General features: G+C 41.4%; 5 protein-coding genes across 14 annotated transcripts in view; 2 read left to right on the top strand and 3 right to left on the bottom strand.

Moving 5' to 3' along the window:
* Positions 1 to 16,985, bottom strand: part of MTUS2 (microtubule associated scaffold protein 2) — a 264,670-nt gene extending 247,685 nt beyond the window's left edge. For both annotated transcript variants that reach the window (XM_042867277.1, XM_042867276.1), the window contains exons 1-2: positions 16,953 to 16,985; positions 9,573 to 9,648 (exon numbers count right to left, since the gene is read on the bottom strand). The gene's annotated coding sequence lies outside the window, so the exon portion shown is untranslated. The remainder of the gene's footprint in view (positions 1 to 9,572; positions 9,649 to 16,952) is intronic.
* Positions 16,986 to 46,328: 29,343 nt separating this feature from the next.
* On the top strand, positions 46,329 to 58,455 carry SLC46A3 (solute carrier family 46 member 3). Of its 3 annotated transcripts, XM_042867375.1 has the most exons (6): positions 46,329 to 46,370; positions 46,528 to 46,742; positions 52,473 to 53,346; positions 53,754 to 53,837; positions 56,738 to 56,894; positions 57,710 to 58,455. In XM_042867375.1, exons 2-6 carry the CDS (start codon positions 46,551 to 46,553, stop codon positions 57,795 to 57,797), a joined length of 1,395 nt encoding a protein of 464 aa, XP_042723309.1. In that variant the 5' UTR covers positions 46,329 to 46,370; positions 46,528 to 46,550; the 3' UTR covers positions 57,798 to 58,455. The 3 variants fall into 3 exon arrangements, with proteins under 3 accessions (XP_042723309.1, XP_042723308.1, XP_042723310.1); XM_042867374.1 differs by lacking the exon at positions 46,329 to 46,370 and having other exon boundaries at positions 46,414 to 46,742; XM_042867376.1 differs by lacking the exons at positions 46,329 to 46,370; positions 46,528 to 46,742 and adding an exon at positions 50,498 to 51,966.
* A 4,375-nt stretch (positions 58,456 to 62,830) lies between these two features.
* On the bottom strand, positions 62,831 to 69,824 carry LOC122177863 (proteasome maturation protein). 2 transcript variants are annotated; one of them, XM_042867638.1, is made up of 6 exons: positions 69,747 to 69,824; positions 67,840 to 67,934; positions 67,450 to 67,510; positions 65,873 to 65,974; positions 64,177 to 64,270; positions 62,831 to 63,043 (listed from the first exon to the last, which is right to left on the bottom strand). In XM_042867638.1, exons 1-6 carry the CDS (start codon positions 69,747 to 69,749, stop codon positions 62,976 to 62,978), a joined length of 423 nt encoding a protein of 140 aa, XP_042723572.1. In that variant the 5' UTR covers positions 69,750 to 69,824; the 3' UTR covers positions 62,831 to 62,975. The 2 variants fall into 2 exon arrangements, with proteins under 2 accessions (XP_042723572.1, XP_042723571.1); XM_042867637.1 differs by lacking the exon at positions 69,747 to 69,824 and adding an exon at positions 69,530 to 69,562.
* A 31,356-nt stretch (positions 69,825 to 101,180) lies between these two features.
* FLT1 (fms related receptor tyrosine kinase 1) lies at positions 101,181 to 204,724 on the top strand. The gene is made up of 30 exons (XM_042868604.1): positions 101,181 to 101,382; positions 115,894 to 115,990; positions 116,318 to 116,538; positions 125,860 to 125,984; positions 131,354 to 131,516; positions 131,604 to 131,740; positions 133,253 to 133,427; positions 134,761 to 134,878; positions 136,826 to 136,995; positions 137,377 to 137,536; positions 152,333 to 152,447; positions 160,976 to 161,084; positions 166,434 to 166,721; positions 171,590 to 171,736; positions 173,518 to 173,649; positions 177,917 to 178,023; positions 180,997 to 181,135; positions 185,846 to 185,950; positions 189,132 to 189,245; positions 189,975 to 190,063; positions 191,481 to 191,640; positions 192,055 to 192,152; positions 192,695 to 192,817; positions 193,522 to 193,633; positions 195,436 to 195,535; positions 196,850 to 196,955; positions 197,031 to 197,161; positions 197,435 to 197,519; positions 198,165 to 198,256; positions 202,482 to 204,724. Exons 1-30 carry the CDS (start codon positions 101,190 to 101,192, stop codon positions 202,684 to 202,686), a joined length of 4,116 nt encoding a protein of 1,371 aa, XP_042724538.1. The 5' UTR covers positions 101,181 to 101,189; the 3' UTR covers positions 202,687 to 204,724.
* Positions 204,725 to 207,243: 2,519 nt separating this feature from the next.
* Positions 207,244 to 283,813, bottom strand: PAN3 (poly(A) specific ribonuclease subunit PAN3). 6 transcript variants are annotated; one of them, XM_042867044.1, is made up of 20 exons: positions 283,354 to 283,813; positions 271,115 to 271,236; positions 262,027 to 262,093; positions 260,282 to 260,352; positions 257,999 to 258,061; positions 248,720 to 248,881; positions 240,422 to 240,572; positions 234,823 to 235,070; positions 234,144 to 234,248; positions 233,566 to 233,623; positions 232,279 to 232,440; positions 231,868 to 231,984; positions 231,668 to 231,769; positions 224,654 to 224,819; positions 224,127 to 224,214; positions 218,341 to 218,480; positions 217,309 to 217,438; positions 214,285 to 214,349; positions 213,416 to 213,554; positions 207,244 to 210,240 (listed from the first exon to the last, which is right to left on the bottom strand). In XM_042867044.1, exons 1-20 carry the CDS (start codon positions 283,796 to 283,798, stop codon positions 210,100 to 210,102), a joined length of 2,742 nt encoding a protein of 913 aa, XP_042722978.1. In that variant the 5' UTR covers positions 283,799 to 283,813; the 3' UTR covers positions 207,244 to 210,099. The 6 variants fall into 6 exon arrangements, 5 of the variants coding, with proteins under 5 accessions (XP_042722978.1, XP_042722980.1, XP_042722981.1 ...); XM_042867046.1 differs by having other exon boundaries at positions 232,279 to 232,437; XR_006178094.1 differs by lacking the exon at positions 207,244 to 210,240 and adding an exon at positions 215,493 to 215,689 and having other exon boundaries at positions 213,538 to 213,554.
* Positions 283,814 to 288,358: the final 4,545 nt, after the last annotated feature.

Raw genomic sequence — 288,358 nt, 5'->3', positions numbered from 1 at the left:
AAACCGCTCGCCATTATCTATCAGCACCCTTGGTTGACTGGCGAAGACTGAAGACTGGAGGCTTGCCAGCATGACTCCCATCTACAAGAAGGGTTGTAAGGAGGATCCAGGGAGCCAAAGGCCTGTTAGCCTGACCTCAGTGCCAGGGAAGGTTATGGAGCAGACTGTCTTGAGGGAGATCATGCGGCACGTGCGGGACAACCAGGGGATCAGGCCTGGCCAGCATGGGTTCTCAAAGGGCAGGTCCTGCTTGACCAACCTGATTTCTTCTATGATCTAGCGACCCGCCTGGTAGACAAGGGAAAGGCTGTTGATGTGGTCTACCTAGACTTCAGCAAAGCCTTTGACACTGTCTCCCACAGTGCTCTCCTGCAGAAGCCGGCAGCCCGTGGCTTGGACAGGTAGGCTCTTAGCTGGATAAGGAGCTGGCTGGAAGGCCAGGCCCAGAGAGTGGTGGTGAATGGAGCTAAAATCAGCTGGCAACTGGTCACGAACGGTGCTCCTCAGGGGTCAGTGCTGGGGCCTGTTCTCTTCACTATCTTTACTGATGACCTGGATGAGGACATTGAGTGCACCCTCAGTAAGTTTGTGGACGACACCAAGTCAGCTGGGGGTAGCGAGGCCCTGCAGAGGGATCTGGACAGGCTGGACGGCTGGGCTGAAGCCAATAGGATGAGTTCCAACAAGGCCAAATGCTGGGTCCTGCAATTTGGCTGCAACAACCCCAGGCAACGCTACAGGCTTGGGGCAGAGTGGCTGGAAGAATGCATAGAGGAAATAGACCTGGGGGTATTGATTGATGTTTGGCTGAACATGAGCCAGCAGTGTGCCTGGGTGGCCAAGAAGGCCAATGGCATCCTGGCTTGCATCAGGAACGGTGCTGCCAGCAGGAACAGGGCAGTGATTGTCTCCCTGTACTCAGCTCTGGTGAGGCTGCATCTCCAGTACTGTGTCCAGTTTTGGGCCCCTCACTGCAAGAAAGACATCAAGGCCCTGGAGCAGGTTCAAAGAAGGGCAACAAAGCTGGTGAGGAGTCTGGAGCACAGGGCTTATGAGGAGCGGCTGAAGGAGCTGAGATTGTCCAATCTGGAGATGAGGAGGCTCAGGGGAGACCTTATTGCTCTCTATAACTACATGAAGGGAGGTTGTAGTGAGCTGGGGATTGGCCTCTTCTCTCATTTCACTACTGATAGAACTAGACAGAATGGCTTCAAGCTGCACCAGGGGAGATTCAGGCTGGATGTTAGGAAATACTACTTCTCTGAAAGAGTGGTCCGGTGTTGGAACAGGCTGCCAAGGAGGTGACTCCACCATGAGTCACCCATGCTGGAGGAGATGTTCAAGGAACAGTTGGATTTTGCGTGGAGGGACACAATTTAGTGAGTAGTATTGGTGATAGGTGGATGGTTGGACTGGGTGATCCTGAAGGTCTTTTCCAACCTTGGTGATTCTGTGAATAGTTATATCTAAATAGCATATACGTAAATCAGACAGTAAAGAAAATCATTGGGTAGCTGAATATCTGCAAGAGAAATAAAGTAAAAACTGCCATGAAATAAACTACCAGAAAACCTGAACATGGGGAAAACAGCATGCAAAAGCAATAGCAAGCTCTGCAGGAACATGGGCTAGACAAAAATGAGAAAACCAAGCATCCAGATCTGTGAGCACACTGCCACCACATCCTAATTGGAGGGGCAACACACCTCCTTGCTGCACTGACTGCATTGTTCCCAGCCCTGAAAGAAAATGAGATGTAATGCCAGCTCAGGGTCCCAACGTACCCCCAAATCCTTGAATTGGTTGAGAAAGGGTCACGTGCTATCCTGCACCACGCAGGCACAGTACACAGAGAACAAGGATGTAGACAAAGAAAACACCAAGAATGTGTTGGATTTGGCACAGCTGATGTGCCAGCAGTATTTGGACCAGCTAACAGTGAGGGATTCTTGTGTTTCAGTGTCAGTAACGTGTGACTACTGTAAAGCTGCATGAGTTGCAACATTTCTTCAGAAATACCTACCCTCGCTGGGGACCACCATACATCACTCACTGTATTTCTTCTCCAGGACGATCACAAGTTCAAAGCCCTGTGTGGAAGTGTCTGTATAAGCAAGATCAATAGTGTTCTTTTTTAATTTATCAGAAACCTCCAGTTCTACAGTTACTACTTCAGCATATATAGGAGATTAGCAGGATATAAAAGGATCAGCTCCAGCTTGATGTGTTAAGACACCAGAAAAAAAATCAAACAGGAGGACCACTGACTCCAAATGACTTTAGAGTTGGAGATTTAAAGAGAGCAAGTTTCTCACCATAACATCTGCTAAACATATCAATATTTACTCTAAAGCATTACACAGCATTACATCATTCACCTTGTTCCTTAGTTCTTGACATCAAACAGAAACCCAGTCTGCAACAGAATAGACATTATCACCTATAGCGACCATCTAACAGAGGGTTGAAAGATCTCTTGGTTTTCTGGAGTGTGTTCTCAGTGTATTCATCTGCTAATGATTTCATATTACCTAACATTAAGGATTTGCACTTATCATATTGTATTAGCTTTAAAATGGGCAGAATACTGTTTTGATAGGAGGTGTGTGTGCCAGCTGATCTCTTGGCTCTGGCACAAACAAGCCCTTCACCCTTCACCAGCAATGCTTGCTAGCTCTCATTTGGACAGAAGCCCTAGGATTTGAGTAAGGGAAGGTTACTTCCAGCTGGAAAAATCCAGCATCCATTTGCAGTCAGCTCCTACTCTGCACTGGGTCTTATGTGGAATAATTCAGAAGCCAGCTCCCACTGAGAAATCATTTTCATTCCTAAAAAAGCATTTTCTCCTCTATATACTTAACCTTATTAAATACACTATTCCCCCCTATAGTCTTCCAGAGAGGCACAATCTAGCATTACAAGACAAAGAGGACTGCCCATTAAGATACAACTCCTTTAAGTAGTCTGGCAACGCCCCAGGGGACCACTTGCACCAGGGATCACTCTCAGCAGCACCATGGACAGGGCCAAATCAGGTTCGGCTCCCACCTGCACACTCCAACATTGATATCCATCACCACCCCAGCAAGTTTTAGCACTCTCAACATGACTTCTTGCTGACCCCACGTGCTCACAACACAAACTCTTCAGCTTCACATGCTCAGCATATTTCACAAGTTTCAAAAGAGAAAAATGCACATAGTGTAATATCTATGTTTTAGAGGGCACTGTATGAGTCTCAGAAGAGATCCTGAGCAGAGCACACTGCGGTGCACTGAGCAGTGCAGACACATCACCCCATCGCGCACCACTGCGGCTTATGTTGGACAAGGACAGAATATAGGTAACAAATGACAGCATCAACTCAAACAACACCTATTACTCCTTGCTGTCATATTATGACAGCTGCCTCTGGACTTCTTTAGAGCTGCATATGACCCCAATTGAGAAACTCTCCTCAGATGTGTAATTTTATCTGGTAGGCATCCAATCATAGAAATCCTGAAGTACCACAGATCTCTCTCCTATCTGTTTCTATTACATACAGAAGTATAACAGACTTTGTCTGGAGTTCTGGAATACATAACTTGTTGTCCTAAAGAAGAAAAATACTGAAAAATGTAGTTATGCAAGAAGTTGTTTTGGTGACTCAGAGGGGCTGCCACGAAGAACAGACCTCAACTGCTTTCTTTTTAAAACATGCACTTGTAAATTAAGAAGCATTGCAAGATCAGGCATCTGTCCAATTCTTTTTATCATTTACTGTATTATGCTAATGAGGATGCTGTTTCTTTAATTATCATTTGCAGGAAAATTGCATTCAGTCCCTTGATCTTCTTAAAACTATCCCAATGCTTGAATCCCATAGGCTTTTAATCACACTGCTCCAGCATGAAGCTCTGCATTTTAAGAAAAAAAAAAAAAAAAAAAACTTTCTCAAAACTGGTTCACTGAGAAAGTTTAAATTGTTTTATATCATCTGAGCTGTATCTTCACCAATTGGCAGCTTAGGAAGAAGAGCTGAAAGACTCAAATATTAGCTTACACACCCAATGCAGCCTAATGCTGACACCTATTATACTGCCTATTTAACAGACACTAAACACCAGAATTTGTTCAAAGTAGAGGCAAGTGAACTAAAAAATAACAATGTTGTCCTGTGACACTTCACAGTAGAATTCAGTAAATCCTATTAAAAGAGGCACTTACAATACACACTTTATCAACTGCCAGTGTTAACTCTTATGTAAAGTTACCCATACACAACATCCAGATGTATTTGCTATTAAATGGCTTTACCTATATAGTATCACAGTGACTTCTGGTTCTCCTGATGGAGATGCATGTAACAGAAGCCTGGCTAGGTGGTAGCCCAAACCCCTTTTCCATGTGCAAACCTACCCTGTTCTGGCACCTGTACTGTGGTCTATAACAGCCTGAAAGGAGGTTGTGGCAAGGTGAGGTCAGCCTCTTCTGCATAACTAACAATAGAATGAGAGGGAAAAGCCTCAAGTTGCACCAGAAGAGTTTCAAGTTAGATATTAGGAAAGCTTATTCCCCAGAAGAGCAGTCAGGCACTGGAACAGGTGCTCAAAGAGGTGGTTGAGTCACTGTCCCTGGGGGTGGTCAAGAAACATTTAGACATTGTACTGTGGGACAAGATTTAGTGAAGAAATAGTGATAGTATGTAAACAGTTGGACTGGATGATCTCCAAGGTCTTTTCCAACCTTGGTCACTCTATGTACTGAACAAAATATATATCTGAGACAGTGTATCTATTTAGAGCTTAACTGCAGAGTACATTGCATGCTGTGCTCTTATCCTGCAATGAAACTGAAAAACACTGGATTTTCTTAAAGCTAAGATACAAACCATACTAACATCGTGAAGTATTTACAAACTAGTATGCTGACATTTCATTTATCTGTTTTGCCATAAAATTGGCTTATACATGATTAATTATGAAAAATAAGCACAGCATGCTTTTATGCACTTTACTTTGAAATCAAGGTCACACTTTGTTTTGAAATTCAGAAAAACAGTATGAATAATGTAATTATCATATCAGAAGATTCTTTGCAAGTAACTTTATATTTAAACCAGGGACTTATGAAGTTGTTTCTATTGTCACTGCAGATGGACAATTCCTTAGTGCTTCTCAATATCTTTTATTTTGTTTGTCTTATCTGTTATGCTGGAAGTATGCTGTGAAGTAGGATCACTCATAACTAAGCCACAAGACACCAAATAGAAGAACTGTTCTTGCCCCAAAGCATTTACAAGCAGGTTTCTCTTCTGTGGACTGGATCCCATTTGGGATGTCGCACTTACACAATACATGAACAGGGTTGTTACCCTTGGGAATCCGGTAACTTCCCTAATTCATTTGAACACATTCACTAAGCTATTCTACAAATTCTCTGCTGTCGACACTCAGCTGCCCAAGCACCTTCATGCTAAGCACAGTTTAAACAGAGACGCAAATCTTTCTTGTGCAATTGGTTCACATGAGATGGCCCCATTCATCTCTTTGCAGATCCTCACCAGGCAAGGTATGCGACAGCTCAGATAGCAACAGCTCACGCTGACACGTCACTTATTTCAAATAGTGAAAAGCCAATTTCTATAAGCACATTGCTTTAACCTGGTAAATTAATAAAGTTCTGAGAATCAGCCACTAAGATTATACTAGTGTTTCACAAATAAGAGAAAACATGTATAAACTTTTGACCTCAGCTGCTGCCCTTTCCCTCCACTGCCATATGGAGTCAATCCCAAAGCCAACCACAGCACTCTAACTCCATCTCATGAAATTCAGGTCTGCTTTCTCCCACCGTGGCACTGCAGCAACCACAGCCTGCAAAGGTCGCATGGACAAGGAGCTGCACAGTGCACATGTCAGACAAACAAGGGCCTTCCCATGTCATTATGAATTGTCGAAGAATTTGTGACTTGTACACTGCAGCACTGACAACAGAAGGCAGTGCTTTGCCAGTATTGTTGGTATTTGAATAGCTTTTCATCTTTTTAAAGGGCAAACAATACTTGCTTAGAACTGCAATGGCTGGGCTTGTAATTTCAACAGAATTCCCTTATTAAAGTGAAGCTTACATCTATTAAAGGTTAAAATAGTAATAGTAAATTATGGTAAGAACCAATGCTTAAAAAACACCATTGTTATTTAGGAGTAAGTGTACATAAGATAAAGCTATGAACACCACATGTACAGGAAAAGAGGAATCCAGACTGCTGGCAAACCATCAGGTGAGATGAGGACAAGGTCTGCTAGAAATCCAAAGTAAGGTAAGAGAACAGCAAGAGGCATTCCTCAGGCATATATCCTCAAAGTTTGGAAAAAGTACTGCCACACAATTTTATTCCAGCAGGAAATCTGTTGGGAAAAAGCAGTTTACTTGAATGCTACTGGAAAGTCCACAAGTACTCGTGCACATATTAACTCAAGAGGTAGAAGTATCTCCAGATAATGCTATACTGAACTTCTGCTGCATACAGGTGAACCATTCAGCTAGAGATACTTTATAACACACCAAAAATGAGAAGAAAAATAATTGTGCCACAGTCACGAAAGCAAGCTTTCTTGGTTAAAGAACCTGGGCTAATCAGTGTAACACCAGCAGCAAAGAAGCCTTTAAAACAAACCCACAGTGCATAACAGATGGGGAAAAGGGACACTGATAACAACAAATACAAATTGCCATTGCATAAATGCAAGTGATGGAAGAAAAGCAAAAAAATAAAGCTCTGGTAATGTTTGTAGAAGCACCACCCTAAATATAACAAGAATTTAAGTGCATGCCAAGGGAAGAATAGTTCACATAAAAACCTATCCAACAATTCAGGAACAGCAAATGTATTCGACTACTTCTGCTTCATGTTCAGAAAGATGCAGGATGCTACTATATTCACATCCCAGTGACAATGACATACCCTCCATGCTATCAGTAATCGAGAGATGTAAACAGCCACACAATTAAGAACCTGTACATAGCAGCAGAGGGCAGATGCATCGATAACTTCCTTGATGCAATGATTGCTGTTAACAACTGGAAAGGGTTAAAAATGGAAATATTTAAAAAGGTTGAGAGATAACTGAAGCTATGATCAAAACATCAGACTGACATCAGTAGTTAGCAGCATCAGGGAAAGGTTATCACAGGACACAATCAATAAGGCATTGAAAGACAGTAGCACAGTCAACACCAATCAACACAGCTGTATGGAAAATAGGCTTGGGCATGTAAATCCCATCTTTCTACACAGTTACATCATCATTTATAAGGGCAGTGTAGTGTTCCTGATTTCACACTATGCATTAATTTAAACTCATATTACACGAAAATCTGAATTCAAAGATTTACCATCCTTCAACACATCTCATAGTAAATGAGTTTTAAGTGGCTCATGGAATGGAGAATCAGCTTCTGAGAAAACAGATGTCTTTACCAGTCCAGCAGGACAAACAAGGTACAACATTTGGAAGCTGAAGAGAGCTGCAGACTGCTTCCAAGAGCAAGGCTCGTTATTCACTGCAACAATTTACCTGTGACATGGCAGATTTGTTACTACTGACACCCACTACATCAAGAACTTGATCTCTTTCCAGATGATTTGCTGAACAAAGGAAAAAAAAAAATTGAAGGAAGATTCCTGGTATATCTGGCACTCCCTCAACCCACACAGAACGGGTAGAAAGAACAGATATTCATGTGGGTCCCTCTGGCCTTACAATTTCTAAGTCTAGGGAACAATGACCCAGACATTATTAATCTCTCTGGAATTTAATGCAATAAGTGAATCATGTTTAATCCATCTGATACAGTGTAAGATGGCTTCAGTATTTTTATGAGATTTCAATGGTAATCCAGCGTTAAATTACTGGATGACATCAAATATTGTCAAATTGCTTCACTGCATTTTTAGTTATTGCTGAAAGCAGCAAAAACCTATTCTTCTTTGAAGCAGATGTATATTATCAACTATTTGATCCACAACTTCCCAAGCAGAACACTTCAACCTACTCCTTAAGAATCTTTTTTTAATAATGCCATCAGAACAGCATTTTAATGGTGTGTCAGAATACCTCCCATCAGACACAGCTATGAGGGCAATGCACTGCAAGTTCACACAAAGATCACTTGAGCAAGGTTATGCTTTTGTGTAAACTGCATCTTCCCACTCAGAGCTCAAAGATCCACATGAGGAAAGTGAAAAGCACACTGCATCCTACAAATACACATTATTTGATCCAGCCTCTTCAAAAGAGAGGAGCACAGGAGGTAGAAATGGACCAGCAAACTATCCTTCCAGGTTTGCAGGAAGCACTCAAATTATACATAGTCCCCTACATTTCTGGCTCCATTTGATTTCTACTTCTGGCAGCATTTTCTTCTTCAGCAGACAACTGCTTTAGCTACAGGGTTTGTCACAAACTGCATTTCCAACAATCATTACATGAAGCAAACTCATTTCAAGACTCCTAATGTTTGGTTTGTTTTTTTTTTTTGTGCCCATCCAATGGTCTTTAATTTCCAATTGCCTAGCCATAAGGAATCAAAATGTCCAACTGCTTCTTAAACACCTTACTCCGAATATTAGAGACATGTCCTCTTCATCTTTGAGCTGACTGGTAACAAGTACTCCACACCTGATAATAATGACACATACTTAATGAAAAGGAACACTTTAATGAGGCATACTGGAGACAACAACTAATAACTTGCTTTGCTCTTTCTTTGAATTTGATATAGCTTTTTTGTAACTGCCATCCAAGCACTGAAGTGACCTCAGAGCTCAGCTTTTATTCGGTCACAGTGAAGCTCCCTCTGTCTTGGCCAAAGCCAGTGCTGCACCTTGCCTGACTGAGGGTCAGCTGGAAGGGAGTCACAAGGCTTCGGGGTCATTTCCAGCATGTTACTGGGGGGGTACTATGAATTATGGAGCCAATGCCCCCAGCCTCATGGCAAACACTGCCCTACAATTTGCCAGCAAAGCTATCGATTTTTTTTTCCTAGGTATATCATCATTGTTGACCTTCCAGAAACCTCAGCAAGCAACATTATTGCTCACAATGTCCGAGCACAACTTCATGCAATTACAACACGCTTTACAGGATCTATCTCCCAGTCTACAGAAGAATTATACCTTCCCAACTGTTCCAAACATGTGTCCAACTTCAAATATTGTTGTATCTTTAAAAGATTTGATAGTCCGAAAAACACACAAAGAAAGTAACCACGTTTAGTTTAGATATGAAACTAAAATAACACACCATATATTTTTCAGTACTGACTTTACCTATGAAACAATTCAAAATATTAGTAAACCAAAGGTCTGTTTATGTTTTATAATTCCCCCACTGCAAAAGCCTCGTGTTTTGCTTTCAAGTCACCTTTATCTGCACTGTTTATAAAATCGTTGGAGGCTATTTTCTTTTTGTTGGACAGAATAGCACTAATGTAATAAAATCAAAGAAAACTTGCAAAGAGTTCTTTGGTGGCAAACATTTATGAACACATTAGACAAATAAAATCAACACAGAAGATAATCTTACCCAGAATGCTGGAAAAACAAATTTCACTTCCATTGGTGATAGTTTGCCTTAGAAGACAGTCGCAGGGTGGAACCCTCTAAAAAAAAGAACAAAAGGCTCATCAGAATTAGTGTAGATAACAAAGGCAAACACCAAATCTTTTGTAAACACTGCTAAAGATTAAACATCCTGCACTTTTGACTGTGCTCCTGCCTCAATTTCCTGCCATTAACTCCCAGATAGGTTGGTCCATGTTAAAAGTGACTGAAATCAAGCAACCAAGCAACACACCTACTTCAAAAAATGGGGAAGAGAATACAGAACTTTGAAACAAACTCTGCATTTTCTGTTCTTCTTCCTCTGAAAGAGCTTTACAGAAAATCAGTGCTCTTACATCAAATTTCAGTACTCAAGCTGAAGGGGGAAATACAGATTTAGCCTAGTGAGGTTTTGATGTATTCACAGAGATCGTTGCTTTTAAGGGGTTCTGCACTATTTGGCACATGATGAAATAAGGGTGATGCTTTGCTGTCCATGGAAATTAAGCTGAGTTTGTTTCCCATTATATCACCCAGAAAGAGTAGAAAGGGAAAGAGGGGAAACAAAGGTGAGGAAGATCCAGAAGCTACACAGAAGGAGCTGCTCTCAGAAGTCAAGAGAAAATTGCCAGAGTGGTAATTATGCTATCAAAGATGACAGGCTAAGCCTGAGAAGGAAACAGACAGTCCTTAGCCCAGGATACCCACTTTCACAAGGGGTAAAAGGTGCCCAAGTCAAGCTAAAAGAATCAAAGATGAAACTAGGAGAGGAACTTCCAAGCCCACAGATGAGACCACAAGACAGAACAGCTGGAAACGCTTTTTTTTTCTTTTAATAAAAAAGTGATATGTATTTGTGTTATGAGAGAAAAAAGGCAGGAGAGATTATAGAGTGAAGACAAACACAAAGAGAGGGATGTGAACTCCACCAAACAAGCAGAGTAACTGAAGAAAAGATCAATATGACTGGAAAAGAAGGAAAGAGGAAGGAGAACGTAGGAAAAAAAGGGAAGTCACTTGGCAGTTTTTTCCCTTGAGGTGAAGATTAAGTGAAAAAAAAAATTGAATGAAAACCTAGGAGATACTAGAAGATGAAGATGGGATGTTAAGAAAGGTTTAATAAAATAGTAGTCTTTAAATATTTGATTCGCATGCAATTCCTAGTTACCATTCTTGATTCATTTCACTTCAGTGTGGTAAAATCCCTAATCCAAAGGAACCCAAAGCAAAACTTGCACTAGTTACAGTGGAATTTATACTTCAGGGATGAATTCTAAGTATGTTCTATTTCCCTCCCACCCTCCTTACCCCAGCAAGACAGCTTTGCTTCTCTTCAAATAACTCAGCTAAGTTGCACATTCAGCCTCATTAGCTGCCATCCCCATCTCCCTGCAGTTTTAATTAGATAGGTCTCTTTGTGCACAGTTACCTTGATTCTTCCCCTAAACAATCCCACAACATTTTTCTATGTTCTATCATTCTTAACATGCTCCTAATTACAGCAGAGGCAGTCAGCACTGTCAGAACACAGCTCTCCCATGGAGAAGCCAGCACATGCACCCCTTGAACAAGGCTCGGGGTCACACTGTAAGAAGGACAAACTATTAGAACGCATCCAAAGACGGGCTGCGAAGATGCAAAAGGGTCAGAAGGGCAAGGTGTGTGAGAAGCAGCTGAGGCCCCTGTTGTGCTCAGCCCAGAGCAGGGCAGGCTGAGGGGAGGCCTGATGGCGGCTGCAGCTCCTCACAGGGAGTGGAGGGCAGCGCTGAGCTCTGCTCTGTGTGACAGCGACAGGGAACGGCATGGAGCTGCGTCAGGGGAGGGCGGCTGGGGGTGAGGGAAAGGGTCTGCGCCAGAGGGCGGTGGGCATGGAACAGCTGCCCAGGGCTGTGGGCACGGCCTTGAGGTGCTGGAGCTCAGGGAGCGTTTGGACTGCGCTCCCCAACATACATATTGGATTTGGGGTGGCCCTGTGTGGATCCAGGGGTTGGACTTAATGATCCTTGTGGGTCCCTTTGAACTCAATATTCTGTGATTGGGAAAAATCCCAAGCATATCTGCTTCTAGCTGAAAATGCAGTTAAAAGCTGATGTTTCAGAAGATACGAAGGAAGCAGTGAGAATGCACTCTGCTGACAAATGGAAAGACAGAACCTTAAGAGCTCGATTTCTGCTTCAGCCCCTGCTCACACTCCATTAGCATAAACAAAACCTGCAACCCCAGCAGGCATCTGGGGGAACCCTCAGAGCAGAGGGCCACTGCTCCTGGCCTCCCCAGGAGCTCAGTGCTGCTGTCAGCCACTCCTGGCTGCCCAGGGTCAGCACAGATCACAGCTGTGGGGATTTATGTAAGAGACACATCGCTCACAGCTCTTCTCAAATCCCAAAGACATTGCTGTTATGTAATGAGAACAATCAAGCCGGGCAGCTTTTCAGAGATTTGATACTCCAACTGCTGAGCAGCTAAAAATGAACGCTCTGAGTTTGACAGGCACGGCGTTGTTTCCGCTCAAATCAGGTTAGCCTTAATGCTACTGCAGCTCAGTGCCAGTGACTCATCTCCCTCCTCGCCCAAGGCAGAGCTCCAGAAAGGTGAAATAGAGCAACATCTGCCCACCTTCCACCAGGTCCTCAGTGGAGGGCAGAGCTCAATAACTTGTGACCTGAGCTTCAGGGCTTTCACTTCAACACCTGTGTCTGGCTGGCTCTGACACTAAAGGATGACTCACACAAAGGCAATGGACCTGGGCTTCATTGCACTGACCGGATGGTGACTGAGAGCCTCTCAAATGCCTGGGTTTTGATCAACAAAAATACAAGCACATCTGGCAGTCATCTTAAGTTATTACAATAAATTCCAATAGTAATGCACACAAATTCACATTATGTAACCATGCATCTATATCATGCTATTTAAGAAAACATGTTCATTAGCAAGATTCACCGTTTCCACCCCATCTGTAAGCCACTCAGTGCTCTTCATACATGTTGCATCACTATCAGGCACAGGTTCATGCAGCTTCTTCAAGAAGTCCTAGTTGGTAATTTGAGGAAGTTGCTGCCATGCAAGATTAGCACTTCAAGTCTCATTTTTCCTGGGGAGACCTAAGAGCAGTCTTTCAATATCTAAAGGGGGGGTTTCTAGAAGGAATGGGGCAGACCCTTCAGCAGGGTCTGTGGTGACAGGGCAAAAGAAAATGATTTAAAACCAGAAGAGGGGAGATCTAGACTGGATTTTTATTTATTTATTTCACAGTCAGGGTGGTGATGCACTGGCACAGGTTGCCTAGAGAGGCACTCCTCTATCCTATCACACCAACAGCTAAGCAACCTTTCATCATACCGGCATGAGGAGAACCTCAGATCCCAGTGGACTGGTACACAAGAACACATGCAATGAGAGCACAGCTCTGCTGAGCACACTGAAGTGCAATTTACTCATGAATGTCTTCTGTGAGCCCAGCATCCTACCAAGTTCCCCTGTGCACAGCACATCATGACTCCTTCTAGCATTCTGGCATGAACAAATTACATCAGACTTTGAAACATTTAATACAAAGTCTTATTTTCCCATCAATCTAATTCTTGTTCAATACCAAGAATGTACCCTGCAGCACAGAATTATACTGCTTAGGAGTTACTCAGTCCCTCTGAATTTTTCCAGTAATATAAGCTTGGGAATTATTACGAGGATTACTTTGGAGCGACAAATCTCAGGTGGCTCAAAGGGATGTGTTCCAGGTTCCCCATGTAAAATTTGGCAGAGACAATGCATGCCAGAGGGAGCACTGCTGGAGCATCTTTGTTCAAGCTATCCTTGCTTGCCAGAGTGCTCTTCTGCAACCTTAGTGCTTTGCCATAACTCACAACAGCCCGCAGGGATAATAAACACAGAAGCCAACTCATTTAAAATGAGCCATCAAACAGTTAAAATTCAAAAAGTGAAACTTAATAGAAAACTAATTAGCCCAGCATGTGCTTTGGATGCTTTTGTTTACTTTTTAACTATGATTTCAAGAGGAAGTTACTCTCCTGTAAGTGTTTGGTGATTGCATCCATGAAGTGAAACTCGCAGCTGTGCAAAGGAACAGCACAAGTAATGCCTTTCTTCCAGCTCTGCATCCCATGCAAGAGTTGTTCCAAAGAAGTTTGTCTCTGGGCAGAACAGCCTGAAAGCTCACATAAGTAGCAGCAGCCTAAGCTATCTTCTTATAAATTGAGGGGTCACAATTGCACGCTGAGAGGGGAATCCAAGGAATTGTCAGCTGATGCTTTTGCTGGTTTTAAGGATTGCATAAAAATCACTGATCAGTAAGTGATGCCACAAATAGCAAAGCCTGGGAACTGCTGCTGCACCAGATGCTTCTGAGGATTAACTCATTTGCAGAGTTCAGATGTGGGTATCTCCACTGGAATAAAATGTTTCTCCATCCACACCCCCTGAACAGCCAGCAGACTACTCCTGATATCTGGAGAGGAAGCTAAGGCAGTCTTAAACTCAATGAAGTTACACAGGATACACCTTGTATCTGCCTATCCCCCAGCCAGGGCACTACAGAGGCCACTTTCTGTACTGCAAAACACCTTTAGACTCAGCCCACAAGAGCAGCCATAGTTTTTCCTTCACCAAAAAGAGTTTCATGCCATGTGACGACTCACACAGGAGCTGTGAATCTGGGTGCTCAACTAGCAGCTTTATAGCCACCTAACTGAATAAACAGTTCATTAAAGAAAATACCGATGTGACTGCTTAAAGCCTTTCACATACACTCCTTTGCACTCAAGGACTCTTCTCCAGGAGTCAAATATTTTTCAGGTCTACCTTCCAGCTGCAAAATGGTAACCTGGTTCTGTATCACAGTGAACTAAGACAGGACAGATCTTTAATTGCTCCTCACTGGGAAACCCAGAAAAGCTGACAATACCCATGGAGTGGCAACCGACAGAACACGTAGTCTTCTGGAGTGCAATGCTTCAAAGGCACACTGAGCAACAGCAGGATTGCATTGGAATAAGTTGCATGAAAATTCCCCAGAATTACTTTCCTGAAGATACACCACTCTGACAGGGCTGTATTTTCAATACCAAACTCAGTACTAAAGCATTACACAACAAGCTCCATTGCTTGCTGCTTTCAGCTACGTATGACTTCAGTACTGAGCATTCTGCACTCAGTTAACATTGCACTTTAGCAAGAACAGAATAACTATAAATAACAAGCTAAAACAATCCTTCTGTTGGGAAAGCACTTGCACAATGTGCTTCAGTAGTCTTTTTAGCAAACCTCAGCATCCAGCTGGCGGCACAGGGGGAGGCATCCTCTTGCACTGCTTGCTGCTGGCCTTTCACCGTATTACTGAGATATTCATCGTTATGCCTTGATATTTTTCTCTTCCAGAGTGCTCAATCAACTACTAAACCAACCATAACATACAAGTCTCTACTGTATTGTGCTTCACTTCTACCACTGTATGACTCTCACAGAGCACATTATTTGGAGCCTGCAATTCAGTGTGCAGTTCTGTTCTCACTGGGTGCTGAATCCCCTGCCCTGCCTCAGATGTGCTGCTGTGCTTCACAGATGTGGAGAACTGCAAGTCTGCAATAGATGTGCTGCTAGCTCTTCTCTCCAGTACCTTGCTAAATATACAGCATTGCTTACTACATCCTAGTATAGTCTGCATAGAAATACACACTGTGGAGATGTAGGACAGAAGTTTTAAGCCACCTTCTTAATAGGTCACTATCACAACAGACAGCACCTTACCTTTACCTTCATCATAGAAGCTTTGCTGAAAATGTAAATTGTGGGGTTTTTTTCCCCCCTATTCGAGCAAGCTTTTACCTGCTATTTGCTACATCAGTAGCCAAATAACTACTCCCATCCCTAAAGAAAGAAATGAAGCAAGACCTAGTTTCATATCAGGAACTACTTCAAAATTAGCCCCACATATACAGCCTTGCAGAGCTTTACTCAGCACTCCCAGTCCCAGGTAATGATTTCCAGTGTCACAGTGCATTGCTCTAAGGATCACCTACAAAATCCTCCTTTTGTATGTGAAGACATGACTCTATTCTGCTGATAAATAAAGCAAAAGAGTGAGAAGTTAATCCTCATCTTTGTACACGCAGCTCACTGCAACCACTCTCCCACAGCACAGGCTGTGCTGCTCCCCACGGCAGATTGCAGAGATGGAAAGAGACGAGCAGTCGGGTATATTTAATTGCATTGGAAAACAGGAGACTGGCTGAGAGTTTGTGTAGCAGGAGATGCTGAAGAGCCCACACTCCTGCTTCAAACTGAGGGCAAGGAACAATAAAACCCACAGCCTCTACACAACATAAAGAGCACAAAACAATTCCTGTATGAAATCATGCAAATCAGAACAAGGCACTTATGCATCATGTCACCTCCAGTTCAGCTGCTACCAAATGCCTTCTCAGCATAGCCATCCAGTGCAAAGTTATACCCTGGACGCCAACACTTGACATTTAATTACTTTGCTGCTGATACTTGAATATCGGTAAATATTTCTAATGCTTCACTTGCTGGATCTTCGGAGTTTAACGCAGTGATAATGCCAGGGCTCTGCTGGGTTGCCCTCTCCACACCCAGAGCACTGGAGGACAGCAGGTCCCTCCCGGAGGTGCTGCGGGCTGCCCCGAGGCAGGGCACTGAGAGCAGCACTGCCTTCGGGGGCCCCACAGGGACCGGGAGGAGAGGCAGGAAGCAGCAAAGGGGAAGAGAAGCAGCAAAGAGCAGTGAAAGGTAATAAGAGCAGCCCGAGCAGGTGGCAGCTACCAGCCCAGGTCAGCTTTTCAAGTGGAAGTGTTCATGCGAGCAGGGACACCCGGACCCACCGCGTTGAGCTTTAAAGATTTACCTTCCCCTTCTCACCGAAGGGAAACACAAGCTTGCAACTGACAGAGGCTGTTTCGTTACCCTGCACCATAATTAAGATGAAGGAGATGCTGTTTAACGCCCCGGAAGGGTGGCAGCACCCACAGCTCCAGCAGCACACAGCAGCGCGTCTCCAGAACGCGACCCTTGGCTGGGCTCCCGGGACCGTGCTACGCGGGACCCCGGCACCACGCAGCGACACGGTGCTTCAGCGCGGCCAGCGACGCCCGGAGCCCTCTTTTAGGAGCACCCTCCAAACTTTGGGCCGAGAAGATGTGACAACGCACATTACCGGCCTCAGCAAGCAGCGCTCACTCACTCTGCTGTTCCACCACCCGCACTGCCGCCTCCACCATCTCCAACATTCGATCCGCATCTCCCAGAGCTTTTTATGGGCTCCCCGGCCGCGCGCCGCCACCGGCCCCACGCGATGCATGGAGCGGACACCCCGCGCACAGCTCACCTGCCTCCCGCCGCCGCTACCGCCTCCTCCCGCCGGCAGGACGGAGCGTTGCGGCTAGCCGGTTATATAGCGGCGGGGGCGCAGCCGCTCAGCTGAGCCGCTCCGAGTCGAACCGCAGCGCCCCCTGCTGCCCGCACCCCGCAACACCGCCCTAGGCCTCCCCGCGGGGCTCCGCGTCCCACCGAGGATAAGGGGCAAAGGCCGTAGTGCCACACGGCCCTTCCCCTGCCCGGGACCCGCTGGGGATACCTAGAGAAAATACAGAGGGGTGGCACGTACCTGAGAGACCGGGAGGCCTGGGCACAAATGCCTGTGGTCTGCACCCCAAATCAAACCCAGCTTTCTGGCATCTGCAACTCCCAGAGCGCCACAGTAAAACTTCTGTACCCGCTGCCACTCTGATGTTGCAGTCTCATATGGCACAGCAGTCATGTCAATTCTGAACAGTAACAGTCTTGGGAATCTGGAGGGGTCCCAGTTGGCTGGGAGCTGGCAAACACTGTCAAATTTTCAGGAAGGGCAGGAAAGTAGACCCTGGTAATTACATGCCTGTCAGTTTCACTTCAGTGCCTGGTAAAATTAAGGAGAAAATTGTGCTGGGAGTTACTGAAAAGCATCATAGGGACCATGTGGTCATTGGGCACAGGCAACGCAGGTTCGGCAGGGGAAGGTTCCAGTTAACTAACTTAATTTCCTTTCATGACAAGGTCACCCAATTAGCTGACCAAGGGAAGCCAGCTGATGCTATCTGTCTGGATTTCAGTAAAGATTTCAATACTGTTTCTCACAGGATCCTCCTGGACAAAATGGACAGTGTACAGCTAGGTAAAAACATTGTGCGATGGACCAACAATTGGCTGACGGGTCAGGCCCAAAGGGTTATAGTAAATAAACGGAATATGAAGGACATGAAGCTATAGAGAATGTCCAGAGGAGGGCTACAAAGATGGATGAAGCTCTGGAGGGGAAGGTGTGTGAGAAGCAGCTGAGGCCCCTGTTGTGCTCAGCCCAGAGCAGGGCAGGCTGAGGGGAGGCCTGATGGCGGCCGCAGCTCCTCACAGGGAGCGGAGGGGCAGTGCTGAGCTCTGCTCTGTGTGACAGCGACAGGGAACGGCATGGAGCTGCGTCAGGGGAGGGCGGCTGGGGGTGAGGGAAAGGGGCTGCGCCAGAGGGTGGTGGGCATGGAACAGCTGCCCAGGGCTGTGGGCACGGCCTTGAGGTGCTGGAGCTCAGGGAGCGTTTGGACGGCACTCTCAGGCATTGGGATTGGATTTGGGGTGGTGCTGTGTGGAGACAGAGTTGGACTCGGTCATCCTTGTGGGTCCCTTCCAACTCAGGATATTCTACGATTCTATGATATATACTTATTTCCAGGAATGCAGTAACTTCCATATTTCTGCCTGTGCTCAGACACACTGTGCTTGCATCTGTCTGCAGTCTGAAGTGCCAAGCACCATCCCTGTGGCACCATCAGTCTCTTGTCCTTAAAGGACCTTCCTTTAAGGCTTCTCTTCCCTGCTGAAAAAGGAGATGTTCCCCTATTCCACACCACCATCACACCAGACTGAATGACAAGTACAAGTGAAAAAGACAAGAGAGACCTGGTGATGTGCTGGAAGCATCCCTCCAGACAGTACCCAAGGGCTCTGACAAGACTAACATTAGCATGTTTGTCTGTGATGGTTTGAGTACAGAGAGGTCTCACTGCTGCTGTTTCCCTCATTTTCTTCAGCTGAGCAGATGCCTTGTTGCTCCCTTTGCGCTGCCCTCCGCTGTACTGGGACTCAGGGACATCAGCCCCTCTGAGTCCCCAGTACCACAGTTACTGATTTGCAGAGAGCTTTGATGCTTCTTGTCATGTCCAAAGTGATCACCGAGCCCCTTGGTGATGGGGCTTACAGGGAATATAGGTGTAGGAATGTAGGCTCTTAAATGAGGGCTTGGAAGGGCCCACTGGCCATATTAAGACAGCACAATAACTGAGAAAGCCCGAATTCACACACTGTATTAATCAAACTTGCAAGACCTATTCTATGGAAAAATAAATCCACACTGGCATTGAGTTTCTCCATTCAATGTTTGTTTCAGCAAACAATTATCACGCCTTGACTTCTGATTGAACTCTCAAAGATAATTCATGTTATTATCTCGCCAAATTAAAAGCTACTTAGCTGCAAAACAGGGGCTCCACTTCAGTTCTGGATTCCATGTAGAGGTGAAATTATCTGTGGTAGATAATTCACATGAGCGCATTTTTCATGAACATCCAGAAGAGAGATCAGCAGCCTGTACAAATGAGCAGTGAAATATTTCATGACTCCAGCAAACAACAAAATGTTGCGAAAGAAAGTGATGAGAAGCTGAAGCAGCAGTGACTTCAAGAAACGTGGGCCGAGAGCTTCCAGCGCAGTTTCAAGCTGAAACAACTGCTGCCAGGGTTTGGAAACACGCTGCTGCAGCTGCAGAGAGGTGGCAGGAGAGCCTCACGCATAAATCTGGAATCACAACACAGCGAGGAGCCCAGAGCAGGTGGTGACTGAGTGCGGTGTGATCAGGGCTGGGTACAGTGCTGGTGGAGCTGGGCTGGAGTATAGTGTTTAAGATGTGCAATGTATGCTCTGCTCCTTGCAGTAAAACACAATGCCTGGAGCTACAGCAAAGCTATTGGTTTAGACAGGATAAATTAAAAGAAAGAGAGAGAGAAAGGAAGCATCTTCATACTGTCCTGGGGCCACAGGGGCACCAAATGGGAAATTGAGATCAGGCAGTGTGCAGTGCGGGTATCACAGTCAGTGTCATTTAGTCTCAGGATCAGAGCGGCTCCTGGCTGCGTTCACTTCACATTAAATACAGAACTGGTGGTATCAGAAGGCTACACAAGGCTTATTTCTCTGCAGAAATGAGCAAGAGAAAGACCCATTTATTTTTATTTAAACTTCACCTTAAACTTCACCAGTGAAAACTTGAGTGCTGACTTCCTTGTGCTGGAATGAGTCCACCTGAAGCTGACTTAGGCATCTTCTGGCTTTGAACAGTTGTAATAACAGCAGCTCTTTTATGCTGCATCAACACGAGGGCTGAGCACATCACTTAAGTGTTGTAAGTGCAATTGAAGTGGGACAAATACTGTGTCAAAATAAGTACAGAGGATCTGCTGGGGCTGTGACTGCTGCTCTTCTCAACAGCGCAGAACCTGGCTTGCCACAAACTTGTGCTGGACAGATGTAGTGGGGCTCTATATAAGATACAGCTAATTTAGCTGATTCCCTCATCCATGACTGTTCGCTGCTTAATTTAATGTGAAATAAAATGCTGCAAACCTATCATGTAAAGCTAGCAGTCTGGCCAGAAAAATATCAGCTTTATCTATCAAGCCAATTACTCCTTGATTCAATATTAGGAGGAATATCTCACACACTGAAATCACTAGTGACTGAAAACCCAGCAAAACTGTACTGCATGAGGCACAGTAACAGCCATAACCCAACAGCCATAACTTGTTTTTGAGTGGAGTACAACCAAGTGGTGAGGATGAGTGCAAGCACTCTTTTTAAAATGGCTCTGATGATTTTAAGCTGCAAATTCAAAGTCTTCTGGGATTACAGTGGTTGCCTCTTTGAGCTGTGTTCCTGCTTGATAACAGCATCAAAACACTGCAGACAGACAATAAAGCAGTTTGATGTGAGTTCCTGTGAGTGACACCACGGAAGAAATCTGTCCCATGAGAGCCAAGGAATCTCAGGCACGGAGGAGAGCAATCACGGTCAGATACAAGCGGCAGCTCACCCTGCACATCAACCTCCTGTCTGGATAATGAAAATTCAATGCATGTCCATGGGCCAAAGGGATTTTTCATGTGAGCAGTTCCTAATCATCATGATAAGATTGCACAATTTGTGTAGCAAAAGCACAGTTCTTTGTTTTTTGCTTTATTTCTTTTTTTTTCCTTCTCATTTGTATTAAAGAAGCATTACAGTAGAGCAGTGTGACTCTATGCATTTCATGAATTTTCATTAATTTCTTAATTTGCTCTGTGTATACCCACAGTGATCTGTGCAGGCTGCTTTTATTGCCACAGACCACAGAAAGTCGTTAGATCAGGACAAGACCCATTCAAATAGTAGTATCTAAGGCAAGGGCATGGTCACCACAGCCAAACATAGCACCAAGAGCAAAGGATCAGCTGCCTACAAAGAGTTGCATCAGAAGCCAGGCTGTGGCATGGCTGGGTATGAAGGCAGGGTGCTGGCTTTGCAACTCTAGGGAGCTCAACCCCACCACTGCTTTCTCACTGCTCCTCCTCAGCAAGACGGGAGGAAATGAGATGAGAGTAGGTGTTGAGGTAATGACAGGGAGATCACTCACCAATTCTTTCTACAGAATGAGTGGTGATTCATTGGAACAGGCTGCCCAGGAGGTGGTGGAGTTGCTGTCCCTGCAGGTGCTCAAGAAATGTGAAGATGTAGCACTGAGTTAGTGGGCATGGTGGGGAAGAGTTGGCAGTTGGATTAGATGATCCGTGTGATGATCTGTGGAGTAGTGATCTTTTCTAACATTAATGGTCCTATAATTCTTTCATTCAATTACAATTACGGACTGATTCAACTTGGGGAGGTTATATTGATAGTAGACTTGAACACTGAGAACTATAAGCAAAGTACAACACCTTCCTCCCATTCTCTCCCTTCTACCTCCTCCAAAGATTGGAGAATAGGGATTGTGGTCAATCCATAGTACTTTGTCTCTGCTGCTCCTTCATAGTCACTCTCTGACCTACTCCACGTGCTCTCCCTCCCATGGGTGCCATTCTTCCCAAACTGATCCCACATGGGCTTCCCACAGGCTGCAGCTCCCCCAGCCCTCCTGCCCCACCGCAGCCTCCTCTCCATGGGCTGCAATCTGGCCTGAAGTTGCTCCTGCAGAGTATCTCCTTGGGCTCTACCTCCTTCAGGCCACATCCACTGCTGCACCGTGAGCTCCTCTGTGGCTGCATGTGGAGATCTGCTCTGTGTGATGCCTTTGAGCCCCATTGTGTGAAGAGATGCGTTTCTACTGCTGACAGAGCTCTTAGATTAGCTCACGTATATCGAGCAGCTCTAGGGCCAGATGGCAGCTGATCCCACAGAGGACCATTCCTACTCCACGGACAGAAAGCTTTCCTGTCTTTCTGAGTGCCCAGCTGCAGGGGTGCATGAGGAAAGGGGCAGGAGGGAGTGAGATGGGGAGGGAAGAGCAAGGAGAGCTCCTTTCCCACCTGACAGTGGTTGTGAAACTACAGCCTGAGCTTAAAACCACCATCCATTCTGCGGATACAAAGGATAAAAAGAAAGGATAGGTATAAAAGAGTAGTCCTGTATGACCAGCAGAAAGCAGACCTACAGCTCTTCTCAAATACCATGGGTAAGAGCAAGGACCTGGGTTTAATAACATGTTAAAGTTAAGCTAGGAATATGTATGAACACAGCTCTCCCCCAGCAGCACTTCTATGTCCATCATGTCCCTATCCTTCACTTTGGAGATCCTCCACTAATGGCTCAAGTGCTTGTCTCACCACCTTCACTGCTGTGCTCTCCATCCTTCCCTTGACTGGCTCTTGATTTATCTAACGAGGAGGGAGAGGAGGGGCAAAATCTGACTATTAAAAGAAGTGGCTCAGCACTGACAGAAATTTTACATCAAACATTCAGCCTTGCAGGTGAAGTGACTGAGTTCAGTGGATAGTGAAGAAGTTTTTCCTATCAGAATTAATGACACAGAGGAGGATGTGTCAGGAACTCAGAAATAAAGCTTAAATGTATGGGGACAGTGTACAATGATGTTGAGGATAAAGAGGCACCAACAGGATCCTCCACATCATCCCCTGGAGGTGATATGGGTTTCCAGAGCAGTTCACTGATCAAAAACACATTGGCTGCTTTATCCAGCAGCAATTTTTTCCTACTGAGTGTTTTGGTGCCTCTTTCTGAACTGTCACATTGAGCATCGTCTTCCTCAGCTGAAACAGGATCAGTTGGTGTGAAAGACAGACAGGAGGATAACAGCTGGGCATGCAGACTCTCAGAGCAGCCAAAATCATTTCTGACAATGATCTTCTTCTTAATTGTGATGGGAAAAATTGCTTTGCTACCCACTGCAACTCTAACCCTCCTGCTTTTCAGAAACATGTTCTTGGTGGGAAGGGAAGCACACTGTCACTCTAGAGAAAATATGTTTGAAGACACTTCACAATTTGTCCAAGGCCCATGAAAACAGCCCTGCTAAAAAGGACCAGGGGTACTGGTTGATGGGAAGATGGACATTAGCAGCAATGTGCCCTCACAGCCCAGAATGCCAACAAAATCCTGAGCTGCATCCAAAGCAGCATGGCCAGCGGGATGAGAGAAGTGATCCTGCACCTCTGACTGCACTGGTGAGACCTCACCTCAAATACTGTGTCCAGATGTGGAGTCCTGAGTACAGGAGAGACATGGAGCTGTTGGAGTGCATCCAGGTGAGAGCCAAAAAATTATCCAAGGGATGGAACAGCTCCCTGTGAGGACAGGCTGAAAGAGCTGGGGCTGTTCAGCCTGGAGAAGAGAAGGCTGTGGAGAGACCTGAGAATGGTCTTTCAATACACAAAGGAGAGCTGTAAAAAAGAAGGGAACAGACTCTTTAGCAGGTTCTGTTGTGATAGGACAAGGGGAAATAGTTTCAAACTAAAAGAGAGGAGATTTAGACTGGGTATAAGAAAGAGTTTTTTACATTAAGAGTGGGGAAGCAGTGGCACAGGTTGTCCAGACAGGTGATTGATACCCTGTCTCCAAAGACATTTAAGCTCAGGCTGGACAAGGCTCTGAGCAACCTGATAGAGCTAGAGGTGAACCTGTTCATTGCAGGAATTTGGGCTAGATGGCCTTTAAGGGTCCCTTTTAACTCAAACAATTCTATGATTCCATATTTGAGTTTCTGAGGCACTGAATTTTGCAGCTTTAGGGTGAAAAGCCCAAGCACATCTAGAATCAGAGGTTTGTATCTGATGTTGTTTACACTGATAAGAGATGGTTTTGGGGATGCAGACAGGTCAGCTCTGAGTGCACAATGCAGTGAGGGAGAGAAGTATTTGTGCAGAGTGGTTGGGAGCCTTGTCAGACCTGTGGCCATTCCCAGCATTCAGATCACTATCAGTGCAATGCTTACAGAGGATTCTTATAAACTGGTATGCAAGAACAAACTCTTCTGTTTCCTACTGGTCTGGTTTCCACCAAGACTTTGTGAGTGAGCAGTAGGCAGTTAAAGGCAGTTCCTTCTGTCACTGTTTGTACTTGTGGCAAATCAGACGTGCAGGAGTCACAGAGAAGAACAAATCATTTCTAACAGAGTTTCTTTTAGAATTGTCTCCTCACGGCTCAGGATGCTCTGAAGGGAAAAAACAGGGAATGCAGAGCACATCCAAGGACTATTGGCCCCATCCAAGGACTGCTGGAGCAACCTTAGATTTGCAGCCATATCAATGCCCATCTGTGCTGCTTACCAAAACCAGTAATGCACAGAAAACAGGGCCATCTCAGCTTTGTCATGGTGTCAGCTAGATTTCCTCTGAGAGTCTTTGGATAATAGCAGTGAAGAAAATAACAGCTGGTTTATGGTAGAGCTGCCACCGCTTGTGATACTCCACAGTGAATAATTTTTAGGGAAAGGCTCAGCATGAAATAAATACACAAGGGAGAAGCATAGCTACAGAGGAGGAAAACAACAGCCATGCAGCCACAGCCAGGAATGCAAAGGGAACCAACACTGCAAGATCCTGGAGGAGCAGACACAGGGTAATGAGGTTGGCAGGGCTGTGACAGGCTGCAGCATCCTTGTCTGGTAAAGATGATGTTACAGGAAACGACACCACAAATGAAGTGGAAGGGGAAATTGTAACAGTGACTCTGACATCTTCAACACAGCAGAATGCTCCAGAAAGTGTTTAAACAGGCTGGCAAGCAGCAGTGATGTGCTGGCTTTGCATGACAGTCACAGAGAGAGGGAGTTAGGAAAAAAGAACTTAATCGTAGCAGAGTTCTTCACATTGCAGAGTACTGAAGATTTCGTGCTATGTGTCATACAGTAAGAACCATTATTTACACCATGGTTTTATTAAAACCTGTTCCTGTTCTAACAAACTGCCCTTTTCTTACTGTCAAACGCCTCCAGCTTTGTGGTACCATCCAGGAATACCCCAGTGTTCTGCTGTGTGCTTTCTTATATGCTAAAGTGCAGCAATGGGGACCACTTAGAATACAGGGAGCATTGAGGTACTTCCCTTCCTTGCTTTCCCCTGCTGCAAGGTTTCATCAGGCACCCCTGAGCCTAAGTTTGGCTGCAGAGAAAACTTCAAAAAGTTCAAAACTTCCCCATGGTTCCTTGTCAAAAGGGACTTCAATCTGAAGAGAAGGCAGCTGGGATTAGCCGAACACCCACCTCACCTACCCTTGCAGAGCTGAAGGTTTCACAGGCTCATAGAATCACAAAATGGGTTGGGTTGGAAGGGACCTTAAAGCCCACCCAGTTCCACCCCTCTGCCATGGACAGGCTGCCACCCACCAGCTCAGGCTGCCCAGGGCTCCATCCAGCCTGGCCTTCAGCTGCAGAGATGGGGCACCCACAGCTTCTCTGGGCATCTTTGCCAGTGCTTCACTGCCCACTGTGTGAAGAATTTCCACCTAATGTTTAATTTAAATCTTTCCTCTTTTAATTTAAAGCTGTTATCTCTCGTCCTATCACTGCATGTCCCATCACTACATGGAGACATGTAAAAGTCTCCATCCATCTTTCTTATGAGCCCCTTTAAATTACTGAAAGGCCATTACAAGGTCTCCCCAGAACTTTCTCTTCTCCAGGCTGAACAATCCCAGCTCCCTCAGCCTTTCCTCAGGTCTTCACAGGGATTATCACAATCCCAGGGCATCATCTACCTGTGTAAGTTTTGTACAACAGAGAAAAAGGACAACTTCAGGGGAAGGTGATAAAGCCTCATTTCTCCATTTTTAAATCAGGTATGAAATTATATACCAGAAGGTGAAACCATATATGAAAAGATAATATTGTTTTTTGGATGGAATTTTATAGTATGCCTAAGAATAGGCAATTCTGGTGTCAAACAGCTGTGCAGTTGAACTTGTTGATAGTTTTTTAAAGATGGTGCTTATTAGAAAATATTTCATAGCCTATTGAGAGCAAAAATCAACTGCCTGTATCTGAAAGTGCTGGGGTTCTATGTATAACTTTATGAAATGGTAAATAATGCTCTGTGAGCCAACAGTTGTTTCTGCAAGATTTGCTTTCTTTTAGCATGGCTGAGATGCTCTGGTCATATACATCCAGTTTAGCCTGTCCTGAGTCTGGAGAAGTGAAAAAGGATTATAATCCAGGATGTGAGTCAGATCGAGGGCATCTGTGCCTGCCGCACTGTTACCAGCTGCTGCATTGTCAGCCAATGCCATTCAATCTCTTTGCACTCTGCATTCAGCTCTTGTAAATCACTGAATCCTGCCTGAAGCTTAAACCATGCTTTTTCAGCTGCAGGTCTCAAAGCTGACAACACACAGGAGGTAAGCCTTATGGACAGGATTTTGCTGAAATCCAGGTAAAGCCATTCAAAGCCAATTTCTGTGAGATCCTGCATGTAAGACAGAGACCTGCCGTGCCAAAGAGTAAGCTGGTGTTTCCACGTCTGACACAAAGCTCTTGGTAAGATTTAATAGATGTCACCTGCTGGTCACGTCCTGAGAAATATCCAGGTCTGGGACAGGGCTTTTAAGGGACAGAGCATGTTTTTACTACGTAACAGAGTTTTCCTCAGGTTCTGAAGAGGAGTCTGGAGCTGTTCATGTGCTGAGCACATAATTGGCTGCAACTTCACATATCTTCTGGTTTGCTCTCTTCACACAGAATTACATCTGTTCTCAAAGAACTGTAATTTTGTTTTCCTGCCCTTGAAAACTCTCTCCTGTGGACTCAGCCCGCAGGGTGCTCGGCTGGGTTGTCACCGTCAGCAGGGGGCAACACAGCCTCAGAAACACGGGAAAGCTCCTCAAGCACCACGCAACCCCAACGTGCATCCCCCTGAACACCGGCGTAGGACGGGGCTTCGGTCCGCTGCAGCAAATGGTGAAAAATCCTATATCGATAAAGCCTCCTTCCTCCAGCTGTTAAAAGAATGGAAGAATACGAAACGAGTAAACTGTATCCAGTTGTCAACCTCCTAGTAAAATGCTGGGGCATGCTTTGTGTGCGGTAACCAGTGAGCAGCTAGCTGTGGCAAAACCTGTGAGCTGGCTGCACGCATCTTAGGGATGAGTTCCTACATGTACACCAGGCAGATACTAAGCTGGGGAACTAACAGATGGAAATTCTGCTGCGGTCTTGAAAAGAAAAAGGTAAGAAAGCAATTTTCACTGCTGAAGGCAATGGTACAATTTCTGAACCAGATCTAGGGTGCACAGAGTTGGATGTCACATGCCTGAAATGTGGGGTGCACTTGTATGGACTGGGGTTCAGGAGAGGGCAGGCACGTTCTCAAGCAGTGTGCATGGTGCAAACAGCAGGAAACGGCAGCTAGGAAGCGTGGCAGGACAGAGCATCCATGGGAGATCCTGGCCTTTCTGTTAAAAATAGCTACAATCTGCATGCCAAGTCCCCGAGAATATAACAACCATATCAGCTGGGATCAAATGCCCATCTCTGCTTTTCTGACAATGACCAGAAATAGACACCTAGATAAATGTTTAAGGCAAGGAAATGCCTGTGGAGATACTGGCCAGAATATCCTGCATCCACATATGCTCTCTGTCAAACTCCAGCCTGGGTATTTGTGTGAAAACAGCTGTAGCCATTCCATGATCTTTTTCTAGTCGCCCCTATCCACTTCAAGTTCTGTTATCACAAAGACCAAGGTTTGGCATTGGGGACTGGCTGATCCACGAATGATGTTCACCCCATTGACTCCTCTGCTGGATCTTAAGACACTCAGAGACCTTTGTCATTCCTTCCTTTTTATTTCCCATCCTGAGGAAAAAAATTCTAGCAAGCAGTTGCCTCCTTTCCATCCTGACACAGCATCTTATTGCCATGGCATGTTTCCAGCACATCCCCACATCAGAACGGCAGCTCCAGGTCTCCCAGCCATGCACAGTCTCATCAGAATTACACCATTCCAGCATATCAGATGTCATGCAGTTGCTGTGAAATCCAGTTTGCCTATCGCTGTTACTGGAAATATCCAGTAACTAATTTAGCAGCACACTGCTCAGTGCCAGGGCCTGGAAGTGCCTCCAGCATCTGGCACACCAGAGGTAGCTGCTGCTCCTTCACAGCTCTTGATGACCTGATTTGCATTTTCCATATGGGTTCTGACCAAACAACCACACACTGATTATTTTTCTTCTTCTCTTTATGAAGCACAACCAGCCACTAGGGATCTTCAAACAGAATATTCTGTTTCCGGAAGGGGAAAAGGCACAAACACAATCTGTAGCTTTGCTTGCTACCAGTCTGCTCACTATCACTGAAAGCATTTTGCAAACACCTTTGGTTCCAATGTCCCCCTACCTCACAGGGCACAACAAGCTGCCACCAAATGAGCCCAACTTTCTGTGCACCTTTGTGCGTTGCTGAAGGATGGCTATTTCCAGAGTTAGGCAGGAGCTGGGCACAGCGGGCATGCCCACAGCAGCAGTGAGCTGTGCTGCACTGACCAGCACACAGGACAGAGGGTTTCCTCTGCTTTTTTTTGCTTCTGCAGCACTTGCACACAGCCTAAGGACAAGCCATGAGCCCGCAGCTCCAAGGCAATGAGATTTTCACTGTTCTACATGCAATCCCCCTCAGACCCAGTAGAAGGCACTGGCTTAAGGCTTGCACTATCAAGATCTGTTAAAAATATCATCAGCTGCATGATGCCTTTTGCTGTCCTGATGGGAGAAGGCAGGAAAAAAAATGCAGAAGTTCTGCAGATGTGTTATAAAGAGGCTGAAAAAAAGTACGGAAGTCACACATTTATTCTTTCATGCTGTTTGCTTATTGAACCCTACCTCTGAATTGATGCTGGAGAGCTTCAAAACCAATTTATGAGTACTACATTTGTTGGCTGCCAGGAAAAACACAGTGTCCTGCTGGATTAAAGGAACAGGCATCCTTATGGGAAGACCAGACACAATGAATTGCCTTTGACACGTCACTGGAGAACCACCTGTGAAATCAGAAGAAAACTGGAGGCCACCAGAGGACATGTGCTCAAACTTTGTGGTCTTCCAGGTTTGAAACTTCAAGCACTGCTCTGCAGAGTTAGTATCCACCTCAGTGTAAGAGAAGAGACTTCCAGCTGATAAGCATCTGTTTGACAAGAGAACACTGATTTTATCATAGAAGAGATAGGAAATAGTTTCAGTAATGTATATGATTTTTATTTAAAAGGAAAACAAGAAAAAAATAAATCTGCAAAACATTTATCTTACCAAACAAGTCAGACCTGTCCAAGTGAATAACAAGTTGACACTCCATGGTGAAGTTTTGTAATGCCTGTTTTCCTCTTTCTAGCCGCCCACAGAATGGGAAGGAGAGGTCAAAGAAGCACAAGTCCTTCTCTTGCTGGGGCTGAACCTGGAGAATCTGGTAAGGCAGAATATTTTCAGTTTGCTTATATACTATGTAGGTCAGAAGAAAGATTTATAACATCAGAATAAGCTATCTTCCAATCTGCTCCATCAAACCAATACAGGAGGTCAGGGATCCCTGCTAAAAATGCATTCCAAGAGTGCCCAATGTCTTCTCAACTGTGGGAAGACTTGTGGAGGAAAACAAGGCTGTCCTGGGCAGTGGACCATGTGGTTATACAGCACCATGTCTCATTAGACAGCTTGTGGTGGGGTCAGGAAATCCCAAATTCAGAAAAGCAGCTAAGTCCTGCTGTGGAGCAAAAAAAGCCCTATAGCAACCTACTGGTGTCCGAGGGTCCTCTTCAGCCACACATCTTGACTGGCACAAATATTTGGAATCAACTGCACGGGAAAACATAACAAAGTAGAACAACATTAGGGAGGTCCCAGTATCCCCCTATGACATCTCATCCCTTTCCACCGGGCAAGCATTGGGCTTGGGCTCTCTGAAACACAGCAGTGCTCAGGGAGAGCCTCACAGCCTCTGCCAGAGCAGCACAGGGAGGCAGTGCTGCATTACCCAAGCTAAAAACAGCTCTGCTACACCCTCAGCTTAAGGAGAAACACTCTTAAACCAACTCAGAGCAGGAGATTTTATTCAACTGCTTTTATTTTACCAGCAGGAGCTTTCCATTTTCCTGTCTTATTTTGAGAAGACCTGACTGATAATGCTTTCAGGTCATTTGGAAAAGGAAAACGTGTATCGAGCTTTGCAACTCCTGCAGAATAAAGGGAATTTGGGATCTGTTTTTTTTGCATGTGGATTATGTTATCCACACACGATATTCCACAGGGAACTGTTACTGATAGGCAGCTTTAGGGATAGAGATGTCTTTGATGTGGATTAGGCAGATTTTGTTGCTCCTGCTCCTAATCACATGATGAATATTTTACAGTTGAGAAACCAATTAATCTAACTCTGGTCCCCTAGAAGCAGGACTCCACTGTAAATCTGTTGTCCTCACTCCCTTGATGGCCAGAGGAGAAAAACAGGTGCTGTCAGAAGGGGTGTCAGTCACTGTGGGAGCAGATGCAGTCCTATGATGCACGCATGCGTGGAGCAGCACTCCACATCTCGAATTATTCATCTCAAGAGGCTTCAAATGAAGATCCTGACCTCTGGGGACTTTCCAGAAGTGCTTCCTGAAGTTCATCTCATTACAGTGGTTTTTCGTTTGTAGTTGATTATACCAAATGCTGCTTTAAGGACATCTGAGGTCATAGCTCCCTGTGATACATTTGCTGTGTTTTGTTTTCCTGGAATTATTCTGCCTTTGTTTCTTTTGGAGTGTCTGTCTTGTATATCAGGACTATGTGGCAGATAGAGGAACAGCAGAGCTGAGCATGCTTGCACATCGTGTTCTTATTCAAGGTTTCAGGGCGGAAAACAGACACTGAGATGAAACCTAGCCTTTGACTCACAGAATATGAATAATTCAAAAGTTATTGTTTTGTTTCTTGTGGTTTGGTTAATTTGTACTCATCTGATTAAAAATCACCGTTTGCAAAAATAAATCTCTTCAGTGACTTAGTGGCAGACCACAAAACAGGGTATGTAGTAATCCATTATTCAGCTAGAGGAGAAAAAAAAATCGCAGCAAAGCAAAAGCAAATCACAGCCTTGGTGCTGTCTGTTGAGGTTCATTCACCTGTGGCAAGTTTCAACTTAAACAAATTTCAGTCCTTGGGAGAAGACAAGTGCTGTTCCCACCACCAACCCCACTGGACAGCAGTGGGACACAGGACATGCCGGACGCATCCCTGTGCACCTCCTGCCAGACTCTGGCCACCCATGCCCCTCCCTGGGGCTGTTAGGTTGCCCTGGTGGTACTGCTGAATCGTCTTCCAGGTCAAAGGTGTGGAGCTCCAAGGCTGGCAGGGAGGCAGCAAACAAGGACCATTGCCTTCTGCATGTGTCTGCTGATAACCATGGACAGCTCTATTATAGCTGGTAGAAGTCAAAATCCCTGGCTCCTCAATTTATTCCTTTCTCCTCTTGCATGGCATGGCCACAGTTCCTTTGTCACCTGGAAACCCATCTGAACTTCACAGATGATAGTTTCATCTCTGTAAGCATAATGGTTCACGTACATAGACTGCTTGAACATGAATGCTTGTTGCTTTTCACCTTCAGCAGATACAAAACTGGTGGATCTATTAGTGATCAGTCATCATTTTCCCCTCAGGCTTTGCAGACTGGTTTCTTTTGAGAAAGGATCCTACTGTAACTTACAGCACCCTGACATACTGTGGTGTTTGTTGTCCCAAAGACATTGCTATGCCAGAAAGATCTGACCCATGTTTTCAAGCAACAGTTTAAGATAAATCAACAGCCAGGTACTCCATGATTGCAGATAGTACTGCTCTTTCCCCATTGGCAATGGAAGTCTGAAAAGTAAAAAAAAAAAAAGGGGGTTCTTATGCAGAATTTATCCTTCTGCTCCTGAGCACGTATCATCCCACCTCCTGCCACCACGCACACAGTTACACGAATCTGTTGTATCATCAAACGTGCCTGTGTACCATTCTGTGACCGGCTGTAGTACTGCAACGTGTGCTCCAGAGTGTCTGCCTGCCACTGGGCTTACATCCTCCCCATACGTATATGAAGGAACCGACAAGAATAGTGCCAGATGGCAATGGGAATGGAAATGATATGACGTACATATGTGATGCAATTTTCTTTTTTTTTTCTCCTTCTGAATAAAGCATCTTGTGAAAAGAGGAATTAGATGCGGTATTTATAACAACCCTTCATAAACATCCCCAAATTCCAAGCAGAAGACAAAAGGCATGAATCATATCACAGCAGGCGCGCTCGCTGGGGAAGTGGCCTTTATGAAGATTGCTTCCGTAATTTGGGCTCCAGAATGAAAGAGAGCTGCTCTTACAAGATCTGTAGGAAGTTGATAATGGCTTATTTAATTGTAGTATCCCTAATAAAATCTGAGTTTTCATCAGGAACATTTCCTTAGCTAAAAATGACACATTTCTTCAAGCTGTAGTTTGATCCTGTTAATTTGGACTATAAATGATATAAAGCCAAAGAAGCATCTGGGACACTGTAGTTTCCTTTAAAAGGAAACTTTTAGACTGTGGCTGAAATCCACACTTTGTAAATAGATAAAACTCACAGTAAGTGATGTGGTAGGCAGAAATAAAACAACTGCTCATAGGACAGACATTGTAAAGAATCAAAAGTTATTTTCAATCCATAATGTCGTTGTCACTAGGCCATTCAGTCTCAGCTCTGTCCCTGGAAAGGCGATGGAACAGCTTGTTCTAGATACCATCTCCAAGCAATTGGAAGAGAAGAAAGTTATCAGGAATAGTCATCATGGATTCACCAAAGGAAAATAATGCTTGACCAGCCTAGTTGCCTTCTATGATGGGGGGAGAACAGTGGATGTCATCTACCTTGACTTCAGCAAGGCTGAAGGGATACTGTCCCTCACAACATCCTGATAACAAAGCTGAAAAAGTGTGGGATAGATGAATGGATGGTGAGGTGGGTTGAGGACTGGCTGACTGGCCGAGCTCTGAGGGTGGTGATCAGTGGTGTAGAATCCATTTGGAGACCCGTAACTAGTGGTGCTCCACAGGGGTTGGTGCTGAGTCCAGTCTTATTCAATATTTTCATCGTCGACCTTGATGAGGGGATAGTCCAGCCTCTGCAAGTATGCTGATGATACAAAGCTGAGAGGAGTAGCTGACACATCAGAAGGCTGTGTTGCCATTCATCAAGACCTGGACAGGCTGGGAAGCTGGGCAGCAAGAAGCCAGATGAGGTTTAACAAAAGCAAGTATCAGTACAGGTTGGGGCATGACCTGCTGGAGAGGAGCTCTTTGGAGAAGGACCTGGGGGTTCTGGTGGACAACAGGTTTGCCATGAGCCTGCAGTGTGCCCTGGAGGCCAAGAAGGCCAATGGCATCCTGGGGTGCATTAAAAGGAGCGGGGCCAGCAGGTCGATGGAGGTGATCTTCTCCCTTTACTTTGCCCTGGTCAGGCCTCACCTGGAGGACTGCATCCAGTTCTGGGCTCTGCAGTACAGAAAAGACAGGTGTCTCCTGGAAAGAGTCCAGTGAAGGACTACAAAGATTATAAGGGGCCTGGAGCATCTCCCCTATGATGACATTAAGAAGTATTACTTTTCAGAAAGGGTGGTCAGGCACTGGAATGGACTGCCCAGGGAGGTGGTGGAGTCACCGAGCCTGGGGGTGTTCAAGGAAAGGCTGGATGTTGTGTTGAGGGACATGGTTTAGTGGGAGCTATTGGGAATAGGTGAACGGTTGGACTGGATGATCTCTTAGGTCTTTTCCAACCTTGGTGATTCTATGATTCTATGATTCTATGACAGGCTGACTAACCTGAGTCTGTTCAATTTTGAGAAAGAAAACTGAGAGATGATTTTATTAAAGTTTATAAATATCTTAAGTGTGGGAGTCAACGGGACATGGCCAACCTCTTTTTAGCGGCCTGTGGGGACAGAACAAGGGGAAACAGCCATAAACTTGAGCATAGCACGTTCTGCATCAATGTGGGAAGGAGCTTCTTCACAGTAAGGGTGATGGAGCACTGGAACAGGCTGCTCAGGGAAGGTGAGAAGTCTCCTTTTCTGGAGATATTCAAGACCTGCCTGGACGCCTACCTGTGCAGCCTGCTGTAGGGAGCCTGCTTTGCAGGGGGCTTGGGCTCTACGGTCTGTAGAGATCCCTTCCAACCCCTACAATTTTGTAAAAAAAAAAAGAGGAAATGTTTCTATACTTTGCTCTATATGACTTGACAACAAAAAACTCTCATTAACTGACAAGAATTAAAGGTCATTCTCTTGCATCATTTTCCATCAGTTTTGGTGACAGTTTTGTGTTCTTAACCTAGAACAGCAGTTGGCTCCATTGAACTTTTTCAGAAGCATTGTATGGCTTGTACCAGAAGACTATCACCATATTAATATTATAGGGAAATCCTAAAATAGAAAGCATTTCAACAAGGTGCTAAGTCAAGTGATCTAAAACAATTTTTGATGAGTGCTCTAAAAATGATAAGACCTAGATTCCCAGCAACTGTGAGGTTGGCCTTGTGCTCTGTTCCATATGCCCTGTATGATCCCCAAAGAGGGATCCTGCAGAGTATCATTGCCTTAGTGGCTGAGCTTTAAGAAATTATTTATCATCTACAAGGCATTCACTCTCTGTCACCTATGGGAGGTCACAGAGAATGGAAGAGGTCTCTGAAGACTAGAGGAAAGCCAATGTCACTTCAGTTAAAAAGGCAAGAGGGAGGATCCAAAAAACAACAGTTCAGTCAGCCTCACTTCCGTCCCTGAGGAGGTGATGATACAACTTGTTCTGGATGTTATCTCCAAGCAACTGGAAGAGATGAAGGTTATCAGTAGTAGTCGACATGTATTCATCAAGGGGAAGTCATGCTTGACCAACCCGGTAGTTTTTTGTAGTGTTGTGGTTGGCTGGGTAGATGAGGGGAGAGAGGCAAATATTGTGTACCTTGATTTCAGCAAAGCTTTTGACACTATCTCCTGCAACATCCTCATAGGTAAGCTTAGGAGTTGTGGGATAGGTAAGTGGACAGTGAGGTGGATTGAGAACTCGCTGACTGGCAGAGCTCAGAGGGTTGTGAAAAGCAGCACATAATTTAGTTGGAGGCCGGTAGCTAGTGGTGCTATCAGTAGTCGGTGGTGGGTTCAGTCTTAACATCTTCATCAATGACATGGATGAAAGGATGGACGCATCATCAGCAAGTCTGCTGATGACACAAAGCTGGAACAAGGTGCCTGGGGAGGCTGTGCACTCTCCTTCTCTGGAGATATTCAAAATCCATCTGGACACTTTCCTGTGAAACCTACCATAGGTTTAGCAGGGGGTTCTACTGGGTGATCTCCATAAGTCCCTTCCAGACTCTATGATTCTGTGGTTTTGTGAAAGCCAGAAGGAAGAGGACACAATGAGTTGCTAATGGTAATACATTGTCGAGGTCTTTGGCTTGCTAGGGCTGCAGTCAGAGCCATGGGAAGATAAGGCTGGGGCACTGCTTGGCAATCTCACATTAAACTGAGGAACTGTAAATGACAGCTGACGACAGCTTTAAGGAAAAAAGGGATAAAAGCAGAACTTTGGCAAGCAAAGCTTCAAATCATAAACAGGCAAAAAAATCTCAGAGCTGTCTACTTGTAACAAATACCAGTATGCCTACATATCCCTCCCAACAATAATAATAGTCTCGAGGGAATGGGCAAGATAGAGTATGATGATAGGCAACAAATCAAATACTGCCAGCTACCACACAAAAGGCATGGCTGAAATGATAACCAGTGCTCCTTAATAGCGATTTTACAAGCTGTGAGATATCCCACAGCACTCAGGGAAGTTGATCAGCATGGAAAACATGGGAGGGAGGAAGATTTATTACATATAAATTTACATCTCAGTCCTGGCTGAAGGCCATGTATTGCTATTGCTTTTATGCAAACTGATGGAGTAAATTTGATTGCATTCAACGCTGTGCATATTTTCATCAGCGGGAAAAAATTGTACATCCAGTATTTTGGGTAATAAGAATTTCTAAGTACAATCAGGAAATAAACATCACCTGTCAGTTTTTGCTAGCTGAAGAAATTGTCAGCCTTCAGAAAAAAATGGCTTTGGGGGTAATTATTACCTCAGCCTCAGATGTGTCGTCTGGTGGGACTCAGCAGCGGAGAAAGGCTTGCTCTGATAATGCCAGCAGTGTCACAGCACTGTGAGGATGACAGCTTATTTTCTCATGACTGCCTGAAACACAGAGCACCAGCTGATACCACCTCACAAGAGCCGGCGATGAGGAAACTGAGGCCATTAATGCAGCACTGCAGCTGCATGTATCTGCTGGACTGCTGAGGAATGTCACAGCAGCTGTTACTTTTCATCCCTCCAAAGCAACTGCAATCATTTTCTACCTGCAACATCATTGTCCTGCTGAGAATTACATTTCTGCATTATTGAAGGGGAATGCATAATGTATCACAAGAAAACAGCCTCTGACTTTGTCTTCCTAAACTCCTCTATCACTACAGAACACATTAATTTATTGTTATAGCTGTGCTTGTGTCCTAATTTGCATCCACAGCATTTCTTCTATTATGGGCTCTGATGATGTAATTGTTATGTGGGTTTTATTGCTAATAGCACTGAGACATCACAAAGTACTTTTGGGAAGAGAATAAAATCAGCAGAACTACAAATCCCACCCTGCTCATGTTTTTTTCTATTGCAAATTCATCTTTGAAGAGAATTCTCATTGCATTTTTAACAACATTTTCCCATACACTGCTGAAAAATATTATTAGAATTCAACAGCCTGCTGATCTTAGGTCTGTTTTAAGTGGGAAGAGAAAAACTTCACTACAACAGCAAGGGATTCTTTATTCCCCTCTTGCCCTTCCTAAATTGTGGCATATATGAGCTTCCAGCACGTAATTTCATTTATGGAGTTGTACTCAAATATTAGGCAGAAATATTTTACAGCAATATTTTTTTTTTTTGGAGGAGAGGAACTCTTTGTTTCCTCCTTCCCATGGTTCAGTAATTGGTCCTGCATCTCCTCCCAGCTGCTACCTTCTCTAGAAGCAGGGGAATAGGGAAGAAAGAAGAAATCCAGAAGCGACACTTGACAAGTTCTATTTTCAAGATACACAACTGCTTTTCTGATCCTGGTGCACCTGTCCTGGGACTGGATTGCTACCTTGCTTCCTTCCTTCCTTCTTTTCTCTCTGGCCCCCAGAGTAACCTATCCCTATAAATCTTTATCCCTATAATGTATAACTTGAGAGAAACACCAGCACAGCAACTTCTGTATCGGAGCCTTCTATTCCAACCTTCCAGCATCCTCACAAAAGCCAGTTCTTTCAACAAATCTGAAATAAATGCAATCAAATCTTTGGAAAATGTGTCTTCTTGTTGTTTTTTTTTTTCTTATTGTTGTTTATGGCAGGCAGGGTGATTCTTTATTTTAAGTTTTTACTCTAAATTTCTACCATTTAATATTGGATTTACAATATATGATCCTGAAATTGGGATGAATTTTCTACTTGCTTGGGAACAAAATACACTCTTGAAATGCTGAAAACAATAGTCTTCTCTTTCATGTGGTACTCTCTGGACCATGAAATACACCCATTTCATTCTGCACTCATTATCAAGGTAAGTAATATAATGAGTTTGTAAAAATCTGAGGTGATTTCACCAGAAAAAAAAACCCAAAACATAAAATATGTTATACTGAATTTAGCACGAATGAACTGTGAAATTGCATTGGTCTTAGGCTGAAGAATGGAAAATTTAATCAGTCTTTCATCAGTAATTCCAGGATACTTAATTATCAAAAAAATGTATGTTGTTCCTCTCCGCTAAATTAGGCTTGAGGCTATACATTCATTTCAGCAACTCTTCAAAGACAGGTAAATAATGTCAGTCTTAGGAAGAATGAAGAATCATGTAGTGCAAATTAGTTAAAATGCCAGTACCAAATTTTAGTCAGAGAATGCAGAATTCTGATGTGCTCGCTACAGCTGCAATTAATAGTGTCAGCTTACTGAGCATGCACTGACAAATTTGATTTATACCTACCAGGTCCAAATGCTCTTCTCTCCTTAAGTTTTCTCCTTAAGTTTTGTCAGCTGTCTCTTCTGAACAGCTTTTATGTCCTCGTGAGTGTGGAGAGGAGATATTATAAATTAAGATACTTTTCTGCATGATTCTCACAGTAAACCAATTAATAACTTACACATTCTTATTACAGAATCACTGAATGGCTTGTGCTGGAAGAGACCTCAAAGATCATCTAGTTCCAACGCTTGCCTTAGGAAGGATTGCCAACCACTAAATCAGGCATCAGATCAGGTTGTCCAGGACCCATCCAACCTGGCCTCAAATCCTGCAGGGATGGAGCACCCACAACTTCCTAATCTTTGCCTATGTTGCTCAATACAGCAAAAATAATAAGTAAATAAATAAAATTCACAACGAATATAGACAAGTCCTGGGCCTATATGTAATTCCTGTTACATTCTGTAGGACGTAGGTCAGGGATGTTTTTGAGACTCAAATACATAACAGAAATATGCCATTATGGATGTATTTGAGGGAAAAAAAAATCCTTCCAAAGCTGTTTTTAAAATTATAAACTATAGAAAAACAATAATTTTTCAAGCAATTATTTCCCAGGATATTTTCTACAGCCAAATTAAGGGAAAAGTACAGAGATTTTCATGAGTTAATAAACAGAACTCTATTTGTAGTACTTATAATCATTGTTGATACCTTCTGCATATGCCAAAGTCAGGACCAACTCCTGCCAGTCTGACACGAGCTGCTCACACCAGAGCTGTGTCTACAGGAGTTGGCAGAGCACTCCAGAGCACTGAAGACAGAGCTGGGCAAAGGCTGGTGCCCCCCCAGCACTGCCTGTACAGTCATTTAAAGACTAAACAAAAGTCACAGTTGGGAAGCAGGCAATGTAAAAACAAATTTTGAGCTATAGTATTTCTAAGTGAGCGTGTCTCTGTTTACCTCTATTTTCAGATGTTTTGTGCTTTGTGTTTTGCTTTTTTTTAAATAAAATATAGTAATGCATCTAGTGATGCTGTTGTCCAGTCCTGAGAAAGTCTTAAATCAGAGAAGAGGGAAAAAAGGGAGTCTTTCAAGTATTTGCTCTCTCATATCCTGACTTTTTCTGAGATGAACATTATTTACATTGGAAAACACTGTGTGAAATTATCACTTTCATGATTCTCTTTGAACTACTGAAGACATCTAGTAGTGTCTTCAGTATTATCTTTCTGCTCTCAAAATAACAGAAACGTTCCATTTTGAAAGATAAACTTTTCCTCTGTTGTCTTAGGGAATGTGTACAAGTTTGGGCTCCAATATTCACTCTCATGAAGTTGTTTCTCTCAACATAAACTTGAATAAATTCAGAAATTATAAAAAGAAAAGGCATGGAAAAGGACAACCTCTTCAATATTGAGACCTAATCACTAGTCACCACATGCGTGAAATAGCATGAGGGTGGAGCAGGACAAAGTGAAACAGGTACAAAATGACAGTGAAGGTAAAGACAGAGCAGCTGTGGGGAGCAGCTAGACCTGCTGGGGACAGCTCAGCTTGAGTTTCTGCCTCCTTTCTGTTTTCCCATACTTCGTTCACATGACACATCTGCAAACAGCTGGAAACTGCTGTAGAAGGGAGTCTAACTTCTTCAGCAAAGTATCAGTGCTGGGAATCGGGCATGGGAAAACCAGCAGGTATCCCCAGCTCACAGGCAGGCCAGAGGGCCAGGAGCTGCTGAGGTCATTGCAAAACCTCAGCCAAAGAGAGATGGTCAGAGCAGAAGAGCAGTAATGTGACCAGAACAGCTGCAAGAGCTGTTTTTCTTGGTTGTTTTTCAAGAACCACATAAATTTTGCAATAAAACTAAGTGCTTTGCTAGCAATTCTTTTTCACATTAAGCAGTTAATGCGTGAGGTGCAAACACAGTCACGAGGAGCAGACAGCGTAGCGATGAACAGTGTGCATTTACAGACACACCGTAATGCACACTGTCATCAGCTCTGTTTTGTAAAAGCATGACATAGCTGCTTTTCAGTTTCCTCACCACAAACCACATCTTAAAAATACACTGCCTCCTATTGTAACAAATTCCCCAATTTAAAGAGCTCCATGTTAATATGTAAAATTGAATAAACAATGGGAGATTTCCCATTCATATTCTACCTCAGCTTGAAAGGCACATGCTGTGAGATGTTTTAGGATTCCTGGAAGATGACAACCACCTTCAGCTATGCCTAAAATAACATCTCTTCTGTAAAACCTCTCGGGTGCAAGGTTCTGGAGTTTGAGAGAAGTTACCAGTTACACTTGTCCCTTTTTTCATTCTTCCCTACATCTGCTCTTGGCCTCAAGCAAGAACAGGATAGGAGGCTTGGCAGCATCTCACAGCAGCTTATGCTAGCACATTTACAGCCAAAGCACTGATCTGCGTGGGGTTTCTGGCCCTTCCTGGAGGCAGCTGGCACCTCAGAGAGACATACTGACAAAGTCATAGAAAATCACCTCTTCTTGCCCTCTGGCGATGGGTGAGCGCATGGATTTTGGTGAAAACAAGAATAGCTGCTGGAATGAAACAAAAAGAAAGGTATGAAATAACAAACTTGTTTCCTGAGCAGGACACAGTGCACTTTGAAGGCTGATTTTCCAGCTGTGTTCCACAAGATGACTTACTTGGTCACTCTGTCCCGTGTCAGAGCCACTTCAGCCACAGTCCTGTCCTCAGGGAAAAAATTCTGACACAAAATAAGTATGGCCATACCAAGAAAACAGAAGGCCTTCTGGTTCAATTTCCACTCTTTGACACTGGATAACGACAGCTGCTTAGGAAACAGGCTATAAACCCAAGCAGTGTCCTGATGGTTCTCGGTGTTCCTTCCCTGCTTCTAGGAACCAGCAGTTCATAAACTTTTTGAACCTGGAGCTGCACCTGTCTTGGTTAGGCTGCTGTGATTAATAGGTCCCCAAAGAACTTGCTTAGTGTATGCTTAAACTTAATCATCACATGATTAAACCAGGTAATGAGTGCCTCCCAGCTGTAAGTAGCCCAGTTGCAATGGAATGGAGCTGCTCTATCTCTTGTTTACCTTTGCTATGGGACAAATAAATAGTTTTCAGTACTGTAAAAGAACTTCACTTCTTATGATAGCTAAGACTGGATTTTTGTGCCTCTCTTGAGGGAGAAGGCAGATGATAAGGCCTGTTCTATGAAGAGGGAATGCAGCTGGCCAGTCCCACAGCTTTGCTAGGAGTGAAAAACACTTTTCTCAAGCTGGAATACCTGTAGAGTATGGGAGATGAATACTCTGAGGCATTCTCCTTAATCAGCCTCTGCTTACATCAGGAAACAAGAAACAACTCAAAGGTAACTTAGAATATGTTTTGACAAGGAGAGATAAAACTTAATGGCCTTCTGCAGCACATGGGTGACTCAGCTGCACAAACTGCAGCCTCGTTTCAACCGCCTGCTTTCAGTTCCTCATTTTAAGGTATTGTTGGCACTGTTTACATGTTTAAAAATAATTAAAAAAAAAAACAAAAACAATAAAGAGAAGAAGAAAGGGAAAGGGACCCAGTATTGCAGATTTAAAGATTCTTGCAAGCAGGATGTCCATTCCTGCAAATAGGTGAAGTGAAATAAAGCCCAAAGTGAGACTCACTTTGCTGATTCATGCTAACCAGGAACACCACCGGCTGCTGATCATCCTCACCCAATAAACTGCTTAGCAGGGAGGGGACATGGAGTGACACACAAGACAGCACTAACGCTGTTTATTTTTAAATGTGGTTTTGCACAGTAAGATGATGCTGAAATGGAGAAATTCCTTATTACACAACTTACATATTTATAGTGAAATGGAACAGTACGTCTAGGCAATGTCACTGAACACAACATAGGAAGACAAACAAACAAACCAACCACAAGCAGAACCAAGAAGCTGCAATTTGAAAGCACTGAGGTGCCTGGAAGTCCCCCACACCTTCACAGCCCCAAGCATCTTTGCTTTGGACTGGAAGAAGCCACAAAGGACCCATCCACACACACCAGGATCTTCTGCAACAAGTTAACTAAACTAAAAAGCCTCTGGAGTGAAGGGCTTTGAACACCAAAACCTAAATCTGAGGTATAGCATAATCAGCGATAAGCACTGGGGACTTGAATGTGAGAGGGGAAGTTCCTGAGACACAAAAATACTGATTAAACCGCAGTTTGGAGATGGCTGCCATTCTTTGGTGTGCACGAATGACAGGTTAGAAAGAACACTGGTTCTGCTAAGACCATCTGATTCAGATAAAACAAATATATCTCCATGTTTTACCAGTGTCTGAGGACTGAAACAAGTACTACTTTTCAACATAGCAACTGTATGATGTGGAAACCCGGTCAGCCTTAGTGCTCAGTGTGTGACAGAGGAGTTCAGAACAACACCTTGGTTGTCAGCAGTCTGTCCTCATGCACATATATCTTTCCATCTTCTCCTTAAGTTCACCACGTGAACTTAATCACATCATTTCAGATATTCTAGACTGCAAATAAAAACAAAAATGTTATTATTTATGATCACTTGTGCCTTTAAGTTACCCTGCAGGGACAGAGGAGACAAAAAACAAACACATTGTGGATGGATCCAGCTGGCTATGGGAGGAGATGGGGTGAAGATGGGAGCCCCTCTGCTCTGCTTGTGCTGCAGGTCAGGACCAGCTGCTGTGGCAGGAACCACTGGTAGTCAAAGATCGCAGTCAAAGATCAGAGATGCTAATTTTTGGTCTTAACTCTTAAAATTAGTGACAATCTGCACTGAATGAAAATTAGAGACATGAAACAGGCACAGGTTTCCTCTGGGTTGGATATGGCAATAACAGTCTTTCACTGCCTTTAATAATAATAATAATAATAATAATAATTAATAAAACAACGAGGTATTTCAGACGTGTGTTTTGCACAAACTTTCCTTATTGTGCTTTCTTTCAGCCTGATAGTTAAATCTCCATTACAAGTCTCTGTTGTCAGCGTTTGCATTCAAGCTCCGTCAGTCAACAGTGTTATAATGAAAACAAAAAGAACAGTGGCATCTAAAACCAGAAACGTCTCTGCAGAATCACACAGCTTATTCCCTTCTCCTTTTCCATAGTGGTACTATTTGGAGAACTTCCACCACAGATCTCCACTCATGCTAGTGGCCATGATGCAAGTTATTCAAGGCAATTGCAGAGCTGAGTTTTGTATAGGACTGTGAAGAAAATGTGCTTTTTTTCTTTCTTTTTCTTTTTCTTCATTTATGCTCAAGATAGTCTTGAAAACACCAGCTGAGTATTAGACAATACTCTTAAAGTCATTCAGCAATCTGAAAATGATGTATAGAGGTTCTCCACAGTCTCTGTAGGTAGCTGATGTGGAAAACCAAAGCCACGTCAATTTAAAGAGGTACTGAACTTCTTAGAAGGCAATTAAAATCACATTTTAAATGGCAGTAAATCAATTAAATCACTAATAATTTTTTCAGCCAAAAAAGAAAAGTTCAACGAATGAGTTAATCCAGATCCATCAAATGTTTCCAGATAATCATTGTAAGAACTTGATAAAAAATACATTCATTATATTATTGATTTTGAGAAATATACACATAACATTAAAATTGCCTTTTTTTCCAGAAACAAAATAATCTGGGAATGTCACCCCAGCAATCCTCAAATGCCGGGATCTTGCCACAGAAGCCAAGCACAATCCCCTGAAGCGCAGATGGCTTTCAGTAACGACTTTTGCCTCTGACCGTCTTTGCCCTTTGACCAGTGCTGATCTCTGAAACAGCTCCTAATGTTCTGAACTTTGAACTTCATTAAGCACGTCTCTAACATATTTCTGACTGAAATGAGAATGGTTCAAAACCTCATGGCAATGTTTTCCATGCCCTGACACCCAGGTGACATATCACCTTCAAAGACTGCTAAAGTTTGGTTTTAAGATTGTCTGACTGAAAGCTTAGCAAGAGCTCCTAGGAGACTTGATCTTCCCAGTGAGTACACACACACCTTCAGTCCTCCAAGACCCCTGGTGACTGGGGAGAGGCTCTCCTCTGCGGCTCTAGGCAGACTATCCCAAAGAGACTGCTCACTAGAATGAGTTATACTTGCACCATGCATGCCTATGAATGACAAACTGGACCTAGCAAGAAACCTGCTGGGGCTCGGAGCTTCTTCTGTGGAACAACAGAAAACTCCCATGGGCTTAAAATCCCTCCTTCACCCCATCCAAAGTGATGTTACCTGCTGGCTGGGTGACCTGAACTGCCATGCTCATCTGGCAGCCCATTGGCCTACAACCCTCACACGATCACTTTTGCTTTATCTTGTATCAAAATACTGCTACAGGACAAATTGGACTATGGACCTGGATAAAGATAAAGGACAACACTCTGTAGAGATGAGCTCAGGCCAGAACTGTGTGTTACTGTCTGTCAACAAGCCTATGTGCCATACCAAATGTGCTCACCATTAGGAGACCATGGCCACTGAACCTTTGCGTTGATCCTGTACTGAGGGGTATGACAGGCCACAGTGGCTCCCAAATTTGGGGCTGACTGGTGTGTGTCACATGGAAGTGAAACACATTCAGAGATCATATGACACACATTGCTGGTGCTAAATAAGCTTATGAAGGAACTGAAAATTTGTGAAATTATTGAACTATAGGTGCTTCCTGCTTTAAGAGAAAAACTACTTCTGGGAAGCTTTAATTTGTTATTATTATTAGTTTAATCTTTCTTATTTTTAGATAATAAGGTTTTCTGCAATATTTGTGATTGATGAGAAGTACGAAGATTGAAAGGTGGCCCTTTTCTTGCTCTCTGTGTTTCCTGTCCTTGTTGTACCACACTTGTGGGAAGGTTAAAATCATCTCTTTGTGTCATGGCGCAGGGAGGAGTATGAGGAGAGCAGGGGCACTGCTGTGCCAGTTCCAGAGCACCCCACCTCAACGCAAGGGAAAGTAGTGTCTGCACTGCAGCAAGCAGCTGCTATCAGGGGTGATACAGCAGGGCTTCTGCCGTAGATGTATTGGTTGTACAAGAAGCGCACCCTGAAGTGTGATAGCTCTGATGCAAAGGCATGCTCCATCCCTTGTGCATGTAGACTCATAGAATGCTCGGATCATGGGATCACAAAATGACTTGTGTTGGAAGGGAGCTTACAGCCCACCCGGCCCCAACACCTGCTGAGGACAGGGATGCTTCCCAGCAGCTCAGACTGCTCAGAGTCCCATCCAGCCCAGCCTTGAGCACCTGCAGGGATGGGGCACCCACAGCTCTCTGGCCTCACCTCCATCTGAGTGAAGAACTTTCTCCTGACATCCAACCTAAATCTCCACTCTTTTAGTTTAAAGCCATTTCCCCTTGTCTTATCGCTATCAGACCCTGTAAAAAGTCAGTCCCCCTCCTGTTTATAAGCTCTCCTGAAGTCCTGGAAGGCCGCATTGAGGTCTCCCCAGAGCCTTCCATCCTCCAAGCTGAACAGCCCCATCTCCCTGAGCCTATCCTCACAGGAGAGGTGCTCCAGCTCTCTATCACCCTCCTGGCCCTCTCTGGACCCGCTCCAGCAGCTCTGTACCCTTCTTGTGCCCGACCCCCAGGCCTGGGTGCAGCACCGCATCTGGAGCCTATGCTGTCTTTCACCACGGTGGACACAGCCCCAGCCGGGCAGCACAACCGCAGATCTGCACCACCATCACCTCTCGCGCAGTGCCAAAGCACAGGCCGGGGCAGCGCCGCCAGAAGACAAAGTCCACCCCACCTTGGCAGCAACCACGCCGGACTCCGGGCAAGCGAGACGCACGGCCCTGAGACAAACTGCCGGCAACAAAACCCTGCCAAGAGCGTGAACGGGGAAAAGCCGTCACAGAGTCTCTACACCAAAATCAGCCCTTACTGGGCTGCAGATACGAAGGCGCGCAGAGGAACAGCGAGCACAACCACCCCGCCCCGCCCCACGCCTCCCCGCCCGCCTCCTTCCTCCCGGCCGAGGGGCGGGACCGCGCCGCTGGAGAGCCGCCCTCGCCGCCCGGCCCTCGGTGTCGCGCAGTGCGGACATAAACACGGCGCGGCGTGACCTCTGGCGGGACGGGGCGGGGAGCGGGCCGGCTGAGGTACGGCGCCGAGGGCAGGGGCGACCGGCGGGGATAGGGAGGAGGAGGCGCTGAGGCGGGCGGGGGGTCGGGTGCCGCAGTCCTTCCTCCTGCAGGTTGGGTGGCGGTTTCCTTTCGTCCGAGCGATCGTTGTGACGTTTTCTTTTTTCTGCTGAAGCGAGTTAAAGGTAGGATCCAGAAATGAGGAAGGTTTTGCTCGTGGAGCCGGTCATTTTCGTCTACGTATTCGCAAGTTCCCTGACGGGCCCGGTGGTGCAGCAGTTCATTTACCGAAAGGTGTGGGAAGAGGAGTACAACTCCACCGCCATCAGCAGCGACAACAGCAGTCACTGTGTGCGGAACAAGAGCAGCCCAACTTATGTCATGCAGAAGGTAAGAGCAAGGAGAAAAGGCAGCTGGAAATACAGGCGATAAAACCTTCAGCCTGTAGGTACTGAGCAAGTTGTTCTCTCTTTTACCTTATTTAACCTTTTATAGGTAGAAAATGTAGTAGTTTCCTAAACTGCTGTCACTTTGCTGCCTACTTGCTCTAGTGTTGCACTGGACGTAGTTGTCATGCTTTCAGGACAATGAAAGGCTGAAAGAGGCCAGGAAGAAAGATCCCAGAGAAGTCTGTGGGGATATAAGGTGTGTAAGGGAGAAGTTTTGCAATAAGGGTGGCACTGGCACGGGTTGCCCTGAGTTCTGGTGGGTGGAGCCCCATCCATGGAGACATTCAGGGTCAGAGATGGGGCCATGGGCGCCTAATCTAGCTCTTGGTGGCCTGTTCAGTGCAGGGAATTGGATTAAATGGCCTTTAAGGGTCCCTTCCAACTCAAACAGTTCCATGCTTCTATGAATTTTTTCCAGGAAGACGCTGAGATGAATTCATCCTCTAATCTTTTAGTCATCTTTTACTGGTTGAAAATCATCTTGGATTGGGCCCAAGTTGACATTGGCCTCCCGTAACAAAGGGTGCAGCTGCAAGCTCTCCTTCCATGTGTTTATTCACTATCAGTGGTGTCTCCGTGATTTGGAGTGCTCTTTGTACATACAGTTTGACAATTGTCCTACATATATGAAACATCAGATCTACCATTCACAGGACACTGCTCATCTACCTTGTTGAAATACAAAGATGGCGTGATGATCCATGGCCAGTACCATTTGTTATACTTTTTCATGGTATGCTTTGTAGCTGGGTGCTGATTGAAACCTCTGCAGTGGTACTTCAGAGCAGTTTTAATGTTACACATTAGCGGAACTGATGTGGGGTGTCAACAGAAGAGTTGATTATGCTCCATTTTTGCTTTCAGAGAGCCATGGAGTCATTAAGTTGGAAGAGGCTACTAAAATCATTTAGCCCAACTGTTAACCCATCATCACCATGCCCACTGACCATGTCCCTAAATGGCAGGTCTTCTCTTTCCTTGAGCACCTCCAGCAGCTGTGACTCCACCACCTCCCTACTGTCTCTTTCCACTCTGTTCCCACTGTTTCCCCAGTGTGTTGTATTTAGCAGTTATTACAGTTAGAGGTTACAGTTTGGATTAGATCAGAGTGCTGGTTCAACAGAAGGCTCACCTTTTTTTTCATTATTCTTATTTTTTTTTAGTTTGTAACTGTTTTTCTGAAGCAGTGAATTCCTCTAACATACTCTGTATTCACATGATTGCAGTATCTAACATGGGGATGGCAATAAGAATATATTTACAGAAGAAGTTCAGCAAAGTCATCCTTGATAACAGCAACTGAAGCTTGGATTGGGTTAAGTGGAATCTGACTCTGCATGGTAAAGTGAGAGAAGTAGATGCCTGGACTGTAAATTGTGCAGAAAATGGGGTTAAGTTACACAGAAAATAGAGTGAATGGAAGCTAACTGTTGGTATTCCTTAATGCTGCAGTAAAACAGGTGGCACTTGAAGATTTTGGTCACATCCAAGATTGGAATCTGTGACAACCTGCTTATGTGAAGAACTGAACATTGGAGCGTATCAACTTTATTTGTCAGATATAAAATAAAATCTTTAACGGCTTGTGCTTCTGTTGAAAATAAGAAATGTTCAGAATTTTTAGCATGAAGTAGGTTCTTCCTCTTCATAGGGCAGGAGAAGGAAGAATTTGAGGATAAAGAGGTAAATATTCTAGTCCAGAATGCCCAGACAACAGCCCAGACAGCAAAGGAAGGTAATATATGCCATCCATTGGAACTGATCTGGAGACCATAACCAATTATTGTTACAAATATGCTTGTGTGTTCCTCCCCCAAAGACTTTTTTTTTTTTTTTTTAATTATTAGCTCCTTGTTTGTAACTGTGGGCATTTTATTGTACAGTGTCATGTGTCAATGGAAAAGACAGCTATTAGAATTAAATGTGGTGCTTGGTAGTTCCAATTGCAGAGTCCATCAGAAAATCTACCAACATTTCTGTACTTTGCATTTGCTAGAAGCATCCCAAATACAACTCAAGCTTCCAATTGTGACCACATACACTCCAAGATTTAACACGTGATGTATCTTTTGGCAAAAGACTGAAGCAGAGTGCTGAAATTTACACAGCAGCACTGATTGAGGTGACAGTGGATTTGCAAGCTACAGGATTTTTGGCATAAAGGAAGCCAACTGTGTTTCCTACATACAGAAGTTTTGATATTTGAGAGTAGGAGTCCTTTGAGACGTTATCTGAGTCATGGCCAGTAGAACTTGTTTCCCTTTCTTGACAAAGTTCCATTCCCTCCATTTCGATGGTAGCCCACAGGCCATGAATTATTGAACAGTCATGCTGTAGTCTGTCTGTCTAGCCCGTATTTTTGTACCATGCTCGTTCCCATCGTATACTGATGTAGAACTCAAAATCACCTATAAATTTCAGTGGTGTCTGTGCTGAGCTGTAGCCCTGTGTATGATGAAAAGAGTAGATCCAGTAATACAGTCCCAGGCCCTTTCCTGATGATAGAAGTAGGTGTTTGGGATTTTCCAAGGTCACTGTGAGTTATATACATAGGTACAGTAAATTCTACTGTCAGGGGTGCTTGGTGTCAACTTTTAGAGGAAAACCTCTTCTATAGATTGAGTTAGTGTTAAGCCCTTCAGTTCTGGGGATGGAGAAGCTTCTTACTGATCTCATTTATTTCAAATTGAAATGTAAGAAGAAACTAAAAGAAGATAAAATCACTTGAGGTCTACAAAAAAAAGTAGACTGTCATTCAAAATGGATAGTCTAGGCAGCACGTGGATTAATTATTTCCTTGGATTTGCATTTATTATAGCAGTTTTGCGATAAATAAAAATGAATTTCAAAGTAACTCAAATGCACGGAGCCTTCTGATCCCTGGTTTGAATAATCGTTTTTGTAGCTCAGGAGGAGCTATGTTATTAATTAAACACTGCTTATCGTTCAGGGCACATGCATTTTCCTTTTGTCAGTAATATTTGTGATTTTGTGAGCCTGTTTGTCGTATGCTCTATGTTGTAGCCTCAGGCAAAAGACTTCCCTCTTAATTTGATCCATATGCATGTGAATCATTTCTTCACTGTCATTCTTTCCATTTTGTAGTCTGTGTTTTTGGGCATTACTTCTGTCCAGCATAAGCATTTGTCTCAGAGTAGAGCAAATTCACAGATTAGAAAGCTAGACCTTTGTTTTTGAGTGTGTGTAGTTACATGATGAGTGAGTCTTTGTAGCTACATGATTACAAAGCAGCTGAGGGTTTGACCAGTTGTTTTCTGTATCGATTTCAGATGAGTTTATAACAACACAAAGGGGGACTTTCACTCTAATTGAGTTTTTCTGTACTTCTTTAGTTGTCTGGTCAGTAGGCAGCAGGTCATTTGTGGCAGTAGGGTTACAGTCATTTGGGGTGTCATAGAATCATACTATAGAATCACAGAATGGCCCAGCTTGGAAGGGACCTCAAGGATCATGAAGCTCCAACCTTCCTGCCACATGCAGGGACCAACCTCCCCATTTAATACCAGACCAGGCTGCCCAGGGCCCCATCCAACCTGGCCTTGAACACCTCCAGGCTCAGGGCATCCACAGCCTCTCTGGGCAGCCTGTTCCAGCACCTCACCACTCTCTCTGTAAAGAGCTTCCCCCTGACATCCAACCTAAATCTTCCCTTCTTCAACTTAAAACTGTTCCCTCTTGTCCTGCTGTTATCTACCCTTTCAAAGAGTTGACTCCCCTCCTGTTTTTGGGCTCCCTTTAGGTACTGGAAGGGAATCTGAATTTATAGCCACATTCCTTACGTTGTACACCTGCTTCCAAAACAATGAGACCCAAACCTTTGCTGGTTTCTTCCAAGTTCATATATCTGTGTATTTCAGTAGTAACATCTGCATTGCATGTTTAATGCAGACTGAGAACATAAATAGTAATAATATTTAGTTTGATTTCCAGTGTATTACCTATGTACTTTTCTATGGTGGTCATTGACTTAGAACCTGACACTTGTGAAGAACCAACGCCTGCAACAGGCGCTGTAAATGGCACAAATAGCACAGCCTGTTGCAGAAAGGTGTTTTCATGCTCTATAAATGCAGCCACTCCCTGCCCTGGAGTTATTTGTGCTTTATTTGCTGTGCTTTGTTTGCTGTGCCTGTTTGTCTGTGGGCTGAGTTGCTTCCTTTCCTATTGGCACTGTCGTTTCAGACCAAATAATTTCCCATCCCTTGCCAGTCTTGCTGCCATTCTCCTCTCACATTAAGTCCTTTCCTACAGCTTTATGCTCCAGGTTGCCTGGCTTCCTGCTGCACTGCCATACCCATAGACAGGGCTGCTGCCCTGCTCTGTCTGATGCCTCAGGGATCTGATTTCAGAGTTATGCTCTATGTTTGAAAGTCTATTTTGTGAGATGATCCTGTAGGAAGGGTTTGTGTGAATGCAGTTACCACCTTCTCTGCTGCTGCTCTTTTATCTGGACAGGTTGTTCTCTTTGAAAGGGCTGCTGGGACTGCTGTTTCTTCAGTCTGCATAAATCTATTAAAAGCCAGATCCAAATCAGCTTGCTGCACACCATCACTTAGCAGCCAGCTTCATTAATGTGCAAAATATTTTTTCCTATTAGCTCTTGAGTTCTTTTCTTTACAAACATTGATATTCTATTAACTATAAACTGTATTTGATTTTTAAACTTCTTTTTAAAAGAACCAAGACATTTTTTCCTATGATGTTTGTTTACAGCGTTAGCTACTGTTCCTTATGAGAGTACCTGCTGTGGCTTATCAACAGAGGTATCACTGATTTGGACAGTTTCTGAACCCAGAACTTGCCAGTAAGGAGTTAGTTCACATTCTATACACATGGGTCAATATAATTTTTAATACTGTTTCACATCTGTGTGCTGTTGCTACTCATAACACGGCACATTGGGATGTCAGCAGCAAACGCTGCCCTATTCACTTGCAGAATGTGCTGGTCAGTGAATTGCTTCTTTGTGACCTTCCCACCAGGATTATTTAGGGAGAAAAAAAAGATCTCCTGTGAGTAGAGAGCCTGGGCTGTGCTTCTCAATCAAAGATTGTTCTACTAATGATTTCTGAAGGATTAAAATGGGCCCAGTAAATGGGCCCAGTATCCTTTGGCAGTGCTCTGTATTGAAGGAGGTGCCTACAGTAAGAACACCAGCTCTTGTAAATGAACGTAGCAAAGAATTGTTGTTTTGTCTTCACTGAAACTGCTGTGTCAAGAGTACTTGTGAGAGCATATCTTAAGAAACAAGTTCTGGTTCTGGGGTCTAATGCAACAAGGGATGTTTGAGAGGTGCTGGAAACAGAATTACAAAGGCGTGTCTTTGAAAAATGCAATTCCTTTGTATTATTATCTGGTATAATGTATATATTATGATATATACTACTATGCTGTATTTGATTACAGCTTAATACAGTATTATATGAGATCGTATAATCTTGGAAGATGATACTGTATATTTTACAATAACATATTTTATAATATGTAAACAAATACTGTTTTATGATAAATGTTATGCTGCATGGCATAAGTATATAAAGTACATGATTATATATCATATATATACATACATATATATGTATATATATATATTTTTTTTTTTTACAGTATATTATGGTGTTTACCATTATTTCTGATTTTCTCTTTGCAGGGAGTTCAAGAAAAGACTTCTCTTTTTAACATGCAGCTGGACTTAACAGGGGCAGTTCCCAGCCTGATAGTTGCTTTTATCATTGTAGCTAATGGGGATCACCAGGGACGAAAAAAGTCTTTGGTTTTACCATCAACTGGAGCTTTGATTGCAGATATTTTCCTCACTATAATATCGTACTTCTCCTTGCCAATCTCTGTCCTGTTTTTTGTTACATTTATTTCGGGACTGTTTGGGAGTATGGCAACTTTCCTTGGAGGAGGCTTTGCTTATATAGCAGATCAGTGTCATGATGAGAAACAGAAAACAAAACGAATAGCTGTGGTTGATTTAATTTTTGGAGTTGTATCTGGATTGGCAGGACTGTCTTCTGGGTACTTTTTAAGAGAAATGGGCTTTACATGGACATTTGTGACAGCATCTTTACTTCATGTTGTTAACATTGTCTATATTATTTTTTTTCTGGAAGACACAGTGCACGTATCTGAATTGCAGCAACAGGCACCATTGTCTTATAAAGAATATCTAAAAGAAACATTTTCTGGAGTGTACATGCTTTTTAAAACTGCCCCTTCTAAAAAGAGAATTTTAATCATTGTGTTACTTTTTATATTTATGACTTATTTATTTACTATGTATGGGGGGGGTTCCCTGTTTACATTGTATGAACTGGACGAGCCACTGTGCTGGACTGAAGTGTACATTGGATACGGAGCAGCTGCATTCACTTCTGTCTCTGTGACCAGTTTTTTGGGAGTTTACTTATTTTCTAAATGTCTCAAAGACATTTACATTGTCTTTATCGGGATATTTTCTTACATTGGAGGAATTGTCATGGCTGCCTTTGCCAAAACAACCCTGCTCATGTTTTTAGGTGAGTTCAAAGTCAATTCTCAACAATATAAAAGAAAATCCTTATGTGTGATTTATAGTGATTTGTGGTGGTGGTGGGTATTGGATGCACCACACTGAAGAGATAAAATATACAAGGTTGAGTCATACTGATTTAGGGTTTAATCAAAAGACAAATAGTATGGAGAGTGAGTGAATTTATTTGGCTTATGGTTTGGTTTTAGTGCTATACACATGTAGTGGATTTAGGGATTCCTCTGTGCTTGGATGCTTATGTTTCAGTGCACAACTGGTTTGATTGATTGATCTCCTTTTACTATTTAGGTGACTGAGCACTCAAAAATACATATCTAGTTTGTTTGCAACGTGTCTGTAAAATCTGGGATTTCTGTTACATTCATGTCTCCATACTGTTTCATTGCTTTACAGTAAGATTGCCATCTTTATTCTGCATTATGCCTATTCCTGTTCTCCGATCCATGCTGTCAAAAGTGGTTCTCCCCAGTGAGCAGGGTGAGTGGAATTTGTTTTTCAAAAATGCTGTGATGTTGTATTTCAGAAGAGAGACGCACCAAGGTCACCTTTAGACAAACAGATATATATTGGTATTTTCAGACTGCTTGCTGGATGAGTTTTGGAGGTATTTTCCAACCTTGGTGATTCTATGATTCTACTGCAAGTTTCAACTTTGAAAGAAGTTATTGCTCTAAAAAGAAAGATTATGCAAAATATGAATGCTCAATACCTATACAGATCACAGAATCATAGAATGGCTTGGATTGGAAGAAACCTCAAGGATCATCAAATTCCAACCCCCTGCTGCAGGCAGGGTTGCCAGCTGTAGGTCAAGCTCTAGATCAGGTTGCCCAGGGCCCCCTTAGACCTCCAGGGATGGGACATCTGCAACATCTCTGGGCAACCGGTTCCAGCATCTCGCCACCCTGTCTGTGGAAAAGTTCCTTGTAGTATCTAATGTGAATTTCCCCTCCTTTAACTTAAAACCATTCCCCCTTGTCCTATCACTGTCTACCTGTACAAAAAATGGATTTATCTCCTGTTTGTGGTCTGCCTTTAAGTCCTGGAAGACCATAATGAGATCTTCACAGAGATTTCTCTTCTTCAGACTGAACAAGCCCAGCTTCCTCATCCTGTCTTCATAGGAGAGGCATTCCATCCCTCTGATCATCCTCATGGTCCTCTTCTGGACTCTTTCCAAATGCTCCTCATCCTTCCTGGGTTGAGGGTCCTGGACCTTGACACATTAGAGTCCAGGTGGGCCTAGAGATGGGGGAAGTCAGAATAGAGGGGGACAGTCACCTCTCTCTCCCTACTGGCCACCCCTCTGTTGATGCAGCCACGATACTGTTGACCTTCTGGGCTGCAAGCACACACTACTGGCTCATGTTTTTCATCTGTCAGGACCCCTGTGTCCTTCTCAGCAGGGCTGCTTTCAAAGATTTCTTCTCTCAGTCTGTATATTTATCTGAGATTACTGAGTGCAACATTTGCAGCTGGCTTTGTTAAACCTCATTAGGTTTACACGGTCCCACCTTTCAAGTTTATCAGGGTCTTTCTGGATGGCATCCCTTCCTTCTCCATATCAACTACACTGCTCAGCTTGGTGTCAGCAGCAGACTTGCTGATGATGTACTCAATCCCATCATCTGTCACTAATGTTAAAGAGTACTGATTCCAAGATGGGCCCCTGGGAGACATGTCTCATCACTGGCCTCCACCTGAACATAGAACCACTGACCACAACCCTCTGGTTGTGACCTTCCAACTAATTCCTTATCCGCCAAATAGTCCACCCTTTGAACCTACATCTGTCCAATTTAGATGTAAGGGTGCGGTGGGGACCATGTCAAAGTCCTTGCACAAGTCCAGGTAGATGACATCAGTTGCCTTTCCTTTGTCCACCACTTCATCACAGAAGGCCACCAGTTTGATCAGACGTGCCCTTCCATTGGTGAAGCCTTGCTGGTTGTCTCCAATTACCCTCTTGTTCCTCATGTGCATTAACATCTCTTCAAGGAGGATCTGCTCCATGATCTTACCAGGCACAGAGGTGAGGCTCACTGGCCTGTTGTTCCACAGATCTTCCTTTCTCCCTTTCTTAAAAATGGGAGTGATATTTCTGTTTTTCTAGTCACCAGGGACTTCATCTGTCAGCCATGACTTTTCAAACACATGGAGAGCAGCTTGGCAACCACATCACCCAGTCCTGGGATGCAGATGCAATATTACAGTTCCTTTTGTAAACATGACGTGTAGAACAGCTTCTACATTCACAAGATTTTGATGGAGAAAATAAATGCTTCTTGTTTCATCAGTGTCACACTTTATAACTTAGAAAGATAAGCATTAAGTGGTCAGCCTTCAGTACACTTAAAAACAAAGGCTTGGATGCCGAGCAATGTACCAGCTTCACAAATGCCCATGACCACTTAAAGGTGTCTCAAGGGCTGTAACATATTATTTCTAGAAGTGCTTTCTTTAATGGAACACACACACAGAAACATGTGAGGCCTCAAAATATGTCTCTGGTGTCTCATATTTTGCTGCAGCCAGATTTTGAGGAGCACATATTGTCTAGAAGCATTCTTGTGAGTTGGTTTTAATTTTAAAAAGTACACATCTTTAGACACTGAAACAAAGATCTCTTTGTACTGTTGTACAAAGTACTTTGTACCATGTTTCTGTTGTTGTTGTTTCTTGGCGTTCTTTGTGGCTTTGGATACTTGAGTAATTTGATGCAGGAATTAGGTTGCCTCTTGCCATCCTTTTCTGCTTACCTATTGTGATTTTGTTCATAGTCTGATGAATATGGATGCAGCTTGGGAAAATGTGTCCAAAAGTATGCAGATGGGATAGACTGACACCTCACTGTGTAGTGCAGAGCCAGTGAAAGATTGCTTCTTTCATTTAAAAAATGAGAAGGGTCTGGTTATGTGCTGAACCAGCAGTCCTTGTTGCTCTTTGTTGCAAAGAGCCTTTTCCACATGTAAGAATGGAGACTAGCGAAGGAGGAAAAAGGAAAGGGAGACTGAGAATAGAGGGGAGAATTGAAAGGGGTAAAGGATGAAGCTGTGCAGAATGTGGTTAGTGAGTATGAACAGCTTGAATTTCATGTAACAAATAGATTCAATACAGCAATGCAGTGACAGGATAATAGCAAAGAAAAGTAGTTTCCTCTAACAACAACAGCAACAACAAAAAACTTCATTTAAAAAGTCTTCTGTAGGAGTCCCCATGGAAGACACTTCCATAACAAAGATATATGGTACTCAGGAGCTTGTTACTTGCACACTTGCTGAAATATTGCAGATAGATCTTTTGAAACAAGTTTTAAAACTTTGAAAGCGTTTTGGTTTTGTTTTGTTTGTAATCCAATCCAATTTGTTATTTTGCAGGTGCTGTGTTTGCTTGTATTGCCTGTTTAGAAATTTTGACTGGCACTATTTCACTTGCAGTCTTTAATGTTATCTATGCAGCTACAGTTGCATGGTTTTCAGGCTTTAGCTTCCTCTTGTCAGCCATCCTGTGTCTAATTCCACTGGGCGTACTGTGGTAAGTACATGTCAGGAAGGTGTTTCTGAGTGCTTTTACTGGTGGTTTCTGTTTTGACATGAATTGAAGCTGGGTGGTTTAATGCATTCTCAAACTTCAGTGTTTTCTAACTCACTGGGTGTATTTTGTGTGTAGTCCTTTCTTTGTTTTTCATCCAATTTAGGAACTAGTTATATATAGCAAATCTATGGCAGATACTCTGAGGCTTGTCAGCAGGGAACTGCTTGGAGTACGGCAGAGCTGAGACTGGGGAATATAGCAGTGATATGAGTTTTCCAGTGGGGGACAAGACAGAAGGCAGGGGGCCCAGGCTGTGGAGTTTTAGTTTCAGTTTGGTTCAGTGCTGCATGGTAGAGAAAGTTCCTGTTAAAACATTCTCTCGTGAGCAAAAGCTAACAAATATTAATTACGAAATCAGTCCATCCTGCAATCAAAACCACTGTCGATCATCATAATAAATTTTGGAAAGCTGCTTTTCTTCCATCATTAGTTTCTCAGATGTCCCATCCTTTGAATAACCACTCTCCAAAGCCTTCCGTTTGTCACACAGCGTTATTGTTTGAGAGATGAAATGTTAGTAGTTCCAGTCTGTGATCAGTCTGCCTGCTAAGTTAGTATTTTTCACACTCAGCAGAAATGATATTGCCTAACTTTTCTAATAAGGGACAAGTACTATCATTGGTTTTGTTTATTAAGATATGTCCAGGGCTTTGTGCTGTGGGAGATGGCTGTAACAGAACTATCAGGTTTGTTTTTACTGCTGAATCATCACGCTATACTCAGCTAACAGTATCTGTCTTATCTGTGCCTTGCAGCTGGCTTCTGTGCACAAGCTGGAATGAGGAGGACTTGGCTCTGCTTGTACCTGAAGAAGTATCCAGCATAGACAGCGTTGATAGCTGAACAGAGGAGTCACCAACTATTTGGCTTTTCTAATCTGACGTGCTGTGGCAAAGGCCATTGTGTCATACTGACACCATAGAGATAACTCATGAGTTGCAGATGAAATCAAAAACTGGCTGCACTAAGCACTCAATTGATAGCACTTTACATCCAGTCTTTTTTTAGCACTTGAATGAACCTATCTCCTGTACTTAACTATGCAGATAGGCCAGCAATGGAGATTTAAATGCTGCTTTCAGCGTGGAGAAAAAAAGTAAGGTAGGCTGATTGTCTTTTGCCACTTATCCCATCTCAAATTTGAAAATATAAGCTGTGGATTATGATACATCTTATGTCAAAGTGGGGGTACAGAGATTATCAGCCCCTTAGCCAGAGGATGTTGGCAATTCTGCTGGAGCCAGTGGAGCTCGTGCCAGCTGTGCATGCAGTCCACTGCATACATCTTAAAAGCTCCATCTTAACTGTGAAGCCCACAGAACTGTCTAAAATTACTAAACAAAAAGGTACCTCTTTCAGAAAGCAACTGAACGGAAAGCAAGACTTGTACCTGCTGTAAGACTTACCTCTCTGCAGTTACCAGAGAATGTTTGTGCAAGTTGAATGTATGGTGTTTGGAGCTTGCCTGTGATTTAGTTCTTAAAATGGATTTTCACACTTACAAAATTTCCAGACTGTAAGAGTGTAAAGATAGGCCTGTGCCTACATTTTGCAGAGGCCATACTGCACATTTATTTTTAAATTATAAATCTTTCATCATTTTTTTCACATATTGGAGACTACCTAAAGACACCTCTATGTTTTGTCCCGTGGATATTTCTTGTTTTCCAGTTAAGCTGGCAGCACTGAACTCACTTTGTATTTCTAATGAAAGGCTGTAACAGCTTTTTTTTTCAGTGGATCTTCAGATACTTTTTTTATTAATTCTGAAATGAGGTGACCAAATCTGAACTGTGCACCTAAGCATCTTAAAATGAATGCAGTGTAATTTATTTGCACTTGAATAACATTTCTAATCTTCAGAGCACTTTACAAATGCTGCTGGGAACTTCCCTCTACAATATATTATCCCCCCTGTTTCAGAGAAACAGAAATCAACAGACAGGAGAAGTGACTTGCTCTGGGTCACATTGCAAATCATGAAGAGCTCTAAACCTAGAAATCAGTTTTTGTGTTGATTCTTCAGCTTTTTCCTTGAGATCTATAGGCAGAAACTAGCCACAGTATTAGCTTTTGGAATGCATAGCATAGCAAAAGTGGGAATAAAAAAAAGTGGGAATGAACACCCTATTAAAGATCACTCCCATGTGTTATTTTAGGAGAGAGTTCTATAGCCAAAATTGTCCTGATCCCTGAAAGGAGAGATAGGTTGTATGTGACTGTCTTCCCCAAGAAAGAGTAGTTAGAAAAATCGAAGTGTATTGGGAGACAGATCGTTATTACCAAGAGTACTTCTGCAGAGCTCCTCAGTGGCACGTAATAGTGCATCAGGGCAGTGCTATCATGGATCCTTTTTGTTTGAAAGGCAGTGTTGTTTTTCATGATATGTGTTTTGACCACCGAGAAGATTGAATGGTCAAATAAAGTAGAGTGGAATTGGCACTGTCTGGCAGTCCATAGAATCACACAACCAAAAAATGGTTAGAGTTGGAATGGAGCTTACAGCCCACCCAGCCCCAGCCCCTGCCATGTGCAGGGACGCTTCCCAGCAGCTCAGGCCACCCAGGGCTGCACCCAGCCTGACCTTGAGTGCTTGCAGGGATGGGGTGCCCACAGCTCTCAGGGCAGCCTGAGCCTCACCACTCTGAGAGAAAAGATCACTGCTATCTGTTGTTGGGGGAAATGATGCAGGAGGACGTGGAGCTCTTGGGGCGGGTCCAGAGGAGGGCACTGAGATGATCAGAGGGCTGGAGCACCTCTCCTATGAGGAAAGGTTGAGGGAAGTGGGCTTGTTCAGCTTGGAGAAGAGAAGGGTCCAGGGAGACCTCATCATGGCTGTCCAGTACTGGAAGGGAGAGTATAAACAAGAGGGGGAATGGCTGTTTATGAGGGTGGATAGTGACAGGACAAGGGGGAATGGTTTTAAACTGAGACAGGGGAGGTTTAGGTTAGATATTAGGGGGAAGTTTTTCACAGAGGGTGTTGACGCACTGGAACAGGTTGCCCAAGGAGGCTGTGGATGCCCCATCCCTGGAGGCATTCAAGGCCAGGCTGGATGTGGCTCCGGGCAGCCTGGTCTGCTGGTTGGTGACCCTGCACATAGCAGGGGGTTGAAACTAGATGATCTTTGAGGTCCTTTTCAATCCAGGCCATTCTGTGATTCTATAAAGAGAGTTAGTTTTCTCCAGGAGAGAAAATGCTAATATGGATGAGTATTTTGCTTCTGTCCTCGTCAACCAAAACTTACATTGGCAATTAAAGATCGTTAGCTTTTCCTAGTTTATGCACTCGCCAGTAAATAAAACTGTGTAACTCTTCACCCCTGAGGTGCCCAAGTTGCTGCCAACTTGCGTAAGAAGCAAGATGAGTTTTACAGTAATCACTGGGTCCAAAACTTAACAAGTACTTGTAGAGACATTAAGGATACACTGATGTAAAGAGTTTCAGCACAAAGACTGCACTGTCTTCCTTTTGTCTTCATTAAGCAGTTTTCTAAGTGTTTGTGAAATTAACTATTGCACAGTGCCTGGAAGTGGAAAAAAAAAACAGGGGTATGCCTTCACTTCTTCAATGAAGGTAGCAAGGCAGTTCTGTGGCTGCACTCTGCTGGGAATAAGAAGGTGCACGTGCACTTTGGGAATGGCTTTGGTAAGGTTCAATGTTGCTGTACCAAGTATTTGCTGTTTACAGAATATTTCAGCTAGACACAGTGTATGGGATTGCTAAGTTTCAGTCAAAACACATGAAGGGCACGATTTGTGTTTTTAAAGTGCCTAGCATTGAAAACGTTGAGGAAACCAGGTACTAATGTGCTTTATATTCAAGTATGTAGCAGTCGATTTATTTGTATTTAAATACAGATTATTTTAACAGAAATCAATAGTGAAATTTGGTCTAAATTCTGTGTTGTATTTGTAGTTCTTCATGTGGCTTTTGGCAAACAGCCAACGGGAGGACTGGTAGAGTAGCATTAATGCAAGCAGCATACAGCGGTGATACGCTGCTGTCTGTGCAGTCATAGCAAACAAACTGCAGTGCAGGAAGATGTGATTTTGCTTCCCTCCTGTGCTGAGGGAGAGGAAGGGATGCTGCCCACAGCATCAGCACCAAGAGGAGATGAACTGCAGAACAGATCCAACACTGCTGTGGGGGCCACAGCTCAGCATAGGGGCTGCAGTGCTGCACGCACTTGAGAGCACCTTCCTCCCATGGCCCAGGCTGAGTCCCAGATGAGCCCTAGCAGCAGGGCTGACCCAGCCGGCCACACACCTCACACGGCGCACATCTGCTCAGGCTCTGCTTGTGGGCTGCTGCTTGCAGCCTCACAGAAGGAAGCCTGGAGAGACAGGGAGAAGGGGCTGAGCCAGAAAGACCAGCTTCCCCCTCAACCAGTTTAGTAGTAACACTTCCTTTTAATCCCAAAAGCTCTTTGCCTTTGACTTCCATTACATTAACAGCATACCACATAAATTCTTGTATGTGCTTCATAGACACCATTTGCTTTCCAGCCTGGCTGACTCCTAAAATTAGCATCCTTACAGACATGATGAACAATGCAACTTCCCTGCTCTGAATATGGCTTGATCTCACCCTGCCCTGAGCCTACCACAACACAAAGTCTGGTGAAACCCGACCTACTTGCTCTGCAACAGCTTGCTCTTGTTTCAGACATATCCACTAAGAAATTTCACTTTTATTGAACATGAGCAGCGTTTCCTGCTAATTTAAAGCATAGGAGCTCACAGAAAGAACAGCTACATAAAACATCGAGTAGGTCTATGCTTTCATGTTAAATTTATTAGTCCTTTCATATAACCTCACTGAGGCAACAGATACAACTGAGGGCTTAATTTTTACTTCATTAGAAAACCTCTGATCTCTCCAACTCTTAAAAGGCAATTTTAAGTTTCTTAAAAAAACAACAAAACCACCAATAAATTATCTCGTCATCTCAGTGTTTTTAATTTGCTGCAGCATTTTGCAATAAATATGCATAAGAGCACCATGAAATTTACATTAAGACAGCTAGAAGCTGTGGTGCATATGTGTAAGGAGTTTATGGCAGTTTTAAGCACACTGAAAAGCCCAAGAAATGCTTGAGGTTCTGGGACTGTGAACAGGTTTGTAACAACATTTCTCATTTCTGCTAACATCATCTATAGCAGCACCCTTAGCACTTCACCTAAGAGTAATAAAAATCTGCTGGATAAAATAATTCCTGCCTCAGAAGTATTGTTTCACACTCCCTGCAGATGACAAGAGATTATCCATTTCGAACCACAACCCCTTTTGTTCCATTAGTAAACACACAGAGGGGGTGGTCACAGACATATGGTGTCTGTCCATCACAAGCAATACAATAAAGACTGGAAAAGTCTGTCTGGTTGTTCTTATGGTTGCCTGCAATGCCAAACCACTCCAGCTGCCTTAACAGGAGGGAGGAAATGCATGCAGCAGGATTCCACTGGCAGTGCAGAAATTAAAGATCTTTAAAGTAATGGCAAGAAAAAGTAACAACACTGTGTTGTGGACAAGAGATCCACGATTCACAATTAATTATATTTTGGAACACAACAGCATTTATAGCAAACTTTTATTCAGTGCTTAAAAAAGTGTATGGAAGTTTTCATGAACAAAGCATTACTCGATGGAAAACATCTTTGTTTCCTCCTTAGAAAGTTCTTCTGCAAGAACATCCATTAAATGCATTTACCTACAATAATCACTTTTAAAATGCATGGGTACGGATTTCTTGTACACATGTATAGCATTTCCATAACTAAGAGACTTATCCTGAGCAGTGTATGAGGAGACATTATTTAAGCTGTCTAGTTACAGGACATTTATATAATTGACAACAAGCACAGAACAATGTATGGACTTTAAACATTTAATATGCCTTTTCACCAAGGAAGGCAAATGATATCTGCACGACTGTTTAACGCTGAGAGTCAGTTTAGTGATCACATATTTAGATCTGCAGTATAAAGACACACACAAAACATTTGGGAGTACATTTTGTTACAATAAACCAAGTTTGTATTCCATCATCATGTGGGGCTCTCCCATAACTTCACTTTGTGAAGGATCTGAAGAAAAAAAGAAAGAGTCAAAAGCATTAGGCTTTTACCAAGCTACAAAGACCAGTAAGAACTATGAAGGTGACCATACTTAATTTTTTTCATTTTAATGCTTAGTGCAAAAATTACTCAATTGATTCTTGACAGTACTGCACAGTGCACCTCTGTCCAAAGCAATGATCAGATAACCAGTACACCTACAGTGGAACAGTGATGTGAGTGCTTTGTAAGGGGGCAGAAGGGAACTGCTCAAGTAAAACCAAGTAGTTCTACAAAAGCACAACATCCTATAATGGCTAAATGAGATCTGTATCTAATAAAATGCAAGTCTGATCATAGCTTCTTCCACAGGTCCCATACACCTTTCCAATGCAACTTTTCTTTAGCACAAGAGGAGTTGATCATTCAGCCCTTCTGCTAGCTGGAACATGCTTGTGTTCTTTTCTCCAACCTACTGCCTTGTTTCACAAAAATCCTATGCCCTTAACAATCTTCTGAGATTCCTCCCTTGCCCTCAGTATGGTTCATATTGGCTGCTGTATTGAAAGACTATCCAGGAACACGTGGGAAACACAAGCCATACCAATCACTGACAGTATGAACTTCACTTCCATACAAAAGTCCATGTCAAAAAAAAAAAGGCTGCAAATGCACCTTGGAAGAAAGGTCCACTACAGCTGTATTGGACTGCTTTTTCCTCTCATAAATAAGGCATATTAATGACTTTGTCCTCTAATCTTTCTTTCTAATTATAGAACTTATAAAAAAAACTTATGTCTTTGTAATCTCTGCCTTTCAAAATCTGTGAAATAAGTTCAAAAATCTCTGGGGATCAGACATCCAGTATAAAAGCATCATCTTCAGCTCCTCAAGAAACCCAGCCCAAAAACAAATACAGACTTACTTAGCACTGCAGATTACATTCCATGCAACTACCAACTGAACCACACCTATTCATCTTTCCCAGGTGCTTCTTTGCCTTTTGGAACTTAATTTTTTATTTCCAGTTTTTTCCAATTTTTTTTTCCCAGTCATAAAACCATGACAGCTTTTAAAGGTCTTATTCCCTAGTGGCAAAGAGCTACACAGTTCCTAAATTTCACCTTTCGATGTTTCTAAAATATTCAAAACTATGTACATACCATTAAGAATATCCTCAAAACCGATGCATTCATCATTTCCTCTCAGAGTATCCAGTGCCATATTTGAGCTGTGAAGAAATGGGAGACGTTGGGCCTGTAAAAGGACAAGAGTTAAAGGTTTTTGCAAGACTGAAATGGAGATCTTTGCATTTCTGAAGTGTGAGTCACCATCCCTGAATGTATTTAAACACCCCCTGGATGTGGTGCTTGGGGACGTAATTTACGGGTGGCTGTTAGGGCAGCATGGTTAAGTTGCAGTTGGATTTGATGATCTTTAAGGTCTTTTCCAATCTGAGCTACTCTGTGACTGAGAAAAGTGACAGGCAGTCACCTGTTCCTTTGAAAACAATGATAAAGTAAGAGAACTACATCAATATCAAAACCTACCATCACCATCACCCTCATCACAGTTTTGAGAAGAGCAGCCTTTCACCTGGTTTCTACATTTCACTGCAGTGCAGCTATTGGTTTTAAAAAGTTGTGCTTTTTTTTCTTCCTGTTCTGCTCCCATGAAGTTGTGGAGGGTCTACAGTCTAACTGCTGGCACAACTGTCAGATGTCCCAATACAAACTATTCCCTTAAACACTTCAGAAAGGTGTAATTAAACCACAAAGGAGCTTCTATATCTAAGAAGATACACAAAAGCAAGGAGCAAAGAGTCTTCTAAATCACCATGTTTCTCACCCTCAAATGTTTGTGGAGATACAGTAGCGGGATCTTAGCCCTCAACTGTCTCATTTTCTGCATATCAGTTAGGAAAAAGATTTTTCCTCACAAGAGAGTACAGTTGAGATAAAGGAACATTTTCATATATCCTGTCTCTTGCCTTTCATCTTCAGGACAAGAAATTTCTTCCAAGTTTAATGGAACTCAGTGTGGTTCAGTAGCACAAAATCCACTGGAAGGGAGCATAAAATTCACAGAATCACAGAATTGTAGGGGTTGGAAGGGACCTCCAGAGATCATCGAGTCCAACCCCCTGCCAAAGCAGATTCCCTACACCAGGTCGCACAAATTGCTCCCACTTACATGGAAAAACAACCCTTAGTAGCTTGATTATCTTCAACAAGTAACAAAAATAATTTACTTGGACCACCAAACTGTGTTTCCTAAGGGACAAAGTCAGCCACGTTCCAATTACTCTCCATCCAGGGGATAAAAGGGAAAAGGAGGTGGCCTCAGCTTCCCAATTAAAAGTTAAAACCTTTGAATTTCCTGTAGACCTTCCCTGATCTTACAAGAACAGCTGTAAAGAAATACTAAGCACGTATCAGATCTCCTGCTTCAGGTTTTGCATTACCTCTGTATCTACTCCCACATCAATACCTGCTTCAGAGCCCCAAGCTTTCTTCTCCCTACAGCTGCAGATACTCCTTATGAATGTCATATGCTACACACAGCAAAGTATTAATTTTTGAATTAAGGGGAAAAATAGAAAGCTCGTCCACAGAAAGCTTAAGAATGCTTACCACTTCAACAAGTAGCAAATAAAACAGCAGCAGCTGAAGGCCTTTAGCACACTGACTGCTCTGAAAATTACTGACTGCAATAATTCTTTTTAACAGTTCGGTGAAAACTACTTTTGGAAACCAAATGGTTGTACTTCAAGACAGAAAGATGTCTTTCTGAAACCTTACATTCCCAAAGATGCCCTCACGTGGTTTAAGCAGTGGCAGTTCAATAAGGCATGCCTACCTGTTTCACTGCTCTGAGTTCCATCTGCAGCTTCAAGGGCGCGTGGAGTCCTTGAATATTTCTCAGCATGGCAAAGTTTGTTTTATCTTGATTTAACTGGAACTGCCACAAACAAAAAATGCTTTTAGTTTTTAGAAAAAGCGACTTTCAAATACGAGCGTGGAAGAGATCTGCAATGTCCTGCTTCAATGAAATTGCTAATTAATGCAGGTATAAAAAAATCCAGTAATCACAGAATCATAGAATGGCCCGGGTTGGGAGGGACCTCAAGGATCATGGATCTCCAACCCCCCTGCCACATGCAGGGCCACCAACCCCCACATTTAATGCTAAACCAGGCTGCCCAGGGCCCCATCCAACCTGGCCTTGAACACCTCCAGGGACGGGGCATCATATGATACCATCATATGCACATCAAATGTACATGGAAGAGAGTGATGCAGGAACATCTATTTAATAGAACTGAAATTGAATTTTGCAGGATTTTATTATAAATCAAGCAAAGTAATTTTTTTATTATTTTTTTTTTTTTTGACACTGAGGATGTGTAACTCCACCAAGTGGTGTAGTTGTGCACTACTTTGCCACAATATTACAAGCACAGAAAAGGGAAACTAAGTCTGATTTAATGTAAGAACAGAAAGCAGACATTGTGAATTTTACTCTTATTTACTCTGTTACAGACTACTTGAAAACACTTGGAATATATCTTTTCTCTTTATCATATATACGATTTTAGAGATCACACTAAAAAATATCAAAAAGCTCATAATTTTAGAAGCTGTTCTAAAACCGATCAGTAAGACAAAGAAAATCATCTACATAATAGAGGTAGGTTGTTTTTTTTTAAAAAAAAACAAAGAAGCACTGGCTTGTGACTACTGAAGTATGCAACAGACAGTTCTCAATAGCCCTGAAGCTTGAGTCACCTGGCTCCAATTCTGACTTTCCCAGTCCTAACAACATGCCTGTCAACATAACACGCAATTGTAAAGCAAAACAAAGAGTACCAACGTCTTACTTTAAAACCTGTACTCAGTGCTCATAACAGAACGTTGAACCTATGATCCACAGGCCACTTTGAAACAGCCCACAAGTGATGACTAAGCTGGACAAGACTACAGTTAGAACAAACTGTCTGCATACAATTTCTAGATGGGATAATGTAATGTAGAGTAAAATATCTATGGGTCACACAAAAAAAAAATCTAACAATGAAGACACATGGCAAATCTAAAGACAAAACAGGAAGATTAGCCTTCCAGAGGTGACAGGTGTGCTGCCAACCTAACTGCAGAGGTTGCACACAGAGCCTTCAGCTGGCTACACCTCACTAGGTAAACCCTGAACTGGAGGCCCGCTTATATACTAAGAGTCACGAGTAGAAGCTTAATTGTTAAATAAAGTTGCCAGCAGTGCACAAATAAAACATTACTGCTGTTACACACTTTTACCTTGCTAAAGGCAAAACCCTCCTCCACCTTCCTGGCTGGTGAGCAGAACAACCCAATGAACCACAACACTAAATTAAAGTCCACAGTAAGAGTGAAAAAGGTGACATATAACATTATACTTACATTTTTTTCTGACAACTCCAGTGGGTGGCTGGGCACCAACTCATTTTTCACACAAGAAAACCTAGAAATGCAAGGAAAAAAATTAGTTTCAAAAAATTAATACATGTATATTCCAACTAGCATTTATTTCACAAAGACCAATATTTGCCCAGCATTTTTCCAGAAAGGAACATCAAATATTACCTACTTCTTGAAGGGATGTTTAACAGAAAATTTAAAAGAATGTGACTAAACTCATGGGCATCAGGCTATAGCTTATTATTAGGCTTACAGATTCACCTGCCAAGAACCTTCTATAAAAAGCAAGCATTTAAAAACAGATTTTCCTCCCACATTAGAAGTTTGACATTAGCTATGGAACAATTTAACACGAAAAAACGCAAAGCATACCCTCTGCGCAGACCATGAGCTTCAAATGATCCAGGAAGTGAAAAATCAGTAATTGGGATACTGTCTTTCAACAGAGAAGAAGCTCCTCTGGACTCCTGGAACACAAAGTAAGGATTATTATAGCAGAAGCAGGCCTCTTTCATATGTGCTGTTAGATAAAGTAAATGAAAAATTGCTCCAAGGCTCCTCAAACGACTCTTGTACAAGTCCTACACTTCAGAGTCTCTTTAATTAAAAAAAAAAAAAAAAAAAAAAAAAAGGATTAAATGAATTATTTCAGAGTTTGATGGCTAAAGGTAGTAACAAAACATTTTGGGGATGTGGCAGAAACAATTAACTCCTGTTAGTTTCCACCCTGCACTTCAAGGATGGAAGGGAAGAAAGATCATGCTTGGCTTCAGTACAGACACAGTTAATCGCTTAAGAATCAGTTAAGATCAAATTGATCATGCCCATGGTTTTAGGCTCCCCATGAAGAGGTGTACTCTAGCATTCTAATATCTTAGCTCACGGAAAGAGCAAAGGAGAAACACTAACTTGTAGCAGAAACTAGAATATCACACCTCACAGATATATTATATGAAGCCACCATAACCTGACAACTGATTTAAAGCTAACCTGTCTGATTTTACTGAAGCAATCTCAGCATTATTCATACAGAGTGCCTCACCAACACACTGATGTCTCTGGAAGGTGACAGTGATGAGCTGCTCAATACAGGAGTTCCCTCCAGCAGCAACACAGGATTAAACAGAAAACATGTGCTCACAACTAAGACCTCCTGTATCAACATGTTGCCATGGTAACAGTCAGTAAGCTGGTACTGATGAGAAAAACCTAAAATAGCTGCTATTATGTGCATGCATAAGGGCTTGAGGGTAAAAAATTCAACATCAGGCAGCAGCGTGTTTGGAGCCTGGAAGGCCAACAGTACAGGAGGGACGCAAAGCTACTGAACTGTGTTTAGAGGAAGGCCACAAAGGTGCTCAGAGGGCTGGGGCACCTCTGCTATAAAAAAAGGCTAAGGAAGGCTTGTTCAGCTTAGAGAAGAGAAAGCTCTGGGGACACCTCAATGCAACCTTACAGTACTCAGAGGAAACTCACAAACAAGAGGGATATCAACTTTTTACAGGATTTTATAGTGATAGGACATTGGGATTAAACTAGAAAAAGGCAGGTTTAGGTTAGATGCTAATAGAAAATCCTTTACTCAAAGGCCAGCGAGGCACTGGCACAGGTTGCCCAGAGAAGCTGTGGGCACCCCCGCCCTGGAAACACTCAAGGCCAGGCTGGATTGGGCCCTGGGCAGCCTGAGCTGCTGGGTGGTGTTCCTACCCACGGTACAGAGGTGGAACCGAGTGAGCTTTGAGATCCCTTCCAACCTAAACTACTCTGTAATCCTATATACATCATCTACCAATCATCACACTCAACAACAATCAGACTTTCGTGAGACCGCTGTGAAGCAAATACACAGAAGAGAGAAATCGCCTCAAAGATGAGACGAAAGATCAGAGCACAAGCAACTAAAACACAAGGAGGAAGCCACGCAGCGCTGCCGTGAAGTAACCCGGGGCCCCGCTTATGCCAGAGCACTGCCCACCCCACGCAGGGGCGAGTCAGGGGCCCCGCAAGCCCACCGCCGCATTCTCTGCACGAAGCTCCCTCCTTCTCAGCGCTGCGTGCCTACCGGCGCCGCTGCCCGCATAGCGGAGCTCGGAGTTGGGCCGCGCCGGATTCCCGTGACTCAGCACGGCCCCTCCGCCCGCCCAACGCCCACCATTCTGCCAAAGGGCAGAGGCGGCGGCTAAGGCAGCAGGCAGACCGACCGCCCCCCGCCGCCTTCACGAAAAGAACGGCGGCAGCGGCGGCAGCAAAACGCCGGCTCACCGCCAGCCCGCACTCACCATCCTCACTCCACGCTCTCAGCCACTTCCGCTTCCTGTTCGTCACTTCCGGTGCTCGGACCCCAGCAGAGGGGGCGTGGCCTCGCGGGGCGCGGCCTCACAGGATGGACGTGGCCTCGAGGGGGCGTGGCCTCGAGGGAGGGGGTGGAGCCGAGCGGGAGGGGCGGTGGCCGCGCTCAGCGGGCGGCCGTTGATGGCCGCTGTTGGTGGCTCCCAGCGCGCGCTGTGTGGACGCTGGCTCGCTCCCAGGCCGCGGGGCTGTTTCTGTGCGGCCATGCAGAACCCTGTGCCTGCGTTGGGCAAGGTCTGCTTTTCCTGGGGGCTGCCGCTTGCTGAGTCACCCCCGGTGTGCAGGCGATCCCTCGCACCTGCTGGCAGCTGCACAGTGTGGGAAGTTCATAGAATCATAGAATGGCCTGGGTTGAAAAGGAGCTCAAAGATCATCGAGTTTCAACCCCCTGCTATGTGCAGGGACACCAACCATCAGACCAGGCTGCCCAGAGCCACATCCAGCCTGGTCCAACCTGTTCCAACCCTGCCTTTTCCTGCCACCAAACCCTTTTAGTTCTCTGTGGGTCACAAGTGTGTGCAGGTGGCAAATGTGTCGCTGCTGATGGCCTGCGGGAGCTCCAGGAGGGACCTTCTCAAAGTAAATGTGGCCTCGGCCGCAATGGTTGCTCCGGGGCAGCGCTTGGTGGGCATGAGGTGTCAGGGCAGCCCTAGGTGCCCTGCTGCTCCATCAGACACATTGGAAATGGCTGTCGAGAGCTTTGATGAAGGCTGTGGCGTAAGTTGGTGGCCCAACTCGTCCCCACCATGCCCACTGGCCACGTTCCTCAGAGCCACATGGTTCTTGGACATCTACAGGGTCAGTGACTGCACCTCCCCAGGGAACCCCTCACCACTCCTCTGGGGAAGGAATTTTGCCTAATATCCAACCCGAATACGAATGACAACAGTGTGCAAACAGGGTTAACATCAGCTTATGCTTGAAGAGGTTTGAAAGCTATTCCAAGAGTTACAAAGGTTGCCACAGAGGTTGCAGGATAAATGCAGTTTTCCTCTATCTTGGGCAAAATCAGAACACTTAGTGAAAACATTCTCGACCAAAGTTCTGGCCTTTTGTGTTACGATCGCAGGCTTAAAGCACAGACTTCAAAAGAATGGGAATGAGGAATTGGGTATTTTAAGTCATTTTTAGGAAAATGGGTACCACAAAGGTTTCTCTGATCTTATAATGGGTACTCGGATATTGTGGTGCTGGGTTCATTATTGTAGAACAGAAATGAATACAGAAAAACAAATCAAGTTCCTGTTTAACCACAGCTTACAGAAAAGCTAGGTTTGTCATTAAATGTATTTATTTATTGACCTACTTTGTTGATCAGGATATGACTGTAGAGATGAAACATTTAACTTTCAAAGTCATTATTGCAGGATGCAGACAGGATACAGTCACTCCATGTACATTTTTACATCGCTGCGATCCAGCCTAGGCCACATAACATAAAAGAACGTGCATTGCAAGAAAGATCTGCTCTTCCTTTAAAGGCCGGCTTTCACACTGGGGAAAACTTCCAGACATAAACAGAAATCACGTGTGTATTTTCTCACCAAATTATCGAGAATTTTGAATTCGAGCAACACTTGATTTGTGCCACAGTCAGCTTTGTGTTTTAATGAACTGTTTTTGTACCTTTTGGTTTCAATCTGTAGCTCTGCTGCAAGTTAGTAGGAGTTCCATGAGTTCCCAATCAGGCTGACTGAAGCTTGATGAGAAAAGAGGGAGTGTGTGGTGAGCAATGAGTGCTCCAGCTTCTCAGGAGCAATGGGGAAGGCTGAGCTACCTCAAACCCAGGCTGACCACAGCACAGATGGTGTGCTGGAACCGGGCTGCTGGGTGTACTGCATGTCCATCTGTCCGTCTGAAGGCATCTTCCAGCCTGATGGTAACAGGGTGGAGAGTGGGATGCAGGGGTTGGGGTTGCCCAAGAAGCCTTTCTGTTAGCATTTGTGAGTGGTCTAAAATTAGCATGGAAATAACTGCTGCTCCTCTGAAATTACTAATTCATTAAAGTTAAGACGGCGAACTTCACATGTTGGCTTTAAGGATAGCTTGAACATTGTAATTTTAAGGTTTTTTTTTAAGCATTTTGAATAGAGAAGATCTGAAATGTGTGAACACTTTAAATTCTTTTCTGCTTGTTTTTTATCTGAGCATTTTTGGAATGTCAGATCTGGTCCCTTTGGTTTATCTGAGGGACTTCCCAAAGGCTTCAGGGAATATGTAGGACATGAGTTCCTTATTATGAGGAAAGTACCTTCCATTTTAGGAAAATGGACTTTACTTCAAACGCTCTTTTAGCAGTTAAATTGGCTTTAGCAAGCAGAAAAGGTGGTGAGACACTGGCACAGGTTGTCCAGTGAGGGTCCTATTTGGAGACATTCAAGGTAGGCTGGATGGGGCTGTGAGCAACCTGGTCTAAAGGGAGGTGTCCCTGCCTATAGCAGGGGGTTGGAACAAGGTGATCTTAAATGTCCCTTCCAACCCAAACCATTCTATGATCCTCTGATAAAAGCTCATTAAACAAGCTCTCTTGCCTGAGAGCCTTTTATCTATAGCTTTTAATACGGATGCAGCTTTGTCTCTTTTCAGAAATACAGTTCTTCAGACGTGTCAGTGAGCAACCTGAGTACGTGAATCTCTACCAAAAGAATACCTTTATCCTGTGGGGCTGGGAAACTCTTTCACTAATTTCTGTCAACAGCCAGCTATAACCTGTTAAAGTGAAAGTACTTTTTATTTGTTTTTAATCAAATCAAATAAACACACTTGCTTTGATCTTTAAGAAGCCCATTCTTGTTAACTCGCTTTATACTTTTATGTTTTGACATTCATTGTAAATCTAATTATTTAAAAAAGTTATTTTGTTTGACATTAGTAAACCTCCTCTGAATGAAGATAAACAGGGGCATGTTTTGGTAGAGATTAAAAATAAATTTCACACGAAACTGCAAAACGTAGCAAAGATAATAACGTGTAGGCGTCAGAGTGTTCCAAAACAAGGCTCTCCAGGGGCTCTTCTGAACGCACGGCTACGTTAAAGCCGTGTTCTGAAAGGGCTCAGGAAACCCCTGACTCCAACCCACCCTTTCCTGAAGCTGGTGAAAGTATTTAAAAAAAAAAAAAAAACAAAAAAAAACAAAAAAAAACCACCACGTTGCTGTTGCAGGGAAATAAAAAGAAACAAACAATCTCTCATATTGCCAAAGCAGATGATTTTTTCCTGTTTGTTTACCAGCAAACTCCATGGCGTGCAGATTTGCTTGAGTTAAAGGCTGTCCACCTCCATCGTGCAAATGCAGGAAGCGGTCCTCTGGCTGACAAACATCCACTGTTACCCGGCAGTGGAAAGGAAATTAACGTGCTATAGGATCTAGTGGGGAAAAATGGTACCAGCAATCATAGAATCATAGAATGGCCTGGGTTGAAAAGGACCACAATAGTCATCCAGTTTCAACCCCCTGCTATGTGCAGGGTTGCCAACCACCAGACCAGGCTGCCCAGAGCAATCCTTTGCTACGTTATTTGATCTGTAAGTCAGAACTAACTTTAAAAGACAACATAATATATCTTTGGAAAGTACTTAGTCCCTCTTTTGGTAACTCGGGTAAGGGCTGCCTGTTGTTTGCTGTTGTTTTTTTTTAATCCACGATGGGTATTTGGGAAGCGATCCTCGTCGTCTTGAAGTGCTGACTTGTTCTGGAGCTTGTCAGTGCTTTTCTAAGAAGTCTTCCTTCTTCATTTGCAGCCATCTCTTGCTGAGACCGAGCAGCCCGCGCTGCCTCTTTCCCGTGCTCGTGATGCGCATCCCGCAGCCAGCAGGGGCTGCTCAGGAGCCGCCCGGCGCCCCGCTCCCTGCCCGGCCCACTCGTACCCCTACCCCTGTCCCTGCCCCTGCCGGGCTGGGCAGCGCTGGCTGCTGCGGGCAGATGGTAAGTTGTTTGCCCCTTCGCTTGGCGATTCTGCGAGAAGGACGAAAATAACAGGGTCAAAAGTTAAAAAGCAACGTGGATGTAACAGCTGAAGCCACACGGACGGTACCTGGGGAAATGCAGTTCGCTATGGATTTCCATCAAGCTCCACCATCTCTGTGCAATAATATTAATTTTGAATTAATCCTCCAGCCTGAGCGCAGTGCTTAACCTCCACAGTTTTCATTACTACTCCGTAAACCCTCTCTGGCACCGCCTCATGAGAACCCGCAGAAAGACGTGTTGTCCTTCTGGACAGCCTGGATTTGCCTCTCAGGAACATAACCACCCTGTGCATATAGGTGAGGAAAAGAGCACGTTTCCTGTGAGAGTGTCTTCCTAAGGGAAACCTTGAACATAATTAATAGTAGTTGCAGCTGAAAGAATTGAATGGAACATTACTTCCCATTCCTGCTACTGTGCAGGAAAAAAAAATCCCCCAAGAGTTTTCTAAACTGACTAGCAGCAAGAGGGGTGGCTGAGACTGCCCTGAGTCATAACCATGTCCAGTAGGCAGTGAGACAATAAGAAATCACCCCACTTTCCTCTCACAGCTGAAGACAATGCATAAGCCAGCAATCACCAAAATGAAAAGTTGGCATTTTACACAGAGAGCAGACATTTCCAGCAAAAGCATATATCTCTTTACATGCAGCATTTCTTCTCACCATAAGAAGCTGTTAGCTGAAATTCGTCTCCGTGTTCTTCTCCTGTCCTTTTAAAAACAAAACAGAAAAGAGGCAGAAAAGCGTCCAATCCAACCACGGTTTTCTTCTTAAGAATGCTGTAATCTGTCTCATAGGTGGAATGGTAACGACTGGCTTAGAAACAGTTAAGGCTCAAGTCTTCCGTGGTAATTATGTGTTGAGCATCTCAGGACGTGAGCCAACCTGCTTAGTTTTAGCCAGCAAAAAAGCAGAAGTGTGTCTAGAGCCAGTTTGGGCCAAGCTTAGGTCTGAACTTGATGACTCACAAACTACAGTTTGCTTGCATGTACATCAACAGAAGCAGCAGCTTACAGTAAGTAGCTTGTCTGTGGACCCTGGCACTTGTAAATAGCTTTGCCGAATTCCCAAGGGTTCCACATGGATGCAGAGGCCCCATAGATTCCCTGAGTCAAGATACAAGCAAAACAGAACCACTGTTTTTGTAACAGAGGAATTATTACGGTGCTTCTTCAAGAAGAGCTTTTATTAAATTCAAAGCTATTATATTTTAAATGTGATGGTAGTTAAGAAATTGTTTCTATGAAGGAAATTGTGTATTCAGAATTCTATTTTTGTTCAGTTTTCTGGAAAATACAATGATACATTTTCCATTTGGATGTGGTGCTCAGGGGTGTGATTTAATGGAGGGTTGTTAGAGTTAGGGTAGGATGGTTAGGTTCTGGTTGGACTCGATGATCTTTAAGGTCTTTTCCAACCTGAGCAATTCTATGATTCTATGATGATTTTATTCATACTTCCTTACTGTGAGTCCACACGATGCAGCAGATAACTGGTAAAAATGTGCTTATGCAAAATTTATTTAAACACATCGTCACAGTTTTGTAGAGGGTTGTTGTTGTGTTGTGTTTTGTTGGTTGCTTTTTTTTGTTTGTTTTTTAACTGAGCACTGAACTAAAAGTAAAGAGAAAGGAAATAAGATAGCACTGCCAGGCAAATTTCGTATTTTCAGTTCTCAAAGACATTTGGAACTCTGTTTTTGTAAAGGAGGTTACGGTCTGGGCTCATAGGAAACTTAGTAAAAACAAAACCCCAAGCAAATATTTAAAAGAATTAGATTTAAGCTGGAACAAAGAAGATGCAAATGGACTGAGAAAACTTGTGTGGTTTCTCCTTCAGAAGGACTTTTTTAGAGTTTTAAAAGATTACCGGAAAAACAAACCCCAAGCCGTTTATTCAAAGGAGCAAACAGTCCTGAAAGGGTTTGGGAAATGTATACAGTGGATATTTCATGAGAGACTGTCATATCCTCCTCTGAGAGTAAATTTGTGTGGATACCTTTGTGGTGGAGGATCTGAGTGGGCAGATCAAAGTAATATACGGGCTCAAGGGAGACGCAGAGGGGGAAGGGAGGTTGACATAGGATCGCATTTGGATTCAAGGGCTCTTCTTGGCTCACTGAGTCCTGTCCACTGCTGTTCCAAAAAGCCACGTTATATAATTATTTCCTGACATCTTAATAAACTTGCATATTAAGTTAACTCGATCCTGTTCCTCTTCATTCTTCCTTTACTGTTCTTGTGCTGGGAAACTGTGCTGGAACCTCATTGCTCTGATCATAAAAACTTCTTCTCAGGCAGAAATCCTCTACAGCTGGCATATACCTCTCTGCTCTTGTGGCTACACTGGCTCTTATCTTGCAAGGCTCTTTCTCCATGGAGAGAACACAAAGTCTCCAGGCTGATTATCCCAGTAACCCTTCCCAGAACATGTTCCAGTTTTATATATATTAAATGTGAGTGATCAGAATTTTGCAGGTTTTTTTAATGAAGTCACATCAGCATCTACACAGGAGCATTACTGCAGTTTTCCTCATACAATACAGGACCACATTTGCATCATTAACACTTCTTAGGCTGGTCTCAAACTTTCTCTTCATCTGAGCTCTTTAACTGGCAAGCTCCCAGTTTGCTGTGGAGATTCTTGTTCTGAACTTTTTGTCAATGACCTTGTTCTCTTCTGTTGCATTTCTATTGGTCTCGTAATCTTTCCATGATTTCTCTAATGTTCCTCTGGTTTGTGATTTCCCGAATTTCTGGGCTACCATTAACTTAAATTAGCAGGTTTCTACTTTCTGTGGAGCCATTGGTCATGGAATATAAGAAACTCTTATATAGAAGTGTCCTAAAACCATACTCCAATATATCCTGATCCATCCCACTTTGAGGCAATTCAAACTGTTGACTGTTCTTATCTAGAATATTCTTTCCTCCTCATTCATAAATATCAGTCCCAAGTGTGCTAGTGCTCAATAGTTAGAACCAATAAACATTTGTACAATTTATTGCAAGATTTGCAATTCCTGTGCTTGTTTTTTGAGTACTTGAGGATTTAATCTTCACCTAGAAGATTAAATCTTGCCCATTCAGCTTTTAATTTCTTTCTGCCATATTGGAAATAGACATTTCCAGTTATATAGATTTCCTCAAATTTACCAGTCAGTCTTGCTACCACGTTCTACTTTCTCATTCTGCTTGAAAATGGAAGCAGAGTGCTCATTTCTGGGGCCGTGATCTACACAGAAATTGAATCTACAGCAGATCTCGTGAACAACAATATCTACATTAAAACCATGATTTTTTTTTTTCCCCCAATTCTTATTTTCCTTCTAATTTCCTACTAAATCTAATTGTAGTAAAATGCTGTGGGTTTTTTGGCTTCTGTTTGAGAATTTCATGCTGACCATAAAGAAAAAAAATGAAAAAAATAAATCCTTTGATAAAGAAAGGAAGGAAGAATGTCTGGAGCCTCCTCCTCTGGGATTCTTGTGTCTAAAGAGCTTAAATAAGAATTGTGCCCTGAAAGGTGTGCCGTATTATAGCTTCCCAGGGCACATGATTTACATAAGAATTTTGTTTTTAAAGTCATGAGATGACGTGGATTTGCCCAGTGTCCAAGAGAAACAACTTAATTTTCATTGTATGCTGAGAAGCAGCACTGAGATTGGGTGGCAAGATGTTTCAGCTCCTCTTCCCCCACAGTTCAGGAGAGGTTTCTGAATATGTTCATTCTCTTTCTCATTTCACACCCATTTTTGTGAATGCAAGACAAGAGCTCAGGCCTCACGTGCAGATGCCATACAGAGATTATACCTCTGCTGTCCCACTGGTAACCACAAGATTCTTAAACCAAAATATATCCAGTATGTTTCCAAAATTTCACGTATCAGCATTTGCCTGCTTTTTAAATGAAGGATTACAGATGTCAGATGTATTACGGCATTTCACTTCACCTATATTTGGCTGTGCCTGATGAATGCTTTGTTCCTTCCTTGAAGCAGCCCTCACACCCAGCCCCAAACACGTCCCCTTGCACTTTCCCATGATGATTTTTGAAGACAGACTGAAAATTGCACGATATCTTTGAGATATACACCCAAACATCCCCTAATTGATGATCACTGGTTCATTTTGTTAATAGTCTCAGATAGCTTTTTACTACTCTGAAAATGAGAAGCTAATACATTAACCTAATATTCTGCCTTAATGCCACATTTCCACACGCTTTTTCTGTTGGTGTTTCTTAAAGACTCATGAAGTTGTTAATCCTCAGTTTTAAACATAATGTGCTGCAAACTTCTCTTTAGTCTAGTGACATATATTAGGGAAAAATCAGCTGTTAGTTTGTATCTTCATCTGCTCTACGTTCAGCTGCAACTCACACATCTTGTGGGGACTGATAGCTTAGAGTTAACTGCAGTTTGCTATTGCTGCCATTCCCAGAAAAGTTGCCCCAGATTCCAGAAACAGAAGAGAATTCCTCTGAATGAAGATTACAGAGATAAGGAGCACGAAATTACGTGTTTGTCTTTCATTCTTAGATACACTTATCTATTACTAACTGTCTGGCATATATGAACATAATAAGAGGTGAATGTTAGGTGATAAGGAGGAGAAGAGTGGATTTCAGGATTATTTCTCTGTTCAATGGATTTTGTGTCTGTCTCACCCCTACTCTCCCCCACTCCCCCCATCTTTCCTAGCATTTTGAAACTACAAGATGTGAAATTACTGTAGGTAAAGCACTGGTCACTACACTAGTATTCATAGTACTTCTAAGATATTTTCTTCATTTGGGAGATGAAAGAAAGAAATTCAATGAGTAGGTTTACGGAGAAGTTAAAAGCCACAGCAGGAATTGCAGAAGAGATTGTAAGATTCTGATACTGCAAAATATGTTATTAAAATTTTGGAAAACATTTCCTGTTTTCCATCCAAATTATGTGAATATAGTGGTGCCAGCTTTTCCTCGAAACTCTGGGAGTCTAAGGAGTCAGTGGATGAGCACAGACTCATGGCATTCATTGGGAAATCCCCCCTCGTCAGCAGGGACAATTCTTGGTTGTTGTTTTCATCCTTTTGTTTTGTTTTCTGAATGCAGAGGCTTTTGCTTGCTTATTCAGCCTTGTCTTTCTGCCTACCAATAGTGAAATCCATGTTACAGGTGTGTTCCACAAGACTTTTATCAGGCAGGAGAAAAGAACTAGAGGAGAACAGTAAATACATAAAATAAAGCATTTGCTTCTTGACATCTAGGTGAAGATTGTACAAAGACACATTTATAACAGGCCATGAGCCTTAATTACAAAGTTAATAGGTAGGTGATGTTTAGTCCTCACACTGCAGCCTCTTCCTTCCTCACTAGGTCACTGTTCCTTGGAGCTTTCCTAAAAAATCAGTGCATCTTCCTTTGCAGGAAGTGGCTTGTTCTTTTATAGCAAAGCCAATCTTTGTCCTTCTTAAAAGCCATATATCCTCTGCTGTCTAGGGACAACATCCCTGAACGCATCTGTCTAGACGTACTAGAGCCTGTCATCCCTCTTCCTATGCTGCAAAATGGACATTCCCTTAAAACTGCCTTTAGAGCAAACTCATGTCCAAGAAGTAAGATTCAGAACTGAAATCACAGTGAAGGGTGTTTGTTCTTATGCTGTCACAGAGATTTCTTCATAAATACGCATGCAATATGAGCTTTGATTTTTTACATGTAAGCCTGAATGGGTCACTTCTCGTTCGTTCCTTCCCATGCTATAAAACAGAACAAAAGAAAACGCACCATAGGATTTTTGAGTTAGCTGGATCCTAACATTGCAAAAATAAAGGACGGCCTATTAATTCCCTGTTGGTTATTTGTGGTCCACTGGTAGGGAATATGGGGTGTCCTATAAATGTTATTTGATAAAAGCTGAGGCGAGGCACCCTGCTGGTTTTAAGGATCACGCTGAGACGAACTGCTGGTAGGATATGCAAGACAGCAGATTTGTTTATTCTTATTTCTCCGCTCACATCCCTGAGCACACATGGCTGCTGTTTTTGTTTTGACTAATTTTGACTTTTTTAAATGTGAGAAAAGTGGCTAAAATGATGTAATCCCCGTCTGAAGTTCGGACGCGTGTGAAAGAGTGGAAATGCTGACAGCTCTGGCTCGGGCTGTCCCACAGGCTCAGCGCTGCCCGGCCCTCAGCCCCCTTCGCTTCATTGTTCTTGGATGCGGCAAGGAGGAAACCAGGCAGCGGCGCAAGGAAGCGCGCACGCTTCAAACGTGCAGCTCCAGTGGGTTCTGCTGGATACCCCAAGGGGAATTGCCCACGACCTTGTATCAGCACACACTTGTGATTTCTTTGCTGCTCTTACTTGCTTGGATCTACCGTATGACTTCCCCAGGATCCAACCAATTGTGATTTTAATGGTTTTTAACTGCATCCAGTCATTAAGATCTTCCAATTTGACAACAGATTTTGATCAATTTTTCTCCTGGATTTTACTTGTCCTTATATGTACAGATTTTACTGCTTTCTGAAGTTGTCAGTCATTTCTTTCTCATTCGGGCTTTCTCTCTCTCAAACACACACACACAATTTTTCTCATAGCCATTAGCTATTTGTGTTGGTGTAAAAGACGCAGGCAATCTGATATTGGACAAAGGTTGCACACTGCTAAGTGGTGTGCAGAGAGAATAAAAGGAACATTTCTACTGTGACTTGTTTACAATCTGAGCATAAGAAAAACTCAAGAGGCAAAGTTTGTTTGCCAGCCCTACAGCCTTTGTCACAGATGAGCAAGTGATATGGATTTAAAATGCCCTGGGCGTAGACTATACACACAGATGCATGCTTAAAGAATGTAAGTAATGCTGCAGTAGAACGTGTGTACATCCTCCCCATGCTAATTAGATTGTCAGGCTAATAGGAATTGTAATTCAGGGAAGAAAGTTGAAGTGTGACACATCGGGAGAGCTCAGCTGGGACTTTCTAGAAATGTGGTAGGAAAACAGACTTGGCAGCAGGCAACAAGATGGCAAACTCAGTTTGCTTTTGAGAGGACTCGTTGCCTACATCTCAGTGAAGAAGTTGGAGAAGTTGGAGTTCACAGGTTCACTTTTGCTTCTGTATTCTTTCACTTTCTGTTCCATACCCCGTGAGGCAATGATCTAGCTAGGGTGGATGGAAAGCACAGGCAGGTAGGTTTTAATAAAGGTGCAATCTCTAGTAGGTGTATGGATGAAGCTTTGGCTCATCCGGTGGTGATCTTGGCATTCCAATAGTTCAGTGTACGTTGAAGAGGGATTTATAAAGTGTAAGGGATTTGCACAGTATAGAGGACCAGCAAAGATCTCTTCAGTGTGCGTAGCAGTCAATGTATTTGTCTCAGAACAATTCCAAAGGTATTTTTCCCAATCAGAGTTCAGATTTAGCTCAATTTCATTTGAACCATTTGTTTTTCGTCCAGCAGTTTATTTCTTGGAATTCACAGGAGGAAGTTTTGTGATTGTAATAACAATTGTTTTGTGTTGTTGTTGTTTTTAGCACAGACATTATCATGTGTTTTTGTAATGTAGTACATCCGTTCCACTTCCGATTCCATTCTGATTAATGCTGTATCTGAATGCCTCTGGCAAGAGACAGAAGTTTTACATCACAACTTCCTGGGAGAGATCTTTCTAACCAAATGCAGATGTCTATATGGTAGATGTCTATCCTGGAGCTAAACCTCCTTGCTTTACTGTCGATGACACTCATACTGAGATGTGTGACTCAAAACTTGAGGAAACGTATTCTATCCTTTGCTCTGCTGGATTCCCCTTCTGAACTTAATTTTAGTATTATCTGTGGGACTCACAAAATATCTAAGTATTAATGGATTTATCCTGTTACTTAATAAGTCAGCAGCTGATTTACAGTGAGATTAAGTTATTTAACACAGAAGAGCTTATATTAAATCCTGGAAATGAAAAACAACCTCCTTGTATTCAACCTGGCAGACTACACAGAACATTTTCCCTTCTTCTCAAATTTTTGAAGCTATATATAGGAACTTTATCTCTGTATGTAGTGCAGCTGTATTTACTTCTTACTGAAATAATTCAAACACATGCTTAAATACCACTGCAACTTAACTGGATTTCATTGTGCGACTTAAGTGCTTCCCTCTATTGTGCTCCTGTCACAATCTTGTAAATTACACAATAATTTAGGTTATAAAGGGTCTTAGGACATTACCTAGTCTGAAACCCCTCCCCCATCACCTTTGAAATTCCACCGTGTTGTTCAGGGCCTTGAGTATCTCTGAAGATGAGGACTATGTAGGAGCCTGTTCTTCTACCTGAGTGCTTTACCAAGAAGATTTTTTCCTTATATCTAGCAAGATCTTCCCTGGCTGCTACTTGCCTCTGCAAGAAAAATCTGTTTTCTATAAGCACCTGTTAATTACAGTTATATAATTATAGTGATAGAGAGCAAACAGATCCATCCTTAGCCTTCTGTTTTGCAAGCTGAAAGAATCCAATTCTCTCACCCTCTCTTCCTATGCCACATACCGCAACCCCTTAAAAATGTTAGTAGTTCTTCTGCTGGTCTTCCTGTAGTGTTTGTGTGTTCGGACTGAAGAATGCCCATATAGACACAGTAGTTCAGATGAGGGGAAAATTCCTTTGCTCAGTCTATAGACTATGCCCCTACTAATGCAGCACGTGGTTACAATTCACTGCTGCAGGGGAATATTGCTGCAGAGCAGTCAATGCAGCAAAGTGGACAAATAGCACAACCACTGTGCAGATCCTGCTTTTATTCATAACCATGTGAGATCACTTCTGTTTGTTGCCCAAGAGCTGTTTCCCTGCCATGGATGAGAATCCAGAATAAGAAAATCCCCCAGAAGCAGCACATGCTACCTGCTTTTGGACTTAGCTTCCCGATCCTTATTGGCTACAAAACGACATTAGGTTATTTATTCTGTTTTGTCAGTGCTATGTGATGTGTTATTTTAATGTATGTTTCCAGGAGCCCTAGCTGAAGAATGGATTGTTCCTGTGCAAATCCTTCTTGCCCTTGTGTATGGGAACTGTTGAGTTGCGCCCTGAGCCTCTGATTGAGGCGAGCACTGAGTCAGCCGTGGGAGAACATGCGAAGGCGATTCAGCTGTGTGACTGGAAGGGATGGAGCCTGGCTCCACCTCTTCTAGACCCCATATAAGGGCTGACTGCCACTAAGGAAGGATCTCTCTCTGGAGATTGTTCCCTCTGAAGTTTCTTGCAAGCCTACAACACCAGTGAGCACTTTTCACTGATCTCTGATTATGTTTTCCAAGGTGATAATCTTATCAGCCAAACTTCTCTGTATGCTTATTGATCATACAATACTATACAACATCTGTATACTTACTGATTTTACACCTTGTAAGGCAATAGCACTCTTGACGGATGCTGAGTGCTCTGGGAAGAGGTTGTGCCTGGTGGAACTGCGACAAGTTCAAGTACTCCAGAAAAACAATAACTTATGTTGCACTTCATTTTAGGCTTGGAGAAGACATGTTTTCATAACATAGTTTCCATTTTGAGCAACACAGCTTAAATTTTTCCGATTGAAGGTGTTTAGTAAAAGACCTGATCATGAAACCCATTGGCAATTTTGCTGTTCGTCTCTTCTTGGTCTTTTTGCAGGTGCTGAGTATTTGCTTCATCCTCTCTGAAACGTAAAGCTAGAGAAATATAAAGGGAAAAGGGAATGAGATAGCCCAATCAGAATCAATCAGAGTAGATGCACAGGCTGGAGAGACACAAGTGCTACTGCACTGCAGTACGTTTCTGCCACTCACTGTTGTTTCGACGTCTCACTGTGGTTTTCATCATTTATGTACGCATCCCTCTTTCTTGTATTACCTGACAGACATCTAATGCTCTTTTAGATGTTTAGTATTTGACTTTTTTTAAGCATGTGTCCATTTATTGGTGATGGGTTTAGTTATTATTCATAGCCTTTTGTGGACCCTGACTGACATTTCCTATTATTTAAACAGCTAATCAATCGTATTTTATTAGGTGTAAATGCTTTTCTACTCTCTGCCTGGCAAACACTAATCTCTAATCTTCAGTAGCATGTGGGAATTTATTGCCTAATAATTGTGCCCCAGAGCATAGTGACTTCTAAAATGAAATAACAATCATTTTGTCTCCTTCTATATGTTAATGTATGCATATACATCTATTGCTGCAATGCCTGTGTTGTAGCATTTGTCTAGTTTGCATTATCACACTCAGAGCTCAGCCATGTAAAACTGAACTGATTTTTTCAAGCAAAGAGGAGTTTTGAATATTAATGCTGATTAGAAAAACAAAGATATCTGGTTGCTGTGCTTCAGCCAACAAGTGGTTGCCTTAAAATGGCTTTACTTGTTGTTGTTCTAACTGTCCCAGTGACAGCGTAAGTGCCAGATCGTGGGGATGCTGCATGATGTCACTCTTTATGCACAATCATTTTAAAGTTTCTTACATTCTGCTGCTTCTATAAGGGCTTTCTTGGTATTATATCATCCTTTTGATATTTTTAATGTTCTGTGTCAACAGAACACATCTTAATGTGTGACTCAGTGATAACACACTGAGTTTTCGTTTCACATTTCAATGCATTTGCCTTATATGTCACAAACGCTGGGTATTTTGTGGGATCTTATTCAGCCACCCACTCTTCCTTGCACAGTCCTTTTCTCAGAAACAAGAGATTAGCCAAGATTCCTTTTACTTGTGTTTAAACTAAGCGTGACAGCAAAGTCATGGAAGGTTTCATTATCAGTTTAGGGCCAATTTAATTTCTGTTCTCTTTATTTTCTAAGCTAATGTGCATCCTTTTTGTACCAGGTGTAAAACTGCAAAGGGACTGGAAGAATGATACCATACTCTAAACGCTGAACATTTTGGTCAGGGACTTCCGATGTCAGTTTCTACAGAATGAAATTAATGCATTGCTTACACCTTTTGGAATCCCAGAGTGATTCCCTTAGAACTCCTAAGGAAATGACTCCATAACTGTGAGTGATTAGATACAATATAGAGAGTGTGTGTGTGATTGAAAGGGGAAGCAGTGTCCTTGATTGCACAGTTTTATTCTTTTTGGACCTCATTCCCAAGCGTCTAAAAATATGCTGTGCTGATCCCTTTTATTCTGAGGCTATATCCTACCTCTTACTTCAGCTGCCACTTCCTTTTGGCTTACCTTCTTGGGAGTCCTGACCCTGTGAGATATACTTTGTAAAACTGCTTCAGCCATAGATGTCTAAAACCAGACAACCAAGTGGGCAACCATGTCCTGTTATTCCAAAGGATGCAGAACATTTGTACCTCCCATTAACTTAACAATGTAAATTCTTAGCACCTTTCGAACTAAGGAAGTGTGTTTTCAAACTAAGACAAGAACCGTAGTATGGGCTTTTCAGCTTGTGTCACTCTTAGTAGTCATTGTCACAAGGTAGAAGTGTGCAAGCAGAAAAAAATCATATGGAATTCTATATTAATACTTCAGATCAGGCTACTAAGTAGATTGTATCTTTACTTTCTGTGTGAAAAATAAACATTTCCCTGGTAAGCTAGAGTTACTACCTACATTTCACATGGACATGGAGCTCTTGGAGTGGGTCCAGAGGAGGGCCACTAAGATGATCAGAGGGCTGGAGTACCTCTGCTATAAGAAAGGTTGAGGGAACTGGGCTTGTTTAGCTTGGAGAAGAGAAGGCTCCAAGGAGACCTCATTGTGGCCCTCCAATATTTGAAGGGAGCATATAAACAGGAGGGGGAACAGCTGTTTATGAGCGTGGATAGTGATAGGACATAGGGGAATGGTTTTAAACTGAGACAGGGGAGGTTTAAGTTAGATATTAGGGGGAAGTTTTTCACCTGGAGGGTGGTGACGCACTGGAACAGGTTGCCCAAGGAGGTTGTGGATGCCCCATCCCTGGAGGCATTCAAGGCCAGGCTGGATGTGGCTCTGGGCAGCCTGGTCTGGTGGTTGGAGAGCTTGCACATAGCAGGGGGTTGGAACTAGGTGATCTTTGAGGTCCTTTTCAATCCAGGCCATTCTTTGATTCACAGTGCTGCTCCGGTATGTTTCACATGGATGGGTTTCAGCAAGTAAAGGTAAGAAAAGAGAGGCTCACTAAAGGTCTTCCAAAGTGTTTATTGAAATTTCACACCATTTTGCATGTGTTACAGAGCACATAGATAGGCAAAAATGAAATAGTAAGATAGACCTAGTATGGTAAGATACGTTATCTAAAGGAAGTGAAGCAGAGAAGGAAGCCACACAGAATAATACATAATAATAGTCACAATGATGGCAGAAATTTTAAGCAGGAGATACCGTGACTTCTTAAGAATATTTTCCCCATTTTCCCCTCCCAAACATGCATTTTACATGTAATTGGAATTTTTCCACTCTCCCTTTAGACCAGCAATACAGGACAAAAGACAAAAGGGCTTCCAGAAAGGTTAGAAGAGTGTTGGGCTTTTGCAACCATATTACAGGAGAGAATATTGCATCTCACCTGTGATGTGGCATCAGTGCGTACTGTGTACCAGACACTGGGGAAACAAAACCCTCTGCATTCACCTGATAAACCCGTGCACTCATTTACAGTCTGATTGTATTTTCGTTTGCTTTGTTTGATTTTTCTTGTCTGAAAGTCTAAGATGAAGAAGGTACGGCTTTTGCTAGCAGGAATGGGAAGGGCAGTTCTACAGTAACTGTGTGGGCTGAGCTCAAGTTTCTTCCTCATTAGCTCAACATTTCCTACCACTAAAGTCTCTGTGTTTTACAGTCAGGGACTGGCCTTCCTCATATTGCAGTCTTGCCTCCTGACATTACTGTCATCTCTGTATCCCCTGCTGCTGCTGCTCAAGAAGTTATGAAGAAACTACAGTATTTACAGACTGTCAGAGACGGTTTTGTTGCGTAATTTTGTAGGCAGCTTGCATCACAGTCTCCAAAAGTCTTGAATTTCAGAACTCGATACTTTCTGAAGGTCGGTTTCCAACACCATCAGTTACTCTTCTGTGGAAATTCTGGCTCTGATGGATGCATCTATTCCCTCACCACATTAACACTGTTTGGCAAGGTATCACTTTTCTCTGTATTCTCATAGTATCCAATCTGAAGTTTGGATTTGTGATCTTACATTTCTTGAGGTTCAAGAATGATACTGACCATAATCTCCGCATTAGTGATGATTTCTCTCCCTTGTGAGAGGCAAATCACACACTGATTTGAGTTCAGCCTTCTTCCTGTCTTTATTTTTGAAGCATGTGAAAGTTAATAATGACATAGTTCTCCTTCAGAAGGTGTTCTCAGATCTATTTCTCTAACATATTTTGTATCTGACAGCAAGTTTTAGGGTATTTGTTTCTTTCCTGGATGAGCATTTGACATAGAACACCTCGATCATTGGCAAGATCCTGAAGCATCCTTAAGCCCGTCATTTAATGACTGTTTCCTTCTCTGTGAAGGCACTTTCTTTGTTCGGAGAATCTCTCAGCTACTCCAATGAAATCCATAGACTCAAAGGAAAATCCACTTGTGATCCATTGCTTTAATTAATATTTAATTAATTAGGGATTAAAAAGTAGGAGGGGGAGATAACATAAATAGAAGAGAGGAGAGAAAATGCAGGCCTAATACAAACATCAGAGCATTTTTCTGTTGATTTTTATGGAACTGTTTTTCACATCTTTCCTGTTTCTACAGCATTAGTTTTTCTTGTGTTCTGTGAATCTGATGTCAGTCTTATCTTTCCCTGTGATTAGTTAATGACTACTTCCATTTCCATAGCAATCATGCTACTATTGTTTTTCTGCCTTTGTGTCCAGGGCTACCGCTGTCTGTCAACATACTTCATGTTTTCTTTTTTAATTAGTAGCTGAAAACACCAGGCAGAGAAGCTTAAAATGATGTATTGCTATGTTCTGGAACAGTGGCTGTGTCATAAGTTTAAGGAAGTACTTTGTAAAGCTATTCAAAAATTCTTTAAGTTTTAATGATTTAAGCCATTAACATTTAAAAGGGTGAAGAGATTTACGACCTGGACACTTTTCTTCTGTAATTGTAGCAATTTGAAAGAGAGACTGAGCAAAAAATGAATCTGTACTTATAATGCTTTACCCAGATGATATGCGCTCTATATTTTGTTCTATGACAGACATTCTGTATTACATAGTTATTTTATTTTCTTATTCTCTGATTTCCTTTCAAAAAAGAAAAGACAAAAAATAAAAATAAAAAATAAAATAGAAAGGGAAGATGCCAGGTCACTCATGTCACTTTCAGCTGACTTGAATAGATTTGACCCTGCAAAACCTACTTATGGTTTGTAGGTAGATAGAACTTAGGACTAGATAACTAAGCGCAGTGTCAAATGAAAAAGACAAATGAGAGGAGACATCACCCCTTTTATGTAAAGAAGCAGATAAAAGTCTCCATGTATAAATAATAAAAAAAACAAAGCACTGTGGAAAAAAAAAAAAAAAAAAAGATTATAAAAAAATAAGATGAAAATGTAACCAAAGAGGTTATGGTCACTTGTGAAAGAAAAGTGAAATGCTCTGTCAGATCAACCATCTCCTGGCTTGCAAATTCGCATTAAACCAGATGAGTCCTTGAGAACATGAGGGGGAGAGAGAGGCTGTGGGAAGAATGCTCTTAAAGAATGCCAGCTGAAAATGAAATACCATACTGAATGCTGTAACTTTTCTCATCGTAATTGAAGCGTGCAAAACAAAATCACAAGAAAGGCGCAGGTGAGGATTAACTTATGGGGAAATACTTAAAAGCCTTGGTAGTAGTGAATGAGGAAACATCATCAGGTTTCTGTTCTCTTAAATAAAAGGAAGTTGTAAACACAATGACAAAGAGAGGCGACCAAAGTGACTGTGACATCTGAGTGTGTGTTATGTTCTGTTCAGACGAGTTTTCTGCAATATTGTCCAAAGTAGAATAAAGAAAAACTACTGATGACAAATAAGGGAAGCACAGAAGATCAGTTCTTCGGCCGCAATTCCTCAAGCTACTGCCTGTGAGTTAATTTTCATTCTGGGAACAGTAAACCACAGAATAATTTTAATTTCCATATTTCAGCCAGAAGAACACACACACACATTCTCCACTCAAGCAGGCAAGCCAAATGAATCAAGGGAGAATAAACATAAAGGCAGCTTAGCCTACTTTTCACCAAGTGAAAAAAAGAACTGTAATAGCCATACAAGAAATTCTCATAATCTCTTCCTTTTTCTGAAAAGCTGAGTACTCTTAGAATTAACAAAAGACTGCCCAAACCTGGAATAGTGTTAAATGGGAAAAAAGCAAACAAAACAAGATATGCTCCTCAGTCAGTTTATAGGTATAAAGATGACATATAGGCAACCACCATAGCCACACGTTTGGGAATACCTTAGGTATTATGGTACAGAATAATGGTATAGTGATGAACTTTATCGGTGTTTCATGTCAAGCTGTACCAAGTAGCACTTGTGGCAGTTTGCAGTGGAGTGCCTTTGCTCTGAAACAGCTTCAGTGACACTGTTTCCAGATCCAGGCTGCCTTTTTCGGTCACCTAAACTCAGCAACCCCTCAGTACTTCCAATTTAAAAGTTAATGATAGTTCTGCTGTGGGTCCAGGTCTATCTGCACCCACTGCTGCGATGATGGTTTTCAGACAGGTGAACCAAAGCTCACTTTGGTCTCTGTGATTTGTGTTTCCTTTTGGCTCTCTCTAGGCCGTGTATGCCATAGAAAAACATCAGCTACAAGGACTTCGTCTAAATCTAGGCCCAAATGCCTTTGAAAGTAAATTCCTAAGAAAGTATCAGGTATTAAGTGGTATTAAAACACAACAAATTTCAAAAGAACTCATCAGTGTCTTATCTCTAACATTAGCCAGAAGAGAAGATGCAGCTTCTTGAGATATGTTACTAAGAAAGCCTGAGGGACCATTCCATTGCTCAGGCACTGGCCTACAGACAATGCTCTGGATGTTGCAATGGAGGGACTGGGCATCCTTCACCTGCATTATCCCTGAGTGAATGACTCCCATGCCCCAGGTTGTCACAGGTGAGATCAGACACTTGTGTTTGGCAACAAAATTGAACCCTGCGTGTAGGCCAAAAATCATTGAACCACAGAATCATTACAGTTGGAAGAGACCATTAAGATCATCTAGTCTGACTACCAAGCCATCCCCACCATGCCATTAAACCATGTCACTCAGTGGTGCAGTGTCTTGTCAAAAATGGTGGGGCCATTGAAAAGATATGAATAAGTAAGCATTTGTCTCCTCAGCGAGGTTCAGGGGAGAAATGCTTCACATCACAGGCCTTCAAGGTTTTCCATCCTGGACAGGCAGGCTGGTAAAGACTTCCCATGCCCTCAGTAGTTCTCACAGTGAAAGAGACGGGTTCAGAACAGGGCGAGTTTCTCTCACATAAATGCTGCGAATTTTCATCTATTAATTTTTGGACAGAGCTTCAGGATGCATAGGTGGGAGAACAGAAACAGAGGTGGGTACATTTCCTGTGAAGCGTAAAACTAAACATTCACTTTTAGATGTACACTTTTGTTTTTGAATAGATCACAGTGAAATTGTGTCATTTTTTGCACGCTGTGTCAATTGTGCAACTGTTTTCTGAGACAATGTGCAATTTTGATGGTTGGAAACTTTCAGCTGCCTTTCTCTGAATTTGGTCTTCTGAAATAATTGTGCATTTTGTTTTTTCTCAACCATGCAATATTCTGCTCTTCTTCTCTTCAGAGTGCCCACAGAATTGGCATTTCACTTAGGTTGGAAATGAGAAGAATTTCTCTTAAGAAGAGGAATAAGGTTTTGCTACAGTTTTTCTTTAGAAAGAGCAGGAACAGCAATAAGTGTATGCAAATAGCAGGTTTCTAAAGAAATTAAAGTATGTGAGCACCTATGTGTACCTACATGGTTTTCATCAAAAAAGCCCCTTGGAATCAGTTTAGCTGATATAAAGGAATTCGTTTTAAGGCTAATTGTCTTTCTGCAGATTTCATGAAAATCAGGGCCAGGCAGAGCAAAGAGAACCCATACGAGAAACAACCAAGGGAAAGACTTCAGTGTGAACTCATACCTCATTAGTCATCAGCGAGCTCCTGGGCTCACTAGGCATTTAAATGCCTTATGATTGCTCACCCACGGGAAGAGCACTGCACAGATCTCACACTTTCTCAAACACAGAAACCTCAAGTTACATAGGAAACCAGGTTTCCTTCGTTCCTGTGGTCATAGCGCTACATTTCTAACACTCCGGATCCTTCTGTATACTGAAAGGGACTGAATGACGTGTCTGTCTGTGGAAGGATTCATTCTGATGACCTGACCAAGAGAATTCATTTTTTGACACTGTCACTCATACTGTGTGTAATTGGGCAGATTATTTCAAATGGATGGGACCTCTCAAATTAAAACATTTCTGCAAATGTACCGCCCACAAAGCAGATGACTGACAACTTCAGCCAGATGCTGCTTTACAGTGTTTGAGTTGTATCTGTCAATAGTGATGATGGGTTTTGGTTTTTTTTTGGAGTGATAATGATGATAAACTCCTACAAATTGTTCCCCGTCCAGGAGCACTGACTTCTTCAAGTGCACTGAAAATGTTATACAGTTTGTACTGTACTGAGAAATCACAGGTAAAGGAGAGATTACCTCCCTGGTGGCTTTTTTTGTTTCATGGTTATGAAATATTTCTGTGGCAACTTCAACAATAGCTTTCACGGAACAGGAAAAACAAAGAGTTTATTTTTAGGTGCTCGTTTGGTGTATCCTATCCCGTAGGGCTGTGCCTATTTCCTCTCATAATAATCCTCATCCATCTCACCCAAATGATAGACATCCTAACTTTGTTGCTGGCTGCATCCAGCAGAGGAGAGCCATTTCCCACATTTCTAAATTCAAAAGCATACTTTGTGTTTTGCCACGAGAAGTTCAGACATGTACCAACATAGCTGGGTGCGAGGACAGCATCCTTCCTGTTCCCAACCCATTCTCAGTGGGGACCCGAGATTGCCTGAGTGTTTTTTTTCCATAGCTGGGTGATAGAGGTTTTCGTGTGGGTCGTGTGATACCCAGTGATCAGCCATCATTGAAGGGGCAGCAGAAGCATGCCTTTAACGTGACGAATCTGCTTCTGGCGTCACTCAAAGCACAAGGCAGCTGAATGCAGTCTTTCAGCGGAATCCCAACTCCTGGATGCTTGGGTACCCCATAGCACGGATGCTGAGCGATAGCAGAATCAGCAACAGCGGTAACAACCAAAGAACCCCTGCCTGTGTCAGCCTGCAGGTACTGACGTGCTCTCTGCTACACAAATCGTGAGCAACTCTGTGATTATCAGAGGTGTTTAGACAACGACATCCCTCATTCTGATGGGAGTTAGGCACTTCAATGCCTTTAAGGATTTGTGCCTCTGGGGCTCATTCCAGATAACAGGAGTCTGTGGCAGAGTCTGTGGGAGATAAACTTGAATTGCTCACATCTAAGGGCTGGGGGAAGGGCGGGCCGTACCAGGGGCAGGAGCACAGCTTTTCCTGCTTGGAAGGAGCCTGGGAGCTGAGCTGCCTGCTGACTGCTGGGGCTGGGCTGAAATGGATCCCATAGGCTGGGGTCAGGCACTGTGTTTGGAGCAGCAGAGCCAAATCTGAGTCTTGGCAGTGGGGAGTAAAGGTGTGTGAAGACAGCTGTGGTGTTGGAGGGCCACTGGTGTCTTCAACACTGTTTGCAACCAGTTGTATTCAGCAGAGAGCACCTTGCAAGCCACTGCGAAGCCAGGCAAGAGTGTTCTGCTGTGGGGTTTTTGTTCTATTTTCTTTTTTTTCGCAACAAAGGAGGCAAAAACATTGAGCAAGATTTAAGGGTTTCTTAAACAAAACCTGCTCTTGGACATGAAATACATTTCTATTTTTATGTAGTTATTCTTGAAATTTCCACATATCCTCTTTCCCTAAAATGCCTTCACATCATCCTGCGTACACATTTGAAGAGTAACACTAGGTTTTCTTTTTGATGGCAAACATTTAAAGAAAAGGTTTTGCATTTTCTCATAATGAGACATCATTTGTACTTAGTCTCAAAGCATCTTCATCCTGCAGGCAGAGCTGCCAGAAAACAGCCAGAGCGAGAGCCTGACCCCACTGCTCCTGCTGGATGTGGACTTCCCTTGGAAATGGGTTCGGTGCCCCATTAAGAAAGGCAGGAACTCGCCTTTATAAGAACTAATAAGAAAGTTTATAAGAACTATTTTGAGAATATGAAACGTTCTTTTAAGAGCTCTTTTAAGGAAAGATTAACTCTTTAAGAATGATTTATCAAGAGAGAGCATGAGGAGAAAGAAGTGGCAGCACTGAATGAACCAAGCTATTCAAATGTCTTCTTTTGGACTGAGATGATGCTTCTACAGTTAGAATAAAGTGTTCCAGCCTTTATTACTGACTTAAGCAAAAGAAAAGCATGATATTTTTAAAGCCTCTAACAGGAAAAAATGCATCCCAAAGTGCCTTGGAAGCACTGTGGCTCTTCAGATGTGACTTATCTTTTCCTGCTGAGGAGCCACTGGGACTTGCAGCTGGCCTTGGCACCAGCTTGAAGGGATCCAGGTTGTTGCACCAAAGAGGGTGGCAGCTGTTCCCCCAGGACAGAGTGAGGAGTCTACGGTGTCTCCAATCCCAGCAGGGGGACCAGGAGCTCCTTCCCAGCACTGGAGGCTCTGTAAGCCCCGTTTAACTGGGCTATGAGCTGGGAGGCAAGAAGGGGCTCTTGGTCCTGAGTGTCTTTGTGCCATCTCGCACACTCGTAGGAAGCAGGTCTGAAGTCAGCTGATTGCTCTGTGTGGAAAAGGGAAGGCACTCACAGGCACTTGGAGCACCGTGGGTGTGTGTGTGGGACTGGAGGCACAGTGAAGGGTGCCAGTACCAACCCTGCATCCCTCCCAGCCTTCAGCACGCACCCAATTTTCTCTTTTTTTTTTTTCTTTTTTTTTTTTCCTCTCTCAAAGATCAAAAGCTCCTTGCTGTTGCACAAGGACTATTTTCTCAGGCGTCCTTCCCCACCATGGCTTTGTGCAAAGGACAATAGACTCCTGTGTCAGTGCTGTTGGCACCAGCCTTGCATAATACAGGAAGCAGAATTTCCTTTCGGGGGTGGAAAATTAACTTGGATCGTGCGTTTCTCTTTTTATTGCTGACCGTACACACCCCGGGAAATTCGGCTCTCGGGAAGGGAAGCGGCAGCGGCCTCCTCGCCGCATCCTCTGGGTGCAGGGGAAGAGCTGAGCCCTGACGCCCTGCCTAGAACAGCCTCACTCTTGTTGACAAAACATGAAATGCCTTCCTGAGCCAGTTCTGAAGACGCTCGGAGGGGCACAGCCACGGGGAGTACAGGGTTAAAAGAGACCCAGTATAGATGTGGATCTTTGGGGTGAGCCTCACCTCAAGAAGTTGCGTGTAAAGTGTTATAGACTTCCCTTAGGATGACTGTTCTGCAGATAACCATAGATAATAAAACAGAATCACAGCATGGCTTGGGTTGGAAAGAACCTTGAAGCCCATCCTGTTCTGACCCCCTGCCATGGGCAGGCACACCTCCCACCAGACCAGAGTGTCCAAAGCCCCATCCAGCCTGGCCTTGAGTGCATCCAGAGATAATGATGAGGTCTTCATTACCACGCAGTGTGCAGACAAGTGTGGGGTTTGATTCAGTGGTTGTAGCTCAGTTCTGGCTTTCCTGTCCTGCTGTCTATCTTTTGCTGGGACTAGCAAGAAGGCCCTGCAGGTTGGGGATCCCAGAATTCCCACCACCAAAGTTTTCTGGTCCACTCTTTTTGCCTTTTTTCTTTCACAAACAGCAACTTCAACAGCTTCAGTGCACCTCCTGAGGTCAGCAGCTCTGAGAGGTGGGGATGTCTGTAAACTGTACCAGCAGCCTCACTGCCTATGAGATTAGCTTCTTCATAGCTAATCTCATCCTCCCTGCTAGACCCATGCTGGATACTATTGCTGGACTCAGTGATGATGAAGCATTCCCAGGTGGGGTTTCAGTGCCAGCTGGGAAGTTCTGAGGCTTGCCAAGTCAGCAGGCAGTCCTTTTCTGTCCCCACGTTGTGCTGACCTGCTGGTTATGGTTTTCCTTCACTGAGGAACCAAAGACACTAATTTCATAGCATGGAAATGACACTGTTGCATCACGTAGGTAATGACCTCCTTCATCACCACAAGTATCTCATGGAACTGGAAGTGAAATGGTCTTTTAACTTATCCTATTTCCAGTTCTGTGGGTTGTTTTTTTTTTATGTTTTGTGCTTGTTTGTTTCTTTTCCTCTTTCTTTTAAGAAGACAACTGCAGTGCATTACAGAAGAAGTTATTTTATTCTCCCAGGCTGGAGCAGCTCTTGTTCTTCTTCCCCTGTAAAGCCCCATCTTTGCTCCTTGCTGCTTGCAGTCAGAAGCAGCATGGTTCTGGGTAAACTGTGCAGTGGGCCCTCTTTCTTCTCTCTTTCTTTCCACCAGTCACATTGATACAGTCACATTGCTACTGATTTGGCTTAGCTGGACATCACCAGAGCTCCAAAGTTGTGCCCTGAATCTTCTCTCCTGCAACTACTTTGCTCACAGTTCTGTAAGTGAACAAACACCTGGGGCAAGGATCACATGAGCCCTGCAGTTTGGGATGTGTGGGATAACCATATGCATTACACCAGTGCTACAAGACCTTGAAAGTGTTGCACGTATCCCACATTTCCCACTGCACCTCCTTAGATGCTCCTGTGAACATCATTTCTGCGGTCAGATTGCTGTTTGCTTTTGTTCACATTTTGTGTCTGGTTTGTTCCAAAATAATCAGGACGTTGGTATTCGTGCACATCCCTGAGTCACCAGCTCTGCTGTGAGCAGCAGCTGCACGGCTCCCAGCTCGGAAAGCTGCTTTGTGTTATGGTGAGGGAAGCACTGTTCCTCCAGGGCGAGTGTTTGGGGTGGTAAGAGGAAAAGAACTCTGCACTGTAAGGCTGGTTTTCTTTCTATGACCCAATATTTTCTTGGGTAGTTTTCCCTTTTTGACATGTTTTGGTTTGGTTTTGTGGTTCTTTTGCTGACCTTCTGGTTGTCTTTCCCACTGAAATGCAGTGACCTTGGACTGATTCCACAGGGAAGAGATGCAATTGCTTTTTTCATGTGGTCTTGCCTCTTTCTGAACACTTATCCTGGTACATCCATATAGGAATGGCTTCAGGAAAGGCATCATATATATTCTCCCAGATAAAGTGAAGAAGCAATAGTGTGGGACAAGGTTTGAGCAGCAGGGAAGATGATCTGAGAGCACTGCATCCCTACCACACTGACCCAGGCAGCCCCAAGTGGGTCATTCCCTTATTGATGCAGGTGTGCCTGCCTGCAAGGGGGGTCCAGCCCGCGTACGTGTGCATGCAGTGGAAATGCTTACTGGCATTCTTCTATTGTACTTGCATTTTTCAGGGAAAAAAAAAAAAATCTTGTTCCACTCTTTTTGCTTTCCTGTTTAGTGAAAAATTGCTGAATACACATATAAAACCAATTGTGTTGTATTTTGAAAGAAAACGTGTATTGCAATAGACTTTGCTTCCAGTAATAGGGACAGACTCACTGGCATGCTGCCATGTGGACCCAAGAGGAGAGGAATAGGTAGAGAAATGGACAGTGACAGAGTGACAGAGTCACAGTGGTACAGGGCTGGGTGCAGCTGTTGCTGCAGATACATCATAGAGATACGGCACAAACAGAGACCGGTGGTACAGCCTCAGTTTGAAGGCAGACTCCAGGGTCAGGAAAGGCAGACCTTCACCTTTAGCTTTCTCCCTTTTTTTTTTTTTTTTTTTTAATCAGCAAAGAATCTAACTTTGTTGGCCAAACTCTGATCTCAGCCATGGAACTCCTCTAAAAGCTTCTCTCTGTGTCCAGAGAGCACCCTCAAGGGCTGCTGGAGCTCTTACTGTTAGCTTCCTAACTTCCCAATGAAGTGTGAACAACCTAACTGTTCATGCCAGTTGCCTATGAACTGGAAGTGGTTTTAAGTTGAGGGAGGGAAGACTTAGGTTGGATGTCAGGGGGAAGTTCTTTACAGAGAGAGTGGTGAGGTGCTGGAACAGGCTGCCCAGAGAGGTTGTGGATGCCCCGTCCCTGGAGGAGTTCAAGGCCAGGTTGGATGGGGCCTTGGGCAGCCTGGTCTAGTATTAAATGGGGAGGTTGGTGGCCCTGCATGTGGCAGGGGAGTTGAAGCTTCATGGATCCTTGGATCCTTGAGGTCCCTTCCAACCCTGGCCATTCTGTGATTCTGTGGTTCTGTCTAACTGTAATAAGAACAATAATATAAAAAAAGAACACAGCGTGAGCTTCCATTGCCTCTTCTTCTTTGCCATGGTCAGACAGCTGCCTGCTCCACTGCCCTTAAAGCAGGATCCAGCTTTGATGCAGATGGCGAGAAGTGCAGATGAAGGGGTGACACAATCAGTGCTCAGAGCTGTTGCACCCTGCTCTGAATGATGGGTAGCAGTGCTGTGAGGCTGTCCTGCAATCACTAACACTTTCCTGCAACTTTTGGTTGTCCTTGGCACAAACCTTGCCCAGATACAGAGCAAAGAGCCTAGGAAAGCCCAGCACAGCTGTACTTTTTGTCTTCACATATACTTACATGCACGTGTTTTAGACTTTAAGCTTTCTCTTTTCACAATACTGAAGAAAATAAAGTAGATTTGCCTTGGTCTAAATGCAGCTTTGAATGTAGTGGCATCTCTTGTTCACTCATAATTAATCCGGACAACAACAGCTAGAATTATAATAATATTGATGGCAAATGGGTTTGACGAGATAATGTGCTGTCTCAACTCTGTCTCTACCACAGGGAGAAGGAACCAGAGGGAATAAAAATAATGCTGACGGAAAAGAGCTCACTGAAAAGAGTGGGGAAAAGAGCCAGAGAAAGGCTTTGGGTAGCGTGCACCTATTTCACCTGGGGTCTTGCTTCAGGCTGCGGTCCCCAGTAGCTGGATCACTATAGAAAGCTCCAATATTCTTCCAGCTATCCCAGCTCATTGCATCTCCTTTTGTGGGAAGGTGCTGTACATCCTATCCACAAAACAACGCAGGGTATGAGCAGCCCCTCACAGAAAGCAGGCAAGATATACTCTGGATTATTTCATCAAACTCTCTTATACTGAACTCCAGAAACAGTTGTGCCAGTGCCAGTGAGGGACTACAGCATGGGGTAGGGGGAGGCTCCCACTGGTGTGCAGGGAGCACTGACTGAAATATCTTAATGCTTTCAGGCAGTCAACTGAAATACTCCTTTCCCTAAATTGTCAGTACACCTAAAAAGAAATCAGCGGGCAACTGCAGATAGCTGGAAAACCTGCAGGGGGAGATCCAATCTATGCTGCTTTGCCATTTTTCCCTCTTTCCCAACAGCTGGAGCTTGAAAGCATCTCCAAGACATCTCGGCTGCTCCTGCCAGGTCTCTGGGAGTATAGGGACCAAACAAATCAAGAGATGTCCCTCAGCTATGTCTCATGCAGCTTTATCCTGCATATTCTTATCCCTGCTGTGCAGATGCTTGTGATAACCTATAGGTAATGCTCTGAGCATTGCAACTAGTAACACAGGGAACTATTTTGGGCACCAATGTGAATAAAAAAATTGCTTCCATGACTGGAAAGTCAGGTCAGGTATGGAGCCTATCAGCTACTGGTGTGAGCAGCATTTTCCAGGCTCTTTATTTTTTTGTCAGGTCCACTGTAACTGCCCACATGATTCCCCCCAAAAGACCTGGCTAAACCTTAGGATGTTCCAAGTGTTCTGCTTCCAATGGGGAGCAGAATCCAGCACCTCAGGATGCGTCCTAGCAACTCCACGAAGTCATATCCGGATTGAGAGGACCCTCCACTCCACCTAGCTCTTGAAATCAGACACTCAAGAGTCAGAAAGGCCAGCAGGGAGCAGATGAGGTTGCGCCTCAGTTAAGCACTGAGCTGTGAGAGGTCCTACGTGCTCAGGGTGGTGTCTGTGTTTCTTTGCAGCCGAAGGCGGATCACGGCGCTGGGTTTGGCCCCTTTCCAACCAAATGCCCCGACTACTCGTCTTTTCAATCTGATTTCCTGTTGCTCACTTTCTGTGTTGTTCCAGTGAGTCTCACTAGCCAGGGAGTGGTAAGGGATGCACACTGGGGAGCCGATGCTTGACAACTTGATTATCTCGGTGCCAGATGTATGGGCTGCTCAGGCAGGAGGCTTGGCACAAGCAGAGCAGGGTGAAATTCATCACAGCAGTACAGTGCTGCTGGGCATTGAGCAAACATGAAAAACTGATGATGTCTACTGCAAAGGCTGTTTCTTCTCAGTCTGTCACAGCTTCTGTAGTGCTGGAGATGAATGGCCCTGAAGCAAAGATGTTTGCCTGATACATTTCAAAGAGTGCTTACTCTCAGCTTCTAAATATGGCTGATTTCCTTTCAAGTATACAGTGATATCCTTTTTAATAAATGCTAGAAAGGGGAGCATTTCCACAATTCACAGCTGAAGAAAACATAACAACTGCCTTGAAACTCCAAAGGATAAAAATTGTTGTCGTGTATTCCACTTGCTTCTTAGTGTCAGACCATGGTTCTGACCCAACCAGCACCTGAGGTTTGGATATAAAGAGCTTACACTGCCTATGGTCGGTGGCTATCTGTACAGCCATAGCACCTGAGCTACTCTGCAGAGTACGTTCTCACTCTGCCACAATTATACCATAATACACAAAAATAGGAACTGCCCTGTCTGTCAAGCCAGATGCTTCAAATGAAGTTTTCAGAGATGCCTTTCATCGAGGCACAGGATTCCTACAGCATTTTTGTTCTGCTTCATGGGAATGTCCACTGCCTCTTTCTTCCCTGTATCTCAATACTGAGGTCTTCCAATTTTCATGTAAGCTCCATGTCTCCCCCCCTGGACTTTAGCACAAGGAGAGAGATGAGGGGTTATGAGCAGGTCTTCAGGTTTGCCCTCCCTCAGCTCCTCGGGAGGGTCAGGAGCTGAGGACATCCTTTGGAGAAGGAAGGAGGTGCGTCTTGCCAAAGTGCTGTGGTCTTTGGAGGCCACGAATGAATGCAGCTGTGATGTAGGAGGTGTGAAGAGGGTGTGGAGCTGGTGTGGTATGGCCACGGAGCTTGTGATGGGGCCAGCATCATCTCAGACTCAGCACGTACTCAGCACTGGGTAGGTCAGAGGCAGGGACATTCAGTTCCCTTTGCTCTGTGCATGGGAGCCCTGGCTCCTAGGGGGTCTGAGCTGTCAGGATGCCCAGTGTCCTAGTTCCTACTTCTGGCTGCACTGTCTTCATTGAGCGGCTGTTTTCCCAGCTGCTATCCTCTCCTCTGGAGGAGGTGACTTGTCATGAGTCATCCTCTTCGGGAAAAAAAACTTCTGGGTTCTTCCCCCCATGGTGCAAGCAGATGAGGGGGAAGATATCCATAACTATTTTATTTCCAAGGTCTCAGCTGGGAGCAGGAAGATTGGAAAATGCAGCCTGAAATTCTTAACTCAGGGTGTCACTTGTGAACAGGAGTCAGATAGAAGCACGCAGGAAACGTTCTCATCGACTTTAAACTTGAAAGTTAAACAGTTCTTGAGTTAAAAACAACACCAGCTTCTCATCCTTTTTGTAGCACAGGATGATCTGGTGGGATGCAAAAGATCTGCATTCTATTTGTGGCTCTTGTCACCAGCTTCCTATGGCCTTGGACCAGACGCCTAGCGTCTTGATGTGTCTCCATTTCCTTCTCCTTAAGGCAGGGGTTGATCCTATTTACCTGCCCTGTACAGATGCTCTCGAGACTTCCTTTGTATCATAAAAATATAGGAAAAGCTGCACCGGATCAGGCCAAAGACCTAATTCTGTGGTTCCATAGCCAGGGCAGGCTCCTGAAACATCCTCAGCGCTGGGGAAAGCGCTAGCAATGCCCCTCCCTGCCTTGGCCGCTCTGTGCGCTCGGGGCCGCTCTCCCAGTCCCCCCTGGGGAGCTCCGAGCACCGCACCTGGGCGGTGCGGGACAGTCGGGGTCAGCCGGTCGGGCTGGAAACTCCGCGGGGCCGGAGTCGGGACGAAAGCCCCGCAGGGAGCGGTCGGTGCCCGCCGTCGGCGGGGAGGCGGCCCGGGGAGGGCGTGCTCCCGGCGGAGGATGTGCCGGGGGCGGGAGGGGGTGCGCGGTGGGAGGTGGAGAAGTTATAAATCAGCGAAGCCGGGGCCGGCCGCTAATTGATGTCCGCGGGAGGTGAAGCTGGCAGGGCGGCTGGCCGCGGACACTCCCTTTCCGCGGGACGGGGCGGGCGGGGAGGGCTGCGGGGCCGCTGGATGCTGATGCCGCGCCGCTATCTCCGCCACGGCGGGAGGAGCCCGGCACCGAGGAGAGCCCGTCGGAGCTCGGTCGGCGCCTCCGCCTCTCTGCCGTCTCCACGGAAAGAGCCCCGCGCCGCCTCGGGCAGGACCATGCCCCGCCAGCTGCTCTCAGGGACCGTGCTGCTGGGAGCCGCCTTCCTGCTCGCAGGTAGGAGTCCGCCGGCCCCCGCCACCCCCCGCCCGGCCTCAGGCTCCCCGGAACGCTCCCCATCGGCGGCTCTCCCCGCCGCGTCGCGGCAGCCGGTGGGCACCTGCCCGCCCGACCGCCGCCCTCCGTTCCCAGGGCGGGCGCGGAGACGGGGTGCCGGGGGGCGCCGAGCCGCTCCGCGGCGTGGGTCGTCGCGATGTCCGAACCCGTGCCTCGAGGAGGAAAAGCAAGCTCTGGTCGCGGGGCAGGCTGCTTTCCAGTGCGCTTTGTTTTTCAAGAGTCACTTCTGCCCGTGAGGCAGAAAAGTGCCCCCGATGCGAGCAGGGCAGGGAGCGCGTCGCGAGTTCCTCCCGGCGGGGCAGGACGGGGCTGCCCGCATCCCGCGGAGCTGCGTGTGACGGGATGGTTCCGCGCCCGCTGCAAAAATCCGCTGCGCCTAATGGCGATGTTTTTTGGGATTGGTTGCTTCGGCTTTTCTCGCTTCGAAAAAAAAAAAAAAAAAAAAAAAAATGCGGTGATCGGGGGATGACAGAGAGCTGTTGGAGAGGATCCAGAGGAGAGCCACAAAGATGATCAGGGGACTGGAGCATCTCCCCTACAAAGACAGACTGAGGGATCTGGGCTTGTTCAGCCTGGAGGAAAGAAGGCTGTGGGGCTGTGGGGTGACCTCATTGCAGCCTTTCAGTACCTAAAGGAAGCCTACAAACAGGAGTGGAATCAACTCTTTGAAAGGGTAGATAACAGCAGGACAAGGGGAAATGGTTTCAAGTTGAGGGAAGACTTAGGTTGGATACCAGGGGGAAATTCTTTACAGAGAGAGTGGTGAGGTGCTGGAACAGGCTGCCCAGAGAGGTTGTGGATGCCCCGTCCCTGGAGGAGTTCAAGGCCAGGTTGGATGGGGCCCTGGGGAGCCTGGTCTAATATTAAATGGGGAGGTTGGTGGCCCGCATGTGGCAGGGAGGTTGGAGCTTCATGATTCTTGAGGTCCCTTCCAACCCGGGCATTCTGTGATTCTGTGATCCTGTGGGGGAGCGTGTCCCCCTAGGGGCTAAGTACTGTGGCAGTGGCCCCGGTGCTGCAGTGCTGCCCAGAGGAAAGCTGGTGGGGCCATGCCGCCGAGACATATTCCTGCTCGGGAAGTGCTGATTCATCAGCTTTGTTATAGACATATAGGTATTCTTCTATATTTTTTTTTTCCTCCCAGGGAAGTGTTAATTTCCCTGCTTTATTTTTTCTCTGCTGTGCCCTCCTTGGCATAAGGATGGAATAGGCACAGGCGTGGGACTCTCGTTGTGGATACAGGAAACATGGGTTGAAATCCTTGCCAGGCTTCCTTCACAGCTTGAGCTTGAACTTCGGTGTCCCTCTCCCACATGGGCTCCCGCGATGCCGAGCTGTGCTGGGGCACTGGCTTCCTCTTTCCTGTCAGAAAGGTTTCCCATTGTGCAAACTGCGGCAAACCCACTGTCCTGGGAGAAGGTGGATTCAGTGACTGAGGCTCTGTAAGGGACCCTGGCTCACCTTCCTGCTCCAGGCACTGTCAGCGGCACACGCACCCTACACCAACTCCAATGGGAAAGGCTTGCCTTGGTTAGGGGAAGCCCGGTGTGCTGGGTGCTGGGCAGTGGAGACACACGCCCTGGAGGTGGCTCAAGTGCAGTAGGTATGGAGTGGTGCCTCCTGGTTGTGTGGCTGAATGCCTTCACAACTGGTTTGCTGGAAATTTCTTTCCTCTCTTACAAGTATGGGAGATATAGTTCCAGTCCAGGGCTCAGACTTTGAAAACATCTTCGACTTTGCTGTGCCTTCCTTCTTTCTTATTTTTTAAAAAAGCAATAGTGTTGACAACGATCAAGCTTCTTCTAGGTCAGAACTGAAGCTCTTGTAGGCATACAGCATTTCAGAGCTGTCATGAAGTGGTGGAATGTTCTCTTCAAGTCATCTCTAGGTGTTCCTTCCCATTTCACCCTCCTTCACTGCCTACTTACCTGAAACTCTCACTCAAGCTGTCCAGCACTTCCCTTTTGAGTGTTCTCAATGCTTCACTCTTGTAATTCAGACTCTGCAGGTGTCAGCTGAGTTTCCATTTACTGACTGGTACTGGAGAATATTCACAAAGTCAGGTGTTACAGACACCTCCATAGCGAAGGGACAGAAAGAGATGATCTTTAACTTGCATATGACTATTTAATAATTCCAATTTCCCCCAGACAACACGAAAACTAAAAGTTTCCGTTTGAAAAAGTAGATAAAAGAAATAATAGAAATCATGTTTCTTTGACTCAGGAGTCTTGAGCACTTCAGCCCTCTGGTGTTTCTATGCACATTCGTATTTCAGCTATCAGAGGAAAGAAGTCTCTGTTTTGTGCAATACTTACATATATTTCTTTCATCGTTTGTATGTATCATTTGTATTCCACAAACTATATTGCATACCATTATGCTAAAGACTGTGCACGCAATGGTTGACATGAAGACTTCAGTGTCATATTTAGGTTTGATCTCCTAGTCACAGACCTCCTATGACAATAATTTTAATCAATAGCATTTGAGAATGTAAAGAGCTGAGTTTAAATCCTGAAATGATCAGGTTCTGCAGCCTGAATCAAGGATGATGTGTCTGTATTTCCAGAAACATGGGATGGATAAATCAGCTTTATTTCCAGCTGTCAGCACCCTGGCAATACCTCACAATTAGCAGCTAGAAGATAAAGAGAATATATTACAACCTTATCTGTGGACACCACTATACAAGCCTGAGTTATTCCAGTTGGAACTAGATCATCAACGTCTCCAGCGACCGATGGACTTTTCAATTTCATGGTCAGCTGCAAAAAATGAAGAAAGTAATTCTAGGTCAAATCTGAACTGCTTTGAGGTTAATTTCTTGCAATAACTAACCTGACTTCCCTAAAAGTGCTGATCAGATTGAAGCTTGTACATTAAGGTTTCTATGTGATTTGAGTGCTCAGCTGAAACAGAAGCAGAGACGTGCAGCTACAGTGGTCTAATTTAGGATTAGGGCTGGAAATTTCAACAGAGTGCTGAAAAATGGACTTTCCCACTTCTGAATCTTTATGGAAATTGGGTTCCCTAAAACAAGCTACACTCATGTTAGGCAGAAGAGTTAGACCTTATGGTACAACACCAGCTTTTAAGAAGTTTGATACATTGCCATGGTTTTTTTTTGCATTCCTGAAGAGAATCCATTAAATTACTTACCGCTGTTTTACCAGGCAGGTGCTGTGCCCACATACTCTACAGAAATCCATATTTCACCCTCTCATTGGGTTGGTGTAATCCAGAGCAATTGCTTTGGGCTAAGCCAGCAAGTTCTTTATGTTTCATGCAAAAGGAAATGAGTACTTGACGTGTACCCTAGAAAAGAACTTCATATCTAGAATCACCCAGAACATTTAGAACCCTAAAAGGAAATTGTTATTGGGAAGAACTGGAGATTAGTTTGGTTGTCACTTGTTGTTTTTCTTTTTTTTTTTCCTTTTTTACATGTAAACAAAATCCAACAAGCCAAGCTATTATTGTCAGATGCTGCAAAGACTGAAACCAGTAGCCCTTCGCACTGTGTGGGTGTATAGGACCAAAGGAAGTTGTCCAGATTTTCAGGACAGTTGCTGAGTCCTTACACTTTAATGTGGTTTGGAAACTTCAAGCACAAATATTTATCAAGTTGCTAGTTTTTGTGTCCGACTAACATTGGGAAAGGAAGAGGCGCAGCAGATGAGGGCGAAGGCTTGGCATTTCAGCAATCTGTGTCCAGTGGGGCTGTGATGATGCTTTATCAGCAAAACTGCTCCCTTGGATTCCCTAAAACTAGGGGCTGGAATTCCAGTTGCAGCCCCTGAGGGAATGGAAAGCCACCTTGCTCTGAGAGTGCTCTCTGCACCTTGCCTTGCAGCACTGTGTGCTCAGCCACCACTGTCACCTCTGTGGCTGGAGGCAAACCTCTCCCATTGGGGTGACATCTTCAGCAGCTAACTGCTCCCTTCAGACATGCTTCATCTTTGTGTCCTTCTTTGCCCCCAGCAGACTGTTGCTTTTTTTTTCCCCTCTATCAATGTTTGTAGGAATGTGGGAAATCATTTCTGTATGTACTTTAGCATGGATTCTACCCATGGGCAGCACCTGCCTCTCTTCTCTTTGCTGTTGTGATGCACTCCTACTACATGCAGGCCACAGTTGGGGAACGACCTTCCCAGCATTCCCAGTTCCAAGTGACCTGATTTCTCATCCTACCATGAGGGAACTGCTCATCTGAAAGCTGGTTCAGGGATGGACAGGAAGGTGTGCAGACAGTTGTCTCTCACCAAGTTCAGTTTCATTGTTCTGTGGTTGGAGTCAGTGCCGTATAAATCCATGTTGTTAAAAGAAAGTGATGTATGCAGCAAGAAGCAGTTGGAAAAGTGAAAGCCAAGTGTTTGCTGCAGAGCCAAACGTGGTGCAGTCATGCCCATTATGACTGGCAGAATGACTTTGTGCCAGAGATAATCAAAACTGCAAGTATTGAGAAGTACTAGGGTGTGGGAGAAAAAATTCAAACCTGTATGTCGGGGGTCCTATTGCTTGAAATGGAAGTCCTGAACTATTAGGACGTATGGAGGAGTTTGTACTGGGAGTGTAGATGACTGTTACTTCTGCTTTGCATCATGGTTGGTAGTTGTTTTGTTTTACGCTGGTGGCTGGAGCTGTGCCACCTTTGATATGTCAACAGTCATGGAGAGAAAGAGGATATTGCTAATGACACCTCTGTGTTACTCAAGACTGTGATTGATTTTTGAAAAGTAGTTGACTGATTTATTCATCTTCTACCCTAGACTTTGGTTTGGTTTGTTTTATCGAAGGAGAGAAAGGCTCACATTCACAATGATCTGGTTTTACTGTCCCTGTTGTTTCTCCAAACTTCAGTTGATTTTCACAACCAAATCAACTTGTCTCTACCCCCAGTGTTAAGTCAGCCATATACAGTATTTACATCACAATCCAGTGTGATGGGATTGACCCATCTTCTATTTGCGCCATTTCAGTATTTTGCTAGGCGATAGGGATACCCTTCTATCATCCATTGATACCTGGCAGTAAGCCCTCATACATACAATCCCTTTTGAGTCATATTCCCTCTTTTGGAGCTGTTGCCTTGAAACAAGGTGTTCTTTGCTGTTGTAGGAGCTCAGGGAGGTGCTCAGGAAGGAACTGTTTCCAGGATTTCAGTGGTTTGGAGACACTAGGGCAATAGGTTGATACTATTTCTGCTCCACGCCCGGAAGCGGAGGTGAGTGGGCACAGTGGCCCTTGCAGAGCGGGGACCCTGAGCAGATGTCCTCCTCCTGGGAAGCTCCCTTGGGAAGCTCTGGGAACGGGACCCCCTGCTCAGTGCGTGGGGAGCGGTGAGGGAGGAGCATGAGGGCGCTTCGTGAGAGGCATTCCACAACTTCACACAGCTCGCCCCGGCGTCCTTCCTGTGGGATCTTCTCTGCCACAGAACTTTTTTCCTTTTGTTCCCATTGTCCTTCCTCCATGGAAAAACCTCTCCTCGGGGTCACTGTGGACCAGCAGTAAGAGAAGCGTGAGAGCTGCCATCCTGGGTCAGCTCCCAGTAGCTCCAAGTTGTGTCTTCGATGGTGTCCGACGTTTAATCTTCAGGGAAGGCTCAAGAAACCTTGCACAAAAAGCATTTACTCGGACAAATTCTTCAGAGAGGATTTTGTTAATCATTTATTTATTTATTTATTTATTTCAGTATGATCTGCAATCCACAATGATTTGCTAAGGGAATGTGAGACTGAGAGTTGAGATAACCGAAATTGGCCTGCTGAAATTCAGGTGTTGTCTGTTTATGGCGAATGGATATACTACAGTGGGGTTATATTGCGTTGTGTTGTGCAGTATAGAAGACTTTCTTCTTTTGCTGTGCTAGTAGGGCTTGGTGTGAAAACCTGCCTTTGTGTCAGGCAGTGCTACAGTTTACATTCATCCTAACCATTAATTATTATAATTTTCTGACATTAATCAAGTCACAGATGTGCTTGCCAGATTTCTGCATGTGCACCTACCATAGACTTTGTATTTTATATGCAATTTAATTGCCAAAAAAGCCCAACATGATCTGATTTGTTCTGCTAGTGCTGTCCTCACCTTGTCTGATCTGTTGTCCACAAGCCCATCAAAACCAGCTGAAGCACTGACCTGTTTCATACCAGCCCTTGGTGAGAGGGCTGACTTTGTGATGAAGTATGGAGGGAGCCCCAGTGCAGAGCCCAGAGGAACTGTCAGCCAGAGGGAGCAGTCCGACCATAACATCACCTTTAGGAGGAGGCTCACTCTGGATCTTCTTGCATTACTTTTCATTAATTTGTAATCAAAATTAAACTTCACAGTAGAGGTGGTCCTAGAGCAAAAAAATCTTCTGTATGGACCCTTTTTTTCTACTCACCTCTCCGGTTTAAACTGTTGCATTGCACTAGTTATTTTTTCATTTCCACCGCTTCTAGCTGTTTTATAGATTACATCAGGATGGTTTGAAACCTGGCTTACAACTTTGTCTTCTTTTTTTTCCTTGGAGATTTATGGGCTGGTTTGTCTGTAATGAGAGAACATCAGAAATAATACCTGGCAGCTTTAAGTTTTATTTAACTTAGTTCTGAATTTATTCCTGTGTGCAAAGCTTAATGAACAATATGGTCTCAGATGGATTTGGTAGGGCCATTTTGCTGGCTGAGCTGGCAGATTATAGACAACTAGGCCATTTGCCTTCTGAAACGTCGATCTGAATCACTAGTCCAGTCCAATCTTACTATATCACTTAATTTCTCTTGTCAGAAAATCTGTAGCAAATCTTAAGTATCAAGTTGGTAAAGAAATGTAATTTGGTAAGAAAAATAAAAAATAATTTACTCCCTTAAATACCTGATTATAGGAATTTAGAATGAATTGTGTTTTTTTAATGTACTTTCTTTGCCTTTATGTTGTATCAGTACTTTTCTACCACGTTATTTAATGAGAAGACTGATATGTGTTTACAATGGAGGTGTTTGTAATGGTTTTTAATAGCTTGTAATAGCATTAGGCTATACATTTGGATTCATTTTCAATTCTGTATACTCAATGGGAAAAAGTTTGTCACCATGGCTGATTTTGCTTCTTGTTTATGGTTTTCTCATCACGTAGCCAATGAAACAAGTGCTGTTGTCATGCTAGATTGTGACAATGGTTCTCATTTCAGATATTAAGTTTCCAGATGCAATAAATTTTGGATAGATGGAAGAGGAAACTAAGGTTCTGTTTTTTTCACTCAGGTTCCCTGAATGCTGAATTCCAAAATTAATTTTTAACTGGCCTTGTTAGGTCCAGGCCTAACAGTCATGTTAGGGTGAACAGGAAACAAAGTTTGATGAAATGGTGATCTGAGTGCCATTTGAGCAGACACTGCCTGGACACAATGCATTGAACTGCTTTGCCTTGGCCATCCTTGTGGCTTTCCAGATGCCCGGGTATGACAGGTGGTATTTTCAAATGGTAGTACCTGGTGTCACATTTATTTTGAATAACCAAGTGTGATTTTAGCTTGTTACATTTCCAAATGTAACCTTCCTTAATATCTAAATGAACAACTAAAAGAGAATGGCGTTATCATGGGCATCTTAAATCACTGAGGTGGAGCTAAACACTGGTAAAATACGTGGTGGATATTGGGGAAATATGTTTGTTTACATTTATGGCTATTGGCCATATTGGTCCAGCAGTGCATCCTGCTCAGATGTGTTAATGAAGTGCTATCAGAATTGTACTTGCTCTATTTTTGGGCACTTGGTGTCATGCCCTGCTTCTGCAACATCTAATCTCGTATCAGCATGTTTACACATCTATGCACAGAAAGTACATACACACGGTAAATAAACTCTTATCTCCTGCTCCGAGATCCAGAACTGAGGGGAGATGGACACACTGGTTTCATTTTGTGTCAGTGGAGACCTATCTCAGGCAGTAATGAGTTCATTTGCCCTGCTGACATCTTTAATTCCAGGATATGGAGTCAGGGTCAAGGCATTTTAGCCTGCACAGGACTCTCCAGTCCACAGATATAAACCCATTAACCTATCCATTTTATTGGCTGACTGTTGCATCCTAATGGCACCTTAAATTCTTAAATTACATTTGAGATTCATCCGCTTCAAGCATTAGATCTAGAAATCATGGGGCATGTGCTGGGCAGAGCATCAGACCTGATAATTGGAGTGTCTCTTCTGAGCCTGAAAGGGATAAATCAATGAACAGATGATTTTCGTGAATCAGTGTGTGTTTTGTAAGTGAATAGCTTCTGACAATTTTCTTGATCTTGAAAGCAAACAAGAGCACATCAGTCACAGCAGAGGCACAGATCCACAGAGTGAGACATCTTGAAGCACTTATCCTGCCCACAGTGTGCTCCTGCTTGCCAGTGTGCACAGTGCCTCTCCTTGCACCAAGCAAACAGGAAAGAGGGACAAAGCCACCTCATGACCCATGGGCCTATGTCTGTTAACCCTCACCACTCCCTGCAGCCCTTGATGAACCTGCAAAGTTCTGCTTGGAGCAAAATAAGGGTTATGATTTGGTGCTTTGGATAAGGAGGTTGATCAGCTGGAAGACCATCAGAGTCAGCTGACACTGTAAGCCTCCCTGCATGCTCCATGGCAAATAAATTCTCCTAGTTCCTCTTCTGCCAAGTTTAGGTGTTCAGATTGGATTTGCTTCATAAACATGGTGTGCAATCAGGTGTGTGAAGGACTATGAGGCTTCCTTTGGAGCACAGGCCTAGGTGGCACCTGGCAGACCCGAGGTACTGCTGGAGCCTTGGTGGCTCATGGCTTGTAGGCATTTTCTGGAGGCTGTGCCTGAGGATGGGCAATGGAGAGGATGCTCGTCTTTTCACCTCTGGGTTCAGGAACAAGGCTGTGTTGCCTGTGTCCAAACTCCAGAGATCCCAGAAGCGCACATGGCATGGGGCTGTTGCTGCCATGGGGAGGCACAAGCAGCTGCTACCAGCAGTCACAAAAGTGAAAGGCTTCCTTAACAACTATTTACGATGGTGGATAGTGATAGGACAAGGGGGAATGGTTTTAAATTGAGATGGGGGAGGTTTAGGTTAGGTAGCAGGATGAAGTTTTTCACACAGAAGGTGGTGACGCACTGGAACAGGTTGCCCAAGGAGGCTGTGGATGCCCCATCCCTGGAGGCATTCAAGGCCAGGCTGGATGTGGCTCTGGGCAGCCTGGTCTGGTGGGTGGCGACCCTGCACATAGCAGGGGGTTGGAACTCAATGATCATTGTGGTCCTTTTCAACCCAGGCCATTCTATGATTCATTACATGGGGTGATGCCTTCTCTTCTTGTCCGGTGGAAAAATAAGCCAGACTTTCATGTTTGGAGCACAAAAATAATCCTTTTTTTTTTTTTCCAGTCACCAAGTAAGTTTTTGATACAGTTCAGCCTGGAAACTTTTTTCTTTTTTGTCTTATAAATGCAAATATTGAAGCTGGTGGGAATTTTAGTGTTGATTAAACTATGGGGAACTGTTGGTCAATCATTCTCGTTATGATAGGATGTTAACCACAGCTTAAAATAGCTCTTTGGAGTTTACAAGTTCCTTTTTCTCCTTCTCATATGTTTTAAATAGAGTGATTTGGCATAATGATAGAAACAAAGTTCTTACGGATAGGTAAGACTGTGTGACCAAAAAAAAACCAAAAGCTATTTTTGCCCTCCTCTGAAGTACCTTTAGAAGAGATGGTGATACAGCAGCTTAGAAGGAGAACTTTGAAATAAGGAAAGCTCCCACTATCCCAGATTTTACAAATTGAAGTAAAGCCATACACCCTGTATGAGATTCACTTGTGGCTTTGTTCTGGCTAAGGTGCAGGTCATTAACTTATTTCACTGGTAACACACTGAAGATCAGCCCTCTGAGTGCTCCCAAGCATTCTGGCCAGATTCTACAATTTCCTACTAGTTGCACATGTGTGGGTGTCCCCATTCCCTTCAATGGGATGACTCACAAGGAAGTGGTCATAAGCAAGAGTGAAGTCCCAGGCTGCGTTTGATCTGAATGACCTGCAACTTAAGGAGCACAGAGAGGTGAAGACCCGATTAAGATACCATGTGCATTCCATTTCCAGTTCACAACTGTCTCATGCCAAATACATTTTTGCAGAATGTGTTTGAATCATGAGGAGATGATATTTGGTGGTAAAAATCACAAAGAATTGGTTATGTTTAACCAGCTTTAACACACGTGCAAATCCAACGATGACTGAAGCAATTACTTCTTGATGGATAACTTTATTGCTCACAGATGGCACTTTAAACCTAGGAGGTCAGATTCTTCATATACACTGAAGCTGCAAAGATAAACGGAACATTCTCTTTAACCTCTCATTGTGCAGGTGAAAACAGATTAGTCAACGTGTTCAGGATAATTGTGGTGGCTGGAAGATCACTTAGCTTCAAATTAGGAAAAGGATGTTGAAGACCACCAAGCCTGTTCACCTCAGGCCAGCTTCTAATAACTTCTAATGTAGTTTATTTCTTTGAACTAAGGCATAGTTATCCTTTGAATTTACTTTCTTTAGTCTAAGGTAACAGAAATTCAAAGTTCATAAAAAGAAAATTTAAAAGTACAGCTGGAAAAATTAGAGCAGAGGCAATAATCTGGTACGTGATCCTGATTTTGAGTTCAGTGAATCTGTTCTTTTAGGAGAAACTGAAATTTATCCAGAATCAGTGGAAGGTTGATCATGTATGCGTGGCTACTTGGATGTCTGTAGAACTAAACTCGCACATCATGGAAAATATGTGCAGGTTCAGCTATTTTATCTTTTTTGTTTAATTACTTGTCTGTGTTTTTGGTTAACGAATAATTGAAAGTTCCGTTAATTCAGAAAGAGCATTGCTTTTTTGCAAGGCAGAAAATAGTTGAACAAAGCTCATTCTTTTGTTTCTTTGCAAATTATAGATTACACACTCTGCTTTCACTAAGAAAAAACTACTTCCATAATTAACTTTAGACAGACTAATTTCTGCAGTCTAAATTGACGTTTGCTTGTTAATTAAGCAATATCATATTGACTGACTCTCACATATATATGTAATAAGCCTTCCAAACCAAATAAAATATGCAGGACCCTTTTCTCCTCCTTATGAGGAGAGATTCCTCAGTTATCAGGATTAATTAGTTCTCTTGTTGTCAGTTGGAAAGAAGTTGCACCCCCCAATGTAGGTCAGTGTGAGGGTAGGTTGCTGATGGTCGCCTAGTGACAGGCATAATGATAAGTGAATGTGTCCTGTTGAGCCATGACCCTTCAGAAAAGATGGTGTCAAGTAAAATGCCCAGAGAAGGTACCAAGAGGGCATAATCCACTTCTAAATATTGACAGTGGGAATTTCCTTGCTATTCTCCTTTCCTTTTCTGTCCTAATAAACATGTCAAACTCCATTGCATTTGTACTCTGCATCAGTTTTGGAGCATTTAAAAATGTAACAAAGCTAATGACCCATAAGTAGGTAGGATGTCCAATTAAGTTATTTTTCTTCAGACTAAGCATTTCTGTTGGTAAAAGTATTGTCTTGTCTTGGCCGGAAATACCATCTTTTTCTTCAGCTCTTTGTTAGTGGAAAGCTAAATTAATAAATACATTAAAAATCTGATTTGTGATACCAAATTCACTAAGTCTTGAATATTAATGTGATTTAATATTGTAGTTGTGTCTGAAATGTAATTGGAATCAATGGTGAAACTCTGGCTTATATCAAGGGGAGCAAAGATAGACAAAACCTAGGCACTCCTTAAGATCACACCCATAATATTTACAAATGCTGTGGTGTCTTCTAGAGACATGTAGTATGTGTAAGAGGGCAAAAGCTTCAATACGTACCTGGCATATCTGGCTTTCTTTTTTGCCTGAAGTGTAAAGATGAAAAGATTATTATTTTTTTCTTTTCATTTGATTTTAATAACTCTAAAGCCCTGCACTACCAAGCTGTCATGTTCCATATGCTTAATTTAAGACAAATCCTGAGATTTGTATGTGGGAGTCTTTTCTTATATCTACATAGAGCTACCAAGATAAAAGTTTATAACCTTTATGATGCTTTCTTGCCCTTTACCTTTGGCAGACTTGGAAAACAACAGAGCCCCCATTCCCAGGTCTGGTCTCATGGTCCTGGCATGGGTCAGGCGCAAACATGCTGCTGCTGGCTGCCTTTGCTGCTGGCAGGGTGCTTCCTGCAGTGCCGAGCAAAGCCCTGCACCCAGCATGGAGCATCTCATCCTCTGATAAGATGATGAGGGAAGTACAAGTCAGGTTCTCGGCACTTAGCTTCAGGGATGTTATTTCAGAACTGGAAGTCAGTAGACTCAAAGGTTGCATGCATCTGCAAGAGACTACCCCATAAAAGCACAGTGTGCTATTTGGCAGACCCACAATTTCAGAGTTGAGATCCTTAAATGGTAGGTGAGGAAAATGTATGCCTGCAAGATACCACATAACAAATTGCTTCTTCAAAGATTTTCTGCATCCTTTCTCTCTCCTGCTAACAGCTGGAAGAATGTATTCATTTGTAGGTCAAGGTCTGATTTTTCTAGACAAATCTTGGGGAAGTTTGTGTTTTTGTACTGTATCACTATTCAAATTTCTGGTAATGCTTGTGGTAAAGTCCTGAAAACTTCTCTTTGTTCTGAAAACTTGTTATGCCCTTGCTTGAAGCCTATTCAAGGGGGCTATAACTTAGTGTACGCTTTACATTTTCTTCTGAACAGGGATGGATGTTAGTATAAGAAGGAACGTCACTACAGTAAGAAATACTTACTGACAATTGAAAACAGCTGGCACTTCCAGGAAAAATTAAACAAGAGCAAATGAAGGCAGCACCTCCTTACCTTTTATACAAAATCCTTGTACTTTAGCATTACTTCCTAAAAGTAGAGACTTGCTTTCTAGGCCTTTCTTAGGCTGAAGGAGTTCCCATCCTCAGATGCTTAACTGCCGAGTAAAAGTTGCTGAATTTGGAGCATCCAGTTGAACAGAGTTTGTCTATTCAATATTTAGTGGCCAAACTCACAGATAGAATTGTTGCCTTATAGTTCCTTCTATAGTCGGTGGAAGATTGGCCTTCCCAGTGGTCATTCACAACAGCCACATGATCTCACCTATTTCTACTGTGTGTGATACACACAGCTGTTGGTATTTGGCTGTGGTAGAAACCTCTTGGAAGGGTTTGAAGTAGCCAAACTCAAGATACACTTGACTGAGTTCTAGAGGAAAATCCACAGTACCCTTGTTTACACAACCCCTTTGCTTTCATGTGTTGAAAATGAAATATTTTCTCTTGGAGTGAAGTGAGTTGGAGTACTCTCTAATCTTCTCTCACAGCACTAAAATCTTCACAAATTGCAGTTAGGTCACGGTTTAGACTTGAAGTGATTTTAAATCTTGCAAAATATTTATGTTCCTTGATTCTGGAAGACTTTGCTGTCAGTGCGAGGCAGTAAGATCAAGGACTGCTTCTTTGCCTGGCCATTCATTTTTCTCTGCTTTCCATGACAGCTTTTGTGGCAATAGCTTATTATGCTGCAAAGATAAAGCATTACACCTTTCTGCCACTTGTTGGCTTAATGCACAAGAAGATCCTGCAGTCCTCTGTTCTTCTGTCCATACTTTCCCTTTGACTTTCTAAAAGTTGCCAACACACAACTTGCATGAAACCTGCCTTGATGTTTTCAAGCATCCCAAGCCACCCCATGCTATACTGATACTCAGGTATGCAGGGTTTCACTCATCACACTGGAATGGTCTGGCCAAGATGGGAGATTTGTTGGCACATTCGCTTTCTCAGCAAGCAGCATGTCTGGTACTTTTTCTTAAAATTTACCATACTGCTGTGCAGTTATCTTTTGTCACCACTTTACCTAAGGAAGCCTGCAGCTAGTGAGGGACTATAATGCAACAGCACTGTGACCTTCAGAGACAGGAAGGGAAGGTCCTAAATCCCCTTTGCCTCCTTCCAAAGCATTCTCAGCTTTGCAGTGAGGTGTTTGAGTGAGAGTTCGGGATCTCAGAGGTCAATGTCTGGTTGTGGCCAACTATTCAAGAGGCTGCCATTGCAGCATTTCCTAAGGAAACACAGCCAGCAGTGCTGGAGGACACACTTCCCTGGTTCATTGTGCAGACACAAGGTCCTGAGCTTTCTTCAAGATTTACTCAGTGAACAACTTGAGAATAAAACTGTTGACCAAATCTTGCATTGCTTCCATGTCTTCCTGCTTTCCTGAATGATTCTTTCTTAGAAGGATACAAGTTCTGAGTCAGAGAAGCATGATTTTGCCCAGAGGAGAGGAGTATGTGTGGTAAGGGAGGCACTGCCTTTGCTTTGCTTTCTCCTTCCAGCGTAGCGTCCTAAATGTGAGTGGGCTTGGAGCTGGATGGTTTGTCATTGTTAATGCCTTTCTTCTTTGTTTTTCTAGGATCGACTTCAGGATCAAAATTAAAAGTTCCTGTGCTGAGCGTGAATGGCAGACAGCACATTGTTCAAGCAGGCCAGCCTTTAAATCTCACATGCAGGTAACAGCTGAGCTGGCTTCTCATAATTTGGCTGATAATTCATATACCTGATACTTTTTTTTTTTTTTTTTTTTTTGTAGCTGAAATTAAAAAAAGAAAAAAGAAAAAAAGAAAAAAAAGAAACCTAATGGTGTGGGGAAAGGTGGGGAGTGAACTTCAATGGCAATTGTTTAGTAGTTCTTTGTTGTTTCTCTTGTTGTTTTTGGAAAACAAGATAAAAGAGAACCCCAGAAATAGCCTAATATAATAAAACAGAAAGCTTGGGAACTGGAGCTGTATCACTGCAGCCCAACATAATTGTTTCAGCTTCCTTATCTGTATTTGCAGGGGGGAAATGCTTCATTCATGGTCTTTGCCTGAAACTCTAAGTAAGGACAGCAAAAGGCTGAATGTAACTAAGTATGCCTGTGGAAGGAATGGAACACAGTCCTGCAGCACTCTGACCTTGAGCAGAACTCAAGCAAATGACACTGGAAGATATAGCTGCAGATACCCGACGAGTCCAGTGAAAAAGAAGAGGGAATCTATAGTCTACGTATTTATCAATGGTAAGATCATGGGTTTTTTTAATGCTTCTTAGTTTTTTAGGGTTTTTTTTTTTTTTTTTTCAGTGCAGCAAAATGGATAAAAAATGCACATCAACTGTGTTTGAATAGTAGAGTTTTGAATGATATTTTCAGCTTCACAGATGTCATGATAATTTACTGATTTGTGTATGTATTGTGAGCTTTGGAAAGCGTGTTTTGTTATTCACGATAAAATGAAGAAAGGAAAATACCAAACCCAACTGGACCCCTGGAGTAACTCGAGCTCCACGTGAAAGTGCACTAGAGTGATTTTGTGAAATCATGTCTTAATCAGAAGATGACTGATGAAAACCATTTATCTGGTGCAGTGTCCACTTTACCCTGCCTAAGACTGTGCATTGCTAGACAGAAAGATGCTAAAGTTGTTTTTCTAGATCACTGAATTTTCTCACGCTACAGGAAATTAATATTTGCATGCAAGTCACATTCAGAAAAGTGCTCTGCAACTCATGTTACACCAATTGTAAAAATCTAGAATAATTGGATTCAAAATAAATACAGAATTGTGTTCAGCAAACAAGTATTGTGCAGTATATGGGAAATGCTGGAATTAGGTCAGTCAGGCTATAACAGAAATTGCTTTCTGATCCTGTCTTCTTCCAGGATATTAATCAGACACTCCTCAAAACATCTGAATTAAAAATGAACAACAGTATAAGAAGAAATTATGAAACTTTTAGCTTTATCACTGTATTATATATTTTAGTTTTTCTCAAGTTTTTAAGCAAAAAAGTTAACAGATTACTATGGGGTATCAGGATTCACAGATTTTGGAAGCCTGTGTTAGAGAGAATGCACAACTGGAACTTTTCCAAATGATGTGTCTGCTGCTTCTAATGAGTTCACATCAGAGTGAATTAGCCTTTGTTTTCAGTCTGTGACACAGAGAGCAGGACTGATGCTATGGAAAATCAGAACCAAATGGACTGCTCGCTACAGAGACAGAAAATAAGATAGCTCTCCCCATTATCGTGGGTTGCCTTACTGATACTTACTGAATAATTCATACTGTTCATCCAGATCTGTTTCATCTGAAATACACTGTAGTATTTTCCTCACCCAACTACTTACCTGCAATTCATTGGATATCCAACAACAGATGCATCAAAAACGGCATGGTGAAAGTAGAAGGTTATCTTTTTTAGCAATCAACATTTGCTTCTGCCTGGGGAAATTTACAGTTTTCTTGAATAATTTCTTTGAGTTTCCCACCATGGAACCTCTTTGAACCTCGTATCTTGGACCTTATATTTAGTTGAGATCTACCCACAGTGCTCTCCATTTACGATGTGAGAAGAGCAAGGACATTTGTGACCCGGACTGAGAACCTCTCTGCTAACCCAATTTATATTATATGAGTTTCCCTCACGTTCTCTTGTTCTCTTTTCTGTTTGACATGTTAATTTTTCTGGATTCTGAATTATTACAAATTGAAGACACAATTGGCCATATTAACTCTTCACTGCTTTCTGAGCTGTGATTGGCTTCCTTGCAACCAAAAGAGAACCTCTATTAGATATATGTGAATCAGTTAATCTGCCTAATTTGCATGTCAGTAGACAAGTAGTAATTAAATAAATAGCTTTTGGACAACCTTGAGCTCCCTCCAAAAATCTGTTAAAGATAAAGCAGAAAACCTGAATGCCATAATTAATTTGATTTTTTTTAAGAGTGGCTATTAAACACTGATATTGCCATTGAAATCACTTTAGACTATGTTTTCATCCTTCCTTTCCTGACCAAAAACAGTAAAGTGTAGAAGGGACTACCCTGTAGCAAGCTTTGACATCTTTGGCACATTAGTTTTTGGAATTTGACAAAACTTTTGATTGAAAGACAATTTCTTAACACATAAATGTTAATTGTGTCTCACAAAGTGTGTGTATGAGTTTGGTAATCTACTGATGGTAAAGGAGGCTGCTCATGTAATGACTGTTGAAACACCCACTCTGCCCCAAGGAGAGAAAAGGTACAATTTGAGGGAGAAATTTTGAGCAAAATGAAAAGAAACAAGACTCTGAGTACCGAAAGTAACCCTTTCTGATCAGCGTTCCATTAGCATTGGGAAGAAAATAAGGCATCACTTAACATAAGTGTAAGCATACGTGAAACTCAATTACCTGGGTTGAGTGGCAGAGAAAAGAGGATGGTAAAATGCTCCGTTAAGACTATCTTTATTGAGTTTAGTTTTATTTTAAAGATTTTGGGTACTTAGGAAATAAACATTTGTAAAAGTCAGGTTCCTCCTAGGTTTGTATTGTTTCCTGTGGCAGGACATTGTGTCAGTCCATTTCCCATATTAGCTCCATGTGGATCCCCAAGGTGCCTGTTTCCCATGTTTTAGCATGCTGCAGATGAGAACAAATAGTTGCTATTTACAAACACAGGGTCCAAATCAGGAAAGCTGATATTGTTTGTACAGGAAGTCATCACTGATTGTTTTAAAAACGTTATTCATTTCCGTAGTTAGAATGATACTGAAAATGAACTGGATTAAGGGGAGAGGAAAAAAAAAAAAAAAAGAAGAAAAAAAAAAAAAAAGAGAAACGGAGTAAATCCAGTAAATCCTTTTGTTCAGGAATGAGAATATGCTACAGCAGAAGGCGAGCTTCTGCAGACAAAAACAAGATGCAAGGTGATAAGAAAGAAACTGCAAATCCCACGTCTTGGGATGTCTTAACACATTTCTGAAGTGATGAAATGCAGTGTTTGGGTATTCAAGAACCAGCAGGCTGGTGACGTTTTGCTCAGGAGCTAGTCCTGACACCACCCTGCTTTTAGCTGGAGAGGTCACTACTGAGTTGCACAGTGGAGTGAGTGCCACAGCAGTCCTTGGCCACACACAGCTCAGGGATTGAGGCATCAAGCAAGGGAAATGAAGCTTCTCAAGAGCCTTGGGTTTTGCTCTAAGAAAGCTGATATCCTGACTTCTACCATGAGCCATGGGAAAAATCCAAAATGAAACATAAGCCTCTGTGCCAATTTCTCCACTGTGCTGGTTCCAAAACTGCTCTGATCTTTGTTTTGTTGCACAACTGCAATCTGTAAATTAAATGGAAAGATTTGTAATGAATTCTCACTGTATACATTGGAGTAAGACATGGTTAGTTTTCTACTTGGAAAGAGATCATTATGTAAAAAAGACAGTTTAAAAGCCCCAGACTGGGAGCAGGCTATTTTGAAACCTACACAGATTTCCCCAACAACGTTTCTAAAGGCTTTTTTTTTTCTGTCTGCCTTCGTTCCCATAGTTCCAAGGCACTCTTCTCCAACTGTTGGAGCTCATTCATTTTCTTTCTTCTTCAAAAATTTCCAGTCCTCTTTATTCTTTGTTCTCATCTCTTTCTTCCTTTGCCTTTGATCACCTGTTCCCATGATGTAACAGTAAAGCAAGTAAGTCCAATTACCTTAATATGGCAAGTTTAAATAATTGCAGGAATTTGAACCGCATTTGATTCAAGTTTAATCGTTGCTACTTCCTGTGATGAAGCTAGCTTTCAGCAATTAATACATGAGATCAATGTTTTAGTTCTACTGCATCAGAGAATTTTTAAGAGAAGTTGTACTTGACTTCAGATATTAGCCCATCAGTCACAGTTCTTCTTCTCTTTTTCTCTCCTCACACTCCCACTGTGCATGTTTCTGGCCACATACTTTTCCTTGCAAAGACATTTACTGATACTTCAGTCGAGCACCAATTAAAATATTCTGTTTTAAAATCACACGTTTGTGCTAAGTTAGTTGTCTATTTTCTTTCTGTGCTTAACAGAGAGAAAAAAAAAGTACTTTCTGATAGGTGTTTCTCCTCACTGACATGATGAAGAATCTTGAGGACAATCTTAGGTGGGATGTCTTCCTTTGAAAGGATTTCAGTCAAATGAGGCAAATCAGAGCTGGATAACAAAAGGTCCTGAGAGCTATGCTTGTACTTACTGATAACTGGAATATCAAACATGTCCACTAATTTTGGATAATAGACTTCAGATGTGTCTCAATTTGGACAGTCCAAAATGAAGGGCTTTAAAATTATTGAATGTATCAAATTGCTTCAAAATATAAGACTCTGGAGAACCAAAATATCCGGGGTTTTGAATGCCTTCTCAAACTCTAGAATTGCATCCAGCCAGGGCAAACCATGTCCTATCTCCCTGGGAGGACCAGTTGTTGACTGCTAGCTAGATCCAGCTGTATGGATTTAGGTTGAGTTGATTGAATCCTGAAACCCTTAAAGTCAAACAGGGGGGTGGGAGGGGAATTAAATTAGTTCCCCAAAAGGGTCTGTAAGACGAGAAGCTTCAAAGTCAAAATAATTCAGATGGAAGCAGCAGCAACACAAAATACCTTGAATGTCAACAGCAAAGAAGAACATCTTTTTCTTTTTCCTTCTTCAGAAGTAATGTACCCATAAAACAACCTGCTGTTGCTGAAACTTGTGCTTTTTCTTTCTTTGCTTTTGGCACAGTTCTAACATATGAGCTGTACTTTCTGGCTTATGCTGTCAGAATCAATGATACGATAGCACCTCTGTTATGAAAAGGAAACTAGTTGGGATTAAACTGTGCTACATCTGTACTGAGTATATAGACATATTTTTAGTGACTCATGAGGTTCCTGTTAGAAAACCAAGCTTTCTCAGACTCCCTGATGTAAATTTCCACTAATTGCTATACATCTGTAATGTCATTGTGTCTACATGGACTTCACATCGTGCTTCACTGTGTTGAGCAGAGGAGGTTCAGGAGCTTTGGCAGCATCAAATGGGACGCACTCAGCTCTCTGAGGTCTCACTTCCTCACCAGGGCTTATGGCTGCCACTGAAATGGAAATCCATTTTCAAGATGATCTATCATGAGGGAGGGACGTAACTGAAAAAATGATCTAATGACCAGGGGCCTTTCTAGAGTTAACTTTCTGAACATGGTAATTACTGCAGTGTGAATTTCCTGGTTAAAGTAGGTGAGAGTATTTTTTCATAAGAACTGCCACTTTTTAAGTGTGTTACAGACCTACGTGGATAATAGCATAGTGTAACTGGCCCCAGAGGAAAACAAGCCATGCTTAGAGATCACTGCAGTTATGGTAGCAATGCTTTGCATCTGAATGTGCTTCAGATATGAAGTATTCCCCTTTTTTTTCTTTTGATTTCTTTTCTTGACTTCTATGTTTACTAATTCATAGCTCATAATATCCCTCTTCAAGTTTAGAAAGAGTGTCATTTTACACTTTAAGGCAAGACAAGAGTGGAAAAGCCATATTACAGAAAGGCACTGTGCTTCCCATGCTTGTCCCCACACAAAATGGGATTTTTTTTCTTAAGGATCATAGTCTTTTTTACAATTCTGTGATTCTGTGATTCTGATTCTGTGATAGTCAACTATCTGTAAGTAGATAAGTAGATGCCTTTCCTAGAGCATGATTAATTTCAGCCTCAAACAGATGTCTGGAACAGGTCAGGTGAGGTCAGTTCCCATTCCAGAACTGAACCATAATTGGTTTGGCTGTGTAGCTCAGAAAGGGGTGTCTATGTTTTAGATGTGTAAATGAGGTGAGATCCACTCCCAGTCCGAAAAAGTTCATTACATTGAACAACCCTATTGATGCAGTCAGAATAACTACAGCTAGTCAAGGTAAATCCCAAGAAAGGGAAGGAGAATTTGGTAATTGGACGATTAACTTTCGTGAAGTTCATGTGCTTATACTTGTGTGCATATGCATGAGTGAAAAAGATTTTATGTGAATGTGAGGAGATTTGCTTCTATTGGCCTGAAAAAAAAACGTTAATGATGAGCCAGGTGTAAGTATGTATTTTGGAAGGACAAACTTAATAGATTCCAAGGAGCTCAGACTCCTGCAGAGAGTTTTCTTGCAAATGTATAAGCACTCTGTCTTACGTAGCTCAGATTATTAAAAACAAAACAAAGATGGGCACAGTAGCTGAAGCATGTGGAAATAAAGAACCTCGCCATCATTTCTGAATTTGACATTTCAGAGTTGGCTAGTTTGGTTGTTTGTGCAAACCCCATGAATAGCCTAGACAGGTTAGTGATGTCAGACATAATATTGCTTGTATTAAGCCTCTTATCAACTTTGTACCTGGCTGCCAACCAGCTCTGTAAAAAGCTGCTATTTATATTCTTTAACAATATAGCAAGCAACCGTCAGATTTCATGATTTCATGACTGTTCATTGTGGTTTCATGTTGATTTTAAGTGAGAGATATTGTAAGGAACACGGTCAAACCACTACACAGTCATTAATTACAGGCACAGTTAAAAATATTATAAAGTGACATTTAAAGCAGCATCGAGTGTGTATAAAAGTTTTGTCTATCTGTCCTTCACCTTGCTACCTTTGTAAGCAACTCTGAAGCTAAACAAATGAACAAAACCTCAAAGATCAAGATCAACTCAGTTGTATTCCAGATCCCAATGAAGTTGAATGCGAAAACTCAGATGCAGTCCTTAAGAGTGGTTGATCCACGATGTTCCTTTTCAGAGAATCACTGCGATTAGAAAAGACCATCAAGGTCATCCAACTGCGTACCCATCAACACCATGCCAGCTAAACCACATCCTTCAGTGCCACATCTCCAAATTTCTTGAACGCCTCCAGGGACGGTGACTCCACCGCTTCCCTGAGCAGACTATTTTATGTTTGGAACTTTCAGAACCTCAAAGTATGTGAAGTTGGCTCAGAAGACCACTGGCAGGAGTTTGGGTCATCCCAGATGTGTTCCCAGCCAACTTCCAAGGAAGGGGAAATATGGCATTTACCTCCTTGCAGGAAAGAGTTGGGAGGAAGTGTAGCAGCAGCCACTGGCTATGGCTAAAGCTGTGATGGGAGGGAAAGAAGAAAAAAGAAGCAAGATGTGCCATTATTTAAGTGAGAGAAGGAACTCCATGTCATTGATGTACTCTGTTCTGGTGCTGTGGGTTCAGCTCTGCCTGCACCATGCTGGGAGACCCTGCTGCAGATCCTTGTCTTAAAGTACTGAGTATCCCCTAATGGCCATTAAGACGGAAGGAGAATAAAATCAAAGGGAATCAGGAAAAGCCTCCACACTCATTATGAAAACAAAACTGTGCTAGGAAACATGATGTGTATTCCTTTTAATCAAAAGCAGGAAGGCATTTGGAGCACTTGGGGCCATCAATTGCCCTCCGGCCCATGGCGGAAGTCCCAGTGATGTCAATAGGAGCTCTGCACGCGAATCATAGGGCATGGAGTCGGCTCCTTCTGTCCCTGTGCCTTGGCATGCCACTGCAGAAACTTACTGGGGAAGGTTGTCACCAAGTTTTGAAGCTTACCTAGAGGAGCCATGGCATTTTATTGACTTTTATAAAGCACTTCATTGACTTCTCCAAACGTGAAAGTGCATTGCTACTGGAAAAGGAGAAAAAAAAGCTTAAACATGGTGTTTTATGCTCATTTCCTGTCCCTGACTTTGGGTGGACAGGAATCCTGTGAGGTCTAAACTGCACAGCCCCCATGGCCTCGCTGTTGGCATCAGTCAGTGGTGACACTATGTCTGCAGACAGCACTGCTAATCTCCAGAGCAGCTCTTCCTCACTCTTGGAATGATCTGGAGATTATCATACAGGAAAGTACTTTGCAGAGCTTGCTAGTTTGGGGCTGGAGCTCTTAATTTTATGACAAAGACGAACAAGTCTTTGGGGAGCAGTAAATCTATTTTTCTGTTGATGTTAAGGGACAGGTGACCTCTTCCATGGCTGTGACCCATGAAAAAAACAAAAAAAGTTCTTTTCACCACGCTACAAACAGGTTCAGTCTTGGTCTTTCCTTGTATCGTATTGCAAAGGAAATTAGCCTAACACATCCTTAGAGTACTCTTTATTACATATGCATCCTCTGTTACTCATAAGTTCCTTTTGCGATCTCGGCGAATGTTTAACACCTATTGTTAAATAAAGCATTGTGCTAGCCTCATTTCACAAAGTGTATGTTACAAATTCACAAAACCTCTTTGGGAAAACTTCTTCAGTATCCTGGGGTACAGTTAAGATACTTGACCTTAGGATTCTCCCTTGCATATATTAGGGTAGAATTTGCTTCTCTTCCTATTATATGTTTCAAACAAAAGTATTTTTGCATATCATAAGAGAGAAGATCCTAAGGGCAGAACAGTATTATGACAGTGGGAAGTGCAGATTGTTCTTATGAAGGAGAAGAAAGGGCGATGCATTTAGAGAACAACTTGAGTGAACACAGGTCAATATGCAGAATTCTGGTAGCATTACTGTTTAAGGTTTTGTAAAGGGTCAATTCTTGCTGGTCATACTCATTTCTTTTCCAAGGATTTCCATTGTTATTTTGTATGACTTTCGACTGAGTGAAAATAATAGGATTTGCCTGAAAAAACATTGGAGCCATAGATAAGCGTGGAACTAAGGTCTAAGTGTTCCACTTTTTCAAGAATTAAAAGTCAAAACTTACATGAATTTGGAGGTAGTCTCTCTGCACTTTGAGTCAAACCAAACTTTCACATCTCAACACCTGCAAAGAAGATTTGGAGCCAGAGCCGGTGGCTTGAGCCCCTCTTTGTTAAGTGGCTCAAACAATAGCAGCAGCAGTGTTCCTTGTTCCCAGTGCAAGCTATTTATGACAATGCCCTTTGTTAAAGAGGTTGTTCGAGGGACGGTAAACTATTCTGCCAAGCTTTCGTTATTGAGTTGAATGAAATAAATGCTTTCCTGGCATTTTCCTTATCACAAAAGAGATATATAGGTATTGTGATAGAGGGAAGGAGAAGAGCAGTTAACTCTTGCTAGCCCATATTCTGAGAGTGTGGCTGGAAATATGGTTGAATAACAGTCTTCATAGCAAAGTCAGTGTGTTGTTTTTTTGTGGTTTTATTTTCTGCCATTGATTTTCTTTGTTAAGAGCATGAACATGTCTTATGTAATGTTTCCTGATAAGTGAATTTCAGCTTATATCTCATAACTACTTCTCCAGAAACACCTTGAAGAAAGAAAGACGTTTTCCGGCAGTAGATACAATGCTATAATGAGAAAAAATGTATGCAAACTCCCCTGCATTTTAAAGGAGATACTGAAGTACTGGTGTTGACATTTAGAGATAAATGTATTTTCAAACATTCAGTAATGTTTTACTGAAGTTGATTAGATAATAGTAAGCAGAAGAGTAATTTGAGGACTTTTCATTATAAATAGGATTGATCAGATCTTTCCAGGCTGTTACAACTTCCATGCACTCTCTGAAGATTTCATATATTAACCTTTTCTTCTTCTTCTTTTCCCGCAGATACAAGCAATCCATTTGTAGAGATGCACAGTGATATACCTAAAATAATACACATGACGGTGGGAAAAGAAATGATCATTCCTTGCAGAGTCACAGCACCAAACATTGCTGTCACGTTAAAAAAGGTACTGCAATCCAAGCATACTCTGACAGTGTTCTTGCTGATGTGGATGCTGCATTTTGTTGTTGTTTAGAACTATTGTGGAGATTTTGAGCTATTTCAACTATTTAGTGCTTTTTAAATAGATTTCTGGGTGCCAGCATGTTTAGAAGTATTTCAACTCAGGCAGATTGGTCTCGTATTTTAAAAAAGTGCTTCGCCAGATCTCTTACACTGCATGAGAGTTTTCTAAACTTCAGTGTTTTGTACATTTTTATTGAAGGTCCATTGTTACTAAGAAGTTTAACTTCTGAACAGAAAGGTTTCTCAAGCCCTGGAGGGAATTTCTTGTTAGAAGAAGAAATTTCTTCCCTCCTCTTCCCCTGTCCTACCTCCTCTTTCCTCTACTCCTATCAGCTGGAACAGCCTGGAGATGTGCTGAGTCTGCATAGAACATTTCTTCAAACTTTTCCTTTCCCCTTCAACTTTGCTTCTTTTTGTTGTCCAAATGCACTTATCAAACAGCACACAACTTCTCTTTGTAGAGAAATTTGTGCAGGATTTGAGATGGTGGTTACAGTTACAGAAAATCTGAGCACAGAGAATGGTGCTTCTTTTTTCAGTTCTTTTGTTTGGCTTAAAAATCATGTGGAGGTGCCAGTGATGTTTCTAAAAAAATATTTATTTATATTTATATATATATGGAGTTCTATACATAGATACATAGTAGAACCGATGTTCAGCACTTTTATGAGGTAGCTATTTGTTTCATGATAGAATAGCATGTGATTGCTGAAAGCAACCTAAGTGCAGAGAAAAGAAAGTAGCTCCAAGTAATGTGACTGCGCACATGTTTGCACACATGCACACACACTTGCAAGAGCTGTACCAGAGCTGGATGATGCAGAAGACTCTGTGGCTATAGAATCTCAAATAAGCAGGACTTGACTTTCTGTAGGATGCATGATGTAAAGTGAGGACTTATCTGGGCACTGTGGTGCTGCATCTGAAATCTCAGCATATTAAGTTTGTAGCTGAGAAAATTCCGCTCTGTTCTCATCTTATGAAACAATGTAAAAAGCAGATCGTTCTCCTTATTTGGAGGAGGTTGAGGCACATCTACTCTCTTTTATCATCTTGCCCTTAGATCGGGGTTGTGGTGATGCATCTTTCCAACATCAAAACCAGATGTAATACTCTGGGAAGAAGAAAGAGGAGGTGGAGCCAAGTATTGAAAGAAAGGATCGGTTGCTTACATGTTTTGCATTCCAGGAAAAAGAAATGTGTTCCCAGCATTTCCTGAACTATGTAAATTACAATGCATTACATCATATCTTACTTTATTTATCATCTGTGACATTCATGTGTGAAGATTCCAGCAAATTTTTCCTCACATTACAATTAAGAGATGAGCTGAATGCATTTCCCATCTGCTAGTATATTGCTTCTGGAGAGCTGGCAAAAGCCAATCTATTTTTTCCATTTAGCATTAAAGGAAGAAGCCATTGTTCCCGTAATGCAGTCCTCTGGAGCTAGAAAGAAAATCCCAGCATTAGTTTCATTAAATTCTGTATTTTATATTGCCAGGGAGTCAAAATATGGAATATTTTTTGTAATCTCTCTCTTTTGAAAGGACTCATGAGTAAAGTTGCATGAACACTGCCTCCAGCACCTTGTTCCTGTGCAGTGCTACTTTATAGTTGTAGTGGACAATGTTGGAAAGGTGTATTATCCATTTTCAACACTACAAATGATTTTATTACTAAAACTGCATCGTTACATTGATCGTCATTTTTGAGATATTGCATTATTCTAACTTCCAGGCTGAACACTCGTACAAATTGTATTGCATAGCACGAGAATCATATGCAATGTAGGATTCTTAAAAACGAAGAAGGAAATAGGGATGGAGATTTTCATTCCTATTTCAGAACCAGCCTTCAGGTCCTATTACAGTCTATATCTGCAGTAGCTGGTAGCCCTTTCTCTACCTCACTGTATGATGAAACGGTGAAATCAATTGATGGTTTTGACCTTACGCTTAATAGTGATATCCACAGCATCTGAAACAATTGTTCCTATTGGTATGATTCTAACAGTCTCAATCAAAATTCCTAAAATAAGATGAAACTTTTTGCAACTAACGTAGGCACTTCTTTTATTTCTTCATTTGAACTTGTCTTTCTAAATGGACAAAGCATTCCCTTTGGTATGATAGTTTGATCCTCTGTTTACTCCACTTTCGGATTCTCTGTCATAAAGTCAACAACACCATTAGCAGGAACAGAACTAAATATGTTTTGGTGTAAAATAAAAGGAACAAGAAGAGAGAAGAATAATTACCCGAAGATCAACATCTTCGGGTCACAGAGCCACACATCTGGACAGTTTGATTCTTAATAATGCCACCTCATCCTTCCCAAAGTGGTGTAAGGGGGAACATGAAAGAAAGGACAAACATTCAACACTCGAATGTACATGTTTTGCTTTACTTTCAGATGTTTGTTTGCCTTTGCAGACATGTAACCATACACTGACTACGTACTCTTGATCATAGGTGCATATGCAAAACCTTGTGATAGTACTGTGTTAATGCCACTTTGTACACACAAAAAATGTCAGTGATTAGTATCAAGCAAAGAAGGAGGCATAGCCTGTGACAAAATTCATTGAAGTCTAGTTTGAAATAAAAAAGGCAGAAGACCAATACTGCTCTGGGATCCACAGCACTGTGGTATATACAGTCAGTATGTAGAGAGTAAATTCCATGTTTACTGCAGCCATCACAACAAATGGCTTCTTTGAATGCCTTTGTCTGTCTGCTGGTTTCCATTTGTAACCTGTTATTTCACCTGGCTTTTTCTTCTGCTGCTTCAGTGGAGATCGTGCTGTTCCAGCACAGTGTTTGCTCCATGGACCTCCTGGACGGTGGTGGCCAAGCTCTGTGGCGTGGCCGTGAGCTGCTGGACCCTGCTTTGGCAGGGTGTGAACCAGCTGATCCCCAGAGTCCCTTCCAACTTCAGTTACTCTGTGGTCCTAGGATCCTCTGTCCCATTCTATCACAACACCACATAACCACAATGCCATATCTCTGGCTGGTTGCCCGGACACTGGTGTTTCTGCTTAGGGTAGAATCAAGCTTTGCGTTTCTATGGGAATGGGAAACAATCACTTGAACCAATAGGATGGCAAAGGGTAGATGGGTAAGAAAGAGAAGTATCAAGTAAATAATTAATATAGAGTTAACACGTTTGCCAAGAAACATCAATCTGGAGAGATTCTGAGGCTCTGTCTTGACTCTATCTTCTTGACATATATGAAAACATATAGAAGAATATGCTCAAACTGTTTCTCTTCCACTGAAGCAGAGAAGCATAAATCTATCTCTTGAAGGCACGATTATGAGCTAGTTAAACCAAAGCTTGGATATTTGCTTTTAAGACAGGAATGGCAAAAGAATTCTTAGAGTCCAAGATATGGTTGAATGGTAGCCAACAGACTATAATATAATGGCTTTAGTTATGTGTGTGTAACATACACTTCCCCTGTGATTTGCGTGCTTATTATAGTATCTTATCAGCTGTTGTAAAGATAAAGAATTCTACCTCAGCACTTTTATGCTCCCTGTAATTATTGTTCCTTTGATTCATTGCGTGTTTCTGTTGGAGGCAATGTCTTGAGACAAGTTGAGGTGAGCCCAAGGGCAGTTTGCGGTGCACACTGTGTGGGCAGCACAGAGGATGCCATGTTTGTGGGATGCTCTGCCATGAAGGATGGCACCAGGTAGCTGGCAGCCACCCATGCTGGCTGTGGCTGGAGAAGAGAGGGCTGGCCAGCATGCAAGACCTCTGCTCACATTAAGGGGAAGAAGGTGAAGAGAGGGATGCCATGAGACTGGGATCAGAGAGAGAGAGATTGTTTGTCTACAAGCTGACCCAGGGATGGAAGTGAATAGATATGCTCTTTGCTTAGGACACTATTTCATTAAAACTCTGCTACGAGTTGTGATAATCTGATTATTTCTTTAATTTACTGGGTTCTGATTTTAATAAAAAACAGGTGGAGGTGATTTATGTGTTTAAAATCTGTTGGGATGTGGTGTTAACATGATTTAGCAGAGGGTTGTCAGAGTTAGGGTAGTATAGTTAGGTTGCAGTTGGACCTGATGATCTTTAAGGTCTTTTCCAACCTGAGCAATTCTATGGTTCTATACGCTGTCTTAAAAATAAAAAAGAATAAAAAATAAAAGTTATTTTCACCATAAAAGCAAACTTTATGAAAGTAGATTTGTAACCAGGCTTTGTACTGATGTATGATCTCTGTGTTACCCAAGTAGTGGCATTTATTCTATCAATAAGGCTGTGTAACAGCAAACAAACCTTGATGTGAAATGAAGAGGTGTTGCCTGAGCCTCAGTGTCCATGTCATCCTTTGTCTTTCCAAAATTTTTTATTTCTTATTAAAATGGGGCTTAAAAATCAAAGAATGCTGAAGAAAAACTGTTCTGCTGACAAAGTCGACACTTGATCCCACACAGGCATATTTTAGTCTGCATTAGACTTCAGGTCATAAGTTTATAAAACATCTGATGGTTTTGCATTAATTGCTTGCTGGGTCCTTAATTTCTGAGGGACTTGGAAGTGCCAATTTTTTGTGCTGAACACTTTTCCTCTGGAAATATTTAGTGTTTCAAGGTGTCCTTTCAAAATCAGTACTCAGTATGACTTTCCTCATTGAGTATGAACTGTGGTTTTCATACCTGAGAAGGCTTTGTGGCTTTGAAATTTGAGCTCATGTTGTATGTAATGACTTAGAGAGATGTGTGCTCTGTGATGTGTCAGCTCTGGAACACGTTGGGTTTTTTTAATGCCTTTCTTTTTTTTAACAGTCTAGACCTTTAGACAGCATAAACCTGAGGCAGATCAGATTGAATCCTGCCAGGAATTTGTTAAAGCCATAAAATGACAGCAAATTAAGTCCGTTTGTCACCGCCATTGAAAAAATGTGTATTTGTGTCTCTGTGGTAACACCAGGACACTTAATTGCAAAGGTTCTTCAAGAGGAGCACTTTTGCTGCCAACTGGAAGCCAACAGAATAGCAGCCCAAGCAGTGAGGCTAATGATAGTGTCAATCTATTGTGCCATAAATTACATCCTGTTATAAATAATGAAATCTTGGAAACAAATAAAACATTCACTTTCTTCACTCACATTTTTTCCTCTACTTTGTGATGAAAATGTGACTTGAAAAATCTGCATAATTAAATGTCATTCTTTCTACGTTGATTGACATTTTTTAAATTTTTTCTTCCCACTCCTTTTTTTGGAGTTTGTTTTGATTAGAGCGTGGCATGAGGATAAGTTGTTTTTATGATGTGTGCTTGCCACTTTTAGATTCCCAGAGAAACCCTAATTCCTGACGGCAAAACGATAATCTGGGACAACATGAGAGGCTTCAGAATACCTGAGGCAACCTACAGATTCATAGGGCTCCTGAGCTGTGAGACGACCATCGGTGGGCACAAGTTTAGCACGAAGTACCTAACGCACCGAGAGAGTAAGTGGCTTTCCCCGCTCTCCCGCTTTTGGAAGGCGTTCTGCCCTGGGGATGTTTCTGAATTCTCCTTCTCTTCATGATGTGCAGCCAACACAATTTTTGACATTAAGTTGAGCACCCCACGCCTTGTCAAGCTGCTGAAGGGAGACAGCCTGGCTATCAACTGCACAGTCAAGGCAGCCTGGAACACCCGCGTGCAAATGACGTGGACTTATCCTGGGGAGGTGAGTGTTGGGGCTGAAAGGGAGTAATGGGGTGTTCCCATAGATCACCCTGCATCTTGCATCCAAGGAAGAATGCTGCCTCAAAATGCTTGCCATGTTTCGCATTCCATCCCTATGACCCTTGCTGACATGGCTTTTAAGATTTTTTTTTTCCCCTCTTTTCTTTCTGGTGGTTAATTGAATAAGTAAACATGTTTACACAATGTACTCTACTATATTGCATAATCACGGGTGAGCGCTAAAATTCTTTCATCCCTGCAAGCTTCTTTTCGACCTGAGGAAATGATAGAAATTTATCACTCAGTCCCAGGCAGGGGCTCTCTCTTGTGACTGAAAGTTTTCGTTGAGGCTGTCTTTCTTAACACATTCATTTCAAAGACTGGCAGACAGTCAGGCACCCCACTCAGGCATGTTTAGAAAAGATATTTTGATTTAGCTAGCCAAAATCTCATTTGTTAAGTGTCACATGAACAATCCACTTGTTTTGACATCTACAGGAATGATCTTGAATGTACTTCTCCTCCCATCATGTTGGGAGCATCCTCATAAATATTTGTCACTTATAGAATAACTGCCAGGAGTTTGTGCAAAGCTGATAAGAAATTTGACATTAGTTTAAGGTTTACAACTCCCATTCCTTTCATGTCAGTTTGATTTATGCTGATGATTCAAGTCAAGATCATTTATTATGTCACTCATTGTGCCTAATTGCAAGCTAAAATTATGAATACATTATGCAGGGAAGATTAATGCAATAATTTCTTGCATGTTGTAGGCATTTTCCTTGGCATTTTCTCCCCACAGAAATGAAGAACTTAGCAACAAGAAATGCTCCACATATACAAATTTGTTCATTGCTGCCTTACCAAGGCTTAGCATAGCATCACACTTGTGAAACTCTGCTTGGGTTTTATTTGGACGGTAACTGAAGGGTGTTCGGTGTTTATAAGACCACAACAATGTCCTGGGTTAAATAAACTTTGAGGCCAAAGGCTGAGGGGGAGTTGCAGGAAATAACTCCTCAGCCTCGCATTATCTTCAGTTCCACCCTGTTACTCCTCTGCCAAATCTTCTTTGTCACTTCTCCATCTATAGCGTTTCCAGAATTCTCCCCTTCTTGTGTTAAAGCCCTTATTTTCTATATGTCTGCCAAGCTGTGTACTGCCTTTCATGTGCCAGCTCAGGGTTTTTCATGAGCAATGCTGGGCGAAGAGTGGTGGGGAGCTGAGCACATTACTATGGCAGGCTGTGAAGATGGGTTGGTCTTCATCTGGAAAGGTGGAGTTTGGATGCTACTACAACTTGAATGGAAGTATGAATTGCCAGATAAAGTTACTTTCTATTTTTATTGTTGATTCTTTGGAAATTTTAGGCAACCTTTTCAGGTTCTACCTGTGCAAAAGTGCCTGGATATACGTTGTTTTAAAACTTGGTGGTAGAGCAGCCAATTGAAAATCATCATGTTCATGAAAATTTGATTCAGCTCTTTAATGTTAATTTTTACTTTAACAGGCCATGAAGAGAGGTTCTGTAACACAGCGCATTGACCAGAAGAATAGAGAAGCCAATGTTTTTTACAGTATTCTTGTTATTGACAAAGTTCGTGATATTGATAAAGGCCAGTATGCCTGCCATGTGAAGAGTGGACCCTCAAACAAATTAGTCAACACGACAGTCATAGTTTATGGTAAGACATACCCTAAATGTGTAAAATAACAAATGCTTGCTTACCAAGTTCTGTCACACAATAGCTTTTTATCTTGATAAAAAGTGGAAAGAATTTTCTAGCCTGGCCATCATAGATAGAAAAAAGGGAGACCAGTGAAAATACATGCCTTTTGTTCCACGACTGTTTTGTCCTGTTGACAGTAGATGCATTAGTGTTTAGTTTGATCACTTGTTCCTGCTAAGACCTGTGATACCTCAGTCGGTTCTGACAGTTCCAGTTCCTCTTCTACAGTACTTGCTCCACTGCTCCATATGCAACATGAAGAAGAAATAGACACACTAGCTCTACATGGAGAGGACAGCTGCTAAACCATTCACAAAACTGAAACAAGTCAGAGAAGCTGGAGCTGTTGAAGCTAGCCTGTAAACTCTTATTTGTGTAAATAGCCTCATCTATGGGATACTCATGTTGGAAAAAGACTATGTGAATAAGGGTTTGCTGAATCAGAGTTGTGTCTTTAGGTATATCCTGACTTATGCAATTAAATTACTGAGTTGTCTTGAACGTGTTCTTTTCAGTGCATGCTGCAAATGTGACTAAATATGGCGCTTAATACATAGGCAATATCTATATCCAATCCGTAATGTGAGTAAATATTGCAATGTAGATACTGTCAAAGGACACTCAATCTCTTTTTCACATTTTATATATTTTATTTTGTTTCATTGCCTTTTGGAAAAAAAAATGTGTTCTAGAAATGTTCTGTTTTTTCACCTCCGATGAAATGCACCAATTCATCGGAGTTTGAAATAGGGGGCAATACAACTGGAAAAGAATGAATTCCAGCAAGTTGAGGTTCTTCCAATGAAGTGATAAAGATATATTTGTGGGATGAAACAGCTGTTTACCAATGCTAGAGAAAATTTCTGTCTTTTCCTTTGCTGTTTTTCTGAAGATCACTTAATTCCTCTCCAAACAAATATTTTATTTTGGAACATCCAGTGATTCTCAGCCTTCAGGGGAGAAGAGATCATCTGTTCATCTTCCTGTATACCATGAGCATTTTTCTTTTTTTTTTTGACTGAAGCATAATGTGAATCTGAGTAGAGCGTATCTTTCCTATGTAGATCATGGCTTGGGAATTGTATCTCAGTTTCTTTTATATTTGTGGCATTCTTCTCTTTAGGAGGGCTGGTTATAGTCTTGCTGTTGCCATGTGGGAACAATAAACATAATAAAGATCATTTTTATTTGGATTCCTCTTCTTTTTAGAAGAGCAACTCTTTTTTTTTTTTTTTTCAGGGTGAAAATTATTAACATGAGTGCTCTCTTTTCCTTTTATTTCTTTAAGATAAGAGATTCATTAATTTGAAACGTCGAAGAAAAACTATGCTGGAGGCTGTAGCAGGAAGAAAATCCTATCGCTTGCCAATGAAAGTGAAGGCATTTCCCTTGCCAGAGGTTACATGGTAGGATAACAATTACTTCCAACATATACACACTAGATCTCTTCTTAAATGAAAAATGATACGTTGATAAAATATTCTAATAAAGCCCCTTAAAATGACAATAAAATGGGGACAGCATAACTGTAGAGTTTGATTGGACTTTTCAGGGTCTTTCTGAGTTTTAAGAATTTAAAAGAACATCATCTCCATTATGCGTGTTCTAAATAGAATGCCTGGAAAGTTTAAATTTTAGGTCCTCAAATACATTAGATACATCTCCTACTGAAATCAGTGGACAGTCTAAAGCTGTATTTACTAGATCTTGACTGAATCAATGCATCCTACATCATGCAGACCTGAATTTGTCTTTTAGACAGAATGAGAAAAGAAAATTTTATTTAAATAAGTGACTGAGTTGATTCATACAGCCATGGACTATGAAAAGAGCAGTGGAAGCGGGCTTTTTTATATGGCAATCTGACAGTTCTAGGCCCACATTAGTGACCAGAGCTTTCACTTTGGCTCAAGTTTACTGAGCTAAGGAATCTTTTAAACAGTTTTTTGTCTTAACTCAGCCACCTTTCTATAAAACAATGTTATCTACTTGTGATCTCAAGGTGCTGGGGCTTTTTTTGTTGTTGTTTAAATAATTTTAAATAGCAATAGCTCTGGCTCAATTCATTGAACTTTAACAAAGAGTCTATGACAAGAATGATTAAGAAAACAAACCATACATACACGAACAGTGAGAGCTCATGTTACTCACAGCCAGAAATTATTTTTGTTCCAAACATTTTGTTTTATTTTTACAATACCCTCTGCATTTGTAGCTCCACATGGAAAATTAATGGATGAAAGTGAAGACGATGCTTGTTGTTTATGTGGTGTTTTCTGTTTCTTTAATGGTTGGGCTTCTTGACTGCACGTTTACATCTACATCTTCTGGGGGAAAAAAATCTAGTTAAACATAAGAGTATTAATTTATTTATTACTGTGAAGTTGGTGAAACACTAGAATAAGTTGTCCAGAGAGGCTGCAGATTCTCATCTCATGAGATGTTTGAAATCTGACTGGCCATGGTCCTGGACAACCTGATGACCTTGACTTAAGCAAGGGGGTGGACAGGCAATCTCCAGAGGCTCTTTCAGCCTCAAATATTCTGTAGTTCTGTGAAATATGTGTACAGTGAAATGCCTAAATCCGTGGTCCTTAGAACCATTTTTTAGGGCTTCTCTATTGTCTGAAAGAGCTTTCTGTAAACACTAGAACACAAGAATCAATCTAATTAAGCCCATGATCACAGTGAAGCAGCTGCACTTTTCTACTAACATCACGTAAGCCTTCATTAAACAACCTACGAAAAGGTGCTTTTTGCCATATTTTAAACATTGAATAGAAAAATATCTGCTTATTCAGGAATCTGTGTGTGAAGTAACACTTCTCTCTTTCTGTGTTGATTTTCTGTTATCTTTAAAAACATTCTCTATGATAGCAGGATATCTGATTCTTAAGTGCTTATCTAATCTACTTACTCTTCCTCTTCCTCAAATCACAGCTGTGCTTAGGCTACAGTAATACTTTGTCCTGGGACGTATAATGAAGCCATGAGAAATGGTTGGTGCTGGGTGATGCAACCTTTATTTGTGTGACCAACTTGTAGTCAAAATGGTTGTCTTCTAGACAACACAGCACAAGCACGGAAAGATGGGATCTTCATAGGCATGGTTCCGATTTTCAGAAACTCTCAAATATTATAGAGCCCTATCAGATCCTTATCAATTTTAACATGTAGAAGTGCTGTGTATATATCAGCAATCTGTAAGGGAATGCAAACCAAATCTTAGATTGGTAAGATTCTAATTGGTAAATTCAGTCCTTGCCCAAAGATCAAGAAATGGGAAACGAAGAAGCATAGGCTGTTAAAGCAGCTCTCTTTTCCAATTGTTTTACTTCTGGACTTCTTAACAGGTTAAAAGATGGGTTGCCTGCTGCTGAAAAGTGTGCCCGGTACATGGTTAAAAATTATTCATTAATCATCAAGGATGTTGCTGAGGAAGATGCTGGGAACTACACTATAATATTGAGCTTACGACAGTGGAACTTATCCAAGAATCTTACAGTCACTCTTAAAGTAAATGGTGAGTTTGCAGCTTGTTCCCACACTTCTCAACATAAACAACTAAGCTGTCATTGAACAGTTCATCTTGCACGGTCCAGGTTGCTGTGGACTTTTTCATGAAAACAGATCCAAGCCCGAGGTGTGGGGATGAAGGACCTGTCTTGAAATCAGCAAATGGACACTGGTTTCCATTGGAAGGTCTTGTATCTTCCACAGTCATGTGCTAGTTCCTGATTACTTAAATGTGTTAGTAATTGCTCATCTGATATGACTTTGTCCTGCTGTTTTTCTTTCTTCTCCTGGGGACTTTTTTGATTACTCACCCTGCAGGAATGCAGTATTGTCATGATCATTGGAAATGAGCTGCTTTTAATTGCTTTCCAATTTTTACTTCTTATAGTGAAACCCCAGATATATGAAAATGCTGTGTCATCATTCCCTGATCCAAATCTGTATTTATTGAGCAGCAAACAAGTGCTGACATGCACCGTGTATGGTATTCCTCCGCCAAAAATAACATGGATGTGGTATCCCTGTAGACAAAACCATTATAAAACAAGGTAGGACAGCTTCTTTACTTACATTTAGTTTGTCTTCCCTTCCATTTTTACCTAAAGATTACCTTAAGAATAAAGCTCACTGTGACTATTGTTTAGTTAGTAAACCACATATATATTTAATCAATGTATTTTTAAGTAAACACGCAGAAACAATGCAGGTTTTTTTTTTACATCGTTATTTGAGAGTAGAGACCAAAGTCATTGTTTCGTGCTGTTGCTTATTTTCATTTACAGTTCACTGCTATTCATGCGTGCAGTGTTCAGAAGTGATAATTGCTTTTTAATTTTTATGACGTAAGCCTTGCAGGCAATGTCTTGCTAAGTGTACATTCTTTCTCATGGAGGAAACTTCCTTGCTTCTCTCCATGCTCTTGTCATCATACAGTGATTGCACTGTGTGGGTTGTTTTTTTTTTAAATTCAACAGAAACATTCTTTAAAACCTTCTTTATATGAAGGTCACATCTTTCTTACAATGCATTGACTCATAGGTTCAGTTCAATAAGACAAAGCTGCACAACATTCTCTGATGATATTTCAACAGGGTAAAATATAAGTGGCATCATACAGGCTTATTTGATGCTGATGTGGCACTTGATTAAATCCTCTTTTATATTTAAGCTTTGCTTTGAACTTTGTGTCTGATGACAAGTTTGTATGTTGACTCATTTATCCAAAGCTCTTCCTGAATGCCAGCATCTGGCAGAGTCTTAACAACTAACACTAACAGTAGCATTAAGATACTATTTTAGAGTTGAAACATGCAATATATTTGGAGCATAGCACAATAAAGATATTTAAGAACCTAATGGAAGCTAAGAACTCAATATTTTCTGTCTCATTTGAAGGTGACCGCTTTACATGTGATTTAACTTCTTTAACACTTCCAAAGAATTGAGTTTTAGTGTCAGTCCAGCCAAACATATACATACATACCTGCTTAAACATTGATATAGGTACTTAACTGCAAAAACACAATACACCTGATAAGACGAAATAGGAAAATCACTGTATTTCATATTAGGGGTCCCTGTAAGTGCTGGTCACCTCTTCTTGGGAGCACGTGCTGTATTTTCCATTGCATCTCACTTTGCGATAATGCAAATGAATGGCTTTCTGTGCCCCTCTCACCAAGAGGTGGCACTAGCAATCTCTCCTTTTGCTGGAATAGGTAAAACCTGAAATTGTCAATTTCGAGGACAGGTAAGGACAGCACTTCCCCTCTCTTTTATGTTCTCTTTGAAGCACTGGTCACAAAAATTCCAAGTAATTATTTATTTTGCCTTGAAGGTATGAGGTGTAAGATAAAAGAAATTGCTATGTCTTTTAAGTATAATCCCTGTGAAAGGTATATATGAACTTTTTTAATCTTTTAATTTCTTGCAAGAGTTTATGCATATTAATACATACTCTGGACTGAAATCACTGTGTGGCTGTGGTAAAAGTTGGCTCTTTGAGAGTAGAAGTGAGGCTCTTCCACTGTCAAATATTTCCTTCTATTAACAAGCTCTGCAGCATGGATCATGTCGTCAGCAGTAAAAATTAATATCCTCAAGCAGGTATTTAATAAAATGCTAAACTGTAGACTCAATTAAATCCTAATGAGAAGTGTGTTTGAACAGGTGATCAAAGGAGAAAAGTAACGATTTAAGCATCAGCTATTGGCTCTGTTACAAGGCTGTTTCAATCTTGTTTCCAAATTGCCTTCATTATTGTTCTATAACAATTCTTTTTGCACCCTCCCCTTCCTTATCCTTCAAACTCTCATTGAAGAAGCAGTTTGGAGAACACAATTTTTAATGTTTTGCCTAAGATGACTGGAGTGACTTCCTGTGAAAAATATGGTGACAAGTGTCACAAAATGATAGGAACACCTGAATAATTACATTTTGTCTCTTACTCCGGGAGGAGAACAGGAAGCCTTGCAGCTGGCATGGCCATCACAAGCCTTCTCCCTAAAGAATGGGAAAACCCTTTAATTCCACCTTTTTCACCATTTTTCTCTCCTTGTGTGAAGTGATGCTTGCTTAAGCAACAGATTAATGATGAAAGTACTTTGTGCAGAAGATCAGAAATATGTCTTGTTCTCCCATCTCTGCTTTGGATTTATCTGCCCAATATTAGATTTCCAAGGACAAAATGTTGCTCTGTTTGTGCTCATAGGTAATGCCTATTTCTGTGCACAGGTGAAAAAATAGTACCTTAAGTTGATAAACCAATGCAGGCTACCATTATTCATCATATTGTATTGAGTTTCTGGGTCCCGTGCCAAAGGACAAAGCTCACACTCTCAGGATATACATTTGGCTGCTGAAAGACCTTGCAGTGCACAGATCTTTTGGCTTCAAGATTAATACACATGCTTGACTTTACACTGCTGGAATATTATCACTGAATGCCGGGGAACAACTCACAGTGCATAAATGAGACATTTGTAGTTGTGAATGACTGTTGCCTGTGACCTCCTTAATAGAAACCATTAAGCACTCTGTTTCCTCAAGTTGTTGTTCCAGACAGTTTTTCTGCTTCAAAAATATAAAAATAACTCAGTGGATTCAATTGATTAAAATGAAATGCAGGCATATTTCAATGCTTTGTAATTAGTACAGTCAATTTCTCTGCTGAACACCTTCTTGAGGCCAGTAACAGGTGACAAGCCAAATGTAACAGTTCCCATAGTTTCCTGGTTGCAAATTTTTAAAAAAAGTGCTGTAAAATTGCTCAACAAGTTTAACTTTTTGGAATGCAGAAAAACTGAGAACATGATTGAAATTCCATCTTCTTCATTTTCTTTTAAAATAACTTTGCTTAGCCAACTCTATTACCATTAAATAACCTTTTGTTAAATAGAAGATAGCTAGCTAGATGGTGGAAAGATTAACTTCTAATTTTAAATCCCAGCAAGGAAGCACAGAAGAATCAAGAAAAACTGTCTGGGGCAAAAATTAAAGTTCTGTGTTTTTGGTTGTTTTTTTTTTAAAGGATATTCAGATCTAACAAATTCAGATATGGCAGGCAAAAGTGGAGACATGGAATGAGTTAAAATGCAATTAAAAAGTGAAAGAATAGACATTCTTAAATGAGTGCCGTTTTCCCAAGAAACATCTTATTCAGTGTCAGCTTACTCCAGAGTGGCAGCAGATACAGCAGATAAATCTATCCACTGCCCAGTGCATATAGAAGAAGGCACTCTGATGACCTCCATCCTTAACTTCCTGCCTAAGCAGCCTCCCTGCCTCTCTGCTCCTGTATTTCTGGCCTTGTTTTTGCTGAGGTAGGGTTATTGGCAGAGTTCTGTGGAGGAGCAGCCAGGGCACGGCTTGCCAAGGTTCTTGGGAGCCACCAGGGCTGATCTCTGCCTATGACCCATCCACTCTGAGGCTGTGGAATAAGCGTCTCCATGATGGAGACATGCTTGATGTGAATGGGTCTTGACCTGAATCTCATCAGCAGATTTGTGTTTATCTTAGAGTTTGGCAGAGGTTGCCAAGAAAGGCATGTGAGATATTCATATTGCTTAGTATAAGCACTGGCTTCCTCAGCTCTCGTGCAGTATCATCTGAAGGCGGTTTCAGAGAGACCTTCACTGTGCTCTTCCCAAGACTTGACCCATCAGCCCTCCAGAATGTGCAGACAGATGCAGCAGTGCAATTTTGTGTTGGGCGTTCCAGCTCTCCCATCACCTTGCTGCCTCCCTCTCTCCTCGAGCTATCAGTCACAGTTAGCCTCAAACCAAATGTCAGATTATTAATTTATGACTTTGCCATTGCATCTCTCTGGGCTTTTACAATTATTATTTTTGTGTGTGTGCATAAGGAAAAGAAAACTATAATGGCATTGTGGAGATATCTACAAAAAGAAAGTAATCAGGAAAGCTGGTACCTGCATGGAGATAGAGTGCCTAGAACTGTCATCACAAAAGTGCATGGCCTGACTCCCACCAGCTTCAGTGAAAGAGGAAGTGGGACATGTGTGCATAGCAGTCTAATTGCATTTCTGCATTGTTTATGTCAGGGCATTAATAAAGGACTGAAAGGCAGAATGATTAGGATGTGCTTGGATAGATTATCAGGGGAAACTAGGTTTGGAACATCAGCGAGGTATGTAAAATGCACAAATGTTAATTGTACTTAATTAGAAATGTACTGAACCACCCAAATTTAATTGTGGATGTCTGCAAACATTGATGCCCATTAGTTTGTCCACAGCAAATGTTTTTGTTCGCCATGCCACCTTCTATTTTCAGGAACGGGAAGTCTGAGTCCTTAATGCTGGTGAAAGTAGGTCAGATGCCATTAATAAACAGGTAGTGTAGAAATGCCTTTGTTTAATTTGACATGTGGCCAGATCCTCAGCTCCAAATTCATGCTGGCTGAGACCTTTGTGCCTTCCATCCCTACTGCAAGAAAATCCTCTTGCAGTGATCTGGTAGTGTAAAGATACTTACAATGGGTACATCAAGAGGTATGCCTACTATTCCTTTGTTTGTCTGTGGCTGTGGAAATGGATGGATGTGTGAAAGTAAAAATCAAGCCGTGTCATTTTCACTTTTCCTTCTGAAAAGCGCAGAGAAATGAAAATGAGAGTACACTGTTGCACCACAGACTTGCAAAGAGCTTGAGGTTGAAGGGAGTAGAATAAAGTCTGATCTGTCTCAGAGCAGCTATGTAGTTCACTGAAGCATCACATTCTCCACTTTCTCTATGAGGCAAAAGCCAGTGCATGTTTGTGTTTGCAAACAGCTGGTAGGACAGCTTTGGTGTCCTCAGTCAATATTTTGGAAAATTCTTTTAAAATATTTTACTTACAAAATGCCATGTGAATCAGCCCAGGCATACACATACGGAAAAATAAGCCTGATAAATACGTATGACTCATGCAGTACAGTTTGCCACAGTCTGTCTCAAGGGTGCTGTAGTGGATGCACTGCTGAATTTACTTTGCAAGCTGTAAATGCTCTCAAAGGCTTTATCATGGATTATAGTTGAACCAGAAGATTAAGCTTTCCAATTCTGGTGTTGCTAATTTTCAGATTGCTTTAAATTAAAATTTTCAAAGTCTAATAGAAAATATTTTAGCATTATCTTTCTCAAGTAATTTTTTTAACTGGTAATGAATCAAACCTAATATATAAGGACTACAGTAACTTCCTGATGCTCTGCTTCATGTCCTGTTTTAAACCCTGTCTCGCCTACCTTCTTGTCAGTCATTTATTTTTTCCCCAGTATCTTTTCCTTCACAGCATGGCCTCTTGGCTTTGCTGAGGATGGTCTGACACCCATCCTAAAGGAAGATGTGGGTCATGCAGGTGGTTGCTTATTGCTCGATATTTAACTCTCCATGGGGCAGAGCAGTGTCTGAGACATGGGTACATCTCACCCTACAGCCAGAAATGTTCTTCTGTCCTAGCAGGGGCTCTTGGCTGGTAGGGCCCAGAGTCAAACTGTGTTGGCTCAGGAGGGATTATAAACGGAGTGCTATTATTGGACACCTTTTACAAAAATATACAAACTTCAACTAGCATCCTTTTTCCTTTTACGTCTATTCCTTTCAAAAACTCTTTGCAGAAGGCTTTGGAGAGACATGCTGTATGAGGTAAGATCATGTCAGAAAGAAAAATATTCAGTTAAAAAATAGGAAGCAGAGGTTAGGTGGGAAAAGCCTGTTCTTGCCATGTAGGGAGACTACCAGTGAAGTGTTTCAGAGCTGGTGCTGGGGTCTGTGCTTGTCAACATGTACAGAAATAACCTGGAAATGGTGGTGAGGAGGTGACAGAGCTTGCTGATGATACTAAGTAATTCAGATCTTTGATGATGGCAGCTGATTGCAGAGAAATGCAGAATGGTATGAATTTGAGTATCTGGCTGATAAAGTGCCAGATGAAGTTCACTGAAGATAAATGTGTGTGATGCGCATAGCAGAAAACTTCCCCACTTTCTCATGTGAAATGATGAACCATTGTCTGATCATTACTGATATACAGAGAGAGCTGAGCACTATGATACATACGTTTGTGCAAGCAATGGCAATGAGGAGCAGCTCAAAAAACAAATCAAGCTTAAAAATTACCAGGAGTGTACAAGGTCTGCTCCAAAAGTATTTTATTACGTTGGCCCATGACATCAGAGGCAGATGTTGGTGGTTGTGCATATGAGGTAAAGCTGTGTCATGGAATTCCTCCATGTGGGAAAAAATGGCACCCATCAACATTCATCAGCACTCACTGAGTGCTTATGGAAACCCAGCAATGGACATGAGCTCAGTGAGACTGTGAAGGGTGCTTTTCACAGTGGTGATGGCAACAGTGGATCACCTCCACTAGTGCAGATTTTTATGAGCACAAGCATGCAGGCTGTTGTTCACTGCTGGTGAAAATACGCAGCTAATGGTGTTGATTGTGTTGAAAAACAGTGCTTTGTAGCTGAGAATTTTCCTTACCAAATAGTGTTATTTTGCTCTTTGTAGCTGCTACAGTTTTCATAGAAATAAGTAGGAGGCATTAGTTTTGCTGTGACCTATGTAGAATAGAATAAAACAGAGTGTCATGGTAACTCCTCATAAATCCATTAAGTACTGGCATCTCTTATAGTAAGGTCAGTTTTGATCCTTTCATCTAAAAGGATGCATCCAAACAGGGAGATACACCAAGAAGGGCAACAAGTAGAATCAAAGGAATTTCAGGGAATGAGAGGAGTATTTGAGGGACAAGTAAGGAGGGAAGTCAGGGCTTTGTGGCCTGAAAAAATAGATGACCTGTGAGCTACACAACAGAGATTTTCAGACTCGTGAAGGACACAGATTTCTGCAGATTAGATGTATATGGCTTTTCCAGTTCAAGAAGTAGGGATCATGAAATGAAACTAGTAGGACTGCAATTCAAAATGGAAAGGAGATGTTAGTCTATTCTGTGGGTTGCAGATCTGTGAGACTCCTTGCTAGAGGGTTTTGTGGGTGCTAAAAGTTTGACTAGCTTCAAAGGGAGACTGCTTAAAGCTGTAGAAGAGAAATCCGCTGGGACATACTTAAGTGAAGAAGTGGCCTCACTTGCAGGAAGTTCTTGAGCTGATAATAATTGGTGACTGGGGGAGTATTGGGAGGAAGTATCTGAAGTTAGTCCTGTTCTTACTCATCCCCAACCATCTGCTTATGGTCATTGTTGAGACAGGATATGGGGTAGAAGGATCCTTGGTCTTATGTCCACGTCTGTCAGTGTTTTCTCTTCCTGTTTTCCCTCTAATCAACTCCCCTCTCTCCTTAAAAATGTTTCCCTCCATTCTTTCTCATCCCTTGTTTTCTGCCTCCACTTCCAGTCTCTGTCTCCAGTCAGCCCAGAGCTCCTTTCAGACTCCTACTTGCAGCGAGGCTGAAAACTATCTTGAAAAACACAACCTCAGTGCAACATTAGCCCTTTCATCTTCTCTGCTGACTGCTGGAAAATTGAAAGAGTGTTCACTGTGCTTCCAGCTTGTCAGCAAGGCAGAGAGAATTAAGGATGGTGTAAATAGATTAGAAAGGAATTGCTCCTTTGTAGATCAAGGCAGATCCAGTCAGGACAGCAAAGAAAAGGAAAGAGAATTTCACTATTATAAGAAGGAAGGTGCTGGATAGACCTGGATCTTGGAAGGATATAGGCATGAAGGTATGCCTCCGAGTTGAGTGAGCTGTTAGGAGTGGCTTGTACATAGAAAATAGCTTATTCCAGAAAGTTCTGAATAAAGTCCTAAGCTGTATATGTAGGGCTGCTTTTTCTTTCTTTCTTTTTTTTTTTTTTTAATGGAAATAGAAGAAAAAGAGTAAAAGCAGATTGACATTGTGTGCAGCCGTGTCATGGTCTTTCCCTTTAGGTTTTTGGCTGCTCGTTCAAATTGGAGGAGATCTCTTCCTTTCAGTACTGCCACAAACTATTAAAATCAAGCACCATTTCCCAGAAAGAAGTTCTAGGTTTGTAAAAACCCCATCCTTGGGAAATTCTGTAGTTCCAGACAATGTGCAGCTCCTCTGGGGAGGACATGGCTGGAGGGAGAAAGTGGAGGGAGGCTGAGTCACAATGACCACATGGGAGTGAGAATGATTGCAGTCTAGCAAGGAGGGAAAGGAGGTGGACAAGGAAGGAAGGAAGGATTGGTTGAAATGTGTCCATATTCTGTGTCTGCGAAAACCTCTAAGCAGCATGAAGCAGGAAACAGAGGTCAAGAAGCAAAATATAATTATCTGATAAGAAAGTCAAGGTGAGAAAATTTCAGATCACATCAGGATGTGCAAAAAAAAAAAAAAAAAAAAAAAATCCAAACAGAAAAACTGCTTCCAAATACTGAATGCTCAGGGGTCTCAAGAGTTTTTTTTTCCATGGGAATGCAAGCATGAGCTGATGAAAGAGTGAAGGATGGGACAGGTAGGACTGCTGCTGATTTTTGTGCTTCCTTTGATTAACCATCTTTCTATGGCAGTGCCTTGGAGTAGTTCAGGACAAGCCATAAAGTTTGTAAAAGTGAAAAGGAAGCACCATGCATTAATTTAGTTGCATGTAGGCTAACAGCAGGAAAGGCAGTATGCAAGTGGCAAACTTTCCTTCTCCATAAAGCCATAGAGATATGCAGTGAGGCCGTGAGTGCCATACACCCTGCTTCTAATGAAGTAGTACCAAAGATGCTCACTGCAAGGATGGGGCATTAAAGAGATCTGGAGTCTTCCCTAAAGAATGAGCTTTCCCTCTACGTATCACCTCAGTTTTGACACAGAGCATCCTACAAAAATAACTCAGTCCTCACTCTGACAACTATGCACTGCACCAGGGTTCCAACTAAGCCTAATGCCTGGGGATGTTGAGAAATCCTTTCCCACCCAAGCAGTTGAGCCAGCATTTCAACCTGGAATTAGTTATTTTTGATGGAGAAATGGTAACTCTTGCAGGTCCAATGGAGACAAGCACATTATCACGTTGTAGCCAGAGCTGGCGGGGAGCCAGGGCATGTTCCCCCTCCTCCAGAACACACGTCTTACAGCCCATACGTGCTCCTTGTTACTATTTTTCCCTCTCTTGTTTCCGGCCTCACTGTGACTCAGTGTTCCCCTGGACGTGTGGCCACGCCAGCCCACTGCCACCAGTTGCACGGCACCAACTTCCAAGGCACGGGGCAGGCAAAGCCTATGACATTCAGATGCTTCTGATAACCTCAAGTGGGAAACAGTTCCTGTATGCTCTTTACAAGTCCAGGAACTTCCAGAGTTCCTGTCTTGAACGTAGTGTCGTCATCACTGCATCTCGAAAGACACGTGTCAGCCCAACTTGGGTTCGTAACAATGCCGCCCTGCCACTGCAAAGAGTCAATTGCTGCCCTATAAAGGCATAGGTGCTGAGAAAACAAAACAAAACATTTCTGATATTAATCACTCTCAAAAATAGTTACTGTTGGTTACAGGATGCCTTCCTCTTGCTCCTAGTAGAGGTCTAATTGCCACATACTTCCTCAACAAATAGACGTGTGATGGAGGCTGACATTGTCTTTGCCAACAGGAATAGTTAGGAAACTGGATGGGATTTTACACTGGGAGAGGATTGTGAAGGTGTAGGATGGCTTAAGGAGGGAGGAACTGAAATGATAAAATCAACAATGTTATTTTTCCATCTGAAATGGGGATTGAGGCTTTTATGCTGATATTTGACACCAGTTGAGCACCGGTAAGCATTGTGGCACTGTCTACAGTACGGACAAGAAGATGTGTCTGAGCACAAGCTGGGCTTGAGTCTTTTGTGTAGGACTCTGTCATGCAGAAAGTCATATCCGTAATCATCAGACAAGCCCTGTACCCTAGCTCCTGGGCTCTGCTGCAGGCAAAACTACTTTTATTCTGATACCAGTACTTTCACAGGCAGGACTTCAGTTTGGAGCTGGTTTGTAGTCCCATTCCAGTGAAATATATCAAGATGACATGAAGTACACTCTTACCCTGGAAACTTTTCCCCATCAGTGGTTATAAATATACCACACTATTGTGCTTGGCATGCTGTATGCTAATAGAGGTGAGGGCTCTGAAACTCATTAGGAAAGGGAGCGGGCTGCGGAGCAGAGTGAGGACAGTGTGAAGCTAAGGTTGATAACCATGGCCTTGTCCAGAATAGGCCATGGGAGTTTTCTTATCTCACTTTGGCAGGAGGTGCTGTTAGCTTCCTGTGCGAAATCAGGAGCATATGCTGCTTTCCTCTTGTTGTTTGGCTTCCTCCACTACACAAGACGGTTCCCAGCACTGTGATTATCTTTGCATCTTCAAACATGGCACACTCTGCTTCCTCAAGGCTTGATGTATTCTTGAGCAGCAGGCTGGCTCCCCTCCCCCCCGGCCACTTCTCCCGGCCCCTCTTGGTGCCAGCTGCACACATCACAGACATTTTTTAAAACCCAGATTGCTTCCGGTTGCATAAACCCCCTCTGTCCTCCTAGAGAAGGGCAAACTCCCTGATCTGCATGCACTGCATGGGTCTCTGGGCAGCCCTTAGAGCTCGTCTTGCTCCTGGCATCCGCCCCCAAACCTCCCCAGCCCCACTTTACCCATGCATGCTGGGAATGCACATGTGAGCATGCACACAGGCACATGTCAGAAACCACTTACCAGGACAGCAGAACACTCAGAGCAGAACATGGAACAGAATTACCTTGATCTGAGCTTACACAATGTTTATAAGTGTACCTCTGTATGAGCACAGCATTAGCATTTCTTATATAAAGTCTCTCTATGTGCAGAGCTATATCCAGCTACAAAGCAGGAATATGTAGAAGGAAAACAGGTGTAAGAGCTGCTCAGAAACGTGCTGGCAGATATCGGCTTATCAGCCTTTGTGCACACTGTGTGCTTTCTCATTAACCTCATGGTAACCCTGCTGCTAACTTTCCTGAAGATGCAAAGGAACGAAGCTTATCCCAGCAGCAAACCACGTCAGGAACATGGGGATATCTGGAGTCAGAGCTTCAAAGTTTGCTGGGGTTTCCTTGCAAGTAACATGAGGTTTTGCTACAAGCAGGAAGCCCTTGCTGTTTTGTTGAGTCAATAGTTCGGTGTAACTTATAATTTCTTTACAAGACATAAAGATGCATAGCTGATTTGTGTGACGACGCACAACGTGAAAATCAACTGAATTAACTGCAAGGTAATATCAATATTTTGGTCCTGGCCAGAGTGCAATTTTATCTTTTCCCTCTTGCTTCTTCTTTCCAAGCATCTGTACTGAATACGAACATTTGATTTGATGACCACATCTGAGTTCATAGAGCCTTTTCCCTCTCGGTTACAAATGCCTGTTGTTGGGAGATGACACAGGGCTCCTCATTGCTCCCATTTACCCCAGACCCATTTCTGCCCATTAATCTCAAGCAGTGCTTCGTATGGCACCGCTGGCAGCAGGGAGAGGAAGGATGGCAGAGTAATAACCCATGGAACCTGTGCGGGAGCCTGCAGCCATGCTAGTGCATCTGAGGTTACAGTGAGAGCATTTGGCAGCTGAGGAGTGAAAGCATCTGTTTCTGCATCCAGAGGAATGAGGCTGAATTTTGTCCCAGGCTCTGCCTGGCAGCCGTGCTGCAGCTGATTTGCAGAGGCGTGCTGAGCCAGCAGAGCGTGGGGTGAAGTGGCAGAACGCAGAGCATCTCCTGCTGTATGCCGTGTGCTGCCAGGTAATGTGTTCACAGCTGGATTCCAACTCCTTCTTTATTAAATCTGAGGACAACTGCTATTAAGTGCATTTGATTTTCTGCTATAATTGTGTTAACGTCGCAGTCAGCAGGTAATGTGGTATGTGAAGGCGATTGAGCTCATGTATGTGCCTCCAGGGCTAATATTTCTAGTGTTTTACATGTGTGTTTTTCTTGTAATTGTGATGTTATTGTAATTATAGTGGTGGTTTGTACTACAGTATTAATGAGTAATCAGCACCCCATTGTGCTAGGTGTTGGCAAAGGCATTACACTGCCCTCATCCCTCAGATTCTGCAACCTAAATACATAAGTGCAGTCCTTCTCAAGGAAGCATATAGTAATAACTAAGCTTATGGATGTAGAGCTGCAAGAAAATAGATTGGAAATGCCTTTTGGAGATACATATGCGGTTTCTGAGCATGCATTACACCTTCTTTCTGTTGTTTACTGAAAAGAGACTCAATGAGGACTTTTATTCTAAAAAGTACAACTTCTCAATATTATAACAAAGAGGCAAGTTAATTCTCTGAAGGAACAAACCAATTCCACTTGTTTCAGAGGAATAACATTTTTTTAAAGGAGTTAGGATCAAGTGAGTAAGAAGGAAATGAAATGGATCTCTGCCTGTACAGGGAGTGCCCAGTCACAAGGAGGTGCCCTTGATACTGCCTCTTTGTGTCTTTGTCGTGCTGGCATTATGAGAGAACAGAGTTGTAGAATCATTTGAGTTGGAAGGGACCTTTAAAGGTCATTCAGCCCAAACTCCCCTGCAATGAACCGGGACAGCTACAGCTAGACATCTGACACCTGCTATGGCATGGAACTTTATTGGCTAATACTACCAATACCACCTGTGTTTAAGTCTTGTTATAAAAACAGACTTCTTAAAGTGTTAAATGTGCAAAGTAAATGGCAACTACTTTTCTGAGTAAATGTCAAGTTTTTTTGTTTGTTTTTTTGTTTTTTTTCTCATTTGAATACATCGGCTGTCCTAATGCAGCTCTCTTCCATCCACCCTGTCCTCAACAACCATGTATTAGGAGTTGGCCTTCAAACCAAAGCCTGAAGAAGTGGCTGTATAGCTTGGGCTTCCTTCCCATGCTATTGCTCCTTGTTCTCTCTCCATGCATGGATGACCATGACCTGCTCCTGGTTTTTGGCTTTTTTAGCTCATTGAGACTCTCAATGCATATTAAGGAATTTGGGCACACTATCATATATTTGTGCTAATGATTACATGCTAAGTTAGTTTACATGTCATTTTTTCTTTAAGCTGCAGTATCTGCTTAGACAGTGGTCAATTTGACTCAATGCTGCACGATTAAAGACAGCGTGTAAAGTCTGTCTTACTGATACTGTAAACAACACAAAAGTTCAACCAAACTACACAGTTGACTGAAAGGAAATAAACCTCATTCTTTAGTCAGGATTGCATCAGTTGCTGTGATGCAGTCAGCAGCCTTTCATCACTGACACATATCGGAACTACTTGATTATGGATACTGTACTCGTTGTCTGTCATATGGAGGGAAATCCAGAGAAACACTGTTTGAGAGAGCTTGACCCTGATGGACAGTTTAACTCCTCTGTTGATGCTTGAGTTGAACAAGCAATATCTAAATGATGGATGAAAAGCAAAACTCAATATCCTCAAAGAATAGGGATGGACAGAATGTAAGAACCATTCCTGTGTGTTTGTTTATGTGTGTACTGAGTTAGGCTTTGGGAAACATGTTAGCTCTACCACAACCACACCTGAGTGTTCTGATTATATGCCATTTCACTGCACAAAGAAAACAACAAAAAAAAAAATTCATAGAATCATAGAATCTTAGAATTGTGGAATGGCCTGGGTTGAAAAGGACCACAATGATCACATAATTCCAACCTCCCTGCCGTGTGCAGGGTCACCAACCACTGGACCAGGCTGCCTAGAGCCACATCCAGCCTAGCCCTGCCTCCAGGGATGGGGCAGAAAACAAACAAAACTGAGAAAATACATTATTTTTCAGGATAATGATAAAAACCTGCACATGTTAAATCATAGAATCATGGAATGGCTTAGGTTGGAGGGGACCTTAAGATCATCTGTTTCCAACCGCGTGCCACGTGTAGAGCTGCCAGCCACCAGATCAGGTTACACATGTACCCATCCAACCTGGCCCTGAATGCCTCCAGGGCTGGGGCATCCACAGCTTCTCTGGGCAACCTGTGCCAATGCCTCACCACTTACTAAAAAATTTCTTCCTATCATCTAACCTAAATCCCCCCTCTTTTAGTTTCATTCCCCCTTGTCCTGTCACTATCAGACTGTGTAAAATGTTGGTTTACCTCCTGCTTGTAAGCTCCCTTCAAGTACTGGAAGGCCACAACAAGGTCTTGCCAGGGTTTTCTCTTCTCCAAGCTGAATAGCCCCAAGTCCCTCAACCTTTCTTTGTAGGAGAGGTGCTCCAGCCCTCTGATCTTCTTCATGTCCTCCTCCTGGACTCATTCCAACAGCTCTGCATCCTTCTTGAGCAGGACACCCCAGGCTTGGACACGGTACTCCAGATGGAACTTCACAAGGGCAGAGTAGAAGGAGACAATCCCTTCCCTTTTCCTTTTGTCCAGTCCTCTTTTGATGCAGCCCAAGATGTTGGCTTTTGGGCTGCAAGAGCACAAATGACAACCAATACATTATGGAATGGATCTTGAAACAGATACATGTTGTCTGAAGCTTAGGACTGAAAACGATATAAACTCAAGTTTGAAGACAAGCCTTAACCATGATAATGACTGACAAGTTAGGGGCATTGGAGTCCTAATTATAGGATTCACACAGTCCTGTAATTAGGCTGCAATTGCAAATTCTGACCCCTTGGTCCACAGTGGATGAAATGTTAACACTGACTCCAAAAATTCAGTGTTCTGGGGGCAGCTGTGGAAATAAAGCCAATGATCTGGCTTTGAGCATCAAGACTTTGTAGTTGTTCTTACCTGCTGATTGCAGCACATGCAATTTCCTCAGATGATTTTTGTTCCTAGAAGAAAAGTTTTTGCTTGTGCATTCTGAGATTTATCAGTGAAATCTCTCCTTTTTTTTTTTTTTTTTTTTTTTTTTTTGTCTTCAGACGTGGCTTTTGCTCTCACACTGATGGATCTTTCAACCTGAAAACTGGGAGCAACGTAGGAAACAGGATCCAGAGCATCATTGAGCGAACAGCCATCATAGAGGGCAAAAACAAGGTATGATTCCTAGGTGCAAATAATCTCTCTGTGTTAGCTGAAGCTGTTTTTTAAATGTTGTTGAGATAACAGTGGGGAAGCCAGTATTTTTATGTTGTTCAGATCTGAAAACCTGTGTAGATGCAAATAACTCCCACATTTGCAAAGACAGAGGTTTGTTATCTATATGCTTCCCTGCATGCAGTCCTATTAAGGTAAGTGGTGTAATTAAATATATATATTCAGCTTACTTAGAGCTGGCCTGCAGCATGCCGGGCACCTCAGGAGGAGAGAGGCAGGGCTTCAGGCCATCGTTGCTTCATTTCATGCCATTTCACAATTTCCTGTTGTTTTTCCTATGAGAGTAAAACTATTTACTCTCATTTGAAAGTTTATTCACAGATGTGGTGCTGGGTTATTAGAGTCTTGCAATGAAAATTTTAAAGGAACAAATGAATCCAGATTACAGAAACAAAGTTTAAGAGAGATCTCATTCAGAGACCGCATGGTGGGTTGCACCCCATCTTCATTAACTGTCCATTGTTAGGTGTCAAGCCCAGGCCAAGCACAATGAGGCATAGGGAAGGACAGGCACTTCTGATGGAGGATTGAGATAGTCATGCTTTTGGGAGTTCATGAAGAATTCTCAATCAGCCAAAACCTTTAAATCAACATGTTTTCCTGGAGGATGCCCTAATCAGATGAACTTTTCTTGGCTGGGCATGATGCTGGTTTGATGTGGTTGGGCTGCCCTTGCCACAGAGGAGCTCAGGAGTTGGTGCACAGCGCTATGTCACATTCACAGCCTCTGCTGTTCACCGATTGGCTTGGTCTGAGGCAGGAGCAGCTGATGAAATTATAAACCTGAAAGCCTACCCTATGCTAGAATTGTTATTTCCAAGGATACCGAAAAACTTTTCATAATTCTAGGGACACTGGGGATGTAGGTGTTCTTTCCTTTATGTCTTCTTTCAGTCTTTTGCATGTGAAAATAGATATAAATCATAATTAATCTCACACCAAGGCCCTTTCACACACCGTGGAATAAATAGGGCTTTGAACGCAGCCAAGATTCGTGCTTGGGACTGAATTTTCTCCTGCTGTTGTATTATTAAGGCAGTACACAGGTGTTCATGGCACAGTTCCAGTGCACAGGAATATGCTGGATCCTAGTGAGGCATTTGCTCTATTTAGTTGGCACCCTCTATATGCTTAAAGATCAAGGCAAAGATGGGAGTAAATGGCTTCCTGGGGGATACTATTGTAGGAAAGCACATGAATACTGACACAGAAGGAGAGATTTGCAAGAGGAAGGGGAAATCATTTGTGGCATGGGAAGACAGAGCCTATTCCAAAGGGGGAGTGATGAACAAAAACTCATAAGAACAAGTAATTTCCCAGAAGGGTTCTAGGTAGCTTCTGCTTACAGGATCTAACAACCAGACCTCATTCTCCTTGTGTGCTGCGTGTTTTGAAGACAGCAGAAGAGGAGTGGCTGAAATGTCAGACCAGCTTCCAGTCAACAGCAAAGAAATTCCTCCCTGGAGGAAGATGCTAATAATGGGTCCTTGTGGCAGAACTGCAGGTTTTGTTTGAAGTCTTTGGCAAGCGGTCCCAATTTTTTTTATATCTGTCCAGAAATGAATGAAGAGATGATATCTGCATGTGTTACGTGGAAAGTTTTACTGTGAAACATAGCAGTTCTCCTTATTTTTCCTCATCTTATTCTGTTTAGTTCATCTAAGTAAGGCCCATCTTGCATTGCTTTATCCCTTCTGATCCCTGTGAGGAAAGGGAGGTTAGTGAAATAATCTCTTTTCCCAGATATTTCAAGCTTTCCTGGTTGCAGTGCTGTTCAGAAGAATGTAGCTTGCAGATAGAGGCTTCTGCCAGTCTTCTGGTTTGCATGACATCCTTGCTAGAAATGTGCACATCATCTGAAGTTTTCAAATATTTAGCTTGAAGTGAATTCTCTCCACTTCTGAGAATTGCGTTTCAAAGGTTTCTTCATTTCTGTTGCTCCTCCATAGCTTTCCAGGCACAGCTGGACTGCTATTGTAAGTAGAAAATGCTCTCTAAGCCTGGGTTCCTGGCCAAAATAAGTTGCATGATTTGTGTGCACACAGCTGCTCTAGAGCATCCAGGATATTTTTCTTTCTCTGTGAGAGTCTATAGCTTTCACTCTTTGCAGGCCAAGATTCATTCTTGGTCTCCCAGAGCAAACTCAAAGGGACACAGTCCAGACAAAACCCTTCCTGATGGGCTGGAATATTGTAAAACTGTTAATAGCACTGTGCTCATTGAATCCAGCACGTCATCACAAGTGTCTGGCTCTGATGAAGTGTGACTGCAAGTAGTTCTGCTACTGCAAACAGCTAAGAACAGCTCTCCAAGGCACTTCCACATCAATGGAGTCCTGCTATCTAAACAGTGTCTACCCCGCTTCCACATCCGAGCATAGCAAGCATGGTAAAAAAATCTCAAACTCAATGGAAACAACAAAGTAGTAGGAGACAAAGCAGTAGGAAGTTGATGGGGAGACTCAAAAAATGGCACTTCTGGGTTAGCATGAAAGCAGAAATGGGGATGACCACAGGATATTATTGTGATCAAGGGAAGAGATGAATGAGGAATGCTCACAAGGTTTCTTTTAGCTCTCAAGGTAGCTGTTTTTGCCTTAGTCAAAGACCTTGTACCAGTTCCTTTGTTTCCTGTATGTAAAACACCCAAGTCCCTCTGAAAGCTTGGCCTTTTGTGGTAGTAGTTGATTGGTTGTTTTGTTTGTCTGCGGCTATCAAGGTAGCCACAAGTATATTTTTAAAGTTAGAAAAACCTCAAACCCTGTGTCTGTATGGTTAAAGTAATGCAGGAAGCCTGCCCTGAGCTTGTCTTCTGGTGACAGAGAGAAACCGTGACAACTGTGTTTTAGTAACATTTCCGTTGAAGCCTTTCTAAACAGACATTGAGAAACTCAAGTGGTATAATGGAAAAAGTTTGTAACAGAAGTCATAATACTTAATCATAAAACAACTCTTGATTTGATTCCCCCACCCAAAGTTTTCATTCTCATTTTGTTGGACATTATCAGCGACTTCCTACAAAACTGAGCTATTCTTAGACTTGTAAGCAGATCACAGACTCTCTTTTGTCATTCAGCTACTAAAAACCATCACTTCTCAGTGTTCTCGATCAAAGTTTGCTCCTACCTGTAGCTCAGGGCTAGTACTGGTCATTATTATTCTTAGCATCTGTGGTTTGTAATAATACCAAGTGTAAATGACCTACAACAATGAGATACAAAGAGCTCAGGCACTCATTGATAAACTCTGCCGTACATACATGCCCTCTCTGTGCAGGCATTGGGAAGACCACATATTGGTTTATCAAAAGCTTTGAAAGACGGAGGCAGTACTCCTTGCACAGAGGGCTGTAGGAGGGACTGTACAAAGATCCTGGGGATGCAGAGTGTACAGAAGAGGGCCAGAAAGATGTGTACAGATGAATGAAAGTAGATGTTGGTCAAGAAGAAAGGATGAGAATATCAACAGAAGGAGATAGTAGATTGGAGGGCAAGTGTGTGTAAACAATACTAATACATGAAGTTGTGTTTTATCAGGCATATATTTATATGTACGGTCTTTTTTTCCACTGCATTAGTACTTTACTGACCCACATTTTTAGTGGTCCAATCCTCTGTAAGTTATAAAGCCACCTGACTTAAGGGAAAATGGAAAGTAATGACCCTGTAGGAAGGTTCTGTAAGATCAAAATTAGGCTCTTTCTTGTCCACCTTTAGTTTGGCTGACAGTGATGGATCATCCACCCATATGCTGACTGTGGGTAGTTTCAGAAAGTGTGACAGTCCAACACAAAGGTGGGGGGAGTTCAATCCCTTTTGGACCTGATAAAAAACTGTGGCTGCGGAATATATGGACTAGTCCATCTCTCTAGCATCTTCTATGCCAAGCCCTAAGCCTCCCTCTCCAATGTCTTCATCTTACAGATGAGACAAGAAAGCTTATACTGCGTCTGACTTGAGTCCCTGGATATTCCAGCTGACTAGCCAGCACATCCATGTGGGCTGGCTAACTGGCACACAATGAGCTGAATAGCTCATTGCAACAGCACTCATTTTGGTCTTCCTCATTTACAGGCAGATGGTTTTCATGAAACACTCATGAAGTCTCATGAGTTTATCTGTCTATTTTGGCTGCAAATGGGACATTGCTGAGGATAAAGAACTTGCATAGAGATGGGCAAACAGTGTGAACTTCCTAGGAAGCCAGGCTAAGGATAGTGCTGGGAACACAGCCTGCCTCCCTTTCAGCACACTGTAACTTTTCTTGGGGCCTTCCTGAGTGCTACTAGATTTGCTGTCAACACTTTAAAAAAGAAGTCTTAAAGGTGACAGCTGAGCCAAGAGCTTGGTGAGATGAAAACCAGGAGAACTCAGCCTCTGCTGAGCTCTGCTGAGCCTCTGCTGAGCTGCATCTCCCTGCTGAAACGCATCCCCTCCCTTGGTGCATAAGGAAGGCAGGAAGCACAATTTTACTCAACATAGGCCCTTAAAGGAAAGTAGGAGGTACCTGTGGATCTGTAGCCATCTGTATCATGATCTCCCTATGGGTCAGATGGAAGAACTCAGTCTCAGCCTGCCCAACAGTGCAATGTGATGCAGAGGGAAACTGAAGCTCTGCTGTTAAACGGCAGTGATTTACCTGTCTGACTCAAGGGGAAGAAAGTGCTTATCTGCACACATTCACGTCCTGCTATTGTAGACATTTTAGTGTTTACTCTGTGGACATAGTGGTGGTTCTGAAAGTGAAGCATGTATCCAGATGTTTTGCACTGATGCTTCTTTCCAGCACAAGGCACACAGATGATATGACTTTGTCATAAGCAGAAGAAGCCAGTGGTGTCCTGCCAATATTTCAACATGTATCTTCCTAAGTATTATCCTTTTATCTAAAGATAAATCCAATGGGATAAGGAGAGCATATATGTAGGAAATAAACCTACTTTTTCAATAAATGTGTTTTCTTAAAAGCATAACTAGAAGGGAATCAACAGCGTTTGTCAGACTTGCACTAACCTGCTCAATGCTGAAAGGATATTTTGCCTTTTAGTTGTATGAGCATTCAGAGAAGTTAGCAAAACAATCTCTGAATGGAGCATGTGTATGCATGTGTCTGCAGAGGCCTTCTAGGAGTCAGGAAAGAGTAAGGCTACTTATTGTTTGCTGAAACTTCCACTCGCTCCACTGTCATCAGCTGGAGCTGTCGGAATCCTCTACTTAAGGTATATGGAAAGAGAGAAATTCAAGCAGTTACACTAGGGGAAAGACCAGACCAGTGTGGTCCAACCACAACAATCATCCTCTTGCTTTGCAATGACTTCTGAGGTCTTTTTCTCAATAGTTTCTACCACAAATAGATCTGTAATTTCCTCTTCCATCTCAGGCTTTCTGCTTTATACCTCTTTCATTTGTTGGCAAATGCAGCAGCACTGTGTGATTCATTTCCCCAGCCCCTGGCTCTGAACTGAGCGTGTAGCATGGTGCTTCAGCTAAGATGCGTGCAGAAAGAAGAGATCAAAACTTTGGTGGTAAATAGGGCTTGTGGGCAGATGAGCAGATTCAATGTGTCAAGCATGCCAGGGAGCCTTTGCTCCACTCTGAGCACGGCAAGCAGTTCTGACTTTCTGTATATAGTGTGGTTGCAAAACCATGGCTTGAAACTTTGTTGGAAAGCTAGGCAATACAGAGCTGCAAAAATTTGTATCTCGCTCCTTTTGCAGCAATAGCTGCATAGGAAAACTACGCAGCACAGGCTGACCTAAGAACCATAATTACTCAATAAACAACAGCGTGCCAGGCTTAGTTTTGTATACACTGCTTCTCGGGTGGGTTTTGGCTGGCATCCACAATGCAGAACACAGACTGCACCACTGGAGGGCTCACAACCTGTTTAAACAGATGTTATCTTATCCTTATGACTTATTTATAAACTAGAAGATTTATGCAGAGACATTTTGTCTCTAAAATACCCTGTTTTGTTGCAAAGTCACTATTGCTTTTGCTAGACGCTACGGCTATCTCTGTATTACTCAAGTAAACATAGCATTGGTATGGCACTAAGGACTGCGTTCAAAACATTTGTCTCCCTTGCTCTCCAAAGATCATGGGAGTGATCCTTAGCCTGTCCCAGAGCAGCATTTGGGATGATGTAAGTTAGTCAAATCCAAAATAACATTAGGAACAAGGTAGCAATTTAAATAACTGTATTTTAGTGCCTAGAAATGTACTGTAAAGTCTTTTAATATACAAGAAAAGGCATAATCTATGAGCAGTCTAGCCAGTAACTATAGTCATGCTGTTTGAGTATGATTGCAAGCGTCGTTCTGAACATCATAGAAGTAATAATCACAAAGTTGTGGAACGAAGCAGCAAAACTCAGATAAAACAAGTATTTTTTTCATTAAAAAACTAAGACCTGATAATGTCAGGACAAAATACAGTTTGATGCTACCCTAAAAATCCACTACTTTGAAGTACTTGTGGGAGGAGTAGTTGTCTCGCTTATTTCAGTCACAGAAACATTTTGGTTCTGTTTGTAGTAGGATCAAGACAGGTGCCCTGGAGTCAGAGATGGAAAGTCTCATTCTCCTTCAGTGTTGGGTCATAGATCATTGCTACCTGGGCAAAGGGGTTCTGAGGTATCACCAAGTGACACTAGAAAGGCTGATTTTGTTGTGGAAAGACTGGGATGGCAAAAGCAGCTTTTAGCCACCCATGTTAACCATCTGGCATAGGTTATGGAACTTTCTTCTCGACACCATTTCATCAGCATTGATGAGATGACTGCAGTAATCCTGCCTCTGGGTCCTGCGTCCACACTGTATGAGATGATGTTTAAAAATTGGAAGGAATTGAAAGAGAACGACAAAATACAGACAGGGCTGGACCCATGCTTTATAATTAGGAATTTGAAGAGGTCTGCCTACTGAATTTAGAAAAACAGCATCTTTTTTTTTTTAAGGGCTATAATTATATATCTGGTATTACTGAGCCTCTTTCAGAAGAGCCAAAAATGTAAGTTAGAAAAGTTTTAGGTGGAAATGAGATGCTGTTTAGTAGTGGATGGGTAGGTGGCCATTGAGACAGCTTAGTGTAGAGGTGCCATTAACGTCAATAGTTTTGAAGTGGGATAAGGCAGTTTTCTAAAATAAACAACCTAGCCAAAATCAAACAACTTGACTTCACTATGTTTGCTTGCATAAGAGGAAAAGCAACAGACTCTTTCCACCAAAGGATGTTTGGAAACCAGAAAGTCTACATTATTTAGGGATACAGTAAGGACTTTGGGGATTGCCATGAAGTCTCAGAGTAAGAGACAAGGAAGCAGGCAAATGCTCAGCCAGAGCTTATGTAAAAACAAAGATAACTCCTTGTTTAGCACTGACTCATCGTCTTGTGCTTGCCTCTGAACCCCCCAATCAGACAATCTTGAAAGAATGTATTAATTGCACAAAAATTACTTTGAATACTTTTAGAAAAGATAAATAATTCCAGACAACAGGATTCCACTGCCACACAAATTCTTTTTGTCTCAATCCCAGTTTTTCTCATTACTCCAGTCAAACTATGTTTTATGGAAGAACTGAAGTGGAAGTAGACAGAAACTTAAGCTGCTATTGTATCTGAGAGCATGTTCTACTGCTGACCCACCAGTGCATGCCCCCTGTCTCAGCTCTATATCAGGCTGACACTCAGTTGTCTGTGCATAACTTTCTTCTCTCACTCAGTGCCCAAGACATTAGACCGTGGCTTTCCATCATCCTGAAGGTATAACTCTTATTGTTACAATGTTTTTTTTCTAAAGGCACATCAGTTATCATCCCCTGGCCTCCCAAGGTCTCGTCTTGTAAGTGATATATGTATCACTTCATGAAAATATGTAGTATGCCAAGCTCTTAAGATGGTGCTAAAACATAATGTAAAGGATGCAATGTATTACTACTCAGTATTAGAAACACTAAGTCCAAGAATAGGAGAAAGTCCAAAAGAGAATGAGTAAACTTCTCTCTTCCCATGTCATTTCTCATCTAACACTTACAAGAGAAAACGAAAGAGAAATGAAATACATGGAGTGCTAAACTTTTTTTCCAGCATTATTGAACTGCCTGAAGCACTCCCCATCCATTCCCTTTGCAGTCTGGCTGGCCTACAGGGTGGTCATCTCCTTGGGCAACCCATCTGTGTCACTCTTCATCTTTTGAGGCTTATCATCACATTAGCAGCAAGAGATAAATCAACCTGTAAGAAATTCAAAGATTTTTGGCTATGACAGCTCTGATAATATAATTGCCTCTCAAGGAGAGTTTCCTATTATTCTTTCTAAACTTTATTCTTTGTTAAATATCTTCAGTGGCATCTGTCACATAATGAATGGAAAGACTGAAATAGGACTGTCACCTTAGGAAAATGAGAGGGGAAGCTTTAACCAAGCTCCTGATCCAATGAAAGCTGAATATCTTCTATTTTTTTGCAGACTGCTAGCACTCTTGTTGTAGCTGAAGCCAAATCTTCTGGAATCTACAGCTGCGTGGCATCCAACAAAGTAGGAAAAGCCGAAAGAAATGTCAGCTTTCTTGTAACAGGTATGATCTACTCTGGTCCTATGGTTATATTTGTGATGGATTTTTCAAATGCCTAAGTTTGAGTATTGTTGCAATATGTGCATTTGTAAATTTATCGCATGCTTATTGGTGTCCCTGGGAAGGGTTTGTGACAGCAGCTGGTTTGAATTTGTAAGAAAGGCACCAAATTTGGTAAATGACTCATGCCTTCAACAAGTATCCTTGCATGACACGAATTGCTCCCAAATATAGCAACCTGTAATTCCTCCTTTTAAATCACCTAGTCTCTGCAGTCACTCCAAACATGTAATGCCAGCGCATTTTCACCTAGTAGGCCTTCTTCTGAGACACAGTCTTGGAAGTAGTCTTGGTCATGATACTAAGACTCATCATGTTAGCATGGTTCCTTTTTTTTGACCTATCACTATATAACAATTTGCAGGTTTGGAAACAAACTGAAATTATTTGACATCAGGAATTACTGGAAAAAAAAAACCTTGTGATTTTAAGAGAGTAACTACTGCATGATTTAGCACCATGATTTTTGCAGATGCCATCAAGAAGGATTTGTTTTCTAATGAAATATTTTATTTATGTAATATTTTATTACAAAACAGTAGTAGTTCATAGAGCACTTCATCTAATGACAGTTCCCAAGATAGGTCATTAAAGTAATGTAATCCATTCAGAAATATGGCAACATCCTCACACTCATTTTGTGAACCAAAAACTTTGTTTCTGAAGTGTTTTGGCTGTAATAGTACATATTGACACATAATTGTTCCTAAATTAACGTGCTGTTTGAGCTGTATTTTCAGCTTCAAGTGAGGACTTTGCACATAACTTTGAGCAGTGGCTGAGAGTCACTCACTGAGGTTGTTGCGCATTGAATGTGCAAGATAATGAATATGAACTTCTCTAGCTCTTAATTATCAGTCTTCAAAATGTCACATGGAAGACCCTGGAACCAAATAAAGCTGAATTTTGATTTGCAATATGCAGATCTCCCTTTCAAAGTTATGATGACTGTTTGAGACATTTTAGTGTTGTGGCATGAGTTACATGGGTTAGTTTCCCTTCCTAGATCTCACATTTTCAGATCTTGACCAGGGACTGAAGGAAATCTTTCTCTTTGATACCAGAGCTTGCATGAGAACATGCAGAATATTAAGACTTCCCTTTGAAGGCTCTGGCATTGGCTGGCATGAAGAGAAGTGGTTTCTCGGCTTGGAAACTCTTAACAGCTTGACTGGTGGCAATCTTCTTATATAGGATGGTGATGCTGAAAAGCATTTTTCCTTTGAGTTCTTGGAGCTAAGCAACATAAGCTGTGAGACATGGAAAGTCCTGCTCATCTGCTGATGCTCAGTTGTTCTGATTGAAGGCAGCTTATTTAAACAATGCTGCTGTGTTGTTCTTACAAGAATGAAGTTAGACTCATTCTTCTGTGCACATAGTGCATCAGTTGATTGTGTGGTATAATCATAATTCTCCTCTGTCAGGCTGAAACCAGACTGCTTGTGTTTCACTTCAAGGAAACAAATGAGTAATTTCTCCAAAATTCACTGAAATACATAGCGAGGGAATTCTAATCATGAGCCCAAATAGTGCTGGGTGTGAAAGAAATGGGAAGACACCACAGAGTATTTACTTCTGATGAGTTCAAAACCAATATTTTGGGTCTTGGGTGACAGCCTGGGGTTAGTTTATCTCATGCTGTTGGGACTGCTGGCGCCATATGAAGCCAGCCTGAGCCACACAAAACTGAGTGCAAGTGGAGAAAGTGTCTAAACAGAAAAGACAATCCCTTATAGGAGGAGGAGCTGCTGAGGGACAAGCCAGAAAGGATCCCAGAGAGTAGAGAGAGACAGGAAGAATCCCATTTCTTGGAGGCAATCACGCTCAGGCTTTGTCTTAAGGAACAGGAAAAGCTCCAGTGGAGCAGCTGTGGGGTCGTGAGGGATCTCTTCCCAACAGGTCAAGACTGCTGGGAAGGCAGTGGGAAGACAGAGACCATCCCAGCAGGCCTAGTTCTGCACTGTCAGCCCCTTTGTGGGAAGACAAATGTGAGGAGTTCAGTGCAAGAAAGTGTAGCAAAAGGGACCAAGTAAAAAACAAGCCCTTATTTTAAAATTAATGTACATTTCTCATTATTTCTGGGCTTGCATGTGTCTTTCCAGAAGATGTGAGGGTGGTATTTTTCCACTCTGTGCCTGAGGGTACAGGGCATGAAGTCCAGGGCTCTTGGTAGCTTTCCTTTCCTTTGGCTTTTATCAGATGAAGGGCATTTTTGGGGTGCTGGCACACTAACCTGATTCTAATCCTAAACCTGTGTTTGGTGTACAGAAGCAGCTGTGAGTCTTACATGCAGGTGATACCGAAAGATGATTTCTGAGCTCTCCTGCTTGTTGATGCTGAAACAATCTCTGCAACAACACCTTTATACCAAATTCAGCTGTGGTAGCCCCCTTCCCTCCAGCCTGCCCCTTTCCCTACATTTTGGGCTGTTTTGCTGGCACGCAGCAGGCTCATGGGTGTGTTTGCAGTTATACAGGGTAAAACAGGAACAGCTCAGCCTTATCTCCCTGGTTTCCCAATGTCACTAAGCGCATTTTATTTTGAGATTCCTGATGGTGCTTGGCAAAGATAAACAAAATCTTCCATCAGGAAACCTGGGAGCTATTTCCACAGGAAGCTTCAAATCACTAAAGTAAATAAAACCGTTTTACATTATTCCCTGCCACGTTATTTAGCTAGCCTGAGTCTGTAACAATTGGTGAGAGGTGTCATATATTAAGGTGCTCGTAGCCTTTAAACAAATTATTCTCTTGGAATCCTGTGCATTCGCCTTTGTTCTTAGATTTATTCAGAAAATAGTCTTTCTTCACAGAATACACATCTAGGAAATGTTCCAGACCTGACAACGTGGAAGTAGTTGCAACTATATTGTTATGCTGGCATACTATCCTTTTATGTTGAAAGTAGTTCATTTGCCTCAGACCCAGGGGATCTTTAATTTCATCTTTAGAGTTTCGCTTGACACTTCTTAGCTCTTTTCTGAGCACTGGCATCTGCAAAAGCCCAAAATCAGCAGCATTCCAAACCAGTAACCTGCTTTTCCCAATACATATCAAAACAATTTCAGATATTATGTGATTAAGATACAGCAATTTTATAGATCAGAACACTTATGCACAACCAAAATTTTGCACCTTGATTGAATTTAAGTGCTTCTGAACTCGATGGTTCAATCAAGCAGAGAATTCATTTCATCTAACTGAAGTATTAAGGTCCCATGATAGAGCAGAATCTCTGGAATTTGACTCTTCCAAAGATGGTGGGTTGCATAGCCCTATGGAGGTGCCTGCATCACTCCATGGGCTGTAAGCCTTTGCCCATACACAAAAGAGCTGTATTCAAGCGGATGTTACATTTTAATGCTTTATATTAAATATGTTTTTTATTCTACAGCAATAGGTTTATCTTACTACTTTCAGTCAACATATACTCAACTGGGACTAGAATCTTGCTCCACATGCTCTTCCGTAACAAAGAGGATGCTGATGATAATCACTTATTTATAAGTTCATTAAATTTAAAGATTTGTGTTGTTTTGTTTGATGGGGAGTGGTAAAAAGGGGAACCCAATGAAATATGAAAGGAACAATTCAGCACATAGGATTTAAACTCCAGTATGATGTTTTTGTATTTCTGCTTGCATTGGAATAGTCCTTGGATTGCATACATGCATACCTCCCTGGAAGACATCTAGAGGGATCTTCAGTACCTGATTCACAGGAGTTCATTTTTCCTATTTTTAATACTCAGTACTTAGTACAGAAAAGAGATACAAAGGTAATCAAGGGAGCTAGTGATGCCAGGCCTCTATGAATGGCAATGGTGAGCAGATCATGTCTGTTGATCCTGGGGGACACAAGGTAGCTCGATTTGCAATAAGGGGATTTAGAGAGTCAGGAGAAGCTTTCTGGTGGATTGGTCAATCAGTGAAAGAAGTTGCTGAAAGAGTGTGTGAGATGTTCTTCACTGGAGACCTAGTCTTCACTCTGCTGCTGTGACATTAGGCCTGAAGTGACACTTGCATGCATGGAGCTGAATCAAAGCTTGTGTTGAGCTGTTCATGCTCTAAGAGACAAGAAAAGAAGGCATAATTCTCCCTTACGAAAGACGAAACCGTTCTTACAATTTCAAGGCGATTTCACAGCCAAGTGCTGTAGCAATTAGCAGTGAGAGAACAATTGAAAATGGCCAAAGCCGATTTCACTGAAAGGAGAAGGAAATGACTTTATCAGCATATTGGCTACAAATAAACCAGGAGAGGTTGCATTCTAGGAGAAAAACTTGGAAATGTTTTCTCTCAGGAACCTGCCTCTACTTTCACTTACGCCTGCAGCATGTCTCTGCCTTGCTCAAAGGGTGAAGCTCAGTAGAGAGATGCTGGAGGTGGTCAACATGCCCATGGGTCTGCACCTTTCTCCAAGTGATGTAAATCTTACAAGCAGTTGCCCACATGACTTCACCAAAGATGTTTCTTTCAGCTGTAGGATGAATTGAACTGTCTGCTATGAACTGTGCTTAATTTTAAGTTATACTCACACTTGGGAAATGGTAGGTGCAGTGATTCTTGGTTTCCCTCAGGTAGAGCTATTATTCACCTACATTTAATGCCAAGAAGTCTGAATACAGTGATCTTTGCCTTGATACTGCCTACACCCAGCTGGCCGTCAGGCCAGAGCGCAATGACTCTGCTTTTCTGCCATGTGGCCAAAGTGTTTTATGTACACGGAAGAAAATATCTCTATTTTGGGGGAAATTCAGGCATATAACCACATATTCCATGATTTCTCCAGATTTTAAGCATATTTAAGAAATTGACATAAATTATCTTACTACTCGTGAATAATGAGAGAACAACATATATAAGTACGGTAGCCGCAGTATTTTTCTCTCACCATCTAGAGATTCATCTTCTCTTACACAGTTCACAAGCTGCAGCTGAGACCGGGATTTCTCCCTTTTTTCATAGTCCCAGCATGCTGTCTTTAAATAATTCTCCTTTTGGTACCTTGCCCCAGTCTGTCTTGCCTTATCATAACATTTATACAAACTCAGTACTTCCAAGAACGGCTTCAGTTTACACCAGATGATGTCCAACCCATGTGTCTTGTAGCTCTAAGACAAATTGTCAAAAAGCTGGAGCCTAGCATGAGAAAGGAAAGCTGAGAGACTTCAGCAGGAAGACAACGACATTCATTAGTTCAAAGACTTTCTGATAAAGGGGGTGATATACGCCATGTTAATTTTGGCTCATTCACTTAACATAATCTAAAAAGTGTTCTTGATTTTTGACAGATGTACCAAGTGGATTCCACATAAGTTTGGAAAAAGTTCCCATTGAAGGAGAGAATCTGGTATTGTCCTGTTCAGCCAACAAATTCATGTACAAAGACATTTCTTGGATTTTACCGAGGACAGTCACTAATCAAACGAAAGCAAGAAAGGCCCTCAAGGAATACTCCATCACCCTCACTCTGACCATCAAGAATGTTTCCCTGGCACACTCGGGCACCTATACCTGCCGAGCAAGGAACATATTCACGGGGAAAGAAGTGCTTCAAAAGAAAGACGTTTCAATCAGAGGTGAGCACTGCAACAAAAAGGCTGTTTACTCTCGGATCCTCAAATATAAGAGCACAAGGAATGATTGTACAACACAAAGCAATGTAAAACATTAAAGGACTCATTAAACAGTATCAGGTGTCTCATATCATCTTGATTTCTTATTGCTGTTGCCACCCTTCAGGCCCTGAGGTGGTGCACATTCCCCCATGGGTTGGACGTAGGAGGAATAGCAGACAAAATCTTTGCGTGAGCTTCCAGTTGAGTTCAGACGGGTATTTTCTGCTTTGACAAAGCACGTGGAAGCTGGGGTTTGGAAGATCCCCTGCGCTACATTTTGCATATTGTTCTTTTTTCTCTTGCTGTCTCCTGCTGAGTGATCAGGAAAACTTTGGATCAGTCTTTTCTTCCACTTTGGTATCGGCCTCGTCAAAAGTCAAAGCTGAATAAACTGATTAACTTTAAAAACTGCTGTTTTCAGTCAACCACGGACGTTAAATAAGTTAACATTAATGCGCAGAATGAGCACAACTCAGTTTGCGATTGACTGGACTATATATTTTTTATTTTAATCTGATCTTGATGGACTTATAAATATTACCTGCTGAGCAAGTTCTAATGCTTATTTATTTGAAATTATTTTCTACACTAAAGTACATTAATCTTAAAAAGTATCTTCTAAAGGAAGTATGCAGGGAAGAAATAAAAGTGTCGATATAATGCACAGCTCTATCATATCATTTATAATAATGACGATTTAAAAACTGACAGACATGAACTGTGTTTCTCCAAATAAATTCAGGTAGATTTCCAGTTGCTGTGTTGGTCAATTTTTAAAGTCAGTTCTTCAACAATGTAAACAGCTATCGATAAAAGTGTGAGTGTTATTTCTGGCCTGAAGATACAGGAATTTGTAATGTTGTAATTATTTTATTAAAAGAAATATCCCACAGTGTTACAGCCAGCACAGTAAGAGATTTAATACATTTTTAAAAATACAGGTCCCAAGCTGAAGCCATTAAAAATATTCATTGCTTTTGGTATCAGATGTCAATTGGATTTATTATGGGGATTAAGAATCAGACAGACAAACTGCTGAAGGAGAATTAAAGGCAACCTTAAACTTTCTTGTGAGCATTTTCCTTTTTTTTTTTTTTTTCCTTATTCATGATTTTGCTATGAGATGTTTCTGTGTATTATAAATTCTGTATGAGGAAGAAGTTACTATTTTTAATAGATCTGATAACTTTATTTTTTTACAATACATAGCTTTTATTATTTTTGGTTGCATTTATGATTGATCATTTATATAGCATTTACATAAGCCGTAACAAAACAGACCATAGAGACCAAAATAGCTACAGCAAAGGAACAAAGTGGTTGTGCTTCTAAAATAGAGGTTGACAACACGACAGTTTCTTGTGCTTGGGAACTCACCAGACAATTTCCTCCTTTAGGTATCAAGACTGTGTCCCACGGCTAAACTTGTCTTTCACGTGGGAATTGCTTTTGTCAAGTGTGAAAGGGTAAACAATAGCATTTCCCCGTAATGCCAGTTTCATGGAGCCTAAAATGCTTAGAAAACAATTGATAACCTGGAAGTTGTCAGAGTGAAGAAAAGAATAATCATTTCTATCTTGAAATGTCACCTATAGCCTGCTTGTATACAGTAGCTCTTTTGTTCATTATTATGTGATGGCTACCAGAAACAATACCTTCTTGCAAAGGGACCTGGGTCTCTTTTTTTTTTCCCCTTAAATATGCCCAAAAAGCAAGTGAAATTGTTGGTGATGGCTTAAAAAATGAGCAAATGCACTCTGGAGCATTTGCAAGTCTTCAGAAGAATTACAATACCAAATTCCCTTTCTTAAGAGGCTGTTTTGTGGGAAGACATTTGATGGCAAGGTGGGCGGTGATGACAGGACATTCTGAATTTTCCATGGCCTTGGGAGCCAGAGTGTGATGCTTTGTAGCAGCCAGTTGCCAGACAATATGAGTGTAGGTCAAAAAAAGACATGCCCCTTAGTCTATTCCTCTGTGAAATGGCTGTGAGCTGCAATGATGCACTGCAATTCACTGCCGAGTGAATGTCCTGCCAGCCTCAGACAGCCCCACTGTGTGAGGGTGTTGGGAGGTCCCTGTGGACCTGCCCATGCTGGGAGGCACAGGGAAACCTCATTGGAAAGCAGTTCTTGGTGGCCAGACATAAACTACTGTTGCTCTTGATGTCCTCAGATGATGGGAGAACCTCAGAGGTTTGGGGAGTTTCTCTGTCTTTTGTTGTGTAATATATTAGTTAGGGAGAAAGGTGTGAATTATATTTCTTTTTTTTTTTTTTTTTTTTTTTGAAGTGTTAAAATTAAAACTTGTATTTATATTTTTGTACTGGTTAATAAAAAGAAGTGGACAAACAACGTAACTATAACAAAGGGCAAAGATGTACAGAATGGAAAATATATCCCCAAATGAACAAATCGTAATGTATTCCTCCGTTCTGCTCCGGGTCTGCCGTGTACTGTGACACCAGTGTCCCCTTCTCCCCTCTGTGACCTCCTGTCACCTCCCTGGACCAAACTCTGCCTACAATGAAGTTCCTTGGGGCAACTGAGAGCAGAGTCTGGCCCTCGGCTTCGGGGCGAGCGGAGCAGGGCAGCACAGCTCCCATTTGGAACTCTCTCTGCTTGTCTGTGCTGCAAAAACGAGCAGGAGGAAGCAGGTGGTTGGCAAACCTAATCCTCAGGTTGACCGCATCCTTGAAATATCAGCTGATTGCAGAAGAGAAGTTACTGCAAATATGTGAATGGTGACTGGAACTAAGTTTTAAGCAAGACAGTTTTTCTTGATATGGAAACCCAACCTTAGTGTATGGCTATAAAAAAATTAAAATAATCACAAATAACTCATAGAATGTGTGATTTGCCTTTGTTGTGTCATCTTATCTGCCTTCACTTCGGATGTCTGGGCTGGGGTGTCCATCATTTATCATTGATGAATGCAAAATGTGGAGATCTTCTCAGTTTGTGGATGTGGATGCGTGTCAAAAGATGCCTTTTCATAGACAGATTGTTGTGAAACAATGAGAAATGTGCAAAAATCACAGAGGGTGACAATGAAAAGAGGACTGCCCTCTTGGCTATAAGGCAAATATTGTTGACCTTATCGTTTATGTAGGTGTTCAGTGAAGAATGTGCTGAACAGATGCTCTCATAGGCATTGCTGATTGTGAAGTGAGAAGATCGTCTGCTATGCTGTCAACAAATAATAGCATTAACCTTGGAAATTACAGACTTGCAGCTCAGAGAAGCCAGAAACTGGCCATTGCAGGTTCACTATGCTTGGATTAATTTCAAGAGATAAAAGCATAGCAAAGGTAGCCTACAATAAAAGCATGAAAAAGCTTTTAGTGCCACAGGGCTTGTGCTGTGTAAGCCACGCTGTATAAGCTGGTGGTATGTAGGTGCTTTACTTTTCTGGAGAGCTTTTATTCACATCTGGTAACAGAGCGACTGTGAAGATGAAATCATCTGGTAGACAGTCAGTTTTTCATAAAGTACAAAATACAATCTTCCAAACACAGAATGACAGAAGTTTAGACAGAATTATACTTGGTGTATTGATATCTACTGCAGTTCAAATGAAAATATCAGCAGAGTGCTTTTTTATTCTATTTTGATCTATTTCATATTTTACAACATTTTACCATGTCAGTAACTACTAATCCAGGCAGCGTCCTCGAAAGGAAAGACTCTAATTCAGTTCTTGCAAGTCTGGGGAAATTCAAGGGAATCTGCTGTGCCTCTGCATCAAGAGATTGCTTGGGATCTCCCTTTATTCTCCATCACTGCTTTTCAGGAACTCAAATATCAGAAGGAATCATGTGGGAGTTGTCAATGTCACAGAAAACTGTTCCTCTGTAAAGCGTATAAATGCTGTAGATGCCTTTGTCAGAACGCCCTCCAGCTCTGTATGAAACAGGGGAAGGAGTGCTAAAATGCTGAAATGAGGACGGGAAGGATTTGTCGTTTTGCTTCTCCTGGAGATGACTTCATTGTGACGTCTATGAAGTGTTTGGAGATGCCCTTCCATTCACTTGGGAGACAATCCAGCAGGAGCTGCACTTCACATATACATTGTCACTAAATGTCACGGATGTGTTTTATTCCATTGCGTTCACCTGGATTTTGGTAGATTTTGGCAGAAAGTGAAAAAAAGAGCAGCATTGCTATGCTGCATGGTACACTGGTGCTTCGCTTTGGCTCCTGGGATCTGCATTTCCAGCATCTGTGGGCTCCCAGAGGACATGGGCGTATTGATCTGTGCAGCACTCAGCCGAAAAACAAAAGTGGAAAAGTCTGTGAAGATGTTGGGATGCATGACACAATGTTTCTGTTCTCATCGTTTCTGGTTTTAAACTGTGCAGGTTTACTGAATATGATTCATAACTGTATTCTTTAAAGTAAGTAAAATATACAAGTTGTATTTATGGGTATCGCGGTGTACTGCTTAGTGCCATCTGTGATGCTCTGGCACAAGGGTGTCCTGCTAATAGTTGACAGTCCTGGTCTCATGGTTTGTTTCTCCTGTCTGCAAAATTATGAGCTTTCATACAAACGTATTGGTTTTGATAAACCAGTGTGGTTGACAATGGAACTGGGGAAATCTGTTAAACAATGTCATTGGGTGTCCATCGGTCACGACAGCCTACTCCCAGTGAGTAATGGGACCAGACCAGGTGCTCTTAAATGAACCAGGATGGTAAATAAAATCTGTGGACAGTTAACGTGGTACAATTGTCATAGAGGTCCTACATCACTCAAGTGCTAGTAGGGAGGATAATAAAGCCCCACAGTTACAGGAATGTAAAACAGAAGTGTTGTTTTGTCTCGTAGCGCAAGAGGCACCAGCTCTGCTGCAGCAGCTTGTGGATCAGACGGTAAACACCAGTAACTCTGCCATGCTGGAGTGCCAGGTTCATGGCATCCCCGAGCCCCAGATAACCTGGTTTAAAAACCACGAGGAAATACAGCAAGAATCAGGTGAGAGCTCTGACCTTGTACAGCCTTTTTATTGTGTCCTGTAACCGTGTGCAGATTCCCTGTCATTGGTACCCGGACATAAGCAGCATTGCCTGAGCATTACAAGTCTGTTAGGTTCTACCTTCTCACTCCAAAAAGTCAACCACTGAGAAGGTCCCTATGGTGTCAGTGGGAAAAATACAGATGTAGATATCTCAGCATCTTTTAAGAGTCATCTCCAGAGAATTCTACTTCCCTCCACTTACTATAGAGGGAGCCTAAGGATCAGGTGTCTTGGCTGTGTCAGGTGTCAGAGTACAGCTAGATGGGAGAACACTAAGCTGAAGTGATGTCTGTGCAAGTACCAGCGGGAGTATTGTCAGGAATGCAAAGTCTGTTCTTGATTCACAGCCCTACCATCAGACTAATCCCATCTAATGGGTTCCCAAAAATGGAATGTGTCTGCCTCAGCCAGGGGAATCCAAGTTTCATGCAGCAGAAAAGAGGAGCTTCCTCTTGGCATTCTGCTACTGCAGGAAAGCTTTGGGAGATGTTTACTGCTGTGTCCAAATGCAGCTTCAAACATCATTTCATGCTACATAATGGCACCTCAGCTGTAGAAGTGTTCCTTGGAAGTTTCAGATAAAAACGAGTGAAAAGACAAAACCTTTCTCATGGGAATCCATCCATATTCAAGTCAGGATCACAGAGTGACATCATGTTACAGGCTTAGCAAAAAATGTTCAAGGAGATTTGGTTTGTGGAAACTCGAAACCTGTGGAGTCCTAAATAACTTTTTACAAAGCTTGTGTTTGAGGTTCTGGCCTACACTACTGGAAATTACTGTGTCATGAGCAAAGGCAGTGGGAAGAACTCTGAGTATTTGCAGACTTCCAACATAGTCACTAAAATTAGTGACCACATGGTTGTAATGTGAATTTTTCACATTATCTTCTGGAGTGGATGTTATGTGTCTAACTTGACCGTAATGCAACACATAAGGTTAGGAACCAGGAAGACATCTCTATAGGGTCAGTAAGAGCACTTTAATTAGCTGCCTGGAATCGCTGGTGGAAATGCATTTCAATGGGACTTCAGTCCTGATGGAGCCAAATGCACAAGTGTGTACTTGACTGCACATTTCCTGGCTATATCATGTCTGTAAGTCGGGCCTGATGCCAAATCTGCTGCCTGCCACTTCCTCATTCACTGGAATACTGTCAAGGCTGGAGTCTGGGTTGAGGAAGCTGGAACAAGAGAGGTGTTCAAAACTTCAGGTAACTCCTACGTCGTAGGGTGCACCTCATGGGATCTTTCCTTGCAGAAGCTGATCTCCTTCTGATAAGGGGTTCAGTGTCACATGTGTGAGTAGGATTTGGGGTGAATGTGCTGCCCGTAAGGCTGATGAGGACACCTGGAGCTGGTCTGGGAAGCATGACAGTCCTGTTCCTGTGAGTGCAGCAGGAAGCAAGGAGACCACCCAGCTCCCAGAACTTATTTACATGCTGAGGAACTTGCTTGGGAGTCAGGCCACAGTGCCAGTCAGCACCCGTGACACCAGCTGCTCCCAGCATCACTCCCTGAGGGCTGAGCTTTTCACACACACAAGTGCTCTGCAAACAGATTTCCAAAAGATTCCCAAAACTTCCAAGTATATTTGGCTTTCTTGGGGATAACACTGCGCTGTGCAGTCTGTGGCTCAGATTTCCTTTGAGGAGAACTTGAAGCAGATATTATTACACGAGTGACTGTTTATGTTTATATCCTGGCTCCAGCTCATTGCAAAATACTTCATTTCACAGGAATAATTTTAGGGCCTGGAAGCCGAATGCTGTTTATTGAAAGAGTAAAAGAGGAGGATGAAGGACTTTACCAGTGCATAGCCACCAACTTGAAGGGATCTGTGGAGAGCACAGCGTATGTCACAGTACAAGGTAAAGCACGGCGTGGCATGGGAAGAGCTAGCCAGCCAGGGGGATGCTCTTACTGTGGCTGGGAGGGATGGGGAATGGCTTGAGCAGCATGCGGCAAGCTCTGAAAGCAGCAATCTGAAGGAAGTCCTCACAAGGGAAACGTACCAGGTTGGAAAGGAAGCCCAACAGGAAATGCTAACTCAGAGTGTGTTTACACTGACCTAAAAAGAAGAATTGCTTCAACCCAGCAAAGATCGGGTCAGGGTAGAAGACAAATGTAAATTTAGCATCATCAAAACAAACAAAAACCAAAATACGGAACACCCTCCTACCCCCTCATTTTCTCATTTTGGTTTAATTCCACAGAAATTAGAGGCCTGGGACATTTTCATTTGTTTATTTTCAATGCAACTGAACTAGAAGACTTCAGGCTAGCACTAGATGAGGCCACATTTAAAGGTACTTACTGTGAGAAGTAGGTACGATCTATTTCTGTAGCCGTTACCTGAGTTACTTTGCTCTTCATTTAAACACCCGGTGTTGTTCTGCCTTTCGCCAAGCCTGGCCCAGGCCTGTGGTAGTGACTTCCACCAAAGCAACTGTGGATTGTATTCAAATAAGGTTAATTCAATGACTGTTCAGTTTTATTGAATATCCTTTTGGTTCATCTATTATGAGGTAGTGGAAATAAGCTTGTGTTCTCCATTTATGTCACTGTCATGTGCGAAACTGGCATAACTTGACTTATTGATTGCATGTGTTAAGTAAATAGATCTAAATTCATTTAGTATCTCCTTATAAAAGACACTTTGGCTACCATCCAGTCTCTTAGGCAGGGATTATATCTTTGTGGTTGTTCTCATAAAATTACTAAATGTATCTGAATACCACTGAGTATTTCAATAGTACCCTACAGCAAAAGACAATTACAGCTAGTAAATCAGTATGGATTTTCTGCTGTGAATGCTTTAGTAGTCTCAGCTAATGGGCATCATTGATAATACAATAAAGTTACTTTAAAAGGTCAGGATAGACATATATACATGTGGGCTGACCTAACAGATGTAATCAAGGACATAAAACCACTCATCTCCTTCTGAATGATGCCAAGGATTTAATAGCCATTGTAATCACTAACATAATGACCTGTCCCTCAGCGGTTGCTGTCTGATGCCTCCTGCTAGTTGATAGTTTTGGACAATGTAGTACGTTGTGGTATTGATTACTGTACCACTGTATCTCAGCTATTTATTACAACCACACTCATTCTGTCAGAAGGCTTCTAGGAAGTCATATCTCCTTCTACATGAACCAGAGTAGAAGGAAGACCGCAGCCAGGAGGATCTCTTCTCTAGTTACTTGCCCTGTAGGGATCACTGACAATGTGCTTGCTTGACTCCAATGGGAGCTCTTAGATAAGCAAGAAATGAAGTCTAGCATATTAAAATATATAGCTTTGAGACTGAATGAGACAGGCATAGGGAGTTTTTCTTATCTACTACAATGAGGAAAAATGTGTTCCCACGCTCTCTCTTCTGATCGCATGACAGGATGTCACTGGAGGTGTTTTCACTCATTCCAAATGCATCAGTTTTATCCAAAGTGGAGTCCCTGACATTCTCATGGGGAAGGGCTGCCTCCCAGCCCACTCCTGAGCCTGCAGCAATGGGATTGAGGCTTTAATGGGGGTCCCTCTCCAGGCTTTGCCCCTTCATTGCCTTTCCCAGGGTGCACACTGTGCCATCACCACCAGTGTCAGCACTTCCCCCTGTCCCACCGGCTCTCGGGTCACGGTGCTGCAGATCAAAGCAGCAGAGCAACGCCTTGTGTTGGTGTCTGGGTTTAGCAGTTGGGAGAGGAGTTTGCAAATGTGTCAGGAAGGAAATAGTCTGCTCTTTTTATTTCCTCTGAAAAAACATTCTTATGCTCACAGATAAAACAATGTGTTATTTTTGTACCAGAGATGGATGAATGGATGGTGGAATCCAAGGGCTGTCTTTAAATAATCTCAGCCGTTGTTTGGTTTGGAAGTTGTGCTCGTAGGGCTGTCTGAGAGGAGTGGGGCCATGTTTGTGAATATGTCAGAGCAAGCTGTCCATTTGCTCTTGGCTGAGGAACTGAAGAGACAGTGAATGTGAAAAGACAGAACAAGGACAGCAAATGGCTGCCAGAGCTGCCAGCAGACGGAAAGGGGCATGTCTCTCCAACCTGGTGGCACAGTCTGCTGGACACAACGGGGACACAAGCTGTCTGAGACTGCTCTGCTGCACTGGTCTGTGTTGCCATTAAGGCCACATCCTTTCTTCTCCTGAGGACTTCAGCACACCACCCCTGAAGGAATCTGGTGACAGAGCTGGTGGCAGAAGGGCAACGAGAGAAGAAGCATCACACTCACTTAAGCCCAGAGCTGTAACAATCAAAAGAATACAGCAAAGTGCCCTTTATTAGAGGTGATGCTCCACAACTTCATGTCATCCCTGCTGATGAGAGAGGAAAGCGTCACATTTGTGAAGAATTCACTGAACAGTTCTGACACTATGGAAAGGGTGTTTGCTTTTCTTGTAGCTATCTGCTTCTGTAGCTATCCACCTTTCTAAATTTGTACCTTAGAAAGCTGTACTTTTTGGGCCACACTAACTCTGAAGTCATCAGGTATCTTTCTATGAAGCGTATCTGAGACTCCCTTTGTCACTGAGCATGGTTCAGCCTGGGTTATGTGGTGACCATATACGAAAAGGAGACCACTGAGGGATACTTCTGTGCCTGCAACCTCAGAGAATCACCAGAACGGGCTGGAAGGGATCCAGTCTCCATCTCAAACCACAGTCACCACCAACACCGCCTCTAGTCAGAGGTGCCTTTGGTCATATGGTAAAAACCTCCAAGGATGGGAATCCTTTGGTGTCCCCAAGCACCCTGCCCAGTGCTGCACAGCTGTGATCCCAGGACCATGTGAATTAAGCAGGGTAGTTCCCATCAGTGTGGGAATGGGGCACTTTTGGTGGAGCAGTGACATTGGTGCAGCTGCGTTTGCAGGTACAGCTGGCAGCACCGCTGTGAATCCTGTGCAGAGTTACTGCGCTTCCTATGTACCACAAGCTATATCAGAACGAGAGGCAGAGCAGAAGTTCTTTTTGCATTTGCTACCAATCAGAAGGAAAATACAGTGGGGGAAGCGTGGCAACAGATTGCTCTGAAACTGTTTTGTGAGTCCCTGAGTAGCTGTCTGAAGTGAATTTTATTTATTTATATATATATATATTAAGATCTGTCAGTCAACTCTAATACTCTTCAAATTCCTAATGTTCGTATTCTCCTGCTGTTCTCTTTCCTGCTGTTGTCATTTTTATTTCCCTTCCCCGTGTTCGATTTGTTCTGGGAATTAGAGAGCCTTCCCCACTCCCAACAGGGCTCTGCCATCATTGCTGGGGGCAGAACAGGTCCCACGTTCACCTGGGGACTCCTGGTTAGCCCTGGGTATGAGGAAGCCCTGCCCCCAGGCTTCTTTCTAATACACTCCATGGGGTTCCAGATGCCTGTGCCATGCTCAGCATGAGATGAGATCCCAGCATCAGGTGGGATATTAGGAAAAATCTCTTCTCAAAAAGAGTGGTGAGGCATTGGCACAGGCTGCCCAGAGTGGTGGCAGAGTCATCTTCCCTGGAGGCATTCAAGAAACGTTTAGATGTGACACTGAAGGATACAGTTAGTGGGCATGTTGGGGATGGGTTGGCAGTTGGACTAGATGATCTTAGAGGTCTTTTCCAACCTTTATGATTCTATGACTCTATAATCTGCTGCCAGACCTGATGCCTCCAAACATGTGAAGGTCATGGGCTCAACATCACCCTCCAGGCACCTCAGCAGGGCTTTGGGCCAGGGCTGGGCTGCAGAGCTCAGCAAGCAGCATGAGGGACGTGCCCAGGGGGGGTTGGAGCAGATCCATACACATTCTCACACAGAGAAAAATTGGCTAAAAGCCGAATTTTCACCTCAAAAAGAAATGACCACGTGGGTGGTGATGTACTCACCTGTCCGCTTTACCTCCTGCTCCCCAAGGAAGGGCTGGCTTCTACCCAAAACTCGCTGCTGGATCTAGTGACTTTTGCTGCGTTCAGCACAATGGCTTTGCTGAGGAGACCATTTTTTTCTCCAGTCCAAAAAGAGATAATGCCCCATTGAACATGAGTGGGCCCTTCCTGGTATTTTATTTTAATGACAGAAAAACGCACACTGCCCCTGGCTTTGTAGGTCTTTTTCTAAAATGCTTTCTGCTTGATTTTCCCAGGCACAGTGGAGAGATCGAACCTGGAACTGATAACCCTGACCTGTACCTGTGTGGCTGCAACACTTTTCTGGCTCCTGCTGACCCTCTTCATACGCAAGCTGAAGAGGGTAAGAGTGGCGATGGATGCTCCCAGCTCTGCCTGTCTCCCCTTCCTGTTAGGCTACCAGCATTGCTAGGAACACAAAAAATGGGATTCACTCACTGCTCTCCATCATTCCCTGTGCAGTCAGCAGCGGAACCATGACTCACAGGACTGAGTGCGAGCTGCAAAGCCAGGGCTTGGCATCGTCGGGGAGCCTGACTCCTGCCAAAGGCATCCCCATTGCCTTTGGGCCAAGGGAGTTTGGCATCTCAGTGTCTTTGAAGACTGGAGCGTGTAAGGATGACAGATCTTCACAGAGCCTGGTGGGGTCTGGTTAGCGCATAGTGTCTGGTACAATTACATCACTTGCAAAGCAGTGTTTCACTGAAGTCATTTTGGCAGCTCGGTCTCTGGCACAGATGCTCCTGTATCAGCATGGTGATGCTGTCTGCCCTTCCTCCATATCCAAGAGGTGGCTTAGTGCTCCTTTCTGCTGATAGCCCCCATCCTCACTGCCTGATGCAATCGTGCACATCATGCACTGATAGCTTAATGCAGAAAATCCAATCCTTTGTGGTGCAGAAAGCTCTTGGAGCAATTTGTGGGTACAGATGTGTGCAGAAGTAGTGGGCCAGTGTGGGATAGAAGACCAGGACAAGCCCCTCTCCCACACTCCCAACACACCGATCTCCACCTGCCCTCCATTGCCCAGCTGGGGGGGCAGTGGGCATCCTCAGCCCTGCCATTGAGTGTGCTCCAGTGTGATCTCCCCACGGAAGGTAAAACCATGTTATCTCATCTAGCCCATGATTTAGGTTTCCCACCAAGAGCTCTTATTGACAGTTGAGAGCACGAGACCCACTCTGTATGGCGGCAGCCATGCTTCTGCCTTCCTGCTGCTGCAAGCTTTTGTAAGAAGAAATATATGGGAAATTTTATGTGGGGTGAGAAAAACAGAGACTAAAGCTGTGGAGAAACTTTGGAGATGTAGAGAAACTGAAAAAGTGGGACTTGTTCTGTCTGCTCACCAGAAATCATAAAATAGTTAGTAAGAGGACTGCAAGGCTATGGGGTCAGCCCTTGGAGAAATGTAAGTTTTCAAATTAGCCAAGAGATGTGGAATTTTTTGTTATTGGGTTTTTTTCACTCGTTAGATTGTTAACAAGAATAATTGTTCTTGCTACAGAGCAAGGGATTTAAACTAGATGACAAGTGAAGTCTTCTTTCCAGACAAGTCTTTCCAACAGATGTTAGTCAATGTTTATGGTCTTCTCTGTGTTCCTATTACAAATTCTTTCAATGATTTATGTCTGGAATTAGCTTAAAATTAAGTTTTGTATACGAATGATGTGTTCACAGTGGAAAAAAATCTTTTGTGCTCCTTCAGAAACAGAGAATTTTCTGAAAGCCTGTCTGTTACAAATGATATATTTAACACTTCTTCAGCATTACAAATGTAGTTGCAAAGCTCCAGTTGTGCCAAAGATTTGGTATTCTTTGTGTCTGAAAAAAAGAAACCTGGAAGTTTGTTGGAACCAGATGATCTTTAAGATCCCTTCCAACCTATGCAGTTCTATGATTCTATGAAGCTCTCTGCACCTTCCCACTCTCCTTTTGCTCTTTGGGCATGAGTCCACCCAAAAGCTCTTCTAAAGAGACCAGTAGCAGTCAGACACACACATTCCTACCAACAGATGCTGTTTTTTTGGAAAACTTCATGTACTTCTTTTTCCATCTATATCCCACTTATGCAGGACCCACCCAGGGACAGTGGAGGGTTGGGAGCCAGGCTTTGTGCCACCTGACTTTTGTCCAAACTCCACTGTAATCCTCCTTGGGACTAGCTGTGAGATGATGAAAGGCAAGTGCAACAGGAGCTGTTAGCTACTGTCATTTTAATCTAGTTACATTTGCAACCAAAGCAGACAAAGCCAGCAGTATCCAACAGATGCCTGGAAATGCAACTATTAGGAATGTACTCCCGAGCTGTAGAGGAGGAAAGTTGAAAGCCACAGAGGACAGTGAGAAGGGCAATAAAGAAGTATATATATATATGTGTGTGTGTGTGTTTGCGCATGTATCTCTGTGCCATTTCCATGTGCTTTGGGAAAGGAATGTCAGTGGCCTCAGTCAACAGATTTTCCATAAATTCCAACCTATAGACAGGAAATTAAAGCAAACAGACTTTTTCTCTAGAAATATCAGCACTTTGTGTGTCGAGAAAAATCCAGTGGGTTAGAGTGCCAATCTCAGTGCTTTTTAAAGGAAAATATATTTCAAAGTGGAAATCAGTGGACTGCAGAAAACTTTGAGATTAGGTTCAACTTTCCTTAACATTTCTCTTGTGAAGTGGGTGATCCATTTGTTCAGTAGAAACGGAGCTCCTAGAAAATTCATTTCCAATGATGTGTTTGAATGCAGGTAATGATGAGTACCTCCAAATCCCATTATTTCAGTGAACTTGTTAGAAATGGCACCAAAGAAACGAAAAAATTCTAAAAATTTGTAAACAGATTCAGAAATGTATAACATCAGTTTCCTGGCAACCATTCTTGCACAACTTGTAACCACATATGACCTATCTTTGCTGGGCATATGGAAACAATAAATACAGGCAGTTGAACTCCATCTGTTGCATATGGCCACTTTGCACAATCGTGAAGAAAAGTTATTTTTAACAGCAACATTTAGTCATGTGAAGAAAATAGTTCTGATTATGCAGAGGGTCTGTGTCGTAACACCATATGTTAATACAGACCCACATTGATTTCAAGAAACTGATGGATCACATAGAGGAAAGAGAGAGGAAGGAGTTTCTTTTATGTAAAAAAAAAAGGCTTGCAATTTTGAAATAAACCAAAGGTAGCATAACTGAACCCTCTATTGGGTTCAGTGCCACCCCACAGACAGAATTAACCGGGAGCCCCTGATCCAAAGAGGGAGCTGCCAACGGGTGCTGTTCTCCTGTTTCTCATATTGGAATATTCTTGTTTTGTAGCCTTATTTATCTGAAACAAAGATGAATCATTACCTGTCAATCATCATGGATCCAGACGAAGTGCCCTTAGATGAGCAATGTGAACGTCTGCCTTACGATGCCAGCAAGTGGGAGATTGCACGGGAACGTCTGAAGCTAGGTAATGTTGCATTCTGCACATCGGTGTGTGGTTGCTGGGTGAGCTATGCATGTGACCACGGGTGCTGGATGTGGTTTGGACATGCAGCACCATGTCCTACAGGCTCCCTGCAGAGCACCCCATCCCCTGTGGCTGAATCACAGCGGGCTGTGCCTATTTGACTTTCCTTGTTTCTATATTTTGAGGCTTACTGTAAATTTCTTCCCTGCTTACACACTGAACTGGAAAATGACTATGCAGAAATTAGCCCTGCTAGCCTGCCCCTCCCAGCTGCATCCTTTTCTCCTCTCTCCAGCCCATCGTCTCCGTTTTCCCTCTGTGCCGCAGATTTATAGACATTCTTGTCAGTGCACCATAAAGTGCAGGAATGTGACATACCAATCCACACACAAATAAATACCCTCGCAAACCCTGAACCTGCAGCTCACTCACCCCAGTGTGAGGCACAGGCTCAGGAGCATTATGTCCTTGCTGGCTGGAGCTGGCTGTGAGGTAGGAGGGTTGGGACCAGATTGCAGAGCTGAGAAGTCCCTCCAAAAACCACAGGGACTTTAGCAAGAGGGTCAATACTTTAAAAAAAATCAGCTGTAAACTCAGCCTGTTGCTATAGTGCTGTTTGTTCCTTCAGGCATGCATCAGATGGGTCCTACACTGGGGCTAGTAAACCTCTGCATTCAGCTAAAAGCCATGACAGACTCTTCTTGCCCCCTGGGGATCAGGGACTACGGATAATTAAAACATGAGTACAATTAGCACCATGCTTAATTCGCCTGATAGAAGGCACAAGGTGACCAGATGTGGATAAGTCATTTATTATTGTTGTACACAATTCTGGGAATGCTGAAACATAACCTTGTGTTGGAGTGCCTTCAGTCTTCCAATAGTTTTCTTGCAATGATGGACCAAGATCTTGATGTGCAGACAGCATGATCTCTGCTTTATATGATGCTTTATTTGTGTGTAAATCCCATGGAAAGAATCAAGCAGAAATGGAATGTAAACACCGAGAAAAACCCACATCTTGCAAGGCTGGTGTTTGGAGTCTGGAGGTGAGGAATGATGGCCAGGGAACGAGCTAGAAGTGGAAGAACTGGTGTAAACAAATAAAGAATGCTGACAATGAATGAGAACCAGATTTGGTGAAGCTGGGTATGCACAGCATGCGAGATTATCTCAGTGCAAGCCCTGCTTACATGGCAGCTGGCTCAGCCTTTGAATACCTTGGCAGTCTCCAAGGATCAGCATCTCATGAGCAAAATATGCCTCTGTGGTTTTTTATAAACATTTTTACTTAGAAATGCAACTCCTTCAGCATCAGATACGTGTTTTTCTCTTTCCACCTACTTATCCTCAAAGATATGTGTTTGTTGCAGCAAGTCTCTGCTTTTAGCCCATGTCTCCTTTGCTTTGTGTTCCTTCAACACATACACACAGCCCACAGGTGTGATGCAGTGCTTGTGTGACAAGACTCCCCGTTCATGCACAGCAACATATGTTAGAGAAAATACCATATGGGCACCACAGAAATCAATATAATTAACATTCCATGTAGATTAGGCTGGCTGAGATCTAAATGCCATCTTTTCATTACCCAGAAGAGTGCTGGTGTCATAAATCACTTTCAATGTAGTTGGTACAGTGCTGCATCAGCATAAATGCTGATCTTGGGCTCGACGCTCCTGATCTACCAGAGGTCAGACTCTGCCCCACTCTGCATGAAGTCAGGCACATGGCTCCCTGAGCCCTGTTCCCACCATGTCCCCAAACTCAGCTGCTGTGCGGGGCACACTGCTCCCATCCTCTGTGTGCCAAGCCCTCGTATTCACACAATGGAGAATAGGGAGCCACCAACAGTGAAGCCCAGATGACTCAAACCACGACCAAGGACCTGAGCAATGAACACATCTTTGAGCCTCTGCACTCATCCATGGAGCATGGAACTTGCAAGTGCCTTTTGCTGATTCTTCTGGTCCAGCTACTCACACACTTTGATATCCATACATCTATTGAAGAACCTTATCAAGGTTGTATGGAAATAGAAACCTGCTGATCCTAAATTCTTTGACTGAAAGGTCTGTTCAATTCAGTCAATTCTCAGTTCCACCAAGAAACTGAAGTCAGCTGGAGAAAATGTAAGGAGAGCACTGAGCTTCCTTGGTCTGTATGCAAATGCTGCAACGCGTCATAGAACACACTGAACCTGGCCATGGAAGCTGCTGGAGGGCTGGGACAAGTTGGCCTCTTAGGTGGCCATCTTCATATTCTCCTGTTTAATTGCTCTGTTCAACAGTTTCATAATTACTGTGTGACAGCAGAAGGGGCTTTTGCAAGGACAATCTGTTAGTGTTACATTTATCCTTTATGCAGTGTACGTAATCAACCACAGGTTTGAGCTATGCAGTGGATAGTCACAGAAGGCCTATTCTGTGCTAAGATTTAGCATGATATAAAACAATAGCAGAATAACAAAGAGCAATACATTAAGTGTTATAACCATTCCCCATTAAATCATAAATGCTGTTTAGAGAAGGATGTGGTGTTTCCAGTGGTCATTCTCCTTCATAAAATGTTGGCAGCTCTGCAGAGTGTTATAAGCCAACCTGTGTGTTTTCCAAGTAGTGACTGCATGGGTTATCTTGATGTGGGAAGTGTTAACAGCAATGGAAACTGTTGAAGTTGTGGATTAAATGAAGCTACAGCGGGTTTTACATCACCTCAATCTGCAACCTCACCTGGCACAACCCATGAGCAGTCAGTACATTAAAGATGAGCATCAATTCCCAAGAAAACAGACAACTTTGTCTTAACATTTCTTCCCTGATCTTTGTGCTGAATGAACTGTCTGCAGTAACTGGAACAGAAGTTGACCACAGATTTTCAAACACGTGCTGCTCCACTTGTATTTGTATATGAAACTCAGTGCCTTTCACACACCAAAGCTCACTCTGAGGGTGATTTTCAGCCATATAGATGAAGTTCTTCATGGCTTTTATTTACTGTAAAAAAAGCAACACTTTTGCACGTTGAAGGGGAAATAAATGTTAGAGGTTTTTTGGCTTTGAGTATTCCACTTCATCTTTCCATTGCTTTAGTAACATATGCTGTTCGCCTTCTGTTCACTGAGAATTGCAGCTTAGAAATGCTGCACATGAAAAAGGTAGTATCTAGTTATCTTAGAACTAGAGGCAGTTCTTTTTCTCTTCTTGTGAGTGTCTGGATGGGTTTGATTTCTCACAGCTATGGAGTCTCACAAGGTAGACATCCAAGTCAAAGCCACTCAGTAGCCCCCTTTGAAGTGATTCATCTCTTCTGCTTCAGATGTCCATCACAGAGAAAAGAGATTGCCTGTGAAAATGGCTGTGTCACAGGTGCACAGCTGAGAAATAAATGTGGCCTCAGAGTCACAGCTTTTCCTTTGTGGGTTTTTGTTGTCTTTTTTTTTTTTTTGTGGACTGCTGGACTTCATTTTCTGCTCCTTTCTTCTGCTCGACAAAGCCTGCTGTTACACACTGGCTAGACATGTCGGTGCCTGGATTCTGATGAAGGTGAAGCATAAATGCAGTCTAAGTGAATTGCCTGGCTGTAACATTCTTTACTAATGAATTGACTGACAAGATCTCACTGATCAGAACTGTCTGTGTGAGCATGGTATCAAAGTCAGTGCTGCCTGCCCCATACAGCAGTCATAAATGGGACTGTGGAGATGGTGAGGTCAGGAGTGTGTTTGGATGTGAAAGGACCATCAGATATTACTGCTGGAGAATTTCATTTATGTTTACAGATTTCTTTCAAGGGCCCCTGGATTATTCTCCTAAGGTCTGCTCAGCACAGCAGTGATACCATGCCACAAATGGCTGTTCTAGAAGCATCCTACCCACCATGAGACAACCTAACACTGTCTAAAAGTGGTAGGACAAGGGGCAGTGGCTTTAAACTAGAAGAGAAGAGACTTATGTTATTGTTAGGAGAAAATCCTTCACTCAGAGTGCAGTGAGGCACTGGCACAGCTGCCCATGGAAGCTGTGGGTGCCCCCTGGAGGTACTCAAGGCCATGCTGGATGGGCCCTGGGCAGCCTGAGCCCAAAGCAGGGAGTTTAACCAGATGAACTTTAAGGTCCCTTCCAACCCAAGCCATTCTATGATTCTGCATTTCTGTGATTCTATTGTTCTGTGATTCTATGAATAATTGTCACTTCTGGTCCCTTCCCACTGAATCTCACTGAACCCCTCCATATCTTATTTTGCAAATGGAAATGTCTAATTTGAAAAGCTTCTCAGCACCCTCCATTTATCTCCAGCTATGAGGTTTTACTAGGGGAGAGCATCCTGCACAGATATGCTCAAGAATGGGGGCAACAATTGGGCAGAGCCAGACTGAAACAATAGGGTCAGAAGACAGTGTTCATCCACGGAATGGTTATATTCACCTAGCATCATGTTCAGTCGTTTTGCTTGTTCCCTACAGTGACTCTGTGTCTTCTGATTTGTCTAATTATGTTAAACAAACAAAAAACACTGAAAACAACAAAAAAAACCCACCCAAACCACCAAACAATACCAAAACAACTCCATGTTATGTTAGGAATATACATGCAGGACTCATTGTAAGGAACTTTTTTTTTTTTTTCCCAATTCCTTATTTATCAATCCTTTAGCTGACAAAGTTTCTTCTTTACAAGAATGTCTCTCTCCAATCTATTTTCTTTTCAGGAAAGTCGCTTGGACATGGGGCCTTCGGGAAGGTGGTACAAGCATCTGCTTTTGGAATTAAGAAATCACCAACATGCAGAATTGTTGCTGTAAAAATGCTGAAAGGTATCTCGCTGCCAAGCTGGGCTGGAAAAAATTCTCTCTCTTTATCATATCATATTTCACTTTTAGTCTGATTCTGTTGAAAGCAAGATTGTGTGATGCTACCCTCTGCCCCTTACTGTCTGAAACATCCAAAATGTGCACATTCAGTTTCAAGGCCACCAGGATTTTCCATCCAAGTAGCAGAACTCTGAAATAATGGTGTCCACAGTAGAAAAGATAAATTGTCACGTGGAACAGGAGAAAGTTTCAGATGCATCAAGAACCCAATTGTCTGATTTTTCTAAAATCTTGTTCCACTACTTCAAAGAAAGAATAAAGTGACTTTTGTGGGATCAGAGTGGGGAACTACTGTGTATCTTGTGTTGAGCCATTATGCTGCATTGACCCTGCACTGAGCACAGTACATGGAATTTAGCTGAGCCATAAGGCATCCACCTTGATGTGAAGACACTTGGGTGGAAGCTTCCACATTATCCTTGGTCATTAGTTCTGATGATTAATCCTCTTGTTAAAAACAACTGCCTTGTACCTCATTTGCATCTGTCTGGCTTTAGCTTCTCGTTCTAACACTTTCTATTAGGATGGGCCCAGCAGTTTTTCTACATGAAGGCCCTTCTATTAAGCTAAACAGATTGAGCATTTTAAACAGGTGTGCAGGTGTGTCCTCCCTGAGCCACCTGCATCCTCATTACATGGTGATAGGATGCTGATGCCCAGGCTGGGTGATGAGATTTCCATACACCAGTGCTCATCCCAAGGTGAAATCATCTCCCAGTCATTCTATGCCATTTTTATCATTGGAGCAGGAAGGATAAAGACTCTAATCAATTTGAAGAGGGCACTGGGGAACCTGTGCAAGTGGCACCTGCTGCTCCTAACTCCAGGATTGTCCCCAAGGGGGAAATTTTTAGCTGACAAGGTTGCAAACCTCCCTCCTCTCTCTTGTTCAAAAAGCACAGAAAAGCCTTGTTGGCAATACCAAGGAGCAACTATCTTCCAGTAAGCATCTCTGGGAAATGGGAGGAAACTAAAACTTTGGTCCCTGTGCATAACTTCTGCATTAGAGGGCCAGTAGCTGTCCGTGTCACTGATTTCAGTGCAGGCCTGCCATCTGGGTCACTGCCTGGCCCTGGGTAACAGGTGTTTTGCCAACACACAGACAGATAAGTTCACTGAATATCCGGCAGTGGTTTGCCACATTCAGCATTTATTTATGCATATCTACAGGCTTTTTGTGCCAGCCAGCACCATCAAAATAGCAGGTACTCCTAGAACAGGCGGGAGCAGTTGGCAGCTGCAAGAATCCTTCCTGGGCTCCATCAGGAGAGTGGTGGTCAGCAGGGACAGGGAGGTGATTGTCCCTCTGTACTCGGCTCTTGTGAGGCCCCATCTGGAGTACTGTGTCCAGGTGTGGAGCCCTCAGTACAAGAAAGACATAGAGATTTTGGAAAGGGTCCAGAGGAGGGCGACTAAGATGATCAGGGGGCTGGAGCACCTCCCCTATGAGGACAGGCTGAGGGAGTTGGGCTTGTTCAGCCTGGAGAAGAGAAGGCTGCGGGGTGACCTCATTGCAGCCTATCAATACCTGAAGGGAACCTACACCCAGGAGGGGAGTAAACTCTTCAAAAGGGCTGACAATAGCAGGACTAGGGGAAATGGATCCAAGTTGAAGGAGGGAAGATTTAGGTTGGATGTTAGGGGGAAGTTCTTTACTAGGAGAGTGGTTAGGCCCTGGAATGGGCTGCCCAGGGAGGTTGTGGATGCCCCGTCCTTGGACGTGTTCAAGGCCAGGTTGGACGGGGTCCTGGGCAACCTGATCTAAATGTGTATGTTTGGTGGCCCTGCTAGGCAGGGAGGTTGGAACTACGTGATCCTTGAGGTCCCTTCCAACCCGGGTGATTCTGTGATTCTGTGATTCTGTGATCCTTCATGGTGGGATTCACAAATGCACATGCAGAGTAGGCTCTTGTTTCTGAGTTTGTCACTCAAACTCCCTTTGTTGTCATTGATGAGAACAGTTCATCCTATCCTCAGGCAGATCCCTCAGTTTGCTGTTCTGGGCGCTTATTTAGTTCTGTTGCTTGTGAATAGAGCCCACGGTGACGGCGTCCTCCTCAGGCCTCTTCACTTTTGGGCACTTTTCCCTAACTGAAGATAGGGAAGATCTGTCTCGTGCCCTGTGTCCTCACCTGATTATCCAGGAACTACGGAGGCATTCATGAGCTCTGTACATGCAGAATTCCCATGAGGTGGGATAGATGTACAGTGAGTTACTGATTAGATGATGAGTTTTGTGGGGGGTCACCAAGAAAATCTGCTTCCAAAACGATGTTGAAACCAAGCCCCTCAAGACCTGACTCGGGGTTTTTTCACCGGACAGTTCTCACTCTCGGCATCACTCAAGTTTTTTAGTCCTCTTGGATCTATGAAAAACAACACTGTTTCTTTTTCCTTGTTTTCTTGCCCAAACAAAATTCTGCAGGAGAATACTGCTTGGATAGAATGAAACATTTTGCTCTACACTAAGTAGAAACTTTTATGTTTAGTTGGGAGATTTCTTACATCACTGCTGTTACTATTAATATTGGTTATATTCAGGAAGAGTAAGATGTAGTCCACTAAGCTCAACCATTTAAAATGTACATGTCCAGTCTATGTTAATACTCCAGGCTTCTTGTGTGATAACAGATTCAGAGGAGCTTCTCCAAAAGGTGGTTCATCCCTTCCCTGAACAGGGGACAGTACTGATCAGCCTCTGGAAATGCCTTGCTTTTACCACTTGCTCCTTGGGAAGTTAACTAGTTCAGACTAATATATAACTGTTAGTTGGCTGAAGTCAGGTCAGCTAAAAAAACTACTCTAGATGGAGTTAATTTTACTCTTGTAGCCTCTTTTTTTTTTTTTTTGCATTCATTTCTTTGGCTGCAACTACAAAACATGTGAAAAATTCTTTCATTTCTAAATATATCAGAGTCTACTGGGAGGAAGTTGACTGCCTGACTTTTTTTATGGGTTTTGTTGCAATTCATAGGATGCTTGGCAGGGAGGAATAGAAATTAATATCAGCATGTGAAATGCATTTGTTAATAAAAGTTATTTCAGTGGAAAATGACAGTAAGTGGTAAAGCTCACCGGGACCAATGCTTTGCCTTGTCACATTGACCTTGTTTTGCATTTACAGAAGGGGCCACAGCGAGTGAGTACAAAGCACTGATGACTGAGCTCAAAATCCTGATCCACATTGGCCATCATCTGAATATTGTGAATTTGCTGGGAGCCTGCACAAAAAATGGAGGTAAAAAATGTGCACTGCATTGAAAATGGTTTGAACGATCTCCCATGGCAGTGTTGCTTTCCATCCAGAAGTCCAGTTATTAACTTGGAATACTGGAGCTCGTCCTGTGCTCAGCGAGAAAAGAGGAAGAGAGAAAGAGATCTCCAGTTATTTGATGAAGTGATTATCCTTTTCCCTACTTAAACTCTCTTCGGCTGTTAACAGGAGAAGAGCAAATATAGGACCATGCTGAATAAGGAGCCACTTGTTGTCTTTTATCTCACCCACTCCAGTGCTACGTCTCAGGTTAAACATGGTCTGGACAGACTGGGATATCAGCTGTTTGCCCCGAGTGATGAGTCACAAGGGAACAATTGTGAAGTCCTTCATGATATTCCACTAGGAGAATCAAAGAGCCAGTGAGAGTGGCCATTTGTTTTAGATATGTCACCTATTTTAGTTCAGTGATGATGTGTGGGCTGCTGGACTCCAGTCTGAACTCAGACTGACCAAAGAGGAAACAGAGGGTCCCGCAGGACCCAGGGTCATGACACAGCACTCAAAATTAGGCCCATCCCTATTTTTCAGAAACTGTGCTGTTTTTGCTAGCATGTCCAGTGTCCTCCAAACAGCTTTCTACTTCTTTAGGACACGTGATATCTATGGGTAGGAAAGACTATTCATCTTCTCAGAACTAAAACTCTCACGTATTACTTTACGATGCTTAAAATGCACTTCCTTTTTTCCCAGGGCCTCTGATGGTGATTGTTGAATACTGCAAGTATGGGAATTTATCAAACTATCTGAAAAGCAAGAGGAATTTTTTCAGCCCCACCAAGGTAAGGAGGCAGATGCCTCAGGTAGGGTTCATCACACCCAGCGTGACAGGGATGCAGTTGTCAGCCTCTGCACTGGTCTCCTTAGCCTCTCTGATACCAAAGGAGAGAAACTGCTTTTGGATGCAGTTCACCTGACCAGCTTTGAATGTTTGATGCAGGATGTAACGCATTAAGAAAGGGCTCATTTCTCCCCCTTGCCAATGCAAGGAGCCTGCTGTGATTAATGTGGACGGAGCCATCTCCAGTGGGAGGAAGTGAATCCTATCCAAAATGTCCCCACATGCTCTTGCCCCTCTGCTGACAAACCCATTCCTGCTGAGCGTGCGGTCACTTTGGAGGCTCGTGTCAGTGAAGCTGAAGGAAGTGGTTTTGCCCAGTGATTTCAGCACTGCTGGGAACACAAACAAGATAATGCCATTTAGAGCCAATGTTCCAAGACATCCTAATGTTCAGAGATTCGACAATAATCTTCTTATTGTGTGAGGAGCAGTGCTACCCAGAGGAAAAGAGATTAAAGTCTTGTCCTCACATCTTACAGCCCTCTGAATCAAATCTGCTGCCTGCTTCTTATTACAACCCTGAACCTAAATGTGCCAACTATGTTCCTGACTGTACATCCAGCCAAGTCCCCCAGAAGATTAAAAGATCTGAGGTGGCATTCAGGAACCTGACTCCAGAGCTGCAGTGCTCTAAATCCTTTTTCAGCCTTGCCAAGAGCTCAGAGGCATCTCATTACTTTTGACAAAGGTCCTGTGAATGCAGCAGTAGAGCATGCTGAGGAGTAGCCCCCTCCAAAGGGCTTTGGCTGAGCCTCTTTTCCAAAGGGGGATGGAGCATGGCAGGGGAGAGAGATGGCCATGGAGGAGCCTGGCCATGCAGCTAGAGTGCTCTCCAGATTACAAAGAAAGCATTTTCCAAGCAGTGTTTTATGTGTCCCATTAAACTGCCACTGACTGTTGCATGAAAGCACTAGGTGAAGGAAAAAGACAACAGCTGTTCCTTCAGCAACTGTATTTCAAGTACTTTAGCTTCTTGTTGGAAACCTGGGCTTACAGCCCTGTGCCAAACACTGCTCAGAGGCAAGTCCTTCTGCAGCCTGAGAGCAAAAGCCAACACTAGTTTGGTAGGGCTGGGACATCTGCACTGTGTCAGCTTCTTAACTCAACCACCATGCTCCTTGTCTCCAAGTGGAAATTAAAGGTCCTTTCAGATGTCCTTAGGCTGAGAAGAGCCACAGTCCGGGGCAAGTGTCCACCCAATGCTATGCAAAACCCCACCACGTGGTGTTGGGTCCCTACCCCAAGGGGAGATGAGACCACATGTGCCACGGGCGAGCATCTTCTCCTGGTGCAAACAAGAAGTGACTGGCTTCTCTCTTACTGCTCTGATGTTGTACCTCTTCTCTGCCTGTTTGAAGGACCCCTCTCTACAAGGAGAGCTGATGAAAGACAAAAAGGGTATTGAGGCAGTGGAAGGCAAGAAACAAAGGCTGGCCAGTGTTACCAGCAGCGAGAGCTTTGCGAGCTCTGGGTTTCAGGAAGATAAAAGTCTGAGCGATGAGGAGGAGGACGAGGAGGGTAGGTATTAGTTCCTTCCTGTCCCTACATGGTCTGTGATATTTTTACAACATACTGTGCATCCCTGAAATTTTTTTCCTCATTTATCACCCTAATAAACATCCGTGGGAGACACTCACAGGGTCATGTCCAGAGGGTACAAGATTTAAAAAAAGATTATTTCCAGGGTTACTAAATCTGACAGGAAAATGTGTGATTGTTTCTTCTGACTGCTCCTTATCTTTGGGGAAAACACAGCAGTGTCCAGAGTGTGGGGTATAAAGCAAGCACTATTTTTGTTTCCAGTGACAGTGGACTGACCTTCAAATACGACTATGAAGACTGAATTTATGAGAGCAATTTTATCAGTAAGAGAGGGGGAAAATAACTGCCTCATGAGTGAGCTTTGCAAAAAACTGTTTTCTACCTGTGCAGATGCTGCTGAGCTCTACAAGTTGCCCCTCACTATGGAGGACCTGATTTCATACAGCTTCCAAGTGGCCAGGGGCATGGAGTTCCTCTCCTCCAGAAAGGTGAGCTTTGCCCCAGGGACTTTTCCCTGCAGAAGGATGGGATATAGAGGTGAAATTATGTCTGTGTTTCAGAGACACCTTCCTTGGGAGAGGTCCCAAAGGAAGAGCCGTTTTCCTCTCAGCATTATAAATATAACGATGTGTTTATCCAAGTCTCCATAGTCCATAAACACAGGATCATGGCAGAAGGCAGTGGGTCAAGCTCATTCATTCAGAGACGATCTTTCAGGTGTGATTTTTTTTTTTTCCTCAATTTCAACACACATCATGTAGGAGCCTGAGACGAATCTTCGTTTTCCTTGGAAACATCAAGAGGCTTAAAAATATATGACTTTTGGGACTTAAGAAATTTTATTTTTTTTTAAATAGAACTATCACTGTTTGCATCAATTTCATGTAACTATAGTTGACTTGCCTAAAAAAAAAATATTAACTTGATCTCTCAAATAACATTATTTTTAAAAAGGATATGGGAGACAGTCAGGAAATTTGTGGGCAGGATTAAGGAAATGCAGCTTGATTGTGAAACTGTTTTATTATAGTGCATTCATCGTGACCTGGCAGCCAGAAACATCCTTTTATCTGAGAACAATGTAGTGAAGATCTGTGATTTTGGCCTCGCAAGAGATATTTATAAGAATCCTGATTATGTGAGAAAAGGAGATGTAAGTCCAGATGCTGTTTCTTTATCCAAATGCTTATAATACCATTTCAAATTGTCCACCAGAACGTTCTGAAGACGTTCGCATTTCCTGAACTTAAAAGAGCTCGAAAGCCATCACGTTTTTTATGCAAATGTGATGTGGCATATATCAGAAATCAGGTCTGTCCTCAAGCAGAATGCTCCGGCGCTGCAACTAGCTCATAGCTCTTGTTTGATAGTACTTCTGACGTTTGTCTCCTGGCTAGCTCTTCAGTGTGACACCTGTGCCCAGTGACTTTCCTTCAAGGAAACCAGTCCCCCCAAAACAAGGCTCTCCTCCTGCATGTCTCACCTATCTGCCAGCTGTACCCTCACTTGGAAGTAGCTTTCAAATCTGACAGCACTATGTATTAGCTGTGAAACTTTATTCACGTGGCTTGAGGACCACTCAGGAGGCACTAACAGGCTGTGCTGAGGGGCTCCGTGGGTGCAGTATCTGAAAACTTTCCCAAGAACATCTCCAACACCAACACCAAGTGATTTGTCTTTGGCCACGGGGTTCTCTCCCCTGTCTTTAGGATGCCTGTAAGGAAATCCCACAGGTTCCTGTTTGAATAGCAGTTGTTTACATGACAATATATAGTTGCAATATATAGTTTATTCATCTAGGATTAAATTCTTTTGAGTCTCTGAAAATAATAGTCAGGTCTGTCCACTTCATTCCAGGCTCGACTTCCTCTCAAGTGGATGGCTCCGGAATCCATCTTTGATAAAATCTACAACACCAAAAGCGATGTGTGGTCCTACGGGGTGTTGCTGTGGGAGATATTTTCCTTGGGTACGTTAAACCTGCTCTTGGGATTGGGAAGGGGCCAAGAAGAGGCTGCCAGAGCCAGACCTGTGTGTCATGTCAGCCATGAGACTTTAGTAAGGAAAAACCGAAATCAGACAAAGGTGGGAAGCAGGCAGAGAGAATGGTGCACATCATGCCTCTGAGAAATGGAATTCTTTGTGTCTGTAAAGGCATCAGCAAGCAAGCAAACAAGACGTAATGGCCTTAAGTTGCACCAGGGAAGGTTCAGACTGGATATTAGGAAACATTTATTCTCAGAGTGGTGAGGTATTGGAATAGGCTGCCCTAGGAGGTGGTGTTCCATCATCTCTGGAGGTGTGAGTGTGGCATTGAAGGACATGGTTAGTGGGCATGGTAGGGATAGATTGGTAGTTGGAGTAGATGATCTTATTGGTCTTCTCCAACCTTAATGATTCTATGATTCCAAGAGAGCTGACTTGCATGAAGGTTAGCACGGCTATCAGAGCACTTCTCTTTCTGCCATGTCCAAACCCCAGGTTTCCCTCAATTTCTCAAAACATATGAGACCTGCACATGGTGGAGAGGGTCAAACATAGTGTCATGAAGATGCCGAAGAGCCTGGAGCACCTCTCTTGTGAGGACAGACTGAAAGAGCTGGGACTGCTCAGCCTGGAGAATAGAAGGCTCTGGGCAATCTCCTCAATGCCTTTAAATACCTGAAGGGAACCCACTGCCAGCACAGCACCCTCCTCAGGTGCACACATCCACACAGATCCTGCAGGATAAACTGAAGCATGCATTCTAACATGAACACCCTTTGAGGCTTTCTTCTTCATTCTTTCTTCTTTTTTATTTTTCCCATACTGAAAACAGAGGATACAAAACACACACTGCAAGGGAATAACAATGACCTTCAGAACAGAAGAATCTTAATTGGGTTTAAAACAGAGACTGACAAATGAGGAGAACAGCAGAGAAATAATAAGATACAATTAGCAGGACAAACAATCATTTATTACTTTAATACACTTGCTGGTTTGCCTGCCAACTAGTGTCATTTTACGGTCAGCAGCACAATACCTGCTGCTTTTTCCTAAAAGCCCCAGCTCCTGGAACCCAGTGACTGGCTCTCAGAGGGGGCTTTTTTTCTTTTATTTCCCCTTTTCCTGATGCCATCTTTTCTCCAGGAAAGAGAAAAATAAAATACCATGAGCAGCAGCAGGCTGTATCTTAAAACCACAGAAACTGGAGAAGCAATGCAAATGTGCTGTCATCTGATTTTAAGCTACAATTTTAGTACTCTCAAGGTAGTTTTGAGCATTTGGATCTTATTAACTAACTAGAATTTGGGGTGATCCAAACCACAGAGAGATCAGACTTATCTTTTCCTAAGGGATTCTTCTCAAGTCAAATTCATGTTTATCTTCTTGCATTCAGGTCAGGTGAACACCACCAACAGCCCTGGGTTTGACCCTGCTACCTTGCAAGTAGCAGGGCTTTAGCATCATCATCAGTTCTTCATCACTGTTCTCCATGCCCTGTGCCCTGCAGGCAGATGCTGCACACTCAAGTGCTTGGGTGCCCTTGCAGGGATGGGGACTACTACTTGCATGTCATACGCCAGGAGAGCTGAGTCCTCGTGTGCAGAGGCAATTCCCCTCCTACCTCAGAGATGGATGGATGGATGGATGGATGGATGGATGGATGGATGGATGGATGGATGGATGGAATGGACGATTGTGGATGGTTGGATAGATGGGTGGAAGGATATGGATGGATAAATGAATGCATTCATGGATGATCCTCTTCTCCCACTGTTGCCCCAGGTGCCTCTCCGTACCCCGGAGTCCAAATAGATGAGGACTTCTGCAGCAAACTAAAGGAAGGCACAAGGATGCGTGCCCCAGAGCAAGCTACCGAGGAGATGTAAGATGCCTTTTTCTACTTGCCCTGCATCCCTCCACCCTCTGGGGCTGCCTTGCAACATTAATAATGTATAAACTTCTGCAAAAAAGCACCCCACAGAAACACAGAAAATTAATGGTCTCATATCTTCTTGTTGCCCTGGCCATCTTCTAGGCCTTCCCATGGGGCAGTGTGGATGAACTGCACAATGACCCTGGGAGGGCCACTCATGGTGGGATGTGGGCCCAAGGCCAGGGGTGCACAGTGACTGTGCGAAGGCAGGGTCAGTGCCTTAGTGTCCATCCTCCCGTGCAGCCAGGACAGCACGCAGCCTCGGCTCGCCTGGGCAGAAGAAGGAAGGTCACCCATTCCCATCCAGGTTTAGCATTTACTGACGTGTGCACAGATAAGTGCTGGAGGAATGTGACATTAGGAACATTTTCTGAACTTCGGAAGCAGCAGTAGAAGCTTCCTTGCAAACATGCCACTGGTGAGGGCCCACCCTTTCCTGGAGCCACTGTCTGGTGGCAGAGGAAGGTGACGGGGACCGTAGCTTCCCAGCCATGCTCAGCCTCCATCAGTTCCTGCTGCCAGCTGCTGCTACACAGCATTCCTGGAAGCTAGGGATCAGCTGAGGCCCCAGGTCTGCAGACCCCCAGCAGGGAGTGCCCTACCCTCATCTGCTCCCATGAGAGTGAACCGCAGCACATTAAACACGCACCTCATGGGGTATATCACTTAGGAGCACAAGTATCCAGGGTATTTTGCCCTCCAGACATGTCCTCAGTGCCTTTTTGGGTGTTGCATCATGACTCAAAATAGCAGCACTTGCCAAAAAATAGTTCTGGGAGCAGCAAAAGGATGCAAGCCAGCCACATCTATCTGGAAGCATTAACCATTGGCTAATTTTATTATCCCAGTGACAGTGCTCTTCCACATATTTTATTGCAGGAAGGAAAGCTTGGCTCAGCCAACACAAGGAAGTGACACATTCATATAAGTCATCTAAGGATGCCTTAACTTAAACATTGCCAGTTAATAGGTGTTTTATTCAAAGGCTTAATGAAAGGTTTAGGGATAGAAAAAAGAAAGTATGACTACTGGACTAAATTATTCAGTTGATGGCGTCTTCCTGGTGTCCTGTGGGAAGAAATCCTTCGCCTCTTTTTTTGGAAAGCTCACTTCTTTAGTAATAGGCCCTGGCAAGTGATGGACAGAGCCTTCATGAAATTGCGTGGGCTCAGGAGTTAACTATCAATGTGAAGCTTTTGGAGCCTGTGCTGCCTCGCATTAAAGGAAGCACTAACCCTCCATACGCTCCTTTTGCCCTCACAGTTACCAAATCATGCTGGACTGCTGGCGGAGCAACCCCAACGAGCGGCCGCGGTTCTCGGAGCTGGTGAAGCGGCTGGGTGACCTTCTGCAGGCCAGTGTGCAACAGGTACATGGGAGCCCATGGGATGCTACCCGGCCTGTGTCCACAGGGGTAACGCTGCCCTTTCCTGCCCACTTTTAGGAAGGCAAGGACTACATCCCCCTCAACACTATCTTCACAACTGAAAGTGGGCTTCCCCCTGCATCTGATCCTTTGTGCAATGAGAAGTTTCCTGTTCCAAGCCCAAGCTGCCGAAGCACGGAAAGAGTGAGGTGAGATACGCAGGATTAAGAGTGTGCTTTGGGTGGTCTGTTGGGTGTTGCAGCTTGCTGCGCAGCACGGCTAGGCCCTGAGCAGGAGAAATCCCTGAACACAGCCTGAGCTTCCAGCAGCTTTGCCATCTGGGCAGCCCTGAGGTCTCCTTTTGCAAACCACTATGGTGGCTGATAATCAGATAGAGAAAGAAACATTGAAAAGAAAAACAGCAGTTCTGCTTGGTCACTTCACACTCTCTCACCTAAAGCTGTTCTTTTTTTATTCAACAGATACATAAATACTTTCAAAATAAAGCCACCCCAGCGCATAAAGACATTTGAAGAGCTTCCCATCAAGGAAACACTTGTATTTAATGTAAGTGACACTTGGCAAAACAATAAGCAACTGATTTCTTTTTATTTGCATGGCAGATACATACAAAGACAATCAAGGAGTTGTACTGCTTTGCAAGCTTTACTGACAGGAGGTGCAGAATCAGCTCTGTTTGCAGCAAGTACTCCCTGCCTGATCTGGCTGTTGGCAGCAGCCCTGCCTGGATCCCACTGGAATGGGACTGCTGCTTAAAATCCTTTGGATTTGTGTTTCTGTTTGAATATTAGTGCAGAAGTGAGACTAGGGGGTCGTGCTTCCTCCACAGATCACCAGAATGAACCAATTCTGGTACGAAGCTGACAAGCTGGGTACATGTCTATTGACAGGACATGTGCACTGTGCTGCTCAAGTGAGTGGGCAGTTTTAGTAATACAGACAAAATATACACATTTTGTGATGGAAGGTGGAAAAAGCTCTCATGGCTGATCTGGTGGCTGGCCAGACTCTCACCTTGCTTACAGGCACTTTTCTTTTATCACTCTGTACCTGCATTAATAGCATGTGTGTGTGTTCACTGCACCCTACAGTGAACACAGTTTGGAAAAGAAACAAGAAAACCTATTAAAGAGGAATCAAGCCTGGTAGTTTCTTACAGCTAACAACTAATAGGTTTCTGTTTTCTTCAAGGACTACCAAGCAGACAGCGGGATGGTGCTGGCCTCAGAAGAACTGAAGCGCTTCACGTGGACAGGCAGCAAGCAGAAGTGGACACTCTTTGGGTCCGTATTTTATACTCCCTTCTGCTTTATGTTAGAGGTCAGAGGAGGAATCAAGGTCCTTGTGCTGAATCAGGCCTAATGAAATCAGCTGTGGTGCGCCCAGGCCCTGCCAATGCTCCTTGCAGAAGAGGACTGCAGTGGAAAGGGACCTCTGGATGTGACCTGGCCCAACCCCAGCATAAGCAGTTGGGTCAATCAGCTCCCACACCCTGCCCTCCTCAGAGGACCAAACAGCCCTCAGCCCCTTCCATATCCATCGCCCTTAGGATCAGTTAGCACTTTGACCATCAGCTTCATCAGGCTGGGCAAGCACGTGCCACGGAGGCAGAGGCTACAGGAAACCAGCCCTTGGTGAGGGGGAGGAGGAACACATAGCTGAGGAGGATTTGCGGTCTTTCCTGCGTGTCCCCAAGGGCACCCGAGCCGGGACAAGGCTCCTATTGCTGCCCTTGTTTTACATGAGTCAGCTAAGCACGGTCCATTTAACACCCATGGGCTCAGGATGCTGAAGAGGCAACTTTACAATAGATGGATGTGAGGGCCTCGTTTCTCTTCCTGCCTTTAAGCACTGTAATATACTGGCCACCTTCCTCCACCTAATTCCTGAGAGCTGCCCAAGCAGGGAGTGAGTGCTGTGCTAAGCACCGCACTGTACCAGCACCAATGCTTATTTCTTAGTGCTGGCAGTGCCTGCAGCTGGTTCCAGCTCTCTGCTCACAGCCAGCCCAAGCCTACCCTGGGCCCACCGAGCTGGCAACAGGCCGAGGCTGAGGAAGGCCCAGGTCTACCTTGGCAGGAGGTCAAAGCCAGCCTGGCCACGCTGGGCCAGTCACCGTCTCTGCGCCAGGCGGCCTGGTATTGTCTCAGCAAACAATTGCAGCAGCTGAAACCAAGGTGGGGAGGTTGTGCTTTGAGAAAAACTCCAGTGACCAAGAGGGCAGTGCTTAAGCACACAGATACACAGGGGTGGGAGCACGCAGGCAGGCCTGCTTGCACAGCCAAAACACACAGCTCCTTGCAGGCACTGCTCTCAGTCCTACAGCCAACACCGTGGCCTCCCCAGTCGAAATGCACACAATGCTTCTTCCTCTGGGTGGCACAAGCAGGATGGAGCATGCCTAGCCTTTGCTCTGGAATGGCTTTAAGGAGCCTGTTTGGCTCCGTAAGGAAAAAATGCTAGGGTAGGAACTTGGCCATGCCTGCTAGAATACAAATCCTTGGGGAACAGAGCAGTTGGCTGAGAACACACAAGGTCATCTGGCTGCAAGCTAAACAAGCATTGCTGCAGCATTACACCTGAAAAGCATTCACGTATGCTAACAGCAACCCCTTAGTGTGCACACATTCCTAAAAGTGTCAGCTTTTTAGCTAAGCATCTTTTACTTAGGTGAAGCTGGAGCAGTACATACATACCTCTAAACACAGCACTGAATACTGGACAAGATAGAGCTTGTAGACATCCACACATGTAAGCTGATCTAACTCAATAGCGCTACCTCTTCCTGTGCACCTCAAGTGTGCTGCTCTGTGCTCCTGCCCTCTTTGTTCTGCTTGCTTTGCCTTGTAGTGAGCTGGTTGAGGTTGCTGGATTATCCGAAGGATGACCCTGAAATAAACCCGGAAAGCAGGAACAGCTCACAGCCAGGGCAGCTGGTGCCAGCTCCAGGATGAGGAAGGTCTCAGCCCTGACCACATTCACTGCAATGCCTGGCCAGAATTGGAGCACTCCTCATCCCTTTCCGTCCACCTCAATGCTGGAGTTTGGGACGCAGATGCAGACCAGCACAGGAGGAGCAATGTCCTCATTCACCCCATCTCAGTACAGGACAGGAGCATCTCCCCAAGGTCTGATGAGCCTTTCAGGCCCAGGTGGTGGCAGGGAGCCTAACTACTGACATGGCTGTCACATGCCCTGGACTTGCTATTGGCAATAAGGTGAAAACAGGTGTTAATGCAAACAGTGGGAAAAATCTTTCCAGTTCCTCAAGTTACGAGATCCCAACGGACAGGTCTAGGGGCAAAGACATAGCAGTACTCTGAGGTCCATTTCTTTGCAAGTGGGCAGAATCTCAGCTGCACCTCTCTTCTAGCTTTTCAGTATTGGTGAAAAAGGCCAACCCATGTGAGCCAAAATTCTGAGGGTGGAGCAAGCCCCCAAGTCAAAGCAAATTTCTAAGCCAGAAAAATAACCGAGAACATAATTTTTGAGTTGGAACAAGCATCTCAAAAGCCACAGTCAAACTCCTACTTCACTGAGATCCTGAATGCAGGCTGACAGGGAAAAAGCAGCCATTCCTTCCAACAAACAATCTCAATTAAAATCCAAGTAGATATTTTCTAATTTACATTCCCACTGTGGAAGTAGCTCACAGCAAAAGAAAGCCTTTGTTGGCTATAAGCTCTGTTTCAGTACAAAGCCAGACCACAGATGCCCAACTCTGCAGGCTCTCAGAGCACTCTGTGGGAGCCCAGGTACACCAGTGCACTCAAGGTAAAACAAACAGATGCACTCCACTGGTACAAAGGTTGGACAGTTAGCTTCAGTAGAGGCTGAGTGTAGCACTGAAGCTTCCTTTATTTTAGCTCACAATATTGCTTCAGGCCTTCCAGTCAGCCTTGAGATACGAGGTATTGTTTGTTAAAGCATTAATCTCTCTGAATAAGCTAGGGCTACAGCAACAAAACATTATGATGTGTGGCTGCAAGAAAAATCAGGTTCACAGGATGCAAAGCCTAGTGAGGAATAAGAGGATCCAAGTGATTTTAAGGCTCATAAGTTAGCATGCACACTGCACTTCTGCCAGCCCATTGCTCCTTAAGACTCAGCAATTACACTGTGACTCACTGAAGCACTTCTTTGGGAAAACATTTTAAAAGTCCATGGAGGCTGTGACTAACCTTGTCACATAGCTGTGGAATTTGTTTCAAAGCACTTGTCCATCTGCCAGCAGACGCAATGTAAAAACATGCGATGCATCTGCAATACTCATCATGAAGACTCCTCATGAACTCCATCCACCTACCAACAAACATGGAGTGGTCTGACTGGGAGGACCCTCCAAGCTTCATACTGTACAGACCTCACTCTTGACAAAACATATGGGCTTGTGAGCTAAAGATCCAAGAAAGCCAGTTAAAAGTAAAATCCTGGGTTCTCAAAGTCTTCACAGATGTTCTGTTTTACATGGAATTCAAGAGTAGGACAGCCAAGGTTCTTGACTGTCTAAAAGGAGAGAGACAAAGCACCCGTGAACTTATAAACATGAGGGAGAGAGAATCTAATTTTAGGCATTATAGTCCAACATAGGTTTAACTTGGGATTTCACATTTAATCAATGATGGAAAGTGTCCTGGCTTGTTGTGCCTACAGGTAAAGCTTCGGCGTCTAAGTTCAATAGCGTGAAACTTCTCCCTGCCTTAACTTTGTTCATCATTTGAAAGAGCCTTTCAAGCTTGGAACTCTAAGAATCAGGGCAAGAAAGTGCTGTGAGGCAAACAGCATCTCAAGCAGCGGCTCATCTAGGAAGACATTAAGCCTTCTCTTCTAAAGGGCATTGTATAAAAGGCAGCCTACTGGATAACCAGTTCTTTGTGGGACGTGAATGCCTTAAATAAAAACCAGCAGTCTGTATTCGCTGCTGAGAGCGGGTAGAGATAGGAGACACCCAGCTCTTTTGCCCTTCCTCAAAAGCATTGGCCACTTGTCTTAAAAACTCATTGTATGGGGCTCTGGATACATCTAAGCTGGCAGCTTTCTGCTTTTATCATGCAGCTTGAGACCTTTCACTACTTCACTCCTCCCGCTCAATCTTCTCTTATAAAGGATGGAGACCCTCCCAGCACCCACAGTTCAGCAGGCAGACACTGCACACTACTTTGCCCCACAATGACATTTCGCTCTCCAGCAACAGTCACAAATGAACAACAGAACTTAGGGCTAACGCTCAGATATTTCCCCGTATGCACCAAGATTAATACATACAATGAGCACAGTCACTTTAATGAAGATGTTTGGTCACAGCATCTATGCTTACAAGGGGACTGAATGGGGACACAGAAGGGCTCTTTCAGTCCTTTGCTCTGCCGCCCCACTAAGCAATCCCATCTGCATCAATGCTGTTTCTCTGATTATAAAGCTGTTTCCTGTAGTGTGTCTTTGCTTAAGTCATCGTAACAAATGCTGGTACATGTTAAATGTGCTAACAACGATGCTGCTCTATTTCAGCGTGAAAGGTGTCAGCAGGAGCAAGGAGTCAGGGCTTTCTGGAATAGCAAAGCCGAGAAGCTTCTGCAGTTTCAGTTGTGACCAACTCAGCGACTCCAAGAGAAGATACACTCACGGAAACACAGTGCTGGAGAAAATGAAAGCGTGCCACTCTCCCCCTCCTGACTACAGCTCAGTAGTCCATCACTCCCAGCCATCCATATAAGTGTTTCTGGGCTAAGATTTATGTAGCTTGCTCTTAAGGTAATGCCTCCTATTCTTTTTTTTCTTTCATGGAAACTACAACAGATACAATGAGAACAATAACAGTATTTGGTACAGCAAATTCTCAGCTACAAAATGTTATTTTTCAATACAGTCATCACCATTGGTCAGTTCATGTGGATGAGCTGGTTGAGACTCTTCATTTTGTGGTGTGACAGCTGTGCAAGGCCATCTGGATGATGCCTTCTCTTTCATGTCTCTGTCACCACTGCCAAAATGCACCACCCACTGCCTCACTGTGCTCACATCCACTGTCTGATTTCCATAAATGTTCAGCAAGCTTCTATGAATGTCAGTGGGTGCCGTTTTTTCTGCATGGAGGAACTCCATGGCACCTTTGCGTTATACACACTTTTATGTCAGATGCTGTCCTGTCAGACTGCCCCTGTGCTGCCATCTGTCACACCACAATACATATCAGAATATTGCTGGGAAGGTTCAACCTCTGCTGCCATACCACCAACACCCGTCTCTGATGTCACGGACCAGCATGATAAAATAGGAGGCATTACTTTTAGAGCAGTCCTCATAACATGCATTTTTAAAAAAGATTTCTCTAAAATAATGTCAGTTTAGACATGTTGACCCAAGTAATTTTAATTATGCTAAAATTTAAGAGGATATCATTGACAATCTAAGTGATCTTTGTTTCTACAGACCACTATATACATGTACAAAACATAGCAAAATACTGCTTAGGCCTTGACTTTCCTAATGCTGAACAGCAATAGCTGCAATAACTTTCCCAGTGCTTCTGACAACCAGAACAGTCATCATTACAAACAAAACAAGTTCACGGTTGGTCCCTTGGCAGCAGAGGGGCACGCAATGCTGCACTAATCCAGCTTCCAGTTGGGAGAGGCAGCTGGGGGGAGTCCATAGCATAAAGCATCTTGGAATTTGCACCCTATTGCTTGGGTCTATAGTGAGGCTATCTGTGTAGGGTTGAAAAATGAAGGATGCTCTGAGAAGAGAACAACAAGAAGCAGATCATACACTACTTTGAGATCCTCTGGGGAAGGCCATTCCTCTGAATGAGTCAGATTGGGATGAGACACCACACATCTTACTGCTCCAGAGGACAAAAGAGGGAGGGAGTCTTGCAAAGCAGGAATTTCAAAACACAGTTTGCAAGGATACAAAAGACCTAAGATCAAAGCCAGTACTATGATAAGAAGGAACACAGATCAACTCAGTTTGGTCAATCCTACTGGAACCAGGTAAACTAAATATTGCTGAAGTTTTGCACTTTGTCAATATGCCAACATACACACACTGGAAACAAACAAGATACACTAAAGCCAAGCTCTGTCTGTGAAATCTAATGGCCTTTCTAACACTGCACTGAGTATATTTTGTTTATGGGACTCTGGCTGAAAAAGACACTATGGCTACTAAACTGCATATACTTAAAGCAAAGTATTAATTTCTAGAGAGTGTCTAGAGTGCAATGGGATTGTTTAGAAGTGACACGGCAATCTGTTTAGAGAGTTAGGGCAGCTTTTTTTTTTAATGAAGGCAGTTGAAGTTCTAGGTTAGTTAATAGTATATATGTACAGGAATAAAAATGCATCATTGATTTATAACATTTTTGTATAGCATCTCAGAAAGGACGTGAATGTTCCCTCTTCAAGGTGCATAGGGATATACTACCCCCTTTTATCTTTGAATTCAATGTTAAAAAGGATTTGGCCATTTAACAGCACTGAATCATTGAAAATATTACATAGGATTCTGATCTCTTGAGTCAGTTTAAGAACTGTGAACTTAACCCATTAACAGACCTAAAGGCAAATGATCTTTTGTATATTTACAAAGGAAAATGATCTCGTGTATGCAAGTAAAAGAAATATGTATTGCTACTTCTAAACTGTACATCAGTTCCAGTTCCTCCTTCCCAAAAGATCACCAGTTTTAAAAACAAACTATTGCACCACCACCTCTTTCTGGTAAAAATAAAAAATAAATTCAGAAAACAATTTCTTAAGTCCAGTTCAGCAAAAAAATTAACTATGGGATAATGCACCTCTGAAGTGTTTGCACAATGTAAATATATAAATATGCTTTTTCTGCATAAATATTTAAGAAAACTGATCTACAAAGATTACTTTTATATGAATCCCCTAAGTTTCTGTGATGTGAATAACCCATATTTTATCTTGCATTTTCTGTCTTCGCATAGCATATTCGATCACTAAATTCATGCAATAAAGTTTGCTTTTTGGAAGAATCTACCAAATTAGTTAATCCAGCATCAGAAATTACTGCAACAGATGGCTCAGCGCTGAGCAGCACTAAAACACATAATGCACCAGTCTTGTGAGCAAATAGGAACATGGAGCAATGGCACAGACAGCACGCTCCACACAACAAACTTGACACAGTGACAGACACCTATACTCCTTCCCTGTGCCAGAGAAATCCACTCACCTCTGCGTATCTAAGAAATGCTTACTGCTGTCTGGAGACAAAAACTCAACTCTGCCTCCAAGAAAGCCACTGTTTCACTGTGGGGGGAGACAAATCAGCCCAGTGACATATATTCCTTAACGGTCCCCATTCTGCTCACACAAAGCTAGTTGTCACCAACAAAGCCTGTTCTGAACTGGCAGTGTCACAAGCTAGCAGCTCATCCCAGTAGATGTTCACTCTTGTTCAGAAAACCTCCAAATCCCCACCCCAGATGCACAGCCCAGAGAAGCTGCCTCTACTTAGGTGTCTATCAAAGGCTTTCTGCCATATTTTATGACTTAACTGCATCTCCAAGCCATGCTGAAAGGAGGTTGACATGATATCTTCTCCAGAGACACAGAACACAGTGGTGTTACCTACAGCTGTAGGATGCTCTGCGGCTCTTGCTGCACATTACTAAGAAAAGCTACAGGACAAGAGCTCCCATTGAGCTTAGCACAGCTTTAGTTTTAAATCATAGAATGATTTGGGTTGTAAGCCCATCAAGTTGGATCATCTAGTCCCTTCCCCCCGCCACAGGCAGGGTTGCCAACCACTAAATCAGACACTAGCCCAGGGCCCATCCAACCTGGCCTTGAACACCTCCAGGGAAGGATAGGGCATCCACAGCTTCTCTGGGCAGCCTGTGCCAGCGCTTCACCACTCTGTCAGTGAATAACTTCCCCTGACATCAAACTACAAGAGGGGAGATTTAGATTAAAAACCATTCCCTTTTGTCCTATCACCACCTTCTCCCATAAACAGTTGATCTCCCTCCTCCTTATAAGCTTCCCTTAAGTAACGGAAGCCACTATGGTGCCCACATTCACCTTGGCAGGAATGCTCAATAAACTGTTCTCCCAGGAACTCATCCCTCTGGACATCATCCCTTCCTTCTGCCATACCAGCTGCACCACTCAGCTTGGTGTCATCAACAAATTTGCTGAGAGCACACTCAATCCCATCATCTGTGTCACTGATAAATATTTTAAAGAGTACCAATCCTACGATGGACCCCTGGGGGACACCTTTCACTGGCCTCCACCTGGACACAGAGCCAGTGACAACAATCCTCCAGCCAAGATCATCCAATAAATTCCTTATCTACTGATCAATGCAACCTTCAAATCCATCTCTGTCCAATTTAGAGATTGATGGGGGACCATGTCAAAGGCCTTGAAGAATTCCAAGTAAATGGCATCACTTGCTTTCCCTTTGTCCATCAGTGCCATCATTCCATCACAGAAGGCCGCGAGGTTGGTCAGACAAGACCTTCCCCTGGTGAAGCCATGCTGGCTGTCTCAGATCACCTGCTCCTCCCTCATGTGCCTTAACATCTCTTTAAGGAGGATCTGCTCCTAGATCTTTCCAAGCATGGAGGTGAGGCTCACCAGCCTGCAGTTCCCCAGATCCAACTTTCTCCCTTTCTTAAAAATGCAAGTGATACGTTTACCTTTTTCCAGTCACCAGGGACACTGTATGATAGCCATGACTTTTCAAATATGATGGAGAGAGGCCTGGCAATGAAGTCTCCACACAATAGAATTTCTAGAAACAATGCAATTTAAGGGATAAGAACTCCTTACTAAATGAATACTAATTACCAACTATTTCATATATATTGCACAAAGTTTCCTGTTACATAAGCATAGTCAGAACTGAAGTAAGTTCTTCTACGTCAATCCAAAAGTCATCTCACCACTGCACGTTAACAGTATAGAAAAGAAATCCTGTTAAATGAAGCTGCCAATTACTTGACATGCAAATTCTCAAGAAAAAAATAATATATTTGCTACTGAGTTGACTCAGAGTTGAGGAAGTGTGTATTAGTGTGACTTGGGTAATCAGCATCTGTATGTTTTAGGATAACTCATGTACTCCAAGTGGCAAGCACTAAAAACTATTTGTGAATCACAGCTGTTTGAACTTTGCACTGGAAACAAAACACAGAAGAAATATGGCTGAACAGAATACAGTTCCAGCGGAAGAGCTGAAAAGCTGCATATCCAAATACTTCAATACTTCACGTTGTCAAAAAAAGGCCACGTTGTTTCTGGTATTCTTTATTAAAAATACTGCTGTACACATGAAGAATGAAAACAGGATTAAAGATGAGTAACACATATTGGGATCATGACATCAGAACTTAACATACTGGTGCTTTTTAGGGGAAGGAGTTGACACCTGAATTACTGAACCAAGGGCAAATCAAAAAATATATAGATACCCCTCAACAAAATATTTACAATATAGTAAATACAGCAACAGAATTTAAAACCAGTACAAAAATTAAAATGACCAACATCACATGATTTCAAAGGTTGCCCCGTCTGTGCTTTTAGCTGTGAGAATAGAAAGGTTAGAATTAAATTTCCCATCTAGAAGGACACATCCTGGTGGCTCTTCTTCATAAATACAGACATATAATTCTTCCTATGAATGGACTGAACTAGAACTTTAGGACAACCTTCTAAATGGAATTAAAATGGGGCAGAAGGGCTCTCCCCCAAAAAACACCCAAGCTAAACTTCAGACTGTTTAAATCATTCCCAAATACAAACCAAATGAAATAAATAGGAAAAAAAAAAACAAAGCTCAACTTTTTTTTTTTTTAATTACCATGTTATGTATTGCCTGACACCAAATATTTTCTGGCTGACATTATTTATGTATGAAAACTTATTAGCTGTCTACCTTTTTGTTTTTAAACCAAGTCCTGTGGTTAACAGGGGCTGAAGCAAACTGACATTATGCAAATACACACAGGTTTGCAATTTAGACATGTCTTGCAGAGGGTGGTTTGCTGGTCTAAAAAGGATGAGAATTGAAGCCCTATTTTACCCCTGCCTTACACTTTCACAAAATATTGGTCCACAAATTAAATTTTCAAAGGTTCCCAAACCCCACAACTGAACAGATGATCCCCTTTCATTTTCAAAGAAAACAATACTGGAAAAAACCTCAGCCCGCTTATAAATTAAGCATTTCATATTTCTTCTAGAATACAAGTACTTCTTTTTTGTACAAAAGAATTACAATATGATTTGTCAAAAAACATATAAAAGACAGCTGCTCTTCCTCAAATACATGAGCTAATGATAAAAGACTGTTTTTTTTTTTTTCTTTTTTTAATGTTCACTTCTCAAAGTTCCTGTTCCTTTTACATTAAAAAGAACATTCTGGCAACTGTTATCGTTTGAATATTAAACATTATGTTCCTTTTAAAATTCATTTGATCAAATGCAACAATAATCGACCTTTAAACTCAACAACTGATGCTACCTTATGTGGATTCAACCACATTTTCTAAAATGTGTAAAGCACGTCCCTAGTCTTCAAAGCTTTCGATGTGACGAGAGTTGCTTTCCTTGATGCAAGTCTCAAGGCGGAGAATCATTTTAAAGCTTATAAAAGTGGACAGAGAAATATTAAAAACTTCTCTGAAAACTACAAATATTGAGAATTATTAAAATCGATGCCAGTAACATCAGTTGCAAGTGCTTAGAGTCTGTCCTGACCTTTTGAGTTTCCACATTTTCTCCATGGTGAGCACCCAGTGCTATTAAAACATTCAGTGCTGGGAAAGGATAGATACAGTCTTCACTACTGCTTTAAGAAAGAAAATTCCTACGTATTTGGCAGTCTTCAGTATCAAAGTGTAGGTGTTTAACTAGAAATCCCATGAATACCCAAGTTTGGAGACAACTGCACGTCCAAATATTAGAAAGGTAATTGAGGAGGAAAATTCCAGACTTTTGAGACTGAATTACTTCAGGAATATTCATGTATTGAGTATTATCAAAAGTAATATTACTTTGGGCTAAGCAGTGACTGCAAAGGCACAGCAGATCATTATCCCTCCAGATTCAGGCTGTAAAACTTGAAAAGCTCTTGATGCCAGACAACTGCTGTGTTTAGTTAATCTTCTTAACAGTGTCTTTGTATCTGTATCCAGTGTAGCGTACCATAATAAAGCTGTGGTTCAAAGAACAGAACTTTATACAAAAATTATACTGTAAATAACCTAAAGTAATACACTCCTGAAACTTCAGGCATTTTAACACAATTTCTTTTAAAAAAATCTATTAAAAAATTGCATAAATGTAAATGCTTCTGACTAGCAGGAAAACATACAAACATTTTTTAAAAGGCGATGGTTGTGTTTAGAGCAAGTTTGATATGCTCCTTAAATTATAGATGTTTCCCATGATGCTATTTTCGTCACTTCGCTTAGACAAAGTTTAATTCAAATAACAGGGAACTTTCTTTCCTTTTTTGCTTTTGGTCAATTCAGTGATACTTCAAGCTGATTGATTTTAAAGTTTCATCTTCTTCTTTTCCGAGCTAACAGTGGGTGGCATACAGAGCTTGCATACAACACACTTTTACAGAGGTTACGAACTAAATGGTAATTAATAGAACACAATTTCTATTAAATTATTTACCTGGTCCTTTATGCTATTCTGGGTGCAAATAATATCAAAAATGAATAAATTTTACTTTATCCTCAGTGACAAAAATGTATCCCAGAAATGTCCTTGCAAAGAGTTTCCCTTAAGTATACAATGTGGCAAAACTTCAGAGATCAGAAAAGTCTTAAAAAAATTAAAATTAGTGCATATACAAGTGGAAAAAATAAAAGCAGGAACATCATGCACCTGATGTGTTCCTTAATCTAAAATAAATTCTTCACAGATAAAGCCTCCAATGGCAGCCTTAGCTCTAGGATAAGTGAAACATTCTTCCCTTCAAGTAACAGTGTACCTGACTGAAGTGCAAGCAGCTTTGCTCATCTCCTGTTTGTTTCCCAAATGTGAAATGAGATGACAACAACAATTCAGCTGTAGTGCAATTTGCTATTGGTTAAGTTCCTCAGCAATGTCCTGCATGCTTTCAGCAAATACTACAACTGACCATTTGCGGCTGCAATCAGTTCTTGAAAAGTATTTTCAAAGCAGCGTTTTAAATCGCTGTAAGTTACCACAAGTACACTCTTCTCATCTCTGGAAATGAGGCTTATTTTTTCTGGCACACCAGCATCTAACTGTAACAAGAATGCAAAAGATAAAATAAAAGAAGCGTGAAATAAATGGCAAAACATTTCTCCAATAACAAACGCAATCAATTTCTTCACAAGTACATTATTTTGGTTCAACTCAGATCCTTCCTTTCTTTGTCAACACATCTGAGCTCCACGAAAACAACGTACTTGCCAAGAAATCAAGACATTTTGGTCTTAACGCGATGGACATCCCACACCTGTGGACTAGGTTACCATTGTTTTCTTCCTGTCCATAAATCAAGTAATCCTGCAATTCTACTTCCCCCTGTACAGAATATCTAGTATAATTTTCAGATAACTCCTGGTGAACAGAACATTTGACATAACATTTGCACATCATCCACTATATTTGCACATAAGGTCCACATGCCTCCTAGCAGGGTAGGTAAATTACCTCTAGCCCATTCTAAAAATGAATTAATGGATGGACCAACCCCAAGTACTCTTAATAACGGTAGAAACCAAAACCTTTCTTTTCTTTTTTTCTTTTTTCCATTGTGGACGCAAACTAGTTGAAGCCTTCTGTAGAGCACACTTCTTCCCTTATTCTAAGAAAAATATTACCTACTTACAGTCCATAAATGAAAGGATAATTCAGGCTTAAAGATTAAAATTTGTTCCACGTTTGTTTTCATGTTTTGTTCTGACTTCTCAAATACAATATTAAAGTAATACCAGAACTGAGTTGCATGATCTTCCAAGCAACCTCCATGCAACTCCTGTCACCAATATTTGATGACAATTGCCTGTAATAGATGCAGAAACACTTTTGTAATGAAATCTATTTAGAAAACATGAAGCTCCACAAATGGCACAATCTCCCTTAAGGAGGCTGCTGGATTCCTTTCACTAGGAAGTTTCAGGAACAAAGCAAAAAAGTAGCAATTTGGGATGCACGTGTGTTACACTACTTACATTAGAGATATATCACAAAGTCTTAATTCAGAGCAGAGAAACATGGTAGTTCATGTGCTGATAATCTCTTCTAACACTTTCTTATGATCTCACTTTGCAAGACACCTCCAGCAATGCAGAACTGACTCTTGCAATGAAAAGCTTTGTGGCTTAATATGTCAATATTTACAAATTCTGATGCTAAAACCTTTCCAGCTCCCGTACGGAAGGTGAGGCAGAGGCAAGTAGGGTACGATATCATTGAGATGATCTTTGGAAATTCAGCCCCAGCAGGATTAAATAAATGTGATGCTGTACTGACTGGCAGAAAGACAATTACATTTGGCACTGAGATTTTGGCTGCTGTCTGATGCAACGCAGCAAATTAGAAACCGCTTGCATTTATCTTCTAAAAATAACATTCTGATCATAACCTTAAGAGCTGTAACCTCCCAGATGTAAAGCTCCTGCTTTGTGAATAGCTTAGAAGGACAAAAAGAAAGCCAATTAGCTTCTAATTCTTGTAGAGTAGGATAAAACTACAATTCCCTTCCAACACCCATTACAAAATGTTACCATGTTTGGGCTGTGTGAGAAACTGTCTACTGTTCACCTCGTTTCTCACAAAATTGGCAATATCTTCACAAGTTCAGCATATGGAAGATTTGTATTAAGAAAACTACACAGCCAACTGGAAACATTATATAACTTTCTTTTTCTTTGGATACATAAATCAGTGTCTTAGCAAAAAAGATCTCAAAAACACAATACTGGAAAAAAAAAAAAAAAAAGATCTTTTTAAACATTGGAGTGAGCTTCATTCCAAAAGAATGGTTTTGGGCATAGCAGGAAAGCCCAAATAACCACTTCTACTAGTGAACACTATGATTTCAGAAACGCTTTGTAGAGTGTGTTTCTGAAGCAAAGTTATACAAAGCCTTATTTTTTTTGTGTGTGTGTTGAGTCCACAACCACAGAAGAGAAGAGCCTCTGTTTAAAAAAGATAAGCCATGAGCATTTATAGAATAAGGCATTCTTTGACATAGCCTCCTACTTAGAAATTCAGGGCTGCTCCCCACTTGTTACAGAGCTATACTGGTTACCGCTTTTAAATCATGATGACATTTCACTATTTGAATAGCAACATGCTTTTGATTTAGCCTCGTCAATCCCTTTACTGCCCCTTTTAAAGTGATTACAGACACCAATCAGAGAGATAAAAATGGTTAAAAAATACGCACAGCAGTGGTCTAACAGCAGATAAAAAGCTGTGACAGTTTAGAAAGAGTTTTCACTGTAAATAGTCAGCTGTTTCATGCCAATGGATCTAAGAATGTACAAACGTTTGTGGAAAAGGAAGTTGGTTACCTAATCCTAGAAAAGAAAATACTAGCCACAAACCATATACTGTCAGTGTCCGCATTGCCACTCTCTCTGTAAGGAGTGGAATGACCAGAAGTAGCATCTTATTCTCCTGCATGTTAGTGAAATTTGATAAAACAACGTAAGATAAGTTGAAAGCTGATCTGACCAAAAAAAAAAAAAAAAAAAAGTTTGTACTTCATGGAGCAAAACAAGCAACTCTACAATCACTTAAGATCTTGTAGTCTATCTTACATCTCCCACTATTAACCGTGAAAGCATTCAGCTAAAGTTTTGCTAGTGGTGCAGCTCTTAGAAGACTGCAAGACTATGGGTTTTACCAGAAATGGGCTTAACACAGTATGTTACAGAAATTTTCCTCACTGCCTAGGTCAGTGCTGGATTTTGCTTAAACATCTATTGCAGTTCCCCTCTTGATATGACCTCCCCTCTTCCACTCTGGTCAACACAGTTTAGGAATGGGCTCTCTTGTTGACCATATTATGTGATAACTATATCAACAGAAACCTCTCCCTATAAAAAGGGTTTTACGGATCCTTTATGCTGTATTGAAAAGACCAGAGTAGCATAAAGGGACCAGCATTGCTTATCCACAGTATTCAATGCGTTCTAGGATGAAAAGGTTAATATGAATCTCATGCTGTATTACTGAATCCTGAGTATTAACATTAATGTACTACTAAGTTTATTTACAATATCTACAAATGTTTGAGTATTAGCTTTGAGAATACATTGTTTGCAACCAAAATAGGTGAAAAAATAACCATCAGTTAAATCAGCAGAATTAACCTGCCAATGACAACTTGCTTTGAATTGGAATATTATTCTGAAGAAATTTAACCCATGCAGTTTTTAAAAAGCTAACCCAAATACAGTGTACCTTGTTAAGACAAGAGATAATGTGACTGAGGTCAATCCAAGGAGTACCCGCTTCTGTCACCTGATGGAAAAGGTGATCTCGAAAGAGCTTTAGTAAATACCTGTCTCCAGTTTCTGACCACGTTGGGTCTTTCTGAAACCTGGTGTAAAACAAAGGCTCATATTAACTTCAGAAAGTTAAGATAAAGCAAAACTCATACACACGACTGTGCTACCCGACCGAGTCACCCTGCTGCTCTGCTGAGCTTCCTGTTAAGATCTGCAATTAAATTAGTATCTCTTGCCACACTGTCAGAAGATGACACATTCAAAGCTTCTCAGCTAAAGTATCTGAAGTTAATGCCTATGAAAGGCCCACAGAAAAGCAACAGAAAGAAGAGTGGCCTTCTTTAACAAGTTCACCACACAAACGTTACAAGTAAATGTTAGAAAATAGCTTTGCAAACACAACTCTTCCATCCAAGTCTATTCAATTACACAGAAAACAACAGTCTATGGAAAACCAAACAGGAACACTTAATTTTTATGCAGTACCTCATAAAAAACAAGCTGATAATTAACAGGCTTAAAACAGGTATCTACATAATTAGCTGCAGTTCAGTAGAGCTACGCTTTTCCTCAAAAGCTATTGTTGCTCACAAGGAACTAAGAGAATCCAGTTGGAAGCAACTTTGGCATATCTATGTATAGTTTTTTGTTTATTTAATATTTCTGTCAACGTTGCTTATCTTACTGTTTCAAGAGTTAACAATTAATCACTTCAGAGGCAAATATGGGGGAAAATGTTCAGCTTAAATCTAAAAGGGAAGAAAGTTTGCATTGGAAACTGGGTTTTGCATGCTCTACACCACAAAAACAAGAATTTCTTACTCTGGCCTCTCATTGATTGTTCCCAATTTTGCTAGAAGCCTAAACAACCTTCCATTTTGCACCTCCTAGAAAACAAGAAAGATTATTCAAGTTTCTGAAACATAAAATTAAGATACTTATTTACCAAAGATATACCATAGTAAAGCTAATGAAGCACTGTGAACTGCAATAATTGATTTATTCTATGAAGATGGTATAATTTTTTCAGAAAGAGATCTAGATCTAATACCTTATATTGTGTATTGGTAGCCCAATTCTAATCTTCACACTTCACATTTAAGTGTGGAGATTTAATAACCAGTGACAACCTGCTGCCCTAACAAGAACTGGATCAGGGAACCTACCACTATGTGGAAACTAGTCTACCCTCCCTTGCCAGCCTACATTCAAAAATAAATTAAAATACAGTTATGTTAAACAAGAATAACACACCTTGTGCATTTGTATACATATACACATGCATAGCTAGACTGTAGAAATATATAATATAAATGGCTGATTTCAAGCATATGGAGAAGAAACATTACTACATGTGCTCTTGGAAAACATTTTGTAGATCATTAGTAAATAGTGCATAGCAATAACATCATACTGAAATTGGAATTGCAGTCTAGTCCAAAACTTTTGAAACAAGTTCTTCCAAAAAAAATCTAGAAATATAATTTTTGATTTTAATGCGGTATAAACTCTAAGTACTCTGAGTAGTAACAGAGGCAAAGCAATCAGAACAAACTCACACAAAAGACAGAACATTAGCATTTTAAGATGCTTAAAATACATGTAATCAATTGAAAAACTGATTTCATACATCCTTCATTATCATTTAAGTTACAATAAAGTGTTATATCTTAAGCTAGCTTGCATTCATACCATGGATTAATCTTATGTTTAAGCAAAGCTGCTCAAAGCTGACACAAAAAAAAAAGAAATACTCTCTCCTGACATTATTCATATTCTCCAGTGGCCCAGCTCTCAGATGTTATTCGTGCTAAGCTGCAACTCACTCCATGCATGATCATATTGATTTCAAATTAATTCAGTGTGGAGTAGATCACTGTGCACAGCTGGGTAAATAAACTAGGTCAAGGTGATAACAGCTTGACCTCAACCCATGGGGTAACAAGATTTTTATTACTCTAAAAAACACACAGCAGAACAGCTTGTACTTCAATTAAAGCTGCATTTGGAGATCGACAGTAAAGACTTACCTTCTCCAGCTAGCAGAGGTCTATACAACCTCAAAATAATTTTTTGGCATGTGCCAAAAACACAAAAGCCAAAACCACATCTGTGTGAGTGCTACAGCCTCGTGGATTCCCTGTCAGTGGCAACATAGAGTTGAGCAACAACACTGGCTCTAAGCCTCCAGGTGGCCTCTCTGCAGGCTTGGTAGCACGTAATTCTCCTAGAGTGGATTAAAGGACTTGAGAACAGAAGTTTTGCATGCTTGAATGTTGTGACACGTAGATAATGGCAGTATTAAGGTGAGGAAGGAGAAGGACAGAGTAACAGGGTCACTACTGTGTGAAATGTGAGCAACAATATCCATGGCTTCAAGAGAACACCGACATTATTATCTACACACAAACCCATTTCCTACATCGTAAGCCCCTAAGCTGTGGATGACTGCATGCTTGGAGAACATGCAGAAAAATAACATACATGCTACTATTGTTCTAGCATTCTCCCCTAAGCATCTGCTTTGGAGCAATAACAAAGAGAGGATATCAGGCTAGACTTAAGTGATATTGTAGCTATGATGACATTGCTATTTATCACTGCTAGATAAACAGCTACTGACGAAGAAGCAGCTATGCAACAGTTTGTATTTGCAGTGGCTCTTCTCACCTGTCAGTGAAAAGCAACTGCTATTAAAAAAACCTGACTGACAATGGAGATCGCTTCGTGATGATTATAGGACAACCTCCCATTTTTATGATGGGAAAAAGTCCACCCATTCCAAATCTGAGTAGGCACACTGGGCCACCTTGACAAGAAGCAATCTTAAACATTTAGAGCAGAAGTTGTAGTTGACTGCAATAAGAAGAGTGAACACCCATGATGTAGAGCTCTACATCCAGAGTAGGCACCATCCTGCTCTTCTGCTGCTCTTAGCCATGAAAGATTTAATTATCTTTCATAAAGAAGGGAAAAACAGTTGGTTATCCAACACACCAATGGTAGAAAAACAATACCAGAGTACCATTTGTTGCCTATTTAAACATGCTTAGTGATTGCATGCAAGGGAAATGAGTCACAAGTCTTGATTTAATACATAGAAGAAACTCAATATCCTACCCTACTCAAATCCTCGCTCATATAAAAGCCTTTATAATGTACTTCAGTCTTGTTTGAAAATTCTGTGATCAGTGGCTTCTGAAGAGCAGATAAGATGAGGCTCAAACCCTTTCCTGCTGAGCAAATACATACTTGCACAGGACAAAGTACATATTTCCTTTGTAGCTAGCACCTGGTATCTTGACTGAACTTGATAGATCAGCCAGACTCACACAGCAAAATGTGAACGTTTTGGGGAAACTGAAGATGACTATCAGGACCTTTATTTCCATAATCTAGCACTCATTTGGAAAGAAAAAAAATGTACAAGGTAAATGGCACTGAAATCTAAATCTACTCAAAAATATAAAGAAAGCATTTGTTTGATCTTGAATATAAGCTACATGACCTAGTGTGAGGTGACACGGCATTATTTATTCAGAATACTACTTTTCAATCATTCAATATAGAAAATATTTTCTCAGGAATGCTGGTTGGACATGAGGATGCTACCTGATTAAAAGCCCAGCCAAGCACATTCTAAAACTAGTAGTTCTTGGAACTTTTGGACTTTCAGTACTTTGAACAGAGTTCTCAAGATCGGTAGACAGCTTACTTGGGTTGCTAAACAAAGTAAACAAACAAAAACCTGAAAAAAAACCTGAAACTACAAAACATTCCCTCTAAAGGTACAGCTGTACGAATACATTCTATAGGTCTTCCTGATCAGATTACTTAATGATTTACCTTTGCAAGGTCTTCCTCAATAACATCATTTCTCATTTGAGCAGCATCCAATTGAGTATAGAATCGCGCACCAATCATAGGCATGATATCATTTACACTGCGAAGCCTGTTTTGGTCAGTCAGCAAATACCTGCCAAAATATCCCCACCCCCCAAAAAGATTACTTACACAAACTGCAAGTGCCAAAAAGTTCATCCTATTATGATTTTACTTGACCCCAATGTTTGTTTAATTTATGAGTTGACAGCTTTTGTATTTTAAAAAAAAAGATATTAACAGAGAAAACATTTGTGCTAATTTACTTGCCTACTTCCAGTCAGTTATTTATATTAGCTAGGGGAGGGCTTTCATGGGACTTCCTACCTCATCCCGCTCCAACAACAAGGGAAGATGCAAAGATTCGGATTATGACGCAATCGCTTTTCAAGTGAAAGAAGGGACAGAGAAACCTACTTTTACTTCTTAGGCTGTAAGAGTAGAAACGTTGACTAAACTAAAGAACACCACAAAATAACATACAACTGAGAAAAACTAGCTCTAAAGTTCTTTGGTCAAAAAATCAACATGCCTATCCCTTAACTCCTTCCGTAACTATGATACAAGACAAGGATACTGCTATGGTAAACAAGAAGCAATAAATCCCAGTATGGAAGATTAGACTTAAAAGGGTTGGGTGTTTGTTTTTATGTTGTTTTTGTTTTGTGTTTGTTTTGTTGTGTTGTTTTTTTGGGAGGGAAACTTGCTTTGTATAGTTGCTTAAACATTAATACAATTTTATTAGGAGCTTTAACAGGATATCGATTTTTATTAGATATATCATAAAAATACACATATGAATTAAGTTTGAACGTTTGCATAGACAGCACGTTATTAAACATTATCAGTTATTGAGAGTAAACTGTACTCTTATTTGCATCTGAAAGTGTTATTTTGACATTTTCAACCGTATGTTTAAAAAAGTTATCACTTCCAATAATATTTTACAGGAAAACAAACAAAAACAACAGCAAAGAAATGTGGTAGCAAACTTACAAGATCAGATTCTTCAGATCAGAGGAATAGTTGATTGTCACCAGTTCCATTGCTTTCTGCAAATTCTCTCTCTGAATTCCTGATAAAGAATTGCAAGCCAAAGCCAACACAACTTTCCCCAGGGAGATCAGATCTGTTTGCTAACAGGGAAAACATGCACAGATAAGATTCGTAGTACAGATAAATATTACATACATTACTAGAGGGCATTTAAGACAGTTCTTCAGTAACCTTTGAAGAATTTGAACAACTAAACATTATAGCTGTGCAATACAGCTGTCCAAGTAGTTAAAACATCCACAGGAAAATTTGAGTACCTAACAATTTCAGGGTAATGTATTTATCTTTGAAAGCTTCAAATTTACCCATTTTTATCTTAAGGATAATACCAGAGTGTAATCTTTGTAGAGCTTCTGCTCACCAGAAGAGGTTCTCCTAACCACTCATGCACTCACTCCTGAGGAATCAAGTAGTTGATAGCAAATTGCACATCTTGATACAAGATGCAAAAATACCTATCAAGGATTATTTGTTAAAACAGAAACAAGAGCAGCTGGAATCCAGCAGGTCAATATTTCTGTTTTAATAAAACAACTCAAAGATTTACATCTCTTCTGGCCTGTTTGAAGAGATAAAAACTGCCTGAAGTAGCTAAACAGGAACAGACCTGTGCAGCCAACAATGGAACAGAACACCATTTATGAAGAAAACCTTAGCATTACTAACCATTTTGCTTAAGAGTAGAACACTTCTTAAAAAATGAATATGCTATACAGACTTCTCTACAACAGAAACTTCTGCCAATTTTACTACTTTAAACAACAGCTACTAGAAGTTACTGTAGAAAGCAACATTAGATTTTGAAGTTCTCTCTAAAAACAGGACCCCAGTTCAGTAGGGAACAGAAATATTTCTTGCAGAAGCTGCCCAATTCTTCCCATACAAAGTCTTTCAAGTGCATACACTTGGCCAAACTTGAAACTGCACTGGATGAGTTCTTCAGACTGAATTTAATAATCAGCTACAGAGATTGCTAACTTTTTCTTAGAAAAGATACTTCTGTGAAAAGTAAGGAGGTGATTGCTATTATTCATCGTGAATGTCAGTTCCATATTCTGGAGGAAGGATATGATGTTTAGCAGAGCATACCATCATACAAGGAATATAGCTTCTGTCATTTCTGTTAGAAAGGCCAAAAATTTGGTAGTGGGATAACATTAAGAAGTTCTGTTTAGAATTTAGGAGCTACAACTTCGAGAAACTGCTGAGATGGTGGATGTGTCACAGCCCCTCACAGCTGTTCCACCCAGAGGGGTAAGAGTCTCTGCTCTTCCTTTGGTGGCAGCAGCTGAAGGGAGCTTTCCCTTTGGCCACATCTTCCAGATGTTGAGGCACAAAGTAAAGAACACGTTACCAGGTCTATGAACATCCCTGCTGTTTCTGTATCAACTGCTAAAGTATGATTAAGCAGCACAATTTAAATGGATAAGCAATGTGACAGAAGTTAAAAAGCATGGTACAGGGCAGTCAATAATGAAGACAGAAACCAGATGTGGCAAATAGAACAGAAACAAGGACAATACATGAAGGAGATGGGACTGGCATTTGCTAGACTTAATTTTGTAAGGAACCAAGAATTCCTGTGCATCAGCATTGCTTTGTACTTTGGCAAAGAGAAATGAATGAGACCAACAAATCCCATCTTGGTGGGATCCTGTTTACATTCGCTATCAAGTACAGTCAAGTTGAGCAGCAGAAGACACTGCTATAGTAGTAAACAGATTGAAGAGGTATCTGCACTGAGACATCATCACTCAGCACAATGGCTTTTTTTTTTGGCTTTTTTTTTTTTTTTAGGTTTATTTCTGAAAGACTTAGGGGAAATAAATATTTGTATTAATCTTAAAATGGTCTTTGTTCTTTCTCAAGTCTCCTACTTAAAACCTTTCAACATTTAATAATTAATGAGGCAGTATCATATATAAATTCTTCATTATCACCCAACCTTGATTGATATACCCAAAACATAAAAATTAATCCTATGTAAATACCATCTTTCTTTGCTTAGACACTTCCATAATGCAGATTGCGTTTGATTTCAAAAGCAGTTCAGAAAAAAGCCTATGTTAACTTCAGCCAGGAAATTCTGAATTCAGGCACTTTTTTTTTTCCTTTTTTTAAACCATTTGACTTGCAACAAATTAGCATTTGTTTCATAAAGTACACCTAATACAAAACTTGGCAGAGATGACAACACACCAATGCAGCCTCAAAGATACATAATTCAAGTTACAGCCAATGCTTGACTTTGTTCTGATTGCAAAATTGGCTTGGATTCATCCAGCTAATTTTAGGAACTGATATGTTTTTTTCCTCTTGTGTCTGGCTAGATTGGGGAACAAACAGGAGGACTTAGAGAAATCAGATTCCTATTTCAGAAGGGAACAAACTACCACCTTCTGACCAACTCTGTTTCTCCAAACAAGGTAAAAACTTCCTAGGAAGTGAAGGACGCCATCTTTCTAAAAGGAGAAAAATCTACATATTCTTGCTACATAAACCTTAACCTTCCTCACTGAAAAATTCATTCATTCATTCAGCCCCTTCGGCTTCAAGGCAGAGGAAGTTTAAAGTAGGCACACAGTAACTAATAGATCTTCTTGGAGCAAGGACACCAGAAGTAAACAGTATTCCTGCAGTAGCTGTGCCAGTTCAGACAGGTCATCGGGTACAATCATTCATCTGCTTACACATCATATTATGCTTTTCACATATTTAAGGATCACACCATCTTACCAGACATTTGCTATGTTAATTATCAACACTAACTATTAAGTCATACTAAGTTGATTCACAACTTCAAAAGAAAACTTTTATACCTTTTAAGTACAGGCTATATTTTTACCAGAAATGTATTTTTTGTGCAGCAAATAGCCATTTAAATAGCAATTCAATTAGTAACAACTAGCCTGCAACAACCTCTATCTCCTGAAAGACTTTGCTAGTGAAGATTTTATCATGATCATCTTGGTCACTGATGGAAATATAAAGTAGCAGTCAGCTAAAAACCAGCCTCTAGGAAATACCTTCTGAAAGAGCCTTCACCATTAATGTTTCCCTGCTATCAAATGAATTTTAAATATGCCATGAGTAGATTAAAAATTAATTGAATAGGTACCCCTCCGCAATTTTAGTGTTAAAAACAATTAGGGCTACTGTGCACAAAGCCCTCAAGATATCTGAGCATTTTATACAGTTGGCTTTCTTAGCTAAACACATAATCTAGTCAAATAAATCTGACTTTCAACAAGATCCATTTTTCTAAGTTCTTTGAAATTGATGTTACTCTTTGTTTATCCAATTTCGCTGCTGAGCTTGGATCAGTAACAGCTCAAGTTCTATGATCCACTCTACAATTCTGTGGATTTATTCATCCTTTTAAGCTCTGGAATTGTAGTTAGAAGTCCTTCCAAGTTCCTAGATTACTTTTTTTTTTTTTAATTTTATTTTTAAAGTCAATGTTAATAGTTAAGATGCCTCTTCAGTTAGTTCCTTGAAATTTAGGGAGGTGCACGTCAAAGTTATTTTGGTTTACTACATTAAAAATATTTACTTTGAGCAAATGTTACCTTACAGCCCTTGCTAAATCAGTAACACGTATGCTTTCTCTTCATTTCAGGTGGAGAGGACTAACTTTCATTTTATTCCAAATGCAGAAATACGTATTAAAACTTCCCACTGTTCCCTGCATTGCCATTTACAGTATTACCACATGAATTTAGTAACTGACTGACAAGTGACTTATAAGACTGGAGGTGAGAAGGGGGAAGATGATGTATACAAGATTTAAGCATCTTGTTTTTAACCTAAGTCACTATTCATATATTTTTAGCTTCCCATATTGTTAACTTCATTTAACTCTTAAATGATCACATAAGCTAATGCATTTAACACAGAATCTGAAAAACAGACCATGAAGAACAATTGCATTCCTTTTGCATAGCTCCTCTCTGTTCTGGTCAAATTCTTTCCTATTTATGTTAACAATGGGAAATAGCCAGAAAGTGAAAAATGCTAACAAAAATACCTTCCTGCATTGAAGACAACAACAAGGAAATGCATATAAGCTGGGCAGTAAACCAACAGATAACCTACATTTTTAACAGTGACAAGAGTCCCAGAGGAATTCAGGAACTGGGTCATGGATCAAGAGGAAGAAGGACAAGCTGCAGCTGTTATTTTGTAGTGCTATCTGGCTAGGTCAAACAAAAGGTAGGACATGATAAATGACCCCTGAATTTCAAGGAATTAATTCCATCCAGAATCTCTGAAGGAACAAAATCAATTGTGAGAGCCTAGCCTTTCCAGAGGAAGCAACAAGAAGGAAGTAAACAATGTTTTCTAACTCCAGCGTACACCTTCCACACTTAAAGAATGCTGCAGTTTTAGCAGCAATACTTGAACAATTTAAATACTAAGAATTTATAATACAAGTAAACAAAATCCATATCTAAACAAAACTAAGCATTATACCAAGCAAGTTAGTTGCCAAATGTTGGACTCCTACAGTTCAAAAAGCTTTTGACAGATTGGCACACCTGCAAGTATTCTTAGATTTGTACCTCCAAGTACATTAAATATTCTGCTTTAAAATTTCAAAGATGATATTCAAGTATAATATGTTTTTCCTGCTACTACTCAAGTAAACTTCAGTAAGTATTTAATCATAATCTCATCATAGTTGTAGGATTGAAACCTCTCGCTTACATGTATCCCTATATTCTCTTGGCTTGACACAGTTTTCCATTTTGTGACAACCACATGCCCATTGACATATAGTCGTTGGGGTAGGGGGGTCCTTTGAAGTCCTATTCAAAGCACACTGAAAATTGCTTTACTATATTATTCCAAGAAAAAAAAAAGTTGCTATGTTCTAGGACAAGGTCTCCAATGAGCTAGTTTCTGCCTGGCCAAAGTTCAAACATTTCATTTATTACTGGAAGACTCTGAATGAGCAATTTTCTCACAGTGAATAATCTCGATTAATGAAAATAAATTAAATCCAACTCCCTACTGTAGTCTTTCACTCCCAGTATGAACAGGGTACGTGATGACTGCTGAAGTAATGTACTTTACCCTGAGGGGAAGTTAGGGAAAGAGGCACTTCTGTACACAGTGATGCTCCAGATGACTGTGGAACAGTTTTTGTTAAGTCTAAAGGGATTCTTCTTAATTCAGGAATTATGCAGAGTCCACACTTCAGAACGTCAGGAGAACACGGAAAAACTAGGAGCCTAAAATAAAGATACACTCGAACCTTTTAGGAGTGAGGAGAAGGCCTAAATGCAATTACTTAAAAAGATCTCTTACTCCTCTGTGAACAGGCATTTGTCACAATTATTTTTGTTAAAACATACGAGAAAAAGCAAAAAATGCTACTGAGACATTTTCTGATCTCTATCACTAAAAGCAAGATTTTCCTTTCTCTCATTAAAAATCTGTGATTCCAACAATTTCTGAATTATTTTGTTAAATACTAGTAGCTTGACCTGTTCTGCAGGTTTGCTGAAATTTCAGAAGCAGAAGATAGTAAAATGAACTTTCAGTTTTCTAAATTACGAACAAATTTAAGCTAAGATCAAATCAGGAATGAAAGACACAGTTATTTAGAGATAGATGTATCAACTACAATTCAATTAAAATATTAATCTTCCAGAAGGAATCACATTGGTTTTCTGTACTCTCTGGGCCAAGTCACCATCCTCACTACAGCACATTTGCCTTACCTGAAACTGAGCCATTAACGCCAGTGGATTATTTTGACTGTTGTCAAATGTTAGAACATCAAAGATTCCAACACAATTTACTCGTAACCTTTGGAACAACAACAACAAAAAAAAGAACAAGCGTCATTACACTTTGTTGATTTACTTTTTTTCCCCAATATTCATACCACTGAATGCCTTAAACTGAATGTTTTAACATGACAAAAAAAGGCATCTTAGTACTATAAAGCAGGAAACACTGATTTTAATGTTTTATAATTCAGACAGACAGCCTTTAATTTACAAATAAAGCATTAAGTTACTAAACTGGCAGTAGAGGGCTTGAGCAGTATTGTGGGGACAGTGCATAAGCTTTCTTGAAAGATGCATTGAACTTGCAGAAAAAAATTTAACAAATTAAGCACATTGTCTCGTATCAGTTAAAGGTAATAGCTCTTTCTAATTAGAGTTGTTACTTGCCTAACAAAAGTCAGCAGCCACCATGAACATAGACCATGGTATACAATGAGAATTAATGCTTTCATTACCTTGTCTTGCCAGTGACTAGAATCTTTGTTGGATCCATAACTCTGCATGCTAGTCCTGCTGTATGAATGGTCCGTAAGGCAGAGCTGAGCTGCACAATATATGCCCATATCAATGACTCTGGAAGCAAACCCGCATGCTGTCGTGGTAGAGGTCCATCATGCTGACCTAGTAAGGAAAATATTCTTAGTACCAACAGATGGCTACTACAAAAAATTTAAGTTAAAACATTTTGAAATATAAAGTTACTTTCATTGATTTCTTAATCAATGGCTATCAAAAGACTGGCAGATACTTTGCTTTAATGATTTTTGTTTAATTTTATTTTTGTAACTACAATAAACTTTAAAAAGCTTCCAATCCCCCAGGTATTATTATACCCACTCACATTCAGGAAAACTATGCTGATTTTTAAGGTTAGAATGAATATTCACTGCAAAAAGAGCACCATTTAAAATTCCTATAAGTAGGTATTTGAGAAGTAAAAACAATGGTATTAAAAAAAAAAACACAATACATATCAGAATAGCTGCAACAGATCCTGTTTCATCTCCGTTACTGTAGGGAGGTACACAAGTCAAACATGGTCTATTTGGTACAACTGAGGAAAATGGACCAACTCCGTTCAAACTATGTAAGCAAATCAAAGTGGAAGATCTTGTAGCTAAACAGCATAAACACAGCTTCATGTGTGTTCTGTCATTACCCAACTCACTGACAAGTCATCACTCTATGACCCCTGTTTTACGGGCCACACAAAAGCAACACATCCCTTCATTTCAGAATTAATTTGTAGTCCTTTCAAAAGTAAAAGTACTTATCTGCGAACACCCAAATTCAATACTGCAGACTGTTTCCCACTAAGACTGAGCCATCGATGGAAACAGTAAGACATGGATAAATGTTACTTTCTGTAAGATGTCTTTAACACACAGTAGCTACTCTTTGCATGGCACAACACACAGGAGAAGAAACTAAATCCAGAGAAACATTCATTTCTTGTATTTTTTCCACAGCATCCAGTGCATTCATATCCATGCACTTGCTCAAAGTAAGCATTTGTGTACCTCTGCATGTATACACACACAAGCACTGAAAAATGAAACACTGAAAGCTTTACTTCAAAATACACTGATTTGGAGTGAGCCTGATAGGTTGAGGACATTCTCCAGCCTGACAAAAATTGATGACCAAAAAAAAAAAAAAAAAAAAACAAAAAAAAACAAAAAAAAAAAACTAGTTAATTTTGCAAGTTTAAGTTGCTTTGGTTTAGATTATAAAGGCCAAGACACTGCCTCCCTTAAATAGCATCAAGCCTGGCACATCAACTGAAGGTTGAATCTAAGGTATTCCTTGTTTTTTTCCAGCCTCCTAATGAATTGTTATGCAAATCACTTCCCACAAGCCAGCATACCAGGAATCTCATGTAACAAGCTCTACCCCCACCACCATGCTTCTCAGTTCTTCAGCATGAGAAAAATGATGATGATATCAAATGACTGGGGAGATGCAAGTTCCTGTATTAATCAAGGTTCTTCTCTTAGCCATTACTTGTTATACAGTACGTTTTTGTTAGGTAGCACAGTGTGGGATGCATTTAACAGCAGTGCGTATGGATTACGTAAGATGGTTACATACATACAACAGTTACACATGTACAAAATAAATGTCCAGAAGAGAAGTGCTCTATAACATTCCAAAGATAAAAAGAGCCAGAACTTGGGGGTTATTTTTCTGCTTGTGACTTTAGAACACTTGCCCTTTCATTTCCAAATTAAAGGCATCATAGCCAAGAGGACATTAAAAAAAAAAAAAATGGTTGAGAGATCACAGCTTCTCCTTCTCTATCATAATATTTAAATCAAGCAGCAATATTGTTTACTACTGGAAAGATTTGCTTGAGGCTACAGCCAAATCCAGGCCACTGCTTTAAGGCTGTATCTCTTGTTCCCATGCACTATGGGTATAAGCTTGAACACTGGAAGAATCATACGTGAAGTGCCCTCTCACATATCTATTTGTCCAAAACATCTGAAGTTAAAAGCAGTTCAGTGTGCTGTGATGCTGGTTACGAAACACATTCCCTGAAGGCCTACCAGGCCTGCTGCAGATGGCCAATGAGCAATGATCCAAGGAAAGAAGACTTAAAAGCTCACTATGCAGGTGAAACACACAGCTGAAAGCTTTCCAAAGAGTGCTTAGCATGTTGAAAATCAAAAAGAATTTTTTGAAAAAGTTAATGATCAAAGTTACATTAGTCTAGGAAGCAATATTTTAGAAGTTCACATTTGACTTGAAATAAATTCCCAGCACGGGTGTCCATGCAGAGTTTCATAATATGTTCTTCGTCTGGTGCAGGATGGACTCGCTCCTATTAGTGCTTTCATCTGAGACACAGTACATAAATAATAATGTAGAAGATTAAAAATGTAAGAACTTCCACTCCAGAAACATGAGTAGTCCATTATTTTTCTTGCTACATTAAAATGAACTCAATAGGGATTTTCTTGTTGTCTTTTTTACTTTTTAGTTCTGTGCTATGATGTTCTCAGATGAGAAAGAACTGCACTCTTTGCACTGCTGTGTCTTTTTTCTTCCCTTCTCTTTTTCTTCCCCAATAGCCTCCAACTAAGTTCAGTTCTCCCATACAAAGACGAAGCCAGAGTTACTCCTGAGAAGGGAATGAAAAGCTGCAGTATTTATGATCTGGTATTGCTTCTAGATTTCAGAGTTGCTTCAAGCTCTCAATAGAAAATTAAAATATTTAATCATCTTTGACTTCATAACATTCATAGACAAAGAATCATTGTGCTGACTTTAAATATTTATAAATTTCTCCTGCTCATCACAGTCCGGGTGCATAACTTCATTCATTTAAAAATTGAACAGATTTCTTCTGAAAAACATACTCAGTGACTGAGGAATGCAAAAACTATGAAGTCAACAACAATGTCCACTTTTCTGGATTAAATACTACTATTACCAATGTGTCCAAAGGAAATCAATGTCCAGGAAGCTTGTCTACATTTACTAGAAATATTAATTTACTATGAAACAGAATCTGTGGGGCTGAGAGCTACCATTAAGTGCTTGTACATCATGTTTAATTCCTGAGAGTATTTTCAATATACAGATCAAAGGAAATACGAGAGGCATGCTCATCTCTGACATTAACCCTCCCAAAAATTCATCAGGACAAGAAAAAAAAAAAATAACTGATAGCAGCATGGAGTTACTGTTATTTGCCAGGATTTTCTAGCAGGCAGTTTGGAAACATGTACATTGAGAATGTCGTTTACCATTTAAGTAAAGCATTGGGAAGTTAAGAGGAAAGGTTTTCAGTACTTTTGGGCTAATTCACTAATTTAAAAAATCATGTCTGCAGAGATAAATACCCTAACATATACCATAATCTGAAACTGAATAGTATCAGAAGAGTGAAAAAAACCATACAAACATTAAAAAACTATTTTAATAGAATGTTATGTTCAGACTCTTCATCAAAATGGAAGTATTGAGGAAATACAAGGAATGAGAATCCAACAAATAGTGATAATTTCAATAAATATATTCCAAGGTAAGTGAAAGGCAGATTTTAATTTTAGAACTTGTGAATATTTAACTGACAGAACAACATCAGACAGATTATCACATTGTACCACTTCAAGAAAGAATATTTCACTGCATAAGGAACAATACAAGGAATAACTTCTGTAGAATTCAGAAGCAACAAAGACATATGCTTTGCAAGTGCTTAGAATATAAATAATTGTAAACTGCTGATTTTTCCCCCCCCACTACCATATCTACAAAGTCATAATGTCTGCAAATAACATGGCAAAAGAAAAACATAAATTTCATTGCAGCTGACCACATAGACATCAGAAGCGACAGCTACATAAACCATAATCCTCAGCTTTTAACTGTCAAAATCTAGTGCTGCCAACTTGAGCATTCAATATAAATAAGGCTGCATATCTGAAATCAAACTGAGTTCACTGATCAGGTTGACAGTGTCGTGCCTCCTAAAACTTTAAAAGCAATTGCACTAATCTGGGCCTCGTGTTGCAGAGTACCCAACTTGCACCCATTCCCCTGCTTCTCTTGGAAGCCTCCTCTAGGCAGGCAGACGGCCAACAAACTCCTGAGGGGGTGGAGAAAGGATCCATGAGGGCAGGAATTTTCAAGAAATCAAGTTATAGGTTTGCAATCTTTTTTTTTTTTCTCTTCTTCTAAACTGCTCCTTCAACAGAGATTTGAAAGCACCAGTTACCAAAAAAGAAAGGTCAGAGTAAAGATTTGCAGAAAGGTTTGTTAAAACCAGTCAACAGCAGGTTACTTATTTTTTCCTTCTAATCAATATAATCTATAAGAGACCAGAAGAGTCACAATCAGGAGAGAACTTCCCTGCTTAAATAGCACTAAGATCTGATACAATCATTCACTTTAATTAAATAATTTGTTGCAGCTAAACAGAAGCTAATGTCTTTCTTTCAGCTCCAAAACCCATCCCTGCCAAAGTAAAAAGGCTGTATTGGGTCAAATAAAAGATCTAGGTAGCCCTCTAGCCTGTTTCAATAACATTTACACTAAAATCAGAAAAGTATCTCAATGAATACCTAAGATCACAAACAACAGAATATTCTGCTGTCCTCCAGTGATTCGGTGCTGAGAGACCTCCTGAGCTATTTGTTGTCTTTGTGGCTAACAGACTTCCAAGCATTTCTCTTTTGTGAGTAAGCACACCTTTCCTTTTAACCCAGGCAAGTATCCACAAGATCTTGTGACAAATTTCCACAACTTAATTATCTTTAGCTGGTTTTGAACTTGCTGTCTGGCTAGTTTCTTTTGCTTGTCCCTAGTTTTTCACATTGAAAGAAACAATTACCACTTATTTATTTTCACTGATGATTTACAGCTACCTACCATATTTCACTTATTATTAAAACCATCCCATTTCCCTCCATCTTTAAAAGCATGAAAAGCACTATTTTACTTTACTGCTCCTCATACACAGGCTTATCCCTGAGTATTATCAGCAAACTCTGACAGAGCATTGTTTAACTTCAGTACAGATAAGTGAATGCGTTAAGACATATAATTGCCAGCACATCCCTGTGAGACTCCATGAGTGATCTCCCTTCACTGTGAAAATTGACTGTACACTCTTTACTGTTTCTTATCTTTCAATCAGTTTATTAACCTTACTGAGAACTTGTCTGATCTGACCAACACTTAGGGCTGTTTCGTTGTTGTTGTTTGCTTTAAAGAGTCTTATGGATGTCACTAAAAATTGTATTTACTGGATCTTCCCTTCAAAGAGTTTCAATAAATTAACGAGGCATGACTGCTTAAAAAGAAAAGAACAAAACTTATTCTTTCCCAGTGTGACAAATGGACATGTCCCAGAAATATTTATTATGTCTTCTATTAATTTATCTAGAACAGACATCAAACTTCTGTACATAATAGAGAGGTGTAAAAACACACAAAAGATTGATTTACATGGAAATTCAAAAACCACAGGTGGGAGATACTCAGAAGACTAGTCCTGCACAAAAAAAATCACGATTAACCTAGCAGCAGATCTTCCACGTTTGCCATACGAAGTGAGTTTCACACCAAGTTCACTGAATTTGTAATTATGATCTTCAACTTCCCATAAGACACGACAAGTCAGTCTAGGGGTTCTTCTATTGTGAGGTATTATCACCAAAACCAGTGGTGAAACTCAAGTTCCAACCTTATTTATACCAGTCAGTTCAGTAGAGCTGAGTAGAATGAACTATTCAGTGTTAAAGGAACCTACAAGGCTCTGAACTTATTCACGCAGTAACAATCTATTACATTCTGATCTACCAGGTAGTCACTGTCAGCCTTTAAGAGTCTGAATTCACAAGGCCCTAATTTCAAAAGGCACAAGAAAGAAGTAACTTCCATTTGTGTTTACCTTTAACCACTGGTCACCTAAAGGCATTTAGGCAGTACCTACATCAAAAAAATAAATCAGCCCAGGTCACAGGCTTTATTACTGTCCTCTGTTCACTTTCAAGGTTGGTCCTGTATTGAGTGGGAAGCTGGGACAGGTGAGCTCCTAGGGTACTTTCCTACACGAAGTCATTCTGTGATACCATTCAGTTGCTAGTGTGCTTCTTTCTCAGTATGATATAAAATATACTGGTTCATGCTCAGTTTTGGCCTGCAGTGCTCCTGAATGTGGTCTTCAGGACCATATGGGCCAAGAACTGGTTCTAAAAGGCATGAAGAGACAGTACACTGTTTTGGAGGGAAAGAGTTTAACCACACAGATATGAGTTCTACCGGACAACTTAATATGCTGTGATAGATTTTACTAATGATGGACCCTTAATTCTCAGAGCATAAATCTGAAAAAATAAAAAAATAAAAAAATCAGACCTATGATACGGAATTTGTTAAAAATAGTACATTAGAATTTTTTTCTTATACATTTCTTGTCTTCAACTAATACTTAACATTTTTTAAAAAATATATACAAAGTACTGCCTAATTAGTCCTCATAATAATTTCCAGGGAAAACAAAACAAACAAAAAAAACACACAACACACCATTCTGTAAGTGCAGAGAATCTGAACAACAAGCATCACATTGACAAAGCAGATGCCTTGTATGAAATATCTCCAATAAGCATCAGATGTCACCTGTGACAGCTCTGCAATTAGAACCCCCACAGCTCTTGGCTCTGAATCCCCCCGTGTAAGATTCCTGTAGGCAAAAGAACTTTAATCCACTCACAAACCAAAAGATTTACCTCAAGTAAGAAGTTATTTCAAAAATCAAAGCAAAAAAACCCCAACCCCATATTCAGTAATTTCATTCAGAAAAGGAAGAAAGTTCTGTTCCAACCAGTTTATGGGATGATGAAATTGATTAGCTAAAAAAATTAAGACGAACAAATTCTTCTGATTAACTTTTTAATTGATCAAGTATTGGAAACAGTTTACAGAAGTATATTATGAAAGCGTGTTCTCCTTACCCCATTTTCTTTTTGTGAAATAGGCATCAGCACTGGGGTCATTGAAGTGTCTGCTCATCATAGTCTCTCCTCCAGCATGAAAATCATATGCAAAAACAAGAGCTTAAAAAATAGAGACATGTGACAATTACTAACTCCAGCATATTTTTAAAAAGTCACAACACATTAATTGGGAGGAAAAAAAAAAGATATAAACTCACAATGTTCTCCAAATGCTTTAGTGGTAAACACTTCACGTAAGGTTACTATATTTGAGTGCTGAATTTTTTTCCACATGTCAACCAATACCATGCACTTCGTGTTAACAAGACGAAAACCTGGAAAAGATCAAAAACATACTTTAATATTTTTGGGGAATGTTATTTTTGTTGGTTTTGTTATTGTTTTGGGATTTTTTTTTCTACTATTATGTCTTCTAAAAATACTGAAAAGTAATCAAGCACTAAAATAAGACCAGGCATGCTTAGGAGTGCCAGGTCTGTGGGAACCTCTTGCTCTCTTTACACCCACAGAATAATTCTATCAAAGCTGTTTCAAGCTCTACATGTAGAATATAAAAATATTTATTTAAATATTTAAAAAAAAAAAAAAGACTACTCAGTTTTTCTCACCATGTATCCTCCGAAGGCAATATGGCAGGTCATCTTTACTATTTACAGCTTTATAGCACGACGTAATGTACCCAAAGTTGCTCGTTTTCTGTATGCGATTGGGTGGTGGCAATGGTTCTAAAGGAAAGAGACTGTGGTAGCTGTCCACTTCTGCTGGAACTGCTAAATCAGTACATGCACAGAAACATATTAGATATAAGTATACTTTGAAGGAATTATTACAAGAGCAGAGAAAATGAAATCTGCTAAATCACAAACATGTAAATTCCATGCATCATTTTCTTTATGTGCGTGTTAAATAAAAATTCACTACTGCTTTAATACTGATACATCGGATCCTGGAAGGGATTCTAGGAAGCTAAAATAAACATCCTCATAAAAATAGTTACACCAAGTAGAACGTTGCATCTCTCCTGTTGATTTTATCTGCTAATTTCTCATCTTAAAAATTCATCCTTCTGAACAACATTCCTCTGTTGTGTCTGTGGTATTCTTTCCTGCACAGACTCACAGATAAGCACCCATTTCCATACAGACTTCATTTCACTTTAAGAACCCTATTTCATCACACGAAACAAACATGAATCTCGTGTTGTAACATACTAGTTTAGAAAACAGAGGCATTACAGATTTACAAATCAGGTTAAGAGATTACAGTCCCAAGAAGAGATACACTTGTATGTCAGCTGGGTTAGTAAACTTAAATACATTTTAGACTGTATCATATTCACATTAAACACACAACTAAGAAGGCTGCAACTGAACACAGCAATCTGTTTAAAAACAGAGCTGGCTGTAAATTCTTCAAAAATCAAATTACAATGAATAGTATATTTCTCTCACCTGCCAACAAGTAGAAAACCTCTCTAATATACCAGCCAACTCATATTGAAACAATCAAGTTTGTTAATATAGCATTTGAAAACACTTATAAGGTATTCCTTTAAGAGGATTCACATAGAAAATGATGCAATACTATTTTGCACAAGGCTCTACTGCCTTAATGATCTTTCCTTTCTCACTATTTCAAGTATTCCCAATCTTGACAGTGTTTGAAAACGAATAGAATTAATAGAAAAGTGAACAGAAACAAGAAATAAATTTATTATATCCAAAATACTTTGGTTTTGGTTATCCACAACACAGATTTCATTAAAAAAAAAATTAAAAACAGGAGGGTTATGGATTTTTTTTGTTGCTGGTTTGTTCAAGCCCCTGGTAACCATTGTTCTATACGCAAGACTACAGAACAGCATGATCACAATTTAAATTATAAAAAATACTTACCAGGAATATCAGCCTGATCAACCTGGGCCATCGTTATTAGGTGTCTATTGATCAGTTCCTGAAGAACAAATTAGGTCAAGTTTTGAACACTAGCTTGAAAAGTTAATGACTTATAAGTTAAACTCTTCAATGCAGGAGCTGCAAAAGACATTAGCCACAACTAGCATTGACAGAGGTATCGACTACATTAAGGCTGAAGTGAATAGTAGTCACAAGCCAAGCCCTAAAAGAAGGGCTCATTAACTAACATCCTTTCAGTTAAAGGCTTTAAAACTGGATAGGATTACAGCTTAGAAGAACACTACATATAAACTCATGCATACTAATATGTAATACTCAAGTAAGAATATGTACTCAAACAGGCAATCATGGCACGTAGATTAGACTGCAATAACATATGCTGAAACCCACACCACAATCCTCTTTTGTACTCTATCCACCACAGGACTAAGTATCTAAAATTCTCCATAGGAAAAACTGATTGCACAGCTCTTTAGTCATGATTTGTTTTCTGCTACTGCCAATTTGCTACATTTCTTCAAAACATGTGTTTCACTTTAAATTCTCTTTGATCTTACCTGTCTGAGCTCATCTGCCATGAAGAAGGAAGGTGCATTTGCTTTTGGCTGCATATAAGCAACATGAGGTGCAGCTGGATGGTAAATGTGGTAGTTTGGAAATACCTTAAAGCAAAAAAAAAATACTAAGCAGTATATATTAAAATCCTTAAGCATAAGGAAAATAGAGTTTTGTCATCTTATTAGTTTAAGCTACTGAACTTTAAAGTCTTCAGGCATAGAATATGTTACAATACACTGTCAGGTGCATTACAATTTCCTTACGTGATAATACTCATGTGCCTTTGAAATCATTGGTAAGTACATACTTCACATTTCTATTACTGTGTTTTGCCCTTCACTATTAATGCAAAATTTCTTTAACCTATCAAACATAAAAGCAATTTGAAATAATCATTGATGTTTTCTATGTATGTATTTACTGAGACATCCATAAAATGTTCTCTAATTTTGTATTAAAAAAAATACCAATAAAAAGTAGGTAAATAGGCAAATGGAAAACAAAAAAATCTTTAGTCTTTTGTTTTTATAAGACCACTCACTGAAATCTATCCCAACATTGAAAAGGCCAAATCTGCACACAGAAGAAGTGTTTCAGAATATTACAAATATCTAGTATAGCATTAATCAATTCTGTCTTTGTAAATTGCACGTACTTTTGCGCTAAAACCAAACATACCATTCCTGTGAGAGGTGCTGGAGTTGTATCAGTATAGAAGTATGTTGTTCCACCCACTGTTTCCTTCTGGATCACCTGGCCAGTAGATGGAGGCTGAGAGACAGCGTTAGCAACAGAAGCAGAGGCACTAGTAGGCACCATATAGTTTGCTGGGTTAGGAGTATGACTTCTTCGTCGAGGAGCAGGAGATGTATGAGGAGTTATTTTGGGAGAATGAAGAGGAGAAGATCCCGCTGACAGTGACATTCCTTAGAGGAAAAGAAGAACATATTCTCAATCAAATCTCCGTTGTTGCTTTCTTTTTTCCTTTAATTTGAAAAAATCCTTTACTACACACACTTCAGAAGTGAATAATATTCCAAGCAGATGAGAGGCTTAAGTACACCTTTATGAAGAGTTAAAGGTAAAAACATTAACACCAAGACTGGAATAGACATTTCCTTGAGAAGTCTTTCAGGTCAGAGAGAAAAGGCTTGAGAACTTACAACCATCATATTAAGAGCTGGAAAAATATAGGTAGAAAGAGGAGAGATGAACTGAATTCATGCTTTGTCTAGAAGAAGGAAGTTTACTAAACTACATGGGAAAATATTATTAACTTTAGGGTGAGTGAATGTTTACATAAGTCAGAGGAACAGTCAGTGAAGCTTGCCAAGCTATAACTCATTTAACCCAATTATGTGTTCCTGCTACTTGAAGTAGAATCAGGAAAGACTATTATGAGAGCTCTCTGATGATTACAGAACACAAATAAGCAATAAGAAATAAACTACTACTAATCATTTCAGAGAAACCTATTTTCCTATCATAATCAAATAAAAATCCAGTCTTTTCAAGAACTGTTTGATATGTAGGGACAGGTAACTTTTCAGAATGAGGTCTGCAAGGTATTCATACAGGCATTTGAAAATTTGCTCAAAATTATTCTCTTGATTGCTGTTTACAGTAAATTTAGTGAAAGGCAGGCAACTAAACTGAAGCTTCAGTTTAGACTCTAAACACAGTGTGTCAGTGAGGGGAAAAAAAAGGGCAACCTGCACTATGTACGTACTTTTTAGTCAACAAAAATTTGTTTGGTTGTTTCTTTCAAGGGTTATACTATAAAAAAAATTCTCAGGTAACCTATTTATAATAGCTTATGATCTGCTGAAGAGACCAGCCTTTAGAAAACTTGTAACATTACTAGCACAAGATACCCGTTATCATGGTGTTTCAACTAATACAAAGGGGAGCACTTCTGAAATTTTCTGTTGCTCCGTTCAGACTGGACTGTACATTTGCTGCTTTGAGTCGTATGTGTATTAGTCACACCTTTCAAACTTCTGCTGAAAGATTTTTTTCTTGAGCAACTATTATACGCACTTCTTATAGATACAATTTCAAACATTTTTTCAACTCAAACTTAGTTTCCTAAAATGAATTCCTGCTGAAGCATAGTTACAAATATAAACCCTTCATGTCTTTGAGCGTTAATGGAGTGAAAGGAGTGAAAGATCAGTTATACGAATCCTTTTAAATGCTCTTCTGATCTCATCTGTCTTTTCAGAAGGAACTTGAAAGTTTAACGAAAGTCATCTGGCAGACAGAACATACAGGCTATTCATTTGCCAACGCATATAATCAGCTCAAGATATGAAACAAATTTGATTAAATTTCATTTTCATGCTACTAGAACACCACTGCATGAGTTACAAGAAATTTGCTGCTATTTACTACTGTGGCAGGTTTCAGCAGGCAGAGGCAGCAAATACCCAAGATGATAGATACCTTTGAGAGATCTGCATAAAATTCTGCCGTCTGAGTACGTAAGTATTAACAGTTAAAACCCTTTTAAGTCACACACACGCAAAAAATCTTATAGTGCAGCTGATGCACAGCTAAATATTTATGGAAATAATAATTAAGGTGAACAAACTCAAGCAGATCTCATCAGCTTCATGAGGATTTCAACCAGTTAAAACCTTACTTATATTAATATTTAACCAAAACAAAACAGGATGAGATAGCAGAGTACAGTCTAAACACCCAGGGAAGGCAGCAGGTGGAAATTACTGCAGGAAAGAAAATGAAAATGGCTGCATTAAAAGGTAAACACGTATTCCTACTGACTCACGCTGAAGGATAAAGACAGTACTGACAGTACAGTGGTAAAATTGTGGTCAGTGTGGAGAACACCTCAATGGAATTAGATCAGCTGTCTTCAATAGACCATTTTTATCTAAGTATATAATCACATGAGTATGTAAGAAAAAAAAAAAAGAGGATTTAATCTAATTACAATTATGTTTCTAATTAAAATTGTATTTTCTATAACTACACCAAAGACCCTGACCAAAAAAGCAACATTTTTAAGCTTTCTGTATGACTTTAAAGTTCCCTACATCAAAATTCAAATGCCAATAGGATTACTAGGTCAAAGATTAAAAGAGACATGTCAAATTGCTCTTCCCAAGTCTAATATACTACTAGATGGCCCTCAATTCCTTCTGTTAGCGAATCTTAAAAAGAGAGTAAATAGTACCTTGAAAGGCAAGCTGCTAGGAAAAAGAGCTCCTCTTGCTTCAAACTTTAAAAATTGACATCATGGTATCACACCAACATGGAAGTGTAGGCTTTCCAACTTTTTGCCAGATTGACTGTGATAGCACAGGTTACCTACATGTACCTGTAACCCTGCTGTTTGACTGTTGACATAGAGAAGGATTACTTGCACAGAAGAATTAAGCTAGCCTTCTCTATTGTTGCATTTTCTCTTCTTGCAACGTTTTTTATTTTTGAATTTTCATTGAGACTGAAGAAAGAAGGAACTTCAGGAAAGGTGTGGAAGACAGTTATCGCAGGGACACTTTATTTCACCATGTTTTAGTATTCTGCTAAAAGCTGGAGACTGAGATGAAGACTGATTGCTGAGATTATACTTGAAAGCACTTATCTAAGAAATATGAAGATACACATGTAGCAGTAGGGGTAGCCTTCTTATGTGCTGAGTCCCAATGGATGTGTCAGTGTGGATATAATAGGTTAGCTTCTGCTTGTCACTTCCTACAGTATTTCTGCATTTTTTCCACTTAACAAGACAGGCAGAAAAAAATATTTTCCAGGAACAATGAGTTTTGTGAAGAGTTACCTATAAAATACTAGGTGCCAAAAATGTTTTTGTTTTACACCTACCTGCAGGGAGGTATCAGAAATCAGATAGAAGAGATAATTTAGAATTTTTCCATCCTCAAGAGGGAAATCAAATAATTGCTCTCCACTTTGTAATAGATAAATTAAACTATGGCTCTTCTAAAAAAGTTATTCCTATTACATTTCCTTTTTTAAGAAAAAATATTAATTCCTTACAAAATACAGGAAGAAATTCATGCAAAAGCTGGAGTCTTGCATGTTTCATGAAAGTTATATTCCACGAGAGAATAGACACCATTTAACTGGAAGGAGACTACTCTTTATTCAAAGAAGAACTCTTGCAAAGTCTTTACACTGGTAGGCAAAATCAAACTAAACCAATAACACGCACTTTAATGGTAATTTTCAAACATCTTTAATTCTTTCTTTTGTTATCTACTATGACATAGATGGTGATATTTCCCCATGCATAAATACCATTTTCTTATTTAAGAACTTAGTCCTTTAGAAAGATCACCTCCTAAGTCACCTTAAAGTAGCAAAAATTTGGGGTTTTGTGGTTTTTGTTTTTCTGGAGGTATATACTATTGAGAGCTAAACATCTTAAATAAAAACAAATATCTGTGGGTATTATTTACACTGCATATTTAAGTTCAGAACATTCTGCACTCAGCACAGAGAAAGAAGCTTCTACAAAAATTCAAAGCACCCGAGTCAGACCCCTGCTTTAAGCTCATATTCTTGGCAACTACACAGAAATAACAAGAAAACAAGCCAATCTTGCCTGAAGTTAGCTTTTACAAGGATTCCCCCATCCCTCTTCTCCTGAACAAACATTAGTATTTGAGCCTAGATCATTTTCCGCTTTGGCATGTGCATTTCAAGGACCTCAAACTGTTGTAAGAACTTATTTCATCAACAGCATTACTTATCCTTTCAAGTATTACTTACAGATAGTAAAGAAATTGGACTGTGAAGGATCCCTCTGAGATCCCACTGGACACTTTCCAAAAGTGGACCATTTTACTGTATTCTATTAAATCCTTTATATACTTTTCAATCCAGGTGATAAGGCTGAGAGGCATATAAACACAACAGTTTTCCAATAAGACTGCACAGCACAATACAGGATGAAATCAGACACAGTACTGCATCATATTTCATTTGTTCAGCAGAAGCATCAATCACCTTCCTAGTCTGTTTCAATTGTTGTACCACTGCACTATTTAAATGCTGACTTACGTGATACTGACACTGATTTTTATTCCCTATTATCGGGAAAGCCTGAAGGTCCATTGAATGGAGGGCAATTGTCAGTACTAGTTTTTTAAAAAAGAAATAGTTACAGTATTTGCCCTTTTAATTTTGGCGGTTACCTAATGCTTCTTGCTCTTTGCCACAGGTTTAAGAACATAAAGAAATTTGTTAGAGAATCTGAGATACGTAACATCCAGCTCTGCTCATCTTCGCATCTTGTGACTATTTCATTTTTCTACAGAGTAAATATTAGGAATTTCTGATCTTAAGCAGTTAACGGATCCATGAACAATTTGAACTTAAAAAAATTGTCAAAATTCTGTGCACAGAACATTTAGAAGTTGATATTGAAAGCGAAATGACATAATATGGTAGACACAAGTAAGAGTTAATGGATACTTTGCAAGGCAAATGATTTTGGTATAAGCTAATATTCTACTTTTGTTATTGAGCAAAACTTAAGCCCACATGTATATCAGTAATACTGAAAATAATTGTTTAGTTTACATCCTCTAGAAATAAATCAGTAGGGCAGACCAATGCATGGTAATCAGTGTGCATACTCTCTGCAGCATGTCTCTAGACCAGAGGTAGTTTAAAGCTATGCCAGGTATTGCTCTATCATGGACAGCATAGAGTAGATTGTGTTATAATTCAACACCTCTTTTCCCCCAAAAAAGAAGAGTAAATTAGTCTGAGGTAATCTCAGTGCTGCTGTGCCTGAATGAATTTCAGAGTCTGCAGTTTGATTTTCACAAAATCATAGAATCATTTGAGTCAGGACCCTTAAAGGTCATCTACTCCAACTCCCCTGCAATGAACAGGGAGCTCCACCAGGTTGCTCAGAACTCTGTTCACTGTTCAGCCTCACTGAACGTCTCTAGAGACAGGGCATCCACCAGCATTCCGGGCGACCTGTGCCAGTGCCTCACCACCCTCATTGTAGAAAACTTCTTCCTTATATTCAGTCTGTATCTCCCCTCCTTTAGTTTGAAATATTTCCCCTTGTCCTGTCAGCTTCTTCAGTTTCATTCTACTAGATTAATCTGATGTTCCTTTCACTTTTATGTGCCCAAAGACTTGCTCAAAATGAAGAGCAAAAGTAGAAGGTAGCCAGACTTATTCACTATAAATCTGATTATAAGTTTGACAAAATTATTTTCAGCATACTTAAAAGAAGCAACTGTACTGTAAATCGTTACTCTCAACTTACCTGGTGCTAGCCCAGCAGTAGCAGGACTTCCCATGGAGGGATGAGAGAACAAGGCTTGAGAGAAGGCAGACATACTTGACTGGGATATGCTACTCAGCCTGGAGGTTGATCCTCCTTTAGGAATAAATTCATTTGCAGTGGGGTTTGGTGTCTGTATGAAAACAAATGTGAATTAAATGTTTATTTTAAACATGAAGAGATAGACAATGCCTACTTGGTAGAAAACACTTTCTAGGCAGGCCTACTGAATGCAGAGGATATTCAGACTATGTACAACTTGCTGACAAAAACTGCAGACACAGGAAGCTGGTCTGCATGAATGGTTATGAACGTTTTTCTATATTACATGCGAAGTAGAATTAGCAAGATTTCCGTATGATTTAACACAAACACTTTGCAAAAAGGCTTTCCAATAGCATTATACAATAAAGTTGGAGAATTGATTGGACAGTGAGAAGGCCTCACACTACTGCAGACCGTCCTTAAGTGACTTTAGAAAATCCATTGAAAAATAAGTAGCAATTCCAACTTAAAGCACTAGAAGAACCCACCATGTTCCTATTCTATGAAAACCTCTGTTTTAATGACATATTTTACTTATTTAACACCTTTAATAATGAGTTTAAATTTGGTACAGCAGAAACAAATGGCAAAAAAGTAACTGTCAAACATTCATTATTTATTGGACATAAAAAAACAGAACCAACTTTGAATATCTCTTAAACTCCGAGCGTGATTTTATTTTTTTTTTGGTGGGGGGGGGGGGGGAGGGAAGGAGTTGGGCAGGGAGAGGAGGCAAGAGGACTTCAGGGGAAAAAAATCCAAACTACGGCTGAAAAGGCAAAAAGCTTAGTATTGAACAGCAAGTTACACTAGACTTTAGTGGAAGAAAATAGAAGACAAGAAAGAAAATATTACATGAAAATTACTTTGTAATTATTAAACGTCAAAGTTCAGTTTACAAGGTCACTTTAAGCATTCTTCTCAAAACTGCCATAACAAAACAAGGTAAAGTAGAAGACAGTAATCATTTTAGGTAGACAGAAGATGTTGCTAAAATAATCCATAGTGGTTTTCTAAAGCAAATGGTACTGGATCATCATGGTTTTAAGCAGATTTAAAATAACTAAAAAAACTCAAAGGTTAAATTCTATTTTCACCAACTTAAGTCAGAACTTAAGTTAGTGCCAAATTAGAAAAGAGGGATTATGAAACACTAATTTAGATAGTGCAGGAAAATATTTGAAAATACTTTTTTGTGTTTTTTTTTTTAACATCTTCATTTCAAAAGGACAGTCAAATGTAATACCAATGTATTTCAAATAACTGGAAAAGTAAGAGAATTCTAAAAGCTGTAAAACTGAAGAGGATGCCCAGGTAAGAATGTTTCGCCTTGGGCCGCACAACCTTTGGCCCACCACATTATGTTACACAATGGTCATTCTAAATGCGTGCTTGTCTGAATACTAAAGAATAGCCATAACCAATTATGCAGACTAGTGAATTAAAACACTCAGGACTTACACAGACAAAAAGCTCATAGAAGCCTTTAAAAAAAAAAAAAAAAAAAAGACTTAAGAAAAGCTTGCAAGGGTACAGACAAATGAAGCCACAGAAAAAGAAGGCACATTGATTTGTACAGCCTAGAACTGTAACCAAGCAACTAATATGTTTAAAATCAAAAGCTAATATTCTGGACTTATTCCTGTACTTAAAGTTCAGATAATTAAGAGAATTACATTCCTTGGGAAAAAAAAAAAAATCTGCTGTGCAACAATTCAGCCAATTCTACACTGAAACTGGAGAAAAATGACAGAAGTGGCAGAGAGTTGAGCATAATTTGTCCACATAGTGATATACTGAAAACTCAAACAAAGCAACTGCAACAGCAAAGGACAGAATTTGCAGTATCTTATCAAAAACATGATAATTCAAACAGTTACATGAAACCTAAGATTTTTGCTGTTAAACTAGAAAACAGAGGCAGAAGATGGTCAACAATTCAGAAAATGCAAGTGGAGAAAGAAGGAGACCCTCTGAAGACACTCTCAGCCTTTAATAGAGCAACTGAGAGAGTTTCCAAGATCACAAGCATACCAACTCTGGCTACACTCTCACTACTTTCACTAAATCAATTCAATTGATGCCTATAGAACAGAACTTCTTAATTCTAAATGCATTCAGTAAGTGCTCATACACACTTGTAGTTTTGTTCTGTAGAACAGTCACCTACATATTCTTCATCATTTTACAGTGGAAGGACCTGAGAACCATACTTTAAGTGGCAGGTCATAGAAAGATTTGGCTTAGAAGGGACCTTAAAACCACCCAGCCCCAACCCCCTGCTGTGGGCTGGCTGCCACCCACCAGCTCAGGCTGCCTAGGGTCCCATTCAACCCAGCCTTGAACACTTCCATGAATGGGACATCCACAGCTTCTCTGGACAGCCTGTGCCAGTGCCTCATCACTCTCTGAGGGAAAAATTTTCTCCTAACAACTAACCTAATCTTCCATCTTTTAGTTTAAAGCCATTCCCCCTTGTCCTGTCATTATCAGGCCATGTAAAAAGTCTATCTTTTTCACAAGCTCCCTTTAAGTACTGAAAGGGAGTAATGAGATCTCCCCAGAGCCTTCTCCAAGCTGAACAAGCCCAGTTACTTAAGCCTTTGTTCATAAGAGAGGTGTCCATCTTCATAGCCCTCCTCAGGGCACACTCCAACAGCTCGGCATCCTTCCTATGCTAGGGAACCCAGGCCTAGACACACTACTGCAGGCTGGGCTCACGAGGGCAGAGTTGATAGGAACAGCTGCCTTGTTCACCCTGTTGGAATGTCTTTGCGTATTCATATTGAAGAATGAAATTTAGGCATCTACCAGTGCAGGCTGCATTATGCTGCAGAATTTCAGCAGCTGTGGTTCAGAAATCTGATGGAAATTCAGTTTGTGTTGCATTATTTAGTGTCACAGGTCAGCATCAGAAACACTGCCAGATGAGATTGACTTATTTCTACAAAACTACTTACATAAACGTTCTCACTGAAAATAGCTCTGATCTGTACAGCTAGACTCTTCAGTACAAAAGCCTATTTGCCTTCCTGCTAAGTTACAAACATGAAGTTGTAACCCAAAACTTTTTCCATTATTCAATAAATTGTTTAAATATTTACTGTAGAAAATGTAAAAATTTCCCACATACAAACTGTTTTCTAAGTACAGAAAAAAACTCTCGAGTTTCAGAGCCACCATCCAAAACAAAATAATCCAAGCAGTACAATAAAATTTTAATAATTTGTGATCAAAAATAGTAATGCTTTATCAAATTTTGAAGCTTATGTCCTAGGCCATGTTTTGATGCATGTCATATTTGTTTGTGTTGCAGCTCTTAAAGAACGCTTCTAAAAGCGTACAAGTTTTCATGTGAACTAAACCACATTTTGCTGTGCCTTGCTTCCAACAGAATAAAACATATCCCAAATACATCTATAGCATTTAGAGGATGGAATATAACCAAGTTAACTGTTCAATCTTTTCAATACTTCTCAAACACAGCAGACGACATTTTGTACCAATGAACACACAAACATGCAAAAGCCAGGAAGTAGCATTCTTAATGGCCAACAAAGTGACATTCCTGGTCCCGAAGGATATCACCCTCTGACAGTAAATTTAAATTCTATTGTTAGTTTTACATTTCGATCACCAGTAGACTTGAAAACATCAGTCTAAAGGATGAACAAGCTTTAAATTATACCGAACATTTTTACAGTTTTCCTGACAGAATCTTACTACCGAGCTTCAAGAAGAGAGTGAGTAAAAATCCTTATGCTTTCATAAGAACAAAAATAATCTATACCTAATTAATTTTCATCATTCAGCATTATGCTTAAATTCCCGACGTGCTCAGTTTTATGACAGATTTCACTTAGTTACATTAAGTTGAAGAAATAATAACAAATTTCTTCATGCTAGACTAGGCTTAAAATTTTAATTCTGAGAAAACCAGGACTTGAGAAAAACAAAATTGGTACTGAAGACTTAAATATTGTAATTCAATGAAAGAATATGAACAGAGGACTCAGAGGACATGCAATGAATTAAGATGATGTAAAAATCAAGAGAAAAACAAAAACAAGCAGCAGCCAGCACTGTGCATTATGCAAAAAGTGGAAGACTGCACCTTCCAGCTTCAGGTGCACATGTCCTACAGAGAGGCACACACAAAAATGATTCATTTTCATTTCAATCATTTTGTTTCATTCATGTTTGAAGCACTTAAAAAAAAAAAAAATCCACTAGTGGGGGGATGGAAACAATGATCTTCTGTGGGTACTAAAGGAAAATAATTCAAGAATCCTTAAAGGAGACTGAAGATGAAAGCAAAGCATACACTGAAAGAAAAGGGTCAAGAATGAAGATTCTCACCAATGCTGACAGAACAGCACAGCAGCATTGTAACTTCAGTATATGTTTTGGAGTTTTACAGATCAACAGATTTCTGTAGTCTACGACGATAACAATTTCTGTTTCACTGACTATCAATTCCAATACATATAATTTTTCTTTGCGCTCCTCTATGATGAGCTCCTAAGGCTCCAGTCCATTCATTCATAAACTAATCCTCAAAGTGCCATGAAGGAAAGAGACACCCTGTAGAACAGGAGGGATCTGAGACCAAGACATTTTAAAGGCTGAGCCCACAGAAGTAGTGGACTACCCTTTTCTCTCATTTCCAGTTCAGTTCCCACCAGCTGAGCTACAGCCCATTTCTGTGCCTGTAACATGACTCAGTTATTTCTAGTTGCACTATAAAAGCCAGCTACCTGAAGCAAAATGTAGGCAAATTTCATTTCAGAAGAATGTGCTAATGTACTTACCATGCTAGAAACTGGAAACAAGCCTTTCTGTCCTCTTTTTATGTTGTCCTTCACCTCCCAATTCATGTTGATCTGTTCTGACATCCAGAATTGCATAATCCTGTAATGGTTACAGAAAACCACCACTGAACTGTACCCAAGCTATGAGCAGGGCAGTTCTCTGCCAGCCTACTATGTGGCATAGATCTCAGAATGTTTTCTTAATTCTAAAACATGCAAAAGTGTTTTTTTTATTTTATTTTTTTTTTTTTAATGGGTAGATGTGCAATAGAAGTAGCTTCAGTCTACGCAGAGAGCATTGCAACAATCCACTCTCCAGAAGGATTCCTTGATGCCCGTGACATCAGAAAAGGACACATTCTGGAATGTCAGAGCAGCCCATCAGATGTTGGAGGTTACTAAGGACTTGAACACAAATCTCCTTGCCTCTCACTATTGAATTTGTGCAATATGCTTCCTTGTTTCAGATACTGTAACACACCACCACATTATCCACACAGTTAAATCTAAAAAATTCACCAACATTACTACCTAGATTCCAATTCCGCTCTTCAAAAGTTAGAGACAGTTTCACTAAAGCCCAACTAATTTTGATGAGTTTAGCATAGACAAAACGTGTTTGTTACACGCAATGTGTTATTTCTTTAGTAAAATACTATAGAATATTTTTAAAGAGTATTTTTAAAACTATAAACTTCTAGAAGTCTACGCTTGTGATGCAAAATACTTTTAAAATTATTTATTAAATTTTATTCAATTCAAGAAGCAAAAAAAAAAAAAAAAAAAAAAGGTGCTTAACAAATGATTTGTATAACAAAAGTTGAATCCACTCCTGCTGTTTTATACCTACTTTGATAATACAATATCCATCTCGTGGCATTGCTTTAGTATCCTAACACAGGGCAAAATATACCACTAAGGAATGGTTTTGCCTTTTGTCTTATTTATTTATTTTTAAATGCAGAACCAGGAACACCATTCATTCTGAACTCCACTTTTAAATACTGTGTTATGCTTATGTGATTGAAGTTAAAAAAAAAAAAAATGTAAACAGATCTGGATTAAAAATTCATAGCCGTGCCTGAGAAACTGTTTTATAGTACACCTTGAGAACTACCTTGTTTGGTAAACTACTCATTTTCAGACAAGCACCTCCACACCTTTAAAAACAACACTTAACATTGCACCATGAAATAGTGCCTTCCCACATCTTAAATCACACATTTAGAAGAGCAGACGTTCAATTTTGAGATGTAAATTTGCTTTCTCATCTTTAATGAAGAAAAAAAACCGCCCTCAAATAGTTGCATTCACTACATTTTAACTTTTCTACTTATGATTGCTTAGCACTCACCATCAGCCTAGATTTAGTTGGTATAATCTATATTCACACCTGCAAAATCCTCTGAACGGCTTGTTTTTTCAAAATACTGGAGAGACCAATGCAAGACGTGGATTCTGCGTGACTGTTTTTCTACTTCAGGACAATCTGAAATCTCAGTATGAAACTATTGTAGTTTACTTTTTGGGGTTGTTTTCTTTTTTTTTGTTTTTTTGCGGTGCCTATTTTTTCCTAAGGTAGTTTCACAAAGCAAATTTCTCCAATAACCACAGCTTTTTTTTTTTTTTTTTTTTTTTTTGCTATTTTTCTAGTAACATTTTAAATTTTTAACGTTATTGAGCTTTGATTTTGTAGTGACTCAGAAAACATTCATGTGAATACAAAGACTTACAACGATCAGAACAATAATGTCAAAGTAAAATTTAGTTATTCATCCACATAAAGCTTTACATGTGCTCATAATCTCATCTATAGCCTGTGTTCCACACCTTTTTCCATTCACTCTTGCCAAACGCCATTATTACTATGCAATCTCTTCCCTATTTCCTTGAGCTGAAGCATCCCTTTCTTTTTATTTCCAATGGATGTGCACAAACATACTATATAAAGTGTCAAATCTCCACAGTAAACTACGTAATTGCTCCGTAAACCTGTAAGATTTTACATTACAGTTATTTATGTAACTTTCAACATCTACTTGAAGTTTGAAAACAAATTTTCTTTCTGTCTTCTCAGGGTAAATCACACATACAGAATCACAGACTGGCTTGGAGGAATCTTGAAGATCATCTACATCCAACCTCATGCTATGGGCAGAATTGCCACCCACTAGCTCAGGCTGCCGAGGGCCCCATCCAATCTGGCCTTGAATACCTTTAGGGATGGAGCGTCCACAATTTCTCAACTCAACCTATTTCAGCATCTCTCCTAATTAAGATTGGCAGCTCTTTAGATAAACACAGGTAAATCAATCTGTCAGTCTTCTTTCACTTAAGAAAATAAGTGCTTCACTGGCTTCAACCATTCCTCTGCAGCCTTACTTGGCTCTTCTACCAATGCTTCATCATTTTCTGCCCGTGGCTCTGCTGCTTCTCTGGCAGCAAAAGGGACAAGACAAGACTTATGGCCAAGTGATCATACAAAGTAGTGTCAGCTTGCATGCAACAAACTGCTAATCATTCCCAATCTCAGTAGTAAAAAAAAGTATCCAACCACTAAGTAATGCAAAACTGGTACTGACATTACAGGGCTCCAGTGTGAGCGTCACATCAACCATAATATGACAAAGATTTAGCAAACTGATAGAAGTTTCACAGGCCACACACTCTAGTTATCAGCAAGTCTGTTGCTGATTTACCTATTTCAATCACTCAAAAACACAAAAAATAGAAAACAAACTTAAACAAAGACTTGAGTAATCATCTCTGAAAAAATCAAAAGCACCACTTCAGTGCAAAATAGTAGTAGCAGGAGTGTTATAGTTACAACTATAATAACTTTCATCTAAACCCCATCTCAAGGGACACTGAGCAGATCCTTCCCAGAAAAGAATTATTCTTCATGATCACCTCAAGGATAACCTGCTGCTTCCAAATAAGATACGCTCAAGTCCAGCTCTTGAGGAGACTCAAGAATGCAATCTAGAGTTTTCAACACAAAAGTTGAGAAACTATTTCAACCACAGATATTTACACTTTCTGATCACAACAGTTACATTCTGCACTAAAGGATTTTTGTTTCATCCTGTCAATCATTTTAACGAAAGTCACTAATTTTCACAGTGAAACTTCCTGAACCAGGAAGTAAGTGGTTGCATTTGTCTGTTTTTAAAATACATTTAATTGTTATTTTTGCTTCTCCTCCATGGATTATAACAATCAAGCAGAGAACATAAAACAGGGGCAGGTGAAGAGAATAAAATAGAATCTGAGTCACTCTCCCTAAAGGGGTCACTATGCCTGTTTGGAAAACATTTCATTCTATTCCAACCATTATTTAGAGTAACTGTTTCTAACATTTTCTAGAATTTAAAATAAAGCATCCAAAATACAGAAAAAGTGACTAGTAAAAAAAAAAAATTACCTGTAAATTGTTTTCTGTGACTCTGTTCCACCAAACCATATTGATGGGTACTCCTGTTTTACACCTGTCAGTCAGACAGCCAATAGGGTTCTTTGATTTTCTTGCTTTTGATCCCACCGGAACTATCCTCTCATCCAGCATCCCCAGTCGATACTTCCTGGGCTACGAAAAAGAAGGAGAGAAACCAGGCCACTCCTAACAACCCTCATCTAAAGCTACACTACTTTAGGTGTTACACTGTGATATCATTTCTGGATTGGTGGAATAGGAAACAATTTGCAAGTAAAATTTGTAATTTTTTCTGAGACTGTTTCCTTTCAATCCTTCCTATTTGGTTGTAATAAACATTTTAAAAAATGAGAATAAGCCACACTACTTCAGGGATTAAATATTCATATGCAAGTCTTTCCACCAAGCGTCAGCCACTGAAATATGAGTGTATATATGTATATACACACACACACATATACACACAGAAATTCAGTAAAGTAAGTTGTTTAAAAAAAAGAAAATCTGTATTTCCAACAGATACCTTCAACCACATCATAATACAGAACTCTAATTCTTCCTTTGAGATTTTTTTTTTTTAACAAAAAACAAATTATCACTGACTTCTACATGCTTCTTTTTAAGTTTAAATTTGCCGTGACTTGTCTCCTGAAGATTTCAAGAACAAAAAAAAAAACCCAACAACAACAACAACAAAAAAAACACCAACAAAAACAGGTACAACTACTGACAAGAACTCAGTGATAAAAATGTTCATGCTCAAGTTCACATTCAAAGAACTAACTTCAGCTACTACCTCTGCTTGACAAATGAAAATTACCACAACAAATGCACAGGAAACTGACTTAAACTTGAGAAAACAAAACATAACTTATGAAGTTGCAGGAGATAGTTAAGCCTTAATAGGAGTTAAACTTGTATCAGATTTATAATGATCTCTACACATGAAACTACCTAAAATGCACGAGATGAACGTTATATTCAAAACACACTGGGAAAAAAAAAAAAATGTGTTAAAGACTTTCAAGCAGGTGAAGTAGATAAGTCCTCCAAGTTTCTCTAGGCTTTCAAACCAATGTGTACCTTCTTCAATAGTAAATACAACCAGAAGAAATATTTCAGAACATATACACAAACAAAATCTTGGTCTAAATATATGTATTAGAGCAAAAATTAGACTGAATTGCAGAGGCTGGTTTGTTTTTCTTCTGCTTTTTGACATAAAAGTGCAACTATCACCATCTAGATACATCTTTTCATTAATGAAAGCTTAACTTACCTTTATTCAGGTACCTACTTCATCTAGCAACTTAGAAATCTTAGGAAGAAGTACCTTGGTAATGCATTTCAAAAACAGTTTTTCAGGAAACAAGATGACATTTTAATTGGAAAAGATTCCTCACTCACATACAAATTGAACACGGGCTGCTCTGGAAGTAATGCCTCTTACATTATTACACTGGTCCACAACATCAGAGGCTGATGATGTTGGCTTGGCAGTAAAACCTTCCCATTAATATTCCATTACATTTTGTTACCGTGCAACAGACGGCAGCAGAGGAGTAGTCTGACAAAACAGCATAGAACATGGAAGAGCATATGAAGCAAACGTGTGTCACTGAATTCCTCCATGTGGAAAAAATGGCACACACTGACATTCTCTGATGCTTGTTCAATGCTTATGGAGACCAAACAGGAGACAAGAGCTCAGTGAAATGATGAGTGGTGCATTTTAGAAGCGATGATGACACAAAAGACGTGCCCCATTCCAGATGGCCATGCAGATCTTTTTTATTTTTTTTATTATTTTTTTTAATTTTTAAAAAAGCACACCATGCTCTTGATTCATGACTGAGAAAAATATGTATCTAATGATAGTGACTATGCTAAGACAGTGTTTTGTAGCTAAAAATTTGCTCTATCAGATGGTGTTATCATGCTCTTTGTATCTGTTGTAATTTTCATGGAAGCAAATAGGATGCATTACTTTCAGAGCAACCTAAATAAAATACAGGACATGACTAGCATGAAATGGCTGAAAACCCAAAATCAATCTACTGGTTTAATTCTCTGCAGCTTTTTGGGCTGAAAGCTTTGGAAAGAATTAATGCTGTGACAAGTCACTAGTAGCTCATTTGCCCATAAAAGAACAAGAAGCCTAACACTGACCACGAGCTACAAAGGCAATAAACTGAATAAAGATCAAGTTAATCAACTTCCATAACGATTAAGACAATTTAATTTCAGTTACAATAAGAAATTTGGTAAATTGTGATGGGTAGGTACAACCTCCTCTCATAATTCAAATGTAAACTGATCACAGTAGAGCTAAACATAGGTTGTTTATGGGGAGGATCACTCCACTGTTGAACAACTTACCATCTTAGTAATTAAAAGAAGACTAGTAATGTCTTGAATGGTAGAAGTTCTAACGTCTGAGAAAGTAGATATACAAATAATAATGAACTTTAGAGGGAGGTTAGAGTGTAGTATGTTATTTTCTTAGCATGGCTTTTGGAAATAATAGCATCATGAAGGAAATCTCCTGACGTTTACACCACAGATTCCCCATCTCTCTTGATGTTCTCTCAAGTGCAAGGCACTGTCTGATCCAGACTTTAGGACTACAATCCAGTGCTCCATCGCATTCCTATTCACAAATGGTTTATTGCTAAGAAGTCAAAAAAAGTGATCTATAAATGTTTGGAAAAGGCAAACCAAAACAAAAGAGGAACTGAGCCAATGGGGAAGAAGATTATTTCCTTTTCAATGAAATTCAGATTCCTGGCAACAGAATGAAACTGGCTTTGAAGGAACACGTTAGGAGACCGAGAGAGAAACAACAGTTAATTCTATGCCATAGAGCAATATTAAGCAAATGTGAGCTCTCACACTGCCAGTTCACAGCCTTACTGAAAAAAAAAAAAAAAAAAAAAAAAAGGGTGACTGGATGAGATGAAATTGAAGATTGCTTTCATTATCCATTACAAAACATTATCAGAAGATTACAAGGCCGGTATTTCATTGTTAAGACAGAAAGACATTAAATGATGGACAGTACAGCATTAACATTTGGAAAAAAAACTGTTTGCACTGAAATCATTCTAAATTATAATGATTTTCAGTAAGAACAATTGCATCTGAATCTGAAACTCAATCTGAGCTTACGTAAGAGTAGAAAACAAACTGTCTGCCAAAAGGAGAGATTCTATAGAAATGAAAGAACAAGAGACTGAGCAGTTTGGAAAAGAGCATCAAGTTTTCTATATCCCTGCCTCCTACACTGGACAATTAATAAAGCAGAAACAGAGCACTGCACCTTAGCATCTGCACCACATGCACTGATCATTTCTGAACTGATACATCTATCTGAAAAACAGAGGCATAACCATCTATACAAACATTCTCAATTCATTGGCATGGAAACAACTCTTTTGGAAAGTTAGAAAAGAAACTGCACTTTTGTCTTTCATAAACTTCTTCTGTAATGTAAAATACAAACAAATCTGTTCAACCATACAAATGAAGAGATATTTCAGCACTTTTTTTTCTTTTAGGAAGGTGGCTATAGCATTTGAATACCTAATCTCTAAGCATATATTTCTCAAACTAGTTTGCAGTTCTCAAGATGGTTACACATTCCAAAAGAGTTGCAAAAGGTCAATAAAACATCACCCTTGCTTAAAAATAAAAAATAAGGTAACATTTCATGTTGTAGTTTAAGAGGAAAAAACAACAGAGTCAAATTATTACAAGGCAATACTCAAAGAGTTCAGTTCCTCCTGGGCACAGAAGCAAGTAGTAGTAGTAATTTCTGGTTGCAAGTGTTTACTTGAGGAAGGGAACGGCTAAGTACATCTAATTGCTAGCAACACCTTGGGTCCCCAGGGTGAGAAGGGTAAGCATTTTTAACCACAGCTAATAATTACAGTCCTTGCCCTGTAATACCAAGCTGTTGCCAGCAATTAATGACAGAAAGCTATTGGTTCTCATGATTAGAGGGAAGGGAAAGATCTACTGGGAAAGATAAACCCCCAAAGTCTTAGAAACATTACACTTAGAAACATTACTACTCTAAAACCAATAAGAACCTGTATAGCATTCTTCGCATCAGAGCACTACTACAGATGAGTAACTTAATTAACCCACGCTAGAAAATTTTCCTCAAGTCAGCTTAATTACTCGCCTCCCATTCATTCAAAATGAAGCCTGGAAACGTGTTCAGCAGGTCTATTTTCTTCCTACAATCTGCTGCAACAAAGCTAAGCCTCACCCCTAGTTTCTCCCGTTTCACAAAGAAAAGGCAAGTAATGTGTGGTAGGTAATGTCACACTTCCTCCTTCCAGTTCACGAGTTGTATACACCAATGTTATGAAGCTATCCTACAGAACAAGAGAACTAAAGAAAAGGCTTAGTAAGATTCAAACTATAAAGACTCCTCCCGTCTAACAATTTTAATGTAATATTTAAGTCTGGATAACAGCATATCAAACTAAACAATTTCAAAGTTATGAACTATTGAAGATATGCAGTTAAATTACTCAGGATCACTCATGTTCCAAACAATGTGGGTTTTTTTTGCTTAAGAAATGCACTTATCTATGATGAACTTTAAACATTAGATTCACAAGACAATTTCTGCATTAAAAAATACACAGTTTAGCACACAAACATGTGAGCAGGCCACAGTGTTTTAAAACTGTGAATAATCCAAGCTCTGGTAAGTCTACATGCATATACTAAAGCCAACACTCATTCTTCTCTATCTCAAGATGAATCAAGTAGCGCTACTTTAAATTAACACATTTTAAAAGTTATTGCAGTAGCATTAACCAGGATTCATCTGTTGTACAGAGAGTTGATTCGTGTCTTGTGTACAAACACGCACTATCCAACAGGAAAGTCTGAGTGTACTATATCTTAATTTTGCAATAACATGAAGACAATAAGAAATATGAGATTTTCATTTCAAATGTTGACTTACTTTGTAAGAGCTTTTTTGTTTCTTTTTAAGAAAATGTTACTGGAAAGTAGACCATTAAAAAGATTAAACATTCAGCTTTTGTGCTAGACTACTGAAACTGAACAAGCATTTATATATTCTTTCTTAAAGAATAAGAGCATGAAAGCTAACCATAAACCAACTCCTCTGTAGAGTTTGCAAAGGACTCCAATCTGTGATTCTGTGACTCCTGAACAGCTAGCTCAGGAGCTAGCTTTGTCCTTCCTTCCAGAAGCTCTCATCAGGGGTATTTTCACCCAACAACCATAACATGAGAAGTAAGTCCTACAAAGTATTACATCTGAACATTAGGCTACTTTTAGCAACCACACCTAGAAGATGTGCAAGCTGGTAATAAGAGAAGCTGCCTTACCATTACTTCGTAAGCCTTGCAGCTAGTATTGCTACAAGTCCTTTATGTGGTTTAGAATTTTGCTAAGCAAGACACTCTCTCCACTTCCTATTTCATTACAATTTCTCCATTGGCACGCAAGACAGCCTACACTTGTTTTCCTTATCTCAACATCTGAAGGCTGAAACTTTTTTTTTTTTTTTTTTTTTTATTATAAAAACAACAAAAAAAAAAAAAAAAAAGATTTTCGATCTAAAAGCTGAAACTCAGTGTCTGGTTGGTGACTTTTTCTTGTATGTTTAAAAAATTTGGAAGTATTTAACACTGAAAATGTTTGCATTTTCTCCTCCTCGCTTTTTTTTTTTTTTTAATTGTTCATAAAACCTTGACCTTTGCAGGGGACAGAACTTCAAACCAGTCGAAAAGTGTCATGAAAAGATAGTAAACAAATAAAATAAATATTCTTCTGCTCAAAGAAAATCAAAATGTGCAGCATGGCATGGAAACAACTCTTACTCCACAGCAATATATTTAATCATTGCAACGTGTAAATCCTGTTTCAACCAAACTTGAAGGTAAAAGCTCCAACAGACTGGGTGCTACACCAAGTACTTTAATCCACAGCAAAGGAAAACTTTTGAGGAGTGCCTACTAAACACAGTGTATTTCAGGAGTATGTAAGCTGACATGACATGAAAATCATGAGAAGTTCAGCAGGAACTATGGAAAAATCGACAAATTTTAGTCATGACTCAAATTTTGCAGACTAATTAGGCTGAGTAAGGTGTGAAACAAAAACAGCTGAAAGCTAGCACACATGACAAAGTTCCCTGCTAAGAAATTAAAACCATCTGATTAACTGAAATGAGCTGGCTTTCCTTTGCTACAGAAAATACTTCTACGTGAAAAAGACTTGCCAGAGTACCACCATCTCAAAATACAGTTCACAACTAAAAGGACAGGGAAAAGGACTAAAGACTTTGATGCAGCTTTATTTACTAACCATATGTTTTGTATATTTTTCTCAGCTGCTTTAAGTGTTTCTATACTATAAATTTAAGAAATTTTCAGTTAATTTACTGCAAATCACTCTTGGTAGTCTACATGAATCTTAACATAGAAAGACTCAAAAGTGTGTAAAAGTAAACAAAAGCACACTGCTTAAGTTAAATTTGTAATCTGTGAGGAGCACCTGACAAAGTCTAGATGGCTAACAGAAAAAAAATGCTTAAAAACAGAAAGTGAGGGTAGCTTCGAAATATGAGATGTCTGTGAGTCCACACAGTATATCTGACCCACTTAGACATAAAACCCAAACCAGCAAAGCTGTTGTTAATGTAGTTCTTTAAGGTTACGCTATTAATTCATCTTACTCTGCTCTTTTCCTTCAAGGTGGCTCAGCAATAGGGTGAGGAAACGAAATCATAAGAACTCATCAATATAAGCAGCATTAAGCATTCCTAAAATAAAGTGCCTCAATAACAAGGGTTCTCACATGATAATCACTAATCCTCACACACAACCCAAAGTAAGCGAACTCAGTATCACATTTCTGAGTGTGACTTAGGTAGTATATACTAAGACAACAACATTATGCAGAACAATTTCAGTAAGCTATAGTTCCAAAGGAAACAGCAAAGCAGGTCAGACATCACACCCTTAAAACATCTTCGATAGAGAACTACCTGCAAATATTTATTATTTTTCTTTACATCACAACCTGCTCTTCTATATTCCTCCAACGCTAAGTTCAGCCTAGGTGCACTATGAGGTGTGCAGCCAAAATTCTGCAGTTCACAACACAGTGACATAAGGTAGCATTTGGCAATGACCTCTGTTACTCAGAATATGCTTCATGTCTTTGAAGTGGTATTCAAGAGACCATGAAACATGGAACAATCTTCATTAAAAGTAAATAAAGCAAAACCAAACACAGCATGCTTATCTCTTCAATGAGCACCACTGAATAATATACAAATGTAGTAAAAAGAAGTATCAAGATAGAGTTGGAGAAAAAAATACAGCTTCCCAAATGGTAACAAAACTAGATGGAGGGAAGAACACTCTGAGATACAGTTTAGATCTTATCAATTTGTATTCTAGGGGACCTGGAGTTATTTAATTTTATTTTTTTTTCCCTCTAAAGAGAGAAACTCTCCTAACACTCCTTAAGAAGAGTTTGCATTTATGTAGACCAGCCTTACAGGAAGTCTTTTTTGCTTCAAAACTTTGCTCTCTGAGTATTTGTTACTTCTGATCAAAGTATACAAATAAAGAAGCCCCCACCTGCCATGGATCCCTAGAAGGAACACCAAATAGCAGTCTGTTCTGAAAGAACTTCAGTCCAAATCATCTCTCCTACACTTTCCATTCTAATCTAGTTTGGAGTCTGTTAGTCTTGGCTTGTAGTCAGCTAAAACTAGTGGAAGGAGTTCTAAAAAAATTCTGCAAAACACATACAATTAACATTACAATTGCACTGAAGTACAATTCACTGCAGCAAACCAGCTCTCTCCTTGCAGCTTGGGAACTAACAGCAATCCCCACATTAAGGGCTCTCCTCCTCTAGGTGTTCAGAATCATTACACAAAATGGAAATAAACCAGCGTCAGCAACTTTTCTGAAGAGTTCAGTTTCCATGAGGATTGAAGGTATGTAAGAAAATAAAATGTACATAAACAAATTTTTTTATTATCCTATAAGGCCGACCAGTGACTAGCAGTACAACTCTTTAGTCCAGATTGGTAGTAACAGTCTCAGAACAAATTTAAGCAAAAAAATTCATTGCATATTTTTGATCTTTTCATGTATCAAATGGCCATTCCCTCAGCACCAGGTTCTCATCAGGTATGTTGCGTGTATTTTTATTTTTACCAGAACCAAAATGAATGCAAACAAGTTTTCCAACTCATTCCAAGATTATTTCCAGGTTTATAGGAGAACATTTTTCTAGATAAAAATCAAAATTCAATTTTGGAAAAAAAAAAAAAAAAAAAAACCCAAGAACTTCACATTCAAAATGCTATTATTTTTTTTTTTTCCCCCAAACACAACACATATTTGAATAAAAAACAAAATAAGAAGTGTGACATTGTTATTCTCAGGAAAGAGGGTTAGTCTGTCACTAACTCTAGCTGTTGTTCCATGCTTCACAAATCCTATTTGTGCATTGTAAGTTAATACTTACCTGAAAATCTCTTATAGGAAATTCACTTTAAGGTTGCTTGTCTTACTGCATGTAGAGTTATAACAACCGGACAGTAAATCCAGCAGGGTTTACAGTTGACAGAACCTCCATCAAGGCTCCATCTATAGAAATACTTAGCTCCTTTGATTTCATTTTAAGTATCCTATAAAATGTCTTTAAATAGTAATCTTATCTTTCCTGGAATCTAAAATTGAAATGCAATTTAATAATTTCTAGACAGAGAAAACAATGTATACGAACATTCTCGAAGTTAAAGAACTATTTTAACTTTTTAAACAACAAAAAAAAAAGATTATGTTTCTAAAAGCTGTAACCAACTTTTTTAAGCATAAGAATAATCATAAGCAATTACAATAGCTCAACCTCACTGACTAGTTTCAAAAAACCTCACTAATTAAAAAGAATATTCAAAATAATAATCAAGTCATTTTTTTAATACTTTATTATCAAACGTAAATTCACATGGCTTGCCCACTATTAGAGGGTTGCCAGTAATAAATCAGTAATAAAAAAGTAATAAATTTAAATTCATTAAAAGACATCTACATAGTTTCTATAAAAAATGTGTAATATGGTTTTACACAACACAGACATTCAGGTTTTACATAATTGCAAACAATTCTTTATATATTTATAAAAATAATTTATATATTTAAAATATCGCAATTCTAATTTGCAAAGCAAAACAATTACTCTTTATTCACTTACCAGGACTGTATTATATCTGTCCTCCAAGTCAGTGATAAACGAAGGAAATGCTGGTTTTGCCAGCTAGTTCAGAACAAACAAAACCTTAGCCCTGGGCTCTTAGCAAGAAAATGGAAAGTTTTCTTTGTTTTGTTTTTTTAAGCAGTAGATGTTATAAACACCTACACTTCAGCCAGTCACCAAGGCTCCCTTTAGAGTCAATGAACAGAAACACACACTCCTAGGTGGCCATCTAGCTTGTGTTACAGCAGGTAGCAAACACTGGCCTGTTAAGGCATATTGCTCAAGCTCTAAATAAAATGAAGTTACTGAGGTGGAGGGGCAAATCACATAAGTTTTCAAATATCCAGCACTCAAGCATTTGATTCCGGGAAATTACTTAAGACATTTGAACATGATGCTCAAAACGTACTAAATATATTGAGAAACAACGTCCAAGATCGTTTGCAAAGTATCTTTTGGTGGTCAAAGTCAGACAGCCACAACAGAATTTAGATTAATTTCTTGGGGCTCTACAAATCAAATATTAACCACTTAAATCAGCCACTGACATAGGTCTTATGTAGCATGCTTTTCTCAGTATGAGTCAAGCGCTCCATAGGCTGCTCATCTCTCTCTGCTGACTATAGAGGGAGCCTGGATGCCTAGATTTTAAGACAGTTCAGGTCATATTAGACAAAAACCTCCCCATTGCCAGCATTACTTATCAACATTTGCACAGACATACATTACAAAGAATTACAAAGATAGAAATCATAATCAACAGTAAATGATTAATATTCAAAGCAAAGCAAAGTCTCTTTCAATTAATGCCAGTTATGTCTGAAATATTAACCGGGAAAAAAACAAGTCAGTCCATTTTCATAATCTGTTGTAGCAAGCGGTCTAATTGCTGATTCTTTCTTGGGGAAAAGAGAATGTCAGAAAAGATTCTTCATTAGTATTTGAGCTTTATGTTATTCGAGCTTTCTCTTTGCTTCCATTTTGTACTAATTAATTTCAAAATTCTTTAGCATTAGAAGCAGTGGTCCTTTTAGCATACTTTTGTATGACAGTTCATTTTCGTTTGTATATATGCTTTACATACATACAGACAAATACACACCCACACATACACAGTGCTTCAGACGAAATTTAATGAAGAAATATATGATTTTCATTCTTACTCTCCTCAGTAAGTAGGTAGACACACGTCAAGTTATTTAAATAAAACTTCCAGTGCAGTGTCTCTAGCTGGCATTAAAGAAAGGGACAGTTCAGCAATTCCATGTAGTTTTGATGCATATTAGGAAATTATCATTCTACAACTGTATTTTACTTCAAGAAAAAAAAAAAAAAAAAAAAAAAAAAAAGAGTTTGATGGGCCAACTGTGGCCATTATCTTTAAGCTTCACCTGGAGGAATAATAAAAAGCTTATTTGCCAACACGTAAATAAATTAATTAATAACCTAAATAAAGGTTATATGAAAAGCATAAGCATAAAGCATGCTGATATAATGCACATTCAAGAAAAAAGGAATTCTTGGCTACAGGAAAGTTCAGGGTCACATGGCAAATAAGAAGCAAAAGATGAAAGTCATCAGTGAAAGTAAAACCTGATAATCAGTTAGGAAAAGAAAACACTTTCTTTTTTAATGAGACAATTTGGAAAAAAAAATTAGTTCTAGTGTTTAAAAAAAAAAAGAATAAAGATAATCTTATGTCTCTTACTCCAGTCACTGTGTCTGTAAGCACAAAACTGGTAAACAGCACAGCCGGAGCTGGCACAGATGTTTGAAAACAGTCTAGTGTTCAAAAAGATTTTTCCATACAAATTGGAAAGTACCAATTCAGGGGAATTCCCAATATTATCATCATAAAATGACTTGCAAACTGAATGCATTTCAAGCTAAGAATTACTTTAACATCATGGACAAATAAATGGTGGGAATTATTCTTGTATTCAGAACTCGTTACCATGAAGGCACAAGATAAATCACCTGCAAGCCTTAGAATAATAAAAATTATTTGTTTTCAAATTTAAAGGACTATGCCTTAAGTTTCACACTTAAAGCATTCTTATGAAATTCATAAATGCTTGGAATATTTTTCAATAACAGCAGCAGTCTGATCTTGCACAGTAACAGTTAAAAAAGATCTCATATCAGCAGTGAAATATTAAGATTAATCTAGTAGTATTAGAAGATTCATTCTTATTTCACCTACTAGTTCAATTTATTCCCAATCTTATTCCCTCTCAACTCATACACAAACATTCTGCTTAAGATTTAGTTACTGCCTACCTTTCTCCTTTGAGACACACTGAGGGCAGCAAAGTCATTAAACAAGGATGAATTTGGTGAAGTTAGTGGATCTGTAAGAAAGAATGCAAGACAACACGTTACATACTCCCAATATTAAAAAGAAAGCTTACAATTTTTAATATGTTTGAATGGAAGAAATACTTTAGACAAAATTATGTTTAGCAACCACGCACAAAAATGGCAGTATCTGTTAGATTTCATGCAACAGCACAAATGAAATGGTGCTTATTAACAGAATTTATTACAGCCAATTGCTTGACACTACTTAATGTCCATCCAACATTTCAAGGCCTTTATCTCTAGCTACCTAAAATTAACTTTGGCATACCAAATAATACGGATGTTCTTTGTCACATACAAATTTCAACCACAACTAAAGATAGCAAGAGTCCACATTCTACTGGCAGCTTTTTTAATGCTTTTTCTTTGCCCCTATGCAAAATTGAAGCACCAAATACACACACACCACAACAATCACACATGCAACTTGAACACAAAAGTCCAAACTAAATATATCTATCAAATTAAGACATTAACGCCACCTGCTAAAACAGTAACGTTTTAATGAAACACTCTTCAGTATTAATACATACTCCTTTAAAGGTTAATTCTACAGATGAAGGAGAACAAAGGACTACAGACATAACAGAATTTAACGTTCCTTTCAGAACTCAGTCTGGTTTCCCTCCTTCACATGCATCAACATCACTATCTGCCCCCGTCACACAGGCAGTAGAACTCCACTGCCTTGAATAGCTAATTGTTTAGCGGCACAAAGCACAAGACCTACTGGAAATGAAACAGGAGGAAGGAAAACAAAAACAAATTTTGACTTTCAAATTAATTTTCTTAGGCATAGATATTACCATGCTTTTAAAAAAAAAGCTGTAAGCATAATATAAATAGCATTGGACACACTAATGGAATTCTACAACATCAACATTATACAGCAATTTTCAGCACAGAAAATTTTAACAGTACTCTCTTATTGAAAGAAGTTGGTTTGACAGCAACAGCTGAAATCATCTGCAGTACCTGTTATAATTTGGAAAGGAATTCTTAAAAGCATATTATGGAAGTTCAATACACTTTTCATAGTAGTTTAATGAACTCGTAGGCCTGCACTGTAGAGATGCACTATTTGGTTGAAACACATTCCCAATAACAAGAAAAACATTAGAGGTAAATTACTGCTTAAAAGGACAAAATTGAGAATCTGTTAAGATTTGTCACTTATATGATAAGTTTCACAAAAAAATGTACTCCTTTAAAACTCCTTAAAAACCTGTATATTTATTCTACAGAATAATTGCCATGAAAAGTACAATAAAAAGGAATATTACCGTGGGCTAACATAAACACTTATTTCAGCTATCAGTGCTTCATAGGGGTTATCTAAACTAGCTTCTAATTTGATGAGAGAAAACCCAATAGATAATGTTTGCAGTGGTTTTTTGTTTGTTTGTTTGTTTTTGAAATTTTCTTGTTTTGTTACTTAGGTTTTCCCCACTGCAGAAAAAGAAGGCTGAAAATGTATGAGTTCTGTAGCACTTGAACTTCAGACTACAGGAAATACTTACGTACTATACCATAGGACAAAAAGTTCTCCTGCACCTTAAATTGGATCAGAAGAGAAAACCTACCTTATGGCTCACTTTTACTAAAGCAAAATCACTTAAGCTCCTAAACATACTTTTGTATGTTGTTACTTTAAAGATACTTACCATGGCCTGCATATTGCTTGGCACTGTCATTGAGAAGGCTAGGAGAGCTGCTGCTATTTGTCATCCTCTGAAAAAATAAAAAATAAAATTGTATATAAAATAAAGCTACAGAAATTAAATGAGAGTGCTGAGAGTGGTATTTAGAAAATTTTAGAAAGAGTCATCTGTTGTTGAGAAAAGTGTTTAGTAAAATACAGTATTTCAGATGAGAACAACACAAACCAAAAATGACTATGTACTAAACCAAAACACTATTCTCTAGCTAGGGAGGCTTTACAAAACCTACAGTTATCCAACACTGTTGTGCAGGAAGAAAAGTCAGTTATTCCGTTATAATTTCCTTTAAACGTTCATTCACTGTGAACGTGTGAATCGACTCCTTCCCTTATTATACACCATCATCACCTTATGATACTTTTCTAACCAAAATACTCAAATTAGTATCACCTTAGATGGGGAGGAGGCTGTTGCTTTTGGTTTGTGGTCTTCTGTTGTTTTAAAACAAAAGAACAGGACCTTTCAGCAAAATCACATGATTCTTGTAAGCCAGCAGGATGCATGAAACCTGCTCCATATTCCACGTAGGCCCTACGTGCTTCTCCTGCACTCCTCTGGAGGTGCCACCTAGCAGCCGCCTGGACTAAGTGAAACAGTGCTGTTCTAAGAGCTCCAACTGCTTTGACACAGAAGTTAAGCAGCATCCACTTACTCCTGCTTATTGTCTTCTCTGCCTAGTCTCCCAGCTGGAGGAAAAAAAATGCACAAAGAAAAGCAGAGCAATGTCAAGAAGTGCCCTTCCATCTCCAAGTGATAGCACTTGTATTTGTTAACATACTCCTTGCAATACTTTTGGCCTACACCAGCTGGGAGTCTCCCAGCCAAATTTCAGGCCAGTATTCAGCAGTGAGAAATTTTGAGATCCTGTCAAGTAGACAGTCTGCACACAACAGCTGCTTTCGTGGGTGAGTATACACCAGCACAAACAGATCATTCCATGCCAGCTGGCCTCTGGTACCAAGGAAAGTTTCCAGGCATGTCTCATTCAGTAGTCTAGACACAGACTAAGACTCAAAACTGGTCACTGGAGCTGTTCTTCGTGCTCCCATTTTTCCACTGCCAATCCAAATGCTGGTGGCAGATGGCAAAAAGCCTACTGCATATCACATCAATGCCATTTCACCCAATTCTTGACCAGAGGGAAAAAAACAAAAAACCAGCATGCATTACTAGAAAAGGAATTTTAAGAAAGTTTTCACAAAACTTAGGTATCCTAAACAAGTATCCTATTGTTATCCTCTCAATAGCATATTCAATCAATATACTACTGTCAACTGACGTGCCAGTCTCTTCTATTGCCCTCTCTTCTACATTAGGAACTACTACTACTTTTCTGAAAGAGTGATCAAGCAGTGGAATGGGCTGCCCAGGGAGGTGGTGGAATCACCGACCCTGGAGGTGTTCAAGAAACGTTTAGATGTTGTGTTGAAGGATATACTCTAGTGAGAACTATTGATGATAGGAGGACGGGTGGACTGGATGATCTCATAGGTCTTCTCCAACCTTGGTGATTCTATGATTTGTGCTCCAATTTACAGTAAGCCCAATACCACCACTGGTTTTCCCAACAACTCTTCATTCAGTATGAGTACACAGCATGATATGAAGCAGATGAGAAATTTGAAATGAGAAACAGTATTTGCTTTATGTGCTTTTCTTATTCTGATGCCACCCATCTCACACCCGTTCAGATTGTATTCACTCTACTCCAAAATTATACTTGTGAAGTATCCCTACAGTGTATTTGCTCTTAGCATTTGATACATCCACGCTGGTCCTTTTAAGGTGTGATTTAGGAATCTAATGGAAACCTTTCAGATGTGCAAATTGTCCAGGTGTTGATTAAAATAGTGTTAATGTCTATTTCTGACACTCAGATTTTTACAACAATTTTAAGGCAAATTGTAATGGTCTGTCATAATGGTGATACATAAGATATTGACATCTAGGCTGGTACCAAAAATTGTTGAGATGTGGCTTAAATTGGGAACCAAGCTCTTCTCTGTGATCAATATTTTTCGTCTTCAAGTAGAGGAATTAAACATTCAATCACCAGGCTTGCAACGTGAATGCGACTGCAGTGATGAAAATCAGCACTGATATGATCAATAAAAACATAGCATGCACACTGGAGACACTGCAACAAACACTTTGTTCAGTATCCTAATAGCGCTGTGCAAAGAACTTACTGAACCTACGGATGTCAAAACGCTTGTTCAAGGTGTAAACATTTCATATGAACCATGGTTCCAAAAATCAGCTTTCTGATCTTGGACAACTCTTGCTCTAATAATTACTTGTGAGCTCCATCTTGAATGAGGTAAAAAACTCCACGTCAACAGCCGCTTCCTTTAATTTTTCATCTTTCTCACCATTTATTACACATGCACAAGCTTCTTAGCATTATTCATGGAAGTCCTACACATAGTCACGTAAAGGACTTTAAAGATGTTTTAATATCAAAGATTTCCACCACACCCAAAAGCATTTAGTCTTAATTAAGCTTGTTTCTGTACCTCATTTTTACCAAGTCCACATGTGAATACCTTAAACAACAAATAAATTAAAAACTACAGCAAGCATTATTTGTTATTTACATTTTCTGGACAACATGGTTTTTATTTCCAAATAACACTCCTTCATCTCTTAGTAGCATTCAACTATTTTTCATACAAATTCAATTTCAAGAATAATCCAAGCACAAGAAACGTAAGCCGAAAAGAAAGGTCCAGAAAGGTAAGAGCAATGACCACAGGCAAACTATTCATTCCTATATAGCCTGCCAGGCAAAGCAAGCACACACGTATCAGTTTCTAACCTGTATAAATACATCATGACTTTCACCACATCAAAGTTAATATGGAAAGAACTTTGGCATAACTGCGCACCGCTCCAATGTTACTCAGGTCCATAAAAATTCCTCCTCTTTGCCTGCCTGGTGCTATGATTTATTGAGGTTCCTTAAGCCGTAGTTAAAATTCAACTAGGCTGACTGGCATACATTCTGCCCCTCTCCCTTTAAAGGAACTAAAAAGTTGTTTCTGTTCACATCTCAAAAGAGAGCTGGTACAGAACAAAACTGTCACATTCAGCCCCATCCAAGGATTTCACTTGAAGCTTCAGCTTGCACTGTTGGGGCTTCTATCAGTGACAAAATACAGTTCCTTATTTCATGGGGGAAAAAAAAAAAGTTTCAGACTGCGTCAGTGCCTGAATATTCAAGCAATACAGGAGAGGGAATATGCTCATAAGTTTACCCCCTCCACACCCCCTAGAAAAGACTGTGTGAAAACATACTGTTTCAAAAATGACACTGATGTCAAAGTGAATCATTACCTCATCTAAACATAAGATAGTCTGATGGTTATTAAAGTTTTCTGTTCAGAACTGCTGCAAGATAACATGCCTTTAAAAGAAACAAGTATTATTTTGACAGACTAAGATGACAACAGCATCACTGTATAAATTCTACATTAAATTGCTATTTTGATAATATGCTTGAGGATTAGATATTTTCCCAATATCTCCTTGGTGCAGTAGGCTAGGAGAAGAATAAAATTTAAGAAAAATGGCAGCATTTTCTAAATGCACATCATCTTGCCTCTACCCTGCACTTAGACCAAGTTTGTTTTGCTTTTATTTCACTCTACCCAAAAATATATAGTTACAGAATTTTCATCGAGATAGAGAATGAATAAAGCTTTGCAGCATACAATTAGATCTAGTTTTACAATTTATGTTACAAGATATATCTTAGTTTTTGCTCTTCTCTCACAACAGTATTTAGAGATGGCATTTGTTCACTTTGTCTCCATATCCTTCATCTTAACCCTGAGAAAAGGAAGTACCTCCCTCAGAATCATTCGTTTGCTACGTATATTATCTCAAAAAACATTTTGTAGCATGTCACAAGTTATTCTCTTCACCTTAATACTCTTCTACTGGAACTGTATTTCAGAGTATTTTATTGTAATTTTCAAAATAATGTTAATTGAACTATAATAGAAGTCATCTTGCAAAAAGAATAAGATTGTCACAACCAAGCAAGCCATTGTTTAGCTGTCAAATTCTGTGATCTACAAATGGTGACACCTTTTGCTTTCGTTTCTAAGCCATTCCAAACTTGTCTTGTGTGGTTAGCATATTTGACACCACCTACAGCACATCCCACTGAACTGTTTGAACTAAAGCAACTAGATTTCTTCAAAAGGCATTATGTAAACATAGCATAATTTCATATTTAAAATAGGATTTCTGTATTTCCACTCAGTCCTCAATAGTTAAAAATTGAAGACATTTACAAGCCTCTGTGCTATAAGGAGAGTTTTATTACTCAGTTCTTGGCAGATGCAACAATGGGAACAAAGGCCTTTGTGTTTACTCAGCTGCAAGGCTTTGAAGTGAGGGAGATTTCTACTTCTTAGGCTTTTCAAGAACTCTTAGTACACCAATATTAGCATGGCAAAAGCAAGATTGATTCCTCTGCATTACATGGCCTTGCCTGCTTTAGTGCTAAGGACTATTACACTCCCTTTCTTATCTTGTTTACAGCTACTACTTGATAAAATGTGCTTTTACTTTACGTGTAACCTGCAGACAAATGAAAGGCATGTAGTTATTAAGCTCATCATACCAAAACATAGAAAAACATTTCTGTGAAGCAGCATAGGTGAAGACATCTTCTGCTGTTTTGAGCTCTTACAAGCAAGTTATTCAATCAATATGATAGAAGAAATTTTGACAACAAGGTACTAGTCTGCCTACATTCTCACAGATTATTCGCATCACCTTTCATGATTCCAGCATAACACTACTGAGACTCCTTCCCACACCACAGGAATCAATCTACAGCTAGTAAAGAGGTAGTACTAATGTGGTTGGTTCAGAGAAGCACGAAGGTGAACACAGAATGACTGACCAAGCAGCCAAGCACTACAGGCATCCAGCCAGCTCCTGCCTCCTTGCTACTGGGAGAGCCAAAGGGAATGAGCTGCTTCTTGAGCCACATCTCAGAGTACCTCTTGGCTGCTTGTAAGCCAAAAGGAAAAAGAACAGCTTTGGGGACAGCATGCAGCCTATGAGCCATGTGTAGCGCAGGCCTGCTCTGTTATTAGTTAGAGATGAAGAAAACAGAAAATACATGCTTTGATAAGCTGGAAGCCAATACTGCAAATACAGTATGTAAAAGCACATGCAGATTCAGGGAAGAAAAGACATGCGAAACAGAACCGTAAAACAGGAAAATGCAAACTGATGATGACTGGAGACTATTGATCAATAGAAAACTTGTTAGAAACAATAGAAGGGACCAACAGGAGGTAATGAAAGGTTGGCTAACAGTACACAATTTTGATGCAGCCCGAAGAATAGAAGAATGAGGCAGAGTGTCCATTTTTAGAAAGGAACTACAAAGAATTAGAACAATGGCCATTTTAAAAGCCCTGCCTCTCCTTAATACTTCTCAGGATTTTTACCCTCATCTTTTTTCCACTGCAAACTGGGTATCATCATTAGCTGCACCTTTACCACTGGTCCAATCTCAATGATATGCTTCCAGATCTCTTGAAATATTCTTCATGCATCCAAATGAGATCTTGGAGTCAGAAAGATCAGTTCTGAAGAAATGTTGATCACTAGCTACCTGTAGTATTTATGCAAAGACTGCATTTCCTCAATACATCATGATACAGTTTATTTTCCTTCCTAATGCTGCTTACTTAACGTTGTATTGCATGCAAGAACATTACTGCACAATTTGGATACTAACTTAGCTTGAGGCAGTTTGGCTCTATTACACTTGAGTTATGATAACCTCACTGCACACAACCACAGTTGTTTCCATCAAACTTGTTCTGTTGGCTGTATATAACAAATGCATTCTTAAGATGAATTAGAAATAGTCTTATCAAATTTTAAATTTATCTATTGACCCCCTGGTAATAATGTTGGAAGGCATTTAGTGAATAAAGCATGGAACGTAGGATACCCTCTTAGTGAAAGAAAATGAGCATTACCCGTAACAGATCAATTATTATTATCCTCACTAGATTGAGACCAGTAAAGCCATTTCAACCAAGTCTTCTACATAGGGTCACTAACTCCACTCCTCATCTTCCAATCATATAGTTTAAATTCAATAATTCCAGTGTCTCTAGTAGAGGTAGAACTGCTATTGCTTTTTTGGTCATCTTTTTCCTTCCATGCCTCTGTAAAATGCAGACAGCTTTCTTCTTTAATAAGGAAAGCATTCCTTTACTTTAGAAAGGAAATGTAAACATTAGATACAACAAAAGCAACCTGCACGTGGAAGTGGAATGCCAACTAGGAGTCTTCAAGAAAATGATTTGAACAGCATGCAAAAGTGAGGCACAGGACTATAAGATGCACACACTTGACTGACTGTAAAAAGGATGCTCATCAGGTACACACCATGCAGCCTGTGTTCTGAACAAGTCCACCTTACAATTCTCCTACTGAAAAACTACGCAATGTTATGGGGAATACATCTCAATACATAAACTCAAGGTTCCACTGGCAAACTAGACTTACCATTTCTTAACATCTAACTGTACCTTACTTGCATTTCTTATAGCTGCATAATTATTTGCCTGTTTGTGCTATTTCACCAGTAAAAAAAATAAGTTGAAAAGTTTCCTGATAGTGCATCACCAATGTATCTATTTCTGAACTGCACAGGTCCACCACAGATGACTCAGTAACTCAGGGATGGAACACTTTCATCTGCACAAGCAAAGCAGAGGCTAATTAGACATTCTGCAGCAGATTTCAGATGTTTCACTGACAGGGAGAATGCTGAATTTGCAGTATCTTAGTTTGATTTAAGGACCCAGAAAAGAATATGCGCAAGGATTTGTCCTGCTCGTAGGCTACTGCAACTCAAGTTGGCTACATGCCACCTTGTTTCTTTGTCCGGAACTTATGCACTGCCCTCACACAAGTCCACTCTTCATTCTGTAAGTCTCTCTGCTCTTCCCCTTCACAGTTCTGTCCTCCCAGCATCTTATTTGCATCTTCAAATCAGTTTCTGTAAGCCCACTGCATGTCTCTTTGCCTTTCTACATCTCTCCATTCCAATTAACCCAGATACAGTTCTTTTTCCCCAAATAAAGACTCTCCTCTGTGCAGCTTCAATACGAAGCTGATGAAAAGGAAAAGGTAAAGGAAGATCAGCGTTCCTGCCCTGCATTCAACCAAGGCCTAGACCAGGCCAACACTGTAGCAACAGGAACGAACTCATGTTGTAACACGCCAGTGCAGGCTGTATGTTAAATTATCTAGCTCCTATGAAGGCATCCAGTTGTGCTAAATAAACCAGTTTGGAAAGTTTTATCAAGTAATGAAATCTGGGCAAATTTGCATCAGGGCAGCAAAAGATACATCCTTGATGCAACCGCTGATCTATCAGGCTTAAATCCTCTATTCCAAACTGTAAAGCACTTGTTTCATAGAAATAAAAATCAGATTTTTCCCTTGCCTTCTTCTCCAGAGGGCTGAATGACATGAGAAATCACACCACAAGTGAGTAAATTTGGCAGTTGGTCTCAACATAGAAGCTGACAGACAACCAAAACAGTATTGACAGCTTTACCTATGAAAATAAGAACTTAAACTGCATTATTTAAAGAAAGACCAAATCAACATAAAAATGCTCTTGTTTAAACTGTAGCTTAATGCCTATCACTTTTTTCAGCAATAATGCAATTTACATTCACAAGTACTTTCCTTTAGCCTCCAATAGGTAAGAGACACAGCGATATCTTCTGTTTTCTCAAAAAGAAACACAATGCCTTGACTGTAATGTCACAGGCATTAGTATTTAAAAGTTCTGTGAGCATTCACATTAGATTCATGCTCATCATATTTCTAGGGAAAATTATAAATTAAAACTTTGTGTTTAGAAAGTTGTCAGTGTTGCTGTAGAGTTCACTTTAACAACACAAAACAATGACTTCCCACTAAAGGGATAAGATACAGCCTCAGTAATACCCAAATTTGTAGTTGTACATACAATTTAAAAAAATACCTAATGCCCAGATTCATCAGTACACTCTGGGATCAGAGGTTAAGTATGCTCTTTTAAAATCATGCATCAGTAATATACGTTTCAATAATTTTGCAATTCTGTTGAATGAGAAAATCCAGTTTTCTTGAAAACATGCAGTAAGAAACAAAAAGGGAACACACCTATTTTCCACCTTTTGCTGAGTTATTTTTCAATCCATAATACACAGCCACAACTGAGATCAAAGTAAGCTCATAAGAAGAGTTTCCTTGATACAAAAGAAGAGAGTTGCTGTCAGGACTCAGTGGGAACTATTTGACTCGCACTCTCTTTCATTTACCAGAAACTAAAGCTAGTTTCTAAACCCTTGAACCTTTGACTACAGGGAGAGACTATCTTTCTCAGCTTTTAAGAGCAAGTTTGAGGGAATCACAGTACTGCATGTGTTAATTCAATCATTGTTGGTTTAGGTTTTAAATATGACATGCTGCTACCTATACCATAACTCCACTTCATGGAAACTCCTGTCAACATCTACAGAAGCAGTAAAAATAGAAAAACAGAATTTCAGATGCCTTGAATATTTAAATCAACACTGAATGCCAATAAAGACTGAGTTATAAACTTTATTTATTTTTTTTTTTCTGCTTGGCAGCTTACTGATTTCAGTTCACACTTCGCTTAAGTGACTTTTGCTTTTTGCAGTGTCTCAAAATCTTGTAAAAGACTATCAAAATTAGAAGTAAGTAAAAAAGATCGAGAAGCACAGAGTTAACATATGTAGCAATGGCCAATCAAGCAGCTGAAATGAGCACCAATAAAAACAAGCCAATTTAAAAACAACACTATTGTTTCATTTCTATTTAGAAGATTAAAGCAAGTATACGTAGCACACTCTGCAAAGTGACATGCCAGAGCAGTGCACTTTTCCTGATTCTTGGACAGTTACCCTTCTTGGTGTAATGCCAATCCAAACTAATGAAACACCATGCAACTCTCTGCTATTACCTGCATCATGGGATACTTGGATTCAGCAGGACTTCCAAATCCATTAACGCCAATGAAGCTGGTACTAAAGTAAGAATCTGTGAGACTAGCATCAGCTAACCCACCGCCATCTATTCCGGGAACTACAAGAAAAAAAAAAACAAAGGGAAAAAAGTTTCAGACAAATGTAGTTAATCATCAATTTATGTGATCACATCTTTTTAAAACATTTGAGGTGGGGGGGAGTAAAGCAATAGGAGGTTGGTAACACAATGCTTCAAGCCTATCTTCTCAGCAAAACAAATGAGAAATCTAAGTGCATAAAAAAAATTATGAAAGTTGATACTAAATGACACATACGTAGTACAGAGTTACGACATGAATGCAGAGAGGCAGAAATGTGACAGATTTTAAAAGAAACAAGGAACCTTATAAACAGTAACAAGGTAGTTAACAATAACAGGAACAAATAAACTGGAAAACGTGATTATGTAAAGAAAAATCTATGTTCTTGCATACACATCTTTGAAATGCGTGTGTCAACAAGAGTTTTTAAGGGAATGGACTTGTTCTTTTAAAATGCAGCACAGAAGATATATTTTAAAACATCTCAAGTCCTCTCACACAGCACATAAGCACTTCAAAAGCTTCCTTTGCATACTGCCATTTTCATTATCTTCTACTTCACCAAGTGGCAACTGTCATATTAGAAGTGGCTAAAGATTATTTTGGACTGAAATTAAACATTAAGGATATAACTGGAGAAATTAATCTCACTAAATTGCGTGTCTGGAAGTAATGGCCCTGACATACATGCAAGCACTGCACTTCAACTGCAAATAAATGAATTCACCACTGTGAGACTAAGGAGAACAACAAGAGCAGTCATAATTAACACAAAACACTCATGCGGTCATTACTTAGATAACAAAAGATTGTACAGTTGTATACAAGTTGCAATTCAAATTAAGCTTCTGCAAAAACACCCACAGCAAATTATAACGACACTAATCTGCATGGCCTGGCCAGCACAAGCCAACAGACATGAGTAATTGGTAGCTCTAAGGTAGGAAGGCACATATCCAACTCGGAAGAACATCCTGTACCAAAGTACCCAACTTAAACTTCTGCGTGGACTTTCAGCCAACCAGTGACACTGAAACAGCTTCCTGCCCTGAATTCTCAAGGGAAATCAGCTGGAATTTTATAGCAGAGCTAATGACATGCTGCTTATATCCCCTGCAGTCTCACCAGAATGGGAATTTCCACTCCAAAAGAGACTATATAAACCACAAAACCGTTTCCACACTACAGGTACAGCGAAGAGCAAAAGAAGTACTACAGTCAGAAGAAATCACAGGGAGGACTGGAAGACCAGAACCACGAGCAGCACCCACACTCCAGGCAGATACACTCAAAGCCTGCAGCTGTATGAACTAGCCAGCTGGGCTTAACACCAACAGCAGCACCAATGAAGAGCTGAATGGGGAGAGATCAAAAAAGCACAACACTTCCGCTGCAGTACACAGGAGCTTTGCAGTCAAAACAAGTTTGTGAAGTATCACTGCCAAAGTTACAACACTATTTGTATACTCTGAAAAAGTTGAGGAATACACCTAAGGGGCTCTAAAGATGCTAATTAGAAGTATAACATGAAAATATTAAAAAAAAAAAAAAAAATGTTTTAAGGCAGCTGGGAATAGTAAAATAAAGCTGTCTCCACCACCCATGCCCTAGTTCCTCCTTCATAATTCTGAACAGCAGCCAAACAAACTTCACAACTCCTCCTTCTCCAGCCCTAAAAAAGACAAAGTTGCTGTTCAGGTAAAAACATATCTTTTTGAATGTAAATTTTCTAAATGAGGGTAGAGAATAGAAAAATTATCACCATTGAACTACTGTGCCATGGAAATTAATGTGTGCAGAACACCAATTATTTTTCTCTTACCTGTTCTTTCAGTACCTAACTCATCCTGTGGAGGATAGCATTTTAACACAACTGTTTTCCGCCAAAGTCCTAATATGTTTCTCACAGGAAAGCTATAAGATAGCAAATCCACCTGTAGCAATAAGTAGTTTCAGGCTAGCCTGCCCACAAGTTATTTAGGGTCCACAATACTGTCTACCTATTTTAAAACTGTCTGCATTTCAGCCATTACCAGGAACTACATCTTGACTGTAAAAGACCACAAAGACCTTCAGCTTTGAGGAACAAGCATCATTTCAAGGTATACTATATGCATTGTCTTCCATTTCATCTTACATTTCCATCGAAGTTCAGAATATATCCAATTTTTAAAAAGCATGTGACTCCCCTAGATAACAGCACCAGTTATGAGATGTTCCAGTCTATTGAACACTTAACATCCAATTGGCTCAACTTCCCCAACTGCTCCTCACTACATCAGAGTGAACACAAGAACCCATTTAGCTTAATTTCTCCCTTGGACGGATACAGTTAGTACACAAAATCATTAGAACTGGAAAAAGGAAAGTAGAAAACCTTCAAGTGAAGATTTTACCATAGTTAGCAAGGCAAGAGAAAGGCCCCATTTGCATGAAATAAACCCCACAGCTCAACTGCAGTAATCCAGCAAGATGCTATAGCTACAGTCACCCATTATCCAAATAAATCACTGGAGCCAACACAGGGCAGAAGCAAGCAGGCAGGACCAGTTGCTCTTCTCCTCACCCAGATGCAGTACCCACAGTGCCAGGCAGCTCAAGCTGCAAACAGCAGCAAGTTTCCTGCAGCAATCCTAAGCTGAGCAGTGTGGAGGCCACTGCTGTACAGCACAATGTTGATCTCTTAACGCTGCTCAAATACCAGCAGCATTTGCTACACAAGCCAATCCATATCACACAAAGATGTTTCATACTACAGTCTAGGCTTTCTATTGACATGCAGGATACTCTAGATAGAAAAAGCTATTTCAGAACATGTGCCACCATCTAGCTGTGCAAAGGTTCTCAAGGCCAATGGCATGGTTATGCTGCCAGCCCCCTTGCAGGGATTCCTCAGACTGCTGCAACTGAGTGCTGACCCACCACTGAATTCTGCTGATGCTCCACCTGCTGCACTTACTCCAAGATGCATTTCAGCTATTTGCCTTCCTACACAACTAATCCAAACAGACCAGAAAAACACTTCTAGAAGAGGGACAAAGACCACAAGAATGCATTCCACAGAAAAAGTGTTGAGAAGTGAGGCTCATTTGAGCAGTGGAGCTATTGCTAAGAAAGCTGTCCTATTTTCAACAGAGTTCTTGAGAAGCAGTAAGCGTAACTACTGGCTTCAGAAGAAGCACTCGCTTCCTTAAAGTAGCTTCCCAGTTGCAGGCAGAAAGAAAATTAAGATTAACAGAAAATATGCAGCTGACATAGGTAAGAAATCCCTGCACTGGCTATAAAACCAAACAAGTGCATTCCCCACTACTCCTCTGCTGCACAAAGGACGGAAACAGCTGTTTCAGCAATTAAAACTAAACAAATACCTAAACAGCAGAGGCAGTTGTACTGGTTTTGGCACTTGGCCTTCTCCATAAGAAGTAGAAGGTGCTTATCTTCCTTCTGCCAAATAGCTGGCAAATCATAAATTCTCCCTTGCTCTTCAAAGACAGAGGCAGTTAAGAGCATTAAAGGAAAAAAAAGTCATTTATCATACGTAACCTACACAGGAGATCTTCAACCAGAAGTCTGTAGACTTCACCACAAAAGCAGTACGGTACTAAAAACAAAATGGAAAACAGAAGTCCAGAAGTTGTTCTATTCTAATGGACCTCGCATTTGATTTGTCTCCCTGGATCTCTCCTGGCATAAGCACACGCTTTGAAAATGTGCTATTAGAATGACAAATACAAGTTAGTCAAGTTTGAGTTTTCTTCTTTTATAAATCATCAATTATAACTGTAGGTAAGTTTGGACAACAATTTAACGAAAATCTGGGCTTGGCCATTCTTGTCAGGAGCGTGTTTTGAGGGAGGGAGTCAACCCTTTGAAAGGATAGATAACAGCAGGACGAGGGGAAATGGTTTCAAGTTGAGGGAGGGGGAGTTCTTTACAGAGAGAGTGGTGAGGTGCTGGAACAGACTGCCCAGCGAGGCTGTGGATGCCCCATTCCAAGAGGTGTTCAAGGCCAGATTGGATGGGGCCCTGCACAGCCTGGTCTAGTATTAAATGGGGAGGTTGGCAGCCTTGCCTGTAGCAGGGGGGTTGGAGATTCATGATCCTTGAGGTCCCTTCCAACCTTGGCCATTCTGTGATTCTGTTTTGTAACATGGTGAAGTTACATAAATTTTCAATAGACCATTCCTTGGAGAGGAACTACAGCTTCCTTATAAAGGAAGAAAGGTTGATAAAGTGCACCTGAGAAGAGATGGATTTGAGGAAGGAGGGGGGAACAGCAAGAGTTTAGTCTCCTTTTTCAGGAAACATCAAAATACAAAAATAATTATGCAAACTAAGAGTCCAGTGGTAAAATAAACGCAAACATGTTAGATAGACACAAATGAAAACAAGAAGTGTCTAAATTCCACTGATATTAAAGCTAGAGATTACATTCTAGTAATTCCAGGGGGAAAAGAAAAATATTGAGAAATCCAAAAGGTACTTTCTATATTTTACGTACTCATCCAATAACATTTTGCTTGGTGAGTAACACTGCAGCTTAATGTGACAGCTGCAATTAAAAATAAATATCATCTTACATAATTCTTCACCCACAGGATTTTAGCACAAAGTAGGCTTCCCTTCAGATGCAGGCACCAAAGAGCGGGGGGAGTAAAACAGATGGTTATTTCTGTGTTACCTATTTCAAAGATTTTCTTTTTTTCAGGCACAAAGGATTTCATCACAGCCCAGGTACTTGAGTAGTACTGTGATGAACTCAACAGGAGTGCTTTAGCGGAATCAGTGGGTTCAACACTGTTTTGTCTTATTAGCATTATCTGAATACTAATGCTATCTGAAAATGTGACATTTCCATTATTCTCATTCTGAATAGTAAACAAATACTCCACTAACCTGTACTGATTTTACAACCTTGGCATCAGCACTGATAATCCAGTGAACTGTTCTTAATGTTCTTTACAATAATGGGATAAACAGGACCAAAAATGAACAGACTGAAGTAAGACCTGAAAAGATTTTTGTTGACATATTTTTCAAAACAACTACATGAAGATGTCTGGCAAGGTAATAAAACAGATGAAATAAATCATATTGCTACACTGCCTAACAACCTTACCATAATTACTTTATGCTACAAAAGTATTTATTTACAGTGGCAATCTTGATTGGAACTCACCGAGCAGCCACAATTGCAGGCACTCTCCACCTCAACAGAGGCTGGGTAAGCTTATTCACATGTTCTCTGCACACGTGCATTCAGAGACCAAGCTGTTATCTCAGCTAGATATAAAACAGCAAAAACTACAGTGCCATACCTCCAGTGGAATTTTTAGAGTTAGCTATCCTAACACTGAGTCTAGAACAATAAAACTTTGTATACAAAGCCTGCCTACGGCAAGTCATTTAAGACTCAGAAAATTGGTTTAGCGTCCTCGAAGCAATGTGGAGTCAGAGGAACGTTTGTTTCTCTTACTCTGCACTGGCGTGTTTGTATGGGGAAATAGCCAGGTGCTAGATGTGCTTGCCCTGCTTATGTACCTCTTGAGCAGCTGCTGAGCACTGTACGTATCAGTAAATGCAGCTCAGTGGAACTGCAGAGAAAGCAGCAATATTATTGTTACTGCTTGCTACAGCAAGTAGCTTCTTCTGGTCTTATTTTACACCTCTCATCAAACACAACCGCTTTCCAGATCCAACTAATAAGCCCTGAAATAGGCAGAGTAGACAAAGACATGTGCACTAACCCCCAGGCATGAGGAGCAAGAAGTAGAAGTACACCACTGGGTTATGCTGCTGTAAATGAAAGTGTGGTCAGAGGGCAGACAGCACAAATGAATCAACCTGGCCAAAAGACAGACAGGAAGCAAAACAGTTTGGGAAATGCTGCCATATTTACAAACACTCCCACTAAGTGACGAGATACTCTTGGGTAAGCAAAGGAAAACAGTAATCTTCACCATAAAATTAAATGACTGGGTTGTCTTTAAAAATAAAGAAAGAAAGAAAGATCTCTCTTATCATAGAAGCATCTGAAAAAGCCTGAAAGAAGGTACCATCCTTTTGCACCATGAAAGCCTTTGTATTGCATCTAAGAACAGCAGGACTCTCCTTCATGGATTAAGTCCAAAAGCACAGTGATAATATAAACCCAAAACGATACTTTTGAAAAAGAGCCATCAGAAGCATTCTGTTATCAGGAGAAGCAATTGAAGCTAATGTAACTATTTCATATCAAAGCTTTCAGAACAAACATTCTCTAATAGCTTTCACTATTCTTGATGTATTGCATGAAGTTGTTCAATATATCACAATTTTTTTTTTTTTAAATATAAATTTAATTTTAACACCCTTCTTCTGGTACCTAAAATTGAACTTCCTAATATAAAAACAGCTGTATGAAATGGATGCAGATGTTCTGAAGTCCTGCCTTGGTTATTTTCAATAGGAGTGGAAAAGAGATGACAAAAAAGATAGGAAGGATCTTCCTGCCCATTTCATTAGCACTAAAACAACTGAAAGACAGAGAGAGCCTACCCACAGATGACAAGAATTTCATATCATGTAACCAGTCTGACTACAACTTCTACAGTGCATGTATTTACTATGACTTCTGTGTTTGAATTATTTCTATATCTCAATTCTCAGAGAAAAGGGAAGAGTAAGAGGCCATAAGGAAGCAAATAAAACAATACAAATCAGATCTAAACACACCATTATCTTTGAAGATCAGACAAAACAATCACATCATCAGAACTTAACTTCCAAGGGACTGATGGAACACACACAAGCACACAGCACGATCTACACCAACTCAGCTTCAATACACAGGGACTCACCATACCATTTTTCTGGCAGCATAACGTATTACATCATTACCAGAAAGCAATAGATAAGGAGAACATCAGCCACATCAGCTTACTAGCTAAATCCCTCCACTGACCCCCTTTCCAACAGCTGCCTCAAGACCAAGAGATTGCTTGGCCCCTGAGGTCCTGCAGAGCTGCTCCTCCCTGTGTTTCTCACCTCACCCTCACTTACCATTTGTCCACTTTTCCCGCAGCAGTCTAAATTTGCTTCTAGGTGATTCCTTACACAGGGAACTCTTTCTGAGCTGGTCCCCAAGGTCACTATTTTCTGTGCATTCAAATCCTTCCTGCAGGCCCACTCCTACAGTGATACCTACAAAAAATCAGTTATCTAATAACTGCTGGACAGAAACTAAGCAGGGATGCTCAGTACCTTAAAAAACATTACCAAAACTTCAAACTGTTATCATACAGATGAGCTTTGAGTTCACTCACACAAGGTCTGTGACTGTCCCCCCCCAACAAACACTCCTTCTTATTTTTGTCTTTGAAATAAGAAAACAATTGAAACTGTAACAACTGTTAAGCACTCAGATACCAACGCACAGTGGGTACTACCAGAAACAAATAATCACAAGTACTCCAGAGTATCCGTAATTCCCGGGGAATATTTTGACTTGAATTATTTCTCACACAATAAAGAAAACCTTCGAAGTATATAAATAGAGAAAAATCAGTTTCAGAAGCATGCTTTCCCCCCCCTCCCCCTAAAAAGTTTCACATGTTAACACTGCTCCTCAAAACCCCATACGATTTGTAGATTTCAGAAGTCTTTCCTTCTGTTTTTCTTTAACCCCTTCAGTAGTTCTCCATTTTCTTCCCAACTTCCACACTAAGTATTTAAAAGCTGGAGAAAAAAAATCCATCTCTATTAATTTCTGAATTTCTTGAGCTGACACACGAGACAAGACGACATGAAATTAATTCAGTAATTTTCAGTTACTCCCATGCATCTCTTAACTTGTTGGTTTTAGTCTTCAGTTCTCAGGTGTTTAACAGTCGCCAACCACCCCAAAAATCAATTCTCAGAATCATCTCCAATGCCTTAAAAACACTGAGAGTACAACATTATCAAAACTGTACTCTCTACCAGCTCCAGGAAAAGTCACCAGGAAAATTAGAAGATGAAGCATCTCTCTAATAAGAAAGTTCGGGGTAATATGGCAACCAATATAGCATCACTTACAAGGAGTACAAACAGCTCTGGAAAAGAAATTCTCAGCTCTGCACTTTAACTGCAATAGCTGCTTTCTGTATGCAAACAGGGGAAAAGAGGCTGGTATATTGCATACCATGCCATATTTACCTTTGAAGTCTGAGCTAACTGACGGTTTCCTAATACTACAAGCTACAAATACTCAAACACTACTAGAGATGATGATAAAAATCCATATTTAGAATAATCCTCACCATTGTTTTGTTGCATTAAGAAGCATAATCCAACAGATTACCTTTAATATCTATTTTTCTGAATGGCTTATCTTCCCATTTTTTCTACATCCACTACTTCATTCTGTTTAAAGAAGAATGGACTAGTAAAGGCCTACACACTTTAAATTAAAAAAAAAAAAAAAAAAAAAAAAGCAGAACATACACAAGTCTATAAGTCTTTCCACCCCAAATCTAGCCTGCTTACGGATTTAACCAAACCTAAAACATAGTTCTCACCATGCTAACTGCCAAGTAATTGCATACAGTTGTTACAGTAGCAGTCAATACCCACTACGGATACAATCAGCCTCAGAACATACAACTTACAGGGTGACAAAACAGTAATAACACTTTCAGTAGGTCAACCCAACACAACCCGAGCCTCCGTAGTTTTCTCCCCTCTTCTCACAGGCAGGCAACAAAGCCTGCACTGACAGGCTTTCTCTGTGGAGAAAGGCAGAGCAGCACTGTTGATGGAATTATCTCAGGCACATGATGGAAACACTGATCTGTTTTAAAAGCAAGTTTCCTAGATGAAGGATTTTCGTACAGAAGAAGGCTTGAAAGCCCAAGAAATAGCCAGCAGCAGCACTGTGCCCATGGTCAGCTCCTCAAGTCCCCAGCCCAGCAGCACTGGCTCGGCTGTCACAGAGCTCAGAGCACATCAGCACCAGGTAAACGGAGCACTGGCAGCAGCCACCACATATCCTATGTTTTATGGCAAAATTTACAACTGGATTTCAAAATAATGACACTTTTCCTTAGACCCTCCCACGAGCATCAGCAAGCAGCAATGCAGGCACTGAACTGCTCTTTACAGAGGTTCAAACAGAGAGACAGCAGACATGAGATGTTTCTCATGCCATCATGCCTCTCACCTGCCCTTTCCTGAGCTGCACCTTTGAACCGTATCAGTCATATCTTTCACCCTAAATGCCCAGGAACAGCAATTCTGACATCTCTGCTCTTTCTGCAGTCTTCCCAAGCAAGGCACCACTGCTGCTCCTGGTTGGCACCTGCCAACTGGACTGACACCTGGTACTTGTGCCCATTGGAAGAAACCTTGAATAAACCTTTTTCCAATGCTTCTTCTTTCTTTCCTTTATCTCTGTGATAGAGGATAGAAAGGAAAAAAAAAAAAAAAAAAAAAAAAAAAAAAAAAAAAAAAAAAAAAAAAGAAAAAAAAAAAAACTCCAAGCAGGTAATCACAAGCTGTGTTTCTTATTTTGCAGCTGACCAACTGCACACCTCATGTGGAAGACCAAACAGTCACTCCTCCAACAGAAGGAGCAGGAACAGTGCTTTGAACATCTGTGCTCCAAATGCTGTGGGGCTGAGGGTGCTACATTCTGAAAGTGGATGGGATTCATCAGCACTGGTAGTCTAGCTCCCCAAGAACAGAAACAGCCAAAGTAGTCAGGTTAAAGGCACACTGAGCTCACCACCTCAGCTCTGAGGCTAGACAACAGTTACTTGTGCAGATGAAAGCACGAGCTTGAGGCAAGGATAAGGCATGGTTTCCCAGAAGGCTCTAAACCACAGGGGGGTGGAAGATGAGTTTGACTCAAAAATGAATTTTGTGTTTTTGTTGAATTTAGTAACCTCAAACAGAGCTTTCTTCCAATGGTATCTGATGACTTTCTGACCTCCTGTCAGATGTTAGTATCTAAAACATCTATGGCATAGAACAGTTTAACCACACATTGTGTGAAGAAATATCTGTTGGTTAGCTCTGAACACGTCACCTGCTTGTTTCACTTGATAGCCTGGTACTGAAATACTTCTGCCCTGAAATACTTCTTGTCTTTTCACTGCTCTCCTCCTTACCACTCAGTGTCCCCATCACCTATGTCGTGAAATTAAGTCAGTATTTGGGGAACCTTCATGATTACCACAGAAAAACCTATAAGTAAATTAATAATCCTGTACTCAAAGCAGGATTAGAGTAACGCGCATGGTAGAATGAGGCACTGACCCACTTTTAATAATAAACAGGACTACACAGTTAATTACTCAATGAGCATTATCTGCTCCATGCACCAAATGAGGCTGGGGTCTAGCAAGAAAGAGTCAGCACACATACATGTGTACCTAAAAACTGCCACAGTGCTTCTGCATTAGGGAAGATGGGCAGTGGGACAGTACAGGCAGGCTACCTTTGGGCACTTTCTCATTCCATATTCTTCACTTCAGAATTTAGGGTTAAATGAAACCTTGTGTATTGTTTTCTACGTCCATTAAAAAAAAAAAAAAAGTTTCCATTCCATCCACTTGAAAATCATACAGCAGGACATCAGCAAGGTAAGAATTTTAAATATTAGCTTTCAGAACCTATACAGATCAACTCCAGATTTTGAGCAAATATCTTAATGAAACGAAGCAAAGCAGCCCAGAGGCAAGACTGGGCCCACTCCATGGTTCTTCACCTTTCATCACTCTCTCCCTCCTTTCTTCCTTTGCTCTTACCCTAGACAGACCCCTTCATACAAGAGACTCATTTACCAGCTCAAGCTTTTGCCTTCTGTAACTTCTTGTGAGGAGGCTTCCCCATCAGGGAATTGCCAATAACACGTTGGAGGGGTTTGTCCATTCTTGCTGCACTCACATCAGCAGCAACTGCAGAGAGTTCTACAGAGCCTTAAACCTCTGATGAGCTGAAACATACTCAAAGCATGATTTCCAAATAATTTAACTACTCAGCAACATCAACCACTGAGCACACAAGTTCTAGTTTCTTTTTTCTTATCTTTAGGACTTAAATTTTAGAATTCTTCTGTATGAGAACAAATAAAGAATATCCTTCATATGAAAGCTTTTATCCCTATGTCAGCTCTGCATCCTTTCCCCAAGACTGAAATCAGTAGCTAACAAGATTTAACTCTATATAAAAGGAAATCATTTTTTAAAAGTGCATTTCACACCTAACTCCATCCAAAAGAGAAATAGAGACGGAATCACCGGTGAATCTTTCCCATCTGTTTGTATGCTAGGAAAGAAAAGCAACAGACTTCAGTTAAAACAACTGAAGTCTGATAAAACAACTAAACAACAACTAAAGATGGCATCTTTTAACAGAAACCGTTGAGCAATCCTATGTTTCAGGGTTCTCCTGGAAGAGTGGACACAGCAATGCCACATTAAGGCAACGCACTGCCCAGCTCTCCAGCGCACAGACGTTGCTCAATGGCACGAGCTCACCACCTGGGCTCCTGACACATGTATCAAGCGCTAAGAACTTCACACAGGAAGGAAGTTCAACATCGTTACATCTGCCTTTCACACAGACACACACAAAAAGCACCTGGATATGAACACTGAGTCACTTAATGTAAACAAATACCAGCTTTATGACAGATCAATAATGCAACCAGGCTTAATGCATTCACGCAAAGAGGCATGACACTTCCCAGGCAGCTGGGCTGTGCTGAGCAAACCGAGCCGTTCCCGCAGCCGGCGCGCACACACATCGTTACAGAATCGTCATTTACAAACCGCAGGCATTTTTCTGAGCGGAATAATATTTCAACGGGGACGCTCCAAACTTCCAACTTCAGACTCAGCCGAAGTTGTCCGCACGAGGCACGACCCGGGCCGCCCCAAGGAACGGCCGTCCGAGCACCGCCTCCCCTCCGCCCACGGAGCCGGACCGGCGGGGTGCCGCAGCCACACAGACCCCCTCTGAGCCGTCCTCCCCGCAGGGTTCGGATGGAGCAGCGTACGGGGACGGCCCGGGAAGCGGCCCAGCCAGCATGGCTGTTGTTATTTGTTTCCTGTAGCACCACGGCACGCTCGGTAACCGCCTCCCCACGAACGGCGCGTCCTCCCCGTACTCACTCGCCAGCCGCGGGCCATCCAGCCCCGCGCCGCCGCCGCCGCCGCCTCCTCCTCCTCCGCCTCCCGCCCCCAGCTCGGCTTTCTTCGGCCCCACCACCGCCGCCGCCGGGCCCGGGCTGGCCCCGTGAGGCACCGGGTATCCGGGCCGGGGGGCGGCGGCCGGGGGGAGGCCGAGGGGCAGCGCGCCGAGGGGAGCGACGGGCCCTGGGCCGGCGGGGGCGGCACCGGGCTCCTCATGCAGGAACTGGCACTCCTCGCCGTAGAAGCAGGTCTTGTCCTTGGCGTAGTAGCGGCAGAACTTCAGCTTCACGGCCCCGCCGCCTCCGCCTCCTCCGGCCCCCGCCCCGCCGCCGCCGCCGCCCGCCGGCCCCGCCGCGCCGACCCCCGCCGCCGGCGGCCCCAACACCGGCGACGGCGAGGAGCAGGGCAGGCCGCTGGGGTTCATGGCAGCCGCCCCGCTGCCGGGGTCGGCACCATGGGGAAGGAGGGAGGGAGGGACGGGGCGGGGAGGAGGAGGAAGGGGCGCGGGGACCGCCGTCACCCCGGGGCTCCGGACTGCGGGAGGGGGAGGGAGAAAAGAGGGGAGGCGACTCCGCTCCGCTGGGGCGGCCCCGCGGCGGGGGGCGGCGGCACTGCTCGGAGGTCCCGGCGCCCGGGGTTGTTTATGCCATTTTCCTCTTCCTGAGCGGCTGCCCGGGCGCGCCTGCGCCGACGCGGGGCATTCTGGGAACTGCCGCCGCCGGTCGGGGCGCGGGGGCAGCGGTGGCCGCCTCGGGGCGGTGGGTGCTGCACGGCCGTCAGCCGGCCCCGGCGCGCTGCTTCCCGCCCCTCGCGGCGCACCGGGGCTCCCCTCTGCCTGAAGGGAGTCCCTCCGGCTGTGCTGCTTTTGAGAAGTGCTCTTCCCCCGAGCAGCGCTCGTGCTCTGCGAGGCTCCGCTGTGTCGCCTGCACAGTCTCTCGGGATGCTCGCAGGTTTTCCTCAGTCGCGTTGCTGGTGCGTTCAGCCAAGCGGGGTTTGGGGAGGGAAAGCGTCGCGTTCTGAAGCGCGCTTGGCCGCAGTTGGGTATGGAAAGCACCGAGTGTGGGATCGGGAGCGCCTTGTGTCTTCTCTGAGGGAAAAAATTACCCAGGGTCTGTCTCCGGGGTGCTCTGACAGATTCGGTGGAGAGAAATTAGCAAAAATATACGGAGTGAGCTTTTCAGTGTTGTGCTGAAACCTATCTGAACCTTTCTCCCTCAGAGGAAGTCTTTAAGGGCTTCGGGAAGGAGCTGTGTGTTAAGCTGGAATCTCAGTCAGTTCTCGCAGTCAGAAGGACTCCTCCAGCTTACAAACCAGCTGTGAAGTACAGCAGTTGTTGTGCCAAAAGTGAAAATTGGGCAGAAAATTGAGACGGTGACTGGAGTCAGAGCTCTGATGCCAGCCCAACATCCAAAGAGAACAATATGAAGTCTGTCAGCTCTCTGCCGTTCACCCGATTTCAGCCTTCTTGCCTCCCAACTATGGGACAGAGGTTCCATGCATGCTATGCTCCTGCAAATATAGGAAAATAGGCAAAACAGTGGAAATACCCTATTGGCTTCTCTTTTAATGTCTCTCAGGGGGAGCCCAGATACCAACCACAGTAGATACACGTGGGGGGAGCCCTCGTGAGCTCCTCAGACATGGGGAATGCAATGGTCAGAACTTGCACCTCTTTAGGTAATAAAAAGCAGTTGGCTTTAGCATACAAATCAGAGGCATTCCTAGCAGCTCCTGCTGTGGTGCTTGCAGCAGTCCTTAGTTGCGTGTCACTCAAACCGCGTCATTAGAGTTATGCCTCTGAGGAGCAAAGTCCCAGGCTTGGTTGCTGGGAAGCTGTTGGGGCTATGGATGACACTTCCTTCAGCTCCTGCAGTGAGGAAAGAGAGGGTCTGGAATTGCGTTGTTTTCTTTCTTTTATCCTACTCATCCGTGCCTTGGGAAGATAAAGAGTAGGGGACAGCTTTCACATGGGAGAGGCCTTTGGATCATATGGGTTCATGGAGGAGAATGGGCGTTAGGAGAACCAGTGCTCAGGGAATGCCAGGTGTGGGGAACGAGAGGAGCCCAACTGCACCTGCAGAAGTCCTGTTATCAGCAGTCTGTGTATTGGCCCTTTTTCCAGGGATGATGTCCTCTGGGAAAAAAATCCTCTTCCCTTCAAAAAGATCAGACTGAGTAGACTAGTTATGCATGTATCTGAGAAGGCTGGGAGGGTAGCAGAAAAATGTTAATAAAGGGAGAACAAAAATCTCAGTTTTCACTCAGAGGTTTCCCGAGCACTGTGAATCTTTTATCCAGAGCTTTACTGCTGTGGATCTAATGGTATCAAGTTATCCTAGAAGAGATTTCATGATACGTGTAGGGAAATACCTTTTCTGGGTGAACTGGTTGAGCATGAAATGAGTTCTTCCAAGCAAAGGCTTCAATTGTGTAGCCACTCCCATTGCTGAAGTGTATTCTAACCTGTGTTTTCAGTCTTGTGAATCTGCTTTTCCCACAGCTCTTTTGCTGATCCATGCATTTGTGTACAGCTGCGTACACGCTGAGGTTAATTGGCTTGTGAACCCACAACATACATTATTTCTGCCTCCGTGCTGTAGTTCAGGTTGGAAACATCCACCCTGGATGCAGAAAGAGCTGAGATATTGAAGTGGGCTGTGGCACATGACCCTGCCAGCTGGAGTGCACAGATAGCAATGAGGCACACTGTATGATGCCATGGGGCTTTGGATTCTCCTCCACCCTTGTTGGTGTTAGTGATCACCAAACTCCCAGTGAACAACAGGTCAGTTTGGAAGCAACCTTTGTTGTTTGGTTGGTTGTTTGTTTTTTGCCAACAAAGCCAACAGTGGAAGGAGGTGGAGGATGGCATGAGCCTCTTTCTGTGGCTCTGGCAAACTCATGTTTCCCATCTCTCATTTCTGTTAAGGACTGGGACTGAAGACTGACCTGTGGCCATTGGGACCCTGACACCTTCTTATTAATCATAATCATGTGTTCCCATCCAGTTTTATTTGCACTGCCTGTTCCCAGTGGCCAGCCAGGACTGCAAGGTGTCCCATGAGCCATTCAGTATCTTTGAACTTGAACTGCACTGCTTTGTGCAGCCCACTGGGCATTCCTGCTGTGTAGCAATTGATGATGCTGCCATTCTTTTCACAAAGCTAAGTCCCCTGTATTGAAGCTGGTACCTCTATGGAGAACACTGCAGCTTCTGTCTCTGTCACATACCCAGATTTATTTTGCACAATATCCAGGGAGAAAGACAAAGGAAAAACAGATAAATGCCCCTGGGCCTTGTCCCAGTTTGTAGTCAAGTCGTAACTGCAGCGTGCTTTTTGACCCAGAAATGGGAAAATACTCCTGTATGCGTATATATGGGCACAGCCAAGTGACAGAGCTTTTATGAGAGAGAGAACAAAACATTATGAGATTAAAAATAGATGGGGGGGCAGGGGTATAAAAAAGGAAATCCTTGGGAAGGAAATCCCTGCCAAGAGTTCTTTTCCCCAGCCAAATCAAGTTGCATGTGCCAAATAGCTCTTTCTTAGCATCAGAAACTGTATTGAGAAAGCACTGCCCACTATTGAGAGTGACAATTTCTCTTTGTGTTGACACAAAATTAACATGTTTAGTAAATCATGTGGAAACAGATCCTGAAGTTCAGGCTTGCATTAAATAATAGAAATGAATGACAGTACTTTTTGAGTGATAGAGTTATACTAGCTGTGATATTTATTTATTCATCTATTTTTCTAAGGCATGGGCAAGACAGTTTTTGTTGGCAGGCATCTTGTTAAACCTACCAAGTAGTAGGGAAAATAATGCCTGAGCACTATTGTGTTGTGTTTTTTTTAACACTACGAGTAAGTCTATTAGGAGATACTATCTCTGCTTAAAAAACTGCCCTTCCTTAATGTTACTGAAATACATCAAAGGAAGTGTTTTTTTAAAAATGGTTTTGCATAATGTAACTTCAACCTTTAAAGTCTCAGAGTGTATCATTAGGCAAAAAAAAAAAAAAAAAAAAAAAAAAAGTTAGCAAAATGTATGAAAATGTAAGTATAATCAGAGCCCACAGTGATACTGAAAGGAATTTAGCATTTGTTTTTCATTTGTTGTTGGTGATGGTGATGGTTTGTTGTTTTTTTTGTTTTGTTTTGTTTTTTAAGTAATAAAGCCCAATAACTCAGGATATAAACCAACTGGTGTCTGAATTCTTAGGGAAATTGCCACTCTTGAGAGGATTAATCCACAAATTTTATTTATTTATTTATTTTTAATCTTCCTTTGAAGCGTTTGCAGCTGACTAATAGACAGGATGTTGGACTGAATGAACCAGGCTGCGGTAGCAGTTCCAATGGGTCCCTGATGGGGTAGTTGGCTTTACCATCAGTACATGGAAGAAACCTAATGTTGCTCCTGACCAGATTCCCATTCACATGCAAAAAAAAATTCATTCCAACTCAGTGAAGTTTTGAATTCAAATCAAGTAGCAAGTCAGGAGCTGACCTTGAAGTGTTCCTTCTTACACCCACAGTAATAATGTATGCTAACATGTATGTCAATTACGTATGGGGGGAGGTCTAGCCTTAGGCTAGAGTTCATATTAATACAAGCAATAAAACATTAGCTTAGTGCTGGTAATCCAGCCTTATGGTTTAGCTAGGGAGTTTCCTACCTTCTGGCAACTCCCACAGGAGCTGGCTTTATCTGACTGTTGCAGTGAAGGCCAGCCGTAGTGTGACATAACATGGATAAAATCCTTGGTAACAACCACAAGGGGACAAAGAAGAAAACTGCTGACTCAAAGGAATGCTCAATGGTCATTTACATGCATATGGCATTTTTTGAACTTCCCTTGCTTGCGGTCTGAAGTGTTTAAAATTAAATAAATACACTGGATTTTATGCATTTATTTTGGGTACATCCAACAGATATGAACAGTCCTGTCCTAGTTGCTGGCATCTTCTACAAAAGCTTT

Source organism: Lagopus leucura, unplaced genomic scaffold (genome assembly GCF_019238085.1).
Source record: "Lagopus leucura isolate 7727_CA_CO unplaced genomic scaffold, USGS_WTPT01 Super-Scaffold_100001, whole genome shotgun sequence".
NCBI classification, from domain to species: domain Eukaryota; kingdom Metazoa; phylum Chordata; class Aves; order Galliformes; family Phasianidae; genus Lagopus; species Lagopus leucura.
This window is presented reverse-complemented; position numbering and strand designations above follow the sequence as displayed.

Excerpts from the sequence above, each read along its gene's own strand:
- LOC122177863 (XM_042867637.1), bottom strand. Across the intron at positions 67,511-67,839 it reads GCTCATGGTCTGCGCAGAGG|GTTTTCTTGTGTGAAAAATG; the intron begins GTATGCTTTGCG and ends TTGCATTTCTAG. Across the intron at positions 64,271-65,872 it reads AACTCAGAGCAGTGAAACAG|GCCCAACGTCTCCCATTTCT; the intron begins GTAGGCATGCCT and ends GTCCTTTTACAG.
- SLC46A3 (XM_042867375.1), top strand. The coding sequence starts at position 46,551 with ATGAGGAAGGTTTTGCTCGTGGAGCCGGTCATTTTCGTCTACGTATTC. Across the intron at positions 53,347-53,753 it reads AACCCTGCTCATGTTTTTAG|TAAGATTGCCATCTTTATTC; the intron begins GTGAGTTCAAAG and ends ATTGCTTTACAG. Across the intron at positions 53,838-56,737 it reads GGTTCTCCCCAGTGAGCAGG|GTGCTGTGTTTGCTTGTATT; the intron begins GTGAGTGGAATT and ends GTTATTTTGCAG.
- PAN3 (XM_042867044.1), bottom strand. The coding sequence starts at position 283,798 with ATGAACCCCAGCGGCCTGCCCTGCTCCTCGCCGTCGCCGGTGTTGGGG. Across the intron at positions 224,215-224,653 it reads CTAGTCACTGGCAAGACAAG|GTTACGAGTAAATTGTGTTG; the intron begins GTAATGAAAGCA and ends GTTGTTCCAAAG. Across the intron at positions 218,481-224,126 it reads CGTTAATGGCTCAGTTTCAG|CAAACAGATCTGATCTCCCT; the intron begins GTAAGGCAAATG and ends TTTCCCTGTTAG.
- FLT1 (XM_042868604.1), top strand. The coding sequence starts at position 101,190 with ATGCTGATGCCGCGCCGCTATCTCCGCCACGGCGGGAGGAGCCCGGCA. Across the intron at positions 133,428-134,760 it reads CACGACAGTCATAGTTTATG|ATAAGAGATTCATTAATTTG; the intron begins GTAAGACATACC and ends TATTTCTTTAAG. Across the intron at positions 197,520-198,164 it reads AGGAAACACTTGTATTTAAT|GACTACCAAGCAGACAGCGG; the intron begins GTAAGTGACACT and ends GTTTTCTTCAAG.